Source organism: Xiphophorus maculatus, chromosome 21 (genome assembly GCF_002775205.1).
Source record: "Xiphophorus maculatus strain JP 163 A chromosome 21, X_maculatus-5.0-male, whole genome shotgun sequence".
Lineage (NCBI taxonomy): Eukaryota > Metazoa > Chordata > Actinopteri > Cyprinodontiformes > Poeciliidae > Xiphophorus > Xiphophorus maculatus.
The window spans coordinates 14,292,972-14,581,329 of NC_036463.1; the positions used below are offsets into that span (position 1 = coordinate 14,292,972).

Here is a 288,358-nt window from a genome sequence, read left to right on the forward strand (position 1 = left end):
ACTCTATTAGAAATACACATAAAATAACCCTTTTTCAATTAAAGTCCACTTATGTGTGGGTCACTGACATTTATGCAGCTTCCTTCAATTTGGTTGACTACATTTTAACATTTCACGTGCTTTCTTTTAATCATTTCAGTGTGTGTTTTATTGAAAGAGCAGGTAGTGATTGTAAATCAGAGGGAAAACAGGAATACAGAAGTGATGGCTCTGAACAGCATAAAAATTGAGCCGTCTGAAGGATTTATATCTGCACATGTTAATACATTCAGCCTCTAGGTGTCTCTATAGCAAATCAGAGCTGCTCCTTCATCCTGCTTGGTGTCTCTGTCTGCTCTTCGCGCGCTTGTTGACTCTCTTAAACACCACATGAGGAAGTTGCTTCATTCCGTAAGTTTTCTTTGGCTTACAATGCGTTATCAAAATGAAAACCTTAAAGTTCTAAGACGGAATGTAATACTGAATATGCTGACTGTATTTATGGCGAAATAAGGGCGTTTTATCGGAGTGTCATAGCGTTAAAATCGCAGCTGTGTGGGATGTGGTGGAAATGAATCAATTCCTGCTTCGGACACATTGCAAGTTCTTAGTGAAAATATTGCGTAATACTTGACTTCATTTGAGCTTCATGGTTTACATGGAAGCTGGTAATGTAACATGAGTGGTGTTATCGGTTCAGTTGCACATATTTATTCAAAATAGGACTTTTAAAAACTATGTATCATTGCCTTATTTTCTTTAAGGTGGCATCATCATGTTGTGTGGGTGTTTTGCTGCAAGAGGAAAGAAAAATAGTAGCCTATCATGAGGAAAAAGGTAGAAATATTAAAGCAATATCTGAAGACATCAAGTCTGAAGTTTGGTACAAATTGGATTTCCTGACTTCTTACATTAGTTAGAAAGTGGCTTAAAGACAACCAAGTCAATGCTTTGGAATAGTTTTCTTGAAGCCCTGCATAAATGATCTCAATCCTGAAAAAAATTAGTTGGCAGTGCTAAAAATATGTGTGTGTGTGTGTGTGTGCGTGTGTGTGTGTGTGTGTGTGAGGAAGGAGGTCTGCAAACTTGTCTCAGTACCTGTTTGGCCAAAATACCTTCAAACCATTATGAAAAGCTTGTGGAAAGATACCAGAAGCTTATCTAAATCGTACAGTTTAAAACCAAAGCTGCCATTTACAAAGAATATGTGAACCTCTGAATTTAAAGAAAGTAATAAGGCAAAAACATATTATGAGAATAATCAAATACCAATTTAATTACAGTAACAGATCTAAAACACAAAAGTTTAGTCGGGGTCTACTTTATGGACTCTGTGGCATTTAAGCCTCTATAGAAAAGCTTTTTAACTCTGTGCTCTTGTTTTCTGTTTCTTTATGGACCATTTATTGTGTCTGGAATAAAGTAAATGATGATGAAGAATGCCTAAAACACTTTTGATTTAGATATATGACGTTTTCAGCTAACTGAATTCACTTTGTATTGTTCAACAACTAGTAGTTGTTTAGAAGTTATGCTAGTTGCTCATTTACTTGGGTATCAGCTTCAACACCGTTATGACCCCGTGTTAAAGTGTCACTTATATATGCACTGCTTGTTCAGTATGTCCTTGTAAAGATATACGTACACAGTTATTTTGCATGGTGTTTGAATGTTACTTCTTGTTTGTCTGATAAAAGAAATTAAGTAAAAATAAAATACAATGATTTAATCAAAATCTATTTTATTAAAAATAAAATTTCTGATGTCCATGGTCTTTTAAGATTACTTTGGTTTGCTTCCTGAACTAAATTTCAAAACTATGCTTCACAAGTCTGAAAAGCCAGAGGGTCAGTCAGGCTGAATATGTTTTATTTTCTGTGTTTCTGTTCTATGAAAGCAAGAATTGAAAGAAAGCTTTCTGGCTTTAGACTAATTATCTTCATATACTTTTGTCACTACGAGGTGTTCACTAATTTCAAATGCATTTTGTTTTGTTAGAAATATACCAAACTAATGATCAAATTGAACAATTAAAGTGTAATTATACAATTTTCTATTTCTATGCAAAAATCTGCCTAAGAGTGTGCATGTGGAATTAACATTAAAAATCAATTTATTTGTATGGCTGTTGCAGTACTAAAGAAGGCTGGATTCTTCCTCTGCTGCTTTTCAAATGTATAATTCTGATAGTAAAAAAAACAAACAAATGTTGTAAAATATTTGCAGCCATTCTGCCTGGAATTGCAGATACAGTGTTGTTCCTTTTTTACTCTGGGGATAAATCCCCCTCAGGAATGCAATATATAAATTGTGAATAGAGACATTTTCTTTGATTAATTTGAAACCAGAACTTGAGAAGTCATGTCTCCCCTCCTCTCCTGTAGATTAGCCTCACCTTTTGACCAGTCAGATCATGGATCAAGAGTGGACACCTTTGGACTGTCTGCTGCCTTCAGGTACTATTCTCTAAAGCAACAGATTTTTAAACATAAATGTCTGTCTGTAAAAAGGGCTGGTCTAACGAGATGTGGGCTTACCCTTTAGGTAAAGCTCTAAAACCTATGTGGTAAACAGGTGCAATAGACACTAAATGTGGTAGAAAAATGCAGTCAAGACTTCAAGCCTGATATAGCAAATAACTTAGCTTATCTAGTATGTCCAATGACTCGCTCTTGTTTTGAAAGATAGTAAATAGCATAATTATACTCGTGTGTAAACTGGAGATTGTTTATTACTGGCTTTCTTTATATTTAAAAGTTTTCTTCTTTGGATATATTCATCATCCACAATAGCCAAGTAGATTATGGAGTCCTAGGAGGACCAGCACAGGAGAAACTTTCAGTTAAGAAATTGTACTCCATTCAGTGACATTAAAAATATGGCAGAGTAGAAGTTAATACATGTATGCTGTTTATTTATTTTTTATCAGTCATGAAAGTTCCTTTATTTAGTGTTATGGAAGTGTTTTATGCTCTGATATTGTCCTATCTTAAGTGGTCATTTGGCAATAGATGGGGTACTGTGCACCCTGGACAGGTTGCCTTGTCCTTCACAGGGCCAAGCAGACACACAGGACAAACAACCATGTAGCCAGATACTCAGACCTAAGGTCAATTAACTGGTTTGTCCCCAGTCATGCCTGCTTTCTTTGTTGTATTTTGAAAGTAATGGCCAGTGGAAATTGTAAACTAATTTTCTAACTTTCTGAGGAAGCTAGTTTTGCTGCAGTGCTAAAGTTAGTTTGAAAATGTATTTTTAGTTGGTTTCTCAAAACAGCTACACTACTATTTTTTTTTGCCATCGTCACCAATTGAAATGTTATGTTTGATATTTTTCACGTAAAGTTAATTTAGATATGTTTATTTGCCCATCTGTCATCATAAGCAGTTCTCATTCTCCATATTAGTGAGCATGGATAATTTTTTTTTCTATTTCAATGCTGAAACATGTAGTTGGTGAAAGCAACATTACTTTGTACATTCCCTTCTTGGTGAATGCTAAAGAAAGGGTTGTAATCATTTTTTGAAGCAGTTAAAATAAAGATTCATTTTAAATTGGATCACAACCTGATATCTAGATAGCATGAGACAATGTCAGCATTTTATCCTATTTGGTATTCCATCACACTACGTCTAAATACTAAGAAAAGGGTGGCACTTTTTACAGACAGTTAAGTTTTAAAACCAGACCATGAACTGCCTTTGGGCACATTATCGTTTCAGCAAATGGAACCAGAGTGAGCTAGCCATAAAAATGAGAAACACAGTTGTGAGGCTAAAAACTCAGACCTTTGATTCAAAATACCCAGTAAGCCATTGATCTTGCCTTGTCATACATTCTTATTTGTAATGTGTGATAATCTGCAATAAGCTCAGAAGATATCTGATCTATGAAGGCATGGACACGCAACATCTAGTATGGTGTACAGTCGTGTCTGCTTCAAGAAATTTTTCACGAAACCTACAAGATTATTGAGTCTTGTTGGTCTTTCGGGTTGGTTTCTCTAAATTGGATTGGTTTCAAGACCCTCACATACAGATTTGATTGGTTTAAATTCTTGGGATTGCTATTGCTGGGTCTGCTGTTTCCAAACCAATGGTGACTATTTTTTCTTTTGAAGAATGTGTTAAAGTTTTTCAACTCTGCAATAATTTTTGAAATAATTTGTTATGAAACTTTAGTTGTTTCTGAGCAGTTTATGCAGGGTGACACTGTATCTTATTGAAAAAAAAACAGCTTCTGTAGAGAGGTGTCTCATGGGAGGAGTAGTTGATGCACAAAAGTCTTGGGTAACACATGTCAAGACAGAATCTACATAACAGGCAGACAAGGTTTCCCTGCAATATATTGGATTGCAAAAAAGGAAACCAGTGTTGTTCACCTTTGGCCTCTGTGTGTAGGCTTATTTGTCTGCATTTGATCAAATGCATGCTTCACAACACTGTCCCACTTGTCTTCCTCTTTCTGTTTTGAACAGTCAGGGAATTACATTCCAGAAACAAATCACTTGCCCTTTGATGACACCTCTCTGTATATGTACTGGCTACGTCTTTTTGATGTACTTTGAAGACACGGCTGGATTCTTAAAATTTTGCCAAAAAGTAATAAGCAGGCTTACTCTTGAATTAATTCCCTGATGTCATTTGACATAACTTTGCTCACACAACACTGAAATTTTAATTTGACTCACAAAAGGAGCCATTTGCAAATTCAAATTGTTTTTATTGTTAACTTTATTCAGACACTTTGTCTGTTTACTGACATCCTTAACACATAAAGACCACCCACAACATGTAGCCACCTCCAAATGTAGCACGTGCCTTAAGTTTTAAGCATAATTTAAAAACTGACCTTATTTCTTTGGAGAAAGAAATTCTTCTGCTTTTCTCTACACCTGAGAGGAAAGCTGGGTACAGCTGCCTTTAGCCACTGCTGCTGGTACAAGGAGTTTGTGAGCTCCCAGGTGGTGTGTCTGTGTGTCTGTCTGCTTGTCTCTCCGTGTGTTTCTGAGTGGAGAGAGAGGGAGAGAGAGCAGAGGAATCGAGCCTGATGTAAGCCTAAGGACAGGCTTTACCCAGACCAGTAAAGGTCAAGGAGATTGTACAACAATTTTGGCCTGCAGAGCTGACAGAAAGGCACATGTAGTTTTATGACATGTCTTGTAGTACAGCTGGTTACATTTCTTGATTCTGTCATTCATTTGATGCATTTTATAAAGAGCGTGTTTTTAAGGTGACAGAAGTTCCTGCTTCACAAGATTATCTATTCACTGTAATATATTTAGTAATAAAGAAGGTTACTGGGTTTTTCTTTTTTAATAAAAAGAAGAAAAAAGCACTTTCCCATCTTTGTCCCAATTTAATTATGTTGTGAGGGTTTCACACAAGCTACGAATATTGTTCTTCCAGAGAGAAAGATAAAAATAGAGATCGTAGGATTGAAAGCCACATGCTATATCCTCGACACACTCAGCTCTGTCTGAGCCTGTCTGATCCCATTTTTGGTTTCATTGGTATACAGCAGTCGCAAATGTTCAAAAAAACACAACAATTGTACACTTTGTGTTGATCAGATGCATTTCATTCATCTGAATACTTGGAAAGAACACCTTTTCAATATATACAATGGTCTCATCTGTTCTGTTGCATTTCCTGAGGCTACAGTTCTGTGCAATGTGGTTATGAGCTTTTAGTTCTCCGGGGTTTCTGAAGGTCTTTGGCATTTTTTTATGTTCTGCTCTTTACTTATTTTCACTCCATCTGGCATACCTAGCGACTTTCTCAGATGTTAGGTTACTTAAAGCAGACCAGTGAGTCCTTTGTTACTGCCAGCCTGTCTCTAAGACATCTGACTTGCTCTGCTGTCCTTTCATCTGCAATAAAACACTGAAAGCAAAAGGTTGACAAGCTGGGAAAGTATTTTCTTTTACTATTAAAGTGATTACCAAATAGCTGATAGTCAGTAATTTGATGTCTTCACGTGGTGTGTTGTGAAGTTTTTAATGCATGTAAAAAAATATATATACATTCAGACATCTATACAATGTCTGAAAGTAATATTTTTTTATGGTATAGGAGGGAAAACTACACCATTTTCCACAGATCTTTTGAAGGTGGCCTATTCACTCCAAAATATTACTTTGTGCCTGCAAAATAGGCATACGTCTACATGTTGTATGCCTATTTTTGCTTTTATGCCTAAATTTGCTTGTGATAGTCTACTTACACTCATTTCTAAACTTGTTTTTTGGCAACAGTATGCTCCAGCCATGACATGAGCTTGTAATGCTGATTCTCTTTGCATTCAGTATGAAAGATGTAAAAGACTGATTTACTTTTCTGCTTTTTAATAAATTCTTATAGAGTTCAACTTAAATGTTGCCAAATGAAGCTCAAATAAAGCAAAGCTCTTTCAAGTATTTTCCAATTTCCTACTTTCCCCTGTTGTATAGTATTTCTTTTTAACTGCACCCAAATTTTGTGTTTGATTGCTAATGAAAAACAAACATATATAATAATATAATTATTCAAGTTTGTTGAAATAAAGAAAATAGAAGAATAAGACTGGGAGATTCTTTGAATATAACATATTCTACTTCTTGAACAATTAATAATGTGTTGTATGTTTTTTTAACCAAGGCAGAATTAGAGTTTTTAATAAATATAGGAGTTTCAAATTTATATGATAAATTTGGACTTAAAGTGTAAACAGCTTTGCCTTCGGGATGTGCAATCTACTGGGATAAGCCTGATGACTGACTGCTCATTTCCCCTTCAGCTATTTGCAAGTTCCCATTTTACAAATTACTTTTGTGACAAATAAATGCTTCTCAGAGGCAATATTTATGCCTAAAAAGTTTTGGTTTATACGGTAAAAGACAAACTTGCTTGTTCTTTGGTTGATCAACTGGAAAACAAACAAGCTAGTTCAGTGAGCAAAGTCTGGGACAATGCTTTGTTATGTTTGTTTAATTCTGCCCATTACATTTGTGACTATAGTATGGATACATAACTTCAAATTACATTAAAAAAACCTAGAAGTTGCTGTTTTGCAATCAACTTTACAGTGTTTGACAGAACAGAATAAACCCATTGACTTCCATCAAAAAACCCTTTTGGTCTTGTTCTAAAGGAAACTTGAATGAATGAATGATTTTCGTTATTTTGTCCAAAGCTGATGACTGAGTAGAGTTGTCCTTCCAACCAATATGCTATTTTGGGTCCTGTCTGCGCTATTTTCCTATGGTATATGAACTTGAGTAAAGTCAAGGTGTCAAAGTGCAGGTTAACTTTGTCTTTCTTCTACTTCAGAATTGATCTCCCAGTGCTTACAGCTCATAGTCACCGTTTTAGTCACTGCAGCAGTTGATCAGTATTCATTCTGAAAATATGACCAACCCTCTATAACTTGTGTTTCTGGACTTGGTTATTGATGACATTGTTGTTACAAGAAACAATGTTTGAGAATGGTCCACGCTGCAAATCCAAAGAGGGCAGCAAACAATAACGTTGTGGACAAAGTTCTGTGTTGGAGTGCTTTCTCACTGGTGTCTCCAGATAGTTAAATTTCAGAAGCTTTTCATTCTGAATGACAACTAGATTAATGGTAACAAGTACACTATCTACTGAAATTATTTTATCCACACTTGGCATAGAAGTGAATGTCATAGAGGATATCTGCATCATCATTGGCAAAAATAGTACAGTGGTTTTACAAAAGCTTTAGATTTTTGATACAGTGTGCTTCAGACTGAGTCGTTCCAAAGTTTTAAAGTAATTGTTTTCAAGCTGTCAGCCTGAGATAAACTGCTCTTGTTTTATTTGCTTATTTTTTGGTTTTCAGTGTACCAAATGCCTCTCATTAGCTGTTTTGTTCCTCCAGCCTGATTTCACTGTCTTAGTAATTTATCTTGCTGTTTATTTTGAGTACACAGCAAACAAATGTCACTTGACTTGGTAATTACTAAAGGACCTGCTTAACTGGTGAAGATATAATAACCAACAATTGTGTATAATTGCTTTTGTATCACCTTTATTAGAAAAAGTATTGTTAGGTATTTAGGGATGCTATTTCCTCATCTTTTATTGTGAACGGTATGCACTTACCCTGAAATTACTCAGTAGTGCTAGCAGTTTCTTGCATTTATAAAATATGTCCACAATTAGTCATCTGTAAAATGTATCCTGTGGAATTCATCTGAAAAAGAACAAAAGCAAATCTGTTTTGGGGGTAAAATGTAAATAGTGAAAAGGTGTAGTGACCTGGTTGCATAAATGTGCACACCCTTTAACCAACCATTGGCATTTTTTACAAACATCTAAAGTTTGCAGAGAGGTTACACAGAGGCTTAGTGTGATATCATTGTATTTTAGGAGAAGGATATACAATCCATCCATCCATCCATCCCTTTTTTTCTGCTTATCCAGGGTCGGGTCGCAGGGGTAGCAGCTTAAGAAGGGAGGGCCAGACTTCTCTCTCCCCAGGCACTTGTTCCAGCTCTTCCGGTGGAATCCCAAGGCGTTCCCAGGCCAGTCGAGAAACATAGTCTCTCCAGTGTGTCCTGGGTCTTCTCGGGGCCTCCTCCTGGTGGGACGTGTCCCGAACACCTCACCAGGGAGGCGTCCAGAAGGCATCATGACCAGATGCCCAAGCCACCTCAGCTGGCTCCTCTCGATGTGAGGGAGCAGCGGCTCTACTCTGAGTCCCTCCCGGATGACCGAGCTTCTCATTCTATCTCTAATGGAGAGCCCAGACACCATATGGAGAAATAGGCCACTTGTATCCGTGGATACACAATGTTAGTGTTATTTAGATACTATGGGACGACTAACGCAGTCATAAATAATTACAGAAATAATGGGAAAACAATGACAATATAAGAATCGGACATTTCTTCTCTTCGTTATTGGAAAGACGAGTTAGCAAATGGTCAGGGAAGCTCCCAAGAGGCTAACGGCAATAATGAAGCGGTTGCAGGATTTTTATTTTGTTACTTTTTAGTGGCCTTTATTGAACAGGTAATGGACAGGAAGGAAGAAGATAGAAGGGGAAGAAATGCATCTAATAGCCCGAGATAGAGAATGAAACCCAGGGCGCATTTAGGACTACAAGCCCTTCAAATGGTGTTCTCGCTCTACCAACTGAGCCATTAAGCCCCTCGGAGTTGCAGGAACTTTTTAACAGGGACTGGTTGTAGTTGACAACAATAATCTGTAATCTGTAATTTTATGTATGTCCTTACTATAGTTTTTATTTGCCAAATAAAACCTGAAGGCCCATCTAAAATCTTCATAAAATGTGTAAGAAATCATCGTCCGACAAAAGTAGAAATTTGTCTCACAATTCCAAATATATGTTTTACACAGAAACAATATTGCACATTGCTATGCACAGGATTAAACATATTTTTAGCACCAGGCACTACAGAGGTGATCAGCTGAAAAGGGCAGTGGACAACGGATGTCCTCAAGTGTGCAAATGCTTCAAAGTTTAGATGTAGCCTCCCATTAGAGTCACACCAAAGACTATAAGCTGTAGTTAAGTCAATAAGTGTTACAATTCAATGTGATTAAAATCATTAACCTGGTGAAACAGTTTTGAACAGTAATTTTGGTATTGTTAGGCTCAACAGGGTTATCATCCAACTGTTACTTTTAAAAGGTGCAACAATTTCAGTGCTTCAAATGAAAAGATGCCCCCTTAATCATACTGTGTGACTGTTGCATTTGCACATTGCACAATAAAGGAAGAGTGCTGCTCAGGAAAAATTTTCTTGGAATTAATTAGTTTCTCACTTTCTCTGTTCCGTCTTGCTCTCTATGCACAGCCTTCTTTTCATGGAGCAGTGTTATCAGGTAATGAGTTTTTTCGTCTTTCTTTTGGAATGGGGAAAAATTAAAGTGGAATGTGAGACGAGTGTCAACTTGAGTGTGAATTAAGCATATGTTATATACTTGACATTTTTCCTTGTGTGTAATTTGTGCCAAACAGAATTGTTCCTGATTTCCTTTTTGCATTCAGCTTGCAAATGAATGTTGATGTTGCAAAAAATACATCCATTTCTGTATTAGCAGCTTCAGCCGACTTTGTGAATGATATGTTTACTTGAACTTGTTAGTTTACCTTTATAAGGAATTTCTCACAAGGGTAAAGTCTGAGGATCTCAAAGACTGAAAAATATTTAACCAAGCATGTATAAATAAGTTACCTTTAGCACTTACACATTTGTTGTGTTTGGTATTAAATATTAAATAGGTTTTCAGTACCCTGCACTATTAAAATATTTTTTCATCACTTCCACCGTACTATAAAATGCATTTCCCGCCATTAGATCAGTTTGGAAGGAATTTCTAAGGCTTCCTCAGTTTTCCCTCTTTCAGGAAGTAGACTCAACCTTCAGAAGAGAATATAAAAGCATCCCTTGGATGTCTATATTTTAAAATCCCAGTGTGCACATCTACCCGTAAAAAAAGCATTGCTAGAGGTTGTTGTGCAAAGGAACTATGGAGTTATGAGTCATTTTGTTTGCATGCTGGCATTCGTTATTCTGTTTCTTGGGTCTAAAACTGTTCTTAAGAGTGTGACAAACCACACTTGCAGCTTTTGTTTCCAGTCTGGCATAATCTAGTCTAAATTATTTTTAGTTTTACAATACTACATTATCACATGGCATTTTAGGTGGTGATGTTTTGTTTTACAATAGGCAAAGCCCAGCAGATAAAGGAATAGAAGAGTAAACATTCAACTTGCCTTTATTTGTTGGAGATAGTTTTGTAAAAAAAAAAAAAAATTAATTCAAGACAGATGCCAGCTTGTTTCATTGCTTTCAGGCTGATGAGTAATATGTTTACTGGTTCTGTGTTGGGTTTGCTATTCTTGACGTTCGATATGAGGGACTTTATATTCATGAAAAGATTATGATCATTTCACTATCATTTTAGCAGCTCTTTAAATCTACAAGTTGTTTTGGTAAACTTGACACTTAAGCTGCAGCTGGCTGTGAATCAGATGTTGAAGCAGCGGGTGACTCTTATAATAAAAAAACATCTGAAAGAACCGTAAAGGTCAAACATTGTTTATGTCTAACATTATTGCTATGCAGATGCAGTTTCTCATCATCCTTTTCTACCTCAGACATTTATTTTTCTGCTCAGCAGCATGCCTAATGGGAGATACACACTATTATAATGGTCTGTTCATCCACCCTCTTTGTCTGTTATAGTCTGGAGAACGCCACAGTGAGCTTCATCCCAATTTAGAAGTTCTTTAAAAATAGTTTGGTCAGTTTTTACCAATCTCAACCCTAATTTATGGAAGTTTTTAAGTTCTCAAACAAGATTTAACTAGCTTGCAATGGAAATAATTTTATTTGACTTATTTAAATTATTAAATTTAAACAAAACAACTTGTAGATTTTGTCAGTTGCTGGCTTTTCTCCAGTATATACATTATAGAAATGTTTTCTGAGATGTATCAATATCTGAGATGAAACATTTTCATCTCAGATATTGATACATGATAACATCTGAAGTGTTGTTTTTTGTAAAACAAGTTAGTTTTCTGCTGTGCTCTGCCTGATAATAATTGGCTAGAACTAATGTGAAGATACATGTTTTTAATAAACGGTAAATACAATTATTAGTCAGCATAACTGTGGTGCAGTGGAGTGGTTTACAAAATTCAAGGTTTGGCACAGTTTGTTTATATTAGGTCACAGTTTTTTGTTTGATTCTTATTTTTGCACACTTTTGTCACAAATTGATAATCCAACATTAATGGTTTCAAATTGTCAGTAATTCTATGAGGCATGTTATGTAGTCATGTAAATGCTTAAAAAAACTTATGATTTTCTATTAGGGATGTAATTGAGGAAAACTGAGGACAAAGCTAGATAAGATTTTGGGCAAATCTTTTTGATTTCAAAATTATTTTCTTTTTTTTTCATATATAAGGGTGGAAGCACTTTACATTAACTTGTTACCCAGAACACAAAAGTCCTATATTTAATGTATTTGGTGTTTTTCTGCAGTTTTCTGCATGTCTCTCTCATACATATTTTTGACTTCAATAGTCATAAAGCATCAGCCATAACTATAGATCAGCTGAAAAATAACTAATCAAGATCATCCCAACACTGAATCATTTCTCTTGTCAAAAACCAGAAAACTAACTATGTAACTTACATTTTTAATGCTCATTAAAGTAAAACAAGCAAACAAAAAACATAGCAACCCTCTATGCTACTCAGTCGTTCTTAAACTGCTAATGGCAAAAGCAGCTGTTAATTAGCAGCTCAGAAACATTTGGTAAATTGCACAACTTTCACTGAGACCTGTCAAATTAATCAAATTTACCCACATCCTGATGTGTGATAATGGCGGTGGCAATTTCCGCTCTTGATCGCATTGCTTTAGTTTTAACTTTCTGAATCAAACAGCTTCAACTCTGCATGGAGAAAAGGCTGACATTCCATTTATTGTTCCATCCCTAAAGTACAAGTCAGACTATTATTTAATCTTAATCACAAATGGCAATTCCTTAAGTAGATGCTTTCTTATTTATTGAATTTCTGTGTGCATGTGGGCGTGTGGAGGTGTGTGTGTGTGTTCAACTTTGTTTTCTGAGTTATTTATGCCGTTTGGCACTTTTAGAAGAATCTCAAGGTGACATTTCTTTGAAGACAGAGTTTTAAAGGCCACACATTTCCTCCTGTGGGTGCTAGTGTATGTATGGGAGGCGGATGCTTATGTGACAAAGGGTTATCTGAAAAGTCACGGTTGGTTGAGTTTGTCTTTTGTTCTCTGTACACTGGGAGCCAATTAGAACACAAGATTGACAAATGTGCTCCTCCTTCTTATCCTTCTTACCTACCCTTCCCTGTGTCTTCCTTTCTTTTCCTTTACCTGTATATTCTACTTTTCATTCTCTTTCTTTTAGCATTCCTGTGCGGTGTTGACTTTTGTATTTAAAGTGACCTTCCAGTGATGTAAACTTTATAACAATATTAAGCTCACCTTTGCAACAATGTCAAACAGGGACATATTTTCAACTATTCTCTGCAAAGATTAGATAAATTCTTTGCACTTAAGTGTACAAAACCAAAAAGAGAGTTTCATTGTTTTCTCGAGTCATTTTGCTTTTGGAATTTTATAAAATCTGAAGAATATCTGATATGTATCTTCTCTTTCGTTGCTATTTTTTTCAAGCTTCTCTACCATTGGCATGAAAGATTTCTTTGCAAACATTTTAGCGTCATTGTACAGTAATGAGTGTTGACTTTGCATAAAGTTCAGATAACAATTTCACACATTTTCATCACTAGCATGTTAATTCTGGACTAGTTCTGGAAGAAATGTAAATTTAATGTTGAAAGCCCGTTTATTTCATTCATTGGATTGGATGATTGAAGAATTGAGGCACATGGGCAATTAAAACGTTGCTTCCTTTACAAACAGGAGGCTCAGTAATGTAAGGAAAAATCATATACCTTCAAAAGAGCATGGCACTTCCTCATTTTGTTGGTCACCAGAATGGTCACCCACTGCTGTGGGATGGCATCGCCAAACAGACTTCTTTGCTAGTCAGTCATCATTGTCCTGATCAGTCTGGCATGAATGGCACGTCCAAGCTAGTGCCACATCCATGTCAGTCTTAAACAAACCAGAGCACTGGTGCCTTTTTACAAATTTGTGTTACCAGCATTTTGTTTATTTGGCTTTGTTCTAGATAGTTCCTGGGCTGTTCATTAACAACACACCCAATGTTAGCAGTTTGGGTCACATGGTTGAAACTTAGGTAGGGTGACCATATTTTCATTTGGGAAAACCAGGACACCTTGGAGCGGGGGGGGGGCTTAGGCCTCCCATTTCTCTCGACCGGTTCTGAAAGTAGGGAAACTCTTTTGTAAATCGTCGGTAAACATACATTTGCACTTTGGCATGTTGTTGGCGTACTAACAGCCACGCTATCTATCTTCTGATTAAGAACAGGGCTGCCCGCACTGACGCGGCTCAGGGATTACGTCACGCCGTGCGCAGTGCCCTAGTGCCTGTGAATTTAATGGTCCAATGAAGGTAATTTAAAAAACAGGACATTTCCTCACTTTCTAAAAAAAACCCGGGACGCCCGGGACAGGACGTGAAATACGGACATGTCCCGGGAAATACGGACGTTTGGTCACCCTAACTTAGGTCACTGTTCAGTGTCCAATTTGATTGATTGATTCGTTGATTCCAAATGCTGTGGAGAAGGGTGGTTAAAGATCTACCCAAAGTTGTTGGGTATTCAACTTGTTTATAGGTAAAACACAATGGAACACTGGTAAAGAAGTGTCTGCATAGTTTAAAAAAAAAAAAAATCAACAACATATTTAAAATGTGAAATCTTATGCCCACTAAAAATGTCAAAGTTGTGTATTCCACACCTTGGTAAAAGGATAGCCTGACTGCATATTGAAAGCCTCATTTTAGCAAGACTTTCTTGCCAAACTTCTGACCAGACCTGTAGATACAATTTTGAGGAAATAACACGTGGCTTGCATTTGAATATGGCATTTGCCATTGGTTTTGAAGTTGACTTTAAAAATGAATAAGAATCACTCGTAGTGCAGACAAGTGGAGAAGATAACTGAATAAGGAATAAAAAGTTTAAAGTCAAGGTGGAAAAAGGTTATGCTTTCATATATGGTCCATTAAGGTTTTTCCATGCAGCTCTTCCTTTACTTTGTCAATAAATGCAGATTTTTTGCCCCCACCCATCTCCTGCAGATAGATAGGTTACAATTTTAAAGTACTAGTCAGGGGATCTGCATTAGCAGCAGAGCAAAGGGGAAGCTTAAAGCAGGTTGATGAGGGGTTGAGGGAATAAATAAATTCATGTTCTTTGAGACAAAGAAACAAGGTGGAACTCTGATAAGAGAGAGAGAAAGATGCAGATGACAAGTCCTGTTTTACAATTTTCAAAGTGCTTTTTCTGGTCACGTAGCCACAGCTGGTGCATGACGAAGGTCAGGGTATTCAGATGAGACTGGATTAAATGTGTTCAAGCAGATGTGCACACAGATTTGCCTTATTTTTTGACAAATGATAAGGACTTTGGTGTTAATTGCAACCGTGGTCAAGGAGAATGAAAGTACTGTAGTTACTACAAGTTATTGCTTAAACTGAATACTCAATGGGTGATTTAGGCTATCTTTGGATAATCTAAATTAGATCTAATTGAAAACATTTCGAACCCAGCTAAAATAAAACTGACTTTGAAATGTTTCTTGTAGATTTTTTTTTTTTTATTTCAGTGTCTTCTGAGAGTTGATTTCTAGCTTGTTAAGCAATATCTATTTCTGTAAATCTTGTCTGGTCTCATATAGCCCCTCAAATAATCTCCAGTTTGCATTAAAAACTTATCTTAAAAAATGAAATGATATAATAATGTTTTACCTTTTTGTTCCATTTTCTTCAATAAACGCCCATCTCATCAGTGTACCTCTGATTATTTTCGCTGTTTTTCTGTCTCAGGCAAACAGAGGATTTGTCTAATCATTCTGAACCAGCCCATTGATAAGGACCACCTACACACTCTCTGGGGTAAAGGTATGTAACTCAAACATCACAAACACAGATCGCACAAGATCTTTTTTACAAATTTGTTTTAGTTAGATCTGTTTGAAGAGACCATATATTCCTTAAATTTTTTTGTGAAACTACGGTTTCTCTCTTGCCTATGTAGCCAACTTTATGCGGAAGATTAAATTGATGCCATGTTGTTGAAAGTGCTTTGTATTGACTTTCAGACTGCCAGTGTTGTGGATTTTAAAAGTCACACAGCAGAACAAAGTTGACTTTAGGATAAGCTGAATATAAGCTGAAGACAAATTTGCTTGTTATCCTTAGCTGCTTTGAAATCCATAATTTTTTAAACACCTGTTGGACTAGCTGAGTATAAAACTGCAGACATGTAATGTGTCTAGCTGCTCCATCTCGATACAGCCCAATCACAACCATATGGTGCTCGTTATATCTGCAAATTGCTAAGAACATGTCTCAGATGAATGGTAATTATACAGAATTTAACGACTGAGCTGAGTGAGAAGGATGCAGCGTGCTACAGAGCTGTTAGCCAGATTACAAAGAGTGAAAGGTTAACTTAATGATTCCTTTCCCCTTGCAAATATGTTTGTGTTCAAAAATAAATTAAAAGTAAAAACAAATATCAATTTGGAAATGTGTAGTGTCCTACGTTTGTCACTTTGACATGTTTATTGTCTTTCTGAGCCTGAGGTTTTCTAAAAAATAAAAATAAAAAATGCACTCCACACAAATGAATAACTTAAGATCATATTTGGCTCCAAACTCTAATAAGAAATGCAAGTTATTATTGTCTATTGTTACTTCATAACATTTGGTTACTTTTTGTGGAACAGTTGTTATTCAGAGTTGTATTTTTATTTTCCTGATTTGTTAGAAGATAATAAATGTCTTTTTGACCTTTACATTTTAGGGATTTCTTCAATAATAGCATATATATATATATATATATATATATATATATGAGGCTTCTATTGAGTTTCTGTCACAGATAATGACATTCATAAGCATGAGGCTTCTCTGAATTGTTTTGGTTTCACCAGGAGTAATGATGTACAATATACTGCAATGTCCAATCTTGCAATTGCAAATGACTGGCAAATAAACTCATAATCAGCATCCTAATAATAAATTACTTTAACATAGTTTAGTATTTCATTTCTTCCAGGTTAATATAAAATAGTTATTTTACAGGTATGGGATAAAAGCAAAGGGGACAAAACAGCAAAATAAGGGAAAAACTCTATTTAAGACAGGGGCTTTACAATCACATTCGGCATACTGTAATTGGTGCAGTATAAAGTGACTGAATGGCTCCACTTTTGCAATCACTGAATACTTATTAAGCCCAAGGACATTTTGGTGACTCTGCTACAGAACATGCATCAGAACCCTGCTGACATCAAGTTTGCTGGGTGTATTTGAATCTCACTACTTTTTTTGTGGCAACCACATAGTATAATTAGATTCCATGTGCACTCTGAAGCTGTTGATTAGGAACAGACAAGTTATAAAACTTTTTAAAACAATGAACAGTGTATATATATGTTGTTGTTTTTTTTTAGCAAAGGAACATCCCACATCTGAAATGTCAGCTAATGATTTGTTCAAATCCCCTTGCCTGAATTGTATTAAGGATACAAAATATTAAATGCCATTTTAACCTATGTCCTGCAAATTAATTTTGTTTTAATCTACTAATTACATCTAACAATGTGCCAAACAGAAAATGTTTGTAAATTAAAATGCGACTGACAGTTTTTATTTATTTGTTGCAGAAGGAGCAATACACAAAGAAGTGGCCTGAATCAGGTTATTTTGATGTCAAGGCCATGGAACATCAATTAAGCAATCCATTATAATTTATGAAAATGGAAACAACAAAGGTCTATTTGACAAGGTGTTTCAAAAACTAACTTCGAAGACAAAGTTTGATTAAACCAATAGAAACCACTTCTGATTGAATTTTAATGAACAAATCTTTGATATTCTTATCATCTGAGCAAAAACCTGAGCGGCACCTACGCTCTCTCCATCTCAGCCGTGTAATGTCACAATTTCTTTGACATTGGCTTGACATGAGACAACCTTTGCAGAACACTTCATAGCATTTGACAAAAAAAAAATCACATCATCTTGTTTCAAGCTAAATATTTTCTGCTCTTTGAGATAAAGATTGTTTTGAATTTCTGTAACTCAGTTAAGAAAGACATTTAACAATTCTTAAATGTGAGAAATCAAACATTCCAGCAACAGAGAAATCATGGGCTAATAGAAAACCTTGTAAAAAATGAAAAACTATGAAGTCAGTAAGTGTTTTTTCCCCAATATTTAATCTAAATTAAGTATTTGGTATAATTGGGTGGTATGACACTTTTAATAAATTGTTAGGAATTTTATAAACCTGCACAATATTCTTCGGAGACCTTTCTTCTAATGGCAATTATGTCAGAGATTGGCAATTATTCAGTTCTCCTTTTAACTTTCTCCTCTTAAAGTGGCCCATCGTGGTTTTTGGAAGTGTTTTAATTATTATCCTGCTGTTAAAATGTATTAACTTAAAAAGTTCAACCACAAGCCCAAAGCATGATCTACTCAATATTTTTCATCTTAAAGGTCTGTTTGTTTCTCAGTAATACTCCTTGTGTTCCAAAGTTTTTATTTCACTGTAATTGTATTTAATACACCAGAAAAATGTTGTGCTTACAATTTTTTATATCCTTCTTTTGATTTGTTGGCATTCAGCGTTGATTTGGAAAGATAAGACGTTTGCAAAGTCTACGGTATGAAGGCTATGGCCTAAACAAGCTAAGCCTGGCTAGATGTAAAACATTTTCTAAGAGCCAAAATCCTTCGTCATTTTCTTCCTTTGACATTTCACAAGAAATGTATTAATTAATCTTATTGAAATTTTTAAACCAAGCGATAGATGTACTTTCTCAGCATGATATAGCTTGATGCTGTCACGGAGTAGTTTGCCCCCTCTTGGTGTGTATGACTTTAGAGAGAAAGCTTCAGAGACACTTTTGGGGGTTTCTGAAGTCACAAGCAAATTTTGTATTCTGGATATCAAAACATGGAAGTCTTTCTTAATTAAATTTGCTGTAGGCGGCAATGCGCATGGGACTTGTGTAAGAAGTTTTGATGGGTTGATGGCTATGTGTGATGGACAGATCTCTTCATGTTGGATTGTAAACACGCTTGTAGCAAGTTTATCTTTTCCTGCTTCAAATAGTATGTATTTTTAATGGAGTTTATGTGATAAGCAGATGTCACGCTGCACACGAGCGTGTCTTATGGCGTGTCACTCTCCTGATGGTTGTTCACCTGGAGGCATCATAGCCATCTTGAAATACACATTCTACCACAAATAAACACGGCTGATTCTCAGGTCTTCTGATGTGGGGCCCCTCGGGCCCCAACTCTTTACCTGTGGGAGAGGTGAAGCAGCAGGGAGCACAGGAGTGATACAGGCTGCCAAAGATGATCAAAGGGAAACTCAAGAGTGTGATGTTGTTAAGTCGGATCAAGCGGCTTATCTCAATCTCGCACCCCCTCTCTCGTCTAGACCATCAGTCATCCACTCATTCACTTGCTCACTAAATCAGTCCCCTATTTACCTACTCTACGATGCTTTATCGACTCATTGTGCAACACCACAAACAAGGAGTTCAATAACGCAATCAGTGAAGGTGGTTATTGCAGCGAAGCAAACAAAAATGTGCCTGTGTTGATTACAAGTGCCTCGGTTTATCATTTATTGATACTAATAACCTTGTTGAAGTCTGAGAACGTCACCCCACCTGCAAGCTGTGCCAGTCATCTGAAGTGATAAGTTGCTGGGAACAAAAGCAGATGTTCTTCCTGCACAACATGCTTGAAAACATGCCGAGTGGCATTAATAAATGTATTGGGAGTTTGAAAAGAGAATCTTTGGAAGGATTGACAGCAAACCGCAGCTAAAGCTCTAATTCCAGCAAGCCTGCCGAAGCAAGAATGAGTTGGTGGAATTGGGTCATCTCGAATAAAAAAGACCGAAAGAACCCTGCTGGCTTTGCAAAGCAACAGAGTGGAGCTAGAAAGAAAGAAAATGAAATATTTGTGCAGGAGATCAATCAAGCGTGGGGAACAGTGTAGAAATCATGGTGGATCTGGAGGCAAGGTGACAGATGGAGGGGCAGAGAGGTGAGCCAAAAGATGAAAGGAGGACATCACACATAATGCTAAGAACTGGGATCTTTTTGTGACTGCCCTCTCGTGTTCTGTGCTTAAGCCCCCACTTGACAGGTTTTAATCTTCCACCGAACCTCATCAATACAGGCCTGCTCCACAGTCACCATGTTGTTGTGTACACTTACCTTTTCTGCAACTCAATGGCAGCATAAATGAAAGCACTTAAAGGACTCAGCAGAGTGTGAGGAAGTGTATTATCTATCATTCAACTGTGAGTGACAGGAGTAGCTGGTTCTTAAACCTGCTGGGAAGGGATTACAATGGGTAGTTTACTTACAAGGTCATCTTTCCTGACAGGAGCTGCATTTCCAGCATAGTTCCATGTCATATTGTCGTCAGGAGTTTTATAATTAAAAGAATTATAATTGGAAAGTATTTTTTTAGTGTTTACTAAAGAGTTTTTACCTCCAACTGTCCTTTGATGTCAAACAGGAAGGTGCCAACAGATCTCTAAAACCCTTTATGCTGCAAAGTCAAGCCTCTGAGGAACATTCTAGCATGTAACACTTGTAGATGTCTGTCATATGGTAGCAGTGCTTACCTGGGTTGTCTGTGTCAAAAGGAAATCCACATAGACTCTTGGACGTAAGGTGGCACAAAAAGAAATTTCTCCTGCATTTCTCAACAGTTTTAATCTTCGTTCTAATGGTTATTATCCTCAGTTTTGAATTTCTGTTGTGCATGCTTAACTCAAATGTTGTGTGAAACAGAAATAGAAGAACTACTCCAAAACAACCAACAGCACATTTTTCCAATGAGAGAATGACAGTAATTGCATTTTACCGCCTGTGGATGGAGTGCAGATGGAGAAATGATGTTTCTCAAGTTCAGATTACCCACTTTAGCCATTTAATGTAATAAAAACAAACGGGACATTAAGATATCTAGAAAGACAAAAACTCCCACAAGTCTTGTGGAAAGTTTAAGAGAACATTAAGCAGATGTTTTATGAATATTTGTCTGGCTTAACGGTCTGTTTAGAACAGCTATGTCAAATTAGAAGACCACTTTTCAACCACACCCTACTTTGTTTTCTCATAGTATAACATTACTAAATTGAAAGGGTATCTTAAACAGAACATACTGATGTAAGCCTTCCTCCTCAATTTGTAAAAAACACACTGATTAAACGAATTCAGATTCAAACTTGAGCTGGGAGAAGATTCCCAATAGATTTATGTCCTAGTGTAAAAATACCAATGGTATATAAATACTATGGTATCAAAGTAGTTATATAATGATCTAATTTCTTTTATAGAAAAAAAGAGCAATACGTATTTCTACTGCTTGTACAATAATAGAGAATAGAGATTACTACAGTTATATTTTGATCTGCATTCATAGAGTTAGGTAAAAAATATAATACATCAGCAGAATGTAGTCATCACACAGACTATACCATAAATATGCCCTTAATTTTAGGCCAAAGGATTGTTTAAACCCACCATATGTATTCAAAGACAGAGGTTGAAAACTCAAAAGGATCAAAAAGACTTTCTTTGCTGCTGTAAACTTAACATCAGGCTGACTCTGTTGCTCTTTTACAGCTGAAATGAACTGCAGAGAGGTCTTGACATGTCAGGGAAAATATGGTTTATTTTTAACACGTCTCATATATCTCTGTGCTTCCACTGATATAATCAATACAGCCCTTACAGATGGGCTGTAGCCCTTAAAGTTGACTACAAATAGTCAACTTTAAGGTTTCTCTCCACAGTAGCAATAGGGTTTTTGAGTGTTGTACAGCCATTTCTGGATTTGATCATAAATTTTATGCTGACCACACTGACCTTTCAAGCCTAACTTTTCAAAAACTAAAAAAAGGCACAGTGTTGCCTTTTCCTTCTCCATAGATCCATAGCTAAACCACAAAAAAATTAGAAAAGAAAATTCACTTTATTAAACTAAAAATAAAGTAGTTTATTAAAAGTGAATATTTTATTAAACATTTTACACAATATCTAATAAGTAAAGAGTTACCTTCTTTTTTGCCCCTTCTCTATCTTGCATATACTGTAGCTCACAGACTCTAGGAGCATGACACAGAGAAAGTTCTCAAACAAAATCCCTGCAAACTAATTTGTAACAATGAAATTTTTGCTGCTAAACCTGCTTTTTGTAATGTGCAGGTTGTAACTCTGATGTCAAACAAAGAATGAACCTGTGATAAGCTGATGGAAAACTCCTGAAGCTGAGAAACTGCTTGAATTCACAAAGTGGCATAAATCAAGGCAATTCAACACTTGTTAGAACATTGAAATTCTCCATTCAAGTTTTTTTCCCTTTTTATTTTAGACCTATAGAGTTTTGCAAACTGTAATTATTTCTTTAGGGTCAGAGTCTCAGAATATATTGGGTTTGGATTTTAGCTTTAAGCATATAGTCATTAAATTGCCACCAACTGTTTAAAAAAAACACTAGAAAACATGCTTATCTTCTAGGACCTTCAACAATTTTCCAAGTTGTTGGATAAGTGTTTGTGTGTGTTTGTGTGTCCGTGTGCACAAACGTATGAACAACTTATGAGTGATAGCTTTATGTTTTGTCGTCAGGCTTCAAAGAAAAGTTTCCTGTTTTCTTGAGAAGTTGTCATTTGAATTCTGTTCAGCCTTTTCTCTCTGTAAGAGATAATGACTTATTTACATACATTCCAATCATTGCTTGACACAAAACGTAGACACCGAGTAGTGATTGCTTTCAGCAGCTTTTTCTTGGCTATGAGTGTTTGTCGCAGTCAGCTTGACTTCTCACCCCTCTACCCATTCCCCCTAGAATGAATAATCATTCTCTTCATTAAATCTACTATCATAAACCAGAAATATATCCTAAACCTATGTTAGGAATATTGAGTTATGTAATTTTGGTGTGAAGAGGAATATAAATTTCCTAACATATTTTAAAGAGTAATTATGTCTTCAGTGTGATATTATTTGCGTGGAATGTGTGAAGTTTAGCAGTAACTCCGAGATCTTGTTTTTCCCTTCTTATGTTTTGTAATAAGAGCACTTGCTGGTTAATTGGATTACTTATATTTATAATTTATTTAAATTTGGAAACAAAATATGTTCTTCTTGAAGTGTGATTTTTATTCCTGTCATCAGGAAGCGTCTCCCCTGTGTTATTTTGATAATTAAATATGCCAGCTTGAGATGACTTAATTAACACCTCAAATTGCATTCAGTCAATGTAGGTTTTATAAAATAAAGTTAAAAAGAAATAAATTATAATCAAACATATCTAAACACGTATATATGTAGAAGGCAGAGTTATATCAGGGCTTTGGGATGGACCCAACTGGCAAAAATGGAACAAACGTACAAGTGTTGCCCCTCTCTTTGGTGCATTCATAACTTAATTTTGAACAAGGTGCAAGCGGAGAACATCATCTGATTCTTTGAAGTTTCCCCGAGTGTGCACAACAGCAGCCCCGAACAGAAAGGGGGCCTTAAAAAATAGGCTTTCTACTCAATTTGAGAAGAACAGAAGCCATGAAAGAGCATGCATTTGCAAATAGTTTGCATCTAATTTAGTTAATCATGAATAACATTTCAGAAGTTGAAAATAACTGCCAGCTTGGACTGCTTTTAATCATTTTGCAGCATTTGCACTTTAGCTAATTTAAACCTTATTTGAACCCAATACATTTACTGATTGGAATGGAATTAAGTTTATTTATTCAGCTAAAAAGTCTTCATTGCTGATGTTGGTTTTAAAGGAGCTGCATTTAAATTGTGCATTGTTATGCCATTCTTTTATTAAATTGATTTATTCAAAAGCCACAAGTAGAGTTTGGAAAGAAATCTTTTATAGGAATAAAAAGCAAACAGTCGTGAATTAGGTGTGAGACGAGAATGTTGGCCCATTTTACATTGAGATTCTGAAGTTCAATACATAAAATATGTCTAAAAATTATTTGTTTTAATTATTGATGGCTTTATTCCATGAAAAGCTCATCTCTGTTACAATATATTCAGTTTAATTCACTTTATTTATATAGTTCACAACAAATGTCATACATTTATAAAAAAGTCATTTCAATTCGATCAGACATCCATTCCAATTAATTGTAGTTGTCATTACGTTTAGTTTATTATTCAAAGTTATATTATGTCTTTCCTTTATGCATCAGAAAATAAAGGGAGACAAAGTTTTGTTCACAAAAACCCTTTGATCCTTAATGTCTTATTTCGTTGCATAAACCTATTTAGATACAATGTCTGTTAAACATTGGTCTGATATTTTGATTAAGTATACCATGTTACAGTTAAATCGCATTGCAAGCTACAATGGCAGCGCAGTTAGAAAAAATAAAATAATATATATATATATATGTGTGTGTGTGTGTAAATAGTATACATAGTTATTTCCTTTTAAGGTTGATGCAAAGACAGCAGTTAACATTGATGCAGCTGTTTAAGTCAAACCTGCATTGCGTATGTTGCTGTTTTTTTTGTTGTTTGTTTTGTTTTGGGGTTTTTTTCACAATAGCTGTATCTTTTCAACACTGTCCAATCAATTGTTTATGTAGTTTTTGAAGCTTGCTTTTTTATTATATAATTTTTAACATTTAATATGCCATCTAATGCTGTGGAATCTGACACTTTATTTTTGTTGTTCTTTTGGAATTTGTCTGAGCGTTGCACAGTTTGACCGCAGGATGAACTTTCTTGTAGTTTCAGTCCAGGGAAAATGGCACACAGTCTTCTTTTTTCCCCTCTTTCAATCTTCCTTGGTGTGGAATTATGGACTCTAAAGTGTGGGAAGATCCTTGTGACCCTTCTCAGTTTAACAGGCAACATAAATTGCTTCTTTTGAGAGGAATGCTGATGTCCTCTCTACTGTCTGCTACACCAGAAATCTGTTAGAAGTTTTTTTCTTCAAATAGGCGTGGCAACCCCCAGTGGTAATCTGTTAATCGAGTACATTTGAATAACAGCAGCTGGCTAATTTGTTAACATGCAATATCTAGCTGCTGTTTTTGTCTTTTTAATTATAGTTCATGCTAATGCAAATATTTAATCACACATTCTTTTACTCCTTTCAGCTTTTGTAATTGTATTCTGTCTGGATTTTTAGGGTTGGGATGATGCCAATATTTTATCTCACAGTACTTAATGGTGTGTATAAATAACATTTTCTTCATTTTATGCAACCCTACTTTTTCCTTTCAAGTGAGGCTTCTGTTGAGGTTCAAAGGTTATTGATCATCAAAGGGATGGGGGCTTTGCATGGTTGGCTTTTAGGAAGAACTTTGTGTGCTCAGTGTTTTCTCCAAATGCATGCATGGATTTTCTCCAGTTACTCTGGCATCCTGGCACAGTCCAGATCAAGCATGTTAAATTAACAAGTGGGAGTGAGTGTATGTGTTCATGGCTCACCCTATGACACACTGGCGACAAGTTTGTGTTGTACCCAGCCTCTCCTTAGAGAATGTTTGGCTAGACTCTGGCCAACAAAAAAAGGTAAAATATGATAATTAATTATTTTTTTAAATTCAATGCAGTCACTGCACATTTTAACTACATGTGCATTGTCTCAAGAAACCACATATCTTGAGGACACAGTCACTCAAAGGCCACCTGAGGTTAAAACCAATTTAAAAGACAAAGAATACCACTGTTAGCTTTGAAATGACTAAAAATGAGAGGCGTTTTTTATTTTAACAATAATTACACTGCGGTTTACAGCAGTTTCTCATTGAGTCACACACGTTGACAGACTGTATGGTTGTTTGTCTTTTTTTCTTTAGCTCTCTTGAGGGCATGTGCTGATGGAGGTGCCAATCAACTTTATAACATCACCGCTGGAGATCGTGACAAGTGAGTTAGCCTTACTTTCACATTTGAATAAGTTAATTAGTGTTTTGACTTGCATGCCTAACTCTGTGCATAATAGTGTTTTTTGGAAAACTGCCAGGAAATGGAAATGCTTTTCTCTCAACATGAAAACCTGAAGAGCAGCAGCTCACAAACCACATTGTGCATCTAAAACCGTTATCTGGCTGCATGTCTATGATTGTTTAATGGATTTCTGTGCTCCAGGTGAATAAATGTGCCCTGTTTGTGCGTGAGTGCAGGGTGTGTTTCTGATAAAGTAGCACAGGTTGGCAATTTGCAGCAGCATTTTTTTTTTATGGCTAATGGAGGGCTGCTGTCAGGACAGAGATGGATCTGGGGATCACTGGGTCCCTGAAGTGTCGAGACTTTCACATTAACACCCAGAGTGTGAGCATGGAGTGTGTGTGCTTTTCATCAGGGTGCGAATGGGATGTTGTTAGATGTGTCTGTGTTTGTCTCACTGTGTGCATGTCCTTGCAATTCTACAGCTGTAACAACCACTTGAAGCTGTTGACTTTGGAGTTAAGGACATGTTTGCCAAGTGTCATTATTTAGTACAATTATGTCATTTTCTTTATTAAACAAATTTATGTAATCATTGAATCTGCAGCGGAAATTTAAAGCTCTGAAATGTTCTTGATAAAGTATTGTAAAATCTGAATATGTCTAGGCATTTACTAAAATAATTATCAGCCTTCTACACATTTTTTATAGTATGTTCATCGATATGTAAGTTAAAATTACAAAAGTATACAAGTTAACCATGTAGTCAGTACTTAAGGATTTTAACAAGAAATGTTGAAGGCTAAAAGTTTAACATGATAAATGGAGAAATATAGTTATTGGAACTTTATTTGAAATCACAATTTTTCTTCAGCAATTTGACACAGAAACAGTGCCATCAGACAATTGCTTTCTATAATAATTGTGTTCTAACCACGCAAAGTATAATTGCGTATTATAAAACTGAGAAAAGGCTTTTTCAGCTAGGGATTACGGCCAATTGTTTTGAATGACGATTATATTTGAGCAGTTTGAGGCAGAAAATGACTCTTGTTAAGATGATAGCAACGGCTTTATTATTAGTTATCAGCCAAAGCTTAACCAACATTTTTCAATCTTTTCATTTTCATTTTTAGTCAACAACCAGATTTGGGGATTGTGGTTTATGTGAATAGCAATTAATATGTTTTTATTTCAAAGTGTTTTTATTTTTGATAATCCAATCACTGTATAGATCCCTGTCAAATAGACAATGCCATTGTGATTCAGGATCCTGACAATTAGAATGCATACCCTGGATATTGTGAATGCCTTCGGTGAAAAAACGGGATTTCTGGTGATGAAAATTTGCCTTTAAATTTGAAACAAACTCCCAACTGTATTCTTAGAAATCACCAATACATTTAATATTTAGGGTCTTGTATTTAGGGATTGTACAAAAAAGCCATGTTTCCTAGAGAAGATCGGGACTTGCTTGGGGAGAACTGACAACATCCACTGGAAAAAAAGGCTTCAGCTGAGATTTGAACTGGAATTTTTGATGCTGTGAAGCGATAGTGGAAATCACCACAGTAGTGTGCACTTTTTACCTCTCAATCAAGAGACCCAATTTAAGATCATTAGAGGTGCAATTATGTGAAGTTACTGGTCAGAAATCACTTTGTGCCTTGTGCTAATCTTAAAGAGAGGTCCACTTTAATTACCTGAAAGACCATTGTAATATATTTCTGGGTATTTTACTATGAAATGACTGTTTTGATGCATAATTTAAGTCCGTATATATCTGCATGTACTTTAGGTGAGCTAAACAAAAAGGGTCACAGCATTTAGAGATTGCGTCTTCAACATTTTTACCTACATATTAGGTATTTGTAGAAATATAGCTGCAGAGCTTTTCACATCAGTTTTACCTCTCTATAAGTCCCAACTTTATAAAGAAGTCTGTGTGCTGTAAGTTATTTCCATAAGAGGAGAAAATAGGAGTAGTTTTGTTTTTTTTTTTACAACCAAATACAAATTTACTGCATTACATACTTTTTAACCTTCCTTTAAAAGAAGCAAATGACGGAAAGCCTTATGGGGAAAATAGTAATGGCCTTTTTTAGTGAAGTGTGGATATTTGCGTATTTGACCCCATGGTTGTCTATTTGTGGATATTCAAGTTGGAACAAAAAAATGAGGATAATAATAATAATAATAAAAATTCTTGCTCAGTCTCCACAGAATCTTCTGCTGTCACCATAACAGAGTGGGTGGACGGCATCCCGCTGTTAAAAGAAAGGTGCCGCGTAATGTTCTGTCAAAACAACATTAATGGTAGACATTAGGGATGTAGAGTGGAGGGTGTGCTGTAGGCTAAGGCTTTCTGCTTTCACGATGAGTCAAGTGACAATGATTCCACTTCACATTGCGGTGGTGTTAAAAAAATATGGCATATTTTTGAACCAGATAAAGACCGCACCCCACTTATTATTTAAGAAGCCTGGCTCAGTGTATATATAAAGGATAAAACATACTCATACTATGCAATTGAGATTATGGATTAGTGGTTTTCCTGTTGACACTTTTGCCTTCTTCTCAAGTTGTTGCTGTTTTTAACCTTGTTTAGGTGCTGCACAATTCTGTTCTTGAGTATTTACTCAGCCAAGATGTTTTTCATTTTTATTTTTTTTCATGTCTACTTAAAGATGTGCTTCTTTTCTAAATAACTTATTTCTTCAAGTTGTAAGTTCCCTCAAAGTATTGGAGTATGTGATTTTCTTTTATGAAAGCAAACTGGAAAAATTTTCAGCACTCTAATCTAGTATTGGAAACGGATCCACCTTTTAAAATGGGAATATAATTGTAACTTTATGAATTGGTATGCGTTGGCAAAATTGAAAATAACAGCAATCTATGCCATGCACATTTTTTTTTTTTTAAATAAATCTCTTCAATTATTTTCACTTTTTTAGCAAAATGACTGTGTGACAGAAATGTAAAGCTAACTGCATGTACCGAACCTGAGCTAAATTTGCTTTTATTGAAGCTCATAACTTTTTCATTAGAGCTGCATCCTCAAGCACTCTTGTAAATGTCACTGAGTATTATCCGAGCTTCAAATGAAAATAGTATTTTGCCTAATTTGTGCACTTTATCTAATCTTCTGAGGATATAAGTCAAAAGATGGATGAGCATGGAGGAGATCTTTCCTGGATGTCAGAGGAGGTAATTGTGTGTGGGCAGAGTTTATAGCATTTCCAGCTGTGGGCGTGTGTGTGCAGTTTGACGGAGTTGCAAACATAAGCGAATATGATTGTGTCAGTATTTGACTAAGCGCGAGTATGAGAGGAAGAGGCTTTCTGAGCACAGTTGTGTCAGCATATTATTGTGTATGTATCGGGGCTTGGAGCAGATAATGCTGTCAGCCTTAGCAAATGAAGTTGTCAAGCCCAAGGCTTCTTATTTCATGAGAGTTAGAGCTGAAGAAAAATCTCAGACTGACTTGCTTTTGGTTTGTCTTTGCACCGCATTTGCCATACATGTGTTGAATGACAAATATACTTTCTTTGTTTACCTATTATGCAGGGAACTGTAAACATTGTGTGGTGATGACTGAAGTTTTGAAAGAACCCTGCTTGCTGGGTTGTAAACTGTTGTTTTAGATGGGCATAAGAATTATGAAATTGTATTGGAATAATTATACAAGGTCATCCTCCTTCAAGACAGTAACCCTTTGAAATAGGCAAGATCAGGTTTCTGTCTGTGCACCTTGGATAAGGCTGCAATGAAATAAGATACACATTTTTCACCAGAATTGAGGTAAAAACTATTCGATGCACATACTAATGCGTAGTAACTTACAAGTTCCAAGAATAACATGTTTTTGAACTGCATACATTTACGAAAGGGCTTAGTAAGTACCTTTCTAGAGCGATCATACCCATTAAGCGCCACAAACGTCAATTATAATTACCAACAGTAAGAAAAATCAATCTCTAATTCTACACTCATAGTTAAACTCCCTTGTGCATTGTTCAAACTCGCAACATTTGATCCGTCTGCACAAATTAGATATAGGATTTATGCAGTAAAATGTCTCCCGACTATTATGAATGACTTAATAAAAACTAAGTTTGTCAGCATGAGTTCTGCTCCATAGAAGGTGTTGTACAACTGTAGTTGATGCTTGTCACTGATCCATCAACTGGCTGCAATTTTTCACATTCATCATTGTACGTTCTACCTTATTGGTTCAGTTGGTCCCTTAGATGAGGTATTATCTAAAAATAATATTATTGTGACATTTTGCTTCCTACTGAAAACTCAAGTAAAATACTGTACCTTGTTGTGTCAAAGTAGTATTAGTCTCTTGAACATTTACTCTGTATCAATGTAATTTTGTCTTGTTTAAAGAGGATTGCGATCTATGGTCCCTATTTACAGTGAGTGTTTGTACTTACATTTTAACATCATGTGTTGTGCTATCCTTTTGTTTCATTTTCTGTGTTAAAATTACTAGTGCACAAAATCTAAAACACAATTATAACTCTTCTTTTCCAAATTATGACTAACGGATGCACCTAAAGAACATGATATATGAGATGTAACTGTTAAGAGGGGAATATATTGACTGTGTGTGGTTATTAGATTCCATAAAGCAAGCAAAACAAAGAGTGACGCCACACCTCCTCTTATCTATTTGATTACCAAGGCAGTGTTGGAGGGAAAGCCTTATGATGAAACACTGCTGGGGCTAATTAGAAGAAATATCTAACGAATTATGAGTTCTGCCAAATGAATCGTCTCTGCCAAAGTCCAATCTAATAATGTACCATGAACACACATGAATACTAGCATCTATGTGAATGTTAAATTATTTATTCTTGGACTAAAAACAAACATAAGAACAATGAGTCCTGAAGGCGGGCATCAGAAAGAGTTCTGTTTGTTGTTTTTTTTTAAAGTGGAGTTGTGTGGGGTACTTGAGTGGTCAGTAGCTCAGCAGTTAAAGTAATCCTAGTTTTGAAAATAAGTGAATAACTCTCCTGAGGGAGGTAAGTTAAAAGCTTCTCAGCACAGGGACAAACGAAAGATTAAAATTTCACGATCCAACTTCTTTCAGTTTCAGATTATGTTTTTGAATCCCAAAATAACAACTGTAAGACTGTAGGATTGGATGACTATCAAAGAAGACACAACATCTTTATTGGAAGAGTATGTTGTACAGAGGAGGATACATAGGGAAGCTCCAAAAATTGTAAATGGACTTGATGATGTAACAGAAAGCACTCTGTCTACTTTTTACTTGTAAACAATTTACACTATAGTCAAACAAAAACTGAGTTATGTACCTTTAATATCTGTTCAGAAGCTTCAATAAGCATATAAAGCTTATAAGTATAATGTGAGGTTGGAATTTAGCAGCTTTGTTGACCATCACTATCATGTACAGAGCCAGAACAGGACAGTTCATCTATATACCAAAAGAAGTGAAATGGCATTTATGTGTTAATTTCAAGGGATCAGATTCCCAGGTTGATTACTGGGTACAGCTCCGTTTGAATCTCTCTGTTTAACTGATGTTTGAAAAAGACTTAAAAATAAGATACTTTTTTTCACTGGCATACAATCCTTTCAATCAGAATTGAGTGACCATTTGGAGGTTCTTTTTTACCCACTGGTGCTGTTCATTAGGGAAACTTCTGCTTCCTACTTCCTCTTTGCTCTCAAAACCTTAAAATCTTTCCGTCATTGTGGAGTATATTTCCATCCATTTATATCTCCTCTGAGAGACAAGAATAGGGCATTCCTCTGGAGGAACCGAAAGATGGCTGTTTCCATTCTAACATTTATGCCTCAACTCTCACTACCTGACTAAGATGTTAGGAACAGGCAGGTATTTGGAAAAGCAATGTGATATGCTACCATATTAAAAAAACATTACTTGCAAGACTAAAAATGTTGTGCAATAGTAGGGAAAGTACATTATTATTTCTAATTTGCCTTCATGCCTGGAGTTCACAGCAATTTATCTGAGCCAGAGAGCTAAATTTGTCCAACTGCATTGGTTTAGGATTGTTTTGTGTATGAGCTGTAATTATGGTTTTCAAAGTGCTTCATCTACCACTTCATTGTCTTTTCTCTTTTGATTGGTGAAAATGGAGTGATAGGAGAGATGTAATCAGACATATTTTTTCCATTATTGGAAAGGACATTACGAATGAAGTGTTTTTCACATAATACTTGAAAAAAATGACAGACTATATTTAAATTATGTGGCCATACAGTTTGAACCAGAGGATTGCATATACTTTTCATTGGGATAAATACCTTTAATATTTTGGGGCTTTTAACAGTGAATTTGGATTTTGGTGGTCTGATTTTACAAAGTACAACTTTATTGATTTAGCAAATACAAAAACATGGTGTGCAACTTTAAATTTGTTATGGATTTTTGGTAATCCATGCAGGATCAAAGACATGTACAGACAAGTTCAAACATCCCCATTAATGTTTGGTTAAAAGTCTCTTAAGTCGTGTCTTGTTAAGATACCCTGTTTTTGCAGTTTCACTAATGTTCGGAGATATGAGAAAATTAGTTATTAGACAAAAATAGTTCAATCATTGGGAGAGAGTGGAGGATGGAATGAAAGAAAACTTTGAAAGATGAGGAAGTTTTGTTTTAGGGAAAATGAGGGAAAAAGTTAACAAGGAAGACGCAGGGGAAGAAATGGACAAATGCAGACTGATAGACAAATAGACACACACTCGCGTACATACACAGGCAAAGACAGACAAAGGTCACACTGCCATCCCCGCCACCGGTGCTCAGACAAACTGCTAGTAAAATGCTCTATTTCCCATCCAAATTAAACTGTCAGTTAATATTAATGTGAAAGTGAAGACTGTCAGCTACACAAGATGCATACACACAAACACATACGCAAACAGCTTTTACGCCCAAACACACTGACACAAATGCAGAATTTCGAATCTCGCCTGGTCAATTACTGGCAGCCGAATGTGGCATGCACGCAGGTCACAAAGAGGTCTGTGCGATATGAGTGTGTTGTGTTTCGTTCCTGTGTGCTTGTGCATAGCTTTGATCAAACCCAGTGACACATCTCTTCCCATCAGTCACATGAAGGTTATTTCTGAATGAAGATGCAGTTGTGGCACTCTATTTAATAAAACAAGTCAGAAAAACTGCCCGTCTGCGTATCTACATATTTGCTGCTATTTGTGCATATTAAATAAGTGTGTGTGATCACATTCTCTTTAAATGAGCCAATGTGTGAGAGAGATTTGCAGCTGCATCATGCGTTGCTTCAATTTTGGTGGAGTTGTATCTTTAAGCATGATTTTATTTTTTGAGTGGGTTTATTTTGTGCACATGTGTGGCAGCTGATTACATGCAGTTCTGGTTGTGTTTGTCTTGGTGTATCTTGTTGGAGCAAATGGGAATGCAGAATAAGGGAGGTAGAGAATAATCCTCATGTATCTCTTTCTTCAACCGAGCGGAACATAGCTTTTGCGGCTTGCTGTGAAGCACTCACAAACAAACGCACACAAACAGGATACCCAGCCAACCGTAAAATCATAATGTCAGACCTGTTAATGCCTTCAGATAGCAGCAACTGTAGCCCTGCATGCTCTTACCCCATAACCATAAATGCACAAACATAAATGTAATAAACAGAGGCCTATCTCTCTTTTTTGACATAATATTCTGCTGCGAGGAGTATCCTCCAATTTTGATTCTTCTTACTAATAGAATTGACTGAACATATGAATTCCTTTATCCTGGAAATCTCAAAGCAAAGATCACTTTGGTTTTTCCTTCTTTGGCAATTTAATAACGAACAATAACTCTTAAAGAGTTACAGGTAGGTTGATTGCTTTCTACATATATGTAAATTATAAAACTGTCTGAAAATCTTTAGGACAGTTTTCATTGCAGTTAATTGCCGGTCCTGAAAAGCTTTTATATTTATTGTCCACTTTAAGCATTATTTGCTATTTAAACACATAAACTTAGGAAACAGATAATTTTAATGACTATCTTACCCAACTTTACAATTACAGTTGTAAAATTGTAGTTGCGACATGAACGTTGCTAGCTCTACTTTCAAATAGAGCTAGCAGTAATAGGTACAGGCCCTATTACTGTACTGTACTATTACTGCAATGACTTTTATACACACATCACTGATTGCCTCATCAGTGATGCATCATCCAATTTCTCATTCTGAATTGAACTGGCAACTTATTGTATCTCTCACTGTGATGCTTTAAGTTTTATCTTTGTGCTGATTTTACTACCTTCCATCCTATCTTTTTTCATGGAAGTTTTTGAAGTCAATATAATCAAAGCAATACATTTGGTTTGGTATTTTAAAAGAACTTTATAAATTGTTTTTATTACAATAATTCAACTACTTTTCCTTATTTTTTTGTGTTTGTCCACTGCAACTCTTTGCGACCAGACTGCAAGCTTATTTGTTGTTCTGGAAGTTTCCTATTCTATAGGAAATATATATATTTAATTTGTAGATATTTGTTTTAAGCAATCTACAAATTTTATTGTTGGATCTAAAAATATCAACCACTCATCTCTGGCTATGAGTAATTTTACTTTATTTTGAATAACTTTTAACTTTTTGGTTGTGTTTGTCAGACTTTTATTCATTAATTACTTAATACATTGTGACTGGGTTGATTTTCTTGCCCTATTATTTATTGTTCTGTCCAGTCTCTCAGTTCTCTATTTTAACTTCATAAATAAAGATGGCTTTTGTTGGATGTAAATATGTGAATGTGTGACTGATGAGCCTGCCTTGTGAAAACAAGTTTTTGTAAGTCAAAATGATGAATTTTCGGTACAGGTTTTCCTACCTGTGATGCTTGCTGTATCTTCATTTTGAGCTTAATTACTGAAATACTAAGATTTACACAGACGAGAAATGGAAGTTTCATCAAGGTTTAACAAACATATTGCAGTTATTTTTGCTTTAATTGTGGACACATTTCAATAATATGGTTGGAATTTAAACTTATGTGAAAGAGAAATTAAATGCCCAGAAAAAGTTTTTTGTTTTTTTTAAAGACCTGTCCAGAGAAGTTCTCTTTTTTCCCATGTTTTGTCAAAACTCATAAGTGACAAACCCAATCATTAGTCCACATATGTAGCTTTGAAAAACATACAGTAAACATTTTGCATTGCTTCCTATCATTCATGTGTTCACTGAAATATTTATAAACGAAGAACTCCAACAGTATCACCTATCATTGTCAAAACAATACTTAAGAATACTTGTATGAATGGAAAAGAAAAATTCTAATGAAACTCGTTTAACCTTGTTTATCCCAGGTATGCCATGCTATGCTTCTATGTGTGAGAGACAGACCGCAATAGACACATGTCTATTTATTACAGTGTTTGTGACTAATGAGCAAATTTACCCCCAAGCCTGTAATTACTCTGCAGTGTTGATCTGTTTGAGGTTTTCAGGCCCTATGTACCTAATTATAGGAGCATAAACATAAACTTTTGCTTCTGGAAGCTGCCATGTTTGCTTTGGTGTGCTTTTCCATCAATCTTTACATCTGCCGCAAGCCCTGTGAGCTTGACAGGGCCAGGCTCAGCGCCACAGAGAATCACCCTGTCAGTTTCCATGTCTCAGCATCTTCCCCCGGCGGCGTCACTCTTCTCCCTCGCTGCACAGATCAAAGAACTGACACATGCCCCAATGTTGTCTCTCCCCTTTTCCCTTATATCTCTGACTTGCACTCTTTCTCAATCTTAACCCTCTTCCTCTGTCACTCACCATCTCTTTCTGTCCTTACGTCCAGCTTTCTTCCTGACTACATCAGTGGGGATTTTGATTCCATTACACCAGAGGTTAAAGCTTTCTATGCAGACAAGGTGAGTGGATCAAAACTTTTGCACACAGTTGTACACGCAGAAGCAATGTAACTTTAAGCAGTCATGCAGCCGGACTCAGGATAAAAGATCCCCAATATTGTTGTTTCCTTTTAAATATAGTTTCTGAGGTCTGAAAAACATTCACATTGCTACTTTTTATTAACTCCAAACACAATGCTGGCCACATATTTTGGCACACATGGTAAAAATGTACTTTAAAATAAATGTATATTTCATTGCAATAGCATATTCTTATATTGTCTGAAATCTTTTGAAAAAAAATTAACTTTTAATTTGAGCACCATTTTTTATTTTTTTTAACGTTTTACCAATCTTACCAATTGTGCCACCAAATTTATCTTTGTCCATATAAGTTTAAGTAGCTGATTCAAACGTACAGATTCTAACTGAAGATTTGCACAGACAAGAGCTTTTACATTTCATTACTGACTCAGCAATCTGTCCTTTTAGCTACTTACACTAAGTGTGTTGGGGTGGGGTTAGCATCTGTTATAATTTAGCAAAATTTCTTTCTTGTCCTAAATCAAACAAAAAGAGAGAAAAAAATACTAATATTTTGGAGAGAATTTACTGTAACCTTCATTTTTAATTTAAGACCACTAACCTAGAATTTTAGCTCACTTTTTTTGTGAGCTAATGTAAAAGTATTAAATAACTTACATTGTAATAATACAATTACGACAATGTAGCAGTGTAAATTTACTGTGCAGATACTTGACTTGTAAGGTCATTTTAATTAGTCTGAAAATACCTACAGCAGCCATCTTCATCTTTTGTGGTCAGTTTTTTTAATTTTTAATTTTTATTATGAATTAAACATAACAGGAACAAAAAATTTTCCGAGGGATCCACTAGTTAGATTCTACATCTTAGTCTTCACTGCCTTCTGTCCTATACTGTGGAGACAAAAAGTATCCAAGGTTAAAAAAGAAAATGCAAATTAATCTTTGAGGTGGTCTTCCCATTGTTTTTAGTCAGTGGAATGTCAAACTACAGGCTCGATTCAATAAATTATTAATACAGGGGAAATCAGTCAAGCATATACGCTTGCCTCCGAGAAAAAGAAATACAAAGTCTGTGTGGTCTTTGTGCTGTGTCACTCTATGCATTACTGGTGCAGATCTAAAACTTAAATATGCATGCACGCACCCGCTTACACATGCTCACAACTTGCACACACACCCCCAGATGACAGACTTTGGGATTTCTTCAGCTTTGTCACTCTTTCTCTCCTCCTCTGCCTCAATCACTAGTAGTAGACTGTTTTCAGAAATATCACACAGGTTGTGTAAAAAAAAAAAAAGAGCAATGCCTTTTTTTGAGAGAGAGAACAGACTGTTATGGTAATGCTTTTGAAGCAGAACAATTGAAAAGTTTGAGGCATTCCTTCAGAGATTTGCTGCAAACGGTGAATAATTCTGCATAAATGGAAAAGAGAGAGAACAGAAAGGCAGCCACCAGGGAGGGGGAGACAATGAGAAAGCAGGGATGGAAAAGTGATGGAAGGAGGAGGGTAGTGAAGGTTGGATGGATGTGATCAAACGGAGTGCGGCGAGCAAGTTTTGTGTGAACTCGATGTTGTATGTGTGTGCCAGTGATATGAGGAAGACGCCGCATTTTGGAAGCAAAGTGACTCTGTGGAGAGAAGAAGAGATGGAATGGGAAAAAGCCAGAGCCTGGTTGTTTACCTAGATGTTGTAGTTTAAGGCCACTGACTGGAACCTCTACATTATTCAACAACACAACCCGCGGGAAGCTAGACAGCACTAAAACACTGATTTATACCTCTCTCCATGTCTTCTTCCCTTTCTGTTTTCTTTCCTTTGTTCTGCTTTTCCTTATCTCTCCCTTGGTTTTCCCTTTACTATCTGTGTTGTAGTACAAATATTGAATCATGTTTTGTTGCTCTTGTGTGTGTGTTTTAATTTGTCATTGTGTCTATAGGGGTGCAAGCTCATAGAAACAGCTGACCAAGATCTAACTGACTACACCAAATGTCTTGTAAAAATGCTGGAAGAGATACAGACACGGAAGCTGCAGGTAAACTACACTCTGCTCAATTTCAGGCATGCTTTTCATCATGCTTCAGCTTCTAAAGGACAACAGTGTTTTTTTAAAAGAAATTTCTCCAATTTGTCTTATTTACACTTTATTTGACTGGATACCTTGATGTGAGGATTCCCATTACTTAGTTATAGAAAATAATAATAATAAAAAAATAGCAGCTCACGAGGCTGTGAAACTAAAATACGTTTTATTTTATTTTTTTAGAATGTCTTAAGTTGTTTTTTAAAAGCATCAGTAGAGTCCAACAATCACAAGTGGTGTGGGAGTTTATTCCACCATCTTGATCCAACAACTTGAGAAGATCTGTTTTCTGTGTTCCTAAAACAAGTATGAGGGGCCATGAGTGGGTTCTGCTCTGCCCGTCATGCGCTCTCAATGTCAAAACCAGTATGTTTATTTTAGAATAGCATAGCTCTATATACTCTTTTTAGATCATTAATTTATAGTTTTAAGTCTTACAAAGATTAATTGCTAAAACATCAAATTTAAATTGTATGGACATTTAATGGTCGTTGATTTCTTGACCATAATCAGGGCTCTTTCAGTTTAGCGGGGAAGTTGAATATTTACTGCTTAATATATCGAAAATGTTCCTATGTTGCATCGATGTAGTTATTGATCCAATACCATGAATCCTTGGTTAAAACAAGTAGGCTATGCTGTCCTTCTTTCTGTCTGAATATTTAGTGCCCTGAAGTAACGCTTTCAGTCATGTTGTGCTAAAGAAAAAATGTTCAGAGGTCAGTAGCGCTGGACTGTGTTTTACCAATGGCAAATTCCTGCTGGGATATGTGGGTGTATGGGTAATAAAAAAAACTTGTCTCTTTTGGAAGAAAAAAAAAATACCAGAGGTCGCTCAACATTTACTGGAGAAATACGGTTTGAGAAATATCATTAAAACAACATTAGGTACACTTACACCTACATATAAAATCCAATGAGGCTTTTGACTCTTCTAAAATACAATATTTGACATATTCTGTTGTTTTTTTTTTCCTGCCTGATATGTGCAATACTGCCGTAAGCTACAAGACAACAGTCTTGTGTCCAGTCAGATGTATATTCACACAGTGATCAGGCATAAGATGTCTTATGTCTTGTTGTCTTATGTCCCCCACTTTTTTCTCCTGTCTTTTATTATACGTCCTCTTTGAACTTTCTCCCTTATCACAATAAGCACCATGTTGAGTGTTACCTCAATCACTGCAGAGTGTCCCAATCACTTCACATTTCTAAGCTAATGAAAGACAAAGGGAAAGACACTTTGATGCACGCAAACATTTGACGCTGTGTGCTTTTACATTGTTTCTGCTAGATTTGTCCTTCCCCTGTGTGTGTGTGTGTGTGTGTGTGTGTGTGTGTGTGTGTGTGTGTGTGTGTGTGTGTGTGTGTGTGTGTGTGTGTGTGTGTGTGTGTGTGTGTGTGTGTGTGTGTGTGTGGGTGTGTGCGTGTGCGTGTGCGTGTGTGTTTTAGGGTTTTTTCTTAGTTTGACTAATATTTTTTTTTTTCCTGTTGCTGGGTGTTTTTTTAGTCTAACTGTTTGCAAAAGATAGGAACCTGGCCAAATGCTTTCTTTGTTATCATTTGCTGCTGAGAGTTCTGTTTTTGTCATAAATATTTTTCCTTCTTACCCTTTATTACTCATACTTGAACTCTGGCTCTCTCTAGTACCCAAAATAGGACTAGAACAGCTAAACTTCTCTAAGAATTTAAGAGAATGCATTGTCATATTCCCTTTCTGTTCACCTTTGCGAATTTCAATCCACTTAGCCCTTTTAAGAGAATGAAATATTTCAGTGAAATAATAGGATTTTAAAATCCCCGGGAATCGTGTCAGAGGATTATAGTGGATTTAGGTGCTTTTTCTTTGGAATGTGTGTACCCTGGCTGCAGGTACTTATCTCCTTAATACCGTGCATGTGCTTTGGAAATGGCTGTTTTTTTGTGTCTATGCTTACAGTGAGGCAGCACCCTGTGTTTTAATTTTCTGCTCTGCTATGATCTGTTCATCATTTTCCAACGATTCTCTCCGTTGATCTCACAGGCCTCTTTCTGCTTGATCCGACTCCTTCAGCCAAGCAAAATGGAGAAAAGCTGATTCTGTACACCCTGCCTGTTGAAGTGTTCTTTGTTCTCTCATAAATGCCTTTCTTGCCCTGGTTTGTGGTTGATTTAGTGAACAAATACAAAGAAGAAATAAACAAAAAATAAAGCTCATATTTTTAAATAATGCCCACTATAAATGATAAGAAAGGAAAATGTATTTTGTGCTTTTCTCTTCACTCAAAGCACCTTACATTAGGGCCACCCAGTTGCACTCACTAATGTGCATCTATTCTTATACCCCCATCAGTACGCAATTTAGTGTTTAGTGCCTTGTCCAGGGGCACATCAACATAGAACTGGGAAAAGCTGGATTGGAGCTCACAGCTTTTAGATTGCAAGACAACAACTCTACTGAGCCACTGTCCCCCGTGTTGTTTCCAAACACCAGTAAAATGCAAGTAAAGTGAAGATTGAGCAAATTGTTGAAGCTTGAAGCCCAATGCACAATGTCTTTCTCCCTTGTAACCTTTCATTGTCATTCTGTCTCGCATGAGCTAAGCTGTGTTTTTAGCTTTCCTCTCATAGCTGTGAATTTTTGTTGAGCAACTTTACATCTATTTTAAATAAGGCTAAAATTAAACAGTAAACCCTATTTACTCCTGTTTAACTGGCACTCCCCTAAAGGTTTTGGTGCTTAGGGGTTTGTAAATTGCTGTGAGCTTTGCAGGATCTAAATTAGGACTGCACAATATTAGGAAATTATGATGGTAACAGTGATGATAAATTCATCTTTTTCTCACCAATGTCTTTCTCACATGTCATTCTTTCAGCACAGTAGGCATTTCATCCCAAAGGGTCTTGTAATATCAATATTGCACGCACAAATATTGCATCGACAATATACATTCAACTGATTTTCGTCCATAATGACACAATAGCATCACACATTTACTGTAGAGCTTGGAGAACATGGAGACAATTGGAGTGAACTCCTTCATATATTCAAGAAACCAATAGATTTTATTGGTGACTTTGTGATTTTGTTTTGCTGAAAGTACCCATAATATATGCACACTGGTTGGTTGCTAACTCTCAATGCAAATTTAATTCAGTATCTTGTATCTTAAAAATTTTAATTTACCATTAAAAATAATGGAAATTGAAATTATTTTTTCAAACCCTCCCACCAACATTCAGCTCTTATTCAACACAAGAAATGATAAATGAACTCAGCTTTTCTGAGGCAAAAATATATTGTTTTATTCTCAGCTGTCATTCATTCTGCATTAGACCCAAAGCCAAACACAACAATCGCTAATTACAAAATTATTGTGACCCCAATCATAAATTCCTAGAAGTTCAGGAAGTAACCACTTTCTGATCTTACTTTGAGATAATCACACAACCACCAGCTTTGGTTTAGCGATCGTTTTGTCATTTACATTACATAAGTCTATTGGACGAAATTCTTGGACCACAAGTGCTTGGAAACATGCAGCTGGAATTGCAGACCAGAAGAAAACAAATTCTGCAGCTTCTGCCTGAGCACATGTATAAGACAAGTGTTGGCTTTCCCCTACGCTCCATAATATCAAGTGGAGCTACTTTATGCAAGCTATTTATTTACTGTCCTCAGCATGTTGTGTTTTTGCCACATTCAGCTAGTCAGTGTATTGCCAGCATTAAGTGGACACTGGAGAATAACAAAGAGTGCAAAACATGTTCATTACATACTGAAAATATAACCTGAACGGTTTCTATTTTAGTCTACTCAGGTAGTTTGATTGCATTAAGCTAAACAAAAGTTTATAAGATGCTTCATGATTGTATGATTCAAGATTGAAATATTTGGAAATTATGTCTTGTGTACTTGGATACCTTTCTGTCCGTGGGTTGATACAGTTTGCCCTGTGATTTGGTAATCTTTACCAAATCACAGTGAAGGGTTTAACAGCAAGATTAGCATTTTTTTAACCCTTCCATCTCTGTCATGCGTCTCCCTCACAGAGGGGAGTTTGTTTATCAAGCCTTGTTGTTTACAGCTTAGGCGATGTTTCATCATGCGCGGGTGTCAGCCAGATGTTGAAATAACCTCAATCTCAGCACTCTGTTTTGTTTTAACTCCATCTCCAGAAGGAGGAAGTAACTTGTAACACATTTAGTCCGATAATTTATTTCCCCTTAGTTTGATCTAAGCTTTTTTTCACTGATGAAACTTGGTGAATAAGGTGAAATGATCAAATTGACAAAGTGAGATTTTGGAGGTCACTTAAAATAGATTAATACATGCACACTGAAAGGAGAAGAAACAGAACATATGTAATTATAACGAATTACTGCCATTTTACTGACAGGGGTTGTAGTAAAAAAAAAAAAAGTTCCAAGGAAACTGATAGCTTTTACAAATGTTTCCCCTGCATATCAAGCAAATAGAACCAAATCAATCTTTACCTCTCCGTGTCCTTAAGCTCATAGCAAATAAGATATCAAAGTTTGTTGCCAGTTATTATAAGCAGTGTTATTTAAAACCACTGACATATTCAATACCAAATTCTCTTTACTATTGAAATGGATGAGGTCATTATACGAAGATCTGACATGTTTTCCAAACCCTTGAGAAAAAAAAGGTTGCAGATGTCTAGGAGTTTGGTAAAGGATATAAGAAGATCAAGCGCAGACAGTCTCCTGGAAAAAGAAGTCTCTGAGAGCCTTTAACTTTCATCACACGGTCTGACGGTACCGCTTGCAGGTTTTAATGTCTGGGTGCGCATATCTAAGAGTAGAATGCACAAATCTGTTCCGAATGAGAGACACACCAGTGAGAAGTATTTTATATTTTGGAGCAAAACATATGAATAGGTTGAGATGTTACATTTACACTGGGTACATCTTTGACCATGGAAAATAAAGGTGTTTATGAAGACAACTTTTATGAGGAAGTGTATATCAAGTGTTAATTATAATAGTGAAACTTAATACTTTAAAGTTAAAGATGAACTGGACTAGACTTGTGCTAGAATAAAACAAACAAGCAAAACAAAATAGAACTTTACTTGGGAAAATAAAAAAATAAAAAAAATGAAAGAAAAGTACATATCCATTTAATTTAGCTGATATTTCAGCTGGTGTTTCCTCATAAAAAGTTAATGATGTTTTTGTGCCATTGTTTATATTGACAATTTTCATTTGGTAGTACTTTTACAAAAAGAACCAAGTGCTTTCTTGTTATAAAATGTTGAAATAGTGGGGTGTATTTATTTTCCTATCCATGAAGTCTTATATAATTTTGTTTTGCTCCAGGCTAACCATTGCTGCTGAACTTTTAAAAAGGTAATGAAAATGGAAAAGTAAAAAACATCGATGTGTGTGTGATTGACAGAACTTGGTTCATTTTTGTTGCTGGTGTGACTGGCAGTCATCAGCCTGTGGAAGCTCTTTTGCCCTCTATACTCTGTTGGGTTTTAGGGCTGTCAGCACTCGCGCAGACTGCTTGGGGAGTATAAAGATAGAATTGCTGAGAACAGTAAATAAGGTGGTTAAGCGAACAAGTGGCTCAAAATTTAGATGCTATATAATCTAGCTCCATTGATTTGCACCTAATATTTTAATCTCCTAAATTGACTCGAGGAACTCATTTATACGAGTGGATGTTTTGACATAATTGTCTATTCTACTTAAAGGAAATGTGGTTTCATGGCTCTGGCGAGTAATACTTGGCAAAAGAAGGCCACTTACATTTATATTATTTATATATATATATATATATATATATATAGTTAAATGATGTGATATAAAAGCTTTTTTAACAGGTGGAACATGGTGGTAAGATTTAGCGACAGTAAATTGGCTTGAAGCCTCCTGTCGCCAGCTCTTTTACTTTCTGACAAACAGGTACATTATGACAAAAGTTCAGAAACACTCCCTGGTATTCGATTCTCTTCACAGGTGGACACCATAGTGACACTGGGTGGGCTAGCAGGGAGATTTGACCAAACCATGGCATCGGTTGAGACGCTCTTTCATGCTCAGTCCATGACACAGCTACCTGTTTTGATCATACAGGAAACAAGCTTGGCATGCTTACTCAGACCCGTAAGTAAATTGTATTTCTGGGTTATTTCTATTATGTCCTGTTTTTTTGCCAAATAATCCACTGGTCATTCATTCTAATTATCATTTCCTCTGATTGTCTTTCTAGTATAATCTTCAAACCTGGCTTCACATCAATACCAAGCTACTAACAAAAAATTGATGGTTAGTCTTTGGAAAACTACATTTTAAAACCTGTAATGATCAAAGTGAATCAGTTAATATTAAATTGTTAACATCCCAGTGTTTCACTATAAGGACTAGAACAGAAAATGGCAATAAGAAACTACTAATTGGAAACTACTAATAAATTTAGCAAGTATTTATTCTATATTTTTGCTTAGATCTGTCTTTCAAAATAGGAATAAATAAATATATATATGACTAAAGTTAACTTTATTACAACTGTACCAACAATTATTTTGTGTTGCTTTACCAGATAAAATAATAATTGTCGTTACCATATTTCAAAGCAAAGAAATTATCTTTTTTTTGCCTTAAACTTGTATGGAAAATAGATTCCCAAACCAGCCAACACCTAGTTGCAGCAAAAGTAAAGCAACAGATCCATTCTGTGGAAGAAAGTCTCATATTCATGTAATGACAGCCTCCAAAGACCTGAACTTTTATCGTGGTGTTATTATGACTATATGTTCCCTATAAGATGCATACAATCACTGCGTACATAAGAAAGCTCAGAACCTATTTTCTTCAAACTAGGCTAACACTGCCCCTTAACAACTTCCAAATCATCCATCTCCCAGGCGCTCTCCCTATTTTCTATTCTCCCTCAAAAATGTTTTTCTTTGCTCTGCTTCTACCTTGATTAGAGAGTTGAAAGCTTTGTTTTTTTTGTCAAGTAATCACTTCAAGAGCAAAAACACACATGCACACCCCCACTTTCTCACTCATCTACACACTGCTCTGCTTGTATAATGTCCCAATTTGCTGTTGTGAAAGTAAGAGCTGGAGTCTCTCCTGATGCCACTCAAATTATTCTTTTCTCCTTTTTTTTCTGTGCCAGCCACTTTCTCACGCTCTGCCGATGATTGAGTTTACAAGTGGGCTTAACACCTGCCTTTTAGAACATGCATTGAACCCACAGCCACTCAACCTCTCTGCTGAGTTGCTCCTTTCTGAAGTCTTTGGGACAAACAACTAACTGTTATGCCTTCTGATGACAAAAGCAAACCCCGCTCTTCTGCTTTCTCGTCATACTTGTCTTTATTCTAAAGGCGTGTTGTCATTTGTTGCTTCATACCTCAACACCTCCAATTAATCTTAACTTCAGCGAGGGTAAATTAAGCTCGTTTGTCAACGCAGCTCCAATTCGTCAGTGCCTCACATTCCTGTACATGAAGGTGAGCTCAACCTTCTAAAAGCCCACCACTGTTTGTTACATTTGAAAGTGTTTACTGTCAAGTCTTATTCGATACAATAAAATGTCTCCAAATGTGGTTAATTCAGAAATCGAATAGTCAGTAGCACCATGATCATCTATTAAAACACCACAAAAAAATACTCTATAAATGTTAAACCCTCAATAAAAAGGTGAAATCCTTCCCTTAATCCCTCATGTTTTATTCAGTAAATTCAGTATGTTTCATTATTTTTGATGAAATCTCTGAATCTGTGAACCACAAATAAGCTCAAATTTAATCAGGGTTGCACCTGTTTGTCTTATTTTATTTGATTCCCAAATAAGGTTTCTTAGTATAATTATGCCACCAGGAAATATGCAGAAGTCGTGTGTTTTCAATCGCAGTCTCAGAGCACTGCAAAATTATCATATCTTCTATTAAATTATGGGTCGAGAGACTTTTATTTCTCAGACTCTGCAGAACAGGAGGATGTTTTAATCAGTCTCAGTCTCAAGGTAGTGCTAAATTTGCCTAATTCGAGTCTCATAAATAAATAACGTAAGGACAGAAGGTGCGCTGAGCTAGGTTTGCTTTTCTCTGGTGATGTGCTTTATTGAGTCTCGGTTAACCAGAGTGATATTTACTCTGAGATGTAAGCCACCCTCTGTAGAGGCTCTGGGGGCCCTGCTCTGTGTTGTGGGACACACAATGTGCAACGATGCGTCTGTCCGATCTCTTCTGTAATTTAGTCCAGCATACTGGCTCAAGCTTTAAACTACAACCTTATTTACTTGCTGCTCTTTGAAGGAGTAAGACTGTCAGTGAGGCGGCTGATGTAAAAGATGAAATGTGATACTCGAGCAGTGTTAAATCATCCAAGCCTCTCTGCTGGAGTAAACTAAGGAAAGACTTAGCATTTAAATAAAAAGTATAAATAAATACGGAAGTGAGCCAGGATGACAAGTTCTGCCAATGTGTATGGGTGTGCATGTGTGTGTCAGACCATCTGCACAGAAAGGACATTTCACAACAGTATTTGTCGCTCTTCTGCCTCGTTGTTCAACGTATGTCTAATGTAATTCATAACTATCATGGTAATTAATTTGCCAAATTACTGTTGGTAGTTGCATGATAAAAGTTATTTCTTTGTTAAATTAGAAATTATAACATTGTGGTTACATTAATCCCCATGTGACTTCCATTAAACTGATATTAAACCTGTTGCCCTTTTAATATCTTCAGTATTTGCTTATTTACACAACAGAATTTAGCAATTGAGCTATTCAAAATGGGGCACCTATGAGATGTTGTTGTTGCAAAAGTTGTCCATTATATTTCTGCATTCCAGTTAACGTGGTCCTCATTTTAGTTAAGATACAGTGGTATCAGCTTTAAGGTAAACCTTGCTCTTGAAGAAAGGCAGTTGTTTAATTAACAGAAAATTTTCTTTTTCTTTACTTGGGACTGTAATGTGAGGAAGAGAAAAAATGTGCGGCAGAAGCTTTGACTCTGACTGAAAATGAAGGAATTAAAATGTTATTTTACTTTATCCATCAAAGCATACCTCCCTGACCCAAATACTTAACTAAATAAAAAGTTAGCTATATCAATTTAAAGGCTGAAAATGAAAGTTGTTTTGCAGAAAAAAAATACCTTTTCAGTATTTGACCTGCCAATCACCGATCAGAGCAAATCAAGGCAAAATTGGTTGATTCCAATCTCTGGCTAATTAACTGGTGCATCTTAGTCTTTTCTTGTCAGAAAAGCAATTGTGTGTCAACTGCATATTTATGTACTGTTTAAGATGTTATTCTCAAAAATAGTTATGGATTATTTTTATTTTTATTATTCCATTTTAAAATCAAAAGTATTTTATCTACCCTTTTCTGTTACTGGCAACATGTCACTCAATTTTGGTTTTAATGTTTTGGGGAATTTATTTTACCAAAGAAAAACCACATCTTTATATGGAATAGGGCATAACTGTAGTTGGAGAAATACATTTTTGCCTTTTATGCCTGTTCTTTATGTATCCCCTTTCTGTCACTGTAACACACATAACCTTTGCTTATGCTTAGAAAATAACCACAGGTTTGTTTCTGAACACCAAAGCTCCAAAGCCTAAATATTTGCCATCATTCCTTCCCGCTGGCTCTGCAGTATCAGGTTGCTAAGCTATGAAAACACTATTTTAAACATACACTTTTAAGTTGGTTAATGTGTTCCCTCCAGTTGTGTTCATCTATGGCACTTTTATAGTTTTAGATGACAGATGTTGCTATAAGTACTTTGTTTTAAAATGTAGCATCGAAAGCATTCCATACTCAAGAAACAAGAGCTTGCAAAATTATTCATGCCTCTTAATTTGTTTTCTCATTACAACTGTGACATATTACATTGGAATTCCATGTGATAACCAACACAAGGTAGTGTGGAACTTTTAAACTCAACAAAAATAATACATGGCTTCTAATTTTTGTTTCACAAATACAACTACGTAAAGTGTGGATTGTAAAATGGCCGTACAGTAGTAGAAAAGCTTTGGTGTTATTGTTAAATATTGTAATGAGGTTGTTAGTTTCAGTAAATCTTCATTATTCTAATTCCACTCAGATTGTCTTTGACATTCAGTATCTTCAGTGATGTCATCCATGTCAGCTTTGGGCATCTACTGCAGTGAGGCTCCATCTAGCAGGCTGAATGGCTCTAGCTTGATAAGTTTGAATTCACAACAATGTAATATAAGAGTCATGAAGTGCTACAGTACAACCAAACCTTTTCAAAACTATTATGGTGCACATTAATATTGTGATAATAATGCATTGATGATATATTCTGCAGCATTAGAATGCATTTGGATTCAACCACATATCAATAGAATCAACTTAGGCTTTAGTTATACCTATATTTACATCTGTAAATCTTTATGTACCAGCTTCCAAACTGGAATTTTGACTTATTGTAATTATATTCATACAATGCATTTCTTCTTGCGACTTTCCCATGAAAGCTAGTTTTGTAGAGTGCACTATCACTCTTCAAAAAATGTATGGATACCTTTACAAAGCACTTTATGTCCATCCTTTTTTTTTTGTTTCATTCAGCAGCATAGCAACAGGATATCAATAAATGGCAAATTCTGTAGTGTCAGACTTTGTGAATAGGAGGAACTATGTTTTTGACTTTTCTATATTATGGCATATGGCTTTATTCAAGCCATATCCTTCACACGAACATAAATATCTTGCCCTAGAAGTTGGAGACTTCTTTCCACCTATATTGTGTGATTATCTTTATTTTGGTCTCCCAGACCCAGTTTCTTGAAGAGGAGAGTGGCATTTAGAAATTTTGCAAATGCTTTTTTTTCTACACAAAGCATTTCATGAGCAATATCCCTCAAAAATAGGCCTCCTTTTAATGTTCATACAATCGTACAATACCATATGGACACTGGCAACAATTTATTGAATAAACTATACTCGTTTACTTACTGTGAAATGTCAGATTAAAGCTGCTAGAAAATGTAGTTAAAGCTATCTATAAGATGATTTGTGACTCAAAAACTAATTCAATATGTCAAGATCAGTTTAAACTTTGAGAAGTAAAACAAGGTCTACAGTTTTGACAAGAGCAATCATTTATTTTAATGACCCTTGGCGAGTGAGTGTAGAAGCTGAGTCAGGAATAAGGAGATTTAAGGAGTCCTGCTCCACATTTTCATTGCATTCATGTACAGTATCCGTGTGCATACCTATTCACATCATTCATGCAATGTGTTTGCAGGGCAACCACAGACTCGGGGTAAACACCAGCCTGGAGGGAGAGTGGTGCAGCCTCATTCCTGTAGGTGGACCCTGCCAAACAGTCACCACAGGACTCAAATGGAACCTGGGTGAGTCCCTTCCTGTTTACAAGCTGTTATTATGCTCCTGCTTGCTTTACATCAGCATTTCGCAGCTTCAGTTTACATACAGTAAGCCAGTGTAGCAGCACGGGATAAACTCGAGTGTTTGATGTTTGTAGTGAAGGAAAATAATATTTATATCTTCTAGAGGCTTGAAGACTTTAACGCTTGTTGCACAAAGTACATATAAGATCCAGGCTTGATTTTTTTCCATTAACACTGGATGCATTCCTACAAGCAAAAGAGATGCAATGATTTACAGGTGCTTAATTTGCCTCAGTCAAGTGATTCTGCAGTTTTGAACAAGTTTCATTTGCAAATGATACACAATGTGCCTCAAAGAGCTTTTTGTCTTCTTGACAATTGTGTGAAAATCTACTGGAAGCTCATCTGAGGACCCCTGTGGATTTACTCCACTCCAACCCACATGGCCAGCTGTGCTCTTAATGAGTTGGCACAGGCTGAACTGCCACCCATTCAAGGGAACCTGGACCTTCTGTCACCAGGGTTGCATAATGTGTCTGCTTCTTGGTGGGTGTCCGCTGCTCCCGCCTGTATGTGCACGTGTACATTTTTAGGAGCCTGTACGCTTGAGCGAGCACACGTCTGCTTGTTTGATCGTGTCGTTGTACACGTTTGAATATTCATATGTGCTTGCACTTCCCGCCTTGTTTATCGACTACTTGTTGGTGTGCGTTTGTTTTTTTATCTGTTTTTTTTTTTGGCTACAATATGTTGTACAGTGCACTTACTTGGCACACCTGTGAGATGGCCTTCTGAATGGTAATGAGAGGGACTTAATACATGAGAGTCTTATGCAGATTAGCCAGTGGTAACAAGATGCATAATTAACCACATGCATATTTAGAAGGCTAGAAGTAATGATTTCCTTCTGGGGTTTGAGGGAAGGACCAGAATATTAAACTAAAATTTAGGACATATTTTTCTCTTCAATTTTGACTTGTGTATGTACAGTAGGCTGATTGCACCACTCTGGATTGTGTGTTTGTTTTGACAGCAGTATGTTTTTTTTTCTCTGCTGCAAATTAAATGCAGCTTCTCACCTGTGAGCAGTTCCATTTTTGAGTGACCCACACTTGTTTGAAACTTCTCCGTGAAGAAAAGTGTAAATATTAACTCCTGCAGCCTCGCTTCTCGAAAAAAGATAGTTTCTGTATTTGAATTTATTTCTTCATTTTAGGGTAGATATTGTTGCAAGTGAACATTACATTTGACATCAGTTCATATAGATGCGATGACATGTGTTAATTGACATTTATTCTGCAAGCATTTCACTTCAGTTTATTTCACTGTAGGAAAATGCCCAAGAGAAGTTGGAATAACCTTGGCTTTGGTTAATTCTATCACATTTTTCTTCTTGTTTACCTATAATTTAATTTTTTTCTGTAATTAAGTAGAACATACCTATATACATTCAGAGTACTAATAGTTAAGTGTCATAGAAACTTTTCAAAACCAGTGGCCAGAAACTAGCAGGATTATTAGGTGGGTGAGTGAGATTTGGGGATTTTGCTAATTAGCCCTGTATGATATAAAGGCCACAGAAAGACCACTGCCAGCTGCTCCAGGATGTAGGATAATACAATCCATATTCTGGAGAATATTTGCCAGGAGTTCGGAACTACTGCTAGCTCCACATATGGATCATACAGTGAAAGTTATGACAGGAGTAATCAGCTATAGTTCTCTAGGAATTACTCTCCCAAAAAACAATATTTAAAACATATGAATATTGCTAAGAAATAAACCACGTTTATGTAGAAAAAAACGTAACAAAATATGTCTAATGGCGTTGAGTAAACCGATTAAAACTAATTAACTAAGTGGCAATTAGCTAAACCAGTTCTGCTCACCTGGATTTCTATCAGTGTACTCTATCGATCAGGTATATTAAAATCCCAACACCCTGTCCACACTTAACTTGCTTTTTTTTATCTTCTGATGTGAATGCAATTACCAAAAGACAGCAGAACCCTAATGAGTTCTCATGCTAAGACAAGTCATTACTTTACCAAATCATGTAGTCTTACACTGTACCTTTGTGGTAAATTCACTTTTAATTACATGTGAACTTAACACCTGCAGTCCACCCCTCGTTGTGTTACAGGAATCAGATTTGACATGCATTTTTAGAAAAAACAAACCAAGAGTTCAGTCATCTGAAAAAATAATGTCGGTAAAGGGAATTGACAATTTTATGACGCTGACCTTATGTATAAACATAGCTTTTTAAGGATAAGCATATAAGGCCATATGTATATGTATATATTTGTTTCTATTAACATATTTCAAGATATTAATTAATTTGGTTTCTGACTGTTTTACTAACTGAAAAAAATATTTTTATTTAAAATGATAGACAACAGCAACATTTCTTAGGTAAAGTGTGTTCAATCAGTATAAAAGAATATCTCTTACCACAAAGTCTTTTTGCTTTGGCATACCATCAACACATTCAGTTCATTCACAATCTAATATCACACTGCCCATCCCTAGATTGTAATAATGGCTTTTAAGAGAAATGTTTCAACTGCAGGTACCTATTTCAGGAGCCAGACCTGTTATCTGAGACTCCTCTTTAGCCTCACTCCATTTTCTCAGCATTTACCAAGTCAAAACAGATTATTAGGGCACAAATTTATCTCTGGAAATGACCCCGTTCACTTACAAACAACTTTGGAATTCATTGCAGTGTCTATGAATTGATCTAAATTACAAAGTGTAATTGACAATATTTCAAGGGTTATATAGGGGTGAGCTACAAAAAAAAAAAAAAACATTTATTTTCACAACCAGAGTTTCTCTCATACATTGATTTGCGGCACGGGATGTTGGTCAACATCGATGCAGTGGGACGAGATGCAAACTCTGTGTTTTGTCATAGATGGCCCTGTTTTAGGAAATAACTTATGGGTAAAAAATGTCCCTGGTCTGTTAGTCAAATTGTTCCTTAAAGTAGCATGCTCATTATGCTCAACGTGTGTCACAAGTTACTTTGCTAAAATAATGAGCATAACTTCGAGTGAATGTAACAATACATTCTTGAAGCAAAGCCGAGATGACGCACCATAAATGTTTGACAAGCATCAGTCATTAAAAAAAAAAGAAGCAATTTTTTGCTCTTTGATTCAACAGGCTTATTTTTCACATTTGGTCTTATACACTTAACACTATTACCATCAATCAGAAAACATGAACTTCACAAAACATTTAATTGTTTGTAAAAGGAATGATGACACATCAGTGTTTTACAGATTTATTAGTAGCAATAAATTAAAATTATATTTTTAAGTAGCATAGTGTTTGGAAAATACAGGATGTTTTTACTTTAAGAGGATTATGACTTCTAGCTTCACTGCTTGCTTGATGATTGATGGCTTGATGGATCCATGGATGGATTATAAGGAATAATCCAAAAAGCACAAACATATAAAATAAAAGAAAAACAAAGAAGTCTGATTAATACTTGTTGATTTTTTTACCGATCTACAATTAATCATGTTATTGTTATTACCAACCTAAAAACAAAAGTTAATGTTTCATAACATGCTGAACTGACCAATTGCAAATTTAGTTCTGAACATTTTGGAAGTTAACGAAAACATGCAGTGAATTAGAATCTGTGTTTAAACCTGTAAGTTTTCGCCTCATTAGTCTCACATGTTTTCTCTGGAATGTTGCTTTGTAATTAGGGAGTCTAGACAAAGTAGGAGCCATCATTTCTACCATTACAAAGGAAGGATAGGAAGCCTCTGCACTAGTGGCTCAAGAGAATTTTATCTAATGATACGTCTGCATTGCGGTAATAATACCAAAGGATTGGTATGTGCTACTGAATAATGATGTGACTGCAGCGTAGTAAAAATAACAATTTTATGATGTAGTAACTTTAGTAATTATTCTTCAGTGTGTATAGTAGTAAAATGCAGCTGGAGAGATAGATGCATCTCAGTTGGCATGAATCTGGTACGTGTTAACAAGGCTATCACTCACATTCTGCTATAATTCACACCCATCTCTCTTTTTGCACTTTTGTTTCCTGTTTTTACAGCCAACTAGTTTACTGTTGTTCCCTTCTTTTTTTGCCTCTCTAACACTCCATTCCCTTCATTTTTTTGCCTCTCTCACACTCCTACCAGCTCTTTCCTCTCATTAGGAGAGACAGTGACAGCTGAGAAACTCACCATTTTGCATGTTACATTAATTTCCCATCATTAATCCTAAATTCCCCCTCTGGAAACTATCAGTAAATGCAATCACTGTGTGTGTGCTCATCAGATGATATGCTGATAGTTTGGTCCATATATTCATAAAAAAGTTTTTAATTATATGTATATTTGAAATGGGTTGTTGAATTTGTGTGCTAGCTCTGGGTCACATTTCCAAATATGACTTCTAGTGAACATTATTTAAATTGTGAGATCCAGACAGGGACATGTCTGCAGCATCCCTGATTACCATATCCTCAAGGAAAGTATTTGAATTGAAGGACAAAACATGTATATTTTGTCAAAAGATTTAACAGTTTAATACTGATGTGATATTAACCAACAACTCATGATCTTAAAATTCCTGTATGTCATGATCTGCTGGACTTTTGTTTTGTAATTTAAGGTGTTAGTTCAGTATTTTTAGTGGATTCATGTGTATCGATTGCTTCACTTTCAAAGACGTTTTACCTTAACAGTGATGGGCGATGCTGCTTTTTTCCCCATGATTTTGCAAACAGCCAACCATGTTTTGTTTTTTTTTTGTAAACAAGAGAAATATATAGGAGTGTTCCGGAAAAAAGATAAGGGAGGGTTGCTGTGCTCATGCAGCATCCAAACCTTTTCCATGCTATCTTTATCGCATAAAAACCATTATGCTGCCATGTTTACAGCTGGTCTGTCTTCCACTCAGCAAACTGCATCTTGTTGCCAACCATTGTCAAGTATTCCTGCTGAAGTCATATCTTTAGTTTTTTGTTTTTTTTTAACTGTGCCCTACCTGTTTACTAGTATCAAAATATTATTTCTAGCCTAAAACGTACACAGAAAAATTGTCTGTTAGCTGGATGCCATGCATTTTTAATGTATACTTTATTAGTATTCAAGGGATGCATTTCTACTACATTGAATAAAATGGTTTACATCCAGTGAAGCAGCGTGTCAGCCTTTTTCCGTCAGTTTGCTCTACCGTGCTCGAAAAATAACCTTGGATGGCAAAAACTTCTTGTTAATTTTAACCTCCGATGTTTAATCTGAGATACTTAAAACTTTAGGTTTATCTATGATGATTTCAATACCCCATAATACTTTTTAGCTACAAAGTTAAAGAAAAAAAACTGTCTCTTTTACCATTTACAATAAAAATATTGTCCGACTGAATACCCCGTTGTAGAAGACAGTTTTTTAAATCTGGAAATAATTTCTTTAAATTGGTTGGTTCTTCTGGACACGCCTCTGCCTGGTTTGACAGCAAAGAGTTTAAAGATGTCAAAGTAATGCCTATAGCAACCTACCTTGCTGCTGTAGTTGATTATAAAGAAAATATTGTGCAAAATTACCAAAAGGTAGAAACTGTACAGGGCTGCTGCTTTTATTTTTGTCCGCGGTGATGGCGCAGCGGTAAAGCACAACCCATGTATGGAGGCCTTAGTCCTTGACGCAGCCATCCCGGGTTCCAGTCCTGGGCCAATGACCTTTGCTGCATATCTTACCCTCTCTTTCTCTCTCTCTCTCAAAAAAATAGATTATTTCAGTTTGAATACTATTATATTTGTCCCTTAACATTTATTTATATCAATAGCAAATTGGCAGAGAAATGGATGCACACATAGGCAAACTAAAGATAAATGATTATGATCAAGAAATATAATTACATGACTGAATCATTGTGCACACTTTCATAAAGGATATTATTTAGTTTTCTCAAGCAGGGAAATGACTCTTCAATAATATACTTTTTTTTCTCAGCTGAAGTTTTACATTACTTTTTGTTTTGCCCTAATGAAGGAAATTAAAATATAGTCCAATTGTAATTAATCATAGTTTTTTTTTTTTTTTTTGCTCTATCTATAAAGAACCCTGTGCCTTCAGAAAATGTTGCCGCAGTAATGGAAATGGTATCGAGTGTATAGTATCTTTCATATATCAAGTGTTGTGGTGGTGCAGTTAGTAGCACTGTTACATTGCAGTAAGAACATCCTGGGTTTGAATCCCAGTCTGTGGTGTATGTTATGTATAGTGCCTGATAAGCTACCACATCTCCTTCAGCAAAAAAAAACCCATGCTTGGCCTATTTTCATTGATAAAAATGCAGCATTCACAGTGATCTGAGGTGAACTGGAGAGAAGGATGTGGTGGTAAGCGGGACAAACAGAGAGGTGACAGGCTAGAAGTGGCTGAGTCAGAAGAAATGTTAGGAGATAAAAAAGAATTTTGGCAAAGCAGACAGAGCGTGGTGAGGAAAAAAAGGTTGTGACAGGATGACATATGGGTGTTAGAGAATGAGACCTGTCAGGCGTCTCATTCATTTGATGTTCCTGGGTGCTAACACAGCAGGAAATGACAGATTATGGAAACTATTGGGAAGGGTGTTGGAGCTCCAAGCTGTTGCTTGCATGTGTTCACACACACACATACGGGCACTTTCAATTTTAGCTGTAATGTAGTCAATTTAAACAAAGGTATTTCATGCTTTTTCTTTTTCTTCAAGTTCTACTTTCCCAATTCCCTCCATTCAACCTCCATCCTCTCCGAGGCCTGTTTTCATTGTTCCGAATATTTGATATCAGATTACAGAAGATACCTCAGGCAATGTGTTTTTTGCAGTTGAATGGGTTTGCACAGCTTTGCTCATTTTGTTCCTCCACCCTGCTTTGTCACAGCAGATGCTTTTATGTTTGCTAAAAAAGAAAGAAAAAAATCCCCTTTCTGTCTTCTGTTGACAAACCTTAGATTTACAGATTCTTTAATAATAGAGAAATAGACATTATCTTAAGTTTGCACATTCACTCATTATGAAATGAAATCTTTCATAATTTACACCAACAATTTGAGTGGTTAGTCTAACCTTTTGAATTATATGAAGTCCAACCTAATAAAGCTCATTCACACAAGCTCCTACGTGTCAAGAGAAGACTATGTTTCTTTCCTCAAATCATACTGGAAAAAGGTCATATTTGTAGTAATCTAGGTCCTAAACTCCAATATTTTTGGCCAAGCACAAGTATTTAAGTGCTTTACTTTCCCTGCCCTGGTTTCTCTTTGGCAGCATTTTTTCTGTGGCCTGTGACATCTACCTTGACACACTTCAGGGATTCTGTTTCTGGCTTTGCCCCATCTGCTATGGTTTGGAGCTCTCTCCAGGCCTTATCTAATTAGGTAAACCTGGAGGTAGGAAAGTAAGGCACTTGCCACTCTTTCGCTCAAGATTTCTTCATCTCCTTCTTTTTCTATGTTGCAGTACTTTCCTCTATGTTTCTGTTGCGAATTTAGAGCGAGTCTTTAAATGTCTTTGCTCTTTAGCTGGCAACTGTTGTTTAATCATGTACATTTTTAACAGAGGTCCTGTTTTTTGCCTTTTTATTAAAATTGTCCTCATTCTAAATGTCAAGCACTGCATCTGTTCCTTCCCTGGACAAAATACAACAGCCATCTGTGAAAGGTGCACACTGGGATTTTTTTTCTTCTTCTTTGTTTGTATGTTATGTTTTTGGTTTTGTGTGTTTTTCTGTTTGTGCATAATTCTGTTCTGAAGATTTACTGTGTTGATTCATAATGAAGATGCCAGACATTAAGTGTGCCAGGACCCTTGATGTTAAAAAAAAAACAAAAAAACAAACACAGTTTAGGCAAGACTTCAAATGTTTCTTTTGTTGTAAATAGATCTGGGTTTTGCTTGATCATATATGCACCAGAATTGCTTAGGTCTCATGGGAGGTTAAAAGTGTAAAAAGCGTGAAGCCTTTAAAAGGTACAGCTTTTCAGGTCTGGTGCACTTATCCACAGAATTCGATCACAGGCCTAATTGTATATGCAAAAGTAAGTGCAGTCCATTACTGCCATAGCCCAGGGAATTACAGGCAAATAGAAATAAATGTATAAGATAAAATTATGGGGGTGGGTTAGTTTTCTAGTACTTGTTATTTTATCACTGACTGACAAAACAAAGTAATGACTCCTAAACCTTTTTTTTTCAGATCTGCAATTGCATTTCTGATAACATGAAATATTCCTCGACATTCTTACAAAATTGAATAAAATATAGTTTGAGTCCAGATTGTGAAGTATAAGGAAACATGTGAAATTTTTAAAAAATCTATTTAAATAATTATTTGATTAGTTTATCTCTTCCATCTTGAGAAGTGTTGTGAAAGGAATTTCCATTGCTCTGAGTTTTGCAATATTTTGCTCGTATTTCCTCAAGTTGAAAAATATATTGCATAACCATGACAGACTCAGACCAAAGCCACCTTTTATATCCTTCACTAAGCTCGACCTGGGTTGCTGATACCCATGACTGCTAAAAATATTTAATCATTCCAGGGCAAAGAAACGCAGACCAAGATCTTGCTGGGCAGTAGGCTTTGCCTGGAGTAATACTTGGCGGTCTCTCAATTTATTTGCATTAAGCAACCCCTAGTCTGGATTTGTTTCTCCACTGCAGGGCACTGCTTTGTCCTTGCTTTACAGAACTTCGCAATAAAGGCATTGTGGCAGTAATTTCAAATGGTGGAATATCATAAATCTCTATAACAATGATAGGAGAAAAGTTTCCCACTGGAAACCACTAACATGATTAGATCTCACACAGCTGCTTGCATATTTGTACATAAATATGCGCACATTTTTGAACACATTAGTTGTTACAGCTGTTTAGAAAATTGTTCCCTCTTTGCACTGTCTGGTTTGTAGGAATAAGTTCCTTTAGTCGGCAGGGTATGCCATTTACTTTTATGTCCTTTTCACTTTTATTCTATATCCCATAAAGCTTTGCATAAATTTTACTTGAGATCTTTTGACCTCCAGGCCTACACGTAAACAGTCACAGAGCAAATACAGCTTAAAACTTGGTATGGTAAATATTTACACTGTAAAGTAGATAATCTAATCATGGCTTTACTTTAACCTTTCAAATATTAGCAGGTAGACCTGAAGAAATTGACTCTTACCTGTATTAGCATACTGCTAGGGACAGTATATGATTTCATTTCATATCATTCTGCCATTTTCTGTGCTTTTTAAGCACAATCAAATGAATTGTGTATTTAACTTGCAATTTTCTCCAGGAGACACAGAGTGCATTCAGGGATGGACAAATAAGGAGGTCATGCACATGATAAATTACCAATTACAAAATAACGTAACTACATTACTCTTAATTTCTTAGACAGTCATACCTTATATTACCTCCTCAGCTCTCAAAACTTTATCCTTCTTTTCTATTGGAGAGTCACAGCCAAACCATGATGTGGGAAAAAGATACAAAAGGATGTTTTTAATGGCTTGTGCTAACCTAAAAGGTTGTTGGTAGGTAAGAAGGGAAATTGCATTTTTACCATCTCCCTGTTTCACTGCACTTTGTGAAATCAGTAAGAAGAAATCAGGCCTTAGAGGCTGAAATAAAGAATCTCCTTTCGTTTTACAAGGCAGAATGCTACAATTTCACATTACACTTTTACAGTGCCTATAAAAACTATTCACCCTCTAGGATGTTTTACCCTTTTGATTGCTTTTTCAAATCAATCATAATCAATAAAATCTGAGTTTTGACAAGGAAAAATATACTGTAATATCAAAGTGAAAGCACATTTCTACAAAATGATAATTATAGAAAAATGTTTAACATAAAATAACTGTATACATATTTAAAAAAGCCAAATGATGTTGGTCTTGATTTATTTCTAAACGCAATAAAAGTGTAAAAATATCCAAGGGGTAAGAAGTTTTTATAGACATTGAATTCAATGCTTTCTGGGGCATAGTAAATTAATGATATTGAATATATGTATATTCAATAGACAGACTGAGTATACTGGAGCATAGTAAACTAATGCTATTGAATATATCAATACTGAAATGTGGCTTTATTATTAAAAACCATGGCTTTCTTGGTATCTGGTTTCTTAGAATAGTTCAGCTTACCTCAATTGAAAAAGTGAAAGCTATTTGGAAACTTGAATCTTTTCTTTGTGCTCGTTAAATTAATTAAAGCTGTATGCATCCATTTATAAATGCACTTAAGCCAAACAGACCCATCTACTTTGAAGAACGTGGAAATGGCTTGTGCATTAAATCAGCTGGCTCTTGTATTTGCTAATGTCTTCAGCAGAGCTATTTTCAGTGTGTTTAATGGCATGTGTATGTTTTGTTTTAAAGTAAAAGTTCATCTTCAAGTTGTGGCCATCAGGCAGCCAGTAAAACTTTGTTCATTTGGAACTACTGGAATGTCTTATTTATAACTAAAACACATCAAGTCAATTATCTTAAATCCACGTTACATTTCGAGGAAATATTGAAACGTGTTTTTGTAAATGTGGGAGGAATCCAGCCAGATAATATAATTCTCCAGAGAGAATTATTTTCTCATAAAGTCTGACTCCCTTCTTATTAAATGGCATTAAAAATAAACTCAATTTTTTAAAATAGACTATTTTTAATCTGTTTTTTTTTATCCATATCTTTCTCCCTGTAAGTAGATGATTAGGCCTGAGACTTGTGCTCAAGAAAAGCAAGTGTGAGTATATTATGGGTCATTTCAAAAGCTTTCAGAGCTCTAAACCAGTGGAATAAGATCACTTGAAATACTTTCATATATTCCCAATATTCTAAATAAACGGTTAGTCATTGCAACAGCCTCAGGGTCGCAAACAGTGCATGTTCTGATGGCATAGAATAAGAGGAGTAAACACATTATATTAGATCAGTCTTGATCATGGTCTTGATGAAGCCCTTCTGCCTAATCCTGGTGAGAGTAAAAGGCGTGCATCTGTGTAATCATATGTATGCAAAAAGTCAGATTTTTCCTGACTTGAAAATGAAATTGTATGCGTAACACTTCTGCATCCTTCTCTTATGTCTCCTTAAGTTTAACATAAGGGTCGAGGGCTTTTGACCTTGGATCCTCTTAATGAGCATTTAGGAGGACTTTTAAATCAACTGTAAACTTCATTTCAGCAAGCTAAAAGCAAAGCCCTTATAGGGATGATTATGGTTACAAAGGTCAGTGAGACGATGAGCTTTCATCTGTGATTGACTTAATATTATCCTTTGCTATGTGTGTGTGTGTGTGTGTGTGTGTTTTTGCTTGTGTGTGGAAAGCCTCTTTAGTTATTCCATGTGACTCAGCCCTCTCCCATCTGACAGCTTAATATTAAAAAAGCATTCATCCTGCAGCAACACAACCTGGGTTTGGCATTTGTGTATAATTTTTTTGCGTGTTTTAAACCTGCTTCATCATGAGGTTTTTGGCTTAGTGGGGATCACAATAAACAACAAATTTGAATAGCTGTCATGCAATAAATATCTCTTCTTGGCTGGGTGTGAATATAATTCTTACATCTCTAAGTTTGGTATTCGTGGCTGTGCATGTGTGTGTGTGCACATTTCATTTTACTCCTGTGTGTGTTTCCTTGAATGTCAGCCCTATTTTTTTTTTTTTTTTTTGGAACACTATGCTGATAGATTACCCGTCTGTGTACTCGCTCATATGAATTGGACATGCACACAATAACTGTCAGGAGACTGATGAGAGAACGTCTGAGGAGGCTCAGGTTTCCATACAATTTGATATGCAGATAAAACGGTGGAGCTCCTCCTCACTGGTTGCTTAAAACTTCTGTATCAGAATGCTCATAAATGCCAGACCTTGCCTGTAGATCAGTTTTGTAATTAGTTCTGAGACTTGAAATTCGAAAGAATCCCAAATTTGGTACGAAATATCACTGCAAGCTAACATTTTTGAGATTCATCAGTGATTTTATTTGTGAGTTTAATCAGCAACTTAGAACTCAGGAGTCAAAAAATTAGTAAGTGTGTGCCATGGTGATACATGATTATCGTGCTGGCACATGATTTGTATGATAGTCTGACAGAGTTATTGCCTAGGATTTGACAAATTGTTTAAATATAATAGAATTCCGTGATAATTTTTTGTAAATTAAAATATTGAGAGATGCGGATGTTGAACCTAAATGCTGAATCCGAAATACACGTCGACAGAGGCACTGATTAAAGGAACCAGGCATTTCCCAAAACACTCCTAAGTTCAAATACTGGCGACACAGAAAATGCACAGATGCAACACAGGCAGGTGCCAAGTCTGATCAAAAATAAACACGTGTACCCAGATGGATTTCTACTGCAAATTTTATCAGAGAGCCAAAGTCATGGAGAAATTTAAATTAAAAGTAAACTTTGAGCAAGAAACGAAAGCTTGGCCTTGCTGTTAACAAGAACGCGGTGTTTATGAAACGTAAGCCTTCAAAAAACACATTGGAATGCAAATGAGACAGGGTGTTAATAAGGATTTTATTACATATTCCGTATTTTTAGTTGCCGTCTGAACAGCGGGACTCGCCGAGTGCAAACATATGCATTGCTTTGACAATTTAGACATGCAGAATCAGTTATAGCCTCATTAGTCTAATTAATACTCTCTGGGAAGGATGAGGTTACATTTGTGATAAGATTTGCTAACATCTTCTCCACTTCATGCACTTCTTTGTCTGCAACTGAATCTGACTTTTATAACAGAGCCTCCCCCCTCTGGCATGTTGACTTTAGGAGAAGAGAAAATGTGGGAAACATGAAGAACAAATATTGACAATAAGCTCCTGGGAGTTTAGTTGAATGGGTGCTTAAGGAGTTTTCTTATATGAAATGTTTGCAAACTCCCCATAAATATGCAGTGTTTTTATTGGAAAATCAAACCCAAAATATTTGTACGTGAAATTTCTGGGTGATAAACATTTTGATGTGATCTCAGAGGTAGAATATGAGGTAGGATTTGCCTTTAGCCATGTAGATTAGGCCTGAAGCATTATCTACAATGTGATACAGCAGTATTCACATTGGAAGCTTCCTAAATACTGTAAAATACTGTTTTCAAAAGAGGGCAAAGCAGTGTACTTTATCTCGTACTTGAACAGATACGTCTGACAAAGTTGGTTCAGTCGGTGAGGTCTAACCTAGTGTCCCTGCCAGAGGCAGACATCTTCACTGAAGCATCTCTCCTTTTCCTTCTGTTGCTCTGGATGCAAACATGCTCTTTGACCTTCTTTTCTTTTCATATCTCTTCCCCTTACCCTTGTTTTTTCTACTTGTACTCTCGCCTAGCGTTTTTGTGTCTTTCTTCCAGGGATTCAGTCACAAGGTGTTTATCTATCCTTCTTTATCGTTTGGTGTTACATTTTTCTTACCCCACACTTTTTGCACTTTCACTTCTACACCTTCCTGCATAATCTTGCCTCATCTCACTGCCCTTGTACTCCCTTCATTCCACCTCTTATGTTCTGTCTTTTCTCTCATTTCCTCTCTTTTCTCCTTCGCTCTCGCTCACCAAGGTCCTAGAGGAGGGGGTAAAGTTGGGGAGGAGGGGGGAGAGAAGCATATATATTCTGTAGCGGCAGAGTGCGGCAGCAGGAGGGAAAACTGCTGTTTTATGGTTTTATTTATGGATCCGTAGATTTCTGATACTGTGCACATCACACACTAGGGTAGAGGGGGAAATGAAGAGCACCCTGATGTGAACCGCCACTAGCACCCCCAGCGGAGCTTCAGACTTGCGAGGAAGCAGACAAGTCCACATAAATACACACACCTAGTGCAGAGACCCTGGACCAAATGTATAGCTAGCTACAACAAACTATGTAGACACACGCAATCATCGACATACACAAGATGGAATTGCATATCATCTTAATTAATCCAAGCAACCTTTTTTTAGCAAGATAAACATAGATAATAAATTATCCCTCACAATCAACATTTACTATTAAAATATGAATTACTTACTCTGATGTCTGTTTGGAAGCTTGTCTCCCACATGATTGTCACTGCAGTGCCAGCAGAGATGAGTTTTCTTATCTAAAGGTCGACTTAAGCCAGAACAAGGTTTGTCACCTCACCCTTTTAAAACCCGGTGGCATTTAATGGAAGCAGCTATCATCGCACAGCAGATGGTGCTAACACTGCGAGTGCTCATCATGGCCCGTGTCTGCGCCAATAAATGGCCTTAAATGTAAGGAGAATGTCAGGTGGATGAAGTAAATGAGGACGTCACTTTGAAACCACAGGCTGATATATTGAGATATACAGCTCTGTATTTCTTGAATAAAACACAACTCAATGTTTTTTTTGGGGGGGGGGTTATATTAAAAATCCTTTTGATTTATATTTCTATTGGTATATAAACATAATTAAAGCAAAAAATACTTATGATTCATAGGTTTTCTGTTTTTGTGGAGGGCCGGCACTGATTATTTCTGCCTCACGCAAAATAGCTAAATAAATCTAAAAAGGATTTCTTCACCCTTAGGGTTGCTTTATGATAAAATAAAATCACGTGTTCACTCCATTTCAGTAATTCAAATAGCTTATTACTGTATACACATGTTTTATTGAAAACCATTTTCTCTTTCCCATTATGCAGCATAACTGTTGATAGCGCTGTGTTCTGGATAACAGCGGGGTCTTCAACCTGACAGAATGAGTTTTGTCTCCATGACAAGTCATATTAAAAAGGGACATGTTCAGATATAATGGGAATGTAAATGATTTGTTTCACTTTGTGATCAGCTGTTGTTTTTAAAGGTGTTTTCATTCCATTTAGATTTGCTTTCCATATTACTAGATCATCCAGAAGCACAGTAATATCTGTCAAAAAAGAAATGATTTACATTTGCAAGCTGGCTTATTATAAGACCTATGTAGCAGAAGAAAAACATTCCAAAATATGTAATTGTCATATGTTTCATTTGTCTTTTCTCAAATTTGTTTTCCGAATTTATTGCTTGGTTCAATTCCTTACAACATCTTTATAACAACAGTCTTCTGAAGGATCTTGACAAATATGTCCAGCTCATGTCCAGGGACATAAATTCAATTTGGTCCAAATTTTTCTAAATTTAAGAAAAACATTAACAATACAGGTAAAAAAAATAAATAAATAAATTTCATCGGAGTTCTTTGTGTGGGAAAGACAAACAGAGTAACACTGCTTAACATGAGACCACATAACCGAGGGGGCTTTCTATCGGGATGGGGAAAAGTAGGTTAATCCAGAAGAGAGATACAGTTTAAAACAGAAGCACTTTGCCATGGGTATTTTCTTCAAAATAAGAAAATCAGAGAGTTCACATAGTTAATGACAGAAATTGTTCCATTCAAAATAGAGACGCAACTTAACAAATAAGCAACAAACAAAGTCTACATTTCGGGGGGAAATGAACAAGAGCAGCACAGATAGCTGATAGCAGAAATGCCATTAACAATCAAATTAACAAGCTAACTTTATCAGTGCCGAATAACACAAAATAATGGAAGCAGAATACAGACTGTGGATTGTTAAAGACAGAGAAGAGACAAAGCTAAATAAAATGCACTGAGCTGGGAGTACTCTCTTTGGCATAGAAAAACAGGAAGAGTACATGAAAGAAAGTTAATAGCAGCAAAAGCTCTACTGATGACTCCATCTAGAGGAGAGACACGGCTAAGCAGAGCAGCACTAGTCCAACAACTTAATGCCTCCCTTATAATTCCACCCAGGAAAAAGACAAAAGGTAAACACAGAGACACTGAGACAGAAGTGCTTTTTTGTCAGAAATAACAAAAAGAGGACAGTAGGTTGTTGGGAGAAATGACTGTCCAAAATAGAGACACTGCTAAACAAAGATGAACTGACCCAGGCATGTTTCTCTAGGAATCACAACAAATATGGTATAATGGTTAGTGGTAGCAGTGACTCCTTCTAAAAGACAAATTCTGCTAAACAAATGAGAAACATAGGACATAGCCCACTCATCCTGGCCGGGTGTTTACAGAAAAAAAAAGACAAGATATATGGTTTGAGCCGCAATAATTGCAAAAAGTGCTTAAATGGAGAATACCTGAAGAGTAAAGGTATTCTTTCCTCTAGTAGCCAGAGAAGGGCTACTAATTTCTTCTGTGGGATTAGTACCCCAATCCCAGAGGAGAATAGCTTCAGGAAAATCTAAGCTACTCTTAACTCTAAAATTTACCATAAACGTAAGTTTGAAATTCTGCCCTACTTACAGTCTGGTTCAGATCTCTTCAATCATCTTGTTTCTCAGCACTTAAATACTTATCTGATTTTATATTGCAAAACCACAAGCAGCTCAGAGGTTCACGGGGGAAATTATTGTGTGTACCTCCTCTTTATTTATTCCTTGCATACAAACTGCAACTTTGCTCACAAACTGCAAATCTAAAAAAATAACTTTAACTTGTTTGCTTAAAAATCTTACCAATTTAGCGGATTTCAGCGTGGTCACGTATTATAAATCCTTTCATTTAGAGCACTGGAATTAGTTGGCACAAAACATTATTTCGTGGTTGCTTTCAGCATATATTCCTCCACAATAAAAGCATTGTTCAAAAACATCTAATTTTAACAGATCTTTGGTAGTTTCTAACCACCCAAAGTAACAATGCATTCTTTGCAGCCTAAACTACGGTGGCCGACAGGTGCAAATGCGCAGCAAAAGAGAAAACATGCAAACAAAAAAGAAGACACCCCCGAATGAAATGCAGCAAATAAAAAGAGAGACGCAAACACCCCCGAATGAAATGCAGCAAACAAAAAGAGAGACGCAAACACCCCCGAATGAAATGCAGCAAACAAAAAGTGTTGAAAACGGAAGTGCTCCAGACCACTAGGGGGAGTCAAAGAAAATAGTATTCATTTCTATGGGACCAGATGCAAGATTCTTCTTCTTCTTCTTCTTGGTATTTATTGGCGGTTGGCAACAAACTTACAGTAGCATTACCGCCACTTACCAGTATGGAGTGTGGTTCGAGATGGTCTATAAACTTTCACTTTCTACCTTTTCCCTCCATTAACTCCTGATTAAACATACCCCCACACATACACACCTGCTTATATTATCCAACTTGCTTATAACTTTATATACCCCTCTTTGATATTCTTTACACATTCACACCCAACTTGCTCTACTCATATCCTATGAAATAGCTTTGTTTTTTTAAGATACCGAATAATTATTTGAATATGTCTACTCCCGAAATCTCTCCTCAAAAATTCTATTAAATTAAACCTTTCTTTAATACCTACACACTCTCTCAGCATGCATCTTCTCTCTTCTTCATACTTACAACACTCTAAAATAACATGCTCTATTGTTTCAGACTTCTCACAATAATCACACTTTCCAGATGCAAGATTCAGTGAGATACCTTTACTTTCTTTCAAATTTCTTTCTCTGAATCTTGCATCTGGTCCCATAGAAATGAATACTATTTTCTTTGACTCCCCCTAGTGGTCTGGAGCACTTCTGTTTTCAACACTTTTTGTTTGCTGCATTTCATTCGGGGGTGTTTGCGTCTCTCTTTTTGTTTGCTGCATTTCATTCGGGGGTGTCTTCTTTTTTGTTTGCATGTTTTCTCTTTTGCTGCGCATTTGCACCTGTCGGCCACCGTACTAAACTCATTGTATTTTTTTTTTAATCCAACTGTATATGATGCAAAGTGAAATAAAAAATTTAAAAAGTGCTTAGGTTGCTACTTTTTTATATGCTAGCATAAATAGTGGCTTTGAAAAGTCCCATTTACCTCAACAGTTGCACTGCACTGTTTGAGCATTTCAAAATCTTTTTGCCACCTTTAGCAGGTCCCCCAAAAGCCTCTTTACACAACACCATTAGGATACAAAAATAGAGCAGCAGCATTCCTCTCTATCTTTCAGAAAAGGCCAGAAACACTCATAATGCCCCCCCACCCACCCCACCTGTCCACTACAACGTGAGTGTCTGCATGTCTGCAGAGTCTCTCCTTAGCCACCCTCTCTCCTGGGTAATTTGTTGTGTAAATACGGCCCCACTTACAGCTGACGGGCCCTCTCGGCTGTGGCGCTGGAAATGCAATTACAGGCAGCAAACATCTCCATTGTTATCACTAGGGGGTGCGACGCTCATCATGGTCCCCTCTGCACGGAGTGGGGAGGGGGAGCAGTTATTGATCGTTATCAGCTTTGAGGAGGTGATTGCTAATGAAGCTATTTGAAAGCCTTTAGTGATCTGTAAAGTTAGCACGCACACCTTTGTGTGTGGGCGTGCGTGTGTGTGTGTGGAGGTTTGTTAATGGAAGTGCTCACAGACAACAGCTGTATTTGTACAAATCACATTTGCCATCCTGTTATGAATGCCTCCCATGCATTCCCTATTGTTGTGCTCTGGTGCCCCTGGTGGGAGTTTTGATAATTACGTGTCCCATTACTACCCATGTAAAACTGATGTGTGGACATTTGTCTTAGCAGTAATCTGAACACATAGTCCTGTGGTTTTCCAGACTTATGTTTGATATATACTTTCAGGCAGCCTTTCCATCTATATTTCATAATATTTAAGTCCAGCCGTGAGAAAAAGAAATAATAAGAACGTTCCCCGTTTGGCTGAAAAATACATTTTTCCGCTCAGCACTACAGTGTTCATGAAAGGAGGTTCGGAGGTAGCACATTTTATTTTTCCCATTTGGATGAGAATTGAAGCTCTTGTTTGTTACGCCTACCCTCTCCAGAACTTTTGACCCGTCTGAAGAGAGCCACAAACAAGCTCACTCACACATAACTCTCCATTTCTCCAACTCTTTGACAACCTCATGCTGGTAAAAATACAGTGGAAATCCATTATCCTGCCAAGAAAGATGTTCAAGCACAGCCTGATGTAATTCTCCTACACCCATAGCAAAGTGATCGTGCCTTTGTGCTCACTCAGTTATTAAGTAACCTAACTTCACAAAAGACTTATTATCCTCCTCATTCTGAGTCAAGCTGCTCTAATACCTTGCTTATTTGGGAGTCTTTGAAGCGGGATGGGATTTTTCTTTGTCCCCGTTTGATGTGGTTGCAGCCGCCTGTGGACAAATGATTTGCTTCATTCCTTTCTGCCTTTGTTCTTCTACATTTAGTTTTGCCTTTGTGTGATATTGTTTCAACAACAGCTTCTGCATATTTATAAGAGATGTTTTCTTTTACGATGTTTGAAATTCTGTTTATGGTGATCAAGCAGTGCAAGTTGTTGCATTTGTAATATTAATGCAGCATTTGACATATTTTTAGTATTATAGGAAGTATGCGTAGGCATAGACGTCCTATATAAAGTTAATTTGATCATTTTAGGGGAAATTTCTACGCATGTTCCACATTTGAAATTATATGTTGTTTTTTGGGGGGTTTTTGTGATACAATATGCTATGTAGTTGTACTGCAACTACATAGTCATTAAACACTGGGAAAAAGAAAAGTGCAGGACTGTTCAAACAATAATTGCTTCATAAGGAGTCCAGGGAGTCTTTACCATAAGGATTTCACTGATCTAATATTTACCTTCATCTCAGTATGCTTTATGTGAACTAATGACCAGGACTTCCTTTTATTCAACCTGTTTACTTTGAATCTGTTAATATCCTTAAATTGAACACATATTTCTGTATATAAATTGGATCTGCTTCTCTTGTAAAGTGCTTAGAGACGATATTCGTTATGAATCTGTACTATATAGAAAAACTGAACCTAGTTTAATTGAGCTGGAACTGCATCCGTACACTCAAAAAAAAAAAAAAAAATCACTTACGCACCAGTTGAATATTGAACATGTGGGGAAATCAACTTTTACAGCCTAAATGATGCGATATAGACATTCTAGTCAGTCCATCTTTTAAAGATGAAAAGAACAACTTACAAAAATGGACTTTGATTATATACAGTGCATATAGGAAATGGCAGTGTCTGGTGACGTAAAAGCATTTGAACAAGAAAATTTATTCCAGAACTTTTTTCTGTCCATAAACAAATCAACATTTTCAAAGGAGACAGACAGACAGACAGACAGACAGACAGAGACACACACACACACACACACCGAGCATCCGGAAAGTATTCGCAGCTTCACTTTTTTCCACACTCTCCTATGTTACAGGATTATTCCAAAGTATATTAAATTAATCTTTTTCAACATTAAATACGGAAACACTCCATTATGACAATGTAGAGAAAGGTTTTTGAGGTTTTTGCAATATTTTTTTAGAAACAGAATAGTTATTCGGCGTGCATATCCGTACCTTAAGCTTTCTTGAAAGTGCAAGCAACAGATCTGTGACAGAATACAGATTGGTATCTTGGCACCACTGAACAAGACAGCCTTTTTAGCATAGCATTGTTGTTTCCACACTTAAGGTGAGCTTTAAATAGAGAAGCGATAATTGACAAGTTGTATCCTGACCTTCGATGGACCTTTTGTTCCAGCTGTGGCTTGTGGTAATCGGTCCAGTGATCATTCAACACAGTTGGACACCGAACAACCAAAGCAGATGATCAGATCAATATAAGATACAAATTAAAATGGAGATTATATGTATTTATATAGTGTGTGCATGATCGGCTCCTTAAATAAAAACCACGAAGCTTCAGTGTTGTCATGCAACACTTTTAAAGAAGATGTTTGCAGAATTGCTGTACTGTGCAGTCATTCATTGATTTGATATTTAACTTGCTACCGATGCTAAAGACATTGTGACAGATAAAGGTGCAGAAATAACAGAGAAATGTTCTTGGTGAGTTTGCCCTTTTCATATTAGACACGATTCAGCAGCTCCATTCTCGGAGCTTGTCAGTGCTGCTTGTTCGGAGCTAATGCTGCATAAATAAACGTAACTCGTAATTGAAAAACGGTGATGGTCGATTTCATATTTTTGTCATTCCTGCCTGTTGAAGCACAGTCATGTATTTGTTCCTTACCAGACCAATTATTATTTCCTGACTGAATTCAACAAAACTGCCCTGATTTAGAGAGATTATAGATTATTTCCTTCCGTGACTTGGTTGTTTGCATTTATGAAAAGGTTATTCAGAAGTTCAAGTCAATTCAATTAAGTTCATTCACATGGTGCCAATTCACAACAAATATCTTAAGGCACTGTAAAAAATAATAATAAAAATGTCCAAACTATGCACATATCATCCATTTAATTCAGTCATATAGATATAATATTCATTTTATGCATTCCTACTAGATCCTACTCAGAAATTAATTTAATAAAAGTCAACATTCAGTTTATTATTTATTGGTAAACTTTAAAGAAACCTAACAAATTGTGTCACTAACTTTCCTGTACTTCCTCTAGATGCATGAGCATCTAGCGATAACTGAGAGTGAAGATGATAACTTATGCTAAACAGGAAAAACCACTAGGCTCTTTAGAGAAAAACTGCTTACTAATTTTTGGAGGATTGCATTTTTTTATTTTCAATGGATTTTATTTATGAAAAATTCTGCGAAGTCATCACAGCTGAGAGCTAAAGGTCTGGCTATTGTACTACTAGGATAATGAAAAGAAATACAGTGCTCTAATTTGGCCAATTGTTTTCATAAAACAGACTATTTTTCCAGATTTAGTACGGCTCAATTACTTGTGTAGAGCACCATTTGCTCTCCAATTTCTTAGAGGTGAGTTTAAAAAACAGTTATGGCCTTATAATTACTTGCTGGTTGAGTGTATGTGGGTTTAAAATGCTAAAGCTACTGCACTTTTCTATAAGCAGATAAAGAAAGAAGGTAGTCTACACAGAATTTTATTTTAGTGAATTCCAAGTCCGGATAGACACGGAAAAATATATCTTCTTCCAGACTTATTTTCCTGTGCTGTAATCTAAATGTGGAACGTTCATTCCTTCTTTGTGTCCTTCCTCTGTTCTCCTTTCCTTCTGTTTCCCTTTCCCTTCGTTCTTACTTCCTTGTAATCGCCCTTCCTCATTCTTTCATCCTTTTGTTCTTTCACATGCTCTTCTCTCATCTTGTGTCTTAACTTTCTTCTGTCTAAGCATTTTAACTACTTTCCTCCACTGTCCTTCATTCTTTCTCTCTTCTGTTTTACATACCTTCTTTCTCATAATTTCCTTCTTTGGAGCCCTTTTCTTTCTTCATTGTCATTCCCTCATTTCCTTCCTTGTGCCCTTTCTTTCCTTTCCCTGCCTTTACTCTTTTCTACTTTTTTTTTGTTCTCCCTGCCCTTTCTTCCTTCTGACATTAATGTCTAACCTTCATGCGTTCTTCCTTGAGTTGCCCCTTTCTTCTTCCTTGCATACTTGTATCCTCTTTTGTTTTTTAATTCTGCTCACTGTAGAAATGCTTGCTGAAAATCTTTGATAAACTTTGATATCATATAGTTAAGAATGAAGCGAAATGACAACACACTCAAGAAAGTTAAACCGGCAAGAGTCCAGAGGTTTTGCATGGAACAACCCAGAGAAAGATGCTTAAGTATTTTATTACATACACTAATTTAACAGAAAAAAGTATTAAGTTTTAAACATGGTCACTAATTAACTATATTCAATACTAAATCCCAATAATCTAGTATAATAAAAAATAAACCATTAGTAATTGTAAATTCATTTCAGATGGCAGATTACAGTATTCCCTTACAGTTTGATGTATAAACTTTGGCCACTAGAGGTCAGCAATGACCATTTATTTTCCTGTTGAGATGGCATAGGCCAGTGTCCTTTAACTATTCACAGGGTTATATTAAGCTTTAAAAAGTGATATTTTGCTAAAACTAACAATTGTGTGTTTAGTTTGATGATGCTGGAAGTGAAAGTGAGTTAATCCAACTACATTTTGTTTTAATTGTTGAAGCTTATGGCATACAAAATTGTGTCCAATTTGACAAAAAAATAAAATAAAAATTTGTTAAGCTGAAAACGTATCTAAAATACCAAGAAGTATTGGACTTTTTGAAGCCTTTACAGTAAATCCTATGATTTGTTTGCATGAAGGATGTGTAACAAAATGTGCAGATTAGTTCCTCACTATTGTGGTCAACTTTGTCTTACTTAAGACTTCACTAACTAGAAAGTGAAAGTGTTTGCATTAGAATTTTACAGATTAGGCTTTGCAGGTTTCTACATTTTGTTCAGGAACAAACTTTCCCAGCTACGTCAACCAGAGCTGTAACTCTGCTGTATTATGAACGGCAAAAGCCTCTATGTCACGACAATCCGACACTGAACATACAGTATTTCCCCTAAACAACACAGCTTGGTTGGCATCTTTCAGTAGGTAACTTTTCATGTCTTGTCTGTCCAGATAAACAGGTCCTGCAGTTTGGGAAGCTTGTGAGCACCTCCAACACCTATGAACCCACAGCACCAAGGAGCCCCAGGAAGCCTGTGACTGTGACCACAGACCAGCCTCTGCTTTGGAGCATGGGCATCCACATTAATGAGAAATAACAGACTGTTCCGTCAGAAGTAACTACCTTTTGTTTTGTTTTTAAAACAAGGTAGAACAAAAAACACTTGTTTAAGAAATACAGATTGTTATGGAGTGAATTTAGTCACACTTTGAAAGATCAGAAATGATGTAAAGCCATTTGCTAACTGTAGATCATGTCCGTAACATCACATTGAACTGTATCCCACACCATGTGCTTTCAACTTCTCCATCTCCTTTTCCCCCCGCCCAAAAAAGTGAATAGTGCCTTATGTCATGTTTTATATTTGGGCTTGTCATAACTGTATTATTGCACTCAATTCCAAAATTAAAAACCATTTTCACAATAAAGTGACAAATTTCCCAATTTATTAAAAAGTAATCAGCATGTGTGTTTAATTTTTTTTTTTATTTACACAACAAAATATAAATGTTGAGCACAGAATGTAAAAATGTCCATTCAGTTCGCCATCACAACTAATAACACTTTGCACCGAGGTCTGTCCAGGTAGATTTGGCTCGATCAAGATTTAACCACCACTAGAAGAAAAACAAAAATAAATGTTAGCATTAATCAAAACTTAAAAGTCAAACTCATTTCTTTATGCAGCCCTATTTTACAAGATAGAAAAAATGTTGCAAAAGAACAAAATCTCTGCTTTTTTGGTAAGTAATTGTAAAATTAAGAAAACCAGTAAGGAGTTAAAGAATACATGTTGCATCATAACTAAATTTATGAAGCGCGTATATCATAAAAGAGCAGTTTTCCAATATTTCAAGACTGAAGATTAAGGTGATGCTTATGTTTTACTTATTTCTAGGGATTTATAGCAAGAATTAAGACATACATATACTATTTTACTTGCAAAATAAAATGTTTTAACATTTGCAATCACCTTGTTAGCCACATTTTATTTTATTTATTATTTTTAAGCAAATATAATAATAGTATTGCTGATGTTTGGTCTTGGAAGCAGGTGGGATGCATGTTTTTGAAAATGAACCATAGAGAATTAATCTAACGTGGCAATATTGAGCAATTTATGAAAGTAATTAGGCACAAAAATATACAACTGTGGTTTGTGATTAAGGCCTAATTCATAAGGTTTACTTACATGTATTTTGTTTCCATAAAAAAAATAAAAACAACTTCCATTGAATTACAGACAATAAAACTCTGAAACTTGCTATGGCGCAACATGTTGATATGCCAATAGGCATTATTATATTTTTTGCTTAGCCAAAGTGTCTGCAATCTTTCATAATAATTTTAATCATCCAAGTATAAATTAATCTTCATCTTTTTCTGTTTGACTGACTTGTTTCACATTACAAAAGTACAATGAAATAAGTGCAACTCTCCATCATATTCAGTAGTATTTAAAGTGCTGTTTTTACTTACACAATGATGTTGTTGATGGGGATATGGATGAGCTTGACAAAGAAACCAATGAAGCCCATGATGGCAAACCCAATTGCTGTGGCCATGGCAATCTTCTGAAATTCTTAAAAAAAAAAACACCCATATTGTAAAATAAATATATAAATAACAGTGAAATATAAGGTGAAATTGAACTTGCTTTTGAAGCCGGGATAGGTTAACGAAACACCTCAGGCTTTATTTAAACCAAAAGGGATAGGGGGGGCGGGAAAAAATACCTTTTCGGTCTGGTTTTGTGCACCTCTTCACAAGCCTTATGGAGTCCTTGACGAACTGCCGACTGGGCTCAACAAACTGCATCACCTGATCCATGGTTGTGCTGCAAAGAGAAATCACAGGTCATCATTGTAGCTTACATTTTCTTTAGCGCTGACGTTGACTTCATCGTTTCAGCTTTTAATCACTTCATAATTGCATTCATTTACTTCTATTGCAACAAACACGAACGCTGTGACAACTTTATACAAAACATGTGGCACCTTAACATTGAAAACGTGATACAAAGCCGTTTAACAAATCAGTTTCTATTACTAATACCGTATATTAGAATAGGACAAGCTAACCTCGACAAAGCATTTTTTAAAGTTAAACTTGTTACGCCGAAGCTCCTCAAACTCTTTCGTCCATTATGATTTTAATCAAAAAATACAATAAGACTGATTAAAAGCAGTTATTTTACCTGTTTCCGTCCTGTTTTTTCTCAGAACACAAAGTAGTTGTGGCCACGTAGCTTCGACACGGCTAGAAGAAAAAACTAAGCTGACGTAGTCTTAAACAGCGCATGCGTGTGACGTGTTTCTTCCTTTTCAGGTTGTACACGTTTCCGTCTACATCTCCGCCTGCAGGCTGGGAGGTTTTCTACACCATGACGTGGTAGTAAGTTATTGTATCTTCTTATTTTTAATAGAATGAATAAAGCTGCAGAAGCATTTTAAGGCTTGGAATCGCATCCTTGTGATGGCACAAGTGATTTATGTTAAATTCTGTCCTATTTTAAGTTTCCCTTCACAGTGCAATTCTAGCTATAGTACGTATATATTTTTTTATCCTGTATAAACAAATAAATAATGGTTTCTTGTATCTTAATGTGTCTCTGCAGGAAGCACACGTAAAGAACACATTAGAGAGAGTGAGAGCTTTATTACACTGACATAACTGATAAATGAATTTGCACTATATACTGTAAAACAGCTCAATATATAATATGTTACTCAATAAAAAGTGATTATTTTTGTTAAATAATCACTGAAAGAGTGTTAACACTTTTTTACATATTAATTTATTTGTTGCACCTGTACCAACAAATATTATTCATCCATTTTCCCAGTTTAGATTTATGATTCAACAAAGAAATAACCGAAGTTCATATGTCCTCTCTAGGGTATTACAACTTTGTGTTCTTCTTTTGGTTTTGTTTCTGTAAATCCATTGTCTAAGATGTCCCTCAGCTGTTTAGCCACAAATACTGTTACTGATTTTAATTTTAATTTAATTCATTTGCATTTAGTTTTCTGTTCCGATAGTCAAACCTCCACTTTTATTTATTCTTACTTCAGTTTTTAAAACCATTCATCTACCACTGAGATCTCTTTTGACATTGTGTGTTGAATAAACATTGTAAATTAATTTCATATTTTTGTAACTATCTGAAATATTTTTAAACAACTTTAATTATCAATAAATAGACTATCAACTATCAACTAATTAAATCTAACGTCTCAAGGTCTGCAGACGGTATATTTTCCTTCAATTTATCTTTGAAAATAAATTTAATTAGAACAATTTAGTTTGTCTGGTGGTCAGACAGAAAATTCACCTGCAAATGCTTTTTATTTTTTTGCACAATCGTGTGCTTCAGTCTTAAGTGAGATTAGTCTTTAACAAGATACTACTCTTAAAACCATTGAAGAAGCTACCAACAAGTGGCTGAAAATGCAAAAAAAAAAAAAATCTTTGAGGCCACATTCTAAGACTTTTACATTACTATAGTCAGACAACACAGCTCTTAAATTATTTGTCAAATACCTTCTTAATAGTAATATTTGTTTTGTATTTTATCCTGGTTTGTCACCCCCGCCTATTTGCATATCAGCATTCTTGCAGAGTGGATATGTGTTCAATACTCTTACTACCTCTTGTTACTCATACAACATTCTTTCTAATATTTACCCCCTCATGTGATTTAGATTAAGATTAGAGATTTCTTGTTCTGGTATGTTCACTTTAGTCGTTCTCTGGTTTCATAAAGCCAACATGAGTCAGCAGCATGATTACAGTATTAACTTTATAAATGTTACAATCAAGAAAAAAAAAAAATCATGAGGTCACAAATTGTGCCATCTATTTTGGATGAGATGGCTAACTTCAAAGAGTAAGAGCCTCTAACTCCTCGCTATTATCCAATTGTGTTAAATTCATTCATGTAACTTCATCTGGAGCAACGAGTTTAAGGGGGAAAAAAAATATATATATATATATACATAAATTTCTGACAAACGAGCGCAACGCTACAAAATGTTGTAGAGTTTACTTTTTGTCTGTTCAAACTAAATAAATAAATAAATGTTGGTCAAAAAAACTTTTACAAGATGTCATCCTGTTACATAGCATGTTTCACATTACTGTCAAATTTCAGCAGGCTGACACTTTATAAGCTTATTCTTTTGCAACCCATTATCTCCGTCATGAATTTCGCTGATGTTGCTTTGCCTTCTTTTGAGAGAAAAGAATTATTAAAAAAACTGCAGAATGTCTGAATAAACCAGATGCAAAGTACAGTTCAATATAAAACTGTTTACATGGATTGGATTTTTACTGATCGATAGATGTACAGAGAGCCTTACAAAGGGAACAAGGATTCTAACAAAGGAAGATTTTCAGCGCGTTCCATCCGCAGGGGAATCTATCCTCGCTGACTCTTTAAAAATTAGACTATTTGTGTACGTAACTATTGAGGAATTAGCATCAGTAACACCTTTAAGTAACAGTTCACAGAATCTTCTTTGAAGTCAACTTACATGTAAACGATGTAAATAATAAAAATACAGAGTAAATAGCCTTATAACAGCATTTTTGAGTTTGTTCAAACTTTGTTGCAATATAGCTAAACAAATGCTACATTCCATCTTAGTAATAAAGACTTGTAAAATGAAACAGCAATAGCATGTAATGACTTTAGCAGCTCAGGTCTTATTCAACTAAATTAAAGCATAACATACTGGTTAACTTATTCTCATGACGAAGCACCGTTTTAGTACAAGATACACAACAAATAAATACTTAGAAAATCTATGTATCTGGAATGCTTTAAAAAGGTTTTACATCAGATATAATTCCATAAATGCTGATTAAATACAACATGTGATTTCTTTTTGTTGACAGAAAATGAAAGAAAAACTTAGAGCAGTCCTCGTTACTTCACACTCAACGTCACTCAGAACAGCCAAAATTTTCAAACGAGTCAAGGATTCATAAAAGTGCATAACAGTGCTTTCGACATGTGATATGTATAACACATAGTTAAACCGCTGCTCTTCACTGCCAGGTGATGCCAAGCATGTCGCAGCTCACCTCCCACAACGTCTGGGCCAAGTCATCATTAGCAGCAGCCCTTGAGCAGCGTGCGGGCGCACAGTCACTGAACACAAACAGTGACAGAAATTGGTCATTAGATCCTGCCTGGTTCTTTTGTGCCATTGTTAAAAGTTGTACATTTGTAAAGTTTTGCTGAGTAAATGTGCAGTATGTTACGGATTAACAGTTACTGAGCTTCTTGGCTAAAGCTACCTGAAATAGTTTCCACTCTGGCTCTCCAGGCCTTGTTCCACAGCACAAAAGATGGTGGTCTGTGCTCCCTCCACTGTTGTCTTGGTAAAAATCCGGAAGATCTTCACTGCTGCTTGTATGCACTGGTGCTGGTGTCGCCACAGATCAGACTGGACCACCCCCGGGTGCAGAGAAAAGACATTGACACCAGTTCCTACAGCATGAACAAAGGCGAGATTTACATTTACTGCAATTTTGAAAGCACCCTGAGAACTTCTTCACATTTAGTCACACTATAGCCGCAAACTATTTTATGGAAATTTCGTTTTTAACAAATTATTGTGCATATTGTGGAAAAAAAGGGTAGATAACTCTTATAATGTTTAACATAACAAAATGAAAAGTGTGTTTTGTACATATAAACTGACATTTGGATTATCATTTTTTGATTAATTGGATGGAGGTCCTATAAACATCCATAATTCATCAAATTTGGGTTTCAATGAGACCTACAGAGGACGCCCACCTATTTCCAGTTCAGTATTCGGAGATTAAACTAGCCACAGATTTTTCTGTGGAATCCAACTCAGAATTATTCCTGTAAAATTAACATTTTTGGTAGTGTATGTTTAAAATACATATTTTAAAAAATGCAACTTGGGAAGGTGAAATATCTATGTGCAATGCTACTAAACACGCTACTGGATGGCAATTGAAAAGACAGCCAATCCAGCAGCACCATTCATATTCCTTGGCGCTGATTGGCTATGTGTGAACTATTATAATAGACAGTTATATGCGTTTCTAGAGAGGTTCTCAAGTATTTGCAAATGTTTGCTGTTCGGGCTTCTGTGGCTTCTTATGAAAAAAATATGTTAATATTCTATCAAATACCAGGATGTGTATGCCCCTTACAACACAGCATCTGTTTTGGGGTTGAAGACATGTCTTATATTAATATTTGTTTACTGATGGTTCGGAAGTTCATTCTCACCTTGTAACCGTTTGGCAAGAGAGCGTGCAAACAGGACGTTAGCCAGTTTGCTTTGTCCGTAAGCTTTCATAGCATCATAACTCGTTTCACTGTTGATGTCATCAAGTCGAAGGCCAGTCCAAGTGTGGGCCACCGATGCCACGACTACAATGCGGGCCGGAGCAGAACATTTGATGAGGTCAAGCAGCAGGTAGGTTAAGAGGACATGACCTTAAAGAAAGTCAGATTACATAAATCATTAAAATAGTTTGTGGCTCTGCGGCTGAATGGCTTTAACTGTTGTGAAGTATCTTGACATGTTCATTCATTCAGTGAGATATCCAAACCACAAAGATCCAAGAATGCATGGCAGTAAGTGCAATTGCTGCAAGTATTTCTGCTCTGTAGACTTTGAAATGCTATCAGAATATGTCTTTACAGTTCTTAATTTCTTGTTTTATTCTTCACATAAACACTGCCACTATTTGGAAGATTGCTCATACTCCAGCACGGAATCTTTTCTTAAAACTCGTGTAGGCTTGTGTCTCGTTGTGTGCGACTTGGTGTCCATATGTGTGTGGGCAAACGTGTCTGAGCACAGGCTGCTCACACTGACAGTTTGTGACAAAAATAATGCACAAAAAATAAACATCATCTGGGAGTAAGAGACGGTCCGATACACAGTGACATCTTGAAAAGGAAAAAAAAAAGCTGCTCCAGAATCTTCTCAGGTTGATGTGTTTGTCAGTTGTGTTGCCATTAAGACTGAATCCCGCCTCTCACTTTCCAGTCTTGCCGTCTATTTAAACTTACCTCTCCCAAATACAGAAATGAATAAACTCACATCAGTCATCCAAGCTATTTTATATAGTTCTTAGGTGCCTTAAAACTGCAACATTCAGGAAATATATATGTGTATATATATATATATATATATATATATATATATATATATATATAAAAGATATCACTGCAATATAACTTACCCAAATGATTAACTCCAAACTGCATTTCAAAGCCATCCACAGTCTTGGAATAAGGACACATCATGATGCCTGCGTTGTTTATTAAGATATTCACTTGCTTTTCTTCTAGAAAGCATTGACAATATTAATGTTAGTGCAATAGAAACCAGATTTTTTGTTTATTACAGTGTATAAAAATAAACAATCTGTTGTGTGGCCCACAGAGTATCATTTGTTTTTTTGGGTTTTTTTTGTGGTGTGGTATGTTCATGTCATACAGTCTTACCAGATTCTGCATACAAAGAAAAGAAATGCATGCAAACGTCTAATTTGACTTAAGTAAAACTGAAATCTCTAAGCAATCTTTGTGTCATTCACAAAAAAATGGTAAAAATATTCCAAAAGTAATTATGATGTTGCTACATGGGTAAATATGAATATGAATGTTAAAAGCATAGCAATGAAAGGTAATACTGCATTTTTAAAGGAAACATATATATTGAAAATAAAGTAGGACCAATAAAAAGCAACACTAGATGTATACCACAACCATTAGTGGCTGAAGAAGATCATTCATCCCTATAGGGTCATAAATTCAACCAACAGTAATAACCTCAACCATCAGTCTTTACTGCCAAATATTTTCTTTCAAGCTACTAAAACCTGTTTGGTCAAAGAATCTATTCACGGCTTACTTTGGTCATAAGTTTAACGCCACCTACCTACCTTTGTTAATAATTTGAGCAAAAGCCCTGATGGACTTTGTGTCGGACAGATCCAGCTTCCTGATGACGATGTTCTCATTGCCTGTGTCCTCCAAGATGTCGGTCCGCGCCTCCTCGGCCCTCTCCATGTCTCTGCACGCCATAACGATGCGGGCGCCTGAAAAACCAGATGATGGAGACATGTAAATGTGTTCTCCCAGTCACACACCTACAATTCACCTCAGTTGTTCAGCTCTGGCGTACTTGGAGCAGTGGCTTATAATAGAGATCATGCCTGTGATCTAACTTTATATTCTTGCATCTTGATTTGGTCAAAGCTTTTTGTCTTTGAACCGCATCTTGTAACAAATGAACAGCCACATTGTACTCCTAAAATACAGGAGTAGAAACTTTAAAAGGAGGCACATCAGGGGACAGATTCAACACAAGCAGGTTTGCAAGTGTAAAAGAGCATCACTTTTATTCAATTAGAGGCAAAGAAAGCCACCAACATCAAATAACAAATGAAGTCCCTAAAAATCCTTGTGCACGTTTGATCATTCTCTAATGATTTCTAAGCTCTCTTTCAGCAGCTCATTTAGCCAACTGTTCCACGGCACCGCTTTGCTTCCAAGGCAAATTATGAGGCATTCTCCTTAATGAGCTCAGAAAGGGGATTCGAGGACAAAATACTCATTCTTTCTCTCACCCACACAAAGATTGGGATGCATGACCATTAAAACTAATATAAATATATATATACATTTACAAAGGCAAAAGCCCCACACTGTACCACAAATATCCTGACAATGAAAAAAAAAAAAAAAAGAGAAAAACTACAGCAGACATTGCAGATAGCTGCTCCACACTGCAATTAAGGAAGTGGTGAGCCATTAATCAGTTGGAATGTAGCATCTGTGTCTCATTATTGTGTCTTTGTTCGTGCTCAGCTGCTCCCACGTGGGAACGCTCAATTCCTCTCCCATTTTAGAAGTAGTGACTGAGTCTCTTTAAATGCAATCAGTCATTATCAAATGTGTTATCGTTATCAATCACTGTAAATTCAAATCCATGGCTAAGCAGTCCCAGGTCTTGTTTAAAAAAAAAAAAAAAAAAAAACAGAATGTAGACTTTGACATGATAAAATTACCAAAAGCAAGCACTTCATCCAGGATAGAAAAGAAAAAATACAACACAGTTGTGATTTGTTCAGATTTCCCTCGGTGCCTTAGGATGCAGCTGCTCCAAGGTATTGCTGCCTGTTATGAATCTGTGCAAACCTAATCATGCCATTCTGTCATTACTTAATCCAATTTACTGATAAATGAAGGCATCTTCTGACAGTAAATTCTCCTAATGCAAGAAGGAAGAGAGGAGGTCATTATTCTGTCATCTCCCTTTTGACACTGTTGTTTTCTCCCACAGTGCTCTACATTCATTTGATTTTTCAACAACAAAGATAATATGTTTTTTTTTCTTTCTCCAACCCCCCTCCCTGGTCGACGGCATGTAATAAAAAAGGAAAATGATTCCCACTTGCCCTTTCATTTACAGAATGAAGTGGTGCACTCTCAAAAGCATGGTGGTAATTTTCAAAAAGCAGCAGGGGCATACCTCACGCTGCGCCTTGGGCGAACAAACAGATTTAATCATCTATGCAGAACCAGTTTTTACATTACACTGGGTCGGGGTGTGTGCGCGTGTGTTGGGGGGGTGTGGATGTGTGTATGTGTGCACCCTCCAAACTCTCTCTTTTGTCGCCTGTCTGGCTCAGGAGGGCAACAGACCCTCACAATGCTCCCTCTGTCTCCCCGATTCCTCATCTGACTTGCATCACTGCCATCTGTCTTTTAAAATGATTGCTTACATGTCCAGGAAGGTAGCAGTTTTATTTCAGCCTAACTTATTAAGCCTGTAAGTTATGCTGAGTTTATAAAACCCTGCGAGACAGCTTAATGTATATAGTAAAGTTGAACCAAGACAGATTAAGTGTGATTAACGTTTCAGATTAGCTTCCATCACCAAGCAGTGAAAGGGCTTAAATCCCTGAAGCATAGTGGAATGTTCCATGAAAGTCACAGTGTAAAAGTTAGAAACAACGAAGCAGAGAGAGGCATAGAAACGAAATTGACTGGATTGTACCTCTTCTTGCCAGATCCCTGGCTGTTTCTTTGCCGATACCGGTGTTGGCTCCGGTGATGATCACTGTTTTCCCATCCAACCTCTCCTCAGATGACCAGTGGTTACAGCATGCACTCCTGGGTAAAAGTACATTTGGAATGACAGGATGTTGCATTTAGCTTCTTTTCATAAAGTCTTGTCTAGTTGAATTAGCAAGAAAATAAATTAAAGACAATTGGAAAAAAAAAAAGAAACCACAGCAATTTTCATTATATTGAAACCCAGTTTTTAAGTAAAGGCTGGAATCTATTATGTACCAGACATACAATTAAATACAATGAACTAATTTTGATCCTTGGCCCAGACAGTCTAATAATAATAAGACCAGGTCTGGTGGGAGTTTAATCTTCTTACTAACGTTCTTTTTTTTCCCTCTTCCATTTCAAGTTAGTGCAGTCATTAGATCCAGCCTCTTAGCCTTTTTTTCTTGTAAGATTTTTTCTCTCTCTCTTACCTGCAGTTCATTATTCCTCCAGAATAATGGATTTCCACTTTAAGATCGGTGGGCAATTTCAGTGACAACCAAACAGACGTTCCCCCTCCAGTCTCCACCACACGGTTCAGCACTGGCTCCCAGGTTGTCATCTCCACACAGCCTGCTGCGCGCATTTCGCATCTCCCGGCTGGACCAATCAGAAGCCAGCTGGCGCAAGCTTGATTAACGAGTTAGCCTGAGAACAGACGGCTTTCCTGTTGGCTCCTGCCTGCCTGCTCGCCTGCCTCTCCTTACGGACTGAGAATCACCCCAAACCTCATGCGTCTGGCTTTCACTTTACAAAAAAAATGGCCACAATTCAGCGCTTCACCATGTAACGTGTTTGGAAAATGAGATAATTTGATCATACGAGCTTTGAACGAAGAAATCGTATAACTCGGTCGATTTAGAGCCATGTCGGAAGTACTGTCTACACAGTGTTGGGGGCATAAACCCCCCAAAATGATCTTATTTTGCGCAATATTATAAAAACAAAAAAACTCGTCATGTCACAGGAGTCCAAAATTAAACGGAGCAGGAAGAAAAGAAAAACACTGGAGGGCTTTGAGGAAGAAAGATACAAAGGTTAAGTTACCAAAAATCAAAGAGAACTACTAAAGCTGACAGTAGATTTGATTGACATTATCTCTTGAATCTTTAGGATTGATTCAGCAAAAATTAAAACTTCAAAAATTAAAATCTTATTCGGATGTTTTGCACAAAATAGTCATTGGTTACTCTTGTGTTATAGCACTGATATAAAACTGACTTTTTTGAGCTTTATTAAAAAATATATATATATGTATATATATATATATATATATATATATATATATATGTGTGTGTGTGTGTGTGTGTGTGTGTGTGTGTGTGTGTGTGTGCGTGCGTGCGTGTGTGTGTGTGTGTGTGTGTGTGTGTGTGTGTGTGTGTGTGTGTGTGTGTGTGTGTGTGTGTTATTCCTTCATCAAAAACATACCTGGAGTGTTACTTTATTTAATTTTTTTTGTTTGTTTGTTTTTTGGTTTTTTTGTTTTATGCAGTGGTAGCAGCAATTAGCAAACACTGAGTGTAACTGCAAGTCTGCTTAATTTACATAGCTACTCCTCAGTCCAACCCTCCTAAGAACACATTTGTAATATGTTGTAAATATATTAAAAAATAATTGTTGTGATCACATACTTAAAGCAGATTCCCAGAAAGATCAGGAGCTTCTTAAAGAGACAGAGGCCCAACTGCAAGCCGTCACATTACAAAGTCAAATTTCTTTTAACCCTGACTTTTAAGCATGACTTTTTATTTTTGGGGGGAAAAAAATATTTTTCTGCATTCTTTGCGAGCTTAGTGGTCCCTAATTACATATCAATCATAAAATTGGACTCTGACACCTCCTGGAACCAGATTTGGGTTTGTTGCCTCAGGGCAACATTGTGCTACAAGGCTTTCTATAGTGATTATGAGAAATAAAATACAAATCAAACAAAAACTATATTCATAAAAAAAAAAAAAACTTTTTGTTGACAAAAGTAAATCAGACATGGTTCCAACTCACCAATATAAAATAAACAACCAACATACATTAATGAATGCTACATTTAAACAAATGACTAAAACGAGCATTTGTGTTTGTACGTGTGTATGTTTGGTGGAGTTGGAATCACTAAGGATGTTGCTATCAGTCTTTTTCCCTATTATGTGTAAAACATCAGGAACAAATTGCTTGCCGATGTGAAAAAGAGTATATATCACATTTCTGGTACTTGGTTATTGACATACCTGTGAATCACCATCTGTTTATCTGATTATCTATGAGTTGTAGCAACCAGATTCCAATGACTATAGTGAGGGCTGCAGGTTCTTTTTTTAAAAAGTTTGTAGTTCTGATCCCTTGGTAGAATTTGAGCCAAGCAAAGGACAACATTTCCACCAGCTCCCATGTCTGGTAGATTTGGTGGTGGCACGACTCACCCTGTGTAGGTTTGTAAAGTTGTACAGAACACTATCTGCACCAGCCATGTGAAGTACCCTGCAGCCCCATATTTTTGGTTTTGGCAGGTATTGCTTCAGTCTTTGCCTGCCTTGGAATAGGGCCATTTATTCATCGATGACCTGCTTATCACCTGCTTATCACCCTAGCCCTCTGTGGCATGGCGTTGCCACAGAGGGTTAAGTCACATTTGATATACAGCGTTGTTAAAGCAAACTTAATTTTGATATAAAATTGCACAATGTGCCTGGAAAACACTACTGCCCCTTTAAATGAAAACAATTGCATTGGTGATTCAGTCATGACATACAGTTTATGTTAGTAAATACATCATAACATTAAATACGTCAAAATAATGCTAGCTAGCAATGAAAGTAGCGAAAGCTCCAGTGGGACAACAAAGATGGCAATGGAAAAAAAAAAAATAGAAGCGCACAAGTATGGTAGCTTTTATTTTACCCATCTTCTGGCCATTGTGCCCTGTCATTTTATCTAATCGTGTATCTTTTATAAGTTATGTAAAGACTCAAACTTAAACAGTGATTTTGTTGTAGGCTAAGTTGTCTTACAACATGTCAGGGACATGGATAATGTTCAGCGGATTTTAACATTTTGATCACAAGATGAAAAGGGTATTTCTGAGGCGTATATAAATGTTGCTGCGCAGTGCAGTCAGATTTGTTTATCTCCAGCGGATGCCCAGCAGGTGGCAGCTCACAGCCCACAGCTTCAAAGCTGTGCCATCATCTTCACCTGCCCAGCAGCTGTCTGCTCTGGCACAGTTCCTGGAAAAAGAGGAAGATTGAGGTAAAGATATTTAAAAAGGTGAATTATTAACGTTGCTGGCTACTGTGTCTTTGTTGTTGTTTTCATTTGTGTGTTTGTCTTTATACTTGGTCTTTTATAAAATGTATGTGTTTTTATCCGCTTCATCTCACACAGTTCTGTTTTTACCAGTTTTACTATACTATTATATAAAACACAGCATTATTTAATTTGTCTCACTGACTTGTAGAATCCGCCGGTGAGCATCTCATTCTCTGGTGTAACGATGCAGTAGATAGAGGTGGACGCTCCCTCTGCAGGGGTTCGGATCAAGAAACTGAAGATCTTAGCTATGTCCACAAGAGGGCGCCTGATGTGCCTTGTAATTTCGGTGTTCACCATGCCAGGGTCCACAGAGAAAGCCATCACACCAAGAGCTAGAGAGGGGAAAAAGGGAGAATTAGATGCAGAATTAGATTTTTCCACCCTTCATAGCAGCTTGAAATGTGTTGGTAAGCTTTATGTGGTCTACATCATTTAAAGTGGCAGTATTATGTAAAATCAACTTTTTTAAGTTTTACATCATGTTATAATGTCGTTCCCTCATCAAAAAACATACCTGACATGTTGCCTTGATTTTGTTATGCAGGTTTGAGAAATCATTCAACTGTGCAAAACACTTGGGGGGACTAAGGACGAAGCTCCCCCTCGGAGCTGAAGTTTCCAAGCCTCTGACCTTCTACCTCACAGAGCCCCCCCCTCCCTTGAAAGTCATCCACTCAGTTCCTTCAAAATAGCCAACAGTAATTAGCAAACACCTGCTGGATCTGTGCATGTGCTGAGGTCATTATACAAGCTACTTCTCTGAGCAGTGCTGCTAAAAACATTGGTAAAGAGTTAATAGAAGAGAAATGTTCCTGACGCTGGAGTGTCAGACAGAGCAGGAGTTTCTTAAAGAGATGGAGAGTTAATTTCAAGGCACTAAATTATGAAGTCAATTTTGTTTTAAGTCATATTTGATATACATGGAATTTTTTATATCAACTAATGTTAACATAGTTACTTGATTATGTTAGAAAATGGCACCATGTACCCGGAAAATACTCAATGCTGCCCTTTAAACAACAAAGCAAAATCTGCTACAAAATGACTAATGCTTTTACTTTATATGTTTGGAAACACTGAGATAAGTAGGTGTGACTTGTGGAAAATGTTTGTTTTTTTTTGTTTGTTTGTTTTTTCACTAAAATTGGTTCTACTTGCTCATTTCCTTGCTTAGAGCAGTTGTGGCTGAGGCATGAGACTCTCACACTGGCAGCAGATGTGGACCTTTTGTTTTTCCATACACAAGGAGGGACACCCATACTGGCAGTCAGTCTTAAGGCCTCTGCCTGACACACACAAACACGCACCCCTACAAAAAAACACCAACACACCCTACCCTCAGTCCTTTTGGCAAGCTCTCTGGTAAACAGCACGTTAGCTAGCTTGCTCTGAGCATAGGCCCTGACGGGATGGTAATCTTTATCCCCATTCAGATCATCAAACTTGATCTTGCCCATGGCATGAACTGTGGATGATACGTTGATGACCCGGGACGGGGCAGAGTGCTTCAGCAGGTCCAGCAACAGGAAAGTCAGGAAGAAATGACCTGAGGAAGAAGAAACAGGCCGATGTGTTACAGAACTGAGAGAGAGAAAGAGAACTGATTCATTCATTTCTTAAAGAGAGATAAAAGCATCTCAGACTTTCTAACATCTTTATCCCTTACCTAAGTGATTGACTCCAAACTGCATCTCATACCCATCCATTGTCCTTGCATAAGGACAGATGGCAACGCCTGCATTGTTGATAAGGTAGTCCAGGGTCTTCTCAGCTGAAAAACAGAATAGTGTCATATCCCTTTGATTTTTGAAAACATTTCTAACTTTGTCCTGTATGCATTGTGTCCGTGTTTCACCCACTGTTGTAGATATTCTCAGCAAACAGGCATATGGACTTGGTGTCAGCCAGATCTAGCTGCCTGACAACCACTTTATCTCCATTCACTTCCCTCATGATGTCAGATGCCGCCTGCTCTCCTTTCGCTGTGTCTCGGCATGCCAAAATCACTCTAGCACCTACAAAGACAGATTAATTCCTTTGAACGGTGATGGGTTTTTGTCTGTACATGCAGATGTGAATTTGAGCAATGTTGTGGTTTTGTTTTTGGTTGTCATAAAAATGAACAATTTGTAGTCAATGTTCCTAGTGTTAAGTCGGCTTAAAATCTGATTTAAGCCAATTGGATATACTTTATACAATTTAAACACTTTCCACTCAGGATAATCTGAATAACAGATGAAAGAAAATATACAGTACAGACCAAAAGTTTGGACACAACTGTGTGTCCAAACTTTTGGTCTGTACTGTATATATATATATTTTTTATCTGAAAACATCTAACTATGCCTGCTTGCCTCTAGCAGCTAGGTCTTTAGCTGTTTCTTTGCCTATTCCAGTGTTTGCCCCGGTTACTATGGCCGTCTTCCCCTCAAGACGAACATCTGACGACCACTTGGGATTGAACAAAGACCTGAGGAATAAGAAGTCACATTGAAAAAAATCTTTAAAATTTATCCTGGGGTTTGCTGAACTTTTCTGCTAATTACATGCTCGAGAAATTTCTTACCTGATAGTTTGCATCTTTTTGTAGGCTTTGGAAGAAAACAGGCAAGATAACTCTTAAAAATCCGAGTGGGAGAGTCGTCTATAGAGGTTTGTTTCAGGGCTCAGGTCCAGTGAACTGACAGAAAGAGACACAGAGAATGGAGAAAAGGGAAATATTTTGCCCTTCACGGGTTTACAGCCTGACTGGGAAGTTACGTTTTTAGTATAAATGTCCTTCTGTTTGGGTTGAGTCCGTGTAACTAATGAAATAAGGCTGAGTCTATAATTGGGATTCTGATGAGCAGCCACATGACAAGTGATATTGTACAGTAGTTCAAAGATATAATTTTCAGCTTTTATGCTACACCAGATTAACCAATTATTGAACCAACTATCAGATGACATATGTTTGTCTGTCATCTGATATTGACAGACAATGCAGAGCTATATTATGAATATATCTACATAATAGCTACATTATCTATATTTCAGGTGTTTTGCAAGTTTTGCAGTTTCAGAATAACTTTTACAGAGTCAAAACCAGTACAGATAATGCTTTCAAATTCACTCTGAATTCTTGATGTCTATCAAAAACTTATATGACTGGAAACTTGACATAAAAATTTAAGTAGCAACCAGAGACTACAAAAGCCTTCGCTGTCAAGGACTTCTGCAAGGGAGCAAGTGAAATTCAAAACTTGTTTTCACAGGTGAGACCACTGTAATTTTAGTCTCTTATTAGAGTGGACTTTCTGGTGCTTTCCACAGCTCGGAATTTATCACCTGTATTGAATATGGTTGGTAGGCTCTAATCCCACCTGCCGATTAGGCTGACACCAACATCTCATTCAGTCCCAAAAAGTGTAACATTACGTTCCAAATGTAGAACATTAGCCAAAAGTGGGGTTCTCCCACTTGGGTGTACTCCTCAATGTCTTTACAATATGAGAAGGAAGTGCTTAGTGAAAGTCCAAAGTGGTGCTGCGAGGGTATCACTTTACGATTTTTGCATTTTGTCACCATCCTCAATGAATTTTCTTGTGATATTATAAAAAAGATAAACAAATAGTTGCACAATTTTATAAGTGTAAGAAAAATGAAGCAATTTTATCAACAAAGCCCGTTACCTTCAAAAGTAGCCTAACTATAATATAAGAACGTAAATAGAGTCCACCTGTGCCCAATTTAATCTCTGTATAAAAGGAGCTTGTTGTAATTCAATGGTCTCTTAATGTTGATTAAAAGTAATTGTTCCATTGGTAGACTGTTTCACTTATTACACTACTTATTAAAGGGTTTAGATTTAAAGGTTAATCTGGAACATATTTTTTCTAAAGATATACAAGATTATATAAAAAAGTATTTCAGATTTCGGTAACACTTTATTTGACGGGTTGCGCATAAGACTGACATGACATATGTAAAGTACATTTGCTATCAAAGTTACATTTGGCAACATGTACAAGTTACATGTTTAAAAAAGTTGATCAAAATCTGACACTTTTCTAAATCATTTTATAGAAATATGTTAAAGGTCAACCTTTAAGCTGTAGTATGTTCCCTTTAGAAAAAATGTCTTTTTAAGTATTTGTTTAGACTATCACTGTTATTACATATCAAACAGTAAAACATGAGACAGATAATCGATGAAAAACATTGAACCTCGTTCAATTTTAGTTTACTTATACAGACATAACATACTGATAGTTTTAACAAATATGTAAAAGAAAAAATGCTATAAAAGTTACTTACTGCTGCATTAATGTCATGTTAATAAATGTTCAAAAGCAGTTTGTAGAAACCTGGGTAACACTTCATTTGATGGGTGTGCACAAGACTGACATGACACCATCATAAACTTGACATACCATCTGTCATGAACATAAGGGAGTCTTTATGAATGTCTATTAATGTTGTTATGAAGTGTCATTCGGTAAATAATAATACTTTTAATGCAAAGTTGCTCCAAAAATTGCAATAAATGTGCCAACTTTGCATTAAAGTGTCATTACAAAATAATACAAAGTTGGTACTTTTAAAGCAGCTATTAGAGTGACTTTGCATTGAAAGTGTCATTCATAACAGTCATAGATATTCAAAAAGATTCCTTCATGTTCATGACAGATGTGTCAAGTTTATGACAGATTTCTGTCAACTTTATTGAACATGTAACGTGCACATGCTGCCGAATGTAACTTTTATAGCAAATTTCTTTTACATATTTGTTAAAATTGCTACTGTCATGTCAGTATAAGACAGCTTAATTTTTTTTTTTTAGATTATCCATCTCATGTTTTACTGTTTACTATGTAATATCATAGTGACAGTTTAAATAAATGTGTAAAAAATAACAAATAAATTTGTGTCCTGCAATGAGGAAAACAACAATAAAAAAAACACAAAAACTGAACAATAGAACATTACTAAATAAAAAGTTTGAAAATGTCCATTTACTCACGCATAGAGGCGTTTCTTAAGGATAATGCCTTGTTGGACAGTTTACCTCCAACCAGTTCCATCATTATCTTCGGTAACAAGTCAAAAGTGTAGCAAAGGTCAGCACCGTTGGCCAGGTTCAGTCCATATATCAGACCAAAAAGCATTACAACAGCTATTGGCACACTATCCAAATTGGACACCACTCTGATGCCTTCAAGAATAACCCTGGTGTCTTCATCTGCTGAATCCTAGTCTTTCAGGTAAAAAACGCCAATAGTGGTGGCTCCAATAGCCTCTTCAATGGTAGCTTCATCCACACCCTATGTGAAGAGATGGCAAGTTAATCTCGCTTTCTCTAAACCTAGCTGTATCTAGATCCATCTATATATAGCAATGGTTTTAAATCCATCTACTTAGAGATAAAGATGACTTTCTAGACTTTTTTTTTTAGAATCTGTTTTTCAATCCTTGTGCTTGAAGTTTAATAATTTACTGTACACAAATGTTTTTATAGTGAAGACAGACAAACTAATGAAGTTAAAGTACAGCACAGTGAAAACAAGCAGGTGTAAAAGTACAAGGTGAGAAATTTTCTGCATTAAAAAAAAAAAAAAAAGTTTATCCAAAAAGATTGCTAGTTGTGTTATGGCTATATCACTTACATCATCAATTTGTGCAACAATTTTTCTTAGGATTTCTCCAAGCTGTCCTCCTCTTCTTTTGAAAAGCTTTATCAGGTTGTCAAAATGGAGATCCAGCTGAGACAAGAACTTTGACTCAAGTGGCATGGTGGTAATTCTCTGAAACTCAACCCAAACTCATTCCCAACTACAAAAAATAATATTTAGATTACTTACCTAATCGGTGTGCCTCCAAAGATTTGTCTTGCGTTCTTGTGGTTGAATAGTCAGAAGAAACTGCACGGCAATGGTGATATCTTTAAAATGATCTTGTTTGGCTTCTTATTGGTTAAGATTCAAAGACCACTCTTATCATTTTCCAATCATATTTAATTATTATCTTTTGATATATTGCATCATTTCCGGTGATGATAAAACATGATTACAATGGTTTTAGTAAATTAATTTAATCACATTAAATCATCCATCCATTTTCTGTACAGCCTTGTCCCATAGAGGGGTCAGAAGGGGTCACGTTAAATCAACATAAGAAAAATTAGTAGTTTCATTATTGTTGGTAATTAAGTAAATGGTCCTTTATTCAATTGTGTAAATACAAGAAACATGACTGTCTTGTGTAGCATTAGCTTATTTTGTTTGTGCAAATTCAAAGACCCCTCAATTCTCATTTTTTCAGTGTATTATGTGACCAAATAACACCCCAGACACCCCAGAGATAAAGTTGTGGAGCTTGCAGGCTGGAAAATTGTCTATAAATTCTGCATTCATGTAATTGGCAGGAAGGTTTTGGCTTATATTTGTATATGTGAATATGAGTACTGGTGTGCTTTACTCAACAGTTTAGGAGGATATCTTTTTTTTTTTTTTTTTTTATCTGCTTCTAAAACAAATTACAAACACGTGTTTATGTCCTAAAACTTTTTACCCCTTGAAATCCTCATCCTCATAAAATCGCCACCAGGGGGTACACTGAAGCAACTTGCTACATTTAACACCTACACGTACAAATGCAGTCAGAGTTTTCTCGCTCATTTAAAGCTGAAAAAAGAAAATCTCCTTTTAACTGTAAAGACGAGCTCTGTCCTGCCTGGCCAACCATGTCTCGTGTAAACTATGTGAAAGCTAGTCATAACTTCCTGTTTTCTCCAGCAACCATATAAATAAGCAGAGATCCACACTCACTCGCACACACACACACACACACACACGCACACACACACACACACACACACACACACACACACACACACACACACACACACACACACACACACACACACACACACACACACACACACACACACATATATAAACATACCCCTGCTGACCCAAACCAGGCCTAACTGAGCTCTGCCAGCTCCTCTCATGTGGTCTCCCTTTGACGCTAGCTGGTCTGACTGCTCGAGCAGTTTCTCCTCACAGCTGCTCGCCATCCCCTGGCTTGATGAAAGGCTGTCTGTCTGTCAGCGCTGGGACAAACACAAAGGGACCTTGCCACATATGTAATTAGTCTTGCTTCATAGCGATTATAGATCATCGGGAGAAGGACTCTTTCATTGTAATTTGTCCATCCCGAAATAGGAAAGTTGACAGAGAGAAACCACAGAATGCCGGATGGCTGCCATCTATGAAAAAAAAAAAAAAGACTCAGACTTTAATTTTGAAACATATTTAATTTTAATCAAAATAGTCTTTCATTTATCCATTGCATCAGAGTTGATTGATATGTACATGATTTGTTAAAAGCTGCGTACGCATGGAGAGGTTGTGCTTGATCAGTGCAGTGAACCCAGCAAGACAATAGCAAAGCTTAGTTTTGTTTTCTTCAAAGGTTTTCCTTCAGTCTTTTCCAGAAGACACAGGCTCTTTCAAGCCAAATGTCGACACGCTTTGCCCATCCCACTCGGTTGTTTTAGAGGGCACAGAAGAACAGTAGCTGACGTTTCTGTTGGCAGGTGACAAGATCCCAGTTTGGATGCAATTTTTGACAGTTCTGAAAGTGAAGCAGTCTTCAGGGTCATTGTTTTTATCTGGACCTTTTTTTATGCAAAGATGTGAAAATGTGAGAAGATTTAAAAAGAAAAAAAAAGAAGAGAAATAGAAACAATGACTGTGGCAATAAAATAATATTTCAGCAATGACTTTGCCACATTTGGTCCTGAAGGGGCCTGAAACAGTAAAGGACCCAGGTAAATAATACAAAAGAGCTTTTGTAAACACAATTATGATTTCCACATTAATTAAGCACCCACATACATAACATATGGCACACAAAAATGTAAAAAAATAAAAATAAATGAAACATCAGACTTCCCAGTCAGTGTAAGTGTTAAATGATGAAAGCATAAGGCTTAAAACACCATATTAAATATTGACAAATTTGATAGATGCTTTCCATATTCTTTAAGTAAAAAAACTCATGTTTGACAAGAACTGCATTATAACAGGAGCCAAAACGATATTTAGAAACTAAAAGCTTTTTCAGGGGCCGCTAAGATTGTTTGCATTCTGCCTCAGTTGCACCACATGATCAAACACATCCTCCTCACTGAAAATCAAACAAAGGAAAACTCATACTTCTTTCACAAATAGATAATGCTTCTTTAGAATATATACAATCATCTATCACTTCTGAAATTTCGGACAGAGAGCATTAAGAATTTACCTTTAGAAAAACATTCTTGAAACATTTTGATTTTCTTCATTAAAATTTGCAAAATAAAAACAATCCAGCAATAAAATAGCTTATCAAATGCATAGCATTTTTCTCTTAGACACAAATTGCACATCGGGCGCAATAAGAAGACAACAAAGTCTCTGTACAGATTAAACAGTTGTCATATCAGAACTTGATGCGTTTTCATAATGCAAAAAAATATAGCTTCTGCGAGCTTCACTCAGTGAAATGCTTAAAATTCATCATCATCATCATCATCATCATCATCTTTGTACAGACTCTGTGTTCTGCCAGGTCCAAGTGTGGCTAACAGAGTACAGTTTCAATCATAAAAAAAAAACAACAAAAAAAAAACATTGAAAATAATTTCCACATGGTGGATGTTTTGTTACGTGAGGAAGCTCTTAAATCATCCAGATGTCAAACTTAGAGAAGAGTTTGAAGACATAAGTGTGGAGGATGAAAAGTGAGAAATTAGATATGTATTAACTATTAGTGTCGAGATCCAGCCGAAATTTCCATGCAACAAAAAAACCTTTTTTTTCTTTTTTTTTTTTCCCCCGGCATGAACCCAGTTCCCTAGAAAATTACACATCACTGTCTGGAAAGAAAATTGTTTCCAACTAAGAAGGTCTGGAAACAATATGAGAGATGAAATGTATGTAAAACTTAAGAAAACCAAACTTTGTTTTTATTTGGTGTTATTTTAACAATAAACCCATTACATAATTGCGATAGACTTTAAGGTTGTAGAGATGATCACTCTTCAGACCGCTGCTCATCACCCTTCACTTTCCCAGTATCATTTCTTGCACTGGCAGAGTCTGTTCTCGCAAGGTGCTATGGGAAATGGAGTCCCCCGGGGACCTAAGGCAGCTCTGGAAAAACGGGGCTGTCTCGTTGGCTTCTTCCTGCACGGGGCTCCCGAAGGCGCCGTCCGGCCCGCCCTCGTCGCTGCTCTGAGACGTCTGGCTGACGTAGACGACGATGACGTCACCGGTGACGTTCATCACCTGACCGCTGGAGATGAAGGTGGTGTTGTGGCTGCCAGAAACAAGACCTGAACAGTGAGGAGCAGAGGAAATGGTTGGGTTTACGACAAGTTGAAAAACAATTTTCATGTCAAGCGCTGGAAAAAAAATATAAAACAGACATTTTGTGGTGTTATGTAAGATTTTGAACTTCATCCATGACACAAAGCGATAGATTCTGAAGCAAAGTGAACATATGTTGGCTAATCCTATGTGACTAAGACCCATAGCCCAGTGGCAGAGTGGGTTCAATGACAATGCAAGATGGCCACAAAGAGGCCATTGGCTGCTGTGTCATTTCCTTCCAGCCAATTTACAGTCCACAGAAAGTCTCACTTTAAGAAAATCCAGACATGAACATCAGGAATGTCAGAAAAGTTTAAGGATTTAGTAAAAAGGCAAAATGTTGTTGCCATTTAGGCCAGTTTATGTTTAATTCAACGGCAGAAGTTCTGCTTTGAGTGTAACAATCAATTGTTCAACCTGGTGCGCATTTTTCCATAAGCCTATTATGTAAATTAGCAGATAATTGGGCATTTTTGTTGCTTAAGTCACATTTCTCCACATTGATCCCCTGCTTCCTATTTTGTCCCGCCTCCTGTCTGACTTTCCAGCCAACCCACCGTGACTCACAAGTCACGTCTCATCTGTTCCGATCTAGACACGCACACACACACACGCACACACACTCCCGCACACACAGAATCAGAGCAAATATCAGGAAAATTACTCTAAGTAGTGTGTTTATACCCTCGTAGGGTAAACTTAACAGAACACCTAGACATATAAAAGTTTAGGAGACAAACACTGTTAGTCCCTCATGTAGAGAGAGTGCCTCTGTGTTCCCCGTCTCAGAGTCCTTTCCCGGAATACCAGTCTGAGAAAAAAAGTGTCATTCAACCACAGCTTTCCAAACAAAGCTCAGTGGAATCTCACGGGCTTCTTGTGATTTATACTTTCCTAAATGTGCTTTTTTTTTTGTTATTTTATTTTATAGATTGTGAACAAGTGCAGCAGCTATATTTTATCTCAAGAGTAACTTTAAGCTGTAGAAAAACAATAGAGGCGAAACTCTGGACAACACCTTTCTGTTTATTATTTGGTTAAAAACTATTTCAAGTGCCCAGGTAAAACCGCTGCCTTCTCCTTAACCTTTAAATAGCATGCATGGGAAGTGGTATCTAATCAGCTGTCATTACTGCATGATGGGAACTCATGTTGGTCAGTGGGCATGTAATTAAAACAGAGTCACCAGTGAGAGTCAAAAAAAAAAGAAAAAAAAAGGGATGGTGTTTGCATGTTGGGAGGGTAAGGTTATAAACGTATTACTCAAGCTGTGCACATCTTGCTTCAATTAAAGCTGTGGTCACTTTGCGCAACCCTATGGAACTCTGGGTAAACAGGAGCTTTTGTGCTGTAGATGCACACAGAAACACACACCGAGCGGTGTTTGCTCCAGTGTGGTTCTGGTGGTTCTCAAACGCATCAAACACACACACATATCTTTTTCCTGCTCCCTGTGTGGTCCCGCCCTCCCCACAAATCAGAGCCCAAATATCAGAACCGGCTTTAATAAAACATGCTTCTTGGAAACAGTCGGAGCTCTGATTGCTGTTCCGACACCAAACCGCTGATGGCTTCACTGTAAAAGGCTCAACTAACAACGTGCCAGTCTGACCTGAACAGTTACTGATTTGCTATCTGGATATTAATGTTTCCCTCGGTATTAGCAGCACTTTAGAAAGTTACATTAAAGACTTTTGAACAACTTTGTCAAGATCATTCTGTTTTAAATTCAGGAACTTCATCCTCTGAGTGCTTTTTTTCCTTTTTCAATGTTTTTACTGTATTACAGCAGCTCAGTAAGAGTTATTTGAAGGTGGCTTCAAGCCAGCTGGTGAAATGCTCTGTTGTCATGCCAAAAATATGGCATAAAAAGACATTGACATGAAAAACAACTTATAAGCGAGATTTGTTTTATTTTCATCCTCCACCCCATAGAAACTCCAATTAGCAAGTTTCTTTTGTGTTCTTCATTTTTTCGTATATTTAAAGTGTCTACCAGTTCCAGTGTTAAATGTTTACTAGAATTTTAAGTTTATTGATCTTTGAGAACGTGCTCTTGCATTGTTTTGCCATCATCAAAAAATAGTCTACAAACACCAATATTACCATTTACCACAATAACTCTTGGGACAATTTATCGTCCAGCAAAATTTGTTATCGTGACAGGCTCAGGTTTAAGAGTTCTTGAGACCCAACAGAAACTATGAAGAGATTTTTTTCTGACAATATACGTAGTCTGTCCACATTACAAAGAGGACTGCATAAAAAAAAAAAACATTAGGCATTCTTATGCTGCATATAGACAGTATATTTTGCCAATTGGAGAGATTTTAAATTTAATGAGCACACCTGTGGTATATGCTTAACGGCTGCAAATTTCAATATTAAAGTTTTCACAGACCCTGTGAGGGCAGTGGAGAATGGTAAAAAAAAAAAAGTGTCAGAACAAAGTGAGCTAATCAAGATCAATATCATCATAGCTATTTTCAACAAGAATATCACAATCAAATATTGTCCTCACATTGTACAGGTGCAATTAAATGTATCACACAATGACATATTTCATAATCATTCTTAACGTACCAAAAAATTTTTTTTTTAAAAAGGCCCTGCCAAAAAACTATTCCCTGATGTATTTCGTACCTGAGGTAGGAGTCGGTTCAGCCAGCTCACTGTGGAGACTCTCAGGCGAGCACTCCAGTTCCGACTCCTCCAAAGAGGTCTTGTTCTCCCTGCTGGTCCCGCAGGAACCTCCCTGCCCTGGCTCTGGTCTGGAGGCCTCTTGGGGCTTGTCCAGGTACAGTTCTCCAGCAGATGTGGACATCATCACAGCACTGACCAGAGTCATAGCGGAGGCTGCATTGTTTCTAGTCGAGTCAGATTCTGTACTTGCCAGTCTATATAATTCGTCCTGCTTTATTAGGGACTTGTCAGACAGGGTGAACCCTAGCTGCGGCGTCACCAGAGCCTGGGACAACGGCAAGCAGAGTTCAGGAAGGAGATTGGATGGAGGAGCTGGAGAGGAGGAGTGGATGAGGGGAGGACAAACTGAGACAAGTGATCTAACACACATCTCACTCATGGATGAGCCCGTCTTTTCCTGGTCGACCCTTTCCTCAGGTATTTGATTGTCCCTTTTATCCTCTTTTCTGTTTTCCTCTCCATCCCGTTTACCTTCAAGGCCCCCGCATGAGCATGTTCCCGATGTCCCTGGAATAACCGCCTGGCTACAGTCTTCATTCTCTCCCACTTCGAGTGGCTCGCGAACAAGACTGACGCACACACAGGAACCTGCCAAAAGTGGAGACGCATTAACAACCTCCTCCTCTGACAGTTCCTCTGGTTCTCCGGAGCCCTGGCTCTCGGTCTCGGTCACCATCTTATCCCTAGCCCCTTCTTTTTCTGCCATTCCCTCTGTGAAGGGCAGAGAGATCTTGACGCAGGGAACAGACGCTGAGAAGGTGGATGGGGGGTCAAACTCAGGATTGTGAGAAGCCTGGCAGATGAGTTTGGTCATCTCACACGGTGCACATTTGGAGCCAACGACTTCTGGTATTCCTCCTCCTTCAGCTCCACTGCGGTAAAGAGGGGCCAACGTCTCCTAGAGTAAAACAAAAAGTGAAAGATGAAACTGAAATCAAGTCTAATTCTTTAGAAAAAGTAGTGTATGTCAAAACTTTGTGTGTTTCTTTTTCATGCTTGAAGTATTTTCAATGTATTTTATTGAGGTTTTACGTAAGCAAACAATGTAAAGTAGCCCTGAATTGTAATTTGGTGGGAAAGTCCTACATGAGTGTTTCAAGCATTTGTATTGAGCATGTGTGGTGGAAATCTATCCATGTGTTAAAATGGTCTAGTCAAAGCATAGGCATGAATTCTATTGAGAATCTGAAGAGCACATATCATTTCCTTTCACTTTAGAATTATGTGCAGCACATAGACATTCAGAAGTGTGTGAGAAAAATGTAAAAAAAGATTAAGTACTAGTTACCTGTTGTATCCTGCTCCTCTTCAGATTCTGGACACAGGATCGGAGATTAACTAAAAATATATAACACAACATACAGTGTTACATATTAAACTGCTGAGCAGAAATGTGCTTTTGTTTGTCACATGCAAATTCTGAATGAACATGGTCAACACCGAGAAAAGAATTTAAGCATAAGTCAAGAAGAAATGGTCAAGGAATTTACAAATGAATTTTAACTTACCAGAAAGTAACTTGAGTTTGTCCTTGTAACAGAAAAGCAGCAGAATGAGGAGACACAGAACAGTAATCACTGACAGCAATGAAACTATAAACCAGGAACCTGTAATGACAGATATATGAGTTTGCTTTGGTGGTCTGCATCTTGTTATTTAGTACACATAAAAAAAACAATCAAACATGTCCAAAACACATGTCTTCAAAATCCTTTGCAAATTTAAACTTTAAAAGTGACAGAAATATTCATTTGTTAAGCACAAAGTAAACTGCATGTTGACAGCCTGCAGTGGCTGTCTTACCAAAGACAGGTGGTCCACACTCTGCATCGGCCTGAGCGCTGCCTGGTTGCGTCTCACTCTTGCCCTCAGCCTTACATCTGGGAAAAGAAGAAAAAAAATAAATTAATTAAAAAATTTTTAGCTAAATGCACTGTAAACATACTTGCCATACTTTAGAATATTAGGTTAAAATATGCAGAATATGTTTGTAAAATGCTTGTAGAAATACACGTAAAAGTCACATCAAGCACATTTTTCATAGATATAAATCTAAAGGAAAACTATAGGATGTTTTTACTACTAGACATGCAACGAGATGTGTCTGTCATCAAGTGAAGAACAAAAAGATTTCAAGGTTGGATCTGGGGCAATTGGCTACACAGAGAAGGTGAAATTACAAGAGAAACTCAGATCTGGACAGAGGTCGATGATTCTAATAGCTAATGGTACAGAGAGCTGCACCAGTGCATTTATTGTCCACAGAATGTCACGGTATTCCAGGGAATTCCTTACTTGGTCCACTCTTTGCATTGTTCCTGATCTTCCTTAGCAGAGTAGAAGCCGTTCTTGCATGCAACACAAGTTTTCCTTCCATTTTTTGAAGCTGGTGAAGAAAAAAAAAAAAAAAAAAAAACACTTACACACACATTCATGATCACAATATATCAGTGTTGTACAGCCATCCGTAATAGCTCGACATGCATGGATGTGTTTTCTGTTAAACTGTCTCACCAGCTTCTTCCTCCAGTCCGGAACCAGGCCCACAGGTGGGTATCTTCTCACAGAATTCGCAGTTGATGAGCGAACACTGGAAACCAGGCTTGCACTGACACTGTTCTTCTCTCTTCAAGTCTTCACTATGAGCATTTCTCTTCATAAATCCCTTCCCTACAGATCAAAGAAGTGAGCAGGTTAGTAAAGACACAGACACTTTCTTCAGGATCTTGACATTTTTTTTTTTGTTTGTTTGTTTGTTTTTTGTAAAAAGCCGCAGATGCTGACCCTCATCGCAGAACTTCTTCTTGATACAGTTCGTGTCTGCCGTCCAGCCAGGCTGATAGGTGTCTCGACTGCAGTCTACGCATACGGTGTCTTGGGATTCATTGCAGTGAGAAAACACACGCTGACCTAGAGAAAAGGCAGCCAAACGGACACAGATAAGATGAAAACTACACATACATGATTACAGTAAGAACCTAAAAGCTACAGGGGGAAAATAACTTGGATGTGTATGAAATTTAGAACTTCTTTCCTCTGTTTTTTTTGTAGTTGCTACTTTTAGCATTAAAATCCAGCTACAATCTGTGTGTGACTGCTTGTGAGAACATTTGTCGAAGCTATTTTCAGCCAAATGTTGCTTTTTTAAACATCCTTCCTCTTTTGAAATGACTTTGCAAATAATAATAAAAAAAGAACTTTGCTTCCTGCTGATTCCATTGAGAATACCATATGAACACCACCCTCCACTTTTAGGTGCCTTATTACTATGTGTGCATACATGAACTTCTTGTTACCTGGTGGACACTTTTTGCAACACAGGGAGTCGTTGAAGTAGTGACTTTCTCTGCACTGGGCCGATTTGGAGATTGCATCCTGAAAGAAAAATGATATTATTTTACTGCATTTGTACAGGGTGGATGAGGCTTATAAATCTATATGACTGGTTTATAATTTTTGAGATCTTTTTCCAATATTTCGACCAACTCGTAAATCTCAAAAAAAATAATAAAATAATGGATTTTGAGATCTATGAGGATTGTTGGGCTATTTCCAAAACATGCTCAGGAATTTTACACCCTCTCAGAAAACCTTAGCAGAGCTACATTTAACCTCTAAAGCAGCAAATGAAGCTCTAATTAGACGGTGCTCAAACTCTTGCAAAATGCTGCAAAAGTACGCCACTTAGTCCAACACACATGCTGCACACACCCTCGCATCTCTCCAAACCTGTGGCTTGTGAACTCCTCACCACACTGCTGAATTAGAGAATCTGGCTGTTATGACAGAGGTGATGCCAAAGCCACAAACTCTATATATAAAAGGTAGAAAAATATAACCTATGGGACTGACTGCACTTTGAACTGTGACCAACTGTCTTCAGGTTCTCGTTATACTGTTTTCAATTTAAATTTCCCATGAAAATATGCAGCTGTGGTTTGCACTGTAAATAAAGGCTGGGGCTGTACAGAACTTCAATTTACCACACAGGTAATATTAAGGAAATTAAGAATTACATATTATCCATTAAAACCATTACATTTTAATGAATAATTGTAGTTTTTACAACATCATTAACTAATTTACATATAAAAGTCTGATTGTAACCTAACTGAATTTTTGGTTTATTTACTGTTATTTACAGTATATTGATTGTGCTTGGTACAGCTGACATGTCTGATGCTATTTTTTTTCCTTGGCAGATTTCTCCTGTTTTTCTTTGTTGTCTGGCTTAAATGTTCCAGGTGTTCAAACAAATTTTAATATCCGACAAAAACAGCTTAAGTGAATAAAAAAAGTAGTTTTCAAATGATGATTGCATTTATGTCTGATAGCGTCAAATTTGGCTGCAGTAATAATGTTTGACCATTTTAAGGTCACGGCATCTCTATCAAATGCATGTCCAGACTTTGACTAGGCCACTTTATCACACTATTTTTTTTTTCAGTAATTTTGTTTTTTAGTTTTCTTTTGAATTTTTGTTATTCCCTTAATTATGGAAAGTTATCCAGGTGGTCCCAGACCATCACACCACAACCACCATGTCTGACTGGTGAAATTGTTATTTTTGATCTAAAATGCTGCGTTTAAGCCAGATTTTGCTTTTTTTTACATAAAGTCAACATTTAGGTGCGAGAAGAAAGAAAAAAGAGAAGAAATATGTGTAAGGAAAATACTAAACATTTCCATTGCACATAGGCTGTATTACAAATGAACATATTAACCCAGCAAAAGTTTAAAAATGTCTTAAAACCTGGTTAAATTCCCCCTGCATTAGAGCACATTCAATCATCAGACACTTTAATCAAGTAAAGACACAACAGCAGAGTGACATTTGGTTTTTCTAAGAATGAATCAAAAACTTTTTACATCTTCCATCAGTTTTTCTCTACCACACCTCTATGTTAAACAGTGTTTAGTCTCCACGTCTGTCTGTGCAGCCTCAGGCGACGGTGGCTCAACAAGAACACTGGCTCACATTTAACAACCTCCTCTCAGACGCACACAGCGGCCAACCTTTGTTTTATATTCTAACCAAAGGGATAATGATGAACAGCACTCATAGCTCGCACCACAGAGCTAATAAAGACCATGTGCTGCAGTAAACTGAATTGTTATTTCCATCCATCCACCTATCCATCCATCCATCCAGTTTTAGTCTCTACATCTAGTCCAGGATCCACAGGAAGTGAGATGTTCGGAACTGTGTTTTCATTAGTCCAATATGTAAATACAGGATCTTGGCTATGTGTGGCAATGTGTTTTGACTAACTAAATATAAATGTAAAAGAAAAACAGCTGACCCACCCTATAAGATTATAGGTTGTCATAATGGTGAAAATGGAATCTCTGACCACAAACCTAACTTTATTTGCCGTATGTCCTCAAATCTATCATTACAAATGAATGTTTTTTGGGTTTTTTTTTGTAGAAACAAAATATGGGAAGAACGGAAAGGAGGAAATAGTCAAATGAGAAGGATTAAAATTAGACAGTCCTAAATGAAGTGGGGGGAAAAAAGGACAAAGAGGCATTCAGAGTTCAGTCTCCACCGTCACGTTCAGTAAACCCCCCATTTCCATCAACTTTTTCCTAACTAGTTTGCTTATCTTTCAAAACATCTTTTACTGCTCGTGTAATCCCGTCAAACACAGTTGTGAGTCAGGCTGCGATCCATTTGCCTCCAGAGGACGGGGAGAATTTGCATAACGGTCATAGCAGCTACTAGGCACAGAGCCAAGAGATGCACGGTGTGCCTTTTAGGGCTCTGGGGGGTTTTACTGATAATGTGCCGTAAAAGCAATATTGCACAACAACTGAATCTGTGGGTGGTGATTCCATCTGGGATTAAATTGCATTTAAAGTTACTAAAAAAAAATCACAGGCAAAAGTAGATGATACAGGAAAATCAAAACTTTCTACAGGGTTAATAAACAAGAGCTGGAGGTGATTTTCTGAGAAAACAACCCTTGATCGGTGAGAAAAATAGCAAAGTTAAAATAAATAATAACCTGTAAGTGGTACAAGTCATAGAATTCATGTGAGCTCAAGCAAAAGACCACAAAATTGACAAGTTTCTAAGACTCTAGTCTTTCCTAGTGCCTTTCTGCTGAAACTGACAAGTTTTTATTATAGACTTGCCAAAAACATCTAAAATTTCCTTTTTTTTTTTTTTTTTTTACAAAAGCTTCTATTGTCAAAGCAAGTATTGCTTCATGTTGTACAGCTGAATGCAAGAAAAGAACATGCAAACCCCAACGCTTTAGTTCCTTTCCATCAAATCAAGTTAGAATGTGCAGGTCTGATGCAACTCACTGATTGCTTAAGATGGCGCTCAGGTGTGACACTCGTCAGTGTGTAGGTGAAGGAACAGATGGACTGTCTGGAGATTTCATAGTAGCTACAACTGGTGGGGAAAATGTTTAGAGGGATAACGATAAAAGAAATGGAATCAGTCATCAGGGTAGAAGTGACACTTTGCTGCTGTTTTTACTGAAGGAGAAACTCAGAACATTATCGCCAGTACCAATGGAGGGTTTTCGATAAAAACAAAGAATTTTTGTGGGCAAGCAACTAAACAATTCCACCAATGTGCAGAATTTCCATGATTTATTGTTTTTGTATCCGAAGCTCTGAACATCTTGAAGTCATTGCCCATTGCCCAATATCTTACAGACAGTTTGAGACGAATTTGGAATGAACTGGGTAGAAGTGGTTGAAAACCTGCGACTACATGACGGGGAATTCTAGGGGGATGTTGTGAGCCAGTAATGGCAAGACCACTGTGAGAACCAAAATAAGAGCCAAAAGGTTTGCCTTGTCATTTTAAAGCATTGCTGGAAAATATTTTTACTCTTCCCCGTTCTGACTCCTTTTCCAGGCATCCGCTTGATGTTTGGTGATTTCACAACTTATGAAAACCTTGTTTTTCTCCTCCTGTGCCATTGGCATTATGAATCTCTGCTTGGGAAAAGATGCTGGTGCCAGCTCAGACTTGTTCTCTTTCAACACATTTTAGAAGCAGAATTATATGAAGAAGGAAAAAAAATGGAAAAGCATCTGTTCCAGTCAAGGCATTTCCAAGCTCCTTTACGGTAACAGGCAGGGATAGAGCCCAGCAGTCCCACCACTACAACCACATCTTACAAACCTCTGCACCTGGACGCTGTTAGCTGCTTGGACTACACAAAGTGGACAACATGTTTATTCTTCTCGTTAAGCATTGAAAATATTTAGTCATTTATTTTTGAAAGAAAACTCAATTTAAAACGCTTACTTGCTGAAAAATGAATTAAACAACATCAATATTACTTTGGCTGACAGAAACCCAGAAAAGAACCCCAAACTATCATCTAAGTTACAAAGGCAGAACAAATATATATTTCCCAGGAGTGCATTCTGTGCCTGATAATCTATCTGGTGAATAGACAACATGTTGCCAGAACTATTTTTGTCAGAATAGGACTCGATCCAAGCACAAAAGTTTACAATAGGTGTTTGTGCGCAAAACCCAACTTCAATATTTCTCCACCAGGGTCGGCTGGGGGTGTGTGGGGGTGGGGGGGGTTACGTTCCAGTGAATGATGTGATGTGATAAAAGTTTCTACAATACAACAAAACCATAATGAATCTCATGATGTTTGGGAAGTTTTGGTGGTGGAATAAAACGTGGTAAACCCCCAAACTGTGGCTATTTGGACAATTACGCATGCATACCAATTAAATCAATCTCAAAACTCAGAACAAAACAAACGTATTTTACCTGTGCGGAAAAGGTGAGGAGCACACACGTTATCCACCCTCGGAAGATCCACCTCATTTTTCAGAGTTATGGATGCTTCTGCGTCTTAACGCAAAGTCCAGAAATCAGGTCCCCCCCTTCGCAGCCTTTTCCCCAAGTATCCTCACTGCAAATCACTTCTTCTTGCTGTGTGGAGCCAAAGAGTGGAAGGATTTCCGCCACACACTGTCAGGGCATTCCTGCTTCTTCATTCCCCGTTAAGCAACGGCAGCTCCCACAGGCCTTCTCATCTTCCCCCGGTGCTTCCATTCACAATGTGTGCGAGAGTCTGCATGCGGGAACTTGTAAAAGCTGAGTGAGCCGAGGGACGGGGAGAAGATAGAAACTCCTCCTACCTTGTCGATGCATGTAAATGCAGAAAAGACTTCCCTCGCACCTTGTCACTTTATTTAATTTTGACGCTGTTCCTTGTTTGTAGAAGTTTGTATCAAGGTATAAAAAAAAGAAAAGAAAAAAAGAGGCCAGAACAGAAGCAAGAAAATGCAGACACGGGTGGCCATGTTGCGATTTTTATTGAGATTTCAGAATCTAATTAGGGTTTTATTGTCTTCTTCTTCTTTTTCTTTTTCTTCTTCTTCTTAAAGGGTTTTTTAGAACTGTGGGGTTTGAACAATGTGTTGTGCACCATTTCAAATCAAGGAGAACTAAAATATAACCAGTTGTTATTGTAACTATTTATTGTGATTTTTTTTAGTATCCTTGACCTGATTATGTAATGTATTGTTAAATTATTGTATAATAAATGTTTTGTTAAAAATCAAAAGAATAAAATAAAATAAAATTCTTATTATTATTATTATTATTATTATTATTATTATTATTATTATTATTAGTAGTAGTAGTAGTAGTAGTAGTAGTAGTAGTAGTAGTAGTAGTAGCAGACGTAGTAATTATATATCGTTCATCCGCTTTTGGATGTCCAAACTATATGCTTGATAGGGTAATTTGCGACATATGATCAGTATTATCCACTCATGAGTGTTATGTAAAAAAAAAAAAAAGTCAAACAATTTTACTTCATACATTTTTCTTAATTCCTTGAACCTTTTGACTGGCGAATGATCACCCTTTCCAAACATTCAATACAGCACAAAGCCAAATTGTGATTGCTCTGCTTTTTGTACGTTGCAAATACCCCCTGTACAACTCGTACTGCAGATTAAACCAGAGAAAACCTGAAGACTTCCCTTCCATGTTTCACCAATCGGTGGCACTAACATCGGCACATTTGTTTTTTTTTAGAATTTATGGCTTGTTTGCATACACGTCCTAAATTAGAAGTCAGGTCAGCAAAGACTTTCCATGGTTAAAATCCTTGGTTAGATAAGTTATTGCTCATACCACACAGAAAATGCTTTTGCTTATTCACAAAAAATGTAAAGCATTTTTAATGTAATTTCAGCACATGTATAAAGGGCTGCGTGGTTTATAAATGCACACATTTCATTTACAGATTATATTCAATACAGGAGAGACAGCTTGCGTGAAATTAAAGACATTTGAAAGTTTTTCACAAGCAAAATTTTATGGCTAGCAATTAGGGAAAGTGAATAGGACATATCTCATCATTTTAGACTGTGTCAAATTTGTCCCAGTTTAGCAACATAATCTTGAAATTTCGAACCGTATTTAGTAAAATCTAGCACAAGATGGTTTTTCTGGAGAACAAAAATCATCTTAAATGAATTTTCATAAAACTTTGCACAGAAATTCTGGAGAAAGGTCTAATGCCATAGTGTTGATAGAGTGATGAAATGGATGCAGCTATGGCAGCAAAACTAAACCTGAACATTGAATTATTAAAACCTTTGGGAAATAACTTGACCTTTTGGTTTACACAAGAGGTGCTCACATACAAAACTGTGGCATGGACACTGCCACCCACAGGGGTCACCCCCAGACCCACTCACCAAATGACGCACAAAGGTTACTTCGGCAGGTGAAAACTCACACTACAACACAGCCTCGAGGAGCGATGACCTCACAGAAACCAGAGCTGGACCCATCGAGATGCCAAAGGGGGCAAAACATGGGGGTGGGTTTAACTTTCCTGTTTAGGTTTTCGTCATAGAACCTGTGTGGGTTGGGGCCAACAAATACTTCCTGGAGTGTGGATCTAGTTAACAGTTTTCATCATCTGTACAGCGAACAAAAGTAAATTATATGAAGTTCAATGATTGCCTCCAGGAAATCATGCAGCTGTTCCCTATTCCCAGGAAAGAAAAACAACACTGGATTTATTTCCTTGTGAATTTGCATGGCTCAGCCCACCTTGGCATGTGAGGGGATGAAAGGCTGGAGAAAGTGAGGAACATGATCTCTTCAAGTTGACAGTTATGCAAATCTGAAATCAAACTGTACATTCTTGGAGGACTTGGTTATGCTTGCACAATCATTTCTTCACGGTCGTAGTCAAAGTCATGAACTGCTGCAGCACTAGTGAGCATTTTTGGATTGCTATGTAAATGCACTTTCATATCCTTTCGCAGATATTTTCAGGATTGCTTGATTACATCAAAAGCAAAATCCCAAGTCATTATCATTCAAGCTTTCTAATTCTTTTGGAGCTCAGGGTACAAAAATAAATAAATAAATAAAAATTAAAAAAAACACCAACACAGAGCTGAAATTTTACCAGTAAAGTTAATGGTCTGTGTCCCAGTAAAAACTTGCTGAAAGGAGCTGTTTTGTGGTGAGTATGCAGTAGCAATTAGGATTTAATTCTTAGCTATCAATAACCTCAAGTTGAATTTAATTAAACTACAAAAATTCACATGTGACCTCTCTAAAACTTTAAACCTGAAATGCTGCCACTAAGGAGCAGTGATTTCACTCCATTTTATTTGCAGAATCGGTTTCAAAACTGCAGCTCTTTGGCTAACAAACAGGCCAAAACTTTTACACTTGAGTGCTGACCGAAATCTGTGAGCATAACAGTTGTGTTGCAAGCACCAGAAGTCAACAATTTATAGAGTTCATAAAGACGGACTGTTTTAGATGTCCTATTTAAAGAAAAATATGAACACATCTAATAAACTGAAACATAAAACACAGATTTTTACTTAAATCAAAACATCCAAAGCCTGCTTTTGCAAACAGATTTCAAAGGAAGCTCTTGGCATTGCTTTGGGTTTCCAAACGGACACAGTAACAAGAGCACAAGTAAGAAAAACATACACACCAACCCTCATATCCACACAGAGTGGAATAATATTGTTCAGATACAGCCACAATGTTCCGGTGGTTTTCCTATTGCATCTGCATGGCTTCTTCTGTTTCAGGACAGATGGGAGTCATGAGTCATCCTCCTCCCCAAAAACGAGCAAGAACTTGGACCCCAGCGCTGCAGTAGAGGCCATAATGCACACAGCACCTGGTTTGTCAAGATCAAATCACAGCATGTAATCACAAGCACTCATCACCTGTTGTCAAGCACGGTGGTGGAGGGTTGACGATGATCACGACAGTGTTTGAAAGTCATTATACACTGTAATAAAATGTTTTCAATGCGTACCAGGGCAATAAACCTGCAACAGATAGATTGAAAAATAAATACTGAAAGATCTACAGTAGATTTGAACTGAGAATGAATGCTATGGTAGGAGTTTCAATTCAAACCTACTCCATTAACCCCAGAGGGAAATTAAACATGTTCAGCACAATTTATAGGGGTAGTTTAAAGTGATGCTTTGTGAAGTAATCAGTAAGTTACTCTACTAGCTGTACACAGACGAAACCCTGGTTTCAGTGAAACCTAAAGAAATATTTGAAGAAATCTGCAGGAACCTGGGGAGTCGACAGGCATACCTATATAGATCACTACGAAGTAAAACTGTGCACAAATCATGTTAAACCCGAAATAGCTGAAACAGTATTGTGTAGAAGAAGCAAACATTCCTCCACGTCAATGTGAGAAACATCATGTGTGACTGCTAAAGTCACACATGAGACATTTTCTTCCAGTTTTGCTACCAAAAATGGATTTCAAAAGCGATTAGATCACCCAAACTAGTTCTTTCCCCAAAACAGCCCAGGACTGTCCTGCGTAGGACGATGCTATCTACCTGGGGTTGTTTACTTCATTTGAGGACATGGCAGCCACTGAATGATGTTTTTTTTTTTTATTATTATTTATTTAAATTACATCCTGACATGCAAAATCTAAAAAAGAAACAGTAGGCATATCTACTATTTACCGTAACTTTACATATAGAGTTGTTTTGAAGAAGCAAACTATTCACCATCAATGCAAATGACACACAGGCACCTGCCTGCACAGACGCATCACTACAGACGCAGCGGCACGCCTTCACGAGCCGCTTCCCTCCCAATCTGGAATGAATTGAGTATTTACCCACCTGGTCACTTATCAGCGATGGTTGTAGAATATTAGCCTGGATATGCAAATCCTACTCTACGCAGAGACATCCGACTAAATAAATAAAAGGCCGCTTTGTTTTTCTTTTTTTTTAAATTAAAAACGCAAATCAATGTGGTGAATCGGGCTAAAATGTCAACAAGAAAGGGCAAACAAGTTTGTACAAGATTCCGTGTTAACATTAATGGTAGAATTCCTATGCAGAAAAGATGTAGGGGTGTGTGTGTGAGGGTGTATGTTGGGTAAGATGTTGGGAATGTCCCATAAAATGGACTTTGGTTTATTGCACAATGGACCACATCAAAAAGCTGGACATGAACGACAGTAAGCATGTTGTTTTGTCTCCCTTTGAAATGGTTGTTTTACAGCTTTTCACACCTGCGGCAAGATTGTGGAACGCTCTTCCACAGTCATAAAAAGGAAACCGTTCAAAGCCGTGCAGGGAGAAGTCAGAAAAGATTCTAGAAGTGCCTTAAAGTACACAACCAATCCATCATTTATTACATCATGACATAAATTTCAAATATACAGAGAGTACTCTCCACCTCAGGTCAGTGTATGGTACAGATATTTGCCGTTTCTCTTTGAGCTTCTCCAAAATGGACATTAAAACCCAACATTCTTGGAAAAAAAAAAAAAAAAGTACAATCAGAAAAACGGCCACACACAGACAAGAGGCAACGGCCAGAAAAGGTATGATTAAGACCAGTGTTTGCTTCAACATTACATTGTCAGAATTGAGAGGGGAGGAGAGGAAAGGTAGTGATGATCATCATGTATAAGAATCCACATTACAGCAACAAAAATCCATTATAAAGAACAAATAAGCAAAGTGAAGTGCAAATTTCTTTGGAAGTTGGAATAAAGTTTCTTTTTCCTTCATTAAGACATAAATAAACAATAAAATAGGAAGCTGTCAAATACAGACCTCAAAGAAATAAAGGCAAGACAAATGTGAATAATTTCAAGTAGGCAACACTTCTAAGTACAGACACACCGTATAAGTCATTTTAAACAGATGCACAGCCTTGTAGTTCAAACGTTTGCCTTAATTTCCCAAAATAATTCAAGTTACCACACCATTTTTCATTTTAAAAAGAAATCTTCCACCACAAAATGGTGCTCTTTAAAGTTCTTCATGAAAACCTGCAGTATGAGCTCAGAGTTATGTTTCCTGGAGTGGATGACTTCGAAAAGTTCAAATTAAATCCAATTCTGTGATCATGTCAAGTTCCTTGTCATCACTTTCCCAGCGTATCCATAGTGTTCTGCCTAACACCCCTTGCTTCTTTTTCTGAAATGAAAATGTTAACACTGACAAATAATGCCAGGCCCTCAGTTCTTGACATTGCGCATGTCGTGATAAAGAATTAAGGAGGAAAAGAGGGCAAAAAAGGGGGGGAAAACTTCACAGGCTTTCACTACAAATCGCCCCAAACCTCCCCACAAACACTTCAGTTCTCCTTAAAGTAGTACGCATCTCTGCAGCATTATTTTCACGTCTCATCGTTCATTTGATTTAACAACACAATAGAGTGACTACTTTGGGCTGCACCAGAGCTTTCTTCACTGAAATGAAACACTCCCAGGGACAACGGGGGGCTTTGTCAGTTCATCGCGACGGCTCATCGGACGTCGGTCAGTTACTTCTTTCTCTGGAAGACGTTGGCCAGCATTGCTCCAGAAGTGGTCAGCTGACCCATCTTACTCAGAAACTTGGTCTTGGCATCTTCACCCACCAAACTGGAGGCAATAGAAATTGATCTATTAAAGGAAAAACCACAAAAAAAAGGCCAAAATAGTTTCAATTTGTATATAAAAAATGTTGAAATCACATGAGCTGAAAAATATTTTTAAAAACAGCAACATTTCGATCTTTAACGTTCCTACTGGCAGATGTTTTACCCTCTGCTCGACTTTTTTAAAGAGGAAATACTACGTGCCAGCTGAAACGCTCCTGATCTTTACAGTCCAACGGCTCCTTAAGTTCCTCTTTTGGGTTAGTTACGACTCTGGCTGATGCAGTGGAGAAGTTAACAGAACTGGACTGAACTGCTCTATTGCTCAACAGAAGAACAAACATCATATCTTAACGGCAACTGTAAACAAGAGCCAATGAGCATAGGATGTTGAGTCTTCTATGGTTAGTGGTCAGCATTACCAAACAGCGTTTGGTTCAAAAGAACTCATAAAAGAAAATTTTGAGTTTCACAAGGTTCCAGTTTTCCAGTTGAGCGATTCCTTTTTTGTGGAACACCGTCGGAATTTCTGGTCTGATGAAAATCTTACAAATATTTTTTAGACATGTTCCAGGAGAACTGAACGTTGTGTTTGTATCAGCATAGAAATACTTTAGGTTTTGTGGTTAATAAGCTCATTGCTGATCAAATGAAGACTCCTCAGCTTTTTCAGCTATTCTAACTTCTTAAAGTACTTTCATTTTCTTCGTTGCCCCTGTGTTAGAATCTTCATAAAAGGATCATTGCTCCTACAAGGAATAGATCAATCAACATGCCAGTTACATGCCAGAGAAACTTCTCTACATGTCAAAAGTTTAAGTGAAATGATTACAAATTTAATGGCTTGTAAATTAATTACAAATATTGGAAAAGTACAAACAATTTCAATAATAACAAGAAATGCATGAAGAAAAATCACCCAGTGAATGGAATTTGATTTTTTATTATTATTTTTTTGATATTGATGGGTCAGATGTAGCCTGGCCATTGCCTTCTTGTGCATCTCCACTTAAAAATTCTCGCTTGCAGCACAATCTGTTCTTCCTCCCCTTTGTTTGGATTCTCTCTGGTAGAAATTTTTCTACCAGGCGAACAAAAGGAGAAATTGTAAACGACGAAGTCGATTTTCTGCGCCGTTTTAGAATTGTAGTCTACCTGTAGTTTTAGCACTGGCAGCGGAGGAAATGAAGGAAGCCGTTCAGTCCATGTTGGCCACAATTCTAAATATTGAATTAACATTAAGAGCTGCCTTGTTCGACTTGGCACTTCTCTATTCGCAGTGGAGGATTTACAGTGCAGATTACTTCCAGTAACCGTCATTGCATCGATCTGGCGCATTATGTACATCACGGGCAAATGTTAGTAGTTAGGCGATTCAACACAATCCACGCTTCCAGGAAGCAATCAGACCCTTTGTACGAAACAAATAGCACAGAACAAGGGGCTGATTTTTACCACGCTAGGTCAGTTCAGAATTTAAAACTTAAAAGTTAAAAATCTAATCCTTTTTTTTATGACAAGTGAACGTCTCATATTGTTGTTCACGGCAACAACAGTAATCCTCGTCGAGGAAACTGTAACCATTTATACAACTATTTACATTATGAGGAGTTTGGAAATGGAGATTAACTTCTCTAATCTTGCTAATCTTTACAAGATCACATGCCAGCTCAGTAAAGATTTTGTATTCGTTTTGAAATCATAAATAAATCCTGTCTTACTGCTGCTCTCTTTGTGTTTCTTATATAAATAATGACAATTGAGGACAGAATGGCTGTATAGGCCTCACTATTACAGTATGAATGAAGATGTACCTGTCTAACATAATAAAGTATTTGTTTCTAAAACATATTAAACTGGAAACTGTTAATCTTTTTAAAATGATGCTTAAAATGAAATATCTTGTGATATGGTGCAGTTCTATAATCGTAAGATGAAAATGATTAGAGCTGTTATCACAACCATGGAGGGTTCAGGTGTAAATTCATCTTTTAATTTTAACAATATGAAAAGTTTCGGTTTGGCTCTGCTAGAATCCTCGCTCGAATCTATACAAACTCTGATTATTGAGAAGGATATGCATCATTTTTGACATACAATGTTTAAATATCGTATAAAAATATTTCCCAGTGAAGAGACTCACCCTTGTGCGTCAGAAATTCCTCTGTTTTCCACCTTTATTTCACACTCTTTGATCATAGACCCTAGAATCACCTGTTGGAAAAACATAGTTTGATTTGAAATGTCACATCTGTAAAACACTGAAATGATTTACACAAACTCCATCTGTACCCTCCACGTGACATAAGTTAACTGGATGTTCCAAGATGCTGAATAGTCCACTAAACTTGACAAAACTAAGATGCTGCATTTGTTTAATGCCTTGAAAACATAATTAAACCCTGGTATCAGGATCACAGGGACAGAGCAGATGTACAGAGCGACGGCTCAACTGATCATTAGTCACCTTGGGAAAATGCTCACATGAACTGGATAGCGTGAGACTTGATGACCAAAATAAATATTTTAGGTGTGCGTCTGAGTGTTTCCGTGAAAGATGTAAAGAGCCAGACGGATATCCTGGGAATTATGAATAACAAAAAAAAAAATGAGGCAGCAAGGTGCAGCAGTTCTTGAGAATGCATATATTCGTGTGTGTGAATTTGAGATGTGTGAGAAGAAGAAAAAAAAAGAAATCCCCTGTTTGTATGAGCGTCTGTGGGCGTGTGAGGGTGTGTGTGTGTGTCTGTGCATCTCCTGACCTCATGCTCTGGAGACAGTTGCTCCATGTCAGCGTGCAGACACCTGAGGCCTGGCAGGAAATGGTTGACCATGACCTCCTCAGAAATGACTGGACAACGCAACACGTTAAGGACGAGAATGAAAAGAAATCTTAGCGCCGGTTCATTTAAAGCATCACAAATGTATTCGTGTATAGAAGGTTTTCCAGGCTTTTAAAAGTTTCCAGATTTTGTTGTCTTATAGCACATTTTAATGTGGTTTCAATTAATAGCTTAAAGACGAAGTTACACAAAGAACAACTATACTCCAGCGCCATGATGATTCAGACTCTTTGTTACCACATACCATACTAAGTTCTGGTGCATACCACTTCAGCAGCTCATGTTGTTTGAATTAATCAGTCCGTCTTTATTAAAATTTCTCAAAAGTTATCATAGTTTAGACATAACTCATCTGTCAAAGTGGGTGGTAGTGATGTGACTAAGAAGAATTGAACTACACCGGTTCAGAAAATGATCTTCAGCCCAGGACTGTCTCTAGGTAAATGCTTTTTTAAAAACAAAAACAACTTTCACTTGAAGTTGGACTTTTGCGCAATTTTAAAAACAATAGACATATGAGCTAGATCTGACTTGCCTGGGTAGCACAACATGGCACACTGAGGGCTGTGATCACTGTGAATGAGGTCCAGATTTTGCCTCCATTGATGGGAGAATCTTACAAAGAAGCAATCGGTACATAACCAATCAGACCACAGTGGAGGAGCTGCCAGACTGAGGGACCTTCGTAGATGATTTTATGCCAGAAGAACTCCCAGGGAAGCATGGGATGCACAATTTGACTCAACAAACATGAAACTATTTGATCAAAACTCCCCCAAACCTCTTGGGAGGAAAAATAGAGTCACTGATTAAGACCATCCTATAAGACCAATACACAGATGGCTTTCTACAGTCAGAATTGAAACATGAGTTCCAGGTTTAAATTCCATGCTTTTAAAATTTTCCATTTTCCATTCTGTTTTTATTTCAAACGTATCAATTTTTTCACATATAAATGGGAAAGTTTACTTTTATTTTTACAATAAATAGCTGAATACTACATTTTTCTGTTTCTGTGCAGAAAATTATACCACTTTACATAAGAAACGTACAGTCAATTTAAAGGAACATTCCCAAGCAAAAAAAAAAACAAAACCCCCTAAAAAACAAAGAATTGGCTTTGACTGATGCAAGTCAAGGACTCCGGTTCTCGACAATGGTGAAAAAACTAAGGTTTTTAATCTTTTGAGTAGGAACAGATAGAACCTGTAAGAAATATTTCTTGTACCATTGAAACCAAGTTGTTTTGTCAGAATCAAATGCTAATATAGTTTTAAAGTTGAATCAAAAATGTATTTTATATAGCCTTGATGTTTCTCCTTTGCTAAATGTGTAAACATTTTGAGAGCTTAACTCTGTTCAAACCCAAGATTTTTTATTTCATTTTTGATATTTTCAGCATCTATGTGAATTAATAAAATACAGACAGTAAATGTACTGAGAAAATGTAATGTTCTGTATCTTTCACTGTTAAAGGTATTGTTAGAAAAATTATCTAAGTTCATTTACTTATGAGTTTATTTGAAAGGTTATGTTTTCATATTATTATTTTGTGTGTTTACTTGATTTCTTTCTTTTGTGGTATATTAACTGTTGCTTGGGTGTTTGCCTGGAGGCTAGAAACGTTAACACATTCCTGTGTTATCAGCTGCCTGTGAAACTGATTGGTAACGGTCAGCCTCGTGCCCTTGTAAGGGCATGTCCACAGAAGGTTCCAGAACATCCTGTAGTAAAGGTCTTTGATCAATTTTTTGTGTGACTGTGTGAAAAAGCCCAACCTCCTTCCTTGTAATCATAATAAAAGGCAGTTGGGGACGAAGAGCCAACGGAGTTGACCCCAGACAGTGTTTAACTAACGGCGGGTCTCCGCGTCTGGCTCTGCTCCCCTCTTCTGCAGAAAAGCAATTTGTGTCTCTGGTTGATTCCTTGCAGGTTAGGAACGAAAATAGACCCAACAGGTATAGACTCTTTTTTTTCACTGGCAGGCCTCTTGCCACTGAAAACGAAAAGTGGAATAAAGGTAATGCTGCTAATTTATCCACAATTGCCCTGGCTCTGCCACATGTCAAAGTTTGAGGGGCCTACAAGGGACGAACGGTGAACAAACGTGTATTTTTAGACATGGGAATGTACAGCTTCAGAGCCTGTCACACTGATTACAAGAAAAAAAAAAGTACAGTGGGAGGTATACCCTCTGAGGTTAGGGCTACACCTCCTGGACACGACAGCACTGAAATGACAGCCTAACAAAAATCCACAGGAATGAACCTCAGGCCAGCTGGGCTCTGTCTGTGTGTTCTGGACCTGGGTGTGGCACGGCCGATGGAGGAAAGGCGCGGCCGAGAGAAGGAAAAAGAATCACAGAAGAGCGGGATGAAAGAGGTAAAGCAAATGCAACGTAAATGAGGATCCTATCCAGAGAACCGTTGCTGAGGATTGGAGCTGCTGTTTTTCTTCACACACTTTCTCTTGCTCTCATCCTTTCCTTTACCGAACCAACCCTGTAATTACTCGTATCCCCAGAATGGAGACAGCTTGCTTTTCCTTTCTCCTACTGCCAAATGACAGGCAAACCCAGCCAACGTACACAGTCAACCACACTCTCAGGCAGTGAGACCACACCGATACGTACCAGCAACTGGGTCAACATCCAGGAGCAAACCAGAGCAGCATGGTGAGCTCTTTATCCAGTCACACACTGAGTCACACATGACAAAGACGGAGTAAATATATGAACTAAACAGGTTACCTCTAAAGTTTTTCTTCAATTTCCATGGCAAGTCAGAATCAAATAGGGCTGAAACGATTAATCGAATTAGTCATGATTAATTGATTATGGAAATAATCATCATCTAATTTAGTAATTACTAATTGGCATATACACACGTTCATTTGCTGAAAGACCACCATCCTCAGAACAGTAAATAAGCCAAAACTTCAAAAAAAATTTGGATTTTGCAGTGTGTGTAAATAGATTTTAACAGAACTCGTAAGGTAGCAGTTCTAGTTTGATCTGGTTCAAATTCTGTACAAAAAAAAAAAAAAAAATCTTTTGCTATCCAAATATTAATCCCAAAAAATAAACAGACTAGTAGACAGTATTTCTTTTGTTAAAGATGCATCTTTTTCTACAAATGATCAATAATACACTAAAGAAATGCTATGTTGTTGCATTTTATGAAACAAAATAAGAAAATATGCATTTTCTTATTAAAAAAAAAAAGTAATTGGATTCTTTGTTTATTTGCATATTTTAATATTTTTCTAACATTGTTTAAGAAAGACCTGGGTGGTCAAATCTGCAAAATGTGCCAATTTCCTTTAATCTGACTACTCAAGTAAGCATCAGAACAATCAATCAAAAATCAGAATACTCAATCATCAGAAAATTGATAGAATAATCGATTACTAAAATAATCGTTAGTTGCAGCCCTAGAATCAAGACAAGAAAAATGAAGGATACAGCAGCAGGAGAGGGCACTGTAGGCCTCAAACAGGTGGATGGCGATGTCAATCCTCTTGCTTTCCACCGACTGGCTGTTGTTGGCTAATGCAAGCTTATGAAGGTGCGGGAGAACAACTTCAGGGACACAAAGAAGTCAAAGACAGAAACAAAAGCTTAGTGTACATCGCAAAAACATGACTGTGAAGTACGGGAGAGGTTTTTATGCTGCATATGGTGCATACAGTCGTCTCTGAAGCGCGGCTCTGCGTTAGGACCGACCCTTCCAAACGTCCTGATGATCTCCATGTGCAAAGAGTGCTGATCCTGGTACTGAGGGTCTTCAAGGAACGACGCCAGCTGCATTTTCACACGCTCCAGCAGCTACGCACAAACACATAAAGTATTAGCTGAAATTTCCACAGATGTGAAAAATTGCCTTGAAACAACCGCATCATTAGAGTATAAATGTAAAGTTTCAATTGGCTGTTAATTTTCGTACCTCTTTTTGTGTGACAGTCTCCATGATGGTGCCAAAGGCAGGAATAGTGGCAATCCTAACTGATCTGCAAACAGCAGGGAAACACACAAAACAAAACACTGACCACTTTCTGCTATTGCGTCACTCTGTTAGTTTTTCATTTTTCTAAATAATTTGACTTTAAACCACAACCAGAAAGACCTAAATGTTATCTGCAAAAAGATGCCCAGTATTTTAAAACATTTGCAGGAGTAGATTGTGGCGTTCAGATCCCACTAAAGCGGCTCGTGTGGCTGCAAAGGCTGTCATCAGTGGAGAGACTCCTACAGGTTTCCCAGGCCACTTTCAGGTTTTCAAACAAAGCTGCGACCTGATTCCAAAACTTAAATGATGTATTTATGCACATTCCTTAATTCAGTGGCACCTTCAGTCTACAATGAGCAAAACCACAAAGGAGTAGGTTTACTGTGGTTAACATGTGTTCTATGTTTCATCCAAATGCAGTGCTTGAGAGTGTAATGAGCCGATTGGAACCCTAAATAAGACAGAGGTGGTTGTTGTGTAGCTCGTTCAAGCTCTGTTTGGCTTCTATCGTGAGCAGATGTAACATTTAGGCTGAGCTAAGTGGAGGTGGCAGTTGGACAACTAATCTTCAATACCTATACCTGACTGACTTCTGCATCCCAGTCTGGGCTGGATGACCTGCTTTGCTGCTGTACAGTGCAGTGAGCTTGCTATTGACTGAGCATTTGCAATGGAGATGGTCTCATTACTAATGATTAACTCGGCTGAATTGTGGTAAGGTATTAAAAATGTGCCCTATGGTTGGTAAATGAGGACAGCGATGCAAGATTATAGCACCTGCCTTGAGTTTTCAGGGTTTTAAAACAGAAAGAGCAACAATTTGCAGATAACAAACCAAACCTGACATTTAGTGTTGAGTTGAGAGACAGAGTCAGTCGTTTCTTAACTAATGAATAACACACAAAAGATAACAGTCAACTTTATAAAATGGCTTAAAAGCTAAAAATTTCCTAAAGTGAGGATCTATGGAGTACTTGACAGTAGTCAGTGTGTTAGTATGTAATTGACAGCATTTGAGGCCCATTAGCGCAGACTACTAAGCCAGTGTGTACCACACTGTCCAACGATTACCTATGGTGTTTAATTTCTTGCATTTGGGGGAAGCGACTACAAGATAGCTGATGACAAAGAAGAATGTGCATCAAAGACGGACAGTAAATTCTGTCTATGTGCGTCTGAGTTTTTGTCACTGAGCACAAATGGGCTCTGACGGGTTATTATAGTTTGGAGAAGGAAGATGTCTGGATGAAGTAAGGACTAATAAAACTGGGATCTACTCCAGAGGATATTTCAGTCATCTTAAACTAAATCCTAAACTGTGCAAAGCAGTTTAACAATTCCCAACCGTAAACCTTTACATCCTTTTTAATCTGATAGTTGCTAAGTAAAATGGACCATGAGATTAATTAGCATATGTGTTCAAATTATACTAATGTCAGTCTGTCATTTACAGCACATTTGTCTTAAACCGACTAGTTATGTAGATCCATCTGAAGCACAGGTAGTACAATTTGATGCACATTGCAATCAATAATATAGTTTACTTGAGCCATTTTAAATATTGGGAAATTGCTCTTTGGTGAGCAGTTGTTAAATGAGGTTAAAGAGGTATCCTCTCATGGCTACTGAAATTGTAAAAATATTTAATTTCTGATTTTTTCTCATATTCTGCCAATTGTGCATCATTTTTTTTAAGTTACACACAATCAGTAAGATATTAATACTACAACTGTGTGCAGGTTTAATATAGAAGCTCATGCCAACTGTATGTACAAACATGTGTATTTACATAGAATGACGATATGAAAGAGGCTGCATTCCAACAGGGTTGCTACAAATTTTGTCATTAAAAGTCTTTCAGTTCCATTTCATCTTTCTGCAGGTTAAATATTATCCAACATATGGCATTGCTAAGGCAAATGTAAACAAACAAACCATGTATGGTTACACTGTAAGGATGCAGCCAACAAAATGACAATGATTTGAGAGTTTTCTTTCTGTTTTTGCATTGATTAACTCACAATTCAGGCCCACTGCACAGTGTTATTAGGGCTGGAGCCGCCCGACGGTCAACTAATGCTTCACTCATGCCTCGAAGAACCAACTGCAAACCCACCACACAGCAGGATGAGAGAGTGGGAGAGGTACGGGAAAGGAGAGGTGAAAGTGAGAAGGCAGAGATAGAAGGGATAATACAGGTTTTAGAGTGAAAGAAAAAAAAGAACAGGGTGACAGGATAAATAGAGAGATGGGGCAAAAAATATAACCAACCACCAATAGAATCCTTTAGAAGATGCCCTGCTTCAACAAGGAGAAGGTGGGGGAGGAAGAGGAGGGGGTGGGAGTAACAAATGAACATGCAGGGGTAATGCTGTTGGACGGTATTGCATGCAGCGATCTGAAGGGAATGGGTTAGTGTTAAAAGACAGATGAGGCGATGAGAGCTGGCATGCGCTAGTGTTGCAGATTGATGACGAACACTTGCAGAAAATTCGTGTGAACAGTGGCTGCGCAGTAGAACCACCCTAGCACAGCCCAAACCTAAACAGGAGCCTCTTGAAACTATAAAACAAAGCCAATTTAAGGCAAACGGTCTCACTGGAACCCTGAATCTTAGAGGGATTACGTAATGCCGTTAGAAGTGATTGGGTTTTGCGGTAAAATTTGCTCCATGAAGGTGCAGACTCGTTCTAGTGCGATAGTTCTCAGGCGGCGGAGAGAAGGGGGAAAGAGACGCAGCATTGTTTTACTGTTGATCCACTTACATTTCAGGGTCGGAAGACAGTGTGATGAGAGCCGGCACCACTCTCTGAGCTACCAGCGTCTCATTCACCCCCTTCACCAGCAGCTGATCGGATTGGACAGAGCCAGCCGTGAAGTCACATAGGTGGGCGGGGCGTTTGGGACAAGAGCGAGCAACACCGGCAAAAGACAGAGAAGAAAAACAAAACAAAACAAAAAAACAAAACAAAAAAGCAAAAGAAAGAAAGAAAGTAGGGGAAAAGAAAAAAAAACACAAAAAAGATAGAAATAAAGTGATATACAATGACAAGAACTATAGCTGCAAGGCACAGAACGGCACTACACATCAGGCAAGTGTGTGTACATACAGTTTTACACACTCAAACACACACCCACTCATACTCTAGCTCAGATTCAACTACGGTAAAGCGAGCTGAAAGCCGTGGGTTCTTTCCACAGACTCCAGATCACATTATTCCATCCAATTAAAAATCAGGAAATTTTAAAAAGCAGGGAATTTGATCTGGCATCTGTGGCAAAGGCCCTCCCCCTCAACCCACAGTCCTAACGATGGTGGACAACTGTACACTATGGGATGGGGACAGTGATGTGCTTTGGGAAAGGGTACAAAATTTACAAAACAGGGGGACATGAAAACAGCTTCCCATTCTTCCTCCCCCAATTGTAAAGATAAGCAAAGTTCCACTGCTTTAACTAGACCCTTATGCCAACATCTGATCTAAAGGTTGCACAGACCTCAGTTTGAATATTTTGCCTCAAGAGGTTTCAAGCATCCCAATCAGGAAATTATTGCAGATCAGCAATAATGTCTGTTTCTACAGGGCCTGAAATTCTGACAGTAAAAATAATGTTTCTTTTTTATTTTTTTTAGGTCATTTTCATTACAGACTACTCTCAGTTTGCTGACCTCAGCGCTTCAACACAGAGCAGGTATTTTTATAGCAATTTCTGAGATCGTTGTGTAGTGAAAGATCTGACGTTGGCTTGAGGAGGGTTTAACCATTACAGCTGGAACCAGAGTGCTGAGAACATTTTGCTAAAGTTTTCACTTACATTCAAAAGACGCAACAACTTAATATTATATGCATCTTAAGCAGCAACAGCAGCAGAAAGCAAAGCTAGCACATTTACAGCAAATAGATGAACATTAACATAAATGCATACTGCAGAAAGGTAAATATATGTTTAAAAACTGCAGGCAAATATGTAAATACTTGCAGATGTAGTAGAATTATATAGTCACTTTATAATTAATAACTTACATAAAGTAAAAAAATAATCTAATAAATTAGAACTACAAATAATTCTAAAGTACAATAAATAAAGAAGATTATATTTACTCTTTGATGCTTATAAAACATATTACATTATTTATTTCATTGACTTAGTAAAAATGTGACAAAAAATATTCTGGTACATGAATAAAAAACAATATAAGAGTTCAGTTTGTACCTCAAACATTCGTGCTGCGGTACACCGCACCAGAGCAGACGTATGGACAACCCCGTACCATAAGACAGTCAGCAGCAGCTCATGATACACTGGGTTGGCACTGACACGGACAAAAACATGAAATGACAAACTTAGCTGTCATGTATTTAATTATCAATATGTTATATGCATTTGTGTGTTTGTGTCTTACCCAAGTTCTACAAAGGAGGCCTTCAGGCTGTCAAGAGGAGCATGAGACAGAGACAGAGTCGTCATGACATCCTCCAGGAAACCCACCAACAGCTTGCGATCTTCCTCCTGTATAGATTTGATCAGTTACATCATCTGAATACATACAAATCTAATATACTAGCATTTTCATATCCACCTATGTATGTACTTTTAGAAAACGTCGAGGCACCAATATGAAAATTTGGGCTTAAAACAGATTAATACTGCTGTTATGATACGAGAGAAAACTGATCAAAAAACTTATCAGACTGAGATGTTAAAATATTACTAATGTCGGTCGATACCGATGCTAATGATGCGAGATGCACCTTTAAAGTTACCTGATTGTAACATGTCAGCACTCCAGTGGCATAGATTGGGACTGTAGCTTTGGTCAGTATGCCGTTCCCTGCTGAGGCATCTGACAGAGTAATGAAAAATACAAGTTAGGTGAACTACACAGTGTGGACATTTTTTTATTAAACAACAGTACCTAATGTTAAAATAGTATGGAAGAAATTCAGCTTTTGAATAAGTTAAAAGAAGAAAATAAAAATAGTCCTTCTGTAGAAATGTGTTTCTAAAGCAACCTATAATGATCAAACTATTACATCAAACCAATGCACATGCGCTTTAGCATCCTTTCATAGTGCTTGATCAATTATTAAAATGGAAAAACAGCAGCATACATATAGGGGGAGATGATTGGCAGTGAATCACATAATGGCCCACATTTGCTACCATGACTTTGCCTGAAAGAAATGTGGCCTGATTATACTTCTATTGTATTGTGGTCTTCCAGAAACCCACAGAATAAGACCCATGCTATGTAAAGATCAGGATAACCTCAACACTGACAGAGTTTCAGATGAAAACACATTTCATAAATGGCCACAATACCAACGCTAAATGTCTTGGCAGCTAAATGAAACCAAGGACCCCGTTATAACTGCAGAAACATGTCTGGAATTAAAAACAACAACAACAGAAAAGAAACAAGAAGAAGAAGAAGAGGGGGAACACCCAACGCTCACTCCAAATAGCTTGTTTACATCAATTGTGTCTGGAGTTTAAGCTTCATCTATCAACATTCTCTTGAGAGAGTTTAGAACAATATATAAACACACAAAAAAATGAGAGAAAGTAAAATAGCCCTCACCAACATTCTCTTCCGATAGTCTGAGAATCTCCTGGAATTGAGGCTTCACCTAACCAAACCAGACGACACATACAGTACATCCATGTCACTCATCTATGGTGAGTCTTAGAAAAAAGGAAAAAAGCTTGCTTGCTGTGAATACTAGCACAGCTTTAAAAGCCAACAAGCTAAAACATTTGATACAGTAATAGCACTAGACTTGAAACTTAGACTCATAAAATAAACCAACAGAGAAAACCATGACTACTTGATATGACAACTCAGTAAACTAAAGCGTGGTAGTTGGATGGAGTTTACCTTAGTGTTGGTGAAGATCTTGCCAAACGTGCGGCAGAACCTCCAGAAAAAGCGAGAGAACTCGTGAACGCAGGTTGATGACGTCACGTTGATGCGACCCACAATCTCTATGAGCTGAGGAAGGCTGGACAAAATACAGACAGAAATTAAGTTAACGATTTTGTAAAAATTTCAATACAATGTTTAATATGTACAGATTACTGAAAACAGTGCTTTCAAATATTAATAGTGTTTAAACTTTCTATGCTTTGTCTCGTCACACCTATAAACTTAATTGTATTTTATTGGGATTTTATGAAAGACACCGACAAATGATACACTGTTCCCAATTTTTTTTTTTAGATAAAAATCTGAAAAGTGCGGCATGTATTCAGCACTGATCCGTAAAGCTGAAGTTGCAGTCACAAATAAAAGCTTTCTGGAACAAGTCTCCCATAAACTACTAACAGAGTTTATAGTTTCTATGTTTTGAAAAGCTTATATGACATGTTGGTCTATCATTTCTAATCTCCATAAAATAGTGTAGTTTGTGGCAGTACATTGCCAAAATTAGAGAAAGTTCAAGCAGCATACATGTGCAAGCCACAGTCTAAATGTATCTATTTACATTAGTTGAAATCTTCAAAAACAAGTTTAAATGAATCATTAAAATTTTGTTGAACTTCTTAAATCTGTGTTAATTTCCCCTTATCTAGTAGGTTTTACATTAAGTGCTCATGTGTGTATATCTTACAGCTGGTTGACCACCCACAGGAGGCTTTCCCAGCCAGTGGTTCCTTCATGCTCCAGTTGGTGGTCATAGAGGAGCAGCAGGGAGCTGAGCAGCTCTCTGTTCCCAATGATGATAGCCATGTCCTGAAGAGGAGAGGCCGGTCTCGGGAACCGGGTCACTGGGTGACAGACAAACGCTGCTCATTCACCCCATCTTTCGGCTAGAGCTTCTGCTGACCTATTGCAATTTTTGTAAACAGAGACGTGTATGCATTCTTGGGCATTTTACCTTCTATTGCAGGTATGTCTTCGTGTGGCTTGGCTCTGCTGGTGAAGGGTGCATTCTGCAGCACCACTGCAAACAGAGGTGGAATAAGGGACTGGAGAGCTGACAGGAAAACATGAAGTTTGTGCTCATCCAGTCCGTGTTCTCCCTGCTGCGGAGAAAAGTCTCGGTTAGCATGAAAAACAAACTACACCAGACCCAAATAAAGCAACACACAGAAACCCAACTGTAAGCAGTTTCTCTATACGAGCCAGCAGAGAAGGTATGAGTGCAGTGTGCAGGGTGCCCAGCTCTGTGGTCCAGGCAGCGAAGGCAGGAATGAAGACCTGGTGGACTGCGTTGACCACCCGCTCTGATGGGTCCCCAAGCGAGAGCAGCATTAACTCAAACCCCTGCAAAGGATAAAGCGGCAGTTTGTGTGGATCAGTTGAGTGGGATTAAAAAGAAAGCCATGATTTACATTCCTTTTCCCAGGATATTTACCTGGGCGTATTTGTCAGAGTCATCAATGTAACCCATAATAATACCCAGACTTTTGACCACAGCCTCTCTGACCATGTCAGCCTTGTCCTCAGTCAGCATCTGCTGCAGCATAGACAACACCAGCGAGCTACGGATTTCCTTCTGAAAACAAGAGGGAAGAAGTGAGGGTTTTAAAAAAGAAACCAACAAAACTACATAACCCTCGTTTGAACTCTGTGCTCAGTTTAAACTTACAGGCAGGTACGGAGCTAAGGCTCCACAGGCTTCAGCCACCAACAACCGCCTCTCAGGATATTTGTGGTTAATCTGTGGAGGCCAAATGTACACACACAAATGTTGAATGTAAAAGAGGAACATAAGTTGAAAAGGAAGACAGACAGACTGGGGTTGCAGTCACAATGGAATGGAAACAAGTGGAGTGTCATAAACATGCTGACCCTGTGGAAACCACAGTTTGTCTTTGTCTGCAGATTCTCAGCCTCTGGACGGCTGGCAGCGGCTATTGCCACGGCAATAGCTTTCTGTTGATCATGAGTGTGGTTGCACAGGTGGCAATAAAAACAAAACTGCTATCTCATTCCTGCCAGGGTCTCTCACAAAGCACTGAAAGCAATTTTCATAATCAGAGAGCAGCACTAAAAAGATTTCTGGCTGAAACAAAGTGATTTCTTTATAATTTACATCAAGGATTAGGACATCTCTTGCATAATTTACATTTAAATATATATCTGTATGGGGTATTAGGCACTCAAAATAAATAAAATGATTAAAAATCTTGACCTCTGACCCTGGATAAATTGTAAAATAGCTTAAAAGAAAGTAAAAGTATATTTTTTGTCTAGAGTAAAATATGAAAGAAGGTAAAACATTACATATGAAATTTACTGATGGTGGAATCTGTCCATTATTAATATAACTTGACACACGCATATGCTTCACACCGCTACAGCTTTGTTACATTTTGTGAGCTCACTCGCATTACCATCAATGTATTCACACACTTGTCTTTCATACAACTGCAAATCAGAAGGAAAACGAGACATGGCCTTCCAAATGTGACACCAATAAAAATTTGAAAAGTCCCCAACTTTAGTGTTTAATGGCTTACACAACTGGCTACTGTATGATGTTTTTCTGATGTAAATCACTTTGAACTGCCTTGTTGCTGAAATGTGCTACACAAATAAACTAGACTTGTTGTAACATGAGGCCTGACCAGGGTATACCCCGCCTCTCGCCCGAAATCACACTTGGAGATAAGCACCAGCACCCCTCCTGATCCCATTAGGGAGAAGGGTGTAAACAAGACAGATGAATGGATGGATGGATGTTGTAACATGAGAAAATGTGAAAAGATCTAAGGGTATACATATCTTTTGAAAGGCAATGAAATTCAGTGGCGTCAAGTGAAAAAAATAAAAATGGTGTTGATTGCAGTGAATGTACTGTACCTGCTCCCAACATTGAGGAAGCAGCTCGGCTTCGACTCGAGTGGGACCCACATGTCTTGCAAATGCAACGCAGCCCGTCAGGATCATTTGTCTACGGGTACACAAATCCACTTATATGAGAAAGCATCAGTGGACGAATACTATATTATTTTCTTTCGTCTAAGCGGGATGGCAAAACCTAAAAAGACACAGAACAATTAAACCTGTGTCCATTATGTTTACAATATACACAGTTACCTCTGCTCATCATCCGGTCTCTTTATCAGGTTGAAGAGGATGTGGAGGAGCTGGTCCCTCTCCTTAGGTTCTGGGTGAAGACATGCAGTGCACAATATGAGGGGAATCAGCTCCTGAGGGGGAGAAGAGGACAAACAGAAGGTCTCATATTACATTAAACACCTTGCATAAGCAGCTAAAAAAAAAAGAAGAAGAAAAGGTGGTTGACACTGAGCAGGTCAGTCAATGGAAAAGCAGGAGCAATAGAGGAGGAGGTTAGGTCAATAAAACCAGGAAGAAAATTGGAACGTCACAGGCAGAATATGACACATAGGGTAACTTTAGGAAAATAGGGGGTCCTTTAATACCGCTGAAAACTTGCTTACCTCAAATATCATGTCGGTCTTACAAGGACTCATTCAGCTTTGGAGTCACACACACATTTAATGTTACGTACTGTAGAAGCTTACAAACTGCATGCACACACACAGACACAGCTAGATATTGACTGACAGACAGACAGACACACACATGCCCCCCACCCACACACACACACAACATGCTCCCCTCCTAAATCTGAGCTCTACTCCAGAGTTCAGGCAGAGTTCATGGGACCTCTAGCCAGAAGGGAGAGTGCTCAGTTGCCCTTGATAGAGGGCCTCCATGGCCAAACTGCGGTCAGTCCTACATTCCCTACAAACACACCAAAATTAAAGAGTGCAAACAGAGTTAAAAATATTATTTTTTTCTTCCTTTCCGAGAAGATATAATATTCTCCTGCCAAGCTCTGGAGGAGCAAGCGGAACACCGACACTAGGACATTATCGAGAGGACTGGGTAAAGATAGGGTTCTGGTGAGTCATTCGCTCAATGCTCAAAGCTAGACCGACCTTGTGAAGTTAGTGCCAGGCTGGCGGATTTGTACAAACTAAAGAAAAATCCAATAATAAAGTATCACTGGATGGTTTTAAGTGGCTAATGACAAGTTGTGTGTGGGTGAAATCAGTTCATGTGTTCAGAAGTTGTAAAGGAACGAAGTTCAAACAAATCTAGCCGTCACATTTAATAAATTTTTGCCTTGGCTTCTGAAAGTACTTCATGAGAGCAGTTTTCTAAAAGCCAAAAGCCCAGGCTCAATTAAATGACCGGAGGAATTCATAGAGCGCACACATCTAAGACCCTTGAAACCACCCCGGCTTTATTCGAGTACGAAGCCTTGTGTTTCTGAAAGACAGACTCCTTCAGGACGTTAAACATACCAAACTGACCTGTTCTGGGAAACTGTGTGGCGAAAAATGAGACCAAGCGACAAATTGGCTCAATGCTTCTCTTCAAAGTCCAGAGCTACTCCATACTGACATTCAAGGACTGAAGACTAAATTAACTGAATTTCAATTTAAAACATATTTAGGTTAAATTGCTGCACAACACAGACAAATGTGATGCCAAACAAGATATTGTTGTCTTGTCTAAGATGTCAGGCCCCTCGACAACAGATGCTGTATGGCTTGTGTTTCTCAAATTGATTTGAATTAGAAATCTGATATGTATTATTTTCCATGTAAAACTGGTAGCGCTGTTGATTTGCAGCAATAAGGCGCTGGGTTGGAATCCTGGTCTGGGGCCTTTCTGTATGATCTCCTTATGCACGTATAGAATCTCTCCAGGTACTGCTAGGCCACAATATCAACAAAACAGTGAGGTGCTTAAAAACACAAAATGAATCTTATTCTGAAATATTTTACTTTACCTGCTCACCAAAAAAACTGCATGCAAATTCCTAATGAAGAAATCAACCTGATTTAAAATTGTGTTTATAAATGGTCTTAGGTAAGTCTGGCTCATTTACATAGCGACAAGAAAATAATACAATTCCCAAGCTTTTTCATGTTTTTTTGATCTAAACAATTTTTTTAGTTCAGTTTGTGAAAAAAAACAAAACAAACAAAAAAAAAACTGATTGTCATCTTTGAAAAATACTTAAAGCAAAATGTTTGCAATATTGCAAAATTGGAAATTGGCCACAAAATTATCATTGGTGTACAAAATGAAATTGAGAAGTTGATGGTTTAGAACAAAACTACAAAAAAAAAATAATAATAATAATAATTGGATGCAGTTCAAATTCCAGCACTACAATACAGTTTTGTACCTGAAACACAATGTTTACTGATTTACAGAGTCTAATAACAAAGCCAGGTGGCAGGCAGTTTGAAACAATTCACCGTTTCAGGTCAAACATATTTTGCTTTTCAGTGGGTGTCACATTTACAAGCCTTCACATTCACATTTACAGGCTTGTGAATGTGACAGTGACTTTAGTCTGGTCCCCAGGCTTGTGGGCACAAAGTTTCAAGTTGCAAAGTAAAAGTGTGAGCAGCTGCCTCTGCTTATGAATACATGGGGTAATGATCTGTGAATCCAACTGACACAGAGCAAAGTCCACAACACTAAAGAGGGGCTCCAAAGGATTAGTGTTTCCCTGTAATTTTATTTCTCACCAACCTCTCCCTTTGCTTTGTTTACCTTGATTTAGGAAGGAGATTAGGAGCTTCTTAACGGCCTGAGGTTCACTACACCTACATTGCCAAGGCGATATGCAAAGCAGTGAAACTGCAATTTACTACAACCAGACTTACCTCTTTTAGACAATCACAAATTGTGACATATCACGTTTCAACACGGTTCGAAGATTCAAATACTTTGTATTTGTGTACAATAGACAGACATAAACACAAACTGCATGCAGGTAGTCAGAGTGTACACCTGTGCAGGTGTCTGTTGTTTTAGCTTAAGGGGAGCCACGGTTACTGCTTGACCTATTTCAACACTCCCCCCCTGCCCGATTCTATACCACTTGCTCTTCAATATCATTATCTACTGTCTGAGATAACCAACAGGACAGAAAAAAATTTAAATTCTGATTCAGTACTGCTGCAATGACCTTGCAAATGTATTCATACCTCATGAACTTTTCACACTGTGATGGAGCACTGCAAAGTAATTAAACACGTTTTTCCCAACAAAATCTGAAAAGTGAGGTGTGCATTTGTATTCAGCCAACAAAATGTAAATCTTTATATTCAAAATGCTGTGGCTGCAGAAAATGTCCCCCTTCACATGTTACAAAGAAAAACATGATGGTGGCAGCATCATAATGTGAACATGCTGTTTTTTCCCCTTAGCAGAAACAATGAAGTTGGTCTGAGTTAATGGGCAGATGGGAGGAGCTACATACAGGATAATTCTGGATAAAAATAAATAAATTGAGAATCAGTGGAAAGCTTTCAAAATTTTTACTGACAAAGATTTGTGAGTCTTTTCTTGCAATGGTGTGGTGTTCTAAAAGTTGTAAAACTAACTTTTCTTCAGTTATTTGCTTCTTTGTGCTGGAACATAATATTTTTTTTCCAATAAAATAGACAGATGTTTGTGCTGAAACATGACAAATGTGAACGAGTTTATGGGGTATCAATATTTATCCAAAGTGAAACATGACAGCTAAAAAAATAAAAATAAATAAATAAAAAATATCTCTGCAGTTTTAACCAGAAAGTTGACATGCACCAAATAAAAAGACACAAATACCCTTGTTTATCACTGATCACTGTCTGAAGTTAAATTGGACCAAACTTCTTTAGTTTCAGGTACCGTAGAATGACTTTATTATTTATTTACGTATTCGATTTTAGTCTGGGACCTGAGTCCAGATTTTGTACCACAAACAAGCAAAGCTGGCATGACAATAAAAAAAAAAATCCTTGAAAATAGGTCAGAGAAATCTAAATAATCCGGGAGATAATGTAAACAAAATCAGAAGCTTACATACATTTCAACGGTATTTGGTAGTAATGCATTTGAAATTCATGACTTGGAACAATCAATCACTCAATCTTTATTTATAGAGCACATTATGCACGCAAAGTGCTTTAAAAGGTAAAAAAAAACAAACAAAACAAAACAATAAAATAAAAGGCAAACCATTTGGGTTTCCTTTCACATGTTTCTTATTAATGTGGCATTTAGCAAATAGATGTAATTTTACTAATTCCAAGTGACCTAAAACAGAAGTTTGGTCTGATTTAACTTCAAATAGTGAGAAATAAAAAGTGTCTTTATTTTGTGTATGTACATTTCTGATTTCAACTGCACTTGTTGTTAACATGATTAAGATTAATTAACTTGTATGGATTTTTCAACCAGAATATTCCAACATCAGGAATAGAAAAGCTTCAGCAACTAGTGGAAAATAAGCAGGAAAATCACACAAAACCCCTAAAAAGCTAAAACTGCTAAACTTTGTACAGCAGGATAGCAAAACTCAAGAATTTTTTAAGCTATGGGAAATAATTCTGAATTTCCTTACACTCTTTATGTATTTACTTATTTAATGCACTTATTTGTCACCTCTCTTAGCAGTTGTAGCTTCAGGGGAAAGTTGGCCATAAGTCGCTTAAATCTACACGTCAGAACCATGCAGATGAGTGCGTGAAAGACTCACCTGGCAAAGATGTGAAACCATTCTCTAGAAGAGAGGCATGCATGAGAGTGAGAGAATGAGTGAGACGAAAAGAGGAATAGAAATAAAAACCAGTGAAGAGGCAAAAGGCCAGCAAAATGTGACAGATCAATCCAAAGTAGCAGCAGAGAAATGACGATGAGGATGATGAAGTGAAAACGAATGCCTCCTTAAAACAGGATGACATTTCAAAATCAATAGATGAGACACAAGGCAGCAGGAGATTTACAGGCTGAGAATGTTTATTTGCTAAGTAAGTAAGTACTCTATAAAACGGCGCACAAATTTTGTGGGTTGACATTTAAATAACAAACCAACCTCCAGAAGACTAGAAGTCTCCAACACAGTGTGCACTGTCACGCTACAGGTATGCTGGATTTCGACAACTACTTGAAGGAAAAACATATCCAAGAAAAAAGAAATACTCTATGGAAAAAACTTTTCTGCAATGTTGAAGTGTGTAAGCATGCTTTACTAAGTTAAGCAAAGTCTGATAGGAAGATTAGGTCTTTTATTAATATCTAAAATATACAGACATTAAAAAATTGCTTAACAAAAATAAGCTAATACATCTTTAGTTTATTTAGACTTAAAGGTTTAGTACCAACATAGGCACAGTACAGATCAAAGATGATCAAGTCGTTAGAGCTCCCCAAAATGATCCCCCTGCTTAGTCCTGCTGCTCTGTGTGCATCTATTGGATATTAAGACAAAATGCATGTGATTGATCGGAAACAGGGTGGCGAGAAAGAGAAGCGCAGAGGGGCAGTAGAAACGGTGGGTGGGAGGATTACCTCTCGTTTAGCAAGGAGGACGTTGGGGACAATGTGAGGAAGACAGCGGCCCAGCATCAGCATCACGCTTTCCTCGCTGTCTGCTATGCGAGACACCTGGAGGGAGGAGGGACACGCATCAATTTCTGCTGCCCTTAAATGTATCGATCATCTTCCCGCTATTTTGTGTTGCTGACCTCGGCTCCGAGTCGACTCTCGGAGCACATTCTGCAGAAAGACAGCAAGGCTTGCTGGAAGGCCGGGGATAACTTCCTGGAATAGCAGGAAAAAGTCAAGTTGGAAACCATCATTATAGTACAGCGCTCCACAATTCCAGTTAATTCCCCAAAAAAGGGGCTTGGCGATTGCTCCGACCACAAAATGACAGAGGTGCAAACAAAGCCAAGCTGCAAGAGAGCTAAACTCCTGCCACTTTCTCATGCAACTGCTGTTTGCCTTCCATATAAAATGTGCTAAATTAAGTCAGAGCAAAAAGACATTAAAACAGTATTGTGAGAATACAAGTTGCATGGCCTTTAACTGAATCCAGTCCATCTGTTATAAATAGAAAAACAACTATGATTATGTAATGGGTGAGGCACTAAGTGTTATAAGTGAAAGGATTAGAAGTAAAAATGCTGAAACAAATCCTATGTCCTCTGTCAGCAAGAGCAGAAATCTGCATTTTCACACAAGCGGGCAGCCTGTCCATCATGTTTGCAAAGCCAGATGTCTACCGCCATCTAGTGGGCATATGATGCAACTTCGCAAAAAATGGTTTCATCTGTTAATTTTGGGATAATTCAATACCTGATATTATTCAAATATTTAGAGCATTTAAACAACAATTTAACTTAGCCATGGTTGCTTTTGAGTGGAAGAGAAAAAATAAATACAAATGCTTTTTGGAAAAAAGGCCTGTGACTGAAGCTGCCCAGACATAGAAATTGATAACATTCACTTTAGTTGTGGCTCTTGAAAAATACTAAAGACAGATCAATTTGTATTGGGTGTGTTGAAGGCGAGTTTCAGAGCCCCCACTGATTGATTCAAGTGAAGTCAATGTATTTAGAAATTTAGAAATATGGAAATCAAAGGGGAGAACAAATTAAATTTAGAAGTTGTTCTTTATTGTAGAAATTATACAGTTACAGCACAACATAAACAGAAGAATAAAAAAAACAGTAATAGTGATATTAAAATTACTTCATACTCACATGGCCCTTTAGTCTACATAGAAAACTAAAGAATTCAAAACTGTGTTTTACAGAATCTGTCTCTTGTGTTGAGAAAAATTACGAGTTTGACAATCAGTTCTGGGTACTTGTGCAGTTTTTAGATTTAATGAAATAAAACAAGTAATGCAGTGACTAACTTCAGAGTGAAATCAATCAGTCAAGTCCTTCAGTCATTATGGATGACAAGGAGATATAGATGTGATTTTTCCTGAGATTTCCACTAACCTGTTTGGTTGATCAAACTGGACGCGTTGTTGACTTGTAGTTTTGTTGCAGGTCTGCTGTTGGGACTGTGATGTGTTCTGAGTGGAGGTCGATACAAGGTCATTTCCAGCCTCCGACACCCCTCGAATGTCTAGATATTGACCATTATCTAAAGAAGGCTGAGAGCAAGAAGAAAAAAAAAACAAAAACGAGAGTAATACACAGACATCTGTTTATATAATTTGTACACATAAATAAAAAAGTCACATACCACAGAAGGAGGATTAGTGGAGCAGGGCTTTGAGGAGCTAGAGGAGGAGCAAAGCTCCAGAGTGGCCGGAGGCGGAGACGAGACACTCTTTTTCAGGATCTGAATCTCACTGTGAAGCAATTTTAAAAAAAGAAATGTCATGAACATGTCAGAAATATTGACATTTTTTTGCAGCATCACTAAAAATAAGCCATAGAAAAAAAAAGAATGAATGAAAGGCTCATCAGCAGCACAGAAGACGATATCATTCCCTGAGTGAGTGGTGTGCAAGCAGCTACCTCTGCAGTTTCTTTATCTGCTCAGCAAGACTCTGCTTCTCACTGTTTAGGAGGTTGAGCTGGTATTCCAGTTCTTGCACAACTTCTGACTGTTGCTAGAGAAAACACACAAAAAATGGGAAATTCTGGCAAAAAAAAAAAGTGTATTACACATATCAAGAAATTAGTGACTTCACCAATATTGTTTGGTTTTATAAGAGTTGGATGAAGATCGAGACAGATATTCAGAAAATCAAAATTTTACAGAAGGGATTTTTTAAAACAGAAATTTCTACCAACTGAAAAATATCTTTATGTAAGTGAATAGTTAGGGCTGCTTTTTCAGAGTTACTGCAACAAGGCAGCGTTACCTAGAAGCGATCAGACTGTAAATACACATATAGAGAAAACTGCTTATACACACCTGCTGCGACAGGTCAGGCTTCTTTTGGGGCTCTCGAGAGATGCAGTTTCCTGGAAGATCACCAAAAGCCACACCGACAGACGCGTCCACCTTATCTGTTGGAGAGGAAAGCGTGCTGCCTCCGTTCCTGTAGAGCTGCAACAGGTCAGGAGGTTTTGGGATGTTGAGACCGACGTCATCCCACAATTCAAAGTCCTGGAGATGAATACGAAACAAAATAAGAAGGAAGTATTCAGGGAATGGATGTGTTTTTAAGCTCATAAGCAGGACGGTAAGACATCTAAATAACTGATCTAAACGTGAATCTGCTTAAAATCACCAGTTGGAAGTTATTATTTTCCTTCAGAACAAAAGAAAATCTTTTGTTGAAATAACCTATGAACGGAAAAAAGATTTTACCTGGTCATCGTTTTCATCAGAAAAGGTGATGGATGAGAGTTTGTATTCATTTTTTAATAAATATTCATTCACAAGGAAGTTTAAGGCTCTTTTCTCCAGTGGGCGTATGGGCTCCTGATGAAGGAGAAAAGAACAGGGTGAAAGTTTAGCTAGAGTGTTTGTGGTTATATCTTATGAAGCATTAAAGAATGAATCTAATATTTTCCTTTCACTTTATTTCAACAGATTCCCCACCTGGATTTCAGGACTCGATTTGAAGTTTTTTCTCTCCTGAGATGCCACTTCACTCTCTGAGAAATTGAGAAAATGGAAAAAAAAAAAAAAAGAAAATAATAAAAAAAAATTTTGAACCAGTACTGAGGATTAACTTTCTCGTTGAAGTTCTTTGTAATGAGAAAAAAAGAGAGAGAGAAAACTGCAACAAGAAAGGTTGAGGTGGAGAAGAAGTTAAAAGTACGCCACACCTGCTGCCTGAGTCAAGTTGGCCCGCAGAGCCTGAATGGTCTCCTTTGCTTTCCGTAGCTCAAACTCCAGCACTGGACAGGAAATGACAACACACACAGGAAGTGGATCCAACCAAACACAGGGCACAAAATTAAGCAAAGATGGGGCATTTGAAAATATGACACTGAAGATCAAATGAAGCAAAAAAAAAAAAAAAAAAAAAAAGCATGCAGATCATGGGTTCATAGAAAAAACAACAACAAAAACGCATGCAGCAGAGGATCATGGTAAACCTGCCTCTAGGTTTAATGACAGGCAGGTGGTTTTCCTGCCATCAAATTTGTAAATGGTGGTCAATTTGTTTTTTAATTTTCTCTAATCTAGGAGCTGTCTGACACTAGGTTTCCTCCTAGGCAACTGGTTTCCAAGCACTCAAAGGACAATGCTGCACAGGGAACTTGTTCCTCACAGATTCCAGCATAGCTGTATCAACAAATCGGCTCTGAGCTAAAAGAAAAAGGAGTCAAATCATTCAGACATGATTCAGTTTTTGTTTCAGTTTCAGAGTCATTTTTCTATTTATCCTTCAAGAAAGTATTCACATTAGCAAATTGTTTCTCATGTCTTACAAGCTACAGAGAAACAGCAGGTGAGGATAAATATTTTACTTGCAATATATGCTCCTAATGTAACATTTAAAAAAAGAATAGGGAACAAACAAGATTCACACGTCAGAGTCAGAACACACGCAAGAAGTGATAAGCAATGGAGCAAGGGAACAATGTTGCATATCTGTGCACTGAAAATCTGTGTTTTGTTCTGATTGTATTTCTATATGAAGTAACAGTTAACCTAAGTTCTTCCTGCAATACAAAATTGTGTCTTTTTAATCATAATCTCATGTAAACTTTTCTACAGATGAAGAGTGCACAGGTTGCAATCTGAACAAAATGGAAACCCATGAACTGGATAACGGGGAGAGGTATATATAAAAGAAAATAAAAAAGTTAAATAAAACCAAAACAAAATGCTAGTCTGGATGGAGTGACTTGTCCAGAATTTCACTGGGGTTTGATCAACGTCAGGAGAAAGCCAGAAAACCCAGAGTCAGACAGCCGGGGGGGCAGCGTTTTAACAAGAAGAGCACTTTGTGGGAGATGACAACAGGTATGGATCAAAGTGGTGGGGGTGGGGGTGGAAGTGCACATTTTGTACAGAAAAGGTGTCTTTAAATAATTGTTTGATCAAATCACCATTTATGGATGTGAAACCAAAATCTCTGCTGCATGATAGATATAACTGTATCTGTTAGTAAATGTCTCTGATTTCAATCAAGTAATAAAAGACCCGAAAGGAAATTAGTGAACTGAATATACTGTATGTATGCATCTCAATAAATTTGAATATTAGCATAAAAGTTTAAATATTTTAGTAATGAAAATTACTCAAAAAGTGAAACTTGTAACATTCATTACACAATTAGACATATTTAGAATTTATATCTAGAAATGTTAAAAATTATACCAAACAGCAAATGAAAACTCAAAATTCTGTTTCCTAGGAAATTAAAATTTTACATTAGACCCAATAAAAATTTATATTTGTAATATTGAGACAGGATTTTATGACCACATTCAACCTGAAGACTTGACATGCAGTATCCACAAGATAAACTACAAAAGGTCACTGCTAAAGAAGCTGCCTGTTCAGAGTGCCATACTCAAGTAGAGGAAAGTTGAGAGGAAGAAAACAGTGTAGTTGAAAAAAAAAAAGGTTTGTGAGCAACATGGATTGATAGCCTTGACGGCGCTGTGAAACAAAGACTCATAAGGTGTGGTCGGAGCAAGTGCTTCAAGAGCAACAAAACACAGACTCACTTGAACTAAATCCTACTGACAATCTATAGAGCATTGCCTGGAAGTTGACAAGAGACAGCAAACCTAGCAATGTGGATGAGCTAAAGACATCTATTAAAGCAAATTGGGCTTCTATAACATTTAAGCAGAGCCATAAGGTGATCGTCTCTGTGTCACGGTGCTCTGATGGAGTAACTCAAGCAAAAGCAGCCTCGATCAAGTACTGTGTGAAACATAAACCTACTTGTCAAAAAAGCCAACATTTATAAATTCAAAATTGTTGTCTGTATCTCATCTGACGTAATATTTCTATTTTCTGAGGAATTTGACATGTTTCAATAATTATTAAAATTACCAGAATAAGTGCTAGAAATAAATCTCTCTGTGTGTACTGAATCGATCAATATGCAGGTTTTACTTTTTTAATTAATTTGCGGAAATAAATTAACTTTTCAATAATACTGTAATTTATTGGAAATTATCCCATTCAGTTCCATCTGCAAGAAAGCCTTAGCCCCAGATCTTTAAGAAAATTTCCTGCTCTGGTAACAAAATCAGAGTTATGATTTTGGGCATTTGGGGCTCAATGCTAACCATGACAACAGCAAAAAGATGATAACAGTTCATGTTAAACCTTCTATTTTATGCATTGTAGATGCTAACACCTAGCTTATGTTGGGACTGATACAAATCCTTTAGATAAAGGCTACATTTTCGCCATAAAGAGATGTTTTAAAAAATGAATTCCTTGTGAACAACCTACAGTTACTCGTCCAAATGCACCTTAAAACAAAGAAAAGGCTAATGCTTGAGCAGGTGCTTGAACATGTAGAGTTGTAAGGTGGTATTCAAATAGTGCAAGGCACAATTAGAAATTGATTCGACTATGAAAAATGTTGACAGCTCCAAAGTGGTAAGAAAGTGCAATTAAAAAGAACAAACAAAAAAAGCAGTGAAGTAGGTCATGTAACAAAAATACCACTGCCTGACACCATAAGTTGGACAATTCAAGTGGCGCTACAAAAACCTTAACCCAAATCCCAAAGTCTGACAAGAAATTTAAATGTACCTCTACCACTAATTTATTGTAGTGCTAATTCAAAAAGTTTGGATTATTTAACGTTGCATATTTAGGCAATATTCTCTAACAAGCATGCTAAAGGAGTTGACGTTATTAATGAGACGTAAGGCCCATTTCTCTTCTCCTGTCGTCTTTTATTTCCCCAAAGGTAAAACAGTCGTCGCTGCTTGGATCCATGACGCTATGGTTCATCTTACCTGCCACTCGTTCGTCTGACTCTCGGTTGCCGTCATCTGAGTAACGCGCAAAGTCCAGAGAGTCCAAGGTGCTAATACTGCCTGCTCGATCTGCACAGAAACAGGAACACAGAGGCAGCAGTGAGACAGGAGTAACATCAATTGCAACAATTACGCAAAGAATTTCCCAGCTAACAGAGCTTAAGAAATGTGGCAATGAATTAGGAAAGGGCTTCAGAGACACTCCCTTTAAATGTAGGAGCCTTCTCCTTCACACATTGACAGAGTTGGTTCATATAAACTTTTAAAGCAGAGATCAGTATAAACTGAAAAGTCCTCACAGCGCATACATATACTGTAATAAAAAATAGATTTTGCTTAACATAATGGAAACAGATATTAAGACGCAACTTTAAAACTGAGCATAGGGGAAGAAAAACAAATTTAAAACTTTTGAGGATAGATAAAGCTGATAAATAAGCACATTCAGGATCATATTACACTGAGCTTGGCTGCCTGGTTTGCTTTGTCAATGGTGTTAGCTTTCTTTCCACTGGACTGCATTAGTTCCATCATCCACAGACAGGATAGGCTCAGGCTAAATGTAGTTGTGTTGGCCTAAAATAGTCAAGCTTGTTAACTTTATGTTTTAGGTGTTTTAAAATACAGTTTCAAAAAGGATACATCTCATAGTTCCATTGAGAATTCAGTTAGGAACCGTTCATCACACCACAACAACAGAGAAATTGAATGTGTGCACATTTAACCACCGGCACAAAAAAAAATAAAATACATAAAAATAAAATCAGAATTTCATAATGGGAATCAGGCATTTAGTGGTTCTTTTATATGCCTGAATCAAAATGAACACGCCTCATCAGCCAATAAACGAGCATAGAGTAGAAACAAAGAAGTATTTGAAAAAAATGGGGCCAGATACAATACCAGGATGTTGCCAACAAGCTCATTTAATTTAATGAAGAGTCTTCTTGGCAAGAATAACACTGGTTTACAATGTAAATGAGCATGGGACAAATGGGGCAGTAGTAAGATTACCGAGACATAAATCAGAGTAGACTGAAGGAGTCTGGGACTGGTCCAACGATAAACAGTGCTGTGAAAAACACTGCCCCTTAAAGATGTCATTAATTGTTGCCACACATGACACCTGAATAAATATAAAACACAGTTTTTAAATAAGAAATATCAAAGTATGAACTTCCAATGTGGATAATTTTAAAGCAAAAAAAAAAAGGTTAGCAAATATTCCTCCCCTATGACAAAAGATTCATGTTTGTTTGGAGTTTGTTGCCTTTGATAAATGAACTCATAATTTGAAATTGCATTTCAGATTTACTCAGGTCATCTCCAATAGATATTAAAATTTGTCTATGTTTAGGGTTCATTTCCAACATAAACTGATATAAAAGAAACATGATCCTCTTGCATTGTTAGTACAACCAGTTTATCAACAAAGAAGCATATTACAGTGTATTTATCATCTCTTAATTACAGTGTCTGTAGGTGCATGCAAGGGAATGTTTTTTTTATTAAATTATTGTCAATGCTATTAAGTAATTACCCATACAAAGAAAATTTTTAGCTTAAACGGGATCCAGATTACTATTACAAGCAAGAAAGTATTTGTATTCTAAATTTTTATTTTGCAATGTCCGTGCTTTTTGTGGTTGCCACATTAGACATGCCTTAAGGCGAAAACTCACACCTTGTCAGGATGTGGAATGTTTAGTTTGGCTCAGACAAGGGTGATGAGAAAAATGTGCTTCAGATTTTTTGAAGGAGTCTAACAGAAAACCAGAATTAAATAATTACAAAGTTTTTGTTGTTTGGATCAAAAATAAAACAAGTCAATAGTTATGACAAACCAACTGTATCTCAGCATTGAGCACAACATGAAACTCATTCTGTGTGCAGCTTACATCCGAGCTTTGTAGGCAAGAACCCCCAAATACAATTAACTTTTTTTTTTCTTGCTCAAAAAGCGTGCATACGGCCATTACGCCCTAAAATGTGTCTTATGATCAAACAACTATTTGATTATCTAGCCCTGGTGTGAAGAGTACATCACCGAAACCTTCCGGCTGATGATTAAAAAAGGGTGGGAAATGTCTTGCTGTGTCATCTGGCCGGGAGCAGCAGCTGCAGCACCGGCGGCCCAGTCACTCCCCGGCTGAATGCTCGCTGCAATCAGCTGCACATGATGAGCTGACACAGGCTCCGTGTTCTGAATGGCCCCATCGAAAACATTTATAGCTGGGCAGCAGAGAAAGTATGGGGTTTTATTTTACTTTTATAGCTCACATGACACATGACATTTGTGAGTTTTACTCCTCTGAAAGAATGAGATTCTGCAGCACTAATTAGTTTCTTTGTGATATGAATATTGGTGGTTATTTTCCTATCTCACAATATATTTCAGTCATAAAATAAATATTTACTAATAAAAATATATATATAATTATTGAGCTCTTGTTGTTGGGTTTGGCAGGAAACAAAACATGACGTGATGTCAGCCAAAGTTTTCCCTTTTGGGTGCACATAGTTTTGTTTTCATTTCTTTCTATTTTGGTCAAGAGTTGATATGACAATTATGTTTCTTTTTTGTCATATTTTATCAGCAGCTATGAAGACTTAGATGAATATTCCCATATGACAGTCCTGTCAGTACCACAATTAGGGAGCTGTCTCGGTATGTCACGCTTTTCAAATACCTTTTTTTATTTTTAAGGTTGTCGTGCTCCACACCTTTTGTGGGTTTCATCCAGTTACTAGAGCGCTCTCTCTGTCCAACTTGTAGAACAGTCAGTTTGTGTTTTCTGCTTTGAATATACAGTTTTAAACTTCTGACCTGACATCCGAAGGACACCAAGAACCTGACACCCAAATGATGCCAACACAGCAAACTCCCGAGATAACAGGAGAACGTTCTGAAGTACTGACGCTCCTACATGATGACCAAAGTGGGATTCTGGTTTTTTTGCCGTCCATTTTTGTCAGATCAATAATAACCTATGACAGATACTAATGGATATGTTATGCTATTTTGTTTTAAATAAAGACAGTCAGATAATACATATTTTTGTCCTAAAGTTTTGTTTGGATATAATGATAAAATTAAATAATTGTGTTTCTGGCTAATGTTATCTTTTTTATGAGAATCTCATGAAAGTCAATCCCTTTTCACAACAGGTAAGGTTACAAATAAACAAGGTTTATTTGTGATGCAGGCAGTAACTATGGTAATTATTTGCATGTTGCGTTTGCCTATGAGGCTCTCCAGCTTCAGGCACTAGTTATTCTATTAGAAGCCCCATAAGTAGATGAGAATGCTTAAGACATACTGCATGCAACAGCTAATTTAATTTTATTGTATGAGTGTGGCACAGAACAAGATGAACACATGCAAGGCAGTCTTTGCATGTTGAGAAAGTTGACAGAAAATATATGTTTTGGCGTATCTGCAACTAATAATGTAAAGGCAGGTATCGCAAGGATACCTCTCTTTCCTAATGATTATTCTGCAGTTGTAGTTTGTTTGACTTCTGACCTGCAGGTGGCCTGAAGAAAGGGATGTTTTATTACACCAGGTCCATCACAATATTACCTAGCCCTTTCAATCGATCGTCATCTGTCAATTGAAAGGGTTCTCTTGACCTAAGGCACTGATCAAGCTGCCAAGATAACTGACCCACAAAACCCGTCTGATGACTGCGGCCCTCAAGGGGTTGGGCAGGAGCAGAAAGCTGCGATCTCGAGATCAACTGACTACTACAGCCAGGTTCTGAGCTAACATTAACGAGCTAGTGAGTTATTTTTTATGTGATACCGCAGTAAAGACAGGGTTGGCAACCTGCTACTAGTAGCATCAAGATGAGCTAACGCTACTTACTCAGTGGTCCTCCAGGTCCGAGCACCTGGTCTTTGGCAGGTGGAGTGCCGCTTTGTCGCTCGAAGTTGCCAGGGTTGGAGAAATAATCCCTTAGCCGCGGAAGCTCCCTGCCTGCTTCCAGCAGTTCAGTGTGAAACTCCAGGGCCGTAAGAATGTACTGGTCCCGCAATAGCTGAGCAGCGATAACATCCACGGACACCCGCGTCTCCACACCGCCTGCCATAGTGGATGTGGCCGCGGCCGAAACCGACATGCCCTCACCGCTGGGGCTTGTCCGGTTGCTAGACAGCAGCAGTGTCGGCGGCTCGGCATCTGCAGGTAGAGAGAAGGCATTGCCTGGCGGTGGACCTGGCGCCCCCTCGCTCGGACTTCTTTCTGTGTCAACCGTCTCATTGGGACGTCGTTCTGCTTCTTCATCAGAATCACTGACATCAAATGGGTTGACCGACGCCATTTTTCCAATATATATTTATATATATAAATAAATATATATATATATATTAAATCCAGGAAGGCTAGGCTAATCAGAGAGCCGTCTTCCTGAATGGATACTGATGTGTATGGCTGGGGGGGGGGGGGGGGGGAAAGAATGCGACATTACGATTGGCTAAATCTTGGAGACGTCTTCTTAAAGCCCGCCCTTTTAATGGAATGTTGAAAAGTGATTGGATATTTCCGAGGTAGCTTGGGCAGGGCATGGTTGTTAGATGACAGCTCATGCTAGCTAATGTCATGTCAAAAATGGAAAATGCAACTTATGTAAATAAAGATGTTTATTTTTCTGCTCGTCGAGTGCTTAAGCAAATACAAAAAATACGAGCTAATAATTGTTGTGCCGTCTTAATTTAGAAAACCTGCTGAAATTAAATTATATATCTTTGAACTACATTACCCACAATGCAAGTTCCGGCACATGCGTTAAGAGTCAACGCCGAAGTCACAACAAGGAAGTAAATTCTTGTGCTGCCTGTATTTCTTGTAGTAATCTTGTTACAAAGAGGGATCGTTGGTTTTGTAAAAGCATCCACTTAAAGATTATGTGATCTTGTTTCGAAACAGCAGCTTTAATCAGCCTGCTTCTTTGGATATGTTTCGGTGGCTCATTTACGAAGTTGAAATTTAAGGAAACATTTGTTTTGAATGGGTAATTCTTTTTTTTTTGATCCCCCATATATTATCCAATGCACTCCTTAAAGCACTTTATGTCAGGATCAAGTTGACGTTATATACAGGTAAGACTTACAACTCCACTGTCTCAGATCTAACAGATTTTATAGTACACATGAAATATGAAGGAAAAACTGTCACCATTAAAATGCCACAATTTTTTTAGGTTTTTAATGTGTTTGACGTTTGGCAGATTGGCTAGTGGCATATGGTGAACGGATTAGTCCTTTTACTAAGCCTTTCTGTAGCAGATACATTGACTTAGCCAGTCTAATTGTAAAGCTGATATGTTTTCTATTTGAATTCTCTTTGCAAACTTTATTTTTAGCTCACCATATTTACTATATATACTTTCAATATAATCTTTACCTCTAGCTTTCTGTTTTTATGCTTTTTCACTTTCCTTCATATCAGGAAACCTCAGCATTGATCTGTAAAGGGCGGGCAGTCTTCAATCAAAATGAAGATGATCACCTTTTTCCTGATAGGACTAACAGTCCATGTAGTTTTCTTCCTATCCATATTTGACATCTACTTCACATCTCCTTTGGTCCACGGCATGACACCCCAGTCCACGCCGCTGGCACCCCCTGCCTCCCGACTGGTGTTAGTTGTGGCTGATGGCCTCAGAGCTGATAGTCTCTTCATGCTGCTTCCCAACAACTCAAGTAGAACTCCATTCCTAAGGTTGGGAAACTGATTAGGCAATGAAGTTGAACACACTTTGTTTTTATTTTCTTTAAATACACCTAAACTTATTTTTACCATCAGGACCATAATAGAGGAGACTGGTACCTGGGGTGTCTCTCATACACGTGTACCTACTGAGTCCCGGCCTGGTCATGTTGCTTTGATCGCAGGCTTCTATGAAGATGTCAGTGCAGTTGCTAAAGGTAGGTGTTCTTTGGGATTTTCCAAGAATACATCTTTCTAGGATTTTTGCATTGTTTCTTTATTAGAGTCATTAACATCTTCTTTGCATATTTTCAGGTTGGAAGGAGAATCCAGTAGAGTTTGATTCAGTGTTTAATGAGAGCAGAAGCACCTGGTGCTGGGGGAGCCCAGATATCCTCCCAATGTTTGCCAAAGGTAGTCAACAAGTTCTCACTCAGGGTGAAAAAATATGAAATACAATTTTATTATTCATCAAGTCAAAATAAGTAAAAAGAAAAGAGAAAGCTGAGCATGGAAAAATGCTATTGAGTTTCCAGAATTTATTTGTTATTCTTTCACTTATAAGATACAATTTCTTTATATTGATTTAAATGTAGATGACGTCTTGTAACTTTGATATATTAAGTACACAAGTTTTTTTCAACTTATTGATAATTTTGGGCCTTGAGTAAATGCACACTAATTGAAAAACTGTTTAACGTTTTTTTTTGTTTGTTTTGTTTTGTTTTTTTCCTGCTTTGTTTAGATAGAAAAAAAACACAAAACAAACTAGGATTTATAGAATGATTATTGATTTTAAATTAGAATATTGCATTTTGAAATGGCATTTTTTGGAGTATTTGTGTGAGTCATTCATAAAAATGATCATTTATTGTTATGAACACAATGAACCACTAACCTCTCAAGGAAAAAAAAAAACTTATAACAACAACAATAATAATAACAAATCTATTACTGTTTATTTTCACATAATCTCTACATGATTCTCTTCAATTTCTGTATTGTTAAACAATAACATTGCTCATTTGCTACTCTGGGTTCTTTTAGGTGCAACTGGTGACCATGTTTATACCCACACATACCCAGCAGAGGAAGAGGACTTTGCTTCCACAGATGCATCCAGGCTGGACACCTGGGTTTTCACTCAAGTCAAGGTACGGTTGTTGAAATGTTGATAGGAAAGATGACTGCTGCAATTTATATATCTATGCCAACTAATTAAGTCTGCAAATTTAGAGTTTTTATGTATGTGCAGAGACAAGACATCTCATGGGGTGAAATGTTCATGGTATTTTCTTTGAATAATAATAACAACTTCTATGCTCTCTAGATAAGACAGAGTCGGTGTATGACAATGCTGTTCTTGATATCAATTAGAAGTCTAGCATTCTTAAAATAACCGTGTTTCTGTTTAAACTTTGTGACAGTCCTTCTTTCAAGCCGCAAAGACTAACTCCACTCTAAAAGCCACTCTGCTTGAGGATAAAAACATCTTCTTTCTGCATTTGCTTGGCATTGACACTAATGGGCATGCTCACAGACCAATGTCACAGTAAGTAGGTTATATTGAGTTGGGGTGTTTCTCTTCTGGCTTTTGGGATTACATTTATTGAACTTTAATTGCATATTTTTAAAAGTTAACAATCCCTCATGAGACATTATTTTTGTCTTTCTCTGTGTTTTCTACAGGGAATACCTGGATAATATTGCCCTGGTAGACACTGGTGTAGCTGAGGTTGTGTCTTTGATAGAGGACTTCTTTGGCCATGATGGGAGAACTGCCTATGTGTTTACCTCTGATCATGGCATGACAAACTGGGGTAAGAGTTTTGTACAGGCTTAGTTTCGATGTCTGCTACCTAAGTAAGAAGAATAGGTATTCATCTACTACAGTTTTCCTCTTCTAGGTTCCCATGGTGCAGGCCATCCTTCTGAAACGCTCACACCATTAGTGGTGTGGGGAGCTGGAGTTAACAAGGCCCAGAGACTCACAGAACCCCAGCCATATGAGGATGGATACTTAAAAGGTATATCAAGGTTATTATCAGTTTTTGAAAATGTATGCTTGATTTCATAGAAGCCATTGTTTTTCTTGTTGGTCTCCTTTCCAGATTGGAACTTGGAGCATATTCATAGAGCTGATGTAAATCAGGTGAGAAGAATGCAAAAAAAATATTGCTTTTGTGTGCATACCCCTTGAACTCTTTACATTACAACCACAGACTTTAATATGTTCTATTGGGGTGTTATGTTATAGACCAGTACAAGTTAGCACATGGTTGTAAAGTGAAATACAAATGACACAACATTTTCTTTTAAGGTTAAAATCTTAAAAGAAAATGTATCTATAAATGTGACCACTGCCCTTTACTCTGTTATTTATAAATAAAATCCAGTGCCTTAAGAAGTCGTAAGACCACTTGTGTGTAATTCAATCTCAGTAAAAAGCTGTTCTGTGAAGGCTTTAGAGGTATAATGGAGAACATTTGGAACCAAACAGCATCATGAAGACCAAGGAGCACAAGAGACAAGTCAGTTTGAGGAGAAATTGAGAGCAGGTTTTAGATTAGGCTTTAATTTTCTTTTTAATCTTTTAAGTTTATTTATTGGGGGAAAAAAATAATATATATATATATATATATATACCCAAGTGGCTGATATCAGTAAATCCTACCAATGGCTGGAAAAAGCTGGACTCAAGGACAGCACAGAGGCCCTCATCCTGGCCGCCCAGGAACAGGCCCTAAACACCAGAGCAATAGAGGCCCAGATCTACCACACCAGACAAGACCCAAGGTGTAGATTGTGCAAGGAGGCCCCTGAGACAGTCCAGCACATAACAGCAGGGTGCAAGATACTGGCAGGCAAAGCGTACATGGAACGACATAACCAAGTTGCAGGCATAGTGTACAGAAACATCTGTGCAGAATATGGACTGGAAACCCCGAGATCAAAGTGGGAAACACCCCCAAAGGTGGCGGAGAACGCCAGAGCTAAGATCCTGTGGGACTTCCAGATCCAGACAGACAAAATGGTAATGGCGAACCAACCAGACATTGTCGTAGTGGATAAACAACAGAGGAAAGCCCTTGTGGTAGATGTAGCAATACCAAGCGACTGCAACATCAGAAAAAAGGAGCACGAGAAACTAGAGAAATAACAGGGCCTCAGGGAGGAACTGGAGAGGGCCTGGAAGGTGAAGACCACAGTGGTGCCTGTGGTCATCGGGGCCCTCGGGGCAGTCACCCCCAAACTGGACCAATGGCTACAACAGATCCCAGGAACAACATCAGACATCTCAGTCCAAAAATGTGCAGTCCTTGGCACAGCCAAGATACTGCGCAGGACCCTCAAGCTCCCAGGCCTCTGGTAGAGGACCCGAGCTCAGAGGATAAGAACCACCCGCGGTGGGTGAGAAGGGAATTTATACTGTGCATATATATATATATATATATATATATATATATATATATATATATATATATATATATATATATATATATATATATATATATACAGTACAGACCAAAAGTTTGGACACACCTTCTAATTCAATGGGTTTTCTTTATTTTCATGACTATTTATAAGGTAAGAAATCCCACTTATTAACCTGACAGGGCACAGCTATGAAGTGAAAACCATTTCAGGTGACTACCTCTTGAAGCTCATCAAGAAAATGCAGAGTGTGTGCAAAGCAGTAATCACTGCAAAAGGTTGCTACTTTGAAGAAACTAGAATATAAGGGGTATTTTCAGTTGTTTTACACTTTTTTGTTTAGTGCATATTTCCACATGTGTTATTCATAGTTTTGATGTGTTTTCAGTGTGAATCTACAATGTCAATAGTCATGAAAATAAAGGAAACTCATTGAATTAAAAGGTGTGTCCAAACTTTTGGTCTGTATATATATATATATATATATATATATATATATATATATATATATATATATATATATATTGTACAGAAAAAAACAAATGAGTTAAATATTAAAGCATCCAAGTTTCAAAAGACCAGTTTCTACCAGTAACACCGGTGGTTACTGGTAAAAGCCTCTGAAAAAGCCTCCAGCCTACAAATAAATAGAAATATGAACACATCCCAATGTAGCATTTCATTGAGTGCTAATCCAAGCTGCAAATGTAAAACAGCATAGTAACAACTACGAACCTAATGTGCCATTACTGTCTAACTAAACTACAAAGCAGGGGAAAGAAAACATTAATAAGAGAAGCAGCCATCAGCAAAACTAACAGTGCTCATCTCCCTGGTAGACAAAAGATTTGCAGCTGTAACGACAATAAAAGAGAGCTCTACAAAATGTTGATTCGGGAGACCAAATACAAATGCACACTACCATTTTCAGATTTTTATTTAAATCAGAGCTTTGTGCTGGTCTGTCTGACAAAATTATACCATAATTTGTAGAAATAATTATTGTAATTTGATAAGGTCAAGTTGTGTAAACGGTTTTGCAAGTTTGTCCTGTTTATTTATTTATTTTTTATTACAGGCTGATATTGCTCCACTCATGGCTTCGCTCCTTGGTTTGCCCATTCCAGTTAACTCTGTTGTAAGTCAGTGGATAATCATAATAATGATAAAATATATAACATTTTCAAAACATACTACATCTTCAGTGCATTACTTAGCTTGCCTGAAAGAGAATCGTCTACTCATACTTAAACAAATAGTAATATAATGTAATGTTTAACTACTCTAGTTCTGATTTTGAGACGTGAAAGCGACATGGTTTTGTATGTGTGTGTGTTTCCAGGGTGTGATGCCTCTCCTCTACCTTAACAACAGTGACCAGTTCAAAGCTGAAAGCATGTACACTAATGCCATCCAAGTATTGGAGCAGTTCAAGGTATCACAGCATGCATTTCTGCTGTATACTAACTGCCATGTCGCAAAATGTGAGACTTTTGTAATGCTGTCATTGATACACAGCTATTACACAACAGTCTTTTTTTTTTCTTCAATAGATGAAAATGATCCAGAAAAAAGAGACAACCCTACCCTTTCTCTTCACACCATTCCAGTGAGTATAATACACAAAGCATTACAAGTAATGCATTACACGTTAGCTTGTTTTTATCATCAGTTCAGCAGGTCAGTAATTTGATGTTGTTGTTTTTTTTTTCCCCCAGACTCCTGACTGAATCAAAGCAAGCAGAATTTATTCGCAGGGCCCGGATACTGATACAGTTAGAAAAGTATAATGATGCTGTAAGTATCAGAGAATTGATTAAACTATGTTTAAATTTAATCAGGAAATATTAGATGGACATCAAAATGGTTTTGGGTTTTGATGTTTTATCCCTTCAAAAACTACAAACTGCTGTGAAATCCATAACTGTGTTTTCTTTTTTTTCAATAATTGTGTGGTAATATTATAGTTTTTTTTCCTTCCTTACGTAATCACTCTATTTGATTCCCGTATAATTTCCATCTCTTGCCAGATCTCTCTGTGCCAGTCTCTGATATCCCTGTCTTTAGAGGGCCTGGTCTACTACCACACCTACGACAGGTTCTTCCTGGGTTGCAGCGTGGTGCTGGGCTTTATAGGCTGGACGTCATATGTCATCTTGGTTATACTGAGGACTCACGCCAGCCTCATTCGGTATCCCAACCTTGCTAAACAGGTGAGGATAGCAGAGTCCTCTCACAAAAAGAGGTTTACAACTCTTGCCTGTCTTGTTAAACTGGTATTGCACTTGTGTGTGTGTGTGTGTGTGTGTGTGTGTGTGTGGGTGTGTGCACGTGCGTGTGCAGAATCCCAATCAGAATCTGGCCAGGTTTTGTGTTGCTGTGGCTGTGGTGATCACTCTGTTCCTGCTTATCCAAAGAAGTCCCATTACATACTATATATACTGCTTGCTGCCAGTTCCTGTGTGGTACTCTGCTTTAAAAGAGTAAGTAAGACATTTAAAAATAAATGTAAATAGATTAGTGTTTGCACCTTTCATAATGTAAGTGCAAATTGCGCAAAGTTTCTGTGTGGACCACACTCACATTTGAGTAGTCGCACAAGAAACCAAAATACACTCAGACATATTTATTTAGGTGTCATTTAGTTCCTTTGAGGTTGTGGGTTTTTTTTTTTCCTCTGCAAATGGCTAAGAATATTCTAATGCTCTGCCTCCTCTGCTTGACAAATGAAATATTTTCTTCCTGTTTAGGTCTGGAGCTCTGTCAGATCTGATCCGATCAGCTCCCTCTCTGCCACTCTGGAAATGTTTGGGCTATTTTGTGCTGGTTGCATTTGGGATCGAGTTGCTTGTAAGTCTCTTCAGTCCAACCCAGATCTGTTCAATCCAACTTGTAACTAGTGCGTGGGGGTTTTTGTGTGCAGTCTGACAACAGTCTGTATCTTTTATCACTTATTGTCATTTGCTGCCCTCAGGTGGTGAGTTTCTTTCATCGCTCCATGCTGACTGTAGGCCTGGCTTTCCTTTCGCTGTGGCCACTCCTGTCGGGACTTTTTGGCAAAGCCAAGGTAACTAGAAGATCATATTTGTGAGGACCAATAAAAGTTAGTGATTAGATCATGGAATACTGTTCAGGATTTTGCTTTCCAGAATGATAAACACATATTCAAACAAATATAGCAACAACATGAGGTTGGTTGTGAAGTTGTTTGCGGGTTGAGAATGTTCTCACTAAAATGTTGAAACCAAAACCAATCCTACGGTTTTATATTTTCACACACAAAAAAACAAAACAGAAAAACATCGTTTTATAGCGGAGAATATCATGGATTTTGTCTTTCCAGGATATGCAGCGAAAGGAAACTGTATATCCTGGAAAGACATCCATTGATGTGGATAAATAAAATGAGCGTCTCTGCATTACGATATGTTTTGAAGTAGACGTAAATAGTCAGAGTAGATAGAACAGCCTTTTGTTTCTCGGAATTTACACATTTACATACCAGGAAAAACTAAATATAATCTGGTTTTTCCCAGGTTCTAAAATGATTCATATCTAACTCCAAGTTTGCAATTTAGTTATTAAACTGAAATGAAAATCTTGTGTGTAGCGAATTAATCAAACCTCTGCTTTAATTCAAAAGATTTTGAAGAACAATTGCTGTTATTCAAACACACCACCATTTTATAATGATCAAGCGTGATCATCTAAATGAAAGCAATTTGCTGACATGTAGCACAAATATGTGCACTAACAAAATGCCAAGGCTAGAATTTATCAGCAGTGACCACAGAGAAGCATTTATTGTTGCCCAACAAATCTGGTAATGATTGCAAGTTTATTTCCAAACAATTTTATGTCCAACATTCAGCAGTAACAAAAAAATAAATAAATTAACTGGAAAACATTTGAGGTAGTTCCCAATCTTTCTGGAAGTGGACATTTTAGCTGATTCAGATTGTGATGTTTTGAGAAGATGCCACATCTTAGACTTTACAGGCTTCAGTTAGCGTAACATACAACATAGCCAACAATACAATTAGAAGAAAAAAAAACATGTATGGCAGCAAAAACTATTACATTTCTGGAATAGTTTCTTTAGAAAGACAAGATTAGAGTAGAGACAAAAGTCTCTACTCTAAAAGACATTTGTTCTTAATTCACTCCCCCGTGTTTGGTGAATTTAAAAACCAAGATATTACCACAAACACCTCACAGCTACACATTGCACCATGGAAACATCGAGTCAACAAGTAACTTCTCTTTATGTCATAGTTTTCTGTAGTGATACTTGAGTCCATGTGTCAAATAGACGAAGCTTCGAGAAAACTTTCTTTGAACACAAAAGTAACCTGAAACGTCTCAGCAACTCTGTTCCAAAATGGACGAAAAAGAGTTTTGTTAAAAGAACGTGAACTTTTTAAAAGCATTTCATATCTTTAGTCACTCTGACCTTGAAAGCTATTAATACCTCAGTTCTTGTAGAAATACAGAAGTCTGATGTTTCAGTTTTCTAAAGTCCAAATTGCTACTAGATTACTCCAGATTATTAATTTTTGTAGCAATTGTTTTGTGCAAGTTTGTTAAGCAAAATTTCACTGCTTAATCCCCCCTATCACCTCTGTTTGTGGTTGTTGGCTGTTTTCCTGTGTAGCTTCGCTCAGTGAGCTGGTTTCTTGGCTGCCTGTGCTTGGCTGTTTTCCCCCTGCTGCCCGTTGTGGGCAGAGAGCCTAACCTACATCTGGTGTGAGTACTTCCTTTATTTGCTTACATTTATCAGAACATTTGCCACTGCATCCTATTATCTTCCTACTCAGAAATGAAATGTTATCACATGCAGACATTTGTTTTCTAGTTCTTTCAGTTCCTGAAATGAAACATTTACAGTGCTTCTGACAGGTCACAATAAAAAAAAAAACAGTAAGATTGTTTTTGTTTTGGATTTAAAGACATAAGATAAGGCGGCCATAGATCATTACTGTATTTGCTTATTGAAGTTGTGTAAGAATAACTTCTTTAAAACTAAGCGAAAAGCAAGTGAAAATGCATTAACTTCCCTATTCCCAGGTATAGAAAATGCATCATCATTTTAAGTAGAAGTTGGGGGTGAAAGTCGGGGGAAACGGTTGCATTTGTATTTCTTCTGTAGGGCAGAGGTTTGAAGTTCTTTCCTCTATAAACTTTTTTAAAAAAAATCTTATTAGCTTTTGTTAGCATTGAATTCAAATATTCCAATATATCTTCTGAAACACAGAAAAAAAAAAAAAAACTCAATATGTGTTCAAATTCAGGTGAATTACCCATTTTAAGGATTTTAAGAGATAATTATTATTAATGCAGATATTTTTTAAGCACTCTGCACAGAGTTTAGCAGGATCTCTTGACTCTCCTCCATAACACTTTTGATTTTCAAAAACAAACAAAAGAAAGTTTGAAATGTAACCGGTAGAAAGTTTTTTTAGGCATAATTTCTAACTCCCGATTCCGTGATTCACAGTAAAAGCTTTCCACTACATCCATATGCGTAACTAAGGCTGCTTACCTTAAAGGGTAAATGCAGTAAAGCTTAGTTTCTGTTCCTTCAGTACCTGTGCAGGCCTGCTTACTCTCTTCACTTCGGCTTGTTACCTCTGGTCATCATGGCGGAGGACACCGCTGCACACAAGCGACAGAAGGCAATTTTTCAGTCAGGTAATTGTTTGCTTTTCCAGATTCTAGATTGTTATTTTTTTCTTCTCAACAGTTGCTAAGAGATGTATTGCTTGTCAACCCTAACAGATGATCCATCTGGCCGTGTGTTTGTATGTGCCATCGCTCACACATTCGAGCCTGCAACAGAAACAAGGCCTGCCCCTTATAAATCAGATCATCAGCTGGAGCACATTAGGTTGGTGGATGAAAGACTTTTCTCAATGTCACAGAAAAATCCACTGTAAGATATTATTTGAAATGTATGTTTTCATTGGAAACAGTGATCTGACAAGTGAGTATGCTGTCTATCTTTTTTTCAGCGTCTTCTATATTTGTTCCTCTTTTGAGCTCAACGCGCCTTTTTCACCGACTCCTCAGCATATTTTTGTCTCTCACATCCACTTACTTGCTTCTCAGTACTGGGTATGGCAAGATCATTTCAAATTGAGTTGTTATTTTGTAGCTTCACAGCTTCAGAAAATCTGCCAAATACAAATATTATTTCTGTTCTTTCCTACTTAGGTCAGAGGCCTTGTTCCCTCCTGTTTTGTCTTGGTTGATGTTTGTATGGATCAACATTGAACAGGAGGCCTTACTTGCTCAGGGTGACTCCAGAAGACAAGAGGTAGCATTAGAATACAAGTTATAATGAGAAGAATTTGGGGATGTGGGAGGAAGTCTGCTTTTTATTATTATTTGTGTCTATATTAACTACTATGCATCTTTTGCTTTTGCTAGTAGACTTAAAATATAAAAGAATATGACATTTAATTGTTCTTTACTCACTCTTACACAATGAATCAGACCAAAACCTTTAAATAGTTGGTGAAAGATTTATTGAAAGATAATTTATTTTAGGATGTCATAAGTATAATTTGGTGTGAAATGTTGGTATTAATACCAGAACAAATGCAAAAGGCCTTGTGAAGATGCCGGCTGAAGCTGGTAAGAAACTGAGTGAGTCATTACTCACTGCGAAACAAAATCTGCAACAACATAGCCTGAATGACCATTCAGCTAGGAAATAGTCATTTCTCCAAAAGCAATATAAAACAGTGAAACTGAATACAGTGACAAATATTATTTTGTGTGATAGAACTAAAACTGAGTGTTTGGCTATAGTCAGTCAAACAAGTCTTCCAAATGAACCATGACCCTAACCATGCAACCAGATAGTTACAAAGTCATCTAAATACAGCAAAGTTGAATGGCCCCTGCAAAGCCTTGATCTCAGTCATGGACAATTTGCCTGTGGAACTGAAAAAGACAGCAAAGAAGCACAAAAAATGGACCCCGTTACACTGTCTGGAGAAATGGGCTAAAAGTGTATGGATCACCTACAAAAGCCAGTTGGTTTCTCAAACTCTGTAGTTCATCTTTTACAATTAAATATCTGTGTCAGTGAACATATCAGTGCCTCAGAATGACAAGTCCTGTCTCATTGTTTTTGGATAAAACAGTCAAATTGATTAGTCGTGTCAATATAGCAGTGTAATCTGGAGGAATGTTCTGTAAACAATGGCTAAAGTTTTGATGACAAATATTGTACATTGTAACTGTGGGAGATCAATAGCACTCCCATTCCTCTTCTTGTCTCTGACTTTTGACCCTATCCAAATCCTTGTCCTTCCATTGCCATAAATGTAATATGTTGTGCTCTGGAATACTTCACTATGTAATTAACAGCTGATGGTTTATGAGATGCACCTTTGAGCTATTTCAGAAAGCTGGTTGGCCATTGGCTGAGCTAATGGTTCACACTTGTACCTCCATTGGAAAAAGTCAAGATTCACCAGGGAAATTTACTAATTCAGGACAGATTTAGAAAAAAATGTATAATGGTAATGTGTAGCAATATGGTTGACCTATTATGACAACTTGTTTAAACATTTAGCACAGACATACAGTGAAATTATGCTTAAACGTTGTGGAGGTTTAGACTACTCCTATATAACACATTTTGATACAGATATCATCAGGAGTTGAAAATGCAGGAAAAATCTGAGAATTGTATATAATCACTTGCAGAATCTACAACAGTTGAACATAAATAATTGCTGCGATCAGTTTTCCATCCACTACCAACAGAGGATGAATCAAGATGAATGTGGTTTAACAATTTCAATTTAAAGCAACTGCTGAAAGACCAGCAACTTGTAAACGTTAAGCTTTAAAATATCTTAGCACTGGTGTGCATGCGGCCAATAAATATGCTAGTGTGCATAATCATAGTCCATCTTTCAGGTAATCCACCCAATCTTTTAAAGATGAAAGGTTTAGAATTACAATATTATCCAGTTTAGGATGGAAAAGTTAATGTTGCCTCAAGCTTTTCACCATATTTCTTCTCCGATGGAATGTTTGTTTACATATAAAGAGGCCGGAGTGGAAGTTGGAAACAGAATTAATGCGATGTATCACATGTTGTGAGAATATGGTGAATATAGTTTGAAGTCAGGTATTTCTGGTGGGAGATATTTTATCAGGTTTTTACTCAGTTGATCATGCACCAAATGCAAATTGATAGCTAAAAAATGCCCAAAAGTGGTTTCTAATTGTGTTTCTTTGTTTTCAGCTGTCTACAATTGATTTCTCAGCCAACATCGACATTACCAAAATCCGACAGCTGAAGCTGGATGACATCAGAAGATCATATTTTTTCGTATCCTTGGTATACTGTAATTGTTTGCAATTAAACCGCAAGAACTAACGGGGCTAGTAAATTGAGGTGCTTTATTCTCAGAAGGTTGTTAAAGATAACCCTTATAAGCTTAGATAACCTTTGTAGAACTTTAGCAGCACCCTTATGTGTCTAAAAATAGTTAAATAATATGTTACATTCACATTACTTCAGTTTTTTCCCTATTATTTTCTTCAGGTATTTTTTATAATAACAGCTTTCTTTGGCACAGGGAACATAGCATCCATTAACAGGTAGGATAATATTTGTGTTTTTGAATGTACTTTTCTGTACCTTTTTTTGTTACAAATGACATGACGCTTGAATGGGATAGTTGTAGATGTGTTGTAGTTTTAGTGAACCTCTCTTGTGTGCTTAGTCTCATCAATGTTTGCTCTACTAATGATGTCCTGTTGATCATTTAAATAGAGGAAACAGAGTAGTGAACTGTGAAAATATATTTCCGTTTATGATGTACTTTAGTTTGTTTAGCTAAACCAGTCTCTAAAGGTTTTGAACCAAGACATTTTCTGTGAAGAATTTTGTCTGTAATTCATTTTCCAAAAGAATTACAGAAATGTGAAGTTTAAAAGCAACATATTAATGGTCTGCTGTTCTTCTCAAAACTGGTTATTTTTTGAATGTTTCTGATTTACTGTAGCTCTGGTTTTGTTAGTAGTTACTGATGCTTCCTCTTTTTGCTGTTATCTAGTTTTGACCCAGCCTCCGTTTATTGTTTCCTCACTGTTTTCAACCCGTTTATCATGGGGGGGCTCATGATGTGGAAGGTAGGTTACTCTAGATGTTTGTTATGTCATATTGTGTGAACAACTTCATAATATTAGTCATTCCTCTTTACATTTCCCCATTAAAATGTAAAGAGAAACTCTCTTCAATGTATAGACAAACATGAAGTAGCATATCTTTGTGAAGCAGAGAGAAAAAGATTGAATGTGTGTTTTTTTACACTCTTTTCAGCCCCACTGAGTCATTGCTTTGTAGTATGTTTTTCCCCCTTCATTGCAATTACAACTGCAAATCTTTTGGAGCACGTTTCACATAGCTTTACATATTTTAAGGCTACAATTTTTTTCACCCCATTTTCCTTCAGACAGAGCTCAACCTCAGTCAGATTGATTGGAGAGTATTTGAGGACACCAATTTTCAAATCAAGGATTATTTTTGATCTGCACTAACTCCATGAGTTATCGTGGGGCGCATGGCTGCTTCTTTAATTAATGCTCGCTTGTTGTCAGTTTAAGTAGACAGGCATGCCTGGGTTGGTCTGCAGGTGTCTTGCACTTCCATTGTCAGATTATGGATTGAACTGTTCTCTGTTAAATGTTCACTGCAGCGGTGGTAGGAGTTTGCTCTTGAATTGATTGGTTGCCAATTCAATTCCTTCTCCATGTAGTGGAGCAAGAAGCTTAAACCACCTTGCCTGCTGGTATTAATTAAAAGGGCAGATGATGTGATATAGCAGCCTTGCCCGACTGCCCGACCCAGGCTACAATCCAATAGCTTCCCATCATCAGCGTGTGAATGTGTGCGCCAATGGAAATGACTGATTTCATGTTGATTGTCTTTGATTAAGTTTCTTTAAATTGTCTTTTTTTTCCCTCTCAGGTTATTATTCCATTTATCATAGTAATGTGTACCTTTGAGACCATCCAAGTTGCAACACAGCTCTCATCAAGAAGGTAATTTGATCTGACGGTTGTATTTGACATTTGTGCATGTTCAATTTTTCAGCATGAACAAATTATTATTCTGTTAAGAAATACAAAATACAAATTGCATCTATGTTGCTTCTGCAGTACATGGATATTGTTACAAATTTTGGTTCTTGTTCATGTTTTCTTTCCTTTTGATTTTTTTTTCTTGTCTTCTTCCTTTCCAGTTTATTCCTCATTGTCCTGGTTATATCTGATGTCATGGCACTGGTAAATTACTTGAGATAATATCAGACTTATGGGCAATTTAATTCACACTCTTAAAAGCCTTATTGGCTCAATACCCTTTCTGATTAATGTAGAATTTATGTGAACAGTACATGGTAAATGTTTAACTTCCTTGTCCTCAGCATTTCTTCTTCCTGGTGCAAGACTATGGAAGCTGGTTGGATATTGGCACAAGGTAAGTCCACAAGAACACAGTTTGTGTCGATAAAACACCAGCCAATCATTTCATATTTGCACAGATTATTTCCATCTGTTCTTTGTGGTTTGTGACCTGCAATACACAGATTTACCTAAAAAAAACAATTTATATTTTTTTGTGTGCTACAGCATTAGTCACTACGTGATAGTGATGTCGATGACGATCTTCCTGATGCTGCTCAGTGTGGTCACACATGTTCTCACCTCAAAAAGACTCATCCTGTGGAACAGATCGAAGATGCACTTTCCTTAGATAAAAACTGATTCATGCCATCCAGTGTTGTAGGTTGTGTATGCCAAATATTTTGTATTTATTATGTGTAGATATGCTTAATGTACTTTTTATATAAATGCATAGGAGCAAGAATCAATTTTGCCAAGTCCCGTTTTTAGACCACCCTCTAAACACCCAGTGATTTTTTTCAGGTATAATCGTAAATTAAATAATAAATAATTGGACATACATATTTTGAATATTTAACTACAAATTAATCATTTTAAAAAACTCTGGATTTGTGATTTTAAAGTTTAACACAAACTTATGTTAAGGTACATAGAATTTAATAAAGGGAAAGGATGTTTTTACCTGTTGTTACATATTCACTAATAAAAAAGGAACCAGGAACTGATTTGTCTGTTTACTAGCTGATTTATACAAGATACAATTCGACAGTAATAGGTCCATGTTGCATCAGACATGTAACCTTTACTAATATGTTTGGGGTATGTTAGCCAAAATAGACCTTTTTGAGTTTTATATCATGTTATTATGTTATTTCGTATGAGGGAATCACACACACACCCGGATTGTTGCTTTTACGGATTTATACATGTATAAGAAATTCTTACATTTCCCGGGGCAGCCTTTCAAGGGTGTCTTAATGTTTGCTCAGGATCTGCCTTGATGCCTCATAGTCATCAGCAATGAATATGAGGCAGTCAAGTTTATTTCAAATCACATTTTTGACATATACTGCATTTTAATGTCAAGTGAAGGTAACATAGTACCTTGATTGTGTTATAAAATGGCACCATGTGCCTGGAAAATAAATAATACCCCCCCTTAAGGAGAAACATTAGAAATGTATCTTAAATTTAAAAAAAAATGCTGATCAAACTTAATTCTGCAGGAGAAATGTTCAAACTCCACTTATTTACAGACAAAGGCAAAAACAGCTTGCATTATAAACTGAGCAAATTAGCAGCAAGAATGAACAAGGCACTAAACGTGCAGGAAGTTTACGTTCAAAACCATAATTTACCACAGGGACAGTATTTTTCCCCCTCCAGGGGGTCTTTTGCGGCAAATATCGTCGGCTCTGGGAGTCGAACCCACGACGGCTGCATCAAGGACTTAAAGCCTCCAACCATGGGTTGCGCTATCCCCTAAGCCACCATGGTACGCCCCCCAGGGACGGTGTTTTCAGTAAAAAAAATGTAAGCACTACAGATCCTATCTAAGCCTAAGCTGCTACTTTTATTGTAGATCAACACAACATAATCAGTTTAAAAATACTTTATTATGTTAATTTTAAAACTCATTATATGAGTGCCTAAAACCCAATATTCCTGTTCTTCACATTATAGCCTGGCAGAACCAGATGTAATAATAATGAATTTTTTTTTTACCAATTAACAGCATGACATCAGCATATTGAGGCGATTCAACCCTTGCAGATTCATAAAGATCCTCTGCATAGTGTAGCGTGATAAGTAGGTAGTAATTAGACCGTTGTGCCAACATTAGCGTAGCACTTGTGTGTATGGTTTAGCAGTGGGAACTTTGTGAGCAATATGTGGCATTAAATTGCAATGGCATTAAACATAAAAATATCTAAAACTGGCACCCTCATTTAGTTGTTGATCAAGTTGCACATGCCATCAGATGCATGCATATTGGAGTTATTTGGTGATAAAAGCCACAATAAAGATGTACTCAAGGAAGAACAGTATTAATTCAATATTTTTTTACTCAAGTAGTAAGAAGGAATCGTCTAAAAATATAAGTAAAAGTAAAAGAAGAGAAAAATAAAGGCTACCAGGGTACTGAGTAACTTTTTGATCATAACATTTGGTTCATTTGGTTAATGTTGTAGTCCAGCAAGAAAAATGTCCCCGTGTGGCTCTTTACTGTAGCTTAAATTCCCAAACAAGCACTCAGTTAATATGCAATTGATGAATTTCCAGGTTAGTGCAAGTGGTGTATTAACCCACTTTTGCTTAGTTCAATGCAACAAGACTGAAGATCCTATGCCCTAAAGAGGAATATTTTACCTTTCATGGTCAAGCCGAAAACAGAGCAATGTAAGTATACAGGTAGAGAAACTGTATTTCGATAATTATTCTACTGTTTTCTGTTTTTTCTTTATGTTGGTCCAACACCTGAGTGAAGTTGGCCCCCCCACCTTCTTCAAATTAGACAAAATTGGTGTCAATCAACTCGGCTACGTTTGTGCTGGTTTGTGCAGCAAAAATTTTCGTTTGTGCCGCTATCATTTTAAAGATATAAAGAAATGTTTTTAGAGGTCATCAAAGGTCAACCAGCCCTCTTAATATCTTTAAAATGATAGCTGCACAAATGAAAATCTTTGCTGCACAAACCAGCACAAATGTAGCCGAGTTGATTGACACCCATTTCGTCTGATTTGAAGAAGGTGGGGGGGCTGGTTGACCTTTTGACCTTTACCCTTTCCTTAATATCTTCAAAACCGATGTAGCACAAACAAAAATCTTTGCTGCACAAACCAGCACAAACGTAGCCGAGTTGATTGACACCCATTTCGTCTGATTTGAAGAAGGTGGGGGGCTGGTTGACCTTTGATGACCTCTAAAAACATTTCTTTATATCTTTAAAATGATAGCGGCACAAACGAAAATTTTTGCTGCACAAACCAGCACAAACGTAGCCGAGTTGATTGACACCAATTTTGTCTAATTTGAAGAAGGTGGGGGGGCCAACTTCACTCAGGTTGATCCAACCTGTCCTTTTCAGCCATACTTGATGGATCCCTCTTAAACTCGTCTCTTATTTACTTAAATAGAAGGGTCCATATTTGGTTTTTCTCTTGAATTTAAATACGATCTTTGTAGTTGGTTACTACAGTTGAACTATATATTCATCTTGCCTGGGAATGCCTGTGTTTTCTTTGTGATTTTGTTTGCATTTAATGCAAGCTAAAACCAAGGAAGGGCTGAGGCTATTGGTGTTTTCACTTTATCTCTTGCTATTACTGCATAGTAAGAGATTTGTATTTGCATAAAATATTTCTGCAGTGTCCTTATAAACATACTATGAAATTTTCCTGGCTGCCAAAGCTAAAGCTCTGCTAATGCTAAGAAGTTAGCCATCATTAGTTCTGCAGTGTTTAAAAGATAGCTTGTTTTCTTCTTGCAAAAATTTACTGTGAGGTGCATACACAAGTAGTGATAAGTACTGGCACTTAACAGTACATGTGAGACTCACAAGGATCGCTAAAAAGCATCACACTCACTATTTCCTTTGTTTTTTGACGAGCTGCTAACCCTGGATGTGTCATCACCTTGCCTGTGGTCCATTTACCAAGTTGTCAAACCATGTTTGTTTTTCACACACAATTTTTAAAACATTATGTTTTGTTTTGTTTTTTTAAATATGTTTATCTTCTGCTAGTATTACCAAATTGTTGTTTGAACTCCTGGCAGCTCCTGGATTTTTGTATTAGTTTTTTTAATTTTTTTGTCAACTTTTAAAGATAATTTGGCCTCATTCCAATTCCTCAGAACAAACCTTGGCTCTTAAAAGTACATATTCACACTGAACTGTGATAGCCCTCCATTTGTCTAGCGGTTGTTGGTGTTACAATTTTATTTTACTTTGTCCTTAGATCACTAGTTTTACTTATTCTTTTTATCTGTGCTCAGTAGTTTATTTCGATGTTTTCAGCCTAAAGTTTCTTTACTGAAATCAATAGGAAGCTGAAGAATTTTGTTTATAGATTCCTGTATTTTGGAGAGAAGTTGTTTGTGTCTATGTGTCTAGTGCTGTTTGAGAACACCAGTGCACAAATCTACTCTATCTATTGTTCTATAAAATCACACCTCACCTGGTAACTATTCATTGGGAATTAACTGAGATTGAGAGGTTTGACTATGAATTCCCGATAATAATTTTATTTATAGCTTTCGGTAAAGGGAAAATTGTGTTGTAAACTTGAAAGACTAGATTTCAACATAGGTTTTTGGATTGAGCCAAACCAAACAAGAACTTCAAAACATTGAAAAATACAAACAAGCCCATCGGAAAGTTTATAGGATATTGATTGGTTTTCCCATTTAAATTATGAATAAACTGGTCTCAGCAGTTAGTGTGACAGCATATTTACACAACACTGAAATTGGGTCAATTCAGTGTTTCTCAACTCTCCACATGGAGTTATTGTACATACTCAACAGCATTTGAACAAAAAGTCTTGCTGTAGCAGACTTAAAATTCAAGAGATCGATCTTTTTGTTTTGGCTGTAAATGGTTTCTTACTCTGTGGTGAAATGTAAATTAAAGAATAATTTGACAACCTTAAGAAATGTTATAAGTAAATGTAGAAGCATTTCAACAGTGCTGTGTTTGTACAGTAGCCACACTGAGCAGAGACTACCAAAGAACTTCATAGTTCTTTATTACATATAAAGAACTATGACCATTTGGGTTTTCTTTCTTGGAAACTGATGGTCACAGTTCTTCATATGAAATAAAGAGCACAATTCTTTATTTCAAGAACTATGACCATCAGTTTCCCTGAAGAAACTGATGGTATCAGATTTTCAGTTTGACACTTCTAACATCAATTAGAAGTAAAAATTCATGTGCTTTGGACTTTCCTTTATGGGTTCAAATAAGAAAGCAATTTATAAAATGAGCTTGATAAATACATGAATCTGGAAAAAAATTGAAGCTGAACTGAAAGTTGTCCCTTTAGTAGACTAATGATCATTATGCAAGTGAAACCTTTAATGAAGGATTTGAAATTAAGGAACAAGATGTGTGTTTGCCATTATGACAGAAATGTTTTGCATAATAAAACAAATCATAATAAAAGGACCAGATGTGTATTATTTACAGAATAATCAGATGCAAAGAATTACAGGGACAAATAACTAAACCCACATGCAGCTTTGCATACTGATGTGGAAGCAACAAAGTGGAACTGTGGCTTAAGTTGTTGCCACGGGTACTGCAGCTTCCTCACACATTTCAGAAAGTCCCTCACAGGAACCCATAGACTAAGTTATGGATGGATGATATCCAGATTTTAAGAAAATAGTCAAATAGTAACAGCATAATCTTCATTATGACTATGTCTCTCGGCTGGCCTGGGAACGCCTCGGGATTCCCCCGGAAGAGCTGGAAGAAGTGGCCGGGGAGAGGGAAGTCTAGGCCTCCCTTCTGAAGCTGCTACCCCCACGACCCGACCCCGGATAAGCGGAAGAAGATGGATGGATGGATGGATAGTCTACATTATGCAGCATCACAAACTTGTAATTCCGTTGTTGTACAATGACAATTTGTAGAACTTGATAAAAGTAGTGTGATATTTTTACTGTAAAACCCATGGGAACCAGTTAGCATCAACAACATCTAAAACATTTGCAATGCTTGCAATTGACTGCAATATTTATAGACATATGTTAACATCGCTACTCGTACCATGACTTCCTGACTAACTTCTCTTTACACATCAATTAGCTTATGCTATGGCAATATAATGCAACAGTATGCAACCACACAGTTAATACATTTCAGATGCTCTCAGATTTTTAAACAAATAAGTATTCATTAGATTTATGTACACTGTAGATGCTATGAGATAAAATAAACTATAAACTTACGCCGATTAAGTTGGACAAATGTAAAAGACATTTTTTTACACAATAAAAGTAATTTGCTGTATGTGCGGTATTATTAATAATGTAAATGTTGCATTTCTTGGAGTTAAAGAATAGCAACAACAGCAACAAAAATCCACAGAAAAACAGAGCGCAAACAGAAGGTGGCCAAAACAAGGAAGCTACAATTTCTGTGGTTATGCTGACATGAAGTCACCTCCGGTGACAAAGTACAGACACCCAGTATGCAAAAGGGCTCTTGACACGGGCAGATGTAGCTCATTTCAATAACCTACGCTAACTTTAGACCCAGAAAATATCTCATATTTGTGAAAGTGTTTGGATGCTTACTGACTTTGTCAAAACTTGGAGTTACCACTCTGGTGGGATGAAGGATAGAGAGAGTTTCTAACGTTTTGCTGGGACTCCTAAAAACAGGCAGCAGCCAAATTTTTGACTACAAGGTAAGTCTACATGGAAAGCTAAGGTTACATCTCTTTTTGTGCTCATCATGAGGTTGTTGCCTTGTTCTCTTTATTAATATGTACAAGCAAGACACATTTTCAAAATATTCTTCAATAGAAAATTGATAATTTTTTGTTGTTGTAATTAGTGCTAATCTGGTGTTCGGGGAAAATTTATTGCTGCTTTTATTCACTTTTGATAAACTGACCAAGCAATAGTAAGGTTCTCTAAATTAGCTCTAAATTACATTTTATAAAATGTGTTTATTCAAATGATACCGACCCTTGCTGTAAGTCACTGACAATCTTACAACAGAACTGAGTACTGAGCTTTGAATATTTCCATTAAGAATTTGAACTCATGTAGAGTTGTACATTTCATATATATATATATATATATATATATATATGTGTGTGTGTGTGTGTGTGTATTTTTTTTCCGAAAATGTTAACGTAAATTTGTTAGATTTTTTTTCAATCAAACAAACTACAAGAGGATGGTGAAAAGAGAACCTTCAAAAGTAAAAACGCATTTTGAAATGATAAGATGTGTCAGCATCATTGCTTCATGAACAGAAGTGAATCTGCTTGTGGAAAAAAATACAAAAACTAAATAGACTGCAGAAAGGCCAACTTGACAAAACAGAATGCATCAGACTGAGAATAAAGAGGTAAATTAGTCTGGACGGTATAGCACATGTATAGGTTATAGGTTGCATTTGTAACAAATTACATTTTCACATTTTACACAAGAGGAAATATATAGCTGAATAACTTCCTATAGTACCATGCCTGCATCCTATTTTACCAAGATTTTTAGGTTATAAAAAGTCAACATTGACTCACAGATTATCCCCTTTTCTTCCCTCTCATTATAGCACTACCCATTTAACTGTTACACCAACTTCCTTTTTGTCTCTAACAATGGATTTTGTCTGAAACCTACTCTCTTTAGGATGACTTCCAGCGTGACCCCGCAGCAACTGTCTACCTCCATGATCACTCAGAACAACACACCAACCACTAAATCTGAGCCTGAATCTTCAGAGTTTCGCATTACCCTCATGGTCATCTACTCTGTAGTTCTGCTGTGCGGTACTGTCAGCCTGAGCCTGATGATGCACATCTTGAAGTCCAGTGCTGCATCTGCCACCTCCATTACCGTGTTTAATCTAATTTTTGCCCACTTCATCTTCCTTCTGACAGTGCCCTTCAGAATTTACTATTACGTAACCAACGAGTGGAAGTTGGGCATCGAGTGGTGTAAAACGGTGAGCGCGATGATCCACATTCACATGTATGTGTCTTTTTTGCTCTACATGATCATCCTCGTCACTCGCTTGTGGCCACACTACTGCAGGGCTAGGCAGGTGGAATCCTTAGGCAGAATGCAAGCACTCATTGGCAGTGTAGTGTTGTGGGTCATTGTGCTCATCGTAGTCTCTTGCATCATTTTTCGTTTTTATGGCAAGACAGAAGAAAATAAAAATTCCACTCATTGCTTTCATTTTGCAGAAAGCATGAATTCTGCCAAAGAGCTGAACTACATATTAAGCATACTGGTGATAGTGGTAGGTGTTGTGTTGACAGCCCTTCAGGCCAACGTCCTGTGGACTCTATACAAAAGGGATCGCCAGGGATGCAGGTCTCAGCAAGACTTTGGGGCTCAACTGAAGAGCCTCTGCTTCACACTGATCATGCTAATCTGCTTCGTTCCCTACCATAGTTTCCGGCTGTATTACATTGGGCAACCTGAGCTTGAACCTGTCAATGAAGTCTTACTGAGCCTGACCACTTTCAACTGTTTGGACATGTTGACCTTCTTGGGGAGGAGAACACTCCACATATGCTTAAGAAGTAGGACTGTGTGAACACAACGTCTACAATAACTGCAGATGTGCATACAGGAGACAAACTGATATAAGATGTTGGCATGTGTTTCTTTTTTATATTTCTTGTTGATCTACATGATTAGTGAATTTATTTGATATCAAATTATGATCATTTTGCCTGCTTCATTATCTAACCCAGCGTTTCCCAACCTTGGTCCTCAAGGCACACTGCCCTACATGCTTTAGAGGTTTCCCTGCTTTAATGTGCCCGATTCAACTGATTGCAGTTCAACAAACCCCTGTTAATCAGTCATCAATTAAAATCAGCTGGACTGAAGCAAGGAAATACCTAAAACATGCAGGGCAGTGTGGCTTGAGGACCAGGGATGCAGGTCTCAGCAAGACTTTGGGGCTCAACTGAAGAGCCTCTGCTTCACACTGATCATGCTAATCTGCTTCATTCCCTACCATAGTTTCCGGCTGTATTACATTGGGCAACCTGATCTAACCAATATTATTTCAGCTGATGATAATGATTATTATTATTATTATTATTATTGAAGAAATGCTTGCTTGTTGAATTAAAAAAAAATGTTTTCACCAGAGAGTATGAACTCAGGTCCAGTTTTGATATTGTATTTATGAATAGCATAAATGTATATGTTGCCAAGTAATAAATGCAGTCTGAAAACTACTTTGAACTTGACTCCAAAATAAATGAACTCCTGCCATCTGCTGGTTTTTATCTGTACTACACATTGTCCAGTCTGAGACTATGACAGGATCCTAGACCACTGAAGCTGATGAAGACATACAAAACAGATCCTTACTCAAAATATTATCACAATACACATTTTAAAGTTTGATGAAAAAATATATTTCTTTCCAACAGTTTTCTAAACAAAATCTAAAGTTTCTTGAATTATATATCTTTGTGCACTTTCTGTGTCACGGGGTCTGTGTCACCCGCACATCAGCACACTCACATTCACCTAGTGATGTTTCTCTTCTCTAGTTTTTATGGACCTGGGTTACTGTTTAACATCTCCACCCTAGCTTAAGTTTGTTTAGTAAATCGATCTTATGACAGGGCTATGATGGCGCCATCCAATGTGTCGCTCCATGAATTATTGGCAGCTCAGCTCTCCAGCCTTCCCTTTTAATGTTTCCCAACACTTTAAACTATTTTAAAACTCCATAAGCCCGATGGCCGACTGACGACTGCTCCCTGTCAGAGTACAGCAATACTACTGGATAAATGCACATATTAGACAGAAACAGCAACACAGGTAAGCCAAACTTTTTCTGTTTTGTATTTGCTTTGTTTTAATTTTTTTAAATTGGAAATATTTACATTTAGTAAATACATAAACTGTTAAGTCTTATATACCAAACGTTACCAGAATCTCTTAGTTTTGGTTGCAGTAAGTTCCTCAAATCATGTGGTTTTCTAATTTGAAAAAAAAAAGAGAAAAGAAATGGTGTGCGATGGTTCATTCGAACAAAGTAGAAGTGCTGCTTTAAAGTATCTCATGTAACGCAAGTATGCGAAAGGAGATAAGAGAGACTCACTTCGTCACAAAAGCTGTGCTGTAAAGATCATGTGATAACTCGTTTTACCCGAACAAGTCAAGGACATAAACAGGAACAAGATATTTCTCTCTTTGCTCTCATTTTACCTTCTCACTTTTACCAGGGATTTCAGCACAATCAAAACCAATGTGGATTAATCACCAGAGAAATAATGTTATTTCTATTGCTCCTATAATTTACCTTTTCTACCTCCATATAACACTACTTTTAATCTTGTGTCCACTTTGTATTGTTGTAAATAAATTACAAAGACAACTAGACTGTTGTTTATTAACCCTTGAGGTTATAGTATGAGATACGATTTTGGCCCCCCTTAACAGTCCATTGGCTTTTTCAAATATGGACATTAATTGCTATGCATTGTTTTAACCCGGTATTTTACTTAAAAATCTTTATTAGGACATTCACAATTACACAGATAATTTATGTAGTTTAGAATTAGTTTTAAAGTCAAAGGCAATAATGAAGCAAAGGTATAGTTAATCATCTTAAGATTTAGAGGCAATTACTTTTCTGAAGAACCTTCAACTATAGCTTTTTTTTCAGGAAGTTGTGGTTTTTTGCAACAGTGCCTGGCTGATCATTATGTGTGTCTTAAACTGTTAGTTTAAGTACAGGCGCTGGTATTATGGCAATTTCTCACAGACATTGCCTCTCGCTAAGGGTTTTATGGCAGCTGAGAGCTTTTGGTTGATAGGTGGAAGCAATGTATCTCATTTAGTCTGACTCCTGCACCAGGTCTTACCAGCTGAAATTAGATGTTTACGTACTGTTGCCAAGAAAAGTCACATTCATGGTTTTATATTAAGTCAGACAAGACTTCTCCTGTGTTAGTTCAGTGAGAAATAGCACATATATTTCTATTTACTAAATGTCAAAACAGTGAAGAAGATTTGAATTTATTTTAAACATACGGTTTCTCCAAAGCGTTTTGCACCAAATCCTGTGTATCACTTCAACACCGAATACCTCTTCTTCCATAAATGGTCTGTTGAGACTCCTAAGGTATTATTTATATGTAATTATTTGAACAGATAAACGTGACACCTTCAGACAACTGTGTTTGGACTCAAAGACAGATGAGATTTGCTGATGTTCACAATTTTCTTGTGTCCTTTGATTTCCTTGGATTTTTCCATGATGTCTCGCAGAGAAGTAGTTGTGTTTCAGCTGCAGCCTTGCAGAAATATTTACAGGTAGGCATCCATTAAAATCAAATGTGAATTAGAAGTGAACAAAATGGTGACATCAACATTTGGGCTCTTTCAAATTGTGATAAAGGCATTATAGTCTAAGTCTATTTAGACTTATGAATTCTGAAATTGCAGAAAATAATTAGTTTGTTCTTTTTCAGTACTTAATAAATAGAAATAACCAAGATCATCCTAGCTCATCTCTTACAGAATAGATTTAAAACATGATTATAAGTTTGAAGCCACTCTTTGCAAACTTGATGAGTCATGAGGCCTGGGTGTACCATCTAGTTAAATTATAATCCATTCACACTCCCTACCTAGAGCCTCCTGTCTAATCACCATATCATTTAACCCTTTTATTTCACCCCCCAATTTGCAGTACATGATAAAAATACTAATACAACTTAATTGTTTGTATAGTTTTTGCAGGGCTACTACTAACACCTCTCAACATTTTATTATGATATAAGACACAAAGTAGTTTATTACTGTGATGTGGACAATTAAGGATTCACAAATGAAAAATCTGAATAGTGCTGTGAAGGTTTGTAATACATTCCCCCAATATGTTGTACAATCACCATTTGCTGCAATTATACCTGTAAATAGTTTGAAGTATGTCCCGACAAACTTCGTACAAATTTGTCTAGTTGTTGTTTTCAACATAGCTCATTCTCAGACAGATTGGATATATTTAATCTGTGAATATAGACATTCAAAGTCTTGCCATGGATTCTCAATTGGAAATAACGTATGATTTTAGACTGAACAAATTTAACGTAGATATACTTAAAGATTAATAGACCCAGTGTATCTCTGGTTCTATGATCATCCTGCCGTGGGGAGGATCCTCCAAACTAAGTTTTTTTTAATTTTTTTGTGTTACCCTGTGTCTGTCTCCCATCAACTCTGACCAGTTTCCCTATCCTGCTCAGGAACATCATCCTCACAGCATTTTGATGTAATCCAAGAACTTCCGTTATTTGCTCATCTAAGCAGAGTACCTTTCTCAATGCATTTCATGTGTCCCTTAAATGGAACATGAAATGCAAAATGTAGCAAATGGGCCACCTTTCTTATCACTCTCTAATAACAATTCAAGAATCTTGCTATGTTTTAGTTAGATTGCACAAATAGCAATGATCTGCCTCTCTTCCTGAGTGGACAGATCTGTTTTCTATGAGATCTTTAAAGCTTAGGATACTGCTGTTCAGAGTTTTGTTTGCAAAACTTTTAAAAGCCACACTACTTTATTTCCACTTCAAGAATATGTGTCATTTTGTGTGTCACCATAAAATTCATAAAGGTTTCTGGTTGTAATGTGACAAAATGGAAAAGGTTTCAGGCATAAACTTTTTCACATCTTTACCCCAGACTTTCCTTATGTTTGCCTTGGCTTTCATTATGATGTTTGTTCTCTAATGTTCCCTAAGAAACCTCTTATGCCCTCACACATTAGCTGTATTGATATTGTTAAACATTTGTGGACCCGATTAGCTAATCAAGCGTTTAATAGTAAAAGGACGACAAATACTTATGCATGCCATGCTGTTCAGAGTTTTGTTTGCAAAACTTTTACAAGCTATGCTACTTTATTTCCACTTCAAGAATATGTGTCATTTTGTGTGTCACCATAAAATTCATAAAGGTTTCTGGTTGTAATGTGACAAAATGGAAAAGGTTCCAGGAGAGAAAATACTATTAGCAGAAAAAATAACTAATATGTATTACAAAGCAATTTGTGATAATATGCATTCTGATGTGGTTCCTTACTGTGACATTATATTACCCTCTTCCTTGCTGAAACACTCCTTTAATTTTTTTTCTGACTGACCAACTCATTTCAGATGTAGAGCATCAAGTCATCCATATCATCATCTTATCTTTTACAATCTTCTTTGTCACAATGCCCGAAACTGATTGCCTCTAAAACACACAGTAAGATTTAGTGCAATGAAACCTTCCATGTAAAATGGGTGGGTGAGACTATTGAACTGGTTTATGTCTTGGGAGCTATTCAGTGTGTTTATTATGCCTCTGCCCTAAAAGATGAACCTGAGAGGACGGTCATTCTACTCATGATTTACACTTTTGAATTTGTTCTTGATCAAATTTGGTGAAGTGGGTGGGAAGTGCATCAGAGACAGAATAGCCAGGAGCCTGTTTTCAAGTTGTTGTTTTTTTTTTTGCTCATCTCAGATTACACTTTGAGTGCAAGTCAAAAAGACATAACTACAAGTAAAATCAGGTTTTAAGTAAATGCAGGGAATAACTTCTGCTTACCAAATTCTATGAATGGAAACACTTAAGTGTAAATCTCGGGTGTGTGTGTGGATGTGTGTTTTTGTCTTGGAATTAATGGAAGTTATCAGTGTTCTCCACTTTTTATAGACTATATCTGCTGAGGTGATAATGCTGTAATACCAGTATTGATTAGATTATAAATCCCTGGAACAACACACACACACACAAACACAAATCTCTACATGCATACACACACACACACGCACACACCTCCCCCTCTTACTATCTTCAAAGGGGCTTTACATTGACTTCCATTCATTTTTCATTCATTTCTATTGCAGAGCTCTGGTGCTTACACTAAACCTAATTATTACTATTACTATGACAATGACTAACCCTAAACTTAACCTAAGCTCAATTCACACCATAGTCCTAAACCTAACCTATAGCCCAAAAACAGAACCTCTACTTATGGGAACTTAGCTTTGGGGCCCATAAGGTGCAGTTGGTCCCCACATGCAGTATTTGTAAGAAAAATGGCCCTTACACTGTATCAAAAACAAGACCACATACACATACACACCCCTACACAAATAAATAATTAGCAGACAGTATTCACATTATGCATACTTTGATTCATAAAGACAAAAAGTCGAAGACTGGACAACAGAAACTGGTCGAGGAAATTTCTCCTTTACAACTGTCCATTTCTTTCTGTGATAAGTGTGTAAGTGGAGAGTAGATAAGTAAGGTATAATAAGGTGAGAAGTCTTAGCTCTAGCTCCACCTTTTCTTGCGTTCATGGCCCAATCAAATCACAATATAGACCTGTTAAGTGAGGGATCTCCCCTGTTGAATGTGTGGGAGTTAGATGAAACAGTGGCAAGAAAACAGAAGCAAAGACAAATTGTGAGAAGCTACGAAGACAGAAAAAAAAAGAAAAACGCAGCTCAGCTTGAAGCAGGAATGAAGTATCCTGCAGCTCCTCAGAATAAATCTCTGTTAGATATGGAGGTGGCCAACTACTGCGAAGGCCTGGATCCATCATACAGCACACTAGGGTTTGAGAATGCAGAGGTTCTCTATGCAGGAGGAGGTAAGTGAGTTTTCATGCAGACACTTAAATACGGAGGCACATACATACTGAGAATCCCATAAATGTCAAACTTGGTTTTGAGACATTGTGATAGCATATACACATAACACAGCTATACACTCATTTCTATTCACAGGTAATGACACTACTGAGGAGTATGACTTCTCACTGATACAGTGTCGCGAAGCAAGATAGATAAAAGTTTGCTGCATAAGAGGTCATCATGTTCAGAACCAGATGAGGAAATATTATTCGGGAAGACATTTAATAACAGAGAAGCTAGATAAGCTGATTTCAATGAGTTAGTATTTTGAAAGAAGGAAGTGTGTTTTTCATTAATTTTATCAAACTTGCCAATGTGTGAATTAACTTAAGAATGCTGCACTTTAATGCAGAAGCTGTGCTGGGTTGAGCAAATTTAAACTATTCAATAAATCGATTTGAAGTAGATCACTGAGTGAAAAGGTATTTCAGCATTTTTCACCAAGTAAATCTCAACCTTTTGTGTACATAGTAAGCTATCCTGTTTTCTGTTAGTTTCTCTTTATTATATCTATTATTTAATTAAGCAAAATAAGAGTATATGTGATTATATACTTGAGGGTAGAGGGATGGTCCTTCCCTTACACTGGTGTTTTGTTTTTTTCAATAAGAGATTTTTTTGTTTTTGTTTTTAATCTACAGACAGAAAAAAGAAGAATACTGGGCCATTAAATTACAAATAATTATTTACTGCAAACACTCAAGTGGAGAACCATTGCTTTTAATATGTATGCGTTATTAAAATTAAAGGCTTTGATGTTTTATCACAACCTTATTGTTGAGTTTACTTCTTGAAATATTTTGTTTGACATTATTTTACATGTCTCATGCCTTAGCAAATATGTGACATTAGACAGTTGGATAATTTTATTAACTTTACATGTCATGTGTTCATTTACACACTTATTGGCTCAAATTTTTTAAAATGTATTTTAGCAAACTACAAAACCTGCTTACACGGCAAGACAAACACAAAAAAACCCACTAAAATGAAACTCACGCAGACTTGTCAATCTTTGTAGGTTCATATCCATATTAGGGTTGATCTGATTTGAGCACACATATTACATCACACAGCACTGCACCCAAGTTAATCAAATACGCCCAAGTTACATTATTTTAAGTTGGGCGTAAGGTGTCGGGAATACTCAGCATAGTGTTGCTATGTACGAGTCGCCCAGCAACACCTACACAAGAGAGGATTTTACGGTAGAGTGCAACGCCCATTGCTTTCTCTGTGAAAACCAACAAACACAGCCTAAGTTTCTTTCTATATCTCTTTTTGTGCTTTTCTGTCACACAGTAAAAAAATATATACATATATTTCCCCAGAAACTGATGATCTTGCTTGTAGAGCTCCTTGTCGCTGATATTTAGTGAAATAAAGTTAGTTGAAGACATGGGTCATAAACATGGTTTGTTGAAGAATAGGAACACTCCTCTGTGATGTCACCTTAGTTTTTGAGCTGAGTTAGTCAAACATTAACTCAAACATTGTTGGGAGATCATGGAGTACAACTGAGTGAGATATGAATGGAACTCTAAAGATTTGTATCTTGATGCTCATCAAGGTTCCCCACTTTAAATAACTTGGTATCTTGGAACTATATAATAAGCACTAAAGGAATGTTTAATGTGCAAGAAACAAGAATAATTACGGCATCAGCTACCATAATAAATGCTAAAAAATAATGCTGCTATTTTGTTTAGCACTTCAGCTAAAGAATTTATTTAACATGGTACCATAACCGTAACCCTAGCCCTAAACTCTTTGATTTAGTTCACACTTTGGTTTCATACACAGACAAATCAAATCACTGTATAAGTACCAATATACAATGTTTTCTATTCTTCATTTGTTTGCAATTTACAGATGTGTGTAAAGCATGAGTAAAAATATGCCTGTATGTTGTGCTTTGCAGACAGTATGCCAACAGAACCAAGCCACTCTGGTCCAGATGGGCTGAACGCTAACTGCGCAATCTGTGGAGATAAAGCCACAGGAAAACACTATGGCGCTTCTAGCTGCGATGGCTGCAAAGGCTTCTTTAGACGCTCCATACGAAAAAGCCATGTGTACACCTGCCGGTAAAGACAACCAAGGCATACCATATGGGCACATGTTTGAACAAATAAAATATGCAATAATAAAACCTGGAGGATTAATACTTATTTTTTGGTCAAAACATATTGACTTGGCACCTTTCAGTACAACATGGGATGTCATCGTGAATCAAATGCTGTTCTGTAGAGTCAGGCCATATTGTTGTTTATCATGTACAGGTTCAGCAGACAGTGTGTGGTTGACAAGGATAAGAGGAACCAATGTCGCTTCTGCAGACTCAACAAATGCTTTAGAGCTGGCATGAAAAAAGAAGGTAAGATTTCAAAAATGACTCACGTTTGCAGCTCCTCACTTATACAGTATTATTGTAGAAAATATCCACATTATTGTAGAAAATACAGCCACTGCAAGAAACATTGTTGTCATGGAATCTCAAAGCTTCATGAAGATAATCAAAATTGGCTTAGCCATAAAACAAGGGAAGACTTTGTGTGTGTGGTGTGTGCATTTATGAGGGGTATAACCTTGGCGCAGAATTTTATGACACCTAATCCTGTGATACTGAAACATGTTGTTCTGTACTGCAACTGGTTAACGTTTGACTTCCTATTGCTGATCCCAGCATCTTCAGTGATTTTCCTAAATATCAACTATTATTTTTCTTTAGGACCCCACCTTAACTTTTTACACTAATGAATTAGTCCAAGTCTAAATGTTAAAATTAGTACAATAACTTTTGCATGTTTAGAAGTAAAAATTGCTGTTGAATTGCCTGGTATTATTATCTGTTGTTCTCTTTGGTTTTCTTTTTGTTTTACTTCTTGTTCACGCATGTGCAAGCAATAACCTCAGCTCTTATATTTTAGCTGTACAGAATGAGAGAGATCGGATCAGTTCCCGAAGAGTCATCCCAGATTCTCAAGACCTTCCACCCATTACTGTCTTAGCACAGGCAGAGTCATTATCCCAGCAAGTAAGAATGTCCTGCTTATTTTATTATTCCTGGAATAAAGGTCTGCAATGCATCGGCAAAACATTTTTTGATTCTGTCATGTTGCATCCACAAACTTCAGTGCATTTTATTGACATTTTATTTGACAAACACAAAATACTTCTAAATTGCGAAGTGTAGGAAAAGAAGACATTTCTTATGTTCTGCTTTTACAAAGAAGCATGAAATGTATGATGTAAATTTGTATACAGCTCGAGTAATATGTAATTCTTTGCTGTAGTTATAGTCGCCATCCAATCTTGGCTTAGACTCTAAATTGGATTCACTTCTTGACTTTGATTGGAATGATCTAGACTTTGCTGCTGATCTAGCTTTATTATGTTCAACTCTACTCCAGTCTCAACCCTTCTGTAGTTTCAAACAGGTTTTCTTCCAATATTGACAGTTATTTATCTTCATTCATATTCCCATTAACTCTGGAAGCCTATATTTTTTATTAATACATCATCATGTGTGTTAAGACCCTACTATTTTTTTCCCTGCAGATCATCACTCCTGTAGGACTAGTAGACGTATCGAATGTGAAATCAGCCACTGTAGGGGATGTATGTGATTCTATGAGGCAACAACTGTTGGTTTTGGTGGAATGGGCCAAATATATTCCTTCCTTTGGCGAGTTGCCACTGGATGACCAGGTAACAAGTCATATAAGTGAGCTTAATTTGTATATAGCTTGTACTAAGTCATATATATGCAGTGATCTCATGTCGTTTAAAAAATACTGAAGTGAAACCTAGAGTAGAACACATAATATTAATCAGATATGCTGGTATTTTTCTATTAAACTTATTTCGCTTTTCCTTGTGTGAAAAAAAAAGGATTTACTTTGCAAAATGCTGCAGAGCATTAGCATTTTTACAATGATGGTATGTTATCTCTAACCCATTTCTGTAGCCTACGACAATGCACAGCACCATACAAGCAAGGAAAAGAGAATAATCGCTGCTCTGCTTATTAATTTTTTTTTTTTTTATTTTGTCTGTGCGTGCGTGCGCGTGTGTGCGCATGTGTTTCCAGGTGAGCTTGCTCAGGGCTCATGCAGGTGAACATCTCTTGCTTGGGGTTGCCAAAAGGTCAATGCCATTCAAGGACTTTCTCCTTTTAGGTAGGAAATGACGACATATTTTTCTCACTGTTTGGTTGTGACCATGTGTCTCAGCACTAATATGTATGAGGCCTGGGAATAATTAACTAAAGCTTTCTGTTTTTGAAATGTAACCTCAAGGTTGTCCTTTGTAAGAGAAAAAAATAAATATATCATTAATTACTTAGAAAATAGGATACTGTACACACAGTTGTAATCTACAAACACTTGCACATATTTTATGCAATGCCATACTTCTTTGACCTTACAAATTACCATTTAGCTTTGATGCAACAACTTAAATAGGACCTCTCAAGCAATAACAAACCACTCATGTACACACCAGAACCCAACCCATACCTGCTCAAATACGTTTCTACCCCAGTCAACTCTTCTCCACTAACTTTGCCAACTGTTTCTGCAGGTAATGGCTGTGTGATACACAGGAACGGCCCTGAACCTGAGATTTGCAGAGTTGCCAGCAGAATATTAGACGAACTGGTCCAGCCCTTCCAAGATATTCAGATAGATGACAACGAGTATGCAGCTCTCAAGGCAATTGTCTTTTTTGACCCAGGTAATAACTAAATGCTACATCCACTAGCAACTGATTATAAAGCTTATGGCACATACTGTATGTTTCAGATACTTAAGTATTTGCTGAATACGGCTATAGATAATCCATTCATCAAAAAAAACATACTTCTTGGACTTTACAAACTCTTTAATTCAACAAAATTATTCAAGTAGGGCCTCCCAAGGTGGAAGACGCACTTGATAAATCTGTACTAATTTGAAAGTCTTTAATAAACAATTGAGCAACATTTCACTTCAATTCAGTTGTTCTTTCCCTTTTTGGACAATAGAAAAAAAAAAGAGTTCTATGTCAGATGTTGAAACCTTGGGAGATTATTTTATAACCAATCAGGGGTTTCATTTGTTTCATAACTTTATTCCTAACCTGTCTGGTGCTCCTTAGTCTTCATTGGACTGTTCACACGCTAATGACTTCTGATAAATCTCCATGGCCTTCACAGAAAAACAGTGGATAAATTACTCTAGTTACTAAATAAATGTAGTCTAGATGCAAATTAAAGCTGTCCTCTAAATTAAAGGATTGTGAATTCTTATAAATGCAACTCCCTCTTTTCAGATTTTAATTAGCAAAAAAGCAAATTAATTCATATATTATTGTACTTACACTTCATAATTATGCACATTTGTGTTTGTCCATTCCTTTAAACCCCAATGAAATACATGAAAGTATGTGTTTATGATGTAACCAAATGTTGGAAAGGACACTTGATTTTTTTCTACTGCTTGTGCCAATAGATGTCACTGTTACATACTTTATTTTTGCAGAAAAAAATCATATGTTGGAAGTTGATATTTTTAAAAATACCACCAACAACTGGCCATGAAATGAAATATTACCTTTGACAAAGACAAAGTAGTGTATTCAGTATAATTTAATAAAATGTACAATTACAAAAAATGAAAACAAATAGTAAAATAATGAATGATGGATTTTATTGATGGTGTAACTACGTTGTTAGAAACATGGAAAAAAAAAATTATTTAATCATAAATCTATTGTTATTTATGTCGTATGTTTCCCCTCATAGTTAGATTCCAATCTCTCCAATCCCTACACACGAGCTCTATCACCGCCCTGATCATGTGTTAACCCTTTCTCCCTCCTTCTGTAAATCCCCTCATTTTGCCTCCATACACCAGTTTAACAATAATCATTCCATCAGTTCTACCCATATCCTCAATTTTATCCCTGGTCTTTCTTTTTTTTTTCTTTCCTGTCCTTCAATCATGTCCTCCCCATGTCTATTTACCTGTCTCTTCAATGCTTTGCTTTCTAATCTCCAGATGCAAAGTCGTTGCGGGACCCAACAAAAATTAAGACTATGCGTCTTCAGGTAGGTTTGCTATTTAATCTTTGAAATTACTGTAAGTCTGTAGTTAATTATTTTACATTTATTATTATTATTATTATTATTATTATTATAGCAATTTTAATCTTATCATTTAGGATGTATTCTAATTTGTATTTGAAGGGCAACCGACTTTTACTGTCATTAGCCACGTAACTTTACATAGATAAATATTTGCTTTGGATTTCAAACTTAAATTTGGAGTTTTTGTCACAGTGGTGAATGTTGGCGTGTGTATGCGTGTGTTCACAGGTTCAGATGAGTCTGGAAGACTATATAAACGACCGTCAGTACGACTCCAGGGGTCGTTTTGGAGAGCTCTTACTGCTGCTTCCCACCCTGCAGAGCATCACCTGGCAAATGATTGAACAGCTCCAGTTCATTAAGCTATGCGGCCTGGCCAAGATAGACAACCTGCTGCAGGAGATGCTGCTGGGAGGTAGGCCTGAGCTAGTGTTTGCGTTTGTAATTCTGTAAACAAATAGGGTGACCTTCAGCAAAGCGAGTCCTGGTGCCTCAGAGAGGTGAATATGGGGAGCCACATGAGGGATTGTGGAAACGGGGAAAAGTATTCCTGCTCAGCAAAGTTCTCTAAGACATATAAATATACGCAACTAAAAAGTAAAAAAAACAACAAAAAACAACACTGTACCGAAGAACAGTGTAACTTTGCATAGCTCTCATGTATAATAGGCAAAACAGAAATAGACCAACTTTGCCACACAATGTGATGCGAGGGACATTTGCACACACATCTAGATGTGTATAAATATTAAGCTAGAAAGCATCAGCTATATTTTAAGGAGGGCTATGTCAAATAGTTCAAACATAATATGGGGTCTGATGTAAAAAGTCATCTGAAAACATGCCCCGCAGCTTTCACCACTCATGGAAAAATAAACCCTCATGGATGTGAAAACTTGACTTAGATGACAGTGTACAGAAAGAGCTGCATTTTTCTTGTCAGAATGTGTAATGACTTTCTACAAAAACTGTAACAACAACAACAGCAGCAAACTTTCTCCTATTCTAAAATTGTTGGAATAATATATTTAGGAACCCAAAAATGAAGGTTTCTATAGTGTATTTTACCTTCAAAAATTGATTAAATAAGTAATGAACAAACATGTACTCTCTATATTAGAATTACATCTATGTTGCCTTGCAAAAGTACCCAAACACATTTTGTCACATTAAAATAATACTAAAAAACAAAACAAAACTTCAAAATGAAACATCAAACCAAAGTGGTGTTTAACTGTGAAGTAATGTGTAAAGTGATATTTGTAAGTCTTTTTTTTTTTCTTAATTTTTTAATGTATTGCATTTATTTCCATATAACGTCCCTGCTGTCAATGTTTTTTTTAAATCAAGTTGTTTTTGGTGTATGTCTCTGCTAACTTTAAACACCTAGAGAAAGGAATATGTTTTTAAGTCTTGCCACAGATTATGATTTGGATAAAGATCTAAACTTTGACAGATACAGACATATTGTTTAAACCATTAAACCTCTGGATGTCTAGTTAGATCACTGTTCTGTTAGAAAGTGAACCCCTGACACAGACTGAAGGCTTTTTCAGCCCCTAACCGCTTTTTCTTCGTATGTTTATCTCCATCCACTGACCAGCATTACATTCCCTGCTTTAAAAAAAACAAAACAAAACAAACAAAAAAAAAACATTACCACAGCAAACTGCTCTATTGCCACCACTAATTTTTATTGTAAGGATTGTGAGATGAGGAAGCATCAGCTCAGGTGACTGGGCATGTCTTGCTAGGTTATGATTACACGTTGTTCACTGACACTCTCTAACGTTCCTTTCAATCATTCCCAGAAAAGCTGCATTTATGTTCATAGCTAGGGATAATAGTTCATTGAGAGTGTTTCAATGTACAGTGGGCCGCATTGAAATGAACAACACATTTCTTAGATTTTTGTTAATAAAAAGCCATTTTTCTTTTTAAACCCACTTCACATTTTCCACATGCACTACTTTGTGGCGGTCTATAACATCACTGAAATACATTCAGATTTAGAGTTGCAACATAACCAAAAGGTAAAAATTTAAAGGATATAAATACTTTTGCAAGGCATGGCAGTTCATTCCTGAAAAGACAAATTGAGTTCCAAATTTTGATATTGACAAAAATGTTGATTCTGAAATGCATTGACTTGAATAGTGAGGCTAAGAGAGTGGATTATTCAGCAAACTGCTTTCACAAGCTGCTTACATATTTAACAAACCTATAATAATTCTGAATGTATTTTTGTTAGTTAACTGCACCTCTTCAGTTTCTTTGTGTTGTATGTTCAGGGCTAACAACAGAGTCCAGCCACCTTCACCATGCGGCACACACCCAGTTGGCCCAGGACCATGTGACTGGACACACCCTTGTCATCAGTACCATGCCTGCTGCTCACATTCCACAAATAGGTAAGAAAAATATCCCCAAAAACAAGCACTAGGCATACTGAGGACAAACCTATATCAAAATTACTAAATGTTCTAACATGATTTCTGCTCATTCTGCAGCTTCACCTGAGACTCCCATCCCATCGCCACCACAGGGTCCCACTACAGAAATGTACAAACATTTCCCTCAGCCTCATTGTCCTCCTGCCAGCCCCTCACCTTCTACACAGACAGACCCCTGACTCCTTCCTGCCGTATGACAGAGTCTTTCATAAAATCAGTTTTTTTTTTCTTGGATGCATAGTTTATTATACTGATGTGAAAGTTAGGAAGGCACTCCTTATTCAGAATGTGTCTTAAAGACTTCCCACTGCCTGTTCCCCCTCCTCAGTGTTACAGCAACAATGGTCTCAGAATAATTGCCTGCCTTTCAAAGGTAAGCTTTTATTCAAATGTAAACCCTCACAAGTCTATATCTTTCAACAAAAGACCAGACAGAGGAGCTTCAGCTGCAATGATGAGAGGACGCAGAGCAATTTAGGGGCTCATTTAGAATCCAGCTGGTGTTCCACCCAGCTCTGACCATTTGGATCATTCCAATAGTCATCTCACAGTGGTAGGAATGATGTGTGTGAGTAAACTGTAATGATGGCTTAGCTGTAACTTCATTAATTGAACAGCCTTACATGACAACAGGCTCAGTCATCTGATAAAATGTATATATTTTGAGCAACTATTGCTCATGGTTTCCAGGCTTTGAAAGACAAATTTTCTGGACATTTTCTTTGGTAACGCTGATTTGTCTGAATGAAGTAGAATGGAAAATAAAAAGAACAATTCTGAGTGTGAGATATGTTAATGAGGTATACATTTTTGAGCAGAAACCTTAATTTAGCTGCTTTTGAATTATTCCAATATTTGCTCATCAGCTATCCATCTAACCCATATGTTTAAAAACAAAAATAAGAAAGCACACAAGTCTTGGAGCTTTGGAGTTTATGTAAATGATTTAACTGAAAGTGAAGAACAGATGAGCTGTCAAAGTGATCTGTTGCCTGCCACAGTCTCCAAATCCAGCCAGCTTGGCTCTCTGACTTGACCTGACCCAAAACTGGATTTGCACGCAAAGTAGATTAGATAAAAGACAAATGGTTCAACATGAAACAGCACAGTGTAAAAAAAAAAAAAGTAAAACATATTAAATCACAAAAGAATTTGCAAATTTCAGAAGTAGATCATTCTTTGTTTAAATTGATTTCAATTTGTTAACTAAGTGATCAGCAAACTAGCAGAAGAGACTGGCTTACTGAATAAATATGAACCCCAACAAAAGACGGCTGCTAACAACATAGTGCATTTTTCTACATAATACAATAGCATAATTATGAAAATAGTAGAGTAAATGGTGAGCAAGGTCTGCACAGTTAATAAAGAGGTTTGTTTATTTTACTTCTTATATCTGAGTACATTAATGTGATGACAATAAGTAGCACTGAGTTTCAGGCCAATGCTCTGAGATTTGTATAGCCACAGCTCCAATTCTTAGCCAGATTGTTTTAATATACACAACCATGTTCTGAGGTAAGGAATTGTTGTCATTTTATTTTGGAAACTGTAGATTGTCACAATTTAACCTTTTTGTCAAATACTAATATGAGGTTGTGCCCATTTTATATTTATCTCCTATTTAGAGTTGCCTCTGTCTCCAATGTAAAATAAACTGAGGTAGCTATAAATTCAACAAAATAGCTCATTCATCTTTACAGTTGTTGCTGGGTTAGTCTTGGTTTTGATTTGTTTCTCTAAATGTCTTAGTTGATAATATTTTTTTAAATGCCTGTTTCTGTGTACAGTTTATCATACATAAAAAAACAACAACAACAAAAAACTGCTGTTCAGTTGTATATATATAAACAACTGAACAGCATGTATCACAACATTAAAATGTAACATGTGAGACCTTCTCTCAGACCAATTTATCTAAATAGATGAATAAGATTGTAGATTTTATTTTTTAGGATCTGACCAAAAATACCACCTGACAGCTTAAGAAAAAAAAGAAGTAAAACAAAAAGCAAAGTTAAATTTGACGGTTTCTTCTATTGGGATTATGAGCCATGAACATATTTACCTTACAATGGCACACATATATTGCAGGTGTGCATGTCTTTCACAGCTAATATTGTTTATGAATTATCTGCAATAAAAAGTTGTCTTAACTCTTCTTGAATTAGTGGTAAAGATTACAAAAACATATGAAATTTTAACAATGCAATCTTGAGTGCAAAAAATTTATTTGTTGTAATATTTAATGTGTGTAATTCAAATTTATATTTGAACATTTTCAGTTCCTTTGTCATTTTTTACAGTTGTATTTATTTTGTTTGCATTGTATAAATGATGTGTGCATTTCCAAAATTAAAAAAAACTGATTACAACCCACTTAAATGATAATTGGATTACCAGCAGAAATTGATATTCCACATTGAGAGTCCAAGAAGGTGTAAGTTATCTGATGGTTACAGTGCACTTGGAATTTTATGGAGGTCTACATTAAGGTTTTGTAGGGTAGAGCAGAACATTGTTTTGTAATGTAGCATTTCCTGTTACCCAACTTGTCAGTGGTCAGAATGTAGAGAAACTATGACAAACGAGACAAGATGGGGACCCATGTTTATCTTGCTATCACACACAGTGAGCAGGATGGTAAGGGAGATAAAACAAAAGCTCCAAAGACCAGTGTTGGTGAAAAATATCAAGCAGTAACACCTTTGGAAAGCACCCAATGTTAAGCAAAGTGGATGATCTGGGACGTTGTGGACCAGCTTTACATAAGGAAAAGGAAAAAAAAAAAAAAAAAAAAAAAAAATATATATATATATATATATATATATATATAAAGAAAAAAACAATCACAACAGGATGATGACAAATTGACAAAAAGTATTTCAAAATCCTTTCCTCACATGTTGCAATATGCCGTATGGTTTGTCTATTAACTTCTCTCATGGAAGCCATCACGCTCCACCATAGCTCCATTGGTTCTGGATATAGACTTTATATACAAAGCTTTATTGGTGTGCTGTTGAGACCTCACTGCCAGATGATGCTGTTCATGTCAAATCAAACTGTATTTTTCTTCTGCCCATCAGAGAAAACACACTTGGTGACAAGCACCGAAACCACAGTAGGACACAAAATGGTAATTGATGCAGGAACCGGCCGACAGTATGTTTAAAATCTTTGATTTTGTTTACATCTATCCCCACACAATCATTTCCTGTCATTTTCTTTGGATTTACGTGTATGTGCGAGGTTTTGCTTGCAGCGGAAGAGATTGAAGGATAAAGCTGAGAGCTCTTATGCTGTGTATATTGCTGTGTGAGTCACTGGTAAAAAAAATAAATAAATAAAATAAATAAAAAATCAGGGTATTTATGGCAGAGGATATGATGTTGTCTAGAATCAACATGGCCAAATCCTTCTATCAACTCCATAATGGACAAGCTACCTGGCTTAGGTCAAAACAACACCACCTACGACAGGGAGATGTGTGTAGGTGCATATACAGTACGTGTGCATGCTCCTACCTGCAATTTATTTATAATCTGAGCGCCCGCGTGTGCGTTTGGAGGGGTGTCCATGTGTGTGTACCCAGTGAGCTTTAATCAAAGCCTTATACTGAGGAGATGTGGGGGCCCTGTCTCTCTCCTTTCCCTGAGATAAAACTGAGTGTTAGCATGCCAGTCACATATCTCATCTGAGACGTGCCGCTCTCCTCCACACACCTCACCGCGGCCCACACTGACAGCATGCTATTACACACCAGTATGATGCTTGCTCCACCTGAGGAGGATGACAAGGGGGGAAGATAGAGGGATAAAGGAACAAAGGATGGACAGGAATATGAAATATCTTTTTATTTAATGTTGTTGTCCATAAGTGAGGTTTATGAACTGTGATCGTCCAGGTTTACATCTGGCTAAAAGGTGGAAATGGTATTGACTTAATTTTTCCATTTACAAACATTTTAAGACTCCTCTTCATCTTAGGATGAATCTAACTTGAACCCCTCTTGTTAAAAAAGAAAGACCAAGTAGAATCAACTTCTACTAGTAATACTAAAACTGATATTATCATTGAATTCTCACTTAGTGAAAATCGGCACATGTTTAGCATAGCATTTCCTTACATAATCTATTAAGACACAATATTCAGTTTGCAAAATGTGATCTGGAAAGCATTTATTTCTATTTCTGAACATATCCTATTTTAAATAAATGTCTATCAAGTTTTTTTCCCCTCTCAAACCACTAGATGGCAGTATAAGTCTATGGTAGCTTTAGAAAATGACACTAATGGCTTTTATGTCCTTTGTCAATCAGCTTTGACCTAATAAATAAATAAATATTCTTAAAAAAACTAAGCTTGCATCATGTGTTTTACTGCAGTTGTTAAACAGTATAATGTACAACATAAAATAAAACTAACAATAAAAGGCAAAGAAAATGGTTGTCATTTAAATGACAATTTATTGATCAATTTAAAATAAAAACACCATAATTGCTAGAAAAAAAAAAACATTTCTAGAAATTGTTAGAAATGTTAACTCTGGGTTAATTTTATGAAAATTATTTTAAAAAGCCAGCAAAGTCAGTCGGTGCTGCCCCAAACAACACAACATTGAGACAGTCTGAAGTGAATGGCATGTGACAGCGACCCCAGATTACAGCCAGAGATCGCAGACTATCACTCCTTGCCACTGCATTTACCCATAATTCCCCCTATGTCTCCAACATATCCAATGATTCCTCCTCCAGGAGACGAGGTGAGGCGGTATGAATCTCTGCCTCCAACTCTTGGAGTGAATTTCAAAACCTCTCCTGAGTGATTTTCTGTGTCTCTGTCCTGCGACTTCGTATGGCTTGAATCAATGTGTGGTTTCTGATTATACCACAGACGGGCGAAGGAAGGAAAATACGGCGACAGCTTCATTTCCAAAGCTGAGTTCACATAAATGAGGGATTAAAGCAAGCGGCAGGGTTGAGGGTTCACTTCAGCCTTCAATGACAGCTTTCCCTCCTTAAAATCACTTTTTTTCCCCCGTCTTCCTCTGTCTCCAGTCACACCATTCTGCCTGTTTTCCTTTTTTGCAACCTTGTTCCCTGTTTAAGTTGTCTTGCTTCCACTTATTTTACATGCAGAGATAATCCATACAGATAGGTAAAGGTAAAAACTGCTTACTAAACAGCTGGCTATGCACATGCATCCACAATAATTTACATACAGTAGATCCGGGGAACTAAGGTGCACTCTGCATTATGTTGATGGGGAGCAGGTTAGAGCAATGGATTTAGGGGTTAAGGAATAGAGGGTGAGTTGGGGTGTGTGTGCGTGTGGGGGTGTGTGTGCGTGTGGGGGTGTGTGTGCGCGTGTCTTTACTGGGTTACATTAGGGAAATGAAAAGGGGTGGACCACTGATAGGTTCTGAGATGCAGACTTGTTAGAATAAAGGAATATGAAAAGGACATGAGACAGAGGAGATGACAGTGTGGATGATAAGATGAGTCGAGCAGTAATAAAATGGTCCTGTGTACCCCAAGATTACACAGGGAATGAGATTGCAGAGCAAAAAGGGAGAGACAGAAAGACGGGTGGGGGATGTACTGTAGAAGAGGGGACGGGGTTGCAGGGTTCTGAAGGGGAGTGAAAAAAATAGAGAAATATGAAGACTCATATATGATGAACCATGGTGAAAGTCAACTGGAACAGACATAGCGAGCTGGTGTGAAAGGGGTGGGAAAAAATGGAAGAAAAGAGAGGGGAGAGAGAAGAAGAGAAGAGGTATTACAACTCCGCACGACGCAGCCCCACTCTGAATGATAAGTGTCCCGCACACTCTGGGTTATGGGAAGTTCACACAAACAAATGACTCCCATTTGCCAGAGGCGAGGGACACGATTGAGAAAGAAGGGACGAGGGAGAAAAGGAGAGAATAGTGAAGGAGGCAGAGGACTGAATCCTAGAGCCATGATTTCAGATAGCTCCATCTGCATTGAGAGAATTCATACGTTTATGCTCATCTAATGTCTTCATTGGTTTGCTATAGACACTAAAGCACCTTCAATCCAAAGGACAGGATGAATCCTGGAGAGAAGCACAGCAGAAATCTTTGCTTGCTGTCTTAGAATGTAGGCGGCCCATGGACCTTGGTCAATAATAATAAATGCACTGCAAATTGTAGCATGTAGGTGGGCTATGTTTTGCACAATGAGAGGCCATATCAAACTGTAATAAAGGTGCATGAATGCTGCCCTTATTTATACACTAAGAGGCATGGAATCAAAGTCTAGGAAGGTTGAAATGCCTTCGCTTCGGTTGCTTTAACTAAACCTCTTCACATTTTCACTCATACAGAACAGGGAAATGTTTTTGCTTCTTACTTTTACTGTTTAAGTTAAATCAAATGGTGCCAAACAGTGGTGACCTCATGAGATTGGCACTCGATGAAAACATGCACACTCCCAATTTAGTACAAACTGGTCGAGTCCAGTGTGTAGGGATTTTTTACGTCTAAGGTCTCCCAAAAGTCTTAATTTTGTGGCGTTTGGGGTTTTTGAGCTTGTATATTAATAGTATAATAGATGTTTTTCAAGAGAAAATTTCTGCCTTTATGTCGTGACCCTTTTTTTCTTCCACCTCAACTGGATTGGTCATGGAATTTCCACTTCCTTGCCCACATTGTTGATATACATAGAACACCATAAAGCAAAATCAAAACTTATACTTATAACCTTCACCAGCTATGCTGCAAAATGTGTCATTTTAAGACCTATATTTCCCAGTTATCATATACATTGTGAATTATGTGTAAAAAGGTCCATGCATTTGCAAATTGCAAATAGTTTCTTTCGGAATCCAGAAACTTGAGTCTTTTGCCAATGAGAAATGCTGCAGTTTGCATATGAATTTCTTTAGTTTCCAGTTTAAAAAAATTTAAAAATCTACTTTTTATATCATGAAACTATGAATAAACTAATAAACTAAGAAAACAGTCTGCATTTTCAAACAGGTAATATTTGAGTTTTTCTCTGAGAAATTCAAAGAGTGAGTGTATTGAAACTGATATGCAGCCAGCAGTGTTGTGACAATGAGTTGGAAAGTTACCAGTGCTTTTTTCTTTTTTGTTAACATGTCTTGTCTGAACTCACCGTTCCAGTTAGTACTTTTAAATGCAATTAGTGTGTAAGCTTAAGAGTTGATTTTTAATATGCGGTACCTGCTTTTGTACAGCGCATTTTCTGAACACCCGTTTTGGCAAAGACCTCTATGTTCTAAAATGAATGCAGAGTTTGAGATCTCCCCACAATCACTAAAGTGTACTATCTGACAAACCTCACTGGGCTGATCTAAAGCTTTGTCTCAACTCCTTTCAATAGCAATAAGATACATTGTTCATTCTATATTGCACACAGCTTCTTACTTGAAACAACATCAAGGTTGAATTGAGGTGAGTCCTTTGCTCATGAGGTTTTTCCCCACCAGGTGTGCTTCTGCAGCACATTCCACTATAGCTCATACACTGCGTTGTATAAACTCAATCATTGATTCAGCCCAAATGCTACGAGCAGCTCCAACATGATTCAAACATTTATTTAAATGTTGGCCTATCTTGTTCAAAAATTCATAAACAACAACCTCAATTAATTCCAAGTATTTTTACTGTTAGATCATTCTGCCTCCCACCCCCTAACAACCTTGCAGAATGAGGTAAAAATAAAAACAACGAAAAAACAAATATTTCATTCATCAAGATAAGCTTATATTCAAAACCTAGTTCTAAAAGCTGTCAAGCAACATTGCATGCAGTCAGGCAAAGCAACATGTTTATGTTTTAAAGGTCAAGCCTTATTAGTCCCTTTCTTTGTGTGTTCTGATAGCTCATTTTAGATTATTTGAAAAGGCTAATTAGTATTAGCCTTATAGTGTTATCCGTTCTTTAGTTTCCTACTCAGGATTCTCCTCCTGCAGCTGTTGCACATGCCCGGATTAAGCTCACCTAGATTCAATGCCATCTTTCACCCATACCCCGGTTTCTAAGCCCTCACGTTTTTAACCAGTCTTTACTGGTTCCTTCTGTTCTGCAGACCACTTCCTAGTTCTAATCTCTTTGTGGACTACCTGTAAGTTTGTCTTTTTTCATTAATAAAAGTAGGTTCACCATGCTACTTCCAGACTCCTGTCTGCCTTTAGGTTCTTTCAAAAAAGAATCACAAATTATGACAGAAGGAACCAGTCAAGACACGGACCAAGTAGACAGATGTTATAAATGATTCAGAGTTATTGCATCAGTTAAGTATACCATCAGATCTTTATCTTTCAAAGTCCATTGTGCAGATTAAATGTGGCAACTAACTTTAGGAGGAGTGGGATGGAGAAATGGGGGGGGTAGTAGTCCCTGTTTGTTACTGGCAGAAATATTTGGCCCTTGATCTCAATGATCACCATCTCTAGCAACTACGCCTCTCGTATCACAGATCAAACCTCCTCCACCACCACACACCTGTCTTGGTGGTTACTACTGCTTTTTTTTGTCCTCGCTGAAGATGTCGCCGTCACTGAGATACCCATACTCCAGGTCTAGTCTCAGGCTTCATCCTCAGCCCAGGCCTGCTCCTGGTCCTGAGCCCTCATGTCTCCAGCACTATTTTCTGCATCTCCTGTGTCACACATCGCATCTTCAGCCCTGCAGCAGTCTGTAGTAAAGTGTGGTTGCAATGTCTGCAGCAGCAGCTTCCTCATCTCTCTGTTTTCCCCATTTCTTCAGCTCAACTTCAGCTACGTTTCCTCGCAGCTGCACACGGTTCCTGTTTCTAATCATTCATCTGCTCCTTTTTCAGTAATCCCAGATCCCACTATTTAGGTCTCCCAGTGTTTGTCATTCCCTGCTGTATACCACCGTTTCCTATGTGTCCTATGTGTTTTTAGCATATTCTCTAAGTCTTTGACTTATAATTAAACATTACCTTCATCATGGATCTGTCTCTGTCCTGGTGGCATAGAGAATTCAGTCCACACTTTTAATAGAAAACATACAACATTCCAAGTATTGTGTAGATTTGGTAAATGGTCAGTTAAAAAAAAAGATTTTAATTATGTACGAGTAAATTAAGTTGAATCAGGATGAAAAAGACCTCAGGAAATCCAACAAAACTATACATTAATCCATTTTACCTGCTGCTCAGAACATTTCTGGATCTTTATTTTAGGAATGTATCATCAAAACAAACCAAGTGTAAATAATTCACCTTTCATATGAGAGATGAGGCATTGAATTTCTAAAACAGTTCTGGATCTAATTATATTAGCTTGAAATTAGAAATGAGCTCACTTTAAAATCTACAAAGGAATTCAGTTGTCAGCATGTAATTAATTTCATATCACTATTCACCACTTCTTCACTTAATTAGAGTTTACGTATATGTGTGCTTTACACACAGACTTGGGATACCTTTCCACTAAAAATGGTGGTGGTAAAAGAGAAAGTGTGAATTTTACACACATGACTTCCCATCTTAATCAAGAGCTTTCTCAACTGGTATTTGAAAGATACACATGACTGACTTCTTCAGTGGGATACCTGCACATCATGGATGTATGTGATGAAACAGTTAGTGACTCTGTGTATGCATGCTTGCTGAAGATCACCAGCCCTGCAGATAGGAGTGGTTAAGGATATTAAGCTGCAATTGCAAAAAGATTTGAAAAAGTGACATCCTTAATATAGAGAGATTACCATGTCCAGCAGCACATTGGTTTGAGCTGCATACATATTCCTTTAACAGACATCTATAAGCTCTACAAAATAGATGGAGAAGCCTTTGTTTCAATGTATAAAAATGCAACAATTTGTTAACATTAATGCATATCGTGTGAACTTAAAAGCAGCAGAAGAAAATGTAGATATATTTCTGTCAGTTACTTTTGACAAGTGCACTTGCACTAAACTGTTCACAGAAGTAATAATGGATGGATTGATTTTAAAGTTTATCCAGCAATGGTAGGTAACAATATTGTCACAAGATCATAACACAAAGAAATCTCATAAAAAGGAAACCCAATTAATAGTAACAGACTTTTATGGAATACTTGACACTCAGTCTCAAGTTTTTGACAAGCTCCACAACATAATATTGTCACCACTTGTTCTTGACTGTGGGGATGGTAAATTGAGAGTGTGTGCAGGGTAACTTTTCTGCCACACACAGAGTTTTGCATGTTAACTGGTAAAGAGATTCTTCAGCTGAACTGTGGATATCTGCAGCTTCTCCAAATAAATTTTTGGCTGGTTCTATGATTAATGCAGCACTTGCCCGGATTGGCATTATATTTATTTTGGATGACGAACTTTTAGTATGTTTCTCCTTTCTCTGTGGCTACAAAGATGCCTTTTGTACTATTCAACTTTTTGCATTCGCAGAAGTTGGGTCATGATAATCAGTGAGTCTGATTATTTAGACTGACTGACCATTGTTTTAGCCATTTAGTGGGCATTGAAAGAAAATATGGTGGTATTAGAACACACAATCAATGTGTCATTTTCTTCTTAGTGGTCAACTTTATTTCAAACAAGTGACACATTTTCAAGCACTGAAGCAGATGAGCTAAAAAAAAAAAAGCCCCTACTGAAGCCCAGAACAAAACCTGCCTTTGTCTGGTCTTTTGTTTTTGTGGTACATTTTGTTGATTAATTATTGGTGATTTTGCACAGAAAAGTCATATTTGTTTGCCCAGATATGAATCATATATTCAAACAAAAATTTGGACACCTTTATTTTAAACAAATACTTCTACTTGCATAGCAGTATATGAGATGAAGAGACAGTGTGGGACTCATGTTTCCCTCCTTACAGTTCAAATTAACTTGCCATTTGAGAGCTTTAGATCTAAAGTTTGCAGAAATAAATCTGAAGATTTCACTGCAGATAGGAAATAAAATTGAAAATGCTAGTACTACCGATATTAATAATAGCAAAATGAATATTAATAATAATCATAATTACCCTATTTTGACAACCTACACTAATTATGGTCAAGTTGGACCTTTTATTTGACGAACCATAACTAAAATTAAAGTCTGCATACTATCAATACATAGAAATATTTGCTGCAGCTTTGAGTTTTTTTATCTAGGAATTGTGTAGGATGCAGTTTAACATGTTATCCAATGTCAGACATGGACTCATTCTAAAAACTTTGGCCAAAAATATAACTCATGAATATTCATAATTAGCTCATAGTGCCATATTTGTGTAAAAATAACTACAAGTGTGATGGAATTGCCTTTTGTAGAGCGTCAGTCAAAACTTGTGGCAACCTTATAATAAGTACAGCACATTTTCTTTGATGCCTTAAAATAAAACCTGTTATCATAGCTGTGCACTACACAATGCATGGTTTGTCAGCTGGCATTTCGTACTTGCCATATCATTTGACTAATTAGAAAACACTTCCTGAAAGTTTTACATTTCATTTCCACCTCATTAAAATAACAATACGGATCACAACTGCCTTGAATTCCGCTGGTGTCAAGTGCGGTATCAAATCTGTGATTGTGCCGGGGGAGAAGATGTCAAAATAAAAGTCCCCCGCCTCAGGTCAAAATATTCTCAAATCCCTGAGGTGGACTTTGAGAATCAATCAGAAATAAAGTTTGTTAGTGGAGCCAGGAATATGCGTAGGACAAAAGCACCAGGGAGGTCCTTTATATAGCTAATTCTTCTCTATTTGAGATGTACATATTTCTGCAGTGCTTTGATAAGGCCTTGGGGACATGCATGTTTTAATTAGACCTGAGCAGCGTGAGCAGCCTGGTTGAACAGTTCATAAAAAAACTTTGAACATTTTTGCTGAAAGCCTCTCCCTCTTTGTGACAGGCAATGTGTAATTAGTGGCATATGTGCATTTGCATATAGGCACCCCATGACATGTTGTATCCTATTTGAATAAAGAGACATGTCTCGATGTGATATCCCCGAAGTGAATACATGAATATGAGGCGCTAATTATACCAATCTTGCAAATGATCTATTTAAATATTAATATCCTTTCACTTTGCATTGTTTGCTCATAGCTTTTTAAGTCAGTGAGTTGTGAGTGCTTGTTTATGTCACTTCCACGTAGGCTGCAGTGGGTATTGTCCTCTGGATGTTATTTCATATGTGGAGGCATGTATGAACTGAATGCAGGAACATGGTCTCCAGTGGAGACAATGTGTGATGTTGCTATCTACAAATACAAAGATGATAAAAGACAATCCATGAGGCCAAAGTGTGACAAGCAAATAAAGAAAAAAAGTCACTTTGGAATAAATTTCTTTATAGAGTGTTGCAGCATCTATCTGACAAGCAGGCAGTGGAAACTAGACTACTGCTTGGATAAGTTTCTTCAATTCTTAGATAATTTGGTTTCTTTATTATGCTATCATACTGTCATTGTAAATTAAATTAGTATTCACACAGTTACATTGACTTAGGCTGATCCCTTCAATTGTAACTGTTTCTGTGATACTCACAGAAAAATCCTAAATGAAATCAAGGTTAACCAACTGTCTTTGGAGTCCATCGGTGTGCACCCGTATTATTCTTTGCATAAATACAGCTGTATCAGAGTTTTGTTGAAGAATGTTGGCGATAGAGGCACGAAGGACTGAAACTGACGTAACGCTGGTATGACTACTGATTCAACAACCTCTGGCTCCAACAGCAGAAAGAAAAGTTTCAGAAAGAAAAATCTGTGATGTAATGGGATCTTTATCTTCCCAGGAGTAAGGTAAAACTTTTTCTTTTGACCTGACTTCAGAGAGAGTGATATTAGGGAGGCAGTGCATTGTTCGAGCCCTTTTCTTCATGGGAGGGAGGTTTGGATCCCAATTCTGTACAGGTTCACTGAAGCTACAGTCAACAGCTGATTCTGGCCATTTCCACATCAAGAGAGAAGTGTGGCAGCAGATGACCAATTTGAGAGCTTAGAAGTGCAGTTGTAGCTTCTTAACTACATCCATCCATCCATCCATTTTCTTACACCCTTGTCCCTAGTGGGGTCGGGAGAGGTGCTGGTTCCTATCTCCAGCTAACGTTCCGGGCGAGAGGCGGGGTACACCCTGGACAGGTCGCCAGTCTGTTGGAGGGCAACACAGAGACAGACAGGACAAACAACTTCTAACTACAACTAAACAATTACCTCTCGTTGTTCCCCTTAAACATCTCTGATTAACAGTCCTAACAGCCTATAATCATTTCAGTATTATAAGTAAAACCACATCTTTATCCCAACAGGAGTTTCTGCCAGTGAGAGTAAATATGCTGCTCCAACACAAAGTTAACAGGGGTTAGGGAGGGTAAGTGTCAGGGTTAGAAAGCTATGAAGTTCTGACTATGACCCCATTCACAACCAAATTACAAAATTGTGTTTCATGTCATCTGACCCGGTCTGGGCAGCACTAGCCACAGCTGTTAGATGCACATTGAGGATGGCTCTCTTCAAACCAATTTCAATTAGCTTATCAGTCAGAATGCAATCCATCCACACCAATCACAATCATGATGTGACTCATGCCATGCAATAGTTCAAGCAACTCTGCTGCATGATGAGGTTTGTTGATTTTTTAAAATTATTATTATTTGTTCATTTTTTAGTCTGCAAACAGTGTTATCAAAAATTAGCACTACTAATCTAAGGCAAAAACAAACCCCAAAACTATTTGGAAAATATTAAAGATAAGTCAAGGTTTAGATTGAGTACAGAAATAAATTAACTTGGATTAATTTAGCCTGTGTGTATGTCAGAATATTAACTTAGATAAAGTGAATCAATCTATCTACGGTATGCTGTTAAAGAAACAGCAGATCTAACAACTGTTGACTATTCAGCTGACAAGGCATTTTTTTAAACAGTGCAAAGTGTTTATTAGCAAGTAAAGTGGGTAACTTAGATTTGATCAGACTATTTTAATTGCTAAGAGTGATTTTTGTTGTTAAGCTCACCTTCTTTCATCTCTTATAAACAGGATACATGTTAGATTTCAATAAACTCACATCTCCTGATCATGTTTTCATTCAGACCATGTTGATGAAGTTGTAAGCAAATGCTAGGAAGTTTACTGTTTGTTTTGATAAGACTCGTTGATAAACTGGCTTGGAGCATATTTAAGAACAGTTCCAGTTGACCAGAGGTGGGGGAAGAAGAGAGGATATACCAGAGGAGATAAGGTGAAGTTAAACATGAAGAAACTACAGTAGTGGAAAGTAACAAAACAATCTGGCATTTGCCTCGTCGAACATTGCCTTTAGTTTTCTGTTCCCAAAGCTATAAAATATATTTACTGCTTCTTCACAAAGGTTCACATCTGAAATATCAAAGCCAACTGGTGTAGAAAGACTATATTAAAATCAAAATAGCTTTTTATTCAGGGGTTAAAGGTGTATTTTTTTTAAACATGCTGGTACAATGTAATTGCTCTCATCTTTGAATCTCTTTCTGATGTTTGCTGCCAAGTGCGTTGGACAATGAAAAGCCTCTGGTCAAAGCAAGGCCAGGCTGATGAACACTACTCAGCCCTAATTGCATGCTACTTTTGATGTAAGGCAATCACGAGGTCATCTGTTTGAAGTGGATAGGTTTGTTTGATTCATCTTTGAGGGAGTCTGTGAATGTGGGTGCTTGAATGCCTTATCATCAGGTACCTAGTGTGATTATGTCTTGACATAAAAAGAGAAAACAAAATATGTAGTGTGTGTATGTGTAAACAGGCTAAAGTTTGAATATCTACACACAGAACACACTAAACGCCTGTGACGGTCAATCAGCAGCACCACAAACTTCCAGACACTAACTGCTTTCAAACTCATTAGAATGAGCAAAGTCTAGCTGAGAAATATACCCGTTGCAAATTAAGTTGTATGTCCTAATTGTTTTCATGTTTGTAGGCCTTTCGACAACTTCAGTGGGCATTTGTTGTTGCTTGATGTATGCTTGCTGCGCCTCAGGCAGTGTTTTTTTTATGACCATTATTATTCAAATGAGCCAGAAATGTGTTTTGAAAGTCCTAAATCATTGAGCATGAATGGTTACCCTTGGCGTTTATAAATGACTTTCCACACAAGCAAACCTCCGCCCGGCTGGCTTACTTCACTGAGCTCATTTGGGTATTTGAAGTCTGTCAACAGAATTTGTGTCACTTGTCCACTGGCGTGACAAGTTGTATTAAAAAGTTTGACAAGATTTCTTACTGCTGGTTTCTGACTTTCAGAGTGAAAAAGTGATGTTTTGGTAAACAGAAAGTTGTGCAAAAATGCTGACAGGTAAGTCTAGTGAGATATTTGTCAGATTAAATGCCCAACAAGGTGGATGTTTACTTTGTAGTTATCTGCGCAAGAACATCCATAAAAATCAGTGATTGTTGTATTACATTTATTTATATGCAAAGGGTCTTAAATTCACAATTTATGTTGTACAAGTTTAAATCATCTCTCAGATATTTATGGGGCTTGTCCAAATCAAGTTTTAAATCTTTCCCTGCAAGTCCAAGTCAGGTGTAAAGCCTTTAGTGACTGAAATTAACATTCACACATCAGCTGCATACTAACTAGTCTGCCTAAATCTCTGATTGGTTGTAAGGTATGACCTCAAATAATCCTTGAGCTCATTAACACACAGATATTTAAGATTTATTTTTTCCAACATTTTCAAGCTGATTTTAACTGAATTAACTATTTTGAAAATTATGAGTTATAATATTTACCACCCTTAAAATGTAAATATGCATTTTTGATTAACAAAAAACCTGTAGAAATAAAATAAAACTTGTTAATCTTGAATTTTTTTAACTATGCAACTAGGAAATGCTTTTACTTTGAAGGATTAATAGCAGTGTAATTCTAAAAAAGTAGCGCAATTTAAAAACAAACAAAAAAAAAAACACTTTAACAAAACAACTTGAGCCATTGTGTGCAAATGGAAAAAACAGGGGATGAACCTTGGTTTACTGAACTGTTTTCTGTATTCAACTACATAACTATTTGAAATCTTTTTTTTTTACTTACCCAGGTATATATTACATTTTCTTAAATCAAAAATATTTTGGGACCAAAAAAAAAACTAAATCTGTACAGGGGCGCATGAGAAGAAATACTGAAATTCTGTATACATGTAATACAATGCGCTGTTATTGTTTTTTAATCATACAAGCTTAACAGCTGACCAGATGAATTTGAAAGTTTATGTTAATTCATTTTACTCAAGCATGCTGCCAAGAAACATCATATTAATCATTTTAATGTAGAGTTTATTGTAGAGAGATTTCATTTCATTTATAAATTGTACATATGCATAATGAGTTGTTTTTGTTGTTTTACATTGCTGTTTTTGCCTTGAGTCAGACATGAAAAAATCTCAGGAGCATATCATTAGTAAATCAATCTGTCAAGAAACAAAGGAAAATTCAGAAAGAACAAGGGATAGAGTTCTCAGTTTAAAGCAAGAGATTAAATTTTACACAGCATTACTTACATTTGGACAAAAGTTTGGAGCTTCTGAAAAGTTTGCCAAAGAAAAGAAAAGACAATCATTTTAAAACACTTCTGGCGTAGATTGTAGCCCTACGAAAAAGTAAAACGCATTGCCACTTGAACACACCTCAAATGGGACTGGGTGGAAAGAAAACATTTGGCAGTTTTTGTATTTTTTTTAGTTAGCTTCAACAACATTAATGATCATTATAACAAAAAATAAAAATAAAAACAATAAAAGTGAAAGCCATTGATTATTTGTAAATATACCAAAGGTAATGGAAAGTTCAACAAACAGAAACAAAGTGGAAGTGACTTGCTAGATAGATAGTCTCAAGTGCCTCACAGAAAGCATAACAATTGCATCAATCTTCTGCAATATATTCTTTGACTGAAAGTTACATGAGCTGTATGGACACCATAAAGCATGTTGCTTAGATCTGTCAAAAATAGGTGATACTCTTTGTTATTCCATGTATAATATGATTAAAAAACAAAGCATAAGCACTTTGAATAATAGTGTAAGTCCTTCTCCTGACAGATTACAGTATTTTTCTTTCAGCTGAGCAGAGTCACCAGAAACAAACTAACATCTGCTATATTTTTAAAGTCTTAGACTTACATCAGCTAAATTCCAGATGTTCATATGTTTATACAACTGAGTTGTACAAACATACACAACTGAGTTGTTCAAACATATGAACTGCACTTTGTTTTTACCATGACTATGGTGATGATTTTATTTCTCCTGAAATGAGAATATGGAGTGTGTTGTGGAATAAGTCAAAACTGGGCTACAGTCACAGGGACTTTATGTTTGAGACCCTATGATGCTCCCAAATTAATTTGGGAATGACCAGAAGTTGTTCTCTATGAACAAGTTGTTCATTAGAACTATGAACAAATACAGTAACTCCAGGAAATATAAAAATTGTATTTAATTTTTACAAAACAAAAAACTTTGGAATGGCATGAGACACATAATATATAATAAAATCGAGCTCTTTTGCCTTATCCCAGTTCTAACTAGAAACAACCAATCAGAGCCCGGAGGCAGGTCTAAGCTCTTGTCAATCACAATGTCACTCCTCCCCCTGCCTCGCTCTCTGATACTTCTACAGTTTGAATCTACCTCGTCAACAGATCCTGTTTTGAATGATCAGGCTAGTTAGCATAGCCACTGATGATGGCGGATAAATGTTTATTTCTGTAACAGTAAGTTGTTTCTGTGCCATTAGCACCTTGAGCATAAAGTACATGACGTTGAGTGACAGCGTCAAGACCTCCTGGCTCTAATTGGTTGTTTTCCTGGTTCATCTCTTCAGATGGTTAAAATAGCTCTGGGAGAAGGTGAGAGATTCATCTTTTCAGATTATCTGTCTCATAATGTACTGTCAGATGGTGACAGTTTTAAAAATATGTAAAAAACAAAAACAAAAGCATGTTTTATAAAAGTTACACAGTATAGCTTTAATGTTGTCTTTTCTCCTAATGGCAAAAAACTTTTCAATATAATCACTATACCAGCTTGATAAAAACGGTTAAAAAAAAAAAGTCAAAAAACATTTTGACTTACAGCAGCTAAAACAGGCTTAGATTCATTTTCTGGTGATTAGATTTGGTTTTATCATAATTTTTATCTGTGACATTGCCCAGAGTCAGAGTAAAACATCCAGCTTGCACTAAGACTAGGCGCACAAATGCACAAGCACTGACTTGAACTCCCATGTCTTATTTTGCGACCAGACACACACACACACACACACACACCCCTACACACACAGACCACATCTTGATTAGGTTTTCATAAAGTCTGGGACTATGCTGAGTCTGTAATTGACTTTGACAGCAGAAGCCTCCATGTCCTATGGCTATGTTAAACGAACAATTTACATCTTCATTTCAAATTCTACATGGATAAAAAGCTATTAATTACATTAGTCTGCAGAGAGCCATTCCAGCTGTGTAGAGTAAGCGTGTGTGTGCGGGCCTGTGTGTGTTTCCCATCCTCTCCGTATATACACTTTTGCTCATTTGTATATTAATGCTGTCTTGCGGCCAAACAATGCCCGGTAACTGCTTCTCTGGAGATGAGTTTATAAACGTGGAGAGGACTTTTACTCATTTGTATTGCTTTGCAAAGCGGGCACACGGCTCCTCCTATATAAGAATTTTATGGACAGGGGAACATTTATTAAATCTATTGACTTGGCACTGCTTGTGCAGGTGCCGAGCTTCACATCACTTTCAATTCATAGCTTGTAATGCTCTTAGTTAAGACTTTCAGAATACTTTACTGAGTCTTGTGAAAAACAAGCACTATGTAAAAGCACATCACCTATGATAGATAGATAGATAGATAGATAGATAGATAGATAGATAGATAGATAGATAGATAGATAGATAGATAGATAGATAGATAGATAGATAGATAGATAGATAGATAGATAGATAGATAGATAGATAGATAGATAGATAGATAGATAGATGCTGTTGCATCACAGTCAAGCAACTTTTTTCTCTTCAAGAGCTTCCTCCTAGCTTCAAAGAGTGCTTTAGGAGGTTGCAAAAGTGGCTCTCAATACAAAGGCACAGACAGAAGTATCCCTGCCATCATTTTTCAGCCATCTGCGCGATGGGGGGAACAACATAGAACCCTGTTTGCTTTGGAGATAGAACGATCAAAGAACAACACTAACCATGTAATGAAGGGCCAGATGGACCTTATATGAAGTGGAGAACGATAGAGGCAGAACTACAGTGAAATAGAGATAGAGGAGAGGTGTAGACAAAATCAAACTGCAAATGCAACAATCTTTTTAGTGCAAAGAGAGAGAGAAAGGGGGAGAGAGAGAGGTGTGCAAAGGCGGGGAGGAGGGTTATGATGTGGTGAAAAAGTGCGAGCCATCTCGTCGCATGCAGGCTGCCTGCGCTGAATGAGAAAGCTAAAAGGTAATTTCACGGATAAAGAGGAGGCCTAATGCATAGAGGTAATGTAGCAGGGGATGGAACAAAGGCAAACTTTCATCTCTTTAAGCTTGGATGGAGAGAGAGTGAGAGAAAGCCAGAGAGAAAGCTTTGATGCTTTGAAAATGATAATAACAATCTCAAAGTCAGCCTCAGAAGAGAATGTGCCCCCACCCCACCGTACCCCGTTACCACCACCTCTCCCTCTATGCCCTGTCCCCTCCTGTTTTGCCCCCTACCACTTAATACAACTGCACAATGAGTGTCTGGGACAAGGTGGGCTGTGGGTATGTGTTACTGAGAAGGACAGGGGGCAGGGGGCAAATTCTGACACCTCAAAAATTACTCATTGAACAAACACAAAGATGAGAAGAAAAAAAATGAACTCATTGTCTAAGATTAGAGGACTTTTGTGAATACACAAAGAATTGAATTTATGTAAATATCCTATTTTACATAGGTGGTCTAGAAAGGTTCATTCATGGATTGCAGCTTACGCTGTGCTAAAAGGGGATCTGAACCTTTCTTAGACATTGAAATTTTTGCTTTCTGGTCAGCTCCTGTGACTGCAAAAAGTAAATAAAAATCACCTCCTTAATTCATAGTGAGGAGGTGAGAAAAAGAGAGAGAGAAAGAGAGACTAATATTTATATTGATTATGTTGTATTGTTCTGTGACATGTTATTTTGAAGACAATGTAAGTTTGAATGTGCTACTGTGATTTTACCTTGTTAATGGATTTCTGTGGTGAAGCTGTTGTGGACAAGTAAAGCTTCTTTGCACTGGGATCAGATTCTTTAAACTATCTGACTGTAAGGTTTTTATGTTTTCTTCATTAAAAGAAGAATAAATCCATCGGTGGCCTGCGCTAACAACCAGTGTCAGAAGTGAGGGATGGCCATGTTATTATCATCGGATGAATCACTCCAATAAAAGTAGGGCAGATAACCCTAAGAGGGAATAATATAGTCAACAAAATGAAGTTCAGGTGTTTTGGGAGGCTACATGTTTTAAGCTAGCAAGTCAGTAATCAATTCCAAATCTGAAAGTAAGGCTAAGCTAATGAATCATTTATGTGCACTGTATAAATTGGCTGTAATAAAAGGAATTATTTCAATGATTGAAAAGAGTGGCATGTCAAAGTCTTAAAACTGCAATATTTAATTTTTAGAAACATATGTTAACATATTTTTCAAAACTATCACTATGCTGTGACAGTATAATATGAGACCGATAATCTGTGAAAAGCTTGAGCTCTTCCACCTTCTCTCAGTTCTCCTACAGCCATTGGCAGAAATGCGCTGCTCCCAGTCAGAAACAACCAATCAGAGGCAGGAGGAGTGTCCAAGCACTGTAAATCTCCCTTGTATACATGCTGCTCAATTTTTTTTCAGAAACAAGTAATCTAACAAGCTATTATTTCCAATCTAATAATAAGTCTAAAGTTACTCATCCAAATCTGCTTGCGTTACTATTGTTATCAATTTACTTTGTAAAAAGCTATATTTTTACTTTCCTCAAGCTTTTCGGTGAGAGACATCGGCGACATAAATGTAAACAATGGAGGGAAGAGAGAGATGTGCGATTTCTAGCCAAAAATACAGGCTCTATTTTGAGTTAGTATCACTTTGATTCCTTGTCATCTATGCTCAAAGGAAATTTTCCTTCTATGATGTCTGGTTTTTTTTCTTCCATTGTTTTTTTTTTTTTATCAATGTTGGTCACACAATTTTGCGCTATCGTTCCTTCTTTTCAAGATAACACTGTTAACACCTAACATGGCAGACCATCAGTACATTCTATAGTTCAGCCTAAGTTGCCTTTCATCAGACTTTCAGTGCTTCTTGAGGAATGACATCACCCCGTTTACCTTGACTGGATGTGAATATTTGTTTATTAGAGTTGACAAAATTGACGGTAGCCAGAGAACCAAAGAGGTTGACTTTTAAACTTCCAGTTCAACATCCAATTTAACCTAACTAGAGTATAATCTTGATTTTATCTTTAAACATTCATTTTTAGGTAATCTTGCTCAAAATCTGGAGTGCTGTTATTAAATAGTAAATCATTCCTAGATGTCATGTTTCTTGTCTGTTTTTTATTACTTGAAACCTCCAAGGGCCATAAGAGAACAACTAACCATTCACATGTCAAAACTAAAGCCTTTCATTTCCAGCTGTTAGAACCCATTGTGTAAACTAAGTTCCTTATCCAATCCATGTTTGTGTTTTGTGATGCTGAATTTGCATAATTTTTACAGACACAACATGGTCTGTTGAAACAAATTTACAAAAAGAAAAATTGTAATTAGTCATTTTCACATTGTAATATAAAAAATAAAAAAGGGCTGCAAACATCTCTCACAGCTGCACAAAGTGGAAACCGCTGTTCTAATTGAGAACCGTTTTTTGTACGCCTAAGACGTTCAGAAAAGATGTTGAGACCCTACGAACACACAGACTGTTGGTGCTTGCTTTTGTAACATCTAAGGAAAGCCTATTGATGCACTGTTCTCTGAAGGAAAAAGACAGGACATCCATATACACACACATACATTAACACAAATACATACACACCAAACAAAATGGCATTAACAGCGGGCCTGCTTTTGTCTCAGCCTTTTGAAAGTAGAGAAAACGTGGGTGTGAAAATGAGTGAGCAGGAGAAAAGAAGCTTAGGATGAGGTGTGTTATTCAGCCTCACCACAGGGGTTTAAGACAACTAAGAGACCGGGAGAGTCTGCCCATTGTCCACACATGCCCCACATACACACACAAGCTGGATATAAAACAGGCTGTGCTGAGGCAGAGCCCAATATGTTGCAACATTTGCCAAAGAAATGTGAAAATGAGTGTAAATTGAGGTTATTTTCTCCACCTCTCTTTCACTATCTCACACTTGTTATCCAGTCACCCTCAAATGTGATGGGGTTCAATCTACACCCATTTCTGTGACTGAGGTTCATCACAGCAACCATATGCAGGTGCCACCAGAGAAGGAAGTAAGAGACCGAGAGCTAGAATTACTTTTTGGTTCTTCTTTTCTTTTCTTGTGCTGCTTTAAAGTCCAGATTATTCAACAAAACAAACAAAACCGCAAATCAACAATTATGATTACTGTTACTGAACTAACATAGACTTACTATTTGCAATTAAGTTGGTCAATGAGGCATTTGTAGAGTGATTACAGTTTTAATTTTAAGAATACTGTTCAGGTGGATTATTCAACAACTAAGCCTTAAGGGATAACCACAGGCCATTCCCCATTGCTTATTATAAAAGGCACTTAAAAGGTATTAGAACAGATTGAGAATTGATACAAGTGGCACTTCTGAAGAGTACAACAAAACTACTCAGAAGTATAAAACAGAAAGATAAGTTTTAGTATTCCCCATAAAGCAGCAGAGAAGAATCCTAAAAAAAAAAAGAAATAATGCATCACTTAGAAGTCAAATCTAGGGCTCCAATGCTGCAGTCCCATGAATTAATAAATAATGTGCTTATCCTTCCTTCTTAAGTGAATTTTGTTGCACATTTAAAAGACAATGATTACATCAAATAGCTCTAAGGTTGGCTTGTTATTCTTTGAATGCCAAAGGGCACTTTGTGCATATTTTCCTGTTACTGTGTGGTTTGCCAATAAAAATGGGTTTCTCAAGACGCTCAGTTTCATGGCATAATTTTAACAGATTCTAGAAGTTACATAGGTATTTTGTTTTTACCCATTTATTAGTAAAAAGTGCTATACCTGCTGAGTATTCAAATGCGACAAAATTGCCACAAACAGACCAGTCAATAAAGATCTCCGACATGACAACGAGAATGAAAAGTTGTATATGTTTTAAAAAACTTTGACTCCAAACAAATCTGTGTTCCACTGGTAGATTATTTCATTTATAACAATGCTTCTTTCTCCATGTTATAAGTAAAATAATGTGCCAGTGGAATTAGGACTTTTTCCATCAGTGTGAAGGAACTATTTATTTAAAACTATCTACTATATATTGCTAAAAAGTTACTTGTAAGTTAGTTTTGTATTACTTCAAAATTACTTAGATACTTACACTATAAACTAGACCAAAAGTACTTGTTACGATGTAATTTAGTGTTTTTGCAGTGTATAGCTTGGTGGCAGTGCCAGTTGTGAGCAAAAAGGGATAGCTATCCTACTTTGTGTAAGTTGTTTTGTATATTGAAGATGCAAATTATATTTCACTTTTCCCTTTTGTTCTTATGTACATTTCAGAACCTGTACTTTTTACTTTTACCATTTTTTTTCACACAAGGCGAGGTTGGTGTGGAAAGCTTTTTCCATTTACAAATAGAAGTGCCACCGGAAAACTACTTGAATTTACTCAGGATAACTGTCATATGAAAATGAATATCAGTGTGATATTGAAATTCATCTGATAGTCCAAAATATTTAAGTGAAAAAAATAAAGTTAGTTTTTGCACTTGTTTTCATGTAGTCAGTTTTTGCTAAGAGTAACAGGTTTATTCTCTGTTTTGAAAAATCTAGTTAACACAGTAAGTCATGTTACATCTAACATAATTGAAAGCAGATATTTTTATTTAAGGTTTCATTGGCACTTGTGGCCTTTATTCATTAGTAGCTTGACAGAGAGACTAGTGGAGACAGAAGCGGAGGATATGCAGTAAGGAGCCCGAAGCCAGGAATCAAACCTCAGACATCTGCATTGAGGACTGTAGCCTATATGATGCACCTCCTCTACCACTAAGCAACCTATTGCCCCAAGCATTTCTAGTTAATGCATGCTGGTTATTTTACTTGAGAAACTTAGTACGTACTTTGATTTGAAAGTTGTAAAACTTTATGACAAGTGTCTCTCTGCTATGTTGAGAGATGTGTGGAGATTTGAGTGCAGTGGGCAGAGCATGTCTGCATTATTTAACATCATTATGAAAAGTAAAAAAGGCTTAGATTCTATGTAGACAACTCGGGTTTGATTAATAAAATAATGTGCTTAACCTACAAAGCAGTTTAGCACAATTTCCACAATAGGTTGTAATTTTTAGAAAGTGGCCAAAGAAAACATAGCCTCCCTTTTTTTTTTTGCTGGGTTTATCACTGACAAAATCAAAGACTGTATACCAGTGATACGTTTTATCAGTGACTTATAATACCGATCAACTAAAAAAGCAAGGATTGAAATTCAAAGGCCTACCTGGGATCGGATTGAACTTAATACATGTTTTCTCCACCACCATCAAAAAAAAAAAAAAAAAAAACGTTTTCCGCTGTGAACGGGTTACAAAGCAATTCTTGTCTATCTTACATCAAAATAAGAAATGGTATGTGATCTGTGATTGGTACCGACTGTCCTCTTTCAAGACTATTGTCTCTCTTCCTCACTCCTGTCATCATTCAGTTTAAATTAACTGCTCCAAATACCTAATTGTTTACATTTTAAAGGGGGTGGGCTGGTTAAGAAAGTGAGTTTGAGCTTTGATTCTGCATTCTTCTCCCTTTTTCAAAAGTCTCTGTCACTCAAATCATGCATAGGGGACAGTCTTAAGAATGGGTTTGCAAAGTGACATGTTGATGATGTAAAATGCCGTGCAGCTCATTATTGAGGTGTCATTTGTAATATTTTGCACAATGTGTTTATTGGTGAAACTGAAATTCTAATTTTAACTGTCTGCAATCATATATCATCTCTTTGACATCAGCTGTGTTTTTGTTTTCGTGTTGGGCAAAAAGTGCGGACATGTAACACATCTAAATGCTTCGAAACAAATTGGATAAGGTTTGATAGGAATACATATGAGTGCTGTAGAAATTGTCATCACTTGTTTGGTGAGCACCAACTTAAATTCTTAAAGATCAAAAATACAAACCGGCTTACAAGTATTTTGTTATGTCTTGTTCAAAGGCAAAATTAGACCAAAAAAGTGTCAGCAGCTAGGAAATTGTGACAATTTCACAAAAGAAGATAGAAACCTAAAGATTTTCTTTGTGTTATTTTGTGATTTTTAATTTTACATAAAGCAGGTGAACACAACTTATAAATGATGACATCTAACGACATCAGAGTGCTAGTTGAAATATATTTGTTAACTTACACCAATAACAAACATAGCAGTAGATGGTAATCGCACTGTTATTTGAACTGAAAATATGCACACCTAGAAACTGCACATTTCATCAATTTCCCAATTTTCTGTCTTGTGATTTAAATTGTTTAATGAGATACATTTCAAAAATTGAAAAAAAAAAAAAAACAAAGTGATGGATTTTGTGAGCTTTGGTGTAGTAAAGACATGTGATTTCAATTAGATGTTCTGACATTATTTTAACTCTCAACAGCTCGTTATGAGTTGATTTGTGTGGCATGAAGTTGCCAACAGAACGCCACGTCCAGAGAGAGGCCATGTTGGCCATGATCAGGAATAGGATTTCTTTTCTTTAATTGCTGTGAATCATGAGCTTTTCTTGAATTTGTCAGTTTACCCTTAATCATGTTGCGTCTGCGTGTGTGTGTGCGGTGGGGATGTTTGTGCGTTATGTTTATGAGTCTGTGTAATGATAGATTTATAGTTGCTCCCAATGGGCTGCAGCGCCTCTAACCTTTCACCTTCAAATGTCCAGTTAGGCCTAATGATCAAGTCCTTCGGCACCCTGGAATATGTTACCATGGAAACATAGCCCGCACCCCTACTCATGATGCCAGAGGCCTTTTCTTTCTTGCCTAATTAAGTCTCAAGCCATATCTAAGACCTCTGAAGAGATGTTGGCGTCTGGCCTGTCAGCCCACAGGCATGGAAGCTGATGTTTGGACCTGTTCAGGCTGAGAACTTTGATAACTGTTGATGTCAATTGCTTATGCATGCCATACATGATAAAAGAGGTAAAACTCAAAAGTGAAGTAAAAATTTATTCCTTGGACAGGCCAAATTTGCCTGCCTGAAATTCTTAAAGATGGCATTTTAGGTAGCCATATTAGCCTGTTCTAAGTCATACAATCTGATTTGTGAATACTGTTCAGTTTTTACCAATTTATGTTCTCACTTTGAATCTGTCAGAACAAAGTCAATTATAGAACACCATTAATATCTTTTGAAGTTTGGTTGGATGACTGTAAATGTGCTAATTATTGTTTGATGCCAGGAGGTTTTAAGCTAATGTTGATAGAAAGCTGAAGTTAACACTGTCTGGTTTTTGCATGTCCAGCAAAACTGAATGAGGAAGGAGAGGTCCATTTTAATCAATGCAATATTTATGTCTGTGAGCTGCAGACCAGCCAGATTATCATGTCAAGTTACAAATTAAAATGTTTGCCCGCTAACAGACTGGGAATATAAATGGGGCATTGTGGCCATCTGAGTGTTCTAATGACATTTTTCCCCACCAGACAATTAATTCTATCAATCTGCATAACCTTTCACAAAGCTCAGAAAACAATGGCATTTTTATTGCTTACAATGAATGGAGTCCAACTGAAAAGTATGCTCAAGCAATCATTACATTATTTAACAAATGCATTTAATTGGATTTTGATGCCTGGGTGTCTGTTTCTGGAGCACAGGGGCCAGTGTGCTGACTCCGGCTCAGTCTAATTCAATAGGCTAAATGGAATCAGTGGAAACACTCTGCAATCATCACTGCATTAGGACGCTCATCCCCATCATGTAAACATTGCTTTGAGCTCTTGCCATTTATCTTTGAGTCTCTCTGTCTCTGTTTCCTTTTTATTTCCGCCACTTCTGAAGACATTCTTTCATTCTGGGTTTAATGAAAGTCGAGGTTGAGTTCTGTCTTGGACTCAAGTGAATTCACAAAAAGCAATTTACCAAAAAGCTAGCACTTCTAGACGCATGAACTGCTTAGCTCCTCACTTTTCATAAATTAGGGGTGGAAGGCTTCCATCAGACAGGGTCTCGGAGGGATTGGGAAGGTGCTAAGCACGTCTGCCTTTAACGGAGGTGAAAAACAGACTAATTCATTAAGCATTGATCACCTCAAATGACAGCAAAGTGCTTCAACATTTAGCGGGCAAATAACTGGCAAATTGGCACACAATTTTTGTACATTTCCAACTCTTTAATGGCTAAAGTATGGAGCAGAAAGGCAATAAAAATGTTAGCAGACAACCCGATGAACCCACGCCCAGCCCATTATGTTCACCACTCCTTATGGCTAAACGCCCCTAATGTCTTAAACTGTGGGCAAGGGCTGTCCTAATGATGCATTTTGGTGAGTGTTTCTTACTTTTTGATCAAAATGACATGTTTTATTTGATTCTTTTAAATCCAGTTTGAAACAGGATCCCCATTATGCAGTTGCTGAATGGACCCATTATGTGGGGTTTGACTTAAAGTACCTGAGTATGTATTTGAGTAAATGTGCTTAATCTTGGATGGCCTAATGCAATTTCTATCAACACTGGAACCTGTTCCGGCCTGTCAGATGAATACTGATATGACCTTATTATTGTGTTATCACTGGTTATGCTGAATGGCCCGCCGAAATACTCGTGCAATGCATTCTTTTACCTGCTGTTTTAAACAGAAAGATGCACTAGGCCAGCATATCAGGTGTCAGAATTGGGTAGAACACTCGCTGTATCCAGACACATAAAAGGCCATGGAAATAACTGAATTTGTATTTTTCTAACAGATTCAGCCCTGAGCTCAGCACCATCCGAAAAACAATTAAAAGGGGGCTGGGGAGATGTCAGTCAACACAGGAAAGCTGGCAGACAGCATTAAACGTGTGAGAGGTTGGAGCAGGCCAAGATGAGCAGTGAGTTGACCTGAGTCCCAGACAGACTTTATTAATCAAGGCAGGAAACTTGTGTAACCTCTCAAGCTTGACTTTACCCACTGTCTTCCTGTGCTGTCTGTTTCTCACAGGAAGACAAAAAAATAGTATCTCAATGCTCCTTTTTTTTTGTTTGTGTTGTTAGACTTTTTTTTTTTTCCTCTTTACTTTCTGTGCTGAAAGGGCCAATCTCGCTGTCTTTGTCATTCGCATGGTTTCCTGATAAATTTTCTCTCTGAGAAAATCACACAGTAGCGCGGGGATTTTGTAACAGCTCCTCTTCAAGCCGTGATTCTGAAAGGTGGTAATGATTTACGGCATTATACCTGCAGAGACTCAAAAACTCCTGTGTCTCTGTGATAAATCTGTTTCATCTTCTCATTACAGAGCCACACGTGGATTGATGTCTGGTCCCTGTTCTCCCCTTAAAACCTTGCTGTTTATGGTGCTTTGAGCAATGCTGTGCTCATTTTCAGTATTTTGCAGCGGGATGTGGTTGCCTGTGGCTATCTTACTATTTGTTGCTTATCAGACTTTCATTGTTTTATTTTACTTCGGATGTTTGTGTAATGCAGGCAGTATGTGGTGAAGACCAGCTTTTCTATAAACCTCAGTTTCCTCTAAACTTTTTTAACAGCTTCCTCATCCTATCTTGGGGCTTTGTCTGTTTGCAATTAGCACAACATAAACCCTGTTTTACGTGCAAGACAAGTTGAGGTTTTCGTGCGATTTAATGTTTGTGCAAGTATTGTTTGGAATATCTTGACAATAATACACAACAATAATAAAAGTTTAAGCTTTTACTTTTGCTAAATTATTAAAGAGCAGAGATAGAAACATCTTGGAACCAGAAAACCTACAAAATTTTGTACATAATTCTTACAAGACCTATATCTGACCTTTCCATTGTTTAGTCAAGTTATCAAGTAACTTCACAATTTAGTTATCTTAAGTCAATAGTTCCCAGCCCTAGTCCCTAGGGCACACTGTCCTGCATGTTTTCGATGTTTTCCCACTCAAACACAGCTGATTCAAATAACTACATTATCTCCTCAGCATGCCCTCAATTGCTGCAGAAACCCTTTAATCACCCATTCATTTAAGCCAGGTGTGCAGCAGCAGGGAAACACCTAAAACATGCAGGACACAGGGCCATGAGGACTACACTATGCCTCAAAACCAGATATTGTCATCTTCCTAAAATATATATTTTTTTGCCAAAAGGGTTTCTTTTTTTCTTTCCTTTGCCTTAATCATTATTTGATAAAAAAAATTTGTGTTTTTTTTTCTCCTTTTGCAAAAAATACTTTTGACTTACTAATGACTTACATTATTTTAGGAAGGTGACGATATGATGTTGATATCACAGCATAATCAATAGCATTGTGTAAGTCTGTCCCTCTAAATAAGTTCTTACTTACATTAGCAAAAAAGGAGGGTTATAAATGTTGAATACACTCGTATTTGCAACACAGACAATGTGCCGATGGCACTTGTACTTCAAAGATCATATGTATGCAGAGAATATGTGATATCCATTAAAGTAAACAAACAAGTGGAAGAGGATAGATTTCTCCTTCCAAAAATATTTCTCCATAGAATTTTTTATTTTTTTTTGCCCCAAGATTGTGAAACAATTTAAATATTGAATTAAATAGAAGCGAAACCCCAAACATGAGAGGGGTAGAGAGTATACGATGCAAGTATGTCCAGCTGCTTGGACATAGTTAGGACAGCTGCCAGATCATCAAGGGAATATAAAGTGTCTTGTGCATATAACACTATAAATGTTGGTGACATTTACTTTGTGAAATTTAAATAAATCACAATAATGAGAAGTCAAGCAAAACTGAAACGGATTTTGCACTGTCTAACCTGGATTTCTGATTATTGTAAGGACAGACAAAATGTTCACATTCATGCTAAATCATAGGCAGACTTGGTTCAACACAGAGTGCTTTTAAATCACTTCATTGAGGGCTAGTTTGTTAAATCACCAAACTACTCCTCTCAGAAAACATTTCTCCTGAGGTCCTCCTCTTTACTGGATAAACTGACATCTCAGTCTCCTCCTTATGAGAAGACATTTTAGCTTCAAATCTCCCTCACTTACGTCTTTGGTGGACACCGTATTAAGATTTGATGCCCATGTTCCAAACATACTGTTATCACTCTTTAGGAACTTTTGCTCACCTTTTCTCTGTGAGGCATCTTTTCCACATAATGCTTGATTTTGGTCATGGATTTGACTGTAGCTACAGTGAACTATGAGTCTGAACACGACTGAAAAGGAAAAGTTTTAAAAATGATAATATATGCCATTTAACTACACCATCTCACTTTGGTCACAAAGTACTTTCGCTGCAGCAAAGTTGAAAAAACACAAAGAAAAAGGAAACCTTGAAAGGTTGCTTTGTTTGAAATTCCAGGGAAATCTAATGGCATTTATCTGTGACTATTGCTCCAAGTGAACATTGCCGACATGATATGAGGAGCTCGCTGTTGAAAGAGAACGCAGATCCAGAAAGTAGCAGTGAAGTACATTTCTCCTGGGGACTGAATGTTCTATAGCAAATGATGCAAATAAGGCGTAGAGAAATGATTAATGTGATTGCGTGAGTGATTGCAAGATTGATTGATGGTTGGCCTCTTTTAATAAAACATTTGTGACAAATAATGTAGTTTTCATCACAAGGAAAAAGGAAAAAAAGGAAGCGTAGGAAAGATGGGAGCAAAGTAACAAAACCAGTTGGTGCAATATTGTCTGTGCTGTCTGTGATGTGTGTAACTTCAAAGGTACAATTACTTTGAGCATTTTTAAGACTGATACCTGCTCATGTTAAGAGGCAGCCTCTCACCTCCGGAGAGCTGCCTGTCAGATGGGAAATAATTCATTTTTTAGAAAACTTAAACAAGGGCAAATTCTGCCATGTAGGTCTCTTCACATCCGCTCTCAAAGAGAAGCAAGTTTCTCTATAAATGTAAGTATCCTTTTACTTGTGTTGTGGTGCTTCTTTAATTCCTCCATTGTTGTCGACAGGCCCCACTGGGGAAGACAAAAACGGGGGGTTTGGAGCCCACTGGACACTCTTAAATCTAAACCAATCATAATGCACATTTCCGTTTCAATAATCATTTCCGAAATGCAGGGATTTTAATAACAGAACCATCTCCATCATTCAAGAAGCAATAAAACGTGCTGACGAGACATGCTGGGTGTTTCTGGGAGAGGCTATTTTGTCATGTCTCTTAAATGACAGCTTTGCCGTGGCCATTAACATGCGCGGTATTGAAACAAGTATTATAGTTTAATTCCTACCATGAAAAGCTTCCAGCTGCATTAAAATGAAGCTACGATGTGAAGGAGGCTGCAAAGACAGACAAGCTCCAGAGGCCTCGTTGCCCGTGTGTTGCACTGACTTAATGGCAAATGGATGTCATTGGAATTTTTAAGCGAACCAGCAAGATCTTATCACTTTGGATAAATGAATTAATATTTTATACTGCAGCTGGGTTTTCTTTTTTTTTGCTACAAGAAGGGTTGAGGTAGAAAGGGGAGTGTCAAGTAAATTAAGAAAAAAAGAAAAGTGTATGAAAAGTATAGGAGAGAAATAAGAGGCTGGAATGTGAACTCTTCTAATGTTATTCAGAGCCAGTGAGTCATGTAAGAGAAAAGGATCTTTTCTTGTACCAGTCAAGGACATTATCATCTCCTGCTAGCACTTATTAGCATTAGCATTTATATATTCAATGCAATTTTGAGGTCTGGTGATACTGTGAGGGGTCAGGAGAAAAAAAAATAAATGAGGGGGAAAGGAGGAAAAAAAGAGTCCTTTCTCTATGTGCAATTGGTGCTAACCAGCACTGAATAACCAATGAGGAAAGGCACAAGGACATTTTGTGCAGGAATTTTATCGGCGATAAGAACTGAATTTCACTCCAATAACAGGGGGAACGCCACACCTTAAAAAGTATAAATGATATCATTATGAATGTGGAAATATTTCAGAAATTTTTAACTGTTTGTTGTTCGAATGATACATTTACAGCCTTTCATTAACAACAGTACACATTAATATTACACATTACATTCAGAGAGATAAAGCAATCCAAGACTCCTTCCCCAGAGATGTGTGATAGCGTTAGTGGGTCAGATTGCATTCGAAGCAAATGGTTTGAATAATTGAAGATTGGGTGTTAAATTGTGTTTTTTCGCAAAAGAAAAGTGGGGGAGGAAATCCACTTTGATAGATACACACACACGCTAATGGTTTACCCACCCACCAGCCCCCCTTCCTGGAGGGTCAAAGATCATGAGCTTGAGCACTCAATCGGTTTGACGCACTTAGATGCATCATCTGTTAAATTTTAAGATAATAAAGACCTTAAAAATGGCCCATACCTTTCTGATAATAAGGCAAAATTGTACCACTGTACCAGTAGTACATTATCAGAAGACTATTATGTTGAAAAACTTTCTACTGGAGGGCTTTGGACACATTGGACAGCTGGACAGATTGTGCATATTCCAATGTACACGATACAAATGTCTGCATACAGAAAGGCATGTTGTAAATGTTAACTATGTATGTATTTATAATTTCTCTCATAATGCTTCCAAAATTTATTTGCTTTGTACACTTGACAGACATTTTGATATGATGCAGCACCGAATTTCTCACATGAAAATAATAAAATAAAATAAAAAAAAACAGTCTGTGCATTATGCTGAGCTTTAATAAGAGTCCAATTTGGGTACGAATAATTATAGTAATTGCTTAAGGCAATTATTAATAAAACTAGCAATTTAGATCAAAAATACTAAATCGGTGCACCACTCTTATAGTCAAAAATAGCGAGCGAGTAAAGTCTCAGTTATTATTTAAAAATATCTGCCTGATAAAGCCTGGATTTTAAAATAACAGATGAAGACATAAGCCTAGCACTGGTCTTACCTATTGAAAATGTATGAAAACTATGTCAGTAGAATCACAACAAATGGATCTTTTTCCTACTGTCTTTGGCTTGTGGAACAACCTTAGTAGTTAATTAAACAAAGGAGGCCTTCTTGATGGACACCGTTTTGAAGTGGTCCGGTCATGGTTTAAGGGTTTTTAAAGAAGCCAGAAATATTATCTTAAATCAAATAATTGAGCTTTCAAGAGGTACAGTTGTACACCACTGTGAAATGATGAAAGTGGATTTAATGCTCCCTGCTTTAGAGGGACATCGCCGACTACGAATTTTTTCCATTAGCACCAAGGTTAATGGTTCGATTCTTTGCACTGAATTCGGAATCACAAGACTAAGACCAATTTACAGGTGCTCAGAAGGACAATGGGCAAAAAACACTGTTGCCTCAGATGATATGAAAGAAAGGTCTCTTTTACTTGAGTTAGCAAACTCACTGGAAATACTGCATTCTGCTAAAATTGGCTTACAAATTTCACTCAGATTGACAGTGCACAACTGCACTGTAGGCAGAAAACAATGGATTCAAGAGGTGGCGCCATACATGCAGCAGATGAATAAACTCTTAGGCAGAAGAAGCAGAAGATTTCTGTTTGGTTGGTGTTTGAATATATGACGCCAAATTGGAATTGTTAACAAAATTATCCCTAAAAGAACAGACACAGAGAGGACATTGGTATTTAAAGACTATATTGAGAAAACCCAACTACTAGTGTTGAAAATGCTTTCTAACACATGATGCTCCAGTAGCGGTAGATTGTATAAAATCCTGTTTTGACATTAATGGATATGCTGGCTCCCCTCACACTAATTCTACCAAAAGGTGATTTTTTTATTTCATTCTCAGAGAGGCTTTGGTAACTTTTCATGGTCACAATCCAAATACTCCAATTTGCTGCTCAACCTACGAATGCATTTTCCCAATAAATTTGGCTTTTAAATGATAGGCTTGCTAATGATAAAAGACAAATTGTCAAACAGCATTTTTTTTTCTACAAAGCCAACCCCCAAAAACCAGTTAATTTTATTTTAACTTTCCAAAGTTTTGACGACAAACCAAAATACAATAAGGACATTGAAAAACTCCATGCAGTATTCAAATGCAATGTTTTAAATAAAAATAATTTCATTAGGCCTGCTATGGGCAGCAATGATGTATCCCAATTTAGTTTGTTGAACATGAATATGACATTTATTTTTTCACTGAGATCGGTGTGTATCAGAATACACTTTGTGTGGCAAGAGATTACACATTTGTAAGTCCATAGGATCTGTTTATCAGGTGATAAAAAAAATAAGCCAGAATGATTTCTTTCCCTTTTCCAAGATTAATCCTTTACTACCAATCCTTCCAATCCTGTTGCCAGTCTCCAAAAACTATTTTATGCCAGTTTTGATTTTTCACAGGACTCGTGATGAAGTGCAATATTAAGCCAGGTAGAATGCTCATTTTCAACTCATCAACAGGCCCAGCATGTGAATCTGAGATTCCTGTGGTGCAGTAGAAGAGGAAACGGATCACTGAGTCTCCCTAAGGTCCAGCAGAGTGATTAGGCTTTAGATAGGGGAGATCATCAATTCATACTGGGATCTATACTGGCTGTAATGACAGGGGTGGGGTTTGGAGGCGTGAGGGGGGCTGGTGTCTATGTATAGTATGTTTGCGTATGTGTGTTTGTGCGTGAGGAAGGAGGTGGAGTGGACGGGTGGTGTTAGGTGGGAGATAGTCAATTAAAATTTGAGGCAGGCTAAAGAGAGTGATTATGTGCTGACCTTTACAGCAGTTTTAGACACCCTGACCGTGACAGGGTTATAAGGAAATCTAAATGGAAACAGACACACACACACAACACATTGAACTGCAGACTCTCCATACACTGCATGCCCTATGGATTGAAATTAATTAAACTTCTAGGTGATTTAGCAGAGGCTGATTGGAAGCTAATGTCCTTCTGACTGTTTACCTGTCCAGAGCTGAAACAACACACACCATAACTAATAGGTTGAAGAGTAGGTGAAAGAGTGCGCCCCCATACACATGCATTGAGAAACTCTTCCACACATGACCGGGCAATTAAACACCATTCCTAGTTGCAATTGTGGCTGTTGCAAAAGCAATTGTAATTGTGTATTACTGAGAAATAGGGCAACAACTTGAAGGGCTGGAGTTTGTTTATGCTCACGTAGAGTTTAATAAACTTAAATGTTGCAGAAAAAAAAAAAAAAAAAGATCTGAAAAATGTCCAGAACCGTGGATCTCAAATAACATGTAAGAAAACTTGAATTTAGGACTGGCCTTTTTTCAACTTTCATTATGTTAAAGAAAGAAAAAAAATATCAATGTAGAACAGCCGCGCATTCAAGTTCATGTTTTATATTTTAAAACACAATGGAGCAAAATGAGTGCCACATCAGTGCACAAAATAAAATAAATGTTCTATTTTGTGCTGAACTAAGAGCTTTGCTCAAGGTAAAAAGACAGAATAACTGAAAGATGATTTGATCTTAAACGATTATCGTCTGTTGTTTTTTTACGGGCAATGTTTTATTTATTTAATGTTCTTTTTCTTTTCTGGCATTTGCTTGTTTATCTTTCCTGATATATCAGTGCCAATTTTTGCAAAAATGTTTTTATAGGCAGTTTAAATCCCTTCCCATGTTCCAGGTTTTACCCAATAAGTGCATCAGCTACTGTAAGTCAATTAGCGAACGTATTCACAGCTCTTCACGTTATGTTGCCCCCTTATTCTAAATGTTTAAAATTATTCTTTATCTACTCACACATTCCATTATGACAATGTGAATTTTTTTTTTTTTTTAGATTTTTGCAAATTAAATAAAAATAAAAAATTAATTAAACACCTTTTATCCCTTTAAAATCATTGCATTTGATAGAGGGTCACAATTTTCAACAGAAAACGTGCATTTATTAATAAATACAATGAAACACTTTTCAAGATATCTATCTTAACGCCATATTTTACTACACTGAATGGACTTATTGCAGATCTTTTTACTTTTTGTCATTTTATCAAAACAACTTAGTTTTCATGGTTTCTTATTGTAATCACTTTGTGCAAAGTTCATTTTCTACAACAAGATAAACCAGTCTTTTGCTTGGTGTAGCAACAGCAGGGCAAGCAAAGTAAAGCTATTTAAGAAAACTTTCTGAGATTTTTATAACAGAAAAACGTAAAGGACAAAATTGAATTGTGTTATGTTCTCTTTCAACTTTGAAAAATAACATTGACAGAATCTATCAGAGTTTAAGGTTGGTCTGTGGTGCTAAAACTATGTTTCTTGCACACAAAGTAAACCTCTCACCTTCTAATTTCTGATAAACAGCTTTAGTGCTATCCCCCAAATGAGCCAACTAGTCATGACTATTCAAGAAAGTGCACTTTAAAGTAATACTGCAAGAGGGACATTACATAGTGCAAAACAAAAGGTGGAAAATAAACAATAATACAAATATGCATATAAATACGGTGATTAGCAGAGGAACTAAGAGACAACAAATGGCAATAAGGGCAATAATGTCTGCAGACAGTGAAGGTGGACGTCCTGTGTGGGAGACAATCAGAGTACAGGTTAGATGTCCTTTTACGTCTCTCGGGGCTCATAATAACCAGGTTAAACGTTTATATTAACACAGCATATCAGCCTTGCCATCAAAGCAGTCAATGATAGAGGAAAAAAAAAAAAACTCACGTAATTATACCTGGGCCTGGAAATGAACTGTCGCTAGTTTCATACACATCCAACGGAAGGGGAGGGAGGCAGGGAAGGGAAACACGAGAAAAACTGAGAGAGAAGCAAAATCTAATTTACCCCTTCAAATCACATTCATAGGCTGGGACTGCAACGGACCTCCAGAGAGGAAAAGATGACAGAGAGACACAGGGAGAAAGACTTAGGAGGTTGAAAAGGTCAGGGGACCTCAGCTTAGGGGGAGATAGCCAAATATTATGTTAATGTGGACTCCGTTTTACATACAGAGCTAATCAGCATGGGCTTGAATTAAAGGGGCAGATAATTAATTCTAGAGTAAGGGGTTATCCTGCTTGCCTATTGTCTTGGCAGGAAAGAGGAGGGCAGAGTGAGACACAAGAAGAAGAAAAGGAGAGAAGTCCCTCAGAATGTGTTGAACATGCAGTGATAAGAGACGAGTCGGGACACGGGCAAGAGGGAGGCACAGAGCGACGGAGGAGAAGAGGAGAAGAAGAACAGGAAGATGAAAGTGAAAAAGTATGTTGGATGGAAGTCGCACAAAGGCAAATCGCACAAAAAGCTCTCAGTGAGGGAATGATGTCTGCAAGGGTGAATCTTTTTGCACCTTCCTCACATCCATACTCTCATTTCTTACTGTGGGGGTGGAGGGGAGGAAATATACAGTGAAGGATGAACTGGCTCGTTTGGACAGGCTCAGTGACCAATGCATCTAGAGGTGTGATAATGGCGTTTGATAAGTGCACTTGATATATATCCTGTCATTGGCATTGTGAAGTATGGGGTAAAGGTGTTTAACTTGGAAGTAATTTGTCTTAACAGATAGTGTACTGCAGTAAATCATACGGAGCTCTGAACCTAATTTTCACTTTCAAAACTTAGAAATAAATGACAGACGGATGAGACTGTTTCTCATTACTTCTCAAGTTTTGAGGTTGTGAGGTTATGACCAGTGTGTTGGAGTTCTGTAGCAATGCAGTGGCCACAAGTTAATAATCATATTAGAAATATTGTTGCTAAAAACTATTTCTGCTCCACTAATTTCTAATTGTGAAATAGAAAAAAAACCAAAAACTAATTTCTTTAATGTGCCAGCTTACAACACCAACTTGTAAAAACTATCCCGTCATTAGAAGTCATAATTTTATTTAGATATCATGCTCACATTTACTTTATTGAGTTTTAACATAACCTCTTTCATTTTGTTAATCAAACTGAGTGCTGGACGTATACTGAAATAGTATAGAAGAGAGAAATTTCTTTTTTAAATAAGTTTAAATGTGCAATGTTTAACTATTTGAAACCTGTAAAAAAGGTTAATAAACACAATTCATTACACTCATCTGTTGCCATGTTTTTTTTTTTTTATCTGACTGTTTGGCATACCATAAAACAGTTTTTTTGAAATTACTGCTTCATAATTTTTCTCTTAAGAAAAACTTCTGATGAAGCTTCAACATAAAGTCGAAGAACTATACATCACAAACTCTTTAGTGGATTTCATCGTGTTTTTAGACCGTGTTAAGAAAACATCACTATGACCACCCCAACTTCTTCAACATACAGTCACCATTGTGGAACAGGGTGGTGGTGGCAGCATCATGATGTATGGATGCTTTTCTGATCAGGGACTGAGAAGCTAGTCAGAGCTGATGGAAGAAACTTCTTAGAGGTAATTCTACAAAGTATTTGATAAAAGGGGTTATCAAATATTTCTTGGCCAACAGAAATTCCCTGTTGGCCATGATGTTGGAATGAATATACAGTATATATACAGTAGTATATACTGTATATATATATTACCTCTCTACATGAAATAATGGTGACACTTGACTTTTCTCTAAATCAATGAATAGATGGAATCTCTTCTCTAAGTTTCACTGATAAATCTCAATGAAAAAAAGGAACGTGTTTGAAAACCAAAAGATTTCTACCTTGTGGTAGAATAAATAGAGTAAATTTCTACCTTATTTCAATTTTTTTATTGCATAAAAATATCAGTGTTTAATGTCATAAAGAAAACATTCAAGAACATTTTAGAAAGGCTGGAAACTATTTCTGAAAATCACTTTTAAGATGATGTCATCCAATGAGATAGGCAACAGCTCCCCCATGGACAGACTTTTAAAATGACAAAAGATATGCAGGCTACTTGAAATCTAGTTACGAAGGTCGCTTGGAGACGAGTGTATATATCATAGATATAGAATATTTTACTACTGGATTTAACAAATATGATGTGATAAAAGGCTTTGTTTTGATTTTTTTTTCTATCTGGAGTCAATCATCCGTCTTCTTTGTATCGCTTGAATTTTGTTAAAATATTACAGAAAGTCAATGGGCATAAACTGAGAGGTGATAAACTGTCCTGTGTGAATACACATAATTCTGTAATTCACACACCCATGCATCTCTAAAGAGTAAACAAAGATAGGCCTCTAGACTTTGAAGAAATCAAACAGCAATTCAGACATGGCAAACATGGCAAGCAATGCATATTAAGATGATGCAGACATTTCGTTTGTTATAGATTTGAAGACATAATAGAGCTCTGATCAGGTGTAGTGTTTGTGGTCATGTGTGGCCTTTAACGCTCTCGCATCCTAAAAAGCACCACAAAATCTTTACATTGTGCAGCGTTAATATTTTTCATGTTTCATCCCTTATGAACTCCACCACAGGTGATTAAAATAAATCAATACAGCGAGGTAAAAAAAAAATAAAAAAAAAAATAAAAATAAAGGCCTCCTTCTTTGATTAAAAAAAAAAAAGAAAATAACATTGGTTACCTTTGCAGTAAAATGCAGCAAACTGTTACAACCCATTTGGCCCCTCTTTAATTCTCTGCCTGGAGAAAACGCTGCCGATTCTCTCTGTGTCTCCATCTTCCGGTGCTCATGTTTAAACCATGAGGGAGACAGCCTCATTACATGTGTATTCCTCACCTGCCACTACAGAGAGAAAATATGACAAACACAACTCACATACCTCTACATAGGCGTTCATGTTAGTCTGTCCGCGCTCAGTTGTCCAAAACAATACCTTTGCGTGCGTCGACAAAACCGCGCAGCACAACAGCTGTTAATGACATTAATATGTGACTGCATGATCATGTACAAAGCGGCAACAGCCTGCATGAACACGCAGACAGACAGAGTGCCACACAGTCAGCTTAGGAGGAATATGCCCTGTTTACATGAACTAATGTCTGTTAGCAGGTATTTACTTTGAAGTATCATCCTCCATGCCTGTAGAGCAGGCTGAGATTATGTTGAGGCTGTCACTAAAGGGTATAAACAGAGGCCTACAGACATAACCACACTCACTCATGCACTGCAAAAAAATAAATAAATAAATAAATAAAATAGACACACACACAGATTCACGCACATAAACACGGCAAGCTTACACTGAATCAGCCCCCTAAGCAGTCTAAATGCATCGTCTAGCCGGCCTCAGAAGGTGCGCATCACGGTTCTGATTTACATACATGGAGTGCTGTAAATGCAGCCTGATGTTTTCACCTCTGCAAAGAAAAAAAAAAGATTACACTGCCTAGTACTTTGCTACATGAAACGTTCCAGCTAAAATGTAATTTTTACCCCCATTGTCGGGAAATGAAACCGGGCATGCAACAAAAGACAGGATATGACAGGGAAGATATGGCAGAGGTGGGGAGGAATAAAAGACTTGGAGTGAAAGAAGAGAAGAAGGATAAAATAGGGAAGATTCATGTCTTTGATATTCCTAGAACAGCTGTTCAATGGGGAGGAAAACACAAGTTGGCAAAATAGGATTATGTAAAATAAAACCCAAAAAAATCACCTGTAGTAAATAACGATTGCCTGCAAAGTTTCATGCTGCCTTCCACTTTTTCTCTTCAATGCTTCAAATTACATTTAAGACTGTACTTAACACTGTTAATCAATTGACCTCCATTGTGAGCTAATCCTTAACTGTACCTAATTCATTGAGCTGAGAGTGTCATTCGCCTGAGTTTTGTTCCCTATCTTTTCAATGACACTCATCCAAATGGGACTAATGTGGCCTCAACAGAGTCACTTAATTTCCATCTGCTCAATTTAGTGGAGGATGAGTATTAATGTGGGAAGAAACAGACCGGGTATAGCCTTGTTTCTCTTGTCTCAGCTCAAACTCAAGCTTGAAATATGTGTTACATTTACAGAGGACGCTTTGATGTTTCAGACTCTTTGAATGAAAGAGTGAAGTCCAGCGAGGCTTAAGAAGTTCTAACGTGAGAAAACACTTTCAAAACTACTGGTTTCCTTTTTCCAGGTCTATAGGGTTAGTGTCTTTATGAATTTCCGCCAATGCATTTCATGGCAGCAGTGTTTTTGCTGGTAGAATCTGAGCCATGGTCAATGGTAATGCAATCACTAATGTTTTACTCCATTTTCTGTCTCTTTCAGACGAAAGGATCAGACTGTGCTGCTTTAGACAGGATTACATGTATATAAAAATTCTTACACAGCATGTCCATACATACACATGTTTATGCTTCCTTACATACACTGTATCCTGAGAAGGATTCCCTTGTCTTGCTAGCAATTCTTCCTTAAGCGGAGTGGGTTATTGAAAGATGCATCTTGTCCTGTCAACACCTGCTCCACAGGAGGATGAGGTGTTTGAGATGAATGCATAAAAACAATACACAAAAACATAGATGGTCAGAATAAGAAAACAAGAAAGAGGAAGAAATCAAACAAAGATAGAAAAAAATAATAGAGTTGAAAACTTAAAAAAAGGAGGGAAGAATGAAAAGATGTGTGGAAGAAAGACTTAATACAGATGATATTCTGATGTGATGTCATATCTCAGGGGTTCCCAAGTCTCTCTCTCTTTCTCTAAAGGACAGTGACTGCAAATACGGCAAAATGTTTTGTTTTTCATAAATACACAACTCTCTTTTTTTAAAGATCATTGCAAAGGGAGATGTTTTCTGAGGTGTCAGGCTAACCTTAACTAGTCTTCTCTGTGTTGTGGTAATATTTCTTGCTTATTTGCCTTATAACATGTTTTCCCTGTAGTTCCACCTAATCATGAACGGACAACACTTCCAGCATGAGTAACTCTCCTGATTTGTAAAGCAAGTGATGTGCTTTTAATGTCATAATTCTTAATGACCAGTGTTACTTCCCTGCAATGGAACTGTCCAGGGTGTACCCCACCATTCACCTGATGTTAGGCACCAGCCCCAAACCCTTCAAGCATTATGTTTATTGACAATGGATACATGGAAATCATTAGTTCCCCCACACACAGATCAAAACTTAGCAAACAGCTGTTGTTTGAGCATTGGCTTAGCCTAAAATTAAGGTGCAAGGCTTGGACCTTATGATTTGCTGTCATATAAAACAGTCATCTGACTGAATCGCGAAACGTTGATTTTGCAGCCTTTATTTGCTCTGATGAACACGACAGCACAGATTACAACAGGTTGTCTTCACTTGCTGTGACCAGTTCTAGAAACTTCCAAAAGATTGCAATCAGAGCAATGAACCAGTCCAAAAGATGTTTGCTATTGTTTTTATTAAGGCATCATTAGTGTGTTAGCTCATTCTGTTGTAATGTTGGCAATATAAACCATACACTGCAGTGTCTATTGTTATTGGTCCAGAATATATTATCTCCAATTTGCCTCCACATTGCATATCACCTCATCTAATAGAGGTTCTGGAGGTTCATTGGTTTTGATAAACCAGGACTGAAAAAGCATTAACTCAGAAACATGGATTCGGTTGTTGGCAACAGCGACACTTTGGCCCAAATGAACTCCAGCTATGTAATTGTGAGGGACTTTTTTTGTTGTTGGTATTACTGTGAAGCATTTTTGTAGAATTATCCCGTTTTCCACTGTCAGCCATAGAAGCCATTGGAAGGAACAGACTGCTAGACTGTTATCATAACTCAGAAATGCATTAAAAAATAACCACGCCACGGCTGTCAAAGACAATCGCGTTTACAAACGCGCACACGTTCACACATGAGTGAGCACCTAGGTGTGCATACGTGCAGACGCACCGGGGCAAGCATCCATGCACGGATTTCAGCGCGCGCACAGACGGAGGAGGAGAGGTGTTCCCACAGATAGCGGAGTCGATGTTCTTAATCCGAAGCAGACCCCATCTGTCTCCCATTATAAAGACTCTGCCTTAGCCCCAAGAATGTCTACATTTCATAAATATTATCTGGGCCTGGCAAAGTCGGCCAGACAAAAGCCAGAGAGCAGAGCATTTCTCAGGGCCGCATCAGAGCATAATTAGCAATCATAACATCATCCCTACATGCCATACAGTCTTATTTTCTAGAGGCCTCTTAATTGCCTTGAGGAGGAATAAAAAATTTAAAAAAAACGAAGCGAAAAATATGCTTCCTGGACTTGGAAAATAGATAGAGCCAATAACAACTTAAAAGTGGGTCAACTATTCCTCAACAAAGAAACAAAATATAAAAAACTGAATACAATAACTGCTCTGGACATGAGAGAAAGTTGTTTTTCTCTGCTTTAAAGCCGTGTTGCACGCCGGAGCCAACAAATGCCCTGTAGGCCAAGGAGGTCTGGGGTCAAATATGTCCCAATGGCTAAGTTAACCTTAAAATATATACGGGACCAAGTAAATTCATTTCTTCAGCTTGAAATGTCCTACCTGCAGGAAAGAGGAGATCGTACAGGAGAGCAGAGAAAGATGTAAGCTCATTACTGAGACAAGTTTTAAAACCAGAGAGTGAGAAAGGAGAAAAGTAAAAGTTAAGCACTTCCTGAAACTTTATTTCTCCCTTCCTTTCTGTTTCTTGAAGAGTTTACCCCCTCCCTGCCATCACCACCATACCACCTGTGCTCCCCTAGCACCCCTTTCCCCCCACCCCCTCCCCCCACTGCTCCCGCTTACTCATTCTCTCTCTTCACTCTCTTTGAGTTAAGGAGGGTAAGGTAATCGTAATGAAATGACCCCGTGAGGCACGATGGCAGCCCTCGCCTGATAAGTTATTCCTGACTGGCTTTTAAGCTGCTGTCAAGCAATTTCCCTTGAAACCTTGCTTTGTTTTTTAAGGATGGCGTGTGTAGTTGCGGTGATGGTGTTGGTGGTACGTCTGCATGTGTGGTGATGGTGGTACTGGGGAGGAGGGGAGTTGCTTTGACACCCCTGCTTGTCTCCCATGAGAGGTACAGATGACAACCTCAAGGTATAGGTATGTGTGTGCAGACGTGTGCACGCTCAGGGTGTGTCTATGTATAAGTGCACCGGGAGACGTCTCACAGATGACAATCCCACTAATTGAAATGACAGATTATTCTAATGTGCAGAAAGTCATTAAAAACCCAACTGCCGTTTTTCCTCCTTTTTTCTGTTTCCCCTTGCAGAGAATATTTCTGACTTTAAGTCAGAGCTGGAAAATCTGCACTTGAAGGAGATGTTAGCTTTCCTCCCTTGAAGCTGGTGATTATTATCAGGATCACCTGCCACATAGTTAACATCCAGGAGATACTTTTCTAACTTTCAGTCAAATTAAAACCACTGCTGGGTGACAAAATTTGCTGGGTTGGACATTGAACTTTCCATTTTTGTTTTTTTCTTCGTCTGTTGCTATTGAGGAGTAAGAGTGGAGTTATAGAGCACCATAGAAGCATGACCATTCTCTTTGAACACTTTTAACATTTTGGTTATGTTAAACACAAACATTGATGCGTTTATTGGGTTTATATGACATAGACAAATGCGGCATAGGATTTAACTGTTTAGTCAAAAGGAAGATTAAAAATGCAATTTTTTGCAAATACAACACTGAAAAGTCTGGGATGCATGTGCATTCATTGTCCCTTCTGCTGCGGTTTGTGCTGTTAAGTCTTTTGGACTCTGTTTCTACCAGCCCTGAACATCTAGAGGCTGGAATTGTTGCCACTTTTGCATTGAGAAACAGCTCAAGCTCAGATTTTTTTTTTGCACAGCATCCTTTCAAGTTTTACAATTGATTTTCAGTTACATTTAGGTTTGAACTTTTGACCATTCTGACACATGGATATGCTTTGATCTATACCATTTTTCTGTAGCTCTAGCTGTGTGTTTATGGTCTGCATCCAGCAGAAGTCTTTTCTGGCCACCATGGTTTGTCTTCACAAGATTGAGTCAATTGAGGCCAGCTTCCTTGCCCATGCTGAAAAGAGCCTCTTTACAGTGAAAGACGATGGTGTCATGCTGTGGGAATGACAAGTTCAGGGTGATGTGCACAGGTGGACACCCATGTCTCGTGCCATACTCTTTCCATTTGAAGGTGATGGGGTTAACAGTGCTCTGAGATTTTGTCAAAGCTTGGGGTATTGTTTAATAACAGCTCTTCACAACTTTTCTAAAGTTCTCTACAACTTTGTCTTAGATCTGTCAGTTGTGGTTCTTTGGTTTATTTAATATTAAAATTCCTAATATATATATGCCCCGGACTTATTCTTTTTTCTTCCTTTGTTATCTCACAGAATACAACGAACGCACTACATTGTGTTATTTTTACTTGTCAACATGCGATGAAAAAGTAGAAGTAAAAAGCCAGACTAAAGCTAAAATGTACCAGATGTCAGAAGCACAAGATCATCTATGGCATGAGCCTGAAAATTAAGGTCAAGTGTAAAATGTTTGGTTTTGTTTCTTATTCCCTCAAGTGTTGTAAACCTTTCCATTTCTTTCTAGCGGAGTTTGACACACTGTAACACATTTCATCCCTGGATCACTGAGATATAAAAATAAATATTGAAGCTTGCTATGAGAAGCATATAAACAACGAAATGTAGATCTTGATCCCAAGCTACAAGTTTTTCTTGGTTACTGTCAATAAGTTCTGCCCCGGCTCACCACAGGAGGCCTGTCGTTTGTCTGAGTCAAATGCTTGCCAATAAATAGAGTTCTGACACATCGCATGTGGCTTGGAAATCATGAATAAAAGGCAGACAGTAGCAAGTAAAATTCGCTGCATGCAAATACTTCCTCTTTCCTCTGCTTCCCTGTCTGAGGCACAAATATCCAACTATTTTTCAATTTCCAGGTCTTGCCTTCCTTTTTTTCCTTCTTTTCTTTTTTTTTTTTTGTTCCTCACTCAAGCAAGCAGACTACACTGATACGGCGTAACAATATCCTAAAACATTCTGGCTGATATGGAATTTCTCCATGCAACAGATCCAGACAGTTAAAACAGCAGCCAGGGACACATTTTTCCATTTTTCTCCTCCGTCTCCTCTCCACCTACTCCTCCTCCGCTGACATTCAGCGGAGGTAAATATTTAACAGCATGCTATTGAGTGCCGTGTGCAGTGTGGCACGGGCCGGTCTGCGGTAGAGATATGTATATAGACAAGACTGTTTTATTAAGAGTCGCTGCAGACATATTAAGGTAAAGTATGCCTGACACCCGGGGAGGAAATTGCCAGTATATGACACTATTCTTCAATACTGTGGCAGCTCGCTTCAGTGCAATTTTGCACCAGGCGAGTGACAGAGAATGACATGCAGAGAAGGAGGGAGAGCGAATGAGAGAAAGATGAAATAGTGAGTGTGCGCAAGGTGGTTGGAAATCGAGGGGTGTGTCTCCAGGTGTGTGTGTGGAGATGCGTGTGTAGGTGGCATGGCGAGGTGACATGCAGGGTTTGTAATTGCCTTACCCCATATGAAGGATTGGCCCAGAGATAGCGGTGTTTACTTGTGCTCTGCTTTGGTTGCAGTTTGTGGGCGTGATGGAGAGACGGGGAAAGCAGTCGAATGTTTAAGTTGGGCGACATTGGTGTGCAACATGTGTGCAACCACATGCAGGCATTAAGCACAAAAAAGTTGAGAAGAAAAAATAAATAAATAAATAACTGGGAAGGGTCCGGTTACTCGTATCAAAGTCTTCAGAGGTTTCAAAATTACAAATGTGTTTGGAGTTGGCTGTTTTGGTTTTTAAATCCTTCATATCAGGCAAAAGATTATAAGAGTATCACAGTTGTACCTCCCCCATCGGTTTATTTCTTTTTTAAATTTTTTTCCGCTTTTGGTTAGATAACAGATTGAAGAATGCTATTCATCTCCCTCTGCTTACAAGAAACTTTGCTATTTCTCAAAACATGGATGATCATGGTATGAAAACTGAAATAAGCAGCACCTGTCACCGTAATTAAGGTTGCCCAGCTTTCAAACAGTTGGGAAACTTAAACAGTTAAAATAAAACAACAAAAAGCAGTTAGATCATGTTATAAAATTTCATTCTGAACATTTGTGTGAAGTGTACATGTATTTTCCATGAAACAACACTGTGCTGGAGTTGGATTTGAGCTCTGCAGTGAGAAAAAAGGGCATTTTGCTATTCTTTTGCATAAGGACTAACAATGATTGGCTGTTTTGCTTACTCGTTAAAGGTACATTGAACTATCAATGATGAAATAACATGATTTGTGATCTCCAGAAAAAAAAGTTTTAAAAAATGCTATGTTTTGTTTGGTCATTGAACTACACGAACTTTAGGAATGTATGTGTGTACTTGTATGTTTAGATATTTAAATAAGAACTCAAATCTGGAAAATTTTATTCAAAACCTTTCCATATTTTAAAATGCTGTATAAGAACAAGTATGCCCATTTAGTTTATGACTCACAATTTAAACATTTCAGATCACAATTCTTCATAAAATTATGTTATTTTTTGAACGTTTGATTACTTACAATCCCCCCTTGCATCATCAGGGAGACCCAGCATCTCCACAATGATGTAGTTCTAATTTTACCATCCAGAGGGCACTGTTGCCCACAGCCTGAGCTGCCTGGGCTTGCTGATAGGCCTCCTTTCCCCTTGAAAAGACACCAATTCACACAATTACATTCTAATTAAAAAGAACAACCTAATTAACCCAGGGAATGTGTTCCATAATTCGACAATATTACCACGATCATTCTTGTGCTTGTAAATGATTGCTGATAAAAAGCAAAGTAAAAAAAAAAAAAAAGTAAAAAAAAATTAAAATTAATGGTACTCACTAATTAAAATGGGGGAGATAAACATGGGCTGGTGAAAATGAGGGAATTCTGAGACTTTATAGTTTTAAGTAGTTTTATTATGACCGTGTCAAATATAAATTTAAGTCATCATATTTGCTTTGAAGCCTGAAAGCTGTGATTGGGATGAGTGAGGCGTCACACAGCACGCTCTGCTCCTTGCCAGCTCCCCAAAGAGACAGATACTGAAGAGCTGCTCTATATCTTAAAACATGCAGAACAAGAGCCTCGCTGAAAGTGATATGCCGGATCAAATTGCTATCATAAATTCTTCATAATTCAATAAAAACAGACTTTGTGTTACTAATACATTTCCAACGTGTTCCTTAAGGATTCCGAGACACGTTGTTGTGTGCCGGAATGGCAGCACTTGACTGCTCCTGACTTGTGATTCGAAAATTGAACCAAAGGACAAAGAGGTGAAGCGACAATGAAGTGGAGAGACACAGGGAGAGAATTAAGGCGCAGAATAGCAGTACACTTCTGTGGCTCATCATCACCACCTATTCCCATTTGGCAATATATCTTTCAAAGCCCCTCATCACCATCACAAGGTATAGTCTTCCGCTCATAATGACCCATTTAAAGTAAATAGCCTTGATCATCAGCATGGTGACCATTATCATAGATATATGGATGGGCATGAGACTGCTCACGTGTCACCCACAAACTTCGTCTTTGTCATTTGGATACGTAAATGAGTGCATGGGTGTGAGCATGCATGCATTACTAAACATCCAGTTAAGCATCATTAGCATGCAGCTATAGCTTTTGACTTAATGTCTATAAACTGCTACATTTGGCATATAGTCTTACTATCAAAAAGTAATTTCTTTCCCTGTAAAACATATCTGAATCATTTTCTAAAAAACACTGATGGAAGTGTTTGAAAGTCTTCCTGGAAGTGGTGGAGCCTTAAAGCTTATGGCAAACAGTGAGAACGATCCGTTACAATACTAAAGTTTTCTGTCTCACATAGTAACGCATAATCCTTACTAACTCTTAATAATAAATATGCACAACTTCAAAAAACATGACACTACTCAGTACCATTATTTATTTAAAAAAAAAAGGGAATTAAAATGTCAAAAAAAAGCACACATACACGATTCAAAAGCTTATTGAAACTTTTCTAACAAAAACTGATGCAACATTTTTCACTTATTGCAATAGTCTTTCTGTCAGAATGAGGTCTGAACTTTAACTGGGTCAGAGCAATACCTGGAATTTTGTATTTTATTTTATTTTTCTGAACTAGACACAGTATATTTGTGTGCCCAAGATCATAGTCCTGTAACACAAAACCAGACTCAGCTAAGTGTCAGCTTTTGCACAGACAGTTTTACATTTCCCTCTGAAATTATTTGGCATATATATGAGTTCATGATTGGACATTGACTGCAATTTGCCCAGGTACAGCGGTGCAAAGCAAACCGAAATAAGCACCACTTCCCCTTATGCTTAGCTGCTGGTATGTGGCATTAGTGGCTGACATACTTTATTGTTTGTTTTCCCAATACATTCTTGCTAGACATTTCCATTTGGGTCGTATTTGTGCCAATCAACGGGCTTTGGTTTGTTAGGATGCAATGTGGTAAAGGTAAACTGTGTAGCAGGTTCTTTTTAAAATAGACGTACCTGATTTCCTCACGCAGCCCTACAACACATGTCAGAATGGTTGATATTTTTCTGAAGTCTTGTTTTAAACTCTTAACATCCTAACTGACATTTGCAGATGCCTCCTCGCATGACATTGTTTGACTTTTGAACTCTGCTATGTTCATATTCCATACGAACTCTCGTGAACGTTTGCGCCTCTTTTAACTTCAAGATTAAAAGAGATTCTCTTTTAAAAAGCTCCAAAGAAATTCTGCTTTTGAAAGAGAGTTGGTCAGACTGATGATGATCTTAAGTATTTGATTAGTAAACCGTGGTTGCTACTTACTCCTTAAGAAAAAAATACATATAAATGTAAACATGAAAACATATGATTTCATTTAGTTTATTATAATATAAAACACAATCTAAAAGTCCAATGATTTCTTATTTATCTGAATGAATCATTTTAAGATGTAGAATATACAGGATGCACATGCTTTGAGCTGCTGCACTTACCAGACATAAGTAATAAAATTACACATGTCTATGTAAACACAAAATAATGGAAGTGTTCAGCATTCGCATAATGCCATGCATGTTATATGCCTAGATATTGAATCTGTTAATGCTGGTCACAACCAAATGAAGTGTAGCAGAAAATGGAGCACATGTTTTAATAAATGATAAGAACCTGGGAGTTGTTTGAAATGTATATCGCCCCAATGTGCGTCCGAGAGTTAGCAGGAGCCTCATGAACAGAAGCACATCAGTTCCCTTACCTTCACTTCAGAGGGGATAGATTATATAGTTGCAGCTTTTCAATGGTTGTCATTTAACAGAGCAGAATAATTATAATTCAAGTTAGAAAGGGCAGTTTTTATGGACAGTATATGACGTACATGTGCAGACACACACACACACACACACGAGTGTCACACACGCCGACACTTGCATTGGAGCAGTGGACATGGTGTGTGGCACAGCCTGAGGCTATCTGTCTGCCATCGTGACTCCTGACGCCCTCCTGCCTGCATCACACCGTCAGTTATAGAACGACTGCTTTTTAAAGACATGTACAGCGACGAAAAAAAAAAAAAAAAAAATTTGTGCAGGTCCCCAAGTGAAAGGACCTCTAGTTTGTTTTAATGACCCGGAGTGCAAGGATGAGAATAATGTCCTCTTCACCTAACATCCGAAGAAGGTTACAGAAAAAAAACATTAATAAATAAGCAAAAATAAGAATAAAAGTGGCTTTAGGAATGTAGAAATATCTACAAGATGAGAGAATGTCAGAACTATGTGCAGCACACTCACCCATACATAGTAAAAAAACAATAAATGTTTATGTTTGATCCTGTTCAAGGCTTATGTTGTACAACGTGCACGACCCTTTAGATTACCAATGTTCATCTGTTTTTGATTGCAGCCAGCACATGTGAGCAAGTGGCTGCAGACATATTTTTTTTCCATCTAAAAAGCTCTCCCCCTTTTTAATACGCATAATATACTGCATATTAGCATATACATATAGAAACTGAACATATCTAGTGCTATCTTTGGTCCAAAATCACCAACAGGATCATTTTTTATGGAAATAAACATTGCTTTTGGCAGCTTTATTATTAATTCACAAAATTTATAGACTGCAATTTTGTATTACCATCCATATTCCCTTAATTTTGCACAATAAGTACATTCTGGAGTTTGGATAATTAGGATTTACTGTGTATCATGCAGATGGGGAGCCACTTCCACTCACTGTTTGTCAGGCTGCATTTGCGAAATGGATGTCGTAAAAATGCACAGATGTTCTTATAAAAGTTAATGAATACAAATGTAAACAGTGAGACATCAGCATAATTTCATACAGCATATTGTGAATGGGCTTCAGGTAGTTTATCTAGCTCTGCGCTGGCAGCAGTGAGTGTTAGAGAGGAGGTAGTTAGGGCCTTGGTGCACTGCCAAGCCAAACTCCTGAAGCATGCAGAAGGCTAATGCTCTGCTTCTGATGTGTGGCACTGAAAAACCACAGGACCACTCACGGGGTCCACTAAAACTCCATCACTCACTCACACCCTGGCAGAGACGGGGGGGAGAAGTGGAGGTGTGCCGAGTAGGAAGGCAGGGCAAATGAGAGCGATGGCGGTAAAGAGGGAGAAAGAGGAATGGAGGCAATGCTTGGGGTAGGGAGAGGGGGGTTACAGTCCCAGCATTATGACCACATGATTGAGAAATGGTTGTGTATGAAAAAAAAAGACAGAATGTAAGGTGGAAAAATAGACTCTGTATAGCCAGGGTGTCTTAATGCATATTCCATTCATCTCTTTTCTTCTAGGATTTCTCATCCCTCAGTGGCGTGAGTAAATCAGATAGCCTGTATCAGATGGAAAGCAGTGGGAGATTCTGAAGTAGATCAAAGGTGTGGCTGTGGTTGAGATAAGTCTACCAGCCATCCAGACACAGTTCATCTGTCTTAAATGGCTGCTCATTTCTCTTGTCAGATAGGAGAAAGCCTATATATAGCTGTGATTAAGATGTACAGAGCAACTTTCCTCAGTCAACAGGAGGCTTTAAAGGCCTTTGTTGCCTATTAATCATATTTGCTTTAAAATTAACTCCCGCTTTAGGGTTGTAAGTTTTTGACACGCTGGCATTGCTGTGACATCCGCTTTAATTATGTGGCACAGATCCATCCAGTTAATCTTATAATTTACTGGCACTGCGCAGTCTGAGCTTCTCGTGCTCTGTGATTCCGCTGGGTGCTCTCTCCAACCAAAATGTTGCAGAGAAAAGTCAACCTTCTGGTGCTCAAGCTGCAAATAACAAGAGAGCTTATGTGTGCATGTAACTTTGCACACAAATCTAAAATATATTGGGTAAACATTGATTATTTAGAATACCTATTTACACTAATTGCAAAATATTAAAGTGCCGGTATGACAATGAGCTTAATATTGTTGTACACGTTTTAAATATTCCTCAAAGATTTGTGGCAATATTTGTCTTTTTGTATGCATTTTCCTGGATTAACTCATTCCATCTCTGTGGTTCAAAAAGATTAAGCTTTGACCATCTTCTTCACAAACACCAAGTTTAAGAAAAATATGAAACTGCACAAAGCACTCTGTTTGCAACCATCCCTTGTTTCCATCCGTCTCAAAGATGTTTTCCTGTTGCCAAGTCTTACACACTCTGAGACAAAGCATGGGCATCATTCTCACAATGTATTATTTACAACTATGCTCTGATTGCTAAGAGCAGATTAGCAAGTGTGGATTGTCAAAAACAAAATCACAGCCGGTGATGTGGCGTTCTCTGACAAAAGCACACAAAGACTTTGCATTCTTGCAAATAACCTACCATTTTATCACAGAAACCAACATAAGTAAAGAAAAATGTTGTTTATTTATTTCCTGCACGTTAGCTCTAAACCTTACTAAGCTAATTGTTCTACTGCCATCTTCAGCAAGGCCCTTAGCCTTCACAACAGACAAAGCACGAGCATCCTCCATACATCAGTGAAAGGCTATCCTCATTTCCATCAAAAGCCAAAGCAGCCTTCCAGAAAATTGCACGAAGCCAAAATTGGACTTTTTCTGGAGTAAAAGAGGCGGCTGCAAGTCTGGTTGCATGTATGCAACAATTCTTGAAGCACAAACAAAAACAGTCATTGCCTTTTTTTATTATTATTATTATTTTAAAGTTTTGAAAGGTACACAGTTGTGGCTTTGTTTCTACATTCAATGCAAAATCAAAATCAATGAATAGTAAGCAACAAGTCACTGAAGAGAGGAAAGCCTACATCTGTTAGCTGACTTAATGTAAGCTTCAAAATCCTATTGTGGGTTTTTGCAATCTCCTTGGTCCTTCACCAGTTCAACAGGGCACAAGCAGAACTCGGATGCCTCAGACACTCAGTCTGTTGCTATTGCTTTATGATGTCACTGGCAAACACTCAGTGCAGGAAATCACACAGCCAAACAGTGAAACAATTTGTTTAATCATAAAGTGCATTTACATAAGGCAACGGCTGCATAAATGAATGCATAATTGAACAGGTTAATGCATAATGTAGCGCTCCCCAGGGACAATAAATAAAGTGCCTTTTGAAAAATGTGTGAGACGGAAAAAGATACAGAGCGAGGGAAGCAAGAGACAACGTTCCCCACCATGAACCAATCAAACATTAAACACTTTCAACGAGACAATGCCAAGGCCACCAAGGTAGGGAGAAAAAGGGGGGGGGAATGACAGAAAAGAATATGGCGGGAAATAAATACATAAAAAGGTGAAGCCTTGCTAAGAGGATTTCAGGACATGCTTCGTTTCTTTCCATAATCTGTCTATTAGCACCAAAGCATTTCCAGCACTCATAACCATGGCAGGGACACCATTAGTGACAAGCTTATGCTGTAATACAACTTAACAGAGCCTCCTGAGAATTTATCCTTCACTCTGTTGTTGCATTTTCTCTTTATTTCTCTTTCTCTTCTTGGCTACCATGCTTTGTAATAATTTTTGTTTAAGCAGTTGCTTCTTCCTCCCCATTTGTCATTTTTTGAGTCCAGTATGATAGTGTTTGCTTGTCAAGCATGAGAAAATATAAAAAAAATATTATTTCTAGTCAAAATTAGGGGGGGCGGAAGTCATCAGCTGATCAACACACCCTGTGGATTTAGTTATGCTGCCTTGTCATGGTACATTGCAGTTTCCTTGATGAAAAAGTAATACTCAAAAAGAATAATTAAAAACATGACAGTTTCATAAATGCAATTCACTGGGTCTGCAAAGGTCAGGATTTTTAACTCTTTTCCTCACTTTGGTGGTTTAATAATCTTCAATCACTGTAAATGTTAAGTTCTCAGTAATAGCCTTGTTGAGTAATAAAGATGTCTTGTTTTAATTTTTTCAGGAAAAAAACATATACAACATACAACACTTACAGTTGAAAAACTTACCATGGATTACAAAAGTGGATTCATTTGAAACTAAAAATGCTTTATGCTCTTCAAACACAGTATTTTTTTTTTCAAAACCAAAATAAAGCAAAGTACATTCAATGCTCTTCTCATCATTAGGGCCACTTAGAATTAGCCAAGCATAAAATCCCTCATCCCTTACACTTATTACAGATTCTTTAAATCACTGTTTGTAATTTGCCAAACATTTACGCACTGAAAACAACAGAAAATGAATGATTACTTTCCCCCCTAAAAAGGAGCTTAAATCTCTAATTCTCATGAAACCAATACTGCCTTTTGTCTCAACATGGCTCTATTGTTAAACCCCTAGTTACAGCAATTTTTGCAATGCTTCCTCTACCTTTCACTTGTAAATGGGATGGCCCTTATGGGGTTTATAATTCGGGGTAGAAACTCTCTTTATGGTAGTAAACATAATACAACAAATTATACTTTTTTCCCAAACATCGGTCACTCCATTGATGTTTGTGGCTGTCTGTGTGCTGAGGTGATGATCTGTGGGAATGGGCGGACGAAAAAAGTCATCATTTTGACATTTCACTGTCGACATGCGCATCTCCCTCTATTTTTTTTTTTTTTTTAAACCTGACTTCTGCAACGCAAAGGAAACAAAATAAGGTGGCTGTATTCATTAAAGCGGCTCTTATGTGCATCTCAGTGTATATTCAGATACCTGTCAATGTCTGTTTGCATCCTGGCGGCCCACAGCGCAAACACCGCTGGTGTGTATGTGGCTGTCAGGTACGACTGTGGCGTTTACACTTGGATGTGTCACACGTGATTACAGATCTATGTTTCTTTCTCTTTGCTCCCACGCGCTTCAAATATGTACGATGCACGCGTGAGCGTGAGACAGGCAGCCACCGACAGCGGTTTTGGCGGCTGATGCCGGCGCTGCGACCTCTGATGACGCCCTCCATTTTGTCACCGGCAAATCACGCAGATTACTAGGAGCGCCATCTTCTTACTCTGTATGCTAATGAAACACAGAGCAGGAGTAATGAGAAAAAAAGTGACACATACAAAGAGGGAGGGATGACAGTAAAGGCACAGAAAACGGTGTACAGTACGAAGAAATAGGTGTGAGACATAAAATGAACTAAAAGCTTCAAATGTGTGCAACAGTAATGAGGGAGAAAGGAGAAAATCCAAAGAGAGGGCACAGCTGTGAACGCACACTGTGTGGAGGAGATGAAAAACAAATATAGAATGTGGGAAAGAAAGAAAATGGAGGCTAATGAAGGTCATCAGCAGCCATAGTGGGGTTCCCATTGATAGAAATTTTAAGGGGAGTTGTAGGAGTGGCTATGGTGAGGATGATGAATATGATTAGAGCTGTGTGAGTGTGTGACAGTAATGAATTTAGGGTGAGGGTTAGAAAAGGGACAACCCTCTCTGAGGGTTGAATTTCAAATAGAGACACTGACTGGTCAACGCACTGATCGTTTTGAATGTATTTGTGTTTTGTGCTGAGGCAGCCACAGTCTGGCCTGCTGTAATTTATGTGAAAACAGAGCCGTCAGGAGATGTCGTTAGCTAAAAGGCTAATTTCATTATCCCTCTAATTGTGGAGCATGATGACTCCTTTTGATGTCTTGCTCTCCTTTTCTCTCTTCCTTCCTGTTTCCTCTCTTTTTCTCCACATCTACACCTCCTGCTGCTTTTTTTGTCTATTTACCCCTCCTTCTTCTCCTCTCCCCCCACCACCACCATTCCTCCTCCATTCCCGATTCAGAGGATCTCCTTTATTCAAAGCAGCCGGCCCTTTCAAGGCTGAGGGAAAATAGTTATGCGTCTGCATCTGAGTGTGTACAAAAAAAGTGAGAGTGATTCTCATTCGTGGCCCTGCTGAAGGAGGTGACGGTGACTCACCTTTCGGCCCCCAACCTCACACACACATGCGCACGCCGACACTCCTAGACACTCCTCTCTCTCTTCTTCATCTTTGATGTGTGTTTGAGTCCATGGCTAATCAGGTAGCATCAGGCCTAGTCCTCATTTCCCCTTCACACCAGCCCCATTAGGGAGCAGGCTTTCTGGAGCGCCCCGATAAGGACAATATGCTCCTCTTTGCTGCTCTCTCCTCCATATACACCCTAAATCTCAAGCTACTCTCTTATTCTTATTTCTCTACCTTTTCCACTCTATTCCCATCCCTCCCTGTCCTGGATCTCCTCATTCCCTTTTCTGTCATTCTTTTTGTTGCAGACTTCTCTCACCCTTAACTTTCCTTTCCATCTCAACATCATTTCCCAAATATCCCATTACTCCTCCTCTTCCTCCTCTTTTTTCCTTCGTCATTTTCTCCTCTTAGACCTGTTTCTCTCAATACTAACCTCTTTATCCCCTAAACCACACACCACATCTACATCTTTTCCAGCTTTTGCCAGTCTTAAACTGCATCTGTCTGATACTTTCCTTTCCTTCTGACTTCAAAACTTATTTCCCAAATTGTGGATTTTTTTTCAGTCTCTTCTACCTGTTTTCCTCATTCCCCGTAGTCCTATGCTGTTCTTCTGTTTTAAATTGCCTAATAATCTTCCACTCCCACTAGGCCCCCTACTGTTCTAAACTGTACTATTTCCACCTGTTTCTCCTTGTCCTAATCTCAGTATAAACCTTTTCGGGTGAAAGGAGCCACATGCTCGTGTAACCTATTAAAAGTTGCAAATCCGCGCAATCTGTAACTCTGAGAGCTATAAGCTCTAAAATAAACGACGAGGCATTTATCCTCAGCATGAATTATTATAGTTACCACAAAAAAGTTAATGGTGTAAATTTCAGAAAGAAAAAGGAAGAAAAAAAATGAACAGTCTGAAATGATTCTCTGATCTTGTCATAGACTATCTATTAGATTTAGGTCTCAATCTTGAGAAACACTGCTCTAGGTTCATGCTCAGTGTTCTCCAGCAGAAGAAGAACCGCCACTCCAGTCTCAAGTCTTCTGCAGCCTCTGTTGCTAATAACAACACAAACATTAAGAGAGTATGTCTTTGGTAAATTGTGTTGATAACACCTTGAAATCTTTTACCATTAGAAATAGCTTTTTAATTCCATTTCAGCAAAATGCTTTTTTGGGTTGAGCAGTAGAATTAAGTATGTTGAGTTGGACTCATAAAAAGGTTGACTAATCTTTCCCATGCCAGGATTGGTGAGGTAGATGCGATGGTGTGGTGTGGGCCATGCACGTTAAAAAAACCCCACTGTTTTTAATGACTGTCATTATTCAAGGAGATTTCAATCAAGTAAGATATAAAGATGAGATTCCGTAACAAGTGGCAATCCCATGTCTACACTCTTAGGCAATCCAAGATGTTATTAAAAATGTCAAAAGTCATACAGTTTAAAAGCAATCATTCCTGATATTGACAGAATGTATGTAAAAAAAAAAAAATCTAAAAAGAATATCTGAATTGGAATGCTCCAGATTAACTGCAATAAATGACAACATTGGCAACAAAATGGTAGGAAGCATACCATTTGACATGTTATGCAGTCAATAATGCATATCGTGAAGAAGATGGGTCCTAAGACTGCGCTTTGAGGTACACCTTTTCTGACCTCAAGAAAGGTGGAACTAATTCCATCCATTTGAACACACTGCATCCCTACGTGCCAGGTAATCGGCAAACCAAGAGGCAGCTTGTTTAGAGATGCCATTCTTGAAAAAAATTTCTAGCAAGCTACCGTGATCCACAGTGCCAATTGCCTTGGATAGGTTAATGAACAGAGCCACACAATCTTTTTAAATCCGGTGCCTCAAACACATGCATTTGGCAGATGCTTTTATCCTCAGACTTAAAAACGAGGATATAACAATGCAGTTAAAATCAAATCTAATAATAAGCTTCTTAGAAGAAAGGCCTGTAGTCAGGTTGTGTCAGAGTCAATAGGAGGGTGGGGGGTGGAGTGTATAAACAATTAAATTGAAAAACAGGCTGGTCAGTCCTTTTTTTGTATACCATGCCAGCCATAAACAATAAGCATTTTGCTTTAATTTTGCAGCCAAAATGATCGCTGTTATCATCTGCTGTTTATTTTTAGTGGCAATATTTAGAAACTGATTTAAAGCCATCTGTCTGTAAGACACTCTTGCTTTGCCAGGAATAGGCTTGAGGACTATTTTTGCATTTGGCTGCTTTTAGTTTTCTTGAGCAACTTGTTATTGAACTTTTTTTCAGGTGCAGTGTAGAGACTTAGTTTTTAATTAGTTAAACAATGATGAACTTAAATACATATTTGAACAATGTTACAAATATGATAAACCTATCTAATACATTTTTTACTCAGATAAATACATACAATAAAACAAAGCAAATTACATAAACTTTGTCTGCAAAGCACAATCAGCTTAATATCTGAAAGGCAAATTGCTGGAAGTCCACAAAATACGAGGCAAACTTATTTCTCTCTTCTTTCATTGGAGAGGGCCAATCATTTAGAAAAGTCTGAATTCAAGAGTAATGCTATCCATTGTACACCGCTGCTGAGGTCTTATGAATGTTTGCAGATGAAAAACTAGTGCTGATTCGCTGTTTAATGTGTGACAAGATTAATAAAGCTCCTCTGTATATAATCAGTGAGCTTCTGCCGGAACATTTTGTCACAGTGAAAATAAACCTCTGCCTACTGCTTAAATTTGACTACAACAGCAGATTGTCAGCATTTTGCAGCATAGTTTAGAAAAAGTAGCCACAAAAGCGCATCACTGTCTCTTTTTATTCATTTACTTTATTTTCAGGTGAGACATGTTCCAGCTCCTTATGTGAGTTTTATGTAGTTCTCAGCCTGTTTTTCTCCTCCATCCTCATCAAAAACACTTCTGCAAATAAGAGTTATTACAGAATGACAACAAAGCTCTGCAGTCAACAGCTAAAGCAACTGCAAGGTTTTGATACATTTTTCTGGTCCAATTTCCTACTTTTCAGAATTCAAAGTTCTTAGTCCTTTTTGGCCTGTCTTTGCAGCCTACATGTAAAGATGGATGGATGGATGGATGGACAAAAAAAAAAAAATCAACATTTAAGCACTGCTGTTAGGATAACTGAATGGATATAAAAATAATAATAATAATTATTATTATAATCTTGTTAACCGTGTTTTCTTTATTGCATTTATCCAGGCCTGGAATAGGCAATGTGTAAGCAGAAGGTAAATAAACAGAGAATGTGTCACATGACTAATATGACACATGCCAGTTCATATGTATTGGCTGATTCTGCATTAATTTACATTAAAGTTTTCCCTTGGATCCCAGTATTGCAATAGATTATTTAGTAGTGAATGTGTTCCAGGCTTCACCGATGATGACATTTATCTATGCCAGATTTAGCTCTTTGATCAATTTGCAGAATTAGCAAAACGATGTGTATGGTATGATTTATGGTGACTGAATACACATGTGATTGTTTTTGTTAACATTATCAGAAAGTTTATTCAACTTGCTCTGTGTACCTTCACCCATTACAAGACGGTAAAAAAATAACTAAAACTGTCAGCAGATGCAATTAGCTGTCATCTGGTGGATAGCATTCTACCACAGATTTTATGATTGTTAGAGATGACTACAGGAGACAGACTCACAACATGGCCCAAACTGGAGCTGGTAACACACATGGGTACAGACACCCCAATCATTTGTACCCAGAATAAGGATAAAGCCTCGTAAACACAGTAATGAGGGCTGTGATGATCAACAACTTCAGTCTCCATCGCTCCATTTCTCTTGTGTTTCAGAGCCCACATCGCTCACAAACAGCCAAGCGCTAATTTGGGATAAAAAGAAAATACTGACTTGCAATATTTTCCTGGTTTACCACAGACTTCCAAGGGACCACACATACAGGAGTGAAGTACCTCACATGCTCATTTGATAAAATTAGGTTAGGAAGGAGTCTGTTCTGCTCTTTCCGTCTTTGTGAGAGAGCAGCTCATGGTGTGGAAATTAGGAGCCGGCGTGTGTTTGTGTGTGTTGAGGTGTGTGTGCATGTGTGTGTGAGTGGTTCACTAATCCCTCCACAGAGCTGAAACGAGTTAAAAACACATCAAAGGGAAGCTTAACCTCTGTGAAACCTCACCGGGTTTTCAAGAACAACAAATGATCATTCTCCTCATTGTTTCCAGGGGGAATCTTTTCACCGCTGCGTCTCTGACTTTTCCCTGAGTCCTTGGAGTTTTCAAAAAAAGCCTGTGGTTTCATTTTTAATGACTGTGCCATTTGTGTGACTGTGCACGTGTGTTTGTGAAAGAACATAGGTGTGTGTAGGTGTGAGGGCGTGCATGCATGTGTGTGTTTGCATTTAAAAAGGGGGTAGTTTCGTCTGTGACATGGCAAATGAGGGGAGCGAAGCTAACAAGGACATAGAGCGCTGCACGAAATCATTAAAATGTCCGACATACAAAAGTTATGTATATACACAAGCAATGAGGGATGAAAAGGGGTTTGAAAGACAGACGGGGGCGATGGAGACAAAGAACTGCAAGATGAAGAGGCCGTCAGAGGCCTGAGACCCGTTTTCCCCAAATTCTCAACATCACAGTATAATAGCGCGCTTTCTGGTTAAATATTTGCATACTTTTTCTCTTAACCCTTTTCTCATGTGAATAAGCACCAGCCTTTTTTAAAAATTCTTCAAACTACAAAAATGATGCGTCAACTGTAGACATACAATGGATTATAAGGCATAAATGTGCTGTATCACGGCAGCAAAGTCTTATTTAAGTTCATTTACTGTAATTTTTTATACCTGGCAATGTATTTAGATTTACATCTGACATGGTAGTCAACCATTCAACAATATAGTAACTATACTCACATGTATCTATGTGAGAAACGTTAGATACATGTGAAATGTTAATATAGGCACATTGAAATATGAAGACAGTAGGTGCAGGAATATGCAAATACCAGTATGTCTGTTCTTCATTATCTATAATTAAATTCTGTTACATGAAATAAAAAAAATAGCCAAATAAGTTTTAGGTACTTTTAAGTCACAATGTAATGACTTGGCACTAATAATCTTCTCCACAGACTTGCGGAGAAACATGCCAACACATAAAGGCACGTGGTTGTGTTTACGAGAGTAGAAGTGGGACACATGGTGCACAGCTGCAGTGTAATAAGAGAACGTGTTAGAACCATTTATGCCAACATCTGCCCCATGTCTGTGGATGGCGATGATGATGTGATGACACTCATTCGTCCATTGTGAGGCTAACATCATGAGTAGGATGGATTTACTCCTTAAAGATGTGGCACTGAGTTGCATATCATATGCAAGTAATTTAGATTCTAAGCTGAGCAGAAAGTATTCTCTTTCTTAACCTTTGGAATTTTACAAATAAGTGTCAACATTTTATTTTATTTTATTTTTGCCTCAATACTCTAGATTCCCATTTGTCTCAAACTTTGGAATTTCGAATCTGTTATGGTGTCTCATCAGAGATCAATTAGTTTTTTTTTGTTATTGATATTGTTATTTTATTGTGGTGGGATTTGCTGACTGTTGTAACACCAACAATCAGAAGCAATACAAACTACTAGTGTATTTTTTTCTCTTTTTTGTGTTCAAAATCTTAGAAAACATTTTCACAAATGTAAATCCTGTACAGTACTATGACTGGCACTGATTTAATGAGACTAAATGGTCTCAATAACTGATAACAGTTGTGCAACTTTTATGATGTTTTTTTTTTTTTTTTTTCTGGTAGTACGAGTGGCTATAAAATACTAAACTTGCAGATACAGTATCGGTTGTTTTTCATCCAAAAGCCTTCTGGTTCTGCCAAACAAGGCAAAACTAGAACCTTGGGACTTAACTTTAATCTGCAGGACATAATCCTCATACCAAATAAATAACGAGAAACTTAAAGTTCAAAAGTAATCACAGGCTGAAATCATCAGAGGGTTCTACTTGCCAGATGTTCACTCATTCTCCATGACAGCCACCCTCCAGACAGCATACTCCACAGCTGGCCTATCCCCAAATGCTTTACCTAGCCTGGGACTCACCTGGTCTGTCGCTACTATCTCCTTTCACCTTATATTGGGTTTAAACCCTATCAGTGTCCCCTGCCACTGAGTTGATTCTCAGAGGAAGAGACAAGCTGAGGAATGGAGGCAGAGAGAGAGAGGTGGATGGAGGAGTAATGCTGAGAGGTGGATGAAAGTAGTCGCTCTAGTCTTCTGCGCATGGACGTCGTCTTCTCATACAGCCTACGCAACCGTTTATTCCTCTGCAGAGGACATTTAACTGGAGAGAGAGAAAGAAAACATTTCAGAGGAAGACATGCAGGGAGAAAAATGATTCTTTTTTTTTTAAAACAAATGACAACAATGTGAGCAGAGACACTTTGAGAAAACTTTGAGGAATCTCAAACATTGAGTTCAGAGAATCAAATGCCCTAACCCTACCTTCATTCAGTCGCAAAAATTAGATGAACCTTCAGAAGTGAACAGGTATCAGGTTTACCAAGTAGCTGACATGTCAATATGACTCTCATTCAGCTTTTGCAGTCCCTTTCTCACGCTGAAGGGGAAATGCAAATGGGAGTTGAAAAGGGGGCTTGAGGAGTGCATTGTGCTCACGGTTGCAGCGGTTGCAAATAGGAATCATGCGACAGGAGAAATTTCAACATAAAACACAACCAATTTAAGTGATCATTAGAGGTCTATTTGACGGAAAATCACCCGTGACACAAAACAAATTGCACATTGTCAAAACATGATTGGGCTCAATGAAACGCAATTACAGACAAGTGAAATTGTGTTTTATTTTGTTCTTCTTTTTTGACAAAAACATTTAGGTGAAAGCAGGGAGAAATTTAAGCTAAGAAGTCGTTTCAAGGCCTAGATATTACAGCATTTTGCATCTGCTGTAAAATACGGCACTTTGCCGGTTGAAAGAGAATGATAATGAAGCAGATAGGAGCTTAAAAGAACGAAAGATTTAAAATTACTCATTTTAGCTCTAAGGAGGAGTAGAATGAAAAAGGTAAACAGGCACAGAAATAAAAAAAGAAATGTCAGATATTGACAGTTGCACACATCCACGTCTGTTTACTGTGTGTGCAAGCTGTGCTTAAAGAATGATGTCGCATTAACATGTCTGGCCATGTGTGCTCTTATAACTGTGCATTTCTGGGTGTGTGTGCGTGTGTGTATATGAGTAAGAGAGTGAAACACAAATGGAGATGAGACAGACACATTTCCGGATATTTCCCATCCAGACACTTTCCCCGCCCTCTACACACACACACACTTAGCATGTCTTTCTATTTTCACAAAGACTTTCCATTGACTTCCATTCATTTTTCATTCATGGCTAGAACCTTACCCTTGACCCTTTACCTTAAACCTAACTACCGTATTGCCAGTATATGCCTAGCCCTAACTCAAAAACAGCAGTTCTTCATATAGGGCCGGGACTTTTGGCCCCATAAGCAGCAGTCATTCCTTATGCGTTAGAAAAACGGTCCTCTCAATGAAGCAAATACAAGGTTCCACATGCATGCACACACACACATAGACAAAGGCGAAGATGCATAATGGATCTGAGAAAATGTATTACATCTGATGACCAGAAATAGTCTTAAGCTTCATTTCTGCCAAGCCAAAAAAACATTATGTGTCAAAACCATTGTAAGTTGCTTAAAGAGCATACACTGTATTCAACTAGAAAGCATCCTTCAGTCTGTTAATTTTATGCTACGCCAAAAGTAATGGAGCCTATAAATGAAAAACACTGAGGCTGACATTTATAATTAACTGCATATTCAGAAAGACCTGATTAATTTTGTTCATCTTTGGTGGCTCGGGGTACCTTTTTCTAATTGCATGGGAGGGGGGTAAAATTAAAAATCAAAGCTATTCAGCTCACTCGTCACATACTACGAGTAAACTGGCGTGCATCAGTTTGATAAAAAGGACACGAGCATATCTATAAGTGGGGTAGCGAGAATAACAGAAGGATACAGTAAGTGGGGATTATGAAATTTAACACATTTCAATAGCTTTTTTGGAAATTGCAAAAAGCTCAAAACAGCTTAATGAAGAAAGCAGTGGTTAATTTAAATTATGTTACTTAGGATGTAGATACTGCTGCAATTACAGGTAAAGATTATTTTATACAAAAACAGTCATTAAATTCACAAAGTTTTGGAAATGCTTCACTGAAACTAAAAGAAAAACATTTTAAAACCCTAAAACAACAACAAAAAAATACTTAAAATTTTAAATATTGGAAAAATATATGTTCTGAGCATGTGGAAAACGTATTAATTCTTCAGACTATAGGTACGTACAATTGTTCCAAAGTGGCAGGTGTTTACTTGAATTAAACTGTTCATAAGAGACAGGTTGATATACTCTAAATCAAGTGGAAACATAGGGGTCAAAAGCACATGCACGCTTCGTAAATATGCTAAAATCACAGCGCCATATAGTGGCCTGGCATGACAACTACAACAGGTTCAAGGTCATTGCGGTGCCATCTAAACGTGGAACCTTTTCCCTAACACCATCCAAAAATACAAAGATACCAGATAGTGTTCTTGTGTAATTTTAGCAATAATGAAATAGAAAAAAAAAAAAAAGTGTTGGACTGGCTTGAGCTCTTTCCGAATGTTTTAAAACATAGTTCCCCCACTAGCCGGTCCTGCACACTGTTGTAAGCCATATAAGATAATACCTTTCCAGTCCAAAAAAGAATTGCAAATTTGTTGTGGTGTGTAAAGGTGAGTGCAGGCATCTGCTATTTGCAAAAACAGCAAAAATGTTATTTTGTTTCATCATATTTTGAAATATTGCTATTTGCAAGAGTCTCATGCTTAGTGCACAGCAATGCAATATGTGCACTGCTGGGTAGCTTAAAGTGGAATAGAAAATTAGGCTTATGTGTGGAGAATTTTATGGCTTCAATAATATTTAAAAAGACTGTGCATGATCATTTATACTTTTATGTTTACACACTTCCTAAAACCACTAAAATTTGCTTTGCATCGGACTCGTTGAGTTGCTCTAACCTGAAAGTGAACCAATCTAATGCATTTTCTCTTATCTTTGCCTGAAATAACATGACGTCCTTCAACAACAAACAAAAAAAAAACAAACAAAAAAAAAAAACTAAGGTTTAATGATAATCATGATCTCTGTTAATTTGGTGTGACATTTGAAAAGTTTGCATGAAATTAGCTTGACAGTGGAATGGAAATCAGGTGAATGTGTTCTGTGGAGAGCCTCTGGGTGAGTGGGAGAGCAAAGCCTCTGTTTGATGAGTAAATAAGGCTGATGCAATGAGACAGACCTGATTTATAACCTGACACCTTGTACATGAATAAACTGAGCAAAATCATCCAACTTCTTCAGTGATATCTGAATATTTGTGTGTGGGGGTGTGCAGGTGTGAGTGTCCAGCAGACAGTGAAATGTTTCTATCCTTGCCTTTTCCTGCAGCTTGTGTGTGTGCAAGTAGATTGTCCGTGTTGGATCGATGTGTGTAATGATTCACACTGGAGATTAAGAGGTGCTATTACACACCTGACCTGTTAAACAGCACCCTTCTCTTTCCCTCCGTCTGTTGCTTCCTGTGTGCTCCATACTCCTCTGTCTGAAACCTGCAACTAATGTCAGCATTAAAACTTCAACAAGTACCAGCTTTCCTCGCAGCCCGTCAATCAGCGGGCCGCTCCGCAAACTAACAAAAGTCGGGTGAGCCATTCCCCCGGCCCAGGAGTTTTGGAGAACTGAGGGGGCTGAGGAGTGCTTTTGATTTGTCTCTCCTTTGGTGATTTGTTGACTCTTGTGAAGTTCAACACAGTAAAAAATGTCAGCAATTCCCAAGAATATTCCTCTGTGTTTTTTTCCCCCACATTGTTTTATCACAGCGGGCCATTTCCCTGCGCTGTCATGGAGAGATCAGCGCGGCTGTATTGATATACATCTTTCTCTGAGTTTCATGAAAGGGAAATCATTTACCAGAGAAAAGAAACGTCACTGCTTTTTCCCGATACGATTTGTCCCCCCCCCACGCCTCTCCTCTCCTCCCCACACCAAACCAACACCCCTTTCCCCCCAGCCCTCCATCCCTACCCTGCTACAGACTTTTCACTTTTATCGTAGGAAGAGGAAATGGATGTCTGTGTGTGCCTCTGTGTAAGTGCGCTTGCGTGTTTGAAGTTGGACGCTTGAAAGCTTCCTCTTCTGTGTGAGCTCAACAGCAGGTGGGCTGGTGTGTGGGTTTGTGTTTGTGTCTGTCGGGTAAAAGGACCGTCAGGACGTAGCGTGTCTGTGTGTGTGTGCATGCGCGCGTGTGTGCATGTATAACAATCTTACTTGTTGATTTAATACGCCAATGGCCTCCAGGTTGCTTTGCAGTCTCAAAAGCATGTCCTCGATTCTGCTGAGGTTTCGAGCAACAGTGTTTCTTTTCAGTGCTGTAAGACAAGTGAAAGCATCCATACCAACAAACGTATGGAAGCAATTTTAGACAAAGTCACTTTAAACTTCAGCTAAGAAGGTGAATGAAATATTTATTTCTGCTGTCAATTGACAGGGCAGCTCCAAACAATCACAAAGACGTTTTCAAAGGCAAAAAGCATTTTTTTTTTTTTTTACATGTTTGCCACATTGTGGTAATGCACAAAAAGCAAATAGAGGGATCCACTGTAAAATTGTAACATCTTGAAACTTTTGTTTTAAAACATGGATGCTACCCACAATATATATATATATATATATATATAGTTTTTTTTTTTTTTTTTTTTTTGACAAATGAAACTTACTTCCAATATTTAGAGTAATGTCTGAAATGAAAGAAGAGAGATTTTATTTTTTTCTGCAATTTCCTGTCTCTGCATGAGTTTTCAATGAAATTTGATTAGATAGTTTAAGTGGAGACAAAAAAAAGTAAAATGTAAAATTCTGAAAGACATAAAAATACTTTACATTTGCTTCTACCCATACAGAAAAACATATTTTCATACAACTGCAGCCAAATGCTGATGAAAGTTTGGAGCATAAGAGGTTAAGATGCACCATCTTTGTTATGTCTACCTTCATTAAAACTTATTACTAAACTCAAAGATGGGTTGGCAAATAGGTTCCTGAAATCATTAAATTATAATGCATATAAATCTGAAAAAAAGGAAAATGCAGACAGGGCACATTAAGAGTACAAGAAGCCATTTAAGATTTTAACTGTTTATTAAATCTGTTTTGGGAAATGACAAACAAATGTTAGGGTCTCGTATCTTCAGACCCAGGGCTGACTAAGGAATGACTATTAAATTAACGACGGTGGATAATGGTGCTCTGTGCGAGCTGAAAAGCTTGCTGCCCCCGCTTTACGCTTTTTCTTTCATGCTCCAATGAACCTGTCCAGTTAGCATTCGGGGGGGGGGAAACAAACCCTTCTAAATACTTTAGTGAAGACTTCTTAGCCCATTAAAGTACCACTGTACCTCCTTTATGTTAATTTTCTTGTAAAAGAGCAAGCTGGGATTTTCTATCAGAGCAGCGGATGGGGAAGACAGTCCCGTTTTGCTTCAGTTGAGAAGATGCATGCACTCCTCGAAACGCTGATAAATGGCATTATTGTTCTTGTAGATGTGATGGTGGCGTCGGGGTTTTAGGGTGGGGGTTGGGGGGCTCAGACACAGACACAGAGTCTGAATTGTTTGCTCTTAATAGCCACAAGTTAAAACATTTAAATTAAAAAGAAAGTTGAGAGACTCTATGTGAACTGACATATTTGCATGAAAAGTTTGTACGATTTGTAAGTTCTTGTGTTTTAGTCTATTGTAAACTTCAACTATAACAATAAAATGAATGTAAAAAAAAACTGTCATAAAATAGTATTTGTTTTGATTTCTTTCACAGATTAAGCTTTTGAATTTTAAAATTGCAGAGGAATATTTATATTTTTAGATACATGTTATATACATTAGAATCACTGTGCAACGTTGTGTAAAACAGGCACAAAAAAAGAGCCTCGCTTTGCATTTGTTTATATCATTGGAGTTGTGCATACTTTTATTAGTTTATGTCAGTAAGTAAAACATTAAAAATGAGAAAATGCTGAATAAATAAAAATCCAGAAGACAGACGAGCAAATAGTTGTAATCTGAATCTCTGCTTATAAGCAAACTAATTTAGCTTGGCCAATAAAAAGCCTTTTTTTTTTTTTTTTTTTTAAAGAAAAACTCATTTCCCAAAAATGACATTTACCAACTGAGGATAATTGCAACTGACCCATACAGATCTTTTAATTTCACACCATAAAGATGATACTGAATGTTAATAAGAGAAATGCTGAAATTTCCCTTTGATCGCTTACATTGCGATATAGAATTGAGTTCCATGAGTTTCCAATCAACCACCCAGGGGAAAAAAAACAAGCAGAATGAACTTTTGCGTACAAACCAGCTCTATGAAATCCAAAGCGCCACATCGCCGCAGATTCTTCAAATGATTTAAACTCTTTTCTCGATGGTAATGTGGTCTTCAGCAGATCATGAATCATTGCTGCTGCTGAGACAACTGTGTGAGATTTATGCACTCCATGCGAGAGAGCACAGCGATGTGCGGAGCTCCTGGCATGACGCCTGTGTAAACATATGTTCTTCTGTTTACACGCAAACATGGACGAGTGTAATTAGCGGCCTAACCCAATCAATGTGCGTATAATTACAGTCATTACCGTCAAAGCCAAACGACTGCGCTCTCTAAACCAGCCAATAAAATACACGCTCCCGCTCTTGCTCCAGTCTCACTCATCTTTCTTATTTACTGCTCTTATTTGGCTGTAAATTTTATGCAAGACTTGACTCCCTGCATGCGCAGCCACACTCTTATCGCCTGTCTCTGTTTCTCTGTCACTTCTGCTCTCTGTGTTTGTACAAATCCTCTGCTGTGATCACTGGCTGCTCTTAATTGGAGGCACATCATTAGCCGTGGGACTGATGAAGCCTGATGCTTTATGAGCGCTTCCCTCACACGCTTCGTGTCAGACAGCAACTGAGTCAGTGTTGCCAGCAGCAAGCAGCGTCAGTATCTGTTTCCATCACTTAGCCCTTTTCAGCAGCTACATCCTTTCCCTCCATACACTTTCACTGCTAATACTTTGGTTGTAGAGTAAAGCTGTTGTTGCATTGTTCAATAAATTTGTTTTACCCTAATCAAACTACTGGTGGAAAAAAAGGGCAACGTATATCCTGCAGTATTCTAAACATGACAATGACCTAAATATGCAGGAAGGGCTTATATTTCACTACTTTTGCAATGCAATATGTTTCCATAATGGACGTTGTAGTGGAGATCTTGTGAAAGGCATTAAGGATACTTTGATATATGACTGTGAAAGGGATCAAACGTTAACACTCACAATAATGGACGGTCAGCTCTGCCTCGTGAACTGGACTCCCATGCGGAGCTTCTCTGTCATATGTTGCTGTACATAAATTAAACTTTTTTCCTCAACTCACAAAGATTTCGATCTTGGATGAAACGCTTTGAATTCAACCCTTTTTGTCTTTGAGTAAGACAAAGGGCTTTTGGGTAAAATAATCTTGTTTACTCATGGGGTGAAATCTAGAACTTTAATCCCACCAGACAATTATCTCTGCTCTGCATTTTCTCTGCTTCATTTGCACAGCCTCTGGTTGACGTCTCTGTAAAGTAGTCACAATGCACGTACTGCAGACATATGTTTTTTTAGTTATGTCATTCATAGGGGTTTAATGAGATCTCATGTCCAAGTAAAGTTTGCCATGTGATGCACTATCCTTTTGCTGTCAACTTCATCTGAGGACATTATGAGCTCTAGATATTTATGCTTGAACTCTATTTCCTATTTGTAACTCTTATTTTGAAGTTTGAAAGAAAGCAGTTATGTAGAAGCAATTCAGGTATTTGGTAGAAAGGAGAACTGAAGGCAGAGGGGCAGATATTTTTCCAAAAGTTGTTGCATCACTTAGATGGTTACAGATATGCTTAAATTGCTAAAACCTAAAGTGGGAAGACTTACTTTTAGCAGAGATTCTTTAAAAACACAATTTTTAATTCATCCAACATTTATTTTTTGTGTAAAACTTGTAAGAACACAAAAACATCCTATTTCTGGGAAGATGAACAACCTTAAGACAAGAACAAAAACTGCAATATATGGACAAGAGAAACCCAGACGGAAATATTCTATAGCCTAGATCTACAACTTCAGTGGTAAAGAGCCAACTTCCTGCAAATCTTAAATACATCCCTGCTCCAACAGACTTCTCAAAACAATTTAGATCAGATATTGTTCTTGTCCCATGAGATGAATGTATCATTACACCACTGATTATATGACAACTGGAGAAAAGGTGACCTTGTCAACAAAGCAAATCAGACATTTTAAAAAGAAAGAGAAAAACAACTGCTGTTGTGAACAATGTACACAACAGCAGTTGTGTACATTTTTGCATTCATGCAAAAATTTTACATGAATGCAAAATATATTTATATATTCCACGTTAAGGAAATTTAAAAAATAAGGCACATCCTTACAAACTTTAGTATTTTACCCAGTGTAGAGTTATATCTCTTTTTGTTTTGTGTTTTTTCAGACTTTCTATGGGTTTCTATTTTCTTTCTTTTTATTGTTTAAAAAAATACCATGTGCACTGCTAAATTATTTTTCTTTGGAAAAGAAGACAAAGTTATCGTTGCAAATCTTTTTAATAAACCCCTATCCAGTAAAGAAATCTCAACATTGTGCTGATTGCCGTCAGTGATAGGGGCACTGGAGACACTGTTGAAGTTAAATCCTTTGCCACGAGTAATGAGATTTAGGTACAGAATGTATAGGCCTGTCATGCAAATATCATGACATATTCGTTTTCTTACCAATTTGAGATTATCATATATATGGCATTTAGGGTAAGTGTGTCTGTGTGGTCATAATAATAAAAATAAATGAAATAAATTAGGAATACTCATAATAAACAAAAAAGAAGATAAGAAAAAGCCTGGAACACAATGGGAGGCTCTGTGGAAGATGCTCTCATTCACAGTTTTTATATATCTTGTTCCATGTTATTATATTTGCTCAATCAAACCCTCTCTTATGCATACATCTATATGAACTGCCTCACTCTCTGTCCCACTCTCTCGCTCATTCGCAATTATGAGGGAAAGACAAAGAAAAGCGATTCATCTTTCTGTCGCAGCCCCTTAATGATATCATTAAAATGACTGACAGCTTTGAATAGCACTGGGAACCTACCCCAGTCAAAACAAATCTGATCCGTTTTGGAAACAGAGCCTGGTGGTTTGTTAGGGGAGGGCTAAGGGGGGGAGGGGAAGGGGGTTGGATGGGTGGGGGGGCGCAACATGAGAGGGAGGGTGCACGTGTGCAAAATGGGAGAGGTTTTCGGGAGGACTGTTAATGAGGAATACCTTGGGGGGGGGGGGGGGGGGGGGGACACTGGCGGCACAGGGGGGGAATACTGCTTCAGGCAGATGCCCACACAAACACCTGTCCCCCGACATGCATGCTCTTTTTTCTCAGTTCCATCCTACACCCAATCCCATCTGTGCAACATTCATTTTCATTGCCTTAATGAACCTAATAAATATATCTCCTCTCTATTGATGAATGCCATTTGACAGCCATTGGGTGGCAAGCAGGACAGGATAGGCACTTGATTGGAGTGTAATCGTTGTTAAAGGCCCAGCATGAATAACACATTCAGATTGAAGAAGACACATAATGCAAACACACACACCGCCACATATAATTAAACTAGGTGCACACAGGTGGCCAAGGCCTATGTTTTGTTTCATTCACAATCCTGCCGTTGTCATTCGTCATCAGCTTTGTTGCTGGGTCATGTTCAAAAGCAATAGGTTCTGATTTGTAGTGAATCAAAAGAGCTGACTTCCCGCTTCTTTTTTTTCCTTTCATTGCCCAACTCTCACTCTCAGTGATTCCACCCTGCTCACAGCAGAGCTTTGTTTTGATTGGCAGCATGGCAACCTTGTGGCCAATCACATGTAAGGATATACTGTTGTGTGAAAATAGAGAAGGGGACAGACATGTGGAGAAAATGTTTGTTCCCTCAGACAGTAGACAGCGGTAAGGATGCAAAGACTTATAAATATAGCTGACACCTGTAAATAATATTTTTTGGTACTAGCAAAGCAGAGGACATAATCTGGTAACTGAGTTTGATTCTGTTCAAATGCCTGCTTTCTTATCAAAACAAATATATAAAATTTGGCAAATATAAGTCTTCTCATAAAAGCACTGAATGCAAAACGTTTCATTGACATCCAAGGCATTAGTGTTTTCCACATTAGGCAAAAATATGAGGCAACAGATAGTAATAAATTAAGAGCCATTTGGGAGTCATACCAAAACAGTCAGCTCTCTGTAAAGAGACGAACTTCCATCGCCAGTTCAGGCCACATCATGTATAAAAGAGCGACACATGGTGGGCAATGGTTTTGTTGGATGTGAATGCTTAAATTTGATCAGGTGCTTAATACACACACACACACACACCGACTTTCATCTATGCTCTCTCCTAATACGTACAACACATCCAAACAACACGCATACAGATGACTCACATTTTCTGGATGCCCCAGTCTTGTTTCTGGGCCTGCAAACAATTACAGCTTGAAAAACAATCCTGTTTGTGATCAACTCTCCTTTTTTGTCTCTTCTAATTTGTAGTTTATGGCACTTTGACCCTGCACTTGTTCACCTCTAAGCATTCCATCTCTCCTTTTCCTTCCTTTCTACCCCTTCTTTTATTCTCTTTACCTTTACCTTTAGCAAGTCATTAGCCCCTTGAAGGTGTCCACCAAAAGGAAGAAAACACAATGACAGTTTAATAGTCAATATGCAAAGAGCAGCATTGTACTACAGACACCTATTATCATCAAGAGCCTTTTGCAAACTTTTCAGGCAAAAACGTAATAAAATATACCACACAAAGGCCATGGTGTCTGTAACTCTGTCTTTCCAAAGAAGACTTTAACTGGATGTTCAAACACATCTGACACACAAACACTCTCAAAGCCTCCATAAAATGAAATTCCACACCCATTAAACATTTACCCCTGTGTGTATTTACTCCTGCATTCTGTTATACCAGCTTATATATATATATATATATATATATATATATAGATATATATATATATATATATATATATATATATATATATATATATATATATAGGACGAAACAACTAAGATCCATAAATACATCAGGGACAAAGCCTCAACAGACAATGTGCTCAGTGAATGTCTCAGACAACAGGGAACGGAGGTTGAGGTGCCAGAGATACCATCATGGGAGGACAAGCCCCTACATGGGATGTACCACCAGCAAATAACCCAAGTGGCTGATATCAGTAAATCCTACCAATGGCTGGAAAAAGCTGGACTCAAGGACAGCACAGAGGCCCTCATCCTGGCCGCCCAGGAACAGGCCTAAACACCAGAGCAATAGAGGCCCAGATCTACCACACCAGACAAGACCCAAGGTGTAGATTGTGCAAGGAGGCCCATGAGACAGTCCAGCACATAACAGCAGGGTGCAAGATACTGGCAGGGAAAGCGTACATGGAACGACATAACCAAGTTGCAGGCATAGTGTACAGAAACATCTGTGCAGAATATGGACTGGAAACCCCGAGATCAAAGTGGGAAACACCCCCAAAGGTGGCGGAGAACGCCAGAGCCAAGATCCTGTGGGACTTCCAGATCCAGACAGACAAAATGGTAATGGCGAACCAACCAGACATTGTCGTAGTGGATAAACAACAGAGGAAAGCCGTTGTGGTAGATGTAGCAATGCCAAGCGACTGCAACATCAGGAAATAGGAGCACGAGAAACTAGAGAAATACCAGGGCCTCAGGGAGGAACTGGAGAGGGCCTGGAAGGTGAAGACCACAGTGGTGCCTGTGGTCATCGGGGCCCTCGGGGCAGTCACCCCCAAACTGGACCAATGGCTACAACAGATCCCAGGAACAACATCAGACATCTCAGTCCAGAAATGTGCAGTCCTTGGCACAGCCAAGATACTGTGCAGAACCCTCAAGCTCCCAGGCCTCTGGTAGAGGACCCGAGCTCAGAGGATAAGAACCACCCGCGGTGGGTGAGAAGGGAATTTATTCTGTGCATATATATATATATATATATATATAGAGAGAGAGAGAGAGAGAAAACTTTTACACAATGCATAAATTCTAGCAAAATTAAGAGCTACCTGCTTAACTGGATGTAATGGAAATATCCAGTCTGTACATTTCATGTGAAGTCTGCTATATCAGCACCATTTCATACTTTGACAGTGTAAAGGGGACAAAAAAGATCTTTCAACTGCGGTGATCCCAAAGAAGAGAAACATGTCAGGCCTTTGTCTCTGTATTTGTATCTTTCCATGTGAAGGATTCTGACTGCCAGGTGCAAATATGCTGAACTATAAGAACACACACATGATTCACATGGTCACACTTTCATAATTCTTGAAATAGGCCTTAGATGAGCACATTTTTCTAACTATGCACGACCTATACTCAGAAGATCTGCATATGTTTCAGATAATAAATCCTTGCTTCTTTTCTTCAGTAATAGTAAGCAGCACCTTGTTTTCAGCTTTGATCTGGGCTATCAGGCCCTCAAAAAGATCTGGAAAACATACTGGAAGAATTCCTTAAGCCCTTAACTGTCGCCAGGGGTGGGCTGGAGTTGAAAATCAGAGGGCGGCTGCATAGTGTGTTTTATGGGGTAAAACGATCCGACCACAGGTTGGTTCGCCCTGAAACAGGCATTTGGAAACTTCCTGATGGTCAATACGCCTCTCTCAGTCACCCACAAAGACTTACATGTCAGACAATGCTTCGGTGAGGGACACCAGTGTTCTCATAACAGTTAAGAGGTTAATCTAATTCTACACAATGTGAAGAAATGTAGAACAGCATGTGTCTTTTGCAAAAACAAAAAAAAAAAAAGAAAAGAAAATTAGTAAAACTCAAACTTCCAGTAGGGAAGAGTGCTTTTGACCACTTCCACTCATTCTCCACTATAAACACGTTTTTTCTCTCAAAAGTAGAATTGGACACATTGCTAAGATATCTACTAGGGCATAAAAAAAAAAAAGAAAAGAAAATTAGTAAAACTCAAACTTCCAGTAGGGAAGAGTGCTTTTGACCACTTCCACTCATTCTCCACTATAAACACGTTTTTTCTCTCAAAAGTAGAATTGGACACATTGCTAAGATATCTACTAGGGCATATAACATGAGGGTGCATTATGAAGTTTTCCAAAAACAACATAAAGTTCAAATAGATGCAATATTCACATTTTTATAACTTGTTAAAATGTTTGGAAGAAAATAAAATAAAAGTACTATACCGTAGAATTGGTTCAGTGCATGGTTTCACATCAATTTGTTTACAGGTATATAACAGCAACACATAGGTCAGAAAGAGAACTACAAATTAGCATAGAGGCAAATTGGCCTGTAGTACTTTAAGTACTTTAATTTGAGCAGAGCTTTTTAGTTTTAAAATAGTTTCATGTAAAAGAAACAATATTATCAATGATTGCATAAATTAAATTTCTTATGCAATGTAAAAATCCCCTCTTTCTCACTATGCATGTATACAAATCATATCCACCATTAAATGTGAGTTGAAAGGGCCAAAAGTGTAATTAAAGGAAGGCAAAAGGGGGAGTAAGTGAGGTTCTAATAATGGGAAGGTGAAGAAAATGTGGACATAAATGTCAAAAACAAGGCATAATAGAAACATTAGGAGAAATTGGATAAATGGAGAATAATGGAGGATGAAAGAGATGGCATTTGCAGACACAGGTATAAATAGCAAGGTGAGGTATTCAGCAGGGGGGGAGATTGAGGATGGGAAAGAGCAGAAGATGAGATTGGAGAAATGAAAAAGATGGGTGGGGGTAAAAACAGCAACTGGATGGCACTGACCAAACTGCTGACTTTTTCATTCTGCTTATCAGTCAGGACCTTTCCAGGCCTAAACTCTAGGGACCCTGACATATTACCCTTATCGCCATAGGAACACCTTGATATAGCATCCCACCTTCCCACTAAGATTTGGACAAACATGGAAAAAACTTTCCAACATGTGGGACATAATTTAAGCATATAAAAATGTCAAATGAATACCTGCAGATGTCAAAATACCAACTGCTGTCGTCAGATGAATGTCAATGTGCATGCACATCAGCTTGTGCATTTTTTAAATCATAAAATTACCTAAATCTATCAAAGATAGGGATGAAACACATATATTAGAATCTACCCTGGACATCTAAATGTTAAATGAAAAACGGTCTAAAAATTGTCGATTGTAAATATTTAGACTAGTTATTTACACTTTCAAGCATGCAAACTTTTCATTAGGGAGACTCTTTCATCAAAAGTTGTTGTAAACAATTATCTTTTCAGTCCTGATTTAAATGAGCAAGCAGTTTCTGCATATTGAAGGTGTTTAGGTAGTAAACTGGATAATAAGGTAATGTCAGAGTGTGTAATTTCAATAATTCTCCAAGCATCATTCAAACAAATGAAATATATGCAATCACATGAGATGCACATCAATGACCAGAAGCCCAATGATATCAGGTTAAATGTACTTGCTATTCAAGAAGACAGTCGTCACTAGATGTGAGAAGAAGTTGTTAAAATAACGTTGACATTTAATAATTCAAACTGCATAAAACAGTGGAGAAAAAAAAGAAAAAAAAACATTTTAAATTACATTTCGGTTATGGAAGGGTTGCAGCTCAGCAAATATGTAGTGACAAAATTCTGTGAAAACAATGAAATTACATCTAGAAAATCATTTAGTCTGCAGGGATGAACCGAGTCAGGGTATCAATTGTAACTGCATTTATCGGCAACAGAATAAATACCACCAGCCCTCAGCTGCATATGATTTGTCTCTGTTTTTGTCTAAATTGATGTATCTTCATTTCGAGAGTTAAGTTGAGGATCCAATTCATCCGGACACACAAACATGTAAAAATATATCACGTCAAATCAGTTAAGGAGCTAAAAGAAAAAATGGCATCCACACTTATAAGACATTTACACACATCATCACACATACACACACACCAGCCAGACTGACAGCAAGCTGTAATGACAGTAATTACCTGCGGTCTCACATTAACATCTCCCTCCTGACTCTGTGACTGGCTCGGCTGGTGCAGGGATGTAAATCGCGGCACAAGTCTGATGTTGTGATTAGGACTAAATTACACATCATCACTCTGTTTCCACCAGTGTCAGGGGAGGCAGTGAAAAGGGGGTGAGAGAAAGAGGGGTGTTAGAGGGAGGAAAAAGGGACATTTGTAAAAAAAAAAAAGAAGAAAAAGCGAGAGGCTGGACTGAAATGGGGGTGGACTGAGGTAGCATACCTGCTTAACATTTAGATTGGTTTTGTTGCACAAATATTTTAGTAGATGATGAGGGGCTAAAAGGAGCATCAAAATGCATTCATAAGAAAGTTTGGCGATACCTCTTGTCCTTTTCGCTTTATGCTGCTGAATGTGGATTGAGCACGGGGATGCTGGGGAGGGGTTTAAATTTTTATAGCTGATGGAGCAGAATTTATCTGTCTTAAAAAAAAATCACAATAAACTTGATATGTCTAGCCAACAACTTTAAACGCTCAGTGCCAACAGTTAAAACGAATACACGTGAATAAGAAAACCTTGTATATACCTGCAGATAGTAAAAGAAACTGATTGTGTGGACCTTTGTGGTTAATGGATTTTCAATTTTTTTATACTTTCTGTGAAGTGCAGGTGGGTTTCGCATCGCATTTACTCGGGACAAAAGCACTTTTCACTAAAACCGCAGTACAAACTGACCTGGTCACGGGTGAATCGTCATTCAGGGCTGACTCCTCTGCATAAAGCGAAGGACATGGAAAATGAGGATGAAATCAGAAGCACACAGCTCAGTTGTTGCGTCTCCCACCATCAAACCACCAGAGTCGAATACGAGGCCATTACTCTGTTGCACTCAGCTCATCAGAGCCACATCCTCTCATCAAATTAATGAACACATTTATTGTTAAACACGTTTTTATAAAACATTCATTCATTCTGTCTAATTAAAAGACCCAACAGGCCTGACATCACTTAAATATGCATGCTTATCACTCACATGGTCTGAATTAAAGATCTTTAAGCATGCATGCGTGTGTGTGTGAGAGAGAGAATGTGTGTATGGTTGCAAGAGAGAATCCAGCTTCCTAAGCAGGCCTTCTCACTCTGGGTTTAATGGTGGTAATCATGGCGTGACCCAACATTAAGATAGTGTGTGCTTGTGTTTGTGTGTGTCCTGCTCTCCCTAATGGTGACGATGATGACATGTTCTCCATTAGACTAGTCAGTGGGCCACAGCAGATCTAGCATATTAATGATGCTGATGATGGCTTCTTTAATTACCTTCATCTGCTGCGGCATGGCCTAACTCCTTTGCCTGAGTCCTTTCATCAGACTCTCTCCTACGCATGCTGCTGGGTTGTTTATCAGAAGCTGCCATTTCGGAAATATCCTATCTTGCATCTAGTGTGCATCAACGAGGTGGTGTTATCAGCCTTCATTTCACTTCTCACTAAGATGAAACTCCTCATCTACAGTAAGATGGATCATTTTAATGCATACAGGTGTCTCAAACAAAATATGCTACAAGTTGTAACGAATAGAAAAAAAAATGCATTCAAGTATGGCAAATACGATGCCTTTTTGACTAATTGTCATTCATTTTGGTGCTGAAAACTGTAAATGATGTAAAAGATAAAGGCAGAAGACATAAAACTTTGAGGAGTGCTTTTGAGATAGTTTTTGCAAGTTTGACTCGAATCACAATGTCTGCGCCGGGATAAAAACGGAGTGAAACATAAGACTATTTCCTCCTCAGTAGCTCTTCAAAATCAGACAGACAGGAGAACGCAAATGAGACAGAGCTGGTTTGATCATCAAAAGTCAAAAATCAGAAAGATTATTGACTTTTCAGAAAGAAAAATAAATACATGGCTAAAGTTGTCAGTATCTACAGCCAAATCAATAGCTACATTTGAAGTAAATTTAAGTTCAAAAGCAAGAATTGAGACAATATTTCCATTATTAAAGCAAACGGAATAAAAATGGATATCCAAAGTACACCTTTATTACTGCAACTAACCTTCATAGTGAGAATATAGCACTTCAACACAAGATATTATATATATATATATATATATATATATATATATATATATATATATATATGTGGTTTTTTTTTAACCATGTTGAACAGCTATGAAAATAATTGTCAGGGTTGCTGAACCAGTTTTCTTTATATCGATTAAACTATTTTTTACATCTTCCATCTGTAAAAATGTTATAACAAATTGAATCCCTTTCAGCCATGATATTTTATAATTATTTTCTCATTTTTAGTTTCCTCTATCTGTGCTGCACAGTAAAAAAGAAGTATGCCAATACGCAACTTCTAGTTTTAGGCCCAGAGGCTACGTCTTTCATTTATTGGCAGTCTGTGTTTGGTACACTGGGTGACTTTTACTTCAGAAACAGAGGCAAATTGGCAGTTAATTTTTTCATATGAGGTAGGTATTAAGCAGAAATTAGACTCTGTTTTGTGGAGAAAATTATTGGAGGATAAATCATCATTAATGTGGGATAATCAGACTGAATAGGTGTAATCACTTTTCCACTCACTTTTATAAATAAGTCTTTAAAGACAGATTCAACATAGGTCAACATTTGAAACCGTTCTACCTTTAAAAGTAGCAGAAAAGACTGAAAAGTTTTCTTTCAAGACAACTCTTTCATGGTATCCTTTCTGACTAAAATTGCATTTGCATTGTAATAGACTGCTGCCTTGAATCTCTAAATTTCCTTTACCTGATTCAGAGCAAAGAAATACGTAGTTTCCTTTTGAGACATTGTCGTTTAAAAGGTGCAGACAAAACAAAACAAAACAAAAAAACACCAACTGAAAACATTATGTGTTTGTCTAAGAGAATTTCTTTCTCAGCTTTAAAATAAATTACTCAACTGCAGCTTAATGAACTGTGTGAGATGGCTTATGCACGTGCTAAAAAGGCACAAAGTGGTTAAATAGTCAATTGTAGCAGCTATACTGTTTCATCAACAGAACAGTCGTGAACTTTATTGGTCTGCCTTCCCTTCAGCATCATTAAAAATTTCAGATTTTTTTTATAATCTATTTAGGCTAATTAGATGAGCCTGAGAGCAGGTAGAGTTTAATATAAGTGTTTGACTTTGACTTGCAAAATATCTCAATACTGATGATACTGGCAATCAGTATCATATACAGCTGTTATAATAACATATTCCTTGATTATTATTTATTTCATCTGTTTGAGTTTTTAAATGTATTCATATTTGCTTTGTTCTTTTGCATTTTTTTAATGTAATTCTTAATAGTATACGATTATTTGCTTTCATGTCTTATATTACGTCTTCTTATATTTTTCTTTTATATGCCTTTATTGTGTTTATGTATGCCTGATATTTCTTGTTCTAATCATAATATAATTTCTACAACTACAACTGATGCTAATACACCGTCTATTGTCTACATCTCCTTAGTCTTGTACGCACACACTCATATCTAAGAATAAGTTCAAGATTAATTAACCTAACAGTCATGGTATTGGACTGTGGGAGGAGGCTGCAGTACCCTGAACGAACCCTCAAGTGCATGAAGAGATTACGCAAACTACATGCAGAAAGAAGACCTGAGGCAGGGAATCAAACCAAGGACTTTCTTGCTGCAAAGCAACAACCCTCCAAGCAGATGGAAAATCGAAATGCTAAAAAACTCTTGTTGCGCAGTGTACAGGTTCTTCTGTAACTAATTATGTTCAATGAAAGTACAATTGATTGAACATCGCAATTTTTCTAGCTAGCAATTTTTTTGGCACATCAAGGCTACGTGCAATAGTTTTAAGGAACATTTAAAAAAGCACAGATGTAAACATTTGACTTTCAAGTCCCATTTTCCAGCCACCAGGAAAAATAAAGTGTTTACTGAGTCATTTTATTATCCCGTTTCCCCCCCTCTAAGGATCTTTCTAATATCTTATCAGGCACCCTACTGACTCGAGAGTGATTAGAACCCATCATTGTAGTTCTAGGAGATCACATGTGTAGCTGTATGCTTGGACAGCTCAGAAAAGTTCAAATCAGATGCTCATAAACTTTTGCTATTTGAAAACTTCTCATTAAAGCCTTTTACCCAATCAAAATAAACACACTAATGACTATGATTGTATGAGTGTGTGTGGCACAGTGAAATTCAGACAGTAGGAGAGGGGCGTGATATGATCAGTCAGAGAAAACATGTCTCATGTTTATCTTGTATTTGAACTGGACTCATGCCGAGGGACAGGATTGACAGAAGATGCAGAAGCATGCATGTTTATCTGTGTCTGCATGTGATTAGTGGCACGCAAAGCTGAAAAATATCATACAACTTTTTTTTTTTTCGTTTAAGAAATTGGATAAAAATCCCGAAAAGCACAAGACACAAACATATTGCTTACAGAGACACAGCCTCAGTAGAGCCAAAGCGATCTGAGGTTCAGCTTCTGTGCACTGAGGCAATTTGTAATATAGATTTCCTCTATAGGCCACTGTAGTGTACCATTTACCATTTCAAACCCTTTGATTTTTTTCACCAGTGGATAATTCATCTTCTGTAGGTCAATAACAGAGATTGGGACCTAATGAAGGAGTTATAGTCACAACAGCCATAACTGTGATGTTTAAACACTGTTTGGAGACAAATTCATTGAAAACCTCCTCTGCTGTTGATGTGATTGAGGATAGCTTTGGTGCATCAAAAAATGCAAAACTAAAGGATTCCAGCTAGTGAATATGTATAAACAACATAAGGGCATCTATTTTGTATGAAAAGCACTGTTTGTGGCAAAATGCATGGCACATTTTTATATTAAAGAATGTTAATGAGGCACAGTGTGTTGTGTACCATTATCTACAATAAAACAAGCCCTCTACCTCTGAGGTTCTATATATTGCATTTGAAGTAATGGCTTCTTATTTGCTTAGTGACCTTTCACATAAGTTAAGTTTGCAATAAATGAAAGAACACAGACTTAGATTTTTTTAATCTTAAAAAGATTTGTCCACATTCCGTTGTGTCCTTTGCTGCAGGAGGAACTGTTGCAAACATTATGTTGCAATAACAAAGCAATATCACAAGGTACCACACAATAAATTAAATGGACAAAAGTATACCACTAAATCTGTTACAAACCTGCTTGATAACAACAAATGAATATTTTGAAATGATTGTCAAAACTCTGATCTCAGTCCCATAGAAGACCCTGGCCAGAAATGAAAATGTGTGTGATTCTAGTAAATCACTGTGAGAGGCTTGCAGAATACAATATATACTTGCCTAAAAATGTTGAGCAGAAGTCATACAATTTAAAAGGCAATCCTAACTGATCGAGTAGTTAATCATGCAGGATTAAAGAAAATTAGCACTGAAAGTAAAATATGCATCTGAATATAGAATGTTAATTCCTTCTGTTTTTCTTGCATGTAAAAACCCACCAACTACTACAAGGGATTGCAGTCATGAACTCTGTAAGACCTGCTGAGCGGATTAATTTTCATATTGACTCAAAATAAAATTGGCCTGCCTCAAATGACCAAAGGATCTGTCAAAATTGGTTCTTTGACATTAAAATGTTTCTGCTCTAATTTTAGATGTTGATTTGTTTCCTTAAATATTATGTCCTTCACTTTGTCTGCTGATGGCATAACCCACAAAATTAAGTGAAACTGACAACATTTATTTGTTTTCTTTGTCGGTTCTCTGAGACACTCATGCTGAGTTTCTATGTTAAACATTCAGTATTTTGATGTGTTAACCTCTCTAACTGGCTTCTCTCTGCAGAACGACTGGCAGCTCCTGCCTCTTGCAGTGAAACTACAAGGACCGTAATGTCTAGAAAAGCTGTACACATTAAAATTTACTGCAGTAAGCATGGTAAAGATGTAAAAAAGAAGCATGTAAGAAAACACATGTACTCACAATTGGTCTGGATCCAGATTTGACCTCTTTTACATTTGGATTTAGAACATAATCTGCCATTTGGGGACCTCTGTAAGTGTATTGAAAGTGGCCACAATTGACACAACAATGTCCCACATTTCAAAAAAACTTTCAGATGTACTTACTTTATGTCATCTAAAGCAGGAATAGATGTAAGTTATTGGATATTTATTGAAAATTTTGCCATATTGAAAAAGCAGCTTATGATAATAGTAAAAACAGAAGAACACTAGTCTACACAGATGTAATAAGACTGATTATGCTAACCAAGATGCAAAACATATTTTCTCAGTTTATTAAATGATTCTATGTTGTATAAAAAATCTATTCAGTACATATTAAATGTTGTGGGCTGACAGTCAAGAGCAAGTATCCTTTTCTTATTTCAAATAAAAATTAATTTACAGAATTTCATGTATCACAAATATTCCTGTTTTCTTATATATTGTACAAATTTCTTCCTTTTTCACAGAGTAACTTTTTTAGGGTGGGGGGATTTTTGTAAAGATAAACAATAGACCTGCACAAGCCTGAGTGTACCACAAAGTGCCTCATTTGGATAGTCCCTTTGCCACATTCTGGATTCTGAAAACAAAACATTCCATGAATACATACTGGCCTGCTTTGTTGCTGACAAAGCTGACTATGCCTTTTATACTGTAACCTAACACTCTGCACCCAAAGTACATTTTGGCAAGATAAATGAAGCAAATCTGGACCGCTTTATTGTAATTAGTAAACTTCTGAGCTGCTAGCAGGAGCCCGTTCTATCTGTCTTTATACTGATATGAGATGAAAGAGAAAAGCTCAAGTTCAAAGACAGAATGTTTGGTTGTTGGTGTATTTGCACCCACAAGTCTACTACAGAAGCAATAAAGGAAGGCCACAAAGCAAAGGGAGTCCATACCAGTTGACAAGCATGTTCAAACCCAAGATCTTTTATGTGACCAGTGCAGCACCATCTCACCTGTTTTGAGTTTTGAAAAAAAAAACATGCTCATTAAAAATATAGCACTGATTTCCAACCATATCAACAATTCAAAACCACAGACTCCACACACTGCAGCTTTGAATATTAAAGAAACCTACCTTCACTTTATTCATGATAATTCAAACGCTACTAGCCTTTGCCATATCTGCTTTATGCAGTCGTGTGGCATGAGAGACTCCTGGCAAACTCTGACATGTCATGCAACATTTTTGATCACAGCCAACAGAGAAAAGAGGGCCTGTCACACTACAAATGCAGAGATGAAAGAATTTTTAACAGTCGTGAAATAGTTGAAGAACTCTTTGAGAGTATTCGTCTGACTACCGACGAACCAATCAACTGGCCTTAGTTGGTGTTTTACTGGCCCCAGGCAATCACCCTGGTGCAATAAACAAAAAAAAGAGAAACCATGCCATCTGCGTTACATTATTCGCGAGGATTAAAAAGCAGTAAGCTGATGGAAGGTGAAAGAAAAGTGAAAGAAAAAGTAAAGAAGAAACTAGAAATAACTTGTAAGCAAAAGAGATTGATGGAAAGAAGAGTGGGGAAAACAACAAATAAGAATCGGAAGCAAAAGAATATTTCCTGATTATGAAAATAAACAAATTAAAATTCAAAGTCAATAGAATAACACAGACTGATGAAGCTTAGGAGAATTTAACATTTTTTGGACACCATTTCCTTGTCCTGCCTTTCCTTTTAATTATCCATTTTGCCCTTGTACAGCTGTGGCTGAGCTTTGACAACTGGTCTCCCCTGAGATTCCCTCAGCTACCAGCCGGAACATTAGTGAGTATCAGGGAATATTACACCCAAGAATTAACGCTCCAAATCACCTTGCTATAGATTTAGGTCCTGCACAGACCCCTCCTTCTCTCAGACAAGATAATCCAGGCTCTAGCGCTGGATATATGACACTAATCATCTGAAAGGTAAGCGAGGGGAGGGAAGGAAAAGTGAAGAAGACCTTGGAGGAAAGGAAAGGAGAGGACAGAATGCGTTTTAGCATTCCTGTTTAGGCTCTAGTACAGTAAACCGGGCTCAGATTTTTGACCCCAAGTGGTTTGTGTCAGGAGCGACAGTAAAACAAAATCAATACTCTCGCTGACAGAGTGTTTAGATAATCATATTTAAATACATGAAGCGGTGTAAGCGGTAAAAGCTTTCTGTGTTCATAAAGCTTCTTAATGAAGGTGCATTTTACATTTCACAACATAAGCTGTTTTAAACAAACCCCAAACAATTATTTACCTGCTCCACTGCATCTTGTTTTTTCTCTCTCTGCCTTTATACTCCGATCAACAGAAGGCTCTCCCTGAGCTCTGTCACCTCCTGCAGCCTTACAGGCACTGACCTACATAAACAAACAGCAGGACAAGGTTACTATTACTCAGAAACAAAGCTCACCTGTTGAAACGTAAATATTCAGATTTATATCTTTCAAATGATCCCACAGTCTAACATTAACCTACTTATGATGCTAAAAATGTTTCACACAAAAAGGCACATTTTATTTTTGTTGTCGTCACATGACTATTAAGTGTTCAAGCAGGTTCATGAATGTGTTAGTATATCTGTGTACGATTGTGCGCATGTGTGGCAGGACAGCTAAGGGAATGTGAAGGGGATCAATATGGAGGGGTCTATTTCTACCACGGAGCTGTGCGTCTGCGTGCGTGCGAGTCAGTTAGTGTCTATGAACAAGCGCACACGTGTGTGGGGGTGAGTTTGCGTGTGCCGGCTGCCCTGGCTACAGAGGAATCGATACAACAAATGATTACCATTTCCACAAACCTCCCTGCACAGCCTGGCTTTGGCCACTCTTGAGCCTTCACACACCCTACCAGACCTCCGCCCGCTCATGTACACACACACGTGCGCAGACTCACACAGAACCCAAACAAGCCACCCACACCTTTGACCTACACTGTACCTCAAAAACCAACATAAAACTGTGGAATCACAACCTTATGGGCAATAAAAATATTTGGGCCTTTTACAGGAAAAGGTTTATGCACATGACTAGGCGTTGAAATGTATTTAACAGTTACATGAAAAAAATACAAAAATTATCAGTAATATACCATAACATTAGATAATTACAAAAACAAAAATTAGATACCAAAAAATGTAAACAGTGTTTACATTTTAAGTTATCTAAAGAAGTAAAATTGTAAAAAAAAAAAAAAAATACACTGTAAACATTTCTGTCCGGTAAACATAAAATAAATATCTAATAAAACATTGCTTTAATTAGATTGTATTGGTTCTCCACAGTTGCTACTACTTTTTAATATATGTTTTAGTTTAAAAATCTCTGTTGCAACAATTTTTTACCCACCTGTTGTCAGATGTTATGAATGTATTAATGCATTGAATGGTAAGCAACAGATCTGACTTCTACTATTTCCAAATTCAAAAAACAATAATGAAATATGTACTCTTCATAAAAGTACAGAAAAGTGAAGTATAGAAAAGTAAGTAGGAGGTTTTTTAATTAATTAGTTGTAACATCTGCTACATAAAAGAATTTTAAGATATGTATAAAAACATTAAATGTTCCTGCATCAGAATAATAAATGAAATAATAATAAACATAAAAAAATAATAATATATGTAAGTATTTTCCCAAACAGCAAATGAGACCGTATACTAAACTAACAAGTGAAGTGTTTTAGCAGTAACATTGAAACTGATTACATGAAGCAGTTTCTAACAACCACCAAATCAAAAACAAATAAACAAAATTATCATAAAAGATTGGTCTACAGAAAAAAATCAGAGCACGAACAGAGTGGTTGAAAGAAAGGATAAAAAGAGAGGAGGCATCCTGTGGAGAACGAAGGGGATTTCCCACAGCACAGATGGAAGCCATTAACTTGGTGTTGTTGCTTAAAAACCTTTCATGTCTTTGCAGTTATTAGATAATACCGGGTTAATAGTAAACAGCATGATTCTGCAAATGGATCTAATATCCAGACATGGCGATTGTTTTACCATCCACTACCTAATATTGTTTTAAATCTAATAAAGTGTAAGAATTCAGAATGAAGCCTCCAAAAAGTCTCCATACTGAGTTTTAAATTGTCGGTTGACGATGAAAATGTTCCATGCTTGGCCGGACTTAACCAAGAAACTCCCTAAGACGGAGACGGTTGCACTGAGGTCGTGTTGAAGCCAAAGCCACAACCACAGCTATGTGTGCACAAACACACACACACACACACACACACGCACACACACACACACACACACACACACACACACTCTATACGGGGTGATACATGCCTGCTGATGTCATCACCGCAGCTCTGGTAACACAAGGGGTCAACCAGGGGACTTGCCTCTGAACTCTGAACTCTTGTGTCCTCACATCTGTTTTCTCACTGCAGTTTAATGCTGCCGCTACATTAGTCATGAAACAATACAAATAAAAACAGATTTACGCTGACTTGCGCAGAATGGTATCACGTTTGACCAAAAAAAAAAAAAAAGGGAGAGTCCTTTTCTTTGTAGAGTTTCAGAAACAACGTGCGTGCACCGAGAGCTTAGGGCTGTTCTGTTAAACACATGTTCAGTTAGAGAGCCTACTGTACACCGCACGTAAAACATCTAAATGTTTTTGATTACCCCGCATACACAGGGGAGCATGGGAAACAGGAACGGGAGAGGATACAGGTTTTTTTCCCCTTTTCTTCTCTTTCTTCTTACCTTATTTTCTCCTCTGCCAGCTTTTCTTCTCCCAGGTATCCCCCCATCCGCCTCGCCTCCTCTGCACGTGCTGCCAACTCCTCCACTGAACAGGAGACAGAGCAAGATGACAGACAGAGGAGGAAAAGTGTAAGAGTTCACAGACATTGTTTGTTACAACTCATTAATAAATTGGATAGCATTGCTTACATTATGATATAACTTTTATATCATCTTTTAATTTATACATATCTGACATTGCAGTGACACACAAAGTACGTCACATTTCAGAGCAGTTCAAGAAATAATGATTTTACAGAATTTGTAAAGCCGATGATTGTTTTTTGTGGGAATACATGAAATGTGAGTCAGGTTTCAAACAGCTGAAGATCTCATCCAGAGAAGTGCTGAATGTGATTCAGTAGTGGAGAAGGAAAGATGGAATAAAAGCCTTCCACCGCTTAAACTTGAATGTGCTGGCTGCCCTTTTGTTGAGACAAAAGAAGTGCTCCCGGAGTTGGTCAATAGATGGCAGTCTTTACCTTGAGCAGGCCACTTGTGCTGACTCTCTACACTACAGCCCTTCACGCTGCCTTTTTCACCGTGTCCTGCATCTACATGCAATAAAACCCTATTGTTCTACACTCTGGAGTTTAGCACATCGAGTGGGTACATAATAAACCACTCGTCAGGTTTGTTAGTTAGATTTGCTTTGCAGGCCTTTTTCAGTTTGAATTTCAAATTTTGCCTAGGCTACGTTCCTTTATTTATTTATTTTTTTTTCCTTTTTGTTCTATGTGGTGTTTTGTGAGTCAGTGTTTCTTCACAGTTCCTTAAGTCTTTTCTCTAAATTCAGTATTCATTGAATATAACATAAACTGTCAGCCATCGGTGGCAAAAGCTGGTGGATATTGAGAGGGTGTGTTCACTGAATATGAAGAGGTGGGTTGTGGGGTGTGTATGTGTGCATTGAATATTTACTGGACAGACCTTGACTTTTTGTGTGTGTGGGGGTGTGTGTGTGTGGTGTGTGTGGGGTGTGTGTGTGTGTGTGTGTGTGTGCATGAGTGTCTGACTGGGCAAGACAGAAACAGAGAAAATGCAAAGTGAATTTTTGTAATGCTTTTAGGGCTGCACACCCTGATGTGATAATAGAGGCGAGACACCCTGAACCAGAGGAGAGTAAAACAATAAAATAAACAACACAATATAGGAAAAGAAATCTACATTTAATAGAAGTAACAATAATTTATGGTTTGGTAGCATCCAAACAGTTTAAACTAAAGCCCTAGGAAAATTGAAGCTGCAGCTGGAACTGCTAAATATTTTATGATGCACAAACAGTTTTACTTCTGTGTCTATGTGTGTGTATGTGCCCTACCTTGGCTATTTTATTGAACCTCAAGGTGAAAGTTTGCAGCGAATCTCAATAATCAATAAAGCGAAGATGTGAAAACTTGAGATGGGGATCAAATTCATATTCAAGGCATTAGTCTTGAGGTGACCTCGGTGACACCTCCCAAAAGGGGAAGCCACAGAGAGAGCAATTAGCTGCTCACAATAATCGTTTACCCAAACTCAAACATTTGCAAACAAACAAGAATTTGAAAAAAAAAAAAAATGCCAACACAGGAAAAGATTAGTAGATAGAACTTTTCCTCTTAAACTTTTTAAGAAAGAAAAAGAGGAGAGTTTCAAAATAGCAAACAATTCTGCCACACAATTTGAATCCCTATTAATGAGGTGCTGAGAATGTGCTCAAGGTACTAAAGTTTTATTCAGGTGTACGGCGCAGAGAGTAACACATTGTTGACTCTCCCTCATGTTTGCAGGACATCTGACTAAAAGAAAGCGCCCATAGTTTTTCCTCTCTGTTAGAAATACAAATTTGGCTGCTTGGAAATGAGTCATGTAACACCATCCTTCCTTCCTAATAAGGTAACACTACTTAAACTATAGTTCCATCCATCGATTTTCTGTTCACCCTTTGTCCCTAATGGGGTCGGGAGGGGCGATGGTTTCTTTCTCCAGCTACGTTCCGGACGAGAGGCGGGGTACACCCAGGACAGGTCGCCAGTTTGTCACAGGGCAACACATAGACATACAGGACAAACAACCATGCACACACACACTCACACCTAGGGAGAATTTAGAGAGAGAGACCAATTAACCTGACAGTCATGTTTTTGGACTGTGGTTATGAGGTATATTGCACCAAAAGTTTAAAACTTCAAAAATGTTTTACCATGCTATGCTTCAATCTTTTTTATAAAACATGCTAAACCCCTGGGGTGATTTGAGTTCTCTTAGGTGTATGGAGTAATTGCTTTACACTGTCAGTCAGCTAATTGAAAAAAATATATATTTTGACACTTTGTCCTAATAAAAAACGATATATAAATAAACTTTTCTGTTCGGAAATATTTCCACTCAATAAAAACGCCAACGATTGTCGGGAAGGTAAAAGAGTGCTACACTCTTTTACTATACTACTGCTACTACTACTGCTAGTAGTAATAGTATTACTACTATTACTAAATACTATTCTGTTTGTTCACACATAATGAACAATCTTTAAAATAGAAATAAAAACTACAACAAACAATAATATTTAAGAATAGGAAAGACATAATAAAAATGGTGATAAATAATTATCATATTAGACTTATAAAGGTGATATCATTTTAAAAGTACAGTTGTCAGGCTACAAGTGGCATCTTTGTCAAACAGATGACTGGAGACCGGACACCTGATAGGACGGACTGACCAACTGATATACTGTAACCAATACATTATGTACAGCAGAATCCAAAAAAGGACAATTATTTGGTCAATAAGCACATCAAAATATAGCAGGCTCAGACTTAAATGTATGTATCAAAAGAAAAATAATAATAAATTATGAAGGCAACATTAATAAGATTTTAATCCTACAGATATAATTTGATTAGGAGCTGTGGGAATATTTGTAATCATTTAGTTTTATATAAACACGACTTTTAATGTAAAAAAAAAAAAGTCAGTCTGTAATTGGGAGAAATAAAACAGCAGAGTTTTAACTAGAGGTTATAATAGGATGACAGTCCCATATCCGAACTATGCCTAAATGAGAAATGCACTTAATTTCGCCCAAACAAATGACCAAATACTGACACATTTCTCCACGTAACACCTGGATGTGCAGAGGATTGTGTGTTTTGACACTTCTTAACATCTTAAGAAGAGCAACGGTCCAGGCAATCTGATCTATTTTACAGCTTTTTTTTTTTTTATTTAACAGGCTTCATGAGTTATGACAGTAGTCCACAATCTAAGATCTTCAGTCTCCCAGTCTAACACTTTTTTGACCCTTTAATTCTGGCTTCACAACGTACGGCATGATATTAGTCCGTGATCTAACTCTCTAGATTTCTCACTCTCGGTCCCTTCATAGGCACTTCAAAGCCCATCATACAGCATCAGGCTATAATCACAGATCTCTGGTCAGATTACCCTGCTCTCACAGCTAACCTTTAACATGAGAAGGATGAAAACCTTGCTAACCCTGAATCAGTGGTTGGGGCTGGGCTGGGCCCTGCCAGGCCCTCATAAAAGCTTCATAAGGCTTCATGGGAGCTTCCTTTGGCTTTGTTGGGGGATTCGTAGCTGGCTAAGGTGCTCCCAAGAGACGTCCCAAAGCCTCCCATGACTCTTACTCTCTCTTTCTGAAGTTTCATAGGCTTGCAACACTGCTTTTGGGTATAAGCCAAAAGGTGCAGGTACACAGCCGCACACCGTCATGCACACAAATACAGCACAAGATAAAAAAATAAAAAAAACACTAATATGCACACAACAGTGACTCACAAAGACTAACACAAACACACACAGAGACTCTTAAACTCACACACACTTACACCCCAACACACTCCCCTCTTGCTCTCTCCTCTTCGCTTTATTTACAATCCTCTGGCAGCGGTACAAGGGCCTGGGGCTATAACACACGGCACCTAATGCTCAAACTGCCAGGTAATCTCATGTCTGACATCCTCCTTTGATAGAAACTGATCAATAGACTCTTGTAAAGGAGTCATTTTCTCTGATGTTTCCACCAACCACTTCTCTCTATCTCTAACTCTCCCTTTTTCACTCTCTTTCCCCCCTTTTCTTTTATTAGCCATACATTTATAATTCATATTTCAGCAGGGCTGAGTTAGCTCCAAGACAAGGAGTGGGTTGGGGCGGGGGGTGGGGGCTTCTTTGTGTAATAAAGAACAATAGTTGTGAAATGATGGGGAGAAATGCCAGTGTTTGCTCTTGGTTCCGGTGAACAACAGTTTTGGGGATCGATAGAGTGTGAAATGGGATTATAGCTAGTAATAGAGGTGAATTGGAGGAGAGAGGCCGGTGCATGTGTGTGTCCACGGATCCAGGTTGGATATCAGCACACACACACACACATCCACACACACCTGCTCACATAATAATTTTACCAGATGAATGGAATTTTATTTAACTTTAAAACATTGCACCAAGACACATACTATTGACCAACACTGTGGGCGTTCTTAGTTATTAATGAGGACATAGAATTCACATTTTCACTATGCAACCTGCTCGTCAACGATCGCAGTCAGTCAAAATAAAAGTGGACGATTCCGATCTCTGCCTGATTGATTGGTGCATCTGCATTTTTGCGTCTCTAGAGTGTTTTCACACCTGATTGTCCAGACTTGGTTCAATTGGGGACCAAAATTGCAACATTTGTTACATTTTTAGCTGGTGAGGTTCGCCTTCATACCACACTGTCAAACGATCCCAATCCTTTGGAAAACCTGTTCACAAAAATCTCTGAAGATGAGATGAGCACAACTTCCTTCTTTGCAAAATGTAAACAAATAGGGAGTAGCTGGACTCATTTTAGTGGCTGTAGGATTTCTCTTTATTCTTTGGCATAAGACAACAAGCCACCTCTCCTGAAAGAACCAGCATTTGTTGGGTTGTATCAGAATGACCTGCACTGTAGTCCAGACTGGAGCTCTGGTCCGCTTACATCATATATGCATTCAAGTGGGGCCATAGTTCACTTCAACCGAACAGAGTCCCAGGTTTCTAGGTGGATCTGACTTTGCTTTTTTGGTTCGCATCAGACATCTATTGCCAATCTTCAAAAAAAAAAAAAAAAAGAACTGGACAATCTAGAGTTCAATAAAAGAGGACTGGTGGAAATGCTTGAATTACACTGTAAAATTGTTTCTTTTTTCTTAAAGCAATAACTATAAAAAAAAACTACTCTTCATCTTTTGACACAATTATATGTTGATACCTTCGTTTTTTGTTGCACATGGCACAAAACCGTTTCCCCTTTTAAAACACACTCACAAATCTTAAGATAAGAGATATGTGACGGACAACTAATTGGACCCACAGAACCAGGCCCCAAATTCAAGAACTTAAAAAATATATATTTTTAATCACTCCCATCATTATCTCCAGTCTAGTCCAAACCAACACAGTCCAGCTGCCGTAGCAGATTTTAGCCTCATCATTGCGACACTTCCCCACTTTCCTTTGCTCCTTTTATCAGGTCACATAAATATTTTTTTAAATATAATCATCACACCCATATGCCAGAGTAAATTTGTGTCAAAAAGCAAATGGTAGATTTAGCTGGTGCTTCATCTGTCTTTTTGCTTTTGTCTACACATTAAAATCTAAAATTACAAATATTTAAATGTTTAGCATTGCTATAACAATCAATATGTTACATTATTTTGACAGAAATCTGACAAATTATTGTTTTTTTGGGGGGGAGGGAGGTTGTTTAAATAAAGTATTTAAACCTTTTGGATCTAGTTTTTTGATAATTTTCAGCATAGGTTATCATAATGTAATGTAATCCTAATGCCTAATTACAACATATAAAAATTTAACAAGTTAATAGCACTCATGATAATAACGCTGTGATGAAGTAATATTTTCTCCTCAATATTCAATACTTCTTTCTCAACGCTTATGTTTTAAGAAAATCTGTTTTGTGATCTTTAGTTTTTCACAGTCCATGCCAACCTGTACTATTACATCTATTATCATTCAATGTTTTGTTACAATGCTTTCATGATATAAAAAGAACCACAACAAGGTTGATGTTATTAAAGAGGGCCTTTGTTCTTGACAGTAATTTCTCAAGCTAACTCCAGTTCATTCAGACCACTGCAATATTCAGGTAAACAATACCCCCACTGTTCTAATAATAATGCATCTTTATTCATCTTAAGTCATTACAATAGGCTCTTCATTGGTGCACTGTATCTGCTGAAGGTAAAAGCTGAATAATATGTGGTTTTGTGTGGAGAGTAGAGTTGAGAGAATGCGTTTTGATCACAGACAAAGGCCAAGCTACACAGCGTTGTCCTTCTGTCTCTATCTTGTTAATGAGGACTGTTCACTGAGCAAGCCAGCCACTGTCTGCCACAGAGAGAGAGACCTCAGATTCATCTCTCTGCGGACAATAGGTGATTGTGTCTGCATGCGTGTGTGTGTGTGTGTGTTGGTACCTTTGAGGATCCATGTGTGTGCTAATTAAAGCTGTGGGAGTTGGAAGAAATGACTGTGAGTGTGCGTATATGAGGTGTTTGCCTGCCGTGACCGTAGATATGTACGTTAATTCTTAATGAGACATTTCTGTGCCCAGAGAGACCCAAACATCACCATTCCTGCACTGACACACCACTACAAAGGACACAGTCTTACACACATGTGAGCGCGCGCACACACACACCCTCGTAAACCAGATCATTACCATACAGCTAAAGCAGTGTGCCGTTAAATAAAAACCTTTATCCTCAGTGTGTGTGTGTGTTTGTGTGTATTTCTGAATGAGCAACTGAATCACCAAACTGCTAATTTGAGCTAGCTGATAAAGCTAACAGCACTCTGGTTGAATCATCCCTTAAAGGCAGGGCACACCCCCTTTTTGCAGCTCAGTGTTGCCTATTAGGCAGCAGGAAAATGTTCACAAAGAACAATAACTGTGATGAGTGGATCAAAGAGCTGAGTGAGAAAAAAGCTTCATATTGACATGCTTGTATACCCCTCCGAAACTGAGATGTCCATGCTTGTCAAACAGTTTCATTTATTTCTGCAAGTTTTACAATATCAAAGTACATTTAGTTCTCGTCTACTACTTTGTGTTAATCTATGTCATAAAATTGCCCCAAAATACATAGCCTTTGTGTTTGTAAAGTGACATAAAGTGTTCAAGTGTATTTCTCTTTTTCCAAGGCAGTGCACAAGGGGGACTTTCCCTACCCTCAGGTCAGGAATGCACACCACATTTGGCCATGAAGCAATTTTAAAATATGTCCAGCTTCTTAGTATATCACTTTATGTGGTGTTTGCATCTGCTTTCACCAAGGTGAAATATATTTGCCGTGTACTTACAGCTGCAAATAAAAACACAGAATATATGAAGGGGCACTTTTTCTATATTAGTTCAGAAGCAAATAAAAAGTGTTGTCTGAGTTCTCCCTGTAAATGGAATATTATGGATGTACTAAATTGGTCAGAAAGTACAGTGTGCTCAAGTGAATTTTTCAAAATTCTTCATAGATGTGATGGTGAAAACTTTAAACATGAATAAAACATCAGTTACTCTATTTTGATTAGAATTTATTCCAAATTATTTTTAAACAGAGCATTATTTGCACAATAATTTTAACAATAGAGCCATGTTTGTAAATAGATTGTTACTATGGTGATATATTTTTATGTTATTTCTATTTTTTTAAAATTCACTGTCAGTTGCCATTTAATTAATATTCATGTCTACCTATTCAGGGAAATAATAAACTCTTGTAAATTATGTGTGTTTGCATAATGGTAATGATTAATAATGTGCACACATGCATTATGCATGCTATGGATGTGAACTTCCAATATATATGTTTTTACAGGTGACAAAGTAGCTTTGCTTCCACCATAAAGATGATAAGCAGATAAAATATATTACTGTTTATAACATTTATCTTTATTCATATTTCAAAAACTGTAATTGCACAAACAACTCATCTTATTGAGATCACTGTACAACACACATTAAGAAATGCAAAATTTATGTTCCTATGACTGTTACCATATCCGCTCATTTATGCACACACACAGACATAACATGTCCAACACTGCCCGCATATTGGCAAGCTGCCAGGCCACAGTCACCACTTTGAGTAATTTGAATATTTAGTGTCCCATTGAGCTCTTAATTGGAGTCAATTTCAATAGCCTTGGCACTGTTTGGTGCTTTAATTAATGACAAGGTAATTTGTTTCTGCCAGGCGATCACAGGACAATCATATGAGTGGGTGGTTTGTGGTGCCTGTGGTAGTGGTTAAAGTAGTTCATTATAAAAACTTGAACCAGATCTCTAAATCATTTTCTCGGCATGCACAGACAACTTGCATAACAACATCCATTTGCAACCTGCAACATATCCAACATTACATCCACTTCAGGTTCCTCCTATAACCTGGTCAAACCCCCTTATAGTTGCAACACATATTATAACTTGACGGCTAATTAACTTCACCATATACTAGTGAAACACCAAGAATTGCAAATGTTGATCTTCAGTAGCTTCAACACCAACATAAATCAGAGCTTTGCTTGCATTTAGAATCCAGTACTAAAAGAAGCAGCAGTTATTGCACAGATTTCCTTAATGTTAAGAGATCAGTGATCGGTTGATAAATCTAATTGATCTAAAAATTAACCATTGTCCTCTGCTCTGATGTGAGAGAGGTTTGACTGACAGACTGGCCCACCAGGTCATGCCTGCACATTTGCAGTTAACTATAGTCGAACCACTGCTGCCAACTCAGCAACTTTCTTGCTATATGTAGCAACATTTCAGACGAAAATAATCGGCCAAAATCTGAATTGGCACATCAGGCTATTTAAACATCAGTAATTGGTAATCGCTAAAAACTGAAATCGGTGCGCCCTTTATTATATTCAATTTAATAAAACATTCACAGGCTATTGATCAGAGGATGTTGTAAGCAGCAAAAACTCTGCTGAAGCAGCTCAATATCTACCTGAGAATGACTTCAAGGAATTGAAATGTTTATATCACACATTGAAAATAATTTTGAAATGCATTTGTCCTTTTTCTGCTCTACTGTGTTTTGTTCTATCACATGACAGCCCAATAAAATATGCTGAAGTGTGTGGTTTTAACATAAGCAAAATATAAAAAAAAGCATTAAACATGCCTGTTCAATGTAAAAAAGCCATGTTTTAATAACACTGAAAATAACCAAAAAAATCAACTTAAATAGATTTGAGCCAGACCTGCATTCAATCAGACACAATTGTTCTATTAAAAACACACGTCAACACACCCTTAAATATTAATATTTTCTTGTTTCAGTGTTTCTGTTTTCCAACATACACAGCTTTTATTTCCAAGAAGACCAGCTCTTTTAGCTACTAATAATACAAGTTCTAAATAAATTTTGACTTACTTATAGCCCTATCTCAAGAACAGTGCATGCAGCCTTCCTCAAGTGTTGCCAAGTACATATTTACAGCGAAAGACATACTTCATACATACCCCTCTGTAAGAGCTCAGTACTAAGAATGAGGCTTCTGAAGTAAAAATTGAAGGAGGTGCTTAAATTTGAGATTATTCCCTCTAAAATAATTCACATCAGCTTCACTTTTATTTAATACTTTTTGGATGTTGAGAAGCTCTTGCTTTGAGCATGTTAGTTCCTGTTTTATTTCCTGCAGACTTCCTGTTTCAGCTGATGACAGACTCATGAGACATAGCAGAACCGTGCTTGAATGTTTTTCTGATCATGACAAAATGAAGAATGAATCAACTCTGCACATGGATAAAAGGTAGATAGCTGACCCAAAAACTTTGAAACAAAATATTCATACACACTACGTTACAGTCCCAGTGCTGTTTAGCATTAGACATGTAGACTATTAGGAGAATGAGAGAGAGGCAAATGGAAAGGGCATGAGAAAAGAGACAAGGACAGACTCTGGGATCAGCCCAGGAGAGGACAGTTTTATAGACTCTGTTATTACTGCCGTGCCAGCTCTGACTTAATCTCAAGAGCAGCCGTTTGACAGTCTGTGAGGCATTCAGTTTTCTCGGTGCAGCACTGAAACACACATAAATACACCTAAGAACATAATATAACTTTAAATGAAACTTTGTTTCATTTTCTGGCTATACTAAATGTGAAGGAGTTTTTAGAAAGTAATCAAGTCATATCAGCCAGGTGAAATTATGATAAAACTCATTAAAGGAACTGTAACAGGTAATATCTTAATGTTTTACAGCACTGTGAATGAAAAGTCCTGCAATTACAGCAGATTACCTGTAGCGCTTCTCTTAGTTTCGACACGCCGACACACTCCTCATCAAACCGAGAATGGCCCTGCTGATAGAGACAACATTTCTGAGGGTAAATGTACAAAATAACTAATGTATATCAAAGAAGAAAAATATGATACCTCAAATGATCAAAAATAGAACCCATTCAGAAAGGCTTAATATAAATTTCTAATAACAAACTGGATTTACACTGACAATAGGCATTTTAATCAAATAAAATATGGTAATGACCCAATTCTAGAAATAAGGAAATACTATAGTTGCCCAGTTATTTATTTTTCTCAACAAAGACACATGGCCACAGTGTGACAGACATAGCAAACAAACACCAAACACATAAACTAAATGATATAAACAGCTAGAAAATCTAGCTCAACAAGTATGACCAATAAATTTAGGAACGACATAATTGCAGAGAGTGAATCTCTGGGGGAAAGAATTTAGTTGTTTTTACCACTGACAGTCTTTTTCTATCTTTTACATTTTCTATATTATTTCAACTAAATTGCATACCATATCGCTGTTCACAATCTCAGTTTATTAACTGCTACTTTTTACAGGCAAATTGTGTCACTGATTCAAAAGAAGACATCATCACGAGAAAGACATTTTTACAGCATGTGTCCTCTGGCTTTAATCTTTAGATCTTCAGCTAGATTGAACTGTTCTCATGCTGGAATACCAATTGACCAGAACAAAAACAGAATCAAGATATCATACTTTCACTGTGTGCATTTTTGATTTTTTTAATGTAAACATTAAATATTTTCTTTGAGTACCACACAGCGTTAAAATAATGTTTTTAAATATAGATGGGGTTTTTTTACAGACTGAAAAAAGGCACATGTGGTTTTTGGGTTAGATGAGCCCAAAAGCGACATGAGGTAGCGAATTAGCAGGACGTGAAGCTCCATAAGAACTTCTAACCTCTTGATAGGCGCCTCACAATCAAAGTCATTAGCCAGTGTAATAAAGGGCCTGAGATACAGCCATTCTTCAACAGCCTAACTCTTTTATAACCAACAGATTAAAGTTGATTGGATTAAAATGACATTCTGCCCGTCTGACCTTGGCGGCAGCAGTTAAGTTCATCCAAATTAAATTTCTCCGTAATAAAGATGATTCATTTGTTGCCTGACGTAGTAAATATAAAACAGAAAGAAAGAGGAGAAAATATTAAGTGACACACCCCAGTGCCCGCATGCACACTTGCACACGCATGCGTCCACATTGCGCTATTGGAGTTGGCAAGCACATGCTTACGCAACCAAGAAAAGAGGAACATGTTTTGTTTGTCTACAACTGTAAAGCACATTACACCTATTTTTGTTTAAAACAAATAAAAAGAAAACATTTCAGGGACTTCGGTCTTGAGTCAAACTTTTGTCTACATGGTTTAAAACCAAGAACACATTTTCCTCTTACCTGTTTTACGGATTCCACGTGTTCCTTCTTGTATCACAAGAGGCTCTTGAAGTGGTCCACTTTTCACCGACTTTCACTCAGAAAAGTCTGATAGGTCAGGAGGTCTGTTTTTTAACTTGTCAAAAGCTTCCTGCAAGCTCTCCACTGGCTAACCTTTTCTTCATAACACCACAGCAGTTCAGAAAGCTCTTCCTTTACTGAATGAGCTGCTAAATGCGAGTCTCTGCGCTACCAATTAAATATGAATAAGCACAACTTTAAATGGTAAGCTCAGAACCGAAAGGAAAAAAATAATTTGATGGTGAAGTCTATAGTCTTTGAAAAATGGTTAACTTGTATTATTATCAATACATGTCATGGAAAAAAAAAAAGTTGCAATAGTGTAGGTAATTTAAAGCCCCTTTCTTACGATTTTATAAGCCTCTTTCATATTAATTTTTCCAATGATTTTAACACTCTTCTTTAAATGATTTATAAAGGTTTATGGTAATTAGTTTACCACTCTTTTCTCAAGGTCCCACAAGTGGATTTTCATTAGATTGAGTCACTCAGCTCACACTCCTTCCAACCTTAACTTTGGTTTCCCAGATGATGGGCTTACATAAAGTTGGCCATTCTTTATTTTTTCAAGTTATGCCTAGCTTAGCTCCAGCAGTCAAGGCTGGACCACCATGCATGTGCTAGCTAGCCCTCTCGGTCTGGCTCAAAGAGGGCACCACAGTCTTTCCATTCTGGAAGAGGTTTGCCTATTTTTTTTATCCAGCCTAAGAAATAGCAGTGGCATGTAACTATAGCTATTGATCCTCCTCATAGAAAGGGGTCAGTGATACTCTCTAAAAAATGTACCTTTAACATTTCCAAAATTAATAGGTTGCAAAATTACCACTGTAAAGTCACTGATAATATCCTAGCACTCAGCCATTGTGCTAACACAAATGAGCATGTTCCATACAAAACAAGCTACCGCTCTTACTTGTTCTATTGTGTCAAACTTGCTGATTATCATTTAATCAAGTGCTTCGATTATTTTTTCATCCTTAAACCTTACGGAAGCATCAAGAGTGCACTTAGGTTTTCCCCATGACTGTAAGTCTAATAGCACTGAATCTACAGGCAGGCGCTAAGTAGACAATAATGGAAGCTTTTGAAAACTAAAGAAGATAAGACACTCTAATCAACAATCAAACACCTTTTGTTGTGAATGCTGAATCTCCTTTTGCAGAAGTTTCACATTGCCTTGAAGCTTATGCAGTTTTTATTGCTATTGTGTACTTTTGTAAAAAGAAAGAAAAAAGTTATCTTTCTTTTCCTACGCTTGATTTTTCAAACACACCACTTTAAGCTAATCTTTGGCTTCATTCAAGCACTGACAAAGAACTTCCTGAATCTTGATTTATTTTTTTAGTTTCTGAAAGCATACGTTTTATACAGTAATATTTTTCTTAAGATCTCGTTTTTTTTGTTTATTTTTGGGGGGAAGGAGGGGTTCAAGAGTGCTAAGCATATACTGTACATTTCAAGAGTTATTTTGTTTCTGAAAGTAGTCTGAACTTGAAGCATCCTACACAGTAATTCATCATATTTAACAATTTTGCTTCATAGACTGAGTAATGCCAATGAGCATGTGTTTTATACATCAATATATATTAAAAAATAAAAAATACATTAGTAAATATTGATGATTATATTACAAAAAAGTGTCAGTTGTGTTGAATGCTGACATGAGAATATGGATTCTCACATTATTAAACTTAGACATATTCATAAAATATACCAAATCAGGAACCTAATAGGTTGCTGTATAGGGAAGTAAAAGATGAAAAGAACAAAATACGTTAAATCCTTAATCTCCCATGAACAGAGATAGATTCATACACTGTCTGTGAGGAGGACTGCAGACTTACTTGCCACTTCCTGTCGACGAAGCGGACATAAACAGTGAATTAGCTCTATGCTGTCAGGTTCGTCTACAATCATTGGGCGAGCGACACTTTCTGCTCTTATTCAAGCTTCCAAGTCAGCTACCTTTTTGTAGATCCTCTAAACGGGTGGTTATGTTGAAGGAATGTTAAAGCTTCACACATCAACTGTGCTTATTAGCATCGCGTGTTTTTACATCGCGTTACAATTTCACTACTTTTCTATCACACCATCCTTGCCTTTGAAGCAAATGAGTCATTTTTGGTTAAGACGCTGCGGTGGTTCTATTCCCCACATAGCTGTTTACAGCACACGCAATTTCGGGTTATTGAACTGGTGTATTGCATATGTCACGGCCAATTGAGTAAAACCAGATCCAGTTGTTTCAAACTTCAACAGCGTCCACACCTCCAGCGAGCAATTGTTTCACAATAGCCAACAGTCCAGGTCATGTGTACGAAGTAAAGCGTAGAACGAAGGGCTGGTTTTTAACTACGCTAATGTGTTTCGGGCAAGCAGTTTGTGGTGCATACTAAAATTCACACAGAGATATAATTTAGCAATAAAATCATTTCTGAAGAGAATTGGCTGCACTGGATTCTATTTAAGTATAGCAGAGCAAGTAACATAAGTATGCTGAATTTTTATATTTTAATTGTAAAAAATGTTAATGAAACAAACTTTCACTTTACATTTGTCCACTATTTAGTATTATTCTACCACATGAGCACCTACTGAAACATTCTCAACTTTATGAATTTTCACAAAATGTGAAAAAGAGTTTAAGGGGAGAGTTTTAGAAACCAAAAGTAAATGCTGAACAAATGTAGAAACAACCATTCTCACTATCCTGTTCAGTGAACTCAAACATAAAGCACTGCACATTACAAAACAAAAATATACCTGGACAAAATGCAGTAACAGACATTCATACTGAGCTGCTCTACAGCTACCTTTGTTGTAATGACAGGGGAACCAAGGAAGTGAAACCAGTCTTAATCCTGGCGTTACACTTGGAATCCTACCATAGCTCACCTCTCAAGGGTAGAGGTTGAGAAAGTTAAACCCGCTCTAACACTCAGCTTGAGTTCATCCACGTTAATCCTGTTGTAATCTGGATCAGAACATGTGGGTTTACAGCTAATGACAGCCAACTAGTTAGATTTCAGCAGTGCGCCGCAGCCTGGTTTAACCAGGGATTAATGGGGCCCATCTAGCACTAACGCTGGGTAACAGTGAGTGGGGAACTTGCTCATGCATTGAAAAAAAGACACAAATCAGAGAAGGCAACGGAAGTCATCACATGTGACTCGTTACTTTGAGTCAATAACTGAAGCACCTCTACAGCTGAGGGGCAATATGTGTGAGGACTGTTCAAAAAGCCATTGATTTAGCCCATGTACACTTTTACTGGATCAGTGATGGTCATAAATATTGAATGTGGGTGGCCATTCTAAAGTGACTCTAGCATACAGACACAAAACTTGAAGTGCCACAGATTGCTCTGTGGCCTCATGCATATTATTTGAACTCTCTATATGACAGAATCTCCTGCCTTGGGATGAATCCAATGCCTTGAAGTTCAACTAGCAACGAAAGATTTCCAACTATCCACCGCATGAAAGACCACATAACAGAAGCTAATATAGATACTATCGCTTTCTTGTGACCATAATTAGAAGCTTGTGCTTTAGAGAAACAAATAGCTTTCAAAACATGATGGAAAACACATTTTACTCTTATGACTTGACAAACCTCATTTGTCTTATTATTTAAGTAATCATGGGTGTCACATGACTACCCGGGATGACCCTTAGCTGATAACTTTATTTTTATCTAAATCATCTTATTTGAATCGCTTGGTCTTTTTTTTTTTAATGTTCTGTATTTATGTTTGAATCCAATTAAATGTGAAAGTTTGATAAACAGAGGGTCATCTTATCTTGTTTGGTAATTCAGATGACGTAAATAGAGGCTTATCTAAGCTGACAAAACAAAACTGGTGACTTAGAGCCCAGTTACATGAAAGCATGTCATTTTTCTTCTTTAAATGTGATCAGTAGCTGGTTTTGTTGAAGGACCAGGACTCATATGACTAGGCATTCAATAAAAATGAAAACTCTCCTCCTCTTTGGGATTGTCCTAGAACTTTTCAATGTGTTTCTGCTTCAACACACTTGAGTCAAATATGCAGGTCATGAGCAGGACTCTGGAGAACTTGACAGCATTGACAAGGTAATGCAACCATTTGATTCATGTGTGTTGGACCAGGGACATGTCTAAAAGTGGCAGGACGCCTGGATTTGAATACAACAAACTCAAGTGAGATATTTGACTGCTCTTTTGACCAAAATAAAATAGTGAAGCTCATTTAGTAACTGGAGTTATTCCCTACCTGTTGCTGACTAGAGGGGAGCTGAGAATGTAGCTCTTCATATTTTTTTCTGAACACGTAGTTTAAGTGTCTGACCTCTTCCTCTGCCATCAAGCATGACAATACTTCACTATCATATATTGCGCACCTACAAACAAAGGACAAGTAAAGGCGTGGCAGCAACCCAAAATGACTTAATCAGGCTTGACTCAAATAGTTTCCTAGTTTAGCCTCGGGGCTGGCAGAGGAAAATCTGGGCAGAGCAAACATTAATACGTAACAATTTGGCCTTCTTTGGGTAAAACTTCTGAGGAGCCTTTTAGCAAGGTGCTGTGTCTCCCTCTGCTCTGCTGAACCAGTATAAGAGAGAACAGTGACAGTCTGTAGCAGATTTGGACCCTTCCCTTTTGTGGATGTTTGCTCCCATTGATGCCTTGCTTCACATCCACATGATTGCAAACACCTCAACATGCACAGCAAAATCTAGCCTCAGCATGTAAAAGGAAAAATAAAAATAGAATCAAGCGGTTTTGAGCCATGGTAGAAATGACTCTCAGCTCCAAGACAAATTTGAAAATGGCCAGAGAATCAGAAATACAATTTTCTATTTTTTGCAGAAAAAAAGCAATAAAAATGTTTAAACTACAGTATATCATTAGTGACAATTGATTCTGTATTAAAATAGATATAAAACACTGCATTCAAGTCATATGGGAGAGGTTTGTGGGTGGGAATTGGGCGGTAGGGTTTGTTTTTTTAAATGCCTTAGGATTAAATAGAGAATGACAGAAAAAAGGTTACATAGTTAGAAAAATGCAGAAAAACAATATCTACAGAAAAATCTAAATAACACAAGAAAACCTGACAGCCATGTCTCATGTAAAATAAGCTTGCAACATTATACTGACATTAGAAAAAAACACCATATCACTATATGAACATCCTGTAGATGCACATTTGATATGAAACATATATCCAACTTGCTAAATAAGAACACATTATTTCATTCTCAATGTTTCGACTAATACTGAAACATTTTGACCGTTCTCAACATTTTGACTGTATTCCTGATATTTCAGTTTTATTCTGCATTAGAAAGAAACTAATTTTGCAATCAAATGTTTTTCTAATATCATGGACCACGCAGTGTATTATATTCACAAGCCCTTGCACGGAGAAACTCAGAATGATTTATGTCTGAGGAGGAGGAGGGACACTTTCTTATGGCTCGGATCCAGTCTCTCACTGAACCGGTTGAGATTTTGGCTCTGAGCTTCTCCCTCTTTTCATACACTTTCCCTGGATTTTTTTCATATAAAAGTTGATGTTCATGATATCTCATTATGTGCTGCAAACTAGGAGCAGCACATAATGGAGTAGTTAAGTACCTTCACAAAAGATAGCTAGACAGAAAAACGACTTAACATTATAGCTTATATTTTTAGCAATACTTAAGGTGAAATTAATTCCAGTCTCAAACATATACTTGGATGAACAGATTATCTTCATTAAATTAAATGTTCAATAAACATTTCACTTCTTATATGCATTAAAAGATAAACACTGTAGGAAGTCATAAAGCAATCAGATTTAGTGATTCCTACTATTGTGAGCTACTCAGATTAAAAGTCTACATCTTTACCTTTATCTGTACGATTAAAATATTTTTCTGCTTGAAATCCATTGAAAAATGGGGAAAAACAACAACAAATGAATAGCTTTTTTCATAGCACTATTTTGACACAGAAAATATTGTGTAAGTTGACATCTTTTTGATACATTGGCAACAATCGCTTTGTATCAGTAAACAGGGGAACTCCACTG

The 288,358-nt window shown here is 37.2% G+C and overlaps 9 protein-coding genes across 23 annotated transcripts; 4 read left to right on the top strand and 5 right to left on the bottom strand.

Annotated features, from left to right (window-relative positions):
- The first annotated feature begins 329 nt into the window (after positions 1-329).
- On the top strand, positions 330-72,557 carry tpk1 (thiamin pyrophosphokinase 1). Of its 3 annotated transcripts, XM_023326596.1 has the most exons (9): positions 330-390; positions 2,364-2,435; positions 15,492-15,566; positions 25,543-25,612; positions 35,468-35,540; positions 37,506-37,601; positions 43,620-43,766; positions 48,908-49,016; positions 72,376-72,557. In XM_023326596.1, exons 2-9 carry the CDS (start codon positions 2,393-2,395, stop codon positions 72,519-72,521), a joined length of 759 nt encoding a protein of 252 aa, XP_023182364.1. In that variant the 5' UTR covers positions 330-390; positions 2,364-2,392; the 3' UTR covers positions 72,522-72,557. The 3 variants fall into 3 exon arrangements, with proteins under 3 accessions (XP_023182364.1, XP_023182365.1, XP_014325833.1); XM_023326597.1 differs by lacking the exon at positions 43,620-43,766; XM_014470347.2 differs by lacking the exons at positions 330-390; positions 2,364-2,435; positions 15,492-15,566; positions 25,543-25,612 and having other exon boundaries at positions 35,184-35,540.
- Positions 72,558-72,891: 334 nt separating this feature from the next.
- sec61g (Sec61 translocon gamma subunit) lies at positions 72,892-74,737 on the bottom strand. The gene is made up of 4 exons (XM_014470340.2): positions 74,622-74,737; positions 74,161-74,261; positions 73,904-74,006; positions 72,892-73,041 (listed from the first exon to the last, which is right to left on the bottom strand). The coding sequence occupies exons 2-4, from the start codon at positions 74,252-74,254 to the stop codon at positions 73,032-73,034; spliced, it is 207 nt and encodes a 68-aa protein (XP_014325826.1). The 5' UTR covers positions 74,255-74,261; positions 74,622-74,737; the 3' UTR covers positions 72,892-73,031.
- Positions 74,738-75,626: 889 nt separating this feature from the next.
- LOC102229237 (retinol dehydrogenase 12-like) lies at positions 75,627-83,264 on the bottom strand. Its single transcript, XM_005803319.3, has 7 exons — positions 82,985-83,264; positions 82,492-82,607; positions 80,372-80,527; positions 79,667-79,771; positions 78,702-78,911; positions 77,729-77,921; positions 75,627-77,579 (listed from the first exon to the last, which is right to left on the bottom strand). The coding sequence occupies exons 1-7, from the start codon at positions 83,137-83,139 to the stop codon at positions 77,477-77,479; spliced, it is 1,038 nt and encodes a 345-aa protein (XP_005803376.3). The 5' UTR covers positions 83,140-83,264; the 3' UTR covers positions 75,627-77,476.
- A 2,019-nt stretch (positions 83,265-85,283) lies between these two features.
- LOC102234622 (retinol dehydrogenase 12-like) lies at positions 85,284-88,611 on the bottom strand. The gene is made up of 7 exons (XM_014470346.2): positions 88,426-88,611; positions 88,214-88,329; positions 87,719-87,874; positions 87,526-87,630; positions 87,196-87,405; positions 85,999-86,191; positions 85,284-85,774 (listed from the first exon to the last, which is right to left on the bottom strand). Exons 1-7 carry the CDS (start codon positions 88,437-88,439, stop codon positions 85,672-85,674), a joined length of 897 nt encoding a protein of 298 aa, XP_014325832.1. The 5' UTR covers positions 88,440-88,611; the 3' UTR covers positions 85,284-85,671.
- Positions 88,612-93,136: 4,525 nt separating this feature from the next.
- On the bottom strand, positions 93,137-106,048 carry LOC102229493 (tumor necrosis factor receptor superfamily member 11A). The gene is made up of 10 exons (XM_014470349.2): positions 105,723-106,048; positions 101,257-101,335; positions 100,745-100,870; positions 100,475-100,630; positions 100,256-100,346; positions 99,764-99,840; positions 99,469-99,567; positions 99,249-99,298; positions 97,901-98,858; positions 93,137-95,220 (listed from the first exon to the last, which is right to left on the bottom strand). Exons 1-10 carry the CDS (start codon positions 105,777-105,779, stop codon positions 94,949-94,951), a joined length of 1,965 nt encoding a protein of 654 aa, XP_014325835.1. The 5' UTR covers positions 105,780-106,048; the 3' UTR covers positions 93,137-94,948.
- A 4,559-nt stretch (positions 106,049-110,607) lies between these two features.
- On the bottom strand, positions 110,608-143,867 carry kiaa1468 (KIAA1468 ortholog). Of its 11 annotated transcripts, none has more exons than XM_023326264.1 (31): positions 143,309-143,867; positions 139,420-139,509; positions 136,306-136,377; positions 136,076-136,131; positions 135,842-135,955; positions 135,443-135,637; positions 135,040-135,128; positions 134,762-134,870; positions 134,512-134,669; positions 133,246-133,321; positions 133,070-133,165; positions 132,258-132,281; positions 127,778-127,890; positions 127,541-127,631; positions 126,324-126,395; positions 126,090-126,230; positions 125,834-125,998; positions 125,610-125,757; positions 125,343-125,499; positions 124,610-124,733; positions 124,313-124,361; positions 123,495-123,574; positions 123,134-123,240; positions 122,944-123,043; positions 121,494-121,576; positions 118,666-118,729; positions 118,409-118,547; positions 118,185-118,301; positions 114,641-114,729; positions 114,022-114,092; positions 110,608-111,903 (listed from the first exon to the last, which is right to left on the bottom strand). In XM_023326264.1, exons 1-31 carry the CDS (start codon positions 143,760-143,762, stop codon positions 111,783-111,785), a joined length of 3,564 nt encoding a protein of 1,187 aa, XP_023182032.1. In that variant the 5' UTR covers positions 143,763-143,867; the 3' UTR covers positions 110,608-111,782. The 11 variants fall into 11 exon arrangements, with proteins under 11 accessions (XP_023182032.1, XP_023182031.1, XP_023182030.1 ...); XM_023326263.1 differs by having other exon boundaries at positions 125,610-125,754; positions 135,040-135,134; XM_023326262.1 differs by lacking the exon at positions 121,494-121,576 and adding an exon at positions 120,750-120,832 and having other exon boundaries at positions 135,040-135,134.
- A 94-nt stretch (positions 143,868-143,961) lies between these two features.
- Positions 143,962-159,740, top strand: pign (phosphatidylinositol glycan anchor biosynthesis class N). The gene is made up of 29 exons (XM_005803322.3): positions 143,962-144,540; positions 144,890-145,162; positions 145,247-145,368; positions 145,466-145,564; positions 146,198-146,304; positions 146,578-146,702; positions 146,840-146,970; positions 147,058-147,177; positions 147,262-147,302; positions 149,664-149,723; positions 149,928-150,020; positions 150,139-150,194; positions 150,304-150,382; positions 150,616-150,798; positions 150,929-151,068; positions 151,336-151,435; positions 151,560-151,652; positions 153,240-153,331; positions 154,171-154,276; positions 154,364-154,472; positions 154,597-154,699; positions 154,799-154,901; positions 156,852-156,938; positions 157,155-157,210; positions 157,669-157,744; positions 158,583-158,656; positions 158,857-158,899; positions 159,040-159,092; positions 159,245-159,740. Exons 2-29 carry the CDS (start codon positions 144,936-144,938, stop codon positions 159,366-159,368), a joined length of 2,802 nt encoding a protein of 933 aa, XP_005803379.2. The 5' UTR covers positions 143,962-144,540; positions 144,890-144,935; the 3' UTR covers positions 159,369-159,740.
- A 5,493-nt stretch (positions 159,741-165,233) lies between these two features.
- gpr141 (G protein-coupled receptor 141) lies at positions 165,234-167,992 on the top strand. Of its 2 annotated transcripts, XM_023326066.1 has the most exons (3): positions 165,234-165,438; positions 166,394-167,083; positions 167,663-167,992. In XM_023326066.1, the coding sequence occupies exons 2-3, from the start codon at positions 166,395-166,397 to the stop codon at positions 167,829-167,831; spliced, it is 858 nt and encodes a 285-aa protein (XP_023181834.1). In that variant the 5' UTR covers positions 165,234-165,438; position 166,394; the 3' UTR covers positions 167,832-167,992. The 2 variants fall into 2 exon arrangements, with proteins under 2 accessions (XP_023181834.1, XP_014325838.1); XM_014470352.2 differs by lacking the exon at positions 167,663-167,992 and having other exon boundaries at positions 166,394-167,558.
- Positions 167,993-168,361: 369 nt separating this feature from the next.
- On the top strand, positions 168,362-183,187 carry LOC102230280 (hepatocyte nuclear factor 4-gamma-like). Of its 2 annotated transcripts, none has more exons than XM_023326655.1 (11): positions 168,362-168,559; positions 175,364-175,529; positions 175,725-175,819; positions 176,373-176,479; positions 177,004-177,153; positions 177,536-177,623; positions 178,027-178,179; positions 179,484-179,533; positions 179,801-179,987; positions 181,864-181,983; positions 182,083-183,187. In XM_023326655.1, the coding sequence occupies exons 1-11, from the start codon at positions 168,529-168,531 to the stop codon at positions 182,202-182,204; spliced, it is 1,269 nt and encodes a 422-aa protein (XP_023182423.1). In that variant the 5' UTR covers positions 168,362-168,528; the 3' UTR covers positions 182,205-183,187. The 2 variants fall into 2 exon arrangements, with proteins under 2 accessions (XP_023182423.1, XP_014325829.1); XM_014470343.2 differs by lacking the exon at positions 168,362-168,559 and adding an exon at positions 173,149-173,399.
- Positions 183,188-288,358: the final 105,171 nt, after the last annotated feature.

What these genes read in the sequence shown, in the direction of transcription:
- tpk1 (XM_014470347.2), top strand. Translation starts at nt 35,184, where the DNA reads ATGTTTGCTTTGGTGTGCTTTTCCATCAATCTTTACATCTGCCGCAAG. An exon ending in TGGCATGCTTACTCAGACCC is followed by an intron (nt 43,767 to 48,907) that starts GTAAGTAAATTG and finishes ATGTGTTTGCAG; the next exon opens with GGCAACCACAGACTCGGGGT. An exon ending in AGGACTCAAATGGAACCTGG is followed by an intron (nt 49,017 to 72,375) that starts GTGAGTCCCTTC and finishes TTGTCTGTCCAG; the next exon opens with ATAAACAGGTCCTGCAGTTT.
- sec61g (XM_014470340.2), bottom strand. Translation starts at nt 74,254, where the DNA reads ATGGATCAGGTGATGCAGTTTGTTGAGCCCAGTCGGCAGTTCGTCAAG. An exon ending in CACAAAACCAGACCGAAAAG is followed by an intron (nt 74,007 to 74,160) that starts GTATTTTTTCCC and finishes TTTTTTTTTAAG; the next exon opens with AATTTCAGAAGATTGCCATG.
- LOC102229237 (XM_005803319.3), bottom strand. Translation starts at nt 83,139, where the DNA reads ATGCGCGCAGCAGGCTGTGTGGAGATGACAACCTGGGAGCCAGTGCTG. An exon ending in CAGGGATCTGGCAAGAAGAG is followed by an intron (nt 80,528 to 82,491) that starts GTACAATCCAGT and finishes CTGGTTTTTCAG; the next exon opens with GCGCCCGCATCGTTATGGCG. An exon ending in TGCTCAAATTATTAACAAAG is followed by an intron (nt 79,772 to 80,371) that starts GTAGGTAGGTGG and finishes AATGCTTTCTAG; the next exon opens with AAGAAAAGCAAGTGAATATC.
- LOC102234622 (XM_014470346.2), bottom strand. An exon ending in TAAAGACCTAGCTGCTAGAG is followed by an intron (nt 87,875 to 88,213) that starts GCAAGCAGGCAT and finishes CTGTCTTTGTAG; the next exon opens with GTGCTAGAGTGATTTTGGCA. An exon ending in TGCTGAGAATATCTACAACA is followed by an intron (nt 87,631 to 87,718) that starts GTGGGTGAAACA and finishes TCTGTTTTTCAG; the next exon opens with CTGAGAAGACCCTGGACTAC.
- LOC102229493 (XM_014470349.2), bottom strand. Translation starts at nt 105,779, where the DNA reads ATGAGGTGGATCTTCCGAGGGTGGATAACGTGTGTGCTCCTCACCTTT. An exon ending in CAATGCAAAGAGTGGACCAA is followed by an intron (nt 99,841 to 100,255) that starts GTAAGGAATTCC and finishes TTCTTTTCCCAG; the next exon opens with ATGTAAGGCTGAGGGCAAGA. An exon ending in AGAGGAGCAGGATACAACAG is followed by an intron (nt 98,859 to 99,248) that starts GTAACTAGTACT and finishes GTTTTACTCTAG; the next exon opens with GAGACGTTGGCCCCTCTTTA.
- kiaa1468 (XM_023326262.1), bottom strand. Translation starts at nt 143,762, where the DNA reads ATGGCGTCGGTCAACCCATTTGATGTCAGTGATTCTGATGAAGAAGCA. An exon ending in CAGTTTGATCAACCAAACAG is followed by an intron (nt 133,322 to 134,511) that starts GTTAGTGGAAAT and finishes CTGCTATTCCAG; the next exon opens with GAAGTTATCCCCGGCCTTCC. An exon ending in TTCCTCAATGTTGGGAGCAG is followed by an intron (nt 126,396 to 127,540) that starts GTACAGTACATT and finishes TGGCCTCCACAG; the next exon opens with ATTAACCACAAATATCCTGA.
- pign (XM_005803322.3), top strand. Translation starts at nt 144,936, where the DNA reads ATGAAGATGATCACCTTTTTCCTGATAGGACTAACAGTCCATGTAGTT. An exon ending in AAGTATTGGAGCAGTTCAAG is followed by an intron (nt 150,021 to 150,138) that starts GTATCACAGCAT and finishes TTTCTTCAATAG; the next exon opens with ATGAAAATGATCCAGAAAAA. An exon ending in GGGGGCTCATGATGTGGAAG is followed by an intron (nt 157,745 to 158,582) that starts GTAGGTTACTCT and finishes TTTCCCTCTCAG; the next exon opens with GTTATTATTCCATTTATCAT.
- gpr141 (XM_014470352.2), top strand. Translation starts at nt 166,395, where the DNA reads ATGACTTCCAGCGTGACCCCGCAGCAACTGTCTACCTCCATGATCACT.
- LOC102230280 (XM_014470343.2), top strand. Translation starts at nt 173,270, where the DNA reads ATGAAGTATCCTGCAGCTCCTCAGAATAAATCTCTGTTAGATATGGAG. An exon ending in GCAGGAGATGCTGCTGGGAG is followed by an intron (nt 179,988 to 181,863) that starts GTAGGCCTGAGC and finishes TTGTATGTTCAG; the next exon opens with GGCTAACAACAGAGTCCAGC. An exon ending in TGCTCACATTCCACAAATAG is followed by an intron (nt 181,984 to 182,082) that starts GTAAGAAAAATA and finishes CTCATTCTGCAG; the next exon opens with CTTCACCTGAGACTCCCATC.